The 288,358-nt window shown below is 36.0% G+C and overlaps 1 protein-coding gene and 1 pseudogene across 4 annotated transcripts; one reads left to right on the top strand and one right to left on the bottom strand.

The window, feature by feature from the left end:
- Window positions 1–30,984: 30,984 nt before the first annotated feature.
- On the bottom strand, window positions 30,985–32,141 carry LOC149539934 (secreted RxLR effector protein 161 pseudogene; annotated as a pseudogene).
- Window positions 32,142–45,556: 13,415 nt separating this feature from the next.
- On the top strand, window positions 45,557–287,558 carry FOLT1 (folate transporter 1). 4 transcript variants are annotated; one of them, XM_089801155.1, is made up of 11 exons: window positions 45,557–45,993; window positions 46,069–46,145; window positions 97,088–97,171; window positions 103,606–103,696; window positions 137,832–137,928; window positions 202,513–202,586; window positions 209,882–209,992; window positions 255,175–255,246; window positions 285,756–285,776; window positions 286,881–286,948; window positions 287,127–287,558. In XM_089801155.1, exons 2-11 carry the CDS (start codon window positions 46,075–46,077, stop codon window positions 287,239–287,241), a joined length of 804 nt encoding a protein of 267 aa, XP_089657281.1. In that variant the 5' UTR covers window positions 45,557–45,993; window positions 46,069–46,074; the 3' UTR covers window positions 287,242–287,558. The 4 variants fall into 4 exon arrangements, with proteins under 4 accessions (XP_089657281.1, XP_089657279.1, XP_089657278.1 ...); XM_089801152.1 differs by having other exon boundaries at window positions 45,628–45,993; window positions 97,095–97,171; XM_089801153.1 differs by lacking the exon at window positions 285,756–285,776 and having other exon boundaries at window positions 45,612–45,993; window positions 97,095–97,171.
- Window positions 287,559–288,358: the final 800 nt, after the last annotated feature.

Here is a 288,358-nt window from a genome sequence, read left to right as displayed (position 1 = left end):
GGTCCTTAGACCCCAAGGGACATAGTCGAAGCGTTCATATGGGTCAAAGGGGGTCATAGGGTGACCTATGACCCCCTTTGACCCATTAAATGACAACATATGTCCCTAGGGGTCCTAGGACCCCTAGGGACATAATTGAATCGTTCATATGGGTCAAAGGGGGTCATAGGGTGACCTATGACTCCCTTTGACCTATTAAATAGTGACATATGTCCCTAAGGGTCCTAGGACCCCTAAAGACATATTCGAATGGGTAATATGGGTCAAAGGGGGTCATAGGGTGACTTATGACCCTCTTTGACTCATTAAACAACGACATATGTCCCTAGGGTTCCTAGGACCCCTAGGGACATATTTTGAATCGTTCATTAGGGTCAAAGGGAGTCATAGGGTGATCTCTGACCCCCTTTGACCCATTAAATGACGAAATATGTCCCTAGGGGTCCTAGGACCCCTAGGGACATATTCGAATGGGTAATATGGGTCAAATGGGGTCATAGGGTAACCTATGACCCTCTTTGACCCATTAAACGACAACATATGTCCCTAGGGGTCCTAGGACCCCTAGGGACATATTTGAATCGTTCATATGGGTCAAAGGGGGTCATAGGGTGACCTATGACCCTGTTTGACCCATTAAATGATGATATATGTCTCTAGGGGTCCTAGGACCCCTAGGGACATATTCGAATAGGTATTATGGGTCAAAGGGTGTCATAGGGTGACCTATGACCCCCTTTGACCCATTAAACGACGAAATATGTCCCTAGGGGTCCTATGACCCCTAGGGACATAGTCGAATCGTTCATATGGGTCAAAGGGGGTCATAGGGTGACCTATGACTTTTTTTGACCCATTAAATGATAACATATGTCCTTAGGGGTCCTAGGACCTGTAGGGACATAGTTGAATCGTTCATATGGGTCAAAGAGGGTCATAGGGTGACCTATGACCCCCTTTGACCCATTAAATGATGACATATGTCCCTAAGGGTCCTAGGACCCCTAGGGACATATTTGAATGGGTAATATGGGTCAAAGGGGGTCATAAGGTCACCCTATGGCCCTCTTTGACCCATTAAACGACGACATATGTCCCTAGGGGTCCTAGGACCCTTAGGGACATATTCGAATCGTTCATATGGGTCAAAGGGGGTCATAGGGTGACCTATGACCCCCTTTTAACCATTAGACGACGACATATGTCCCTTGGGGTCCTAGGACCCCTAGGGACATAGTCGAATCGTTCATATGGGTCAAATGGGGTCATAGGGTGACCTATGACCCTCTTTGACCTATTAAACGACGACCCTCTTTGTATTATATATTATTATATTAATATGTATGTTATTTATATAATAACGTAATATTTTAGGATATATAACGTAATATTTTAGGATATACTATTTATACTATTTTAGGATAATAATTATAATATAAATAAACACTAAATATTAATATTATTATATGTATAGTAATAATAATAATACTATTATAGCTATAATAATAATATAGATTAATACTATATATTGTAGCTTAATATAACTAAACACTATATATTTACACTATTATATCTATATTAATAATATTAATACTATTATAGGTATAATAATAACATTGATACTATAGGTATATTAATATTATTGATACTTTATACTAATACTAATATACTATTAACTTAGTTATAAATTAAAGTCGTTTGCCTCCAAATATTTTCATAATATTAATATTATTGTGGCAAAGGAGGAAAACCTTAGCAAGTTTTCCCCCCAAAAGTCCTTTTCCTATATTGGATATCCGATCCTGGATCGGATATCCGATTTCATATCGAATATCTAATTTTACTGGCATCAATTTCCAATATTTGACTGTCCCTACAGAGCCGACAACATTACTTTTTTACCTCTTTTTTCACGCGATTTGTAAAATGTCGTGTTTTGCGGCCCAACCAATAGAAAAGAATTCGAAAATATAACATTAGGTGTTCGAATTTGTCATCTAAATGGGGAGCAGCAATCGTCGAAAGAATAAACGTAAAAGGAAAATATCCAATGAAGACATTGAGGCATATAGGAAAAGGGACAAAATGAAACACTGAAAAAAAAGACAAGGTATGCTAAATATCAATCAAGTTGACGATGAATTAATAGAAGTCGAAATCATAGAGTCAGATAATGAAAATGTACCTATTGAAAATGATAATGCGGAAATTGAAAATGTAGAGATTGAAAATTTTGAAGAAGAAATGCCACCAAGTCATAATCCAAATTGCATAATTGACCATGTCGAAGATGACAATGCACAGGAACCTAATGCACAAGAACCTTACATATCTCCTAATTATAATCGACATGAAGGTTCTAAAACACCAAAATGGATAATTGAAATTGATGAAACGATTATGACTAGTTTGGAAGGAAAAAAATCAGAAAGAACCATTCGGTTATGGGCTTCAAGACTATATCAGATGTTTTTCGGCAACAAGACAGTGGTAGAGCAATGTCAGCTTTTCATGCACTTATTAAAGATGCAAAACATGAGACCTATGCTTTCCAAATTGAAAATTCGTGTCAATAAAAAGTTGGAAAGAAATGCCATTATTGTGAAGAATCTTTTCAGTGCTCTCAATAGCGTTGGAAAAAATAGAAGAGAGAAGGATAATAGAGCTGCTCGAAGGGTTATTACAACCTCTTTGGTAAGTCATCATTTGAGAAAGGGTAGATATATGAGACAAACTTGTATTGATTTGAATCTAAATCGTACTACTTTGAGAAGAGCACTTAGTCGATGAGAGAAAATTGATGATCCTCTTCAAAATGAAATATGGGCATTTGGTGGGAGACTTCCATGTTTTGATAAGAAGCTATCCGACGATGTGAAGGAAGAAATTATACAATTTTGGCACTCTAACTCACGAGTATCACCCAATGCTAAAGATGTCTTAAAGTTGAGAATTGGCATCAGAGACCGCATGCCACATCCTAAACACTATTTGGAAGTAAGTCAAACTATGTTGTTCAAACAATTTAGAGAGAGTCATCCAAGTGTTCATATATCACAAAGGGATTTTGAATCTTTGAAGCCATTTTATTGTGTGCCACTCAAAATTCAAAATACATGTTGCAAATATCATGTTGAGTTTTCTATGCACCATGAACTATTACGCTCCATCCGTTCTACTTTGCATAGTAAAGAAATGTTGGAGGATTGTGGGGCTAGTGGGCTTCCAAAATCATCAAGAGATTTGTTAGATCAGCTCTTATGTTGTAGAGTTGATGGTTGTTCCTTTTATAAAAATGCTTGCTTAAATGAGAAGTGTTCAGAATGTGGTGGCTTATCCAAGTTTGACACATGTTTCCATGAGGGGTGTGAACAAGATCTTGGAAAGACAATAGTGAAAAGAAGGGTCTATGAAATGGTGAAATACACATTGAAGAGTGGGAGTGAGAGCTCTAGATGTGAATCGGTTGGAAAAGATATCAATATGGCTAATTTTATTTCAAATTTCAAGGCAAATCTTTTTTACAAGTATGCAAGACATAGTCACAGGTCTCAGTGGTTGGATCAACAATTTAAAACGTGTAAGGAGACTTTTCCCATTGGCACTATTATATTAGTTTTTGATTTTGCTGAGAACTACACATTGCAACCTCAAAATGAGGCACAATCTCAGTATTACAACTCTATTTAGATTGCAATTTTTGTTCACATAACATATAGACATGCCCCTGATAGTGCGGAAGATAATCGAAAGATTATTAGAGAGTATCATTTTTATATGAGTGATGATAGATCTCACTCTCACAAGTTTGTGCAACATTGTTTCGAGAATTTTTTTGATTTCTTACACAAGCATGCAATTGCTATGGATAGACATATCATTTGGTCAGATAACTGTACAGGTCAATTCAAGAATGCTCGCATGTTTTATTGGTTGTGTAGAATGCACGTAGAGAGAGGGGTGCCTCATATTTGGAGTTTTTTTGAGTCCGGCCATGGAAAAGGGGAACATGATGGAGCAGGGGCATGTGTGAAGAGAGCTCTAGTTAAGGAGCAACTGAAGATTTCAACAACAGAGCTTCTTGATGCTCGTAGCATTGTTGATTGGTGTAGTTTAGCATTATCACAGGGGGGGACTCTTAATTCAGTGGTACACAAGTTCTTTTGGTTGGTTGAGGAAGGGTCCATAGGTGATAGATCATATTGTGCTACAGTGAGAGCCTCATCAAAAATGCATTCATTTCGGAGCTCTAATTCTAGTACATGGACCATTTGGACACGACAACTAGCTTATTTTTGTCGTACTTGTTTTCAGTGTGATTGGGATCACTGTGAGTCAAGTGAGTGGGTGGACACATGGGCTCCACATTATCTTACTCCATTTTCTATCATACCCTCTATCAAAAATGATGACATGGAAAGTTCACTTGAGCATAACCATCTATCAGATCTACTTAAGCTAGGACATGTCTTTGCATTGGTTGCACCATAGGGGAATGATGAGAAATCCAATTATTGGTTAGCACGTTGTGTAAGAAGCAAACAAAAACTTGTACAACCGATCATAGATAATGATGGATTCATGTATCCTACTGGTTCAGTGGTTGTTGCTGGAACATGGCTGTGGACATACATGCTTAGAAGGAACGGAATTCCTGCATTCTAAGACTATCAAAAGCACGAAGTAATTCTCATATATTCGCATCTTATTATAGCAACAAATGTAAAGTTATTGAAGCATCAAGGAAGACCAAAAGTAAAAAAACTTTTTACTATTGCTAATGCTGATCATGAAGCCTTGTTGGAGACCCTAAAACAGAGAGAGGACCCTATTGGAATACTCGACTAGGTATATATACTTCTTATGTTATTTTCTTCATAATGATTTAATGAATTGATGATTATCTTGTTTCATACAATAAGTTACTAATTTTTGTATGATATTGGATGTAGGTACATCATGAAGAGTTGGAGGGGGGTGGTATTGGGGAGAATTTCTAAAATTTATGATGAAGTATGATGTAAAATGTGTAGTTTTTTGTATATGGTTTTTGTATTTTGGTAGGTTCTTTGTAAAGAATTATAAGAGGAAGATATTGAACAAGTTCTTCCAAATCATATTTGCATGTGATACAAGGCTATAACGACAATTTTAAGAGCATTTATAACTATATGAAAGATAATTGCATGCGGATATCTTATTACAAATTTGGTTTTTTCCTTATTTGACATAAAGCTGACATTATGATTATTAAAACTATTTTTATCAAACTAATCAAATAAGAAAAATCTAGAAAGTATGGATGAACAATTAGAATACTTGATTTCTTCCATTTTGCAACCAATCATAACATTTGAAAGCATAAAGAGTCATAATATTGTATAATGTTTTGAAAGACTTTCATATTGAAAAGTTGTATGAAACACATTTGGGATAAGCCATGAAATCCATGAAAGAAGATAGCATGTAGGATAAGCAATTAAAGCCAATAAGCAAGATAGCACATGCATAATGACATGATATGAAGTTGGATATGAAGGCTATGAGTGGATGAGTCTTAAGGGAGATTAATTTAAGAATGCAATATTCTCCTCTAACCTTTTCTCAAGTTTAGAATTGATTTCTATCATATGCTTAGAGAGATGAAGGTAAGAAAGATTATTTGTCTCTTCTAGCTCTTTGTATTGAACATATAGAAAGAGAGATGACAAGTGAACAAATTTAAGTGTAGTCAATAGATCAAGGAAACCATTTAGTGAAAGAAATTCTTAGTATGCATATCATAGACCATGAAGTTAGAAAATACCAATAGCTCTAAGACCAAAGAGCCATTTTAAGCATGTTCAAGCATTAGAGACATAGAAAATCAAAGTCAATTTATGAAACTCCCCTTAGCAAAAAATGCAAACAAATATTTGCATTTGACGTTTTGACTTGGTTGAAAAAGTTTGACAATAATTGATAATATTGCAAGCTTGATGTTCAAAAGCAATTATTTTTCCAAGAAAGATAGTGACACATGGAGTAGTCTTCAAACAATCAAGCAAGGCACAAAGCAACCTTTCATGATACAAGTCAAAGGGTTCAACCTTTCTTAACAACCTTTCAAAATTTAACTCCTAACGGCTACAAGTCAGTGTCATTAGCTTCGAGTGGGTGGGTGAACCATAGTGACACCCTTTTTCCAACCACGTAGACCTTCGATTGTTTATGGCCACCCTGTACCGAGGAGTCTCCAAGGTGCTCTAAGTGCATTTTGAGATCAATCTTTCGAGGGTCATAACTCAGAGCTCGTGAGGGCTATCAATGAACTATCAAATGCTATAGGACGGTGATACTAAGGCCTAAAATAACCTATCTCATTTTCAAGAGATCACATTCCGTTTGGATTCAGCACAGCGATCTCGCTCGATGCCAAAACTCGCAATGTGCCTCAGTTCATAGGTGCACCACAGTGTAACTTTGAAATCGCTAATCTTGGCATTGAATCGTCAGTGCCATTAGCTCTGGATGGGCGGGTGAACCCTAGTCACACCCTTGTTCTAGCCATGAAGACCATCCATCATTTGCGGCCACCCCGTACCGAGGAGTCTCCAAGGTGCTCTAAGTGCATTTGGAGGTTGATCTTTCGAGGGTCATAACTCAGAGCTCGTGAGGGCTATCGATGAACTGTCAAATGCTACAAGATGGTGATATTGAGGCCTAAAATAACCTATCTCATTTTCGAGATATCACAGTCCGTTTGGATTCAGCACAGCAATCTCACTCGATGCCAAAACTCGTACTGTGCCTCAGTTCATAGGTGCACCACAGCGTAACTTTGAAACCTCTGATCTTGGCATCGAATCATCAGTGCTATTAGCTCCGAATGGGCAGGTGAACCCTAGTCATACCCTTGTTCTGGCCATGAAGACCATCCATCATTTGCGGCCACCCCATACCGAGGAGTCTCCAAGGTGCTCTAAGTGCATTTGGAGGTTGATCTTTTGAGGGTCATAACTTAGAGCTCGTGAGGGCTATCGATGAACTGTCAAATGCTACAGGATGGTGATCCTGAGGCCTAAAATAACCTATCTCATTTTTGAGAGATCACATTCCATTTGGATTCAGCACAATGATCTCGCTCGATGCCAAAACTCACAGTGTGCCTCAGTTCATAGGTGCACCACAGCGTAACTTTGAAACCACTGATCTTGGCATCAAATCGCCAGTGCCATTAGCTTCGAATGGGCGAGTGAACCCTAGTCACACCCTTGTTTTGGCCATGAAGACCATCCATCATTTGCGGCCACCCCGTATCGAGGAGTCTCCAAGGTGCTCTAAGTGCATTTGGAGGTCAATCTTTCGAGGGTCATAACTCAGAGCTCATGAGGGCTATCAATGAACTGTCAAATGCTATAGGACGGTGATCCTGAGGCCTAAAATAACCTATCTCATTTTCAAGAGATCACATTTCGTTTGGATTCAGCACAGCGATCTCGCTCGATGCCAAAACTCGCAGTGTTCCTCAGTTCATAGGTGCACCACAGCGTAACTTTGAAACCACTAATCTTGGCATCGAATCGTCAGTGCCATTAGCTCCGGATGGGTAGGTGAACCCTAGTCACACCCTTGTTCTGGCCATGAAGACCATCCATCATTTGCGGCCACCCCGTACCAAGGAGTCTCTAAGGTGCCCTAAGTGCATTTGGAGGTTGATCTTTCGAGGGTCATAACTCAGAGCTCGTGAGGGCTATCGATGAACTGTCAAATGCTACAGGACAGTGATCCTGAGGCTTAAAATAACCTATCTCATTTTTTAGAGATCACATTCCATTTGGATTTAGCACAGCGATCTCGCTCGATGCCAAAACTCGCAGTGTGCCTCAGTTCATAGGTGCACCACAGCGTAACTTTGAAATTGTTGATCTCGGCATCGAATCGTCAGTTCTATTAGCTTTGGATGGGCGGGTGAACCCTAGTCACACCCTTGTTCTGGCCACGAAGACCATCCATCATTTGAGGCCACCCCGTACCGAGGAGTCTCTAAGGTGCTCTAAGTGCATTTGGAAATTGTTCAAGTTTGAAATGTAATGTTTATGCATTGAAAGATTGTATGTGTATCCCAGTTTGAGCCTTGTTCCCTAGCACAGGGGTGGTCTCTTTGAGGCCTATGGTTGGGTGGAAAGCACCCATGGTCCTTGTTATTTTGTTGTGTTGCATATGCAGATTTGTGTCCAAGGGAGCAATGGAAATGGCTTGGAATGATCATCTTGCAGATTGATGTTGGATGAGAAAACTTAACATTGTGCCCTCATTTGTGAAGGAGGATTCACCAGCTTGTTCATGTTCTCAATGATCATGTTGGACAATGTTCATGCTACTCATTGTCCATATTTTTCAATGTCCATGTTCCTTATGATTTTGAAAAGTCCCTTATGTTGCCCCATTGTTATGGAAGGAGATTGTATCATTGTTACCTAATGTACGTGTAGAAGAAATAATTGATAAGGTTGTATATTCATGTTTCATTTGGAGTTTATATTGTTATGAAAGCATTGGTACGAGTCACACATTTGCTTTGACATTATTGTTATCATTTGAAAATGTGAAAGAAAGTTTTCTCCTTGTGGTATTGTAAATGACTAGTTGATAATAACAATCCATAGATGTTATGTGATACCATTGATTGTATAAATTTAAAACTTAGTAGATTGCTTAGAATCTTGTTGTGCACTCAATAATTTGGAAGGAAATTTTTATGTTCATATCACATGCATGGATAACATTGATTTTAATTACCAAGCTTAATGCAATTCTAAGCAAGAAAATCATCAAATTAATTTTATGATATAACAAAATGAAGTTTGTTGTAAGAGAAGACATAATAAAATCTATGAGATACATTGCTATAGGCATGCATTTTCCTCTCTAGAAAATGTATGGTAAAGCAAATAAATCCCTTCCTTAATACAGAGCAATAAAATATTAAAGAATATTCCCAGATTCTAGACTGCTATCCAATAAAAATAAAAATAATAATAGCATATAGAGACTAATGAGTGTCCTAGACTAATATGTTTTCTAAGTGATAGAATGGTACACATTACAATCTTGTGACCTCTAAGTCACATCCAACACTCAAATAATAAATTAGTAATTAAATAAATGAAGGCATATTAGTGTGCATGTTAGAGAATATGACTCAAATCTAGTTTTATCTAGTCAATAAAGCACATTGATACATTGATACATATATGTCAAAACGACAAGGTATGTTATATACAAACCTTATTTATACGCTTGCACCTAATCCTTGCATAAACAATTCATCTAACAAATTTAAATTGACACACTCAATACAATGGTGTAGTAGGATGTGTTTAAATATAGATCATGAATTATTATTGAGTTAAGTACTTTGAATTGGCCCTTAGACTTACTAAGAGTTCCTCATTTTATGTGCTTACTAATTCGTACTATGAAACTACTTTGAATCTTAACATGCTTTGATAATAATAATATTGATAGGTGAGAAAGTGAGCTTATGGTGAATAGTTAGATGTAATTTAATGTAAAAAGTAAATGTAATAGTATAGTAATTATAGTAATTAAAATAGTAAATGTAAAAGCATGGCAATGTAGCTAGATTAGTTATTAGTTGATGAGCTAGATAGTTAGTAATTGTCTTTTGTTAGAGTGAGTTTAATTTATGTATTGAAATAGTATTTTTTGTGTTTAGAAAACTGTAGTGAGTGCCAGTTTGGTGAGGAAGCAATGTTGATAGATAATGAGGATATAGTAATATAGTAATTGTCACATTAATATATATTGTAATTATTAATGAATGTGTGTACATTGGTAATGAGGATAATAAGTAATTCTGATCTCCTTCCCTTACATGCTAGAATCACGACCTAGTCCATATGATACAACCGACAGACCCTAATAGAATATTAGTATCAGAGGCTTGTTAGGATATGAATTACCTCACTAATTTATGAGTGTTATATCTTGAACTTGCTCGTTTGACTCGTGACGCTAACTTGAACTAGACTGTCATCCAATCTATTTGAAAACCACCTGTGACTAAAATGTTAACACCTTCAAACTATTCACATGAGTCTTGAACTCCTATTCAATGATAACCTTGTTTTACAATATGTAATTTCTTATGCGACTTCATAAGCTACAAAAAAAATAAAAAATTGTTGTGTTTTTACTAGTAAAATTTAGGGCATGACACATGATCCACGATAAATTGAACAATACTAGATACTAAATTAATATGTATATCATTGTGCACGTAAATGACAAAAATATATATCAAAATACATGTATCCACAGACAAAATTTTACACAAATATATATCAAAGATCATGTATCCATAGACAAAGTACTCAAATATATATATATATCAAAATACATAGATCCATATACAAAATGTGGCTGATCCTGCCATCAGAATGTGTATAATATCAATGTTTATGTATACAATGTGGCATATGCCATCTCAAAATGTCTCATGATGCATCCTACGAAAACTATACTATCCTAGGGTGCTGGTGGATGATCAAAATGCAACCTCTTCGCTGCACTAGGTGGATCAGATGCCTCCTACATAAACAAAAAAGGAAAATCCAAAGTTAGACTACTAAATTTATATGATTCTACGTATCTAACATTGAATTACTCAAATGCATAATGATCTTTTCCGTATTGGAGATTAATACTATCAAAATTTCATAATAAATACCTCTCTCGTCGACCTCCTGCACCGGTCAGGAGTCCTCTCGTATGCCCTTGGCAATGCTAGTACCTCTGTGATTGTGGGTTGTATATGTTCAAATACCTTTGTCAAATGAATCTACAATTTAAACTATAACATTATAATTCATAGCCTACTAAATTTATAACATATTTAATCATGAATTCAAACTACAACTTACTATTGTAGGCTCCTCCTTAGGAGTGAGTGGCCGCGTCATCAAATCTACATAACTGTCCCGTCGAACCTCATGTGCACTAGGAGTCTCCTATGAGATACAAAATAGTAGTTGTTAATATCACGGAAACTAGTTTTGAATTTATTTATGAAGATAAGTGATGTAAGAGCATCCCATGCTCATCAGGGGAACATTGAAGATCCAAGGCATTACAGAGGTCATGGAACATCTTTTGAAGTCAATTGGGCAATCCTTGCACCAATTATGGCTCATGGAAGCATACAAAGTTATAATGTTGGACTCATATGTGGAAGAAAGTTGTAATTAGGCATGAGATAGGATTTTAGGATTTCATATGGTAGATGAGTCATTTGATAGGTTCATGTAGGTTGTCATGATCATATCTTGTCATTAGACAAGTCAAAACGTTCTAGAATTGAGTTTTGGGGTTTGAACAAGCAGGCCCTAGTTTTTAAGCCATTTTAAGGAGGGTTTTGAAGTTTGGGTGTTTAGGAGTGTGACCAAGACCTATAATCTTGAAAATCCTTAGTGTGTTGGTCCCTTTGTTGAAGCCTTGGTGTGTCTAATTCCTCCTTGTGTGTCCCAAAGTTGAAAGGTACATAAGTGGTGTCCAGAGATTTCTTGGTGAGGAAAGAAAGAGAATCAGTGAGTTGGCCCTTGGGAGGGAAGAAAACTTGTTGTGAAAATGCCTCCTAAAAATCAAATGGCTAGAGAACTTGAAGAATTGAGAGAAGAGTTGGCAAAAGAGAAAAGAGAGAGGAGAGAACTTGAAGCATCTAGAGTGAGGGAAGAAAGACATATGAGAAGAGAGAGGCTGAAGCTTATTGCAAGGATAGAATCCTTAGAAAAGGAAAGGCAAGAACCTAGAGGAGAAGAGGTTAGAGGAAGAAATCATGGAGAGAACCATGAAGAAGAAGAGGTTGGTAATGCAAGGCAAGAGCATGAGACAACAGATGATCCTGAAGAAAGGGGATTTATGAGAATCATTAAGGCAGTACAAGGTAATGGTGGGAAGAACCATATTGATTTTCCAATATACCAGGGTAAAATGGATAGTGAAGAAGTGCTAGGGTGGATAGAGGCCCTTGAGAACTACTTTGATCTTGAAGACATAGAGGCAGATAAGAAGGTAAAAGTAGCAACAACAAGACTGAGAGGAACATCACTCACTTGGTGGACTAGTGTTCAAAATGAGAGAGAGGAAAGGTGGTGCAGGGCACCTAACCTATGTGGCAGGGGGGAACAAGTATCTCTATTGCCAGACTCCTTGCCACTCCATGAAAGCGAGGATTCAATTAGATTAGGAAGTTGGAATAAAGGTTTGGTCCATATTTTACAAGTTGGTCTATGTTTTGTAATAAAGGCACATGTAAGGCCCACAAGCATTTTAGTGTGGTTATAAACCAAGTGACTCCATGGGACCAAAAGGCCTTAGAATAGGGTATTTAGAGTCTAAACAGTATTAGCAAAAAGTGGTTGTTTGTTTGTTTTATGGTTGGGAATGCCTATATGGTTGTTCCAACGGTCATGTAGACCTTTATATATGTCATATGTGATCTCAGTTGAAAGGGGGAGATCAGAGTGTACGGTGGTTTGGAGAAAAAACAATAAAAACTTCAATTGTCGGGAAATTTACTTAGTTGCATTTAATAAATCCATATGACCAATTTTGAGTCAATGGAATAGTTTAGAAAGTTAGGGAATGCATAAAAACTATAGTTTGAAATTTGAATTTCAAATTCAAATGGTCATATTAGTTTTGGAGGGAAAGTAGTAATTTGGTATTTGTTTGATTAAATAAACCTTTGTAACCAACTTGGTCAATTGGACAAGTGCATATAAGCCTATTTAAGTTGTAATAAACATATGCAAGACATGAATCATTATTGGTACAGAAAAAATCATAGAAATTGTATAGAACAACAATCATACTTTCCTCTGCATCAATTAAAAAAATAAAAAATAAATGATACTTATACATACAATGGGGCTCTCTGTGCGAATGAAAATCCCTGATGATCTAGGACGCCGAATTTTTACAGGCTCATCGCCAGTAGCCACACCCTATATACAATAAATAATGTAATTAAATGAGATTACCACAAACATTTTACAAGAATGCATCAATATTTAATCAATTAGAAAACATCTAATTACCTTTCCTTTGTCAATGCATGCTGGCTCACCCCCCGCACTTTGTCCCCCCTGGGCAGGTGGTATCTGCAAGATAAAAGAAAGATTAGAAACCATATATGCTACAATATCAAATAGAAAAAAGAAATGTGAACATAACATAATGTACTGTAGATGTCTCAAGGCCAAATGAAATGGCCGAGAGTGTAGCATCATCTATCTGTCTGAGCTCCTTCTCAGTCATCAACTAAACATGAATGAAGATCACATACATGTAAAAGTCAGTATGGCTTAAAAATTAAAATTACTCTATTATAAAAATTAACTTTAAATCACATATGTCATAACAAAAAAATGTATACATGTACCAACACCAAAGGAGTCCATGTCTCTGCATTCCCCTCCTCTCTCACATCAGGGTCTGTAGCCTCTACACGTGCGTCTGGTGTATCCTCGTCTAATACAAAGTGATACTCAGGAAGATCACCTATGGGACCTAGGCAAATATTTTTGCATGTAATGCAAGTGTGAGGCACACAAACGTGTGATGAGCTAGCCGATGATGAACTGGCACCAACATCATCAACACAAGGAGGCAGGACTGACCTAGCCTGAGATATCATTAGGCTACTCAACCTATGAATGGCTCTGATGGTCTGAGAGCTAGCCTCTACCATAATATTTGGATGCTGCACTCGAGGAGGGGGGCGGACAAAAGTGCCAAGTTTCTTCCGCTGGGAAGAGGGTCTATCTTGAGGAGCTCCTAGTCCTAAGCCCATGTTGGGCTTCATGCTCCAATAGTTCACTTTAAGTTTCAACACAAATTCTGCATATAATTTTCTAAGGAAATAAAATGGTATGTCTAGATTGCCATGTGGAGGGATATCAAAGACCATCCACCAACGATCCCAAAAATTTGCACGTATGGTGTCATTTGTGCACCATTTAATCGATAGTTTGGTTTTTTTTGGGTCAACTGGTATACCCGTTTTTGGGTTAGCAAAAAGGCTTGCCAAATCGTCTTTGGTTATGTTGAGGGTTGCGACCTCATCATAATCCAAACCATCATCAAACATTTGGTGAATTTCATCACGCCAACGAAGAGCGGCATTTTGTTGGTTTGTAAGGGTTTCAATGTTATCCACTATGGTGTTTAATGTGGTCAACATAGGAGCCAGTGCAGGTACATTATTGTATGTTCTATGCAAACCTCTCAACTCGGTGAGATTTTCATTATCAAATCCTCGATTCAAGGAGGGTTTTGAGGAGGTAGAGGATCATTTGGTGGACGGTTTTGTGGGGATATTGGATCGTTTGGTGGTGGGTTGCAAGGAATATTATTCCCTACCTCAGTGTCATCATTTTGATCAGCCATTCCTATTGAATTGCAAAATGTAATATATATTTTTAAAAAAATCTAAATTTTAACCATTTTTGTCAAAAAAACCCTAGATTCAACTAAAACAAACAAAATCATGTTAAAATCTATTAAATTTAGGTTAAAAATGAGTCAGGGGGGGGGAAAAAACATGCTTGATATCTGATATCTAATTTATTATCTGATATCTGATCCACGATGGCAATACTGGCCCGAATTCGCGTAAAATAAGGGTCGCGGGTCTGTGATTTTGTTTAATCCAATGCATAGGTATCAGATATTCGATATTATATCGGATATCTGATATAACATCGGATATCCGATATAACATTACAATATATATAATATAACATATAATATATAATATATATTACATTTTATATATTTTTATATTATATTTTATATTTATTATATTAATTTACTATATATTATAATATAAAATATTATTATTATATTATATCATATATATATATTAGATTACATTACTATATATTATAATATATGAAATATTATATTATATTATTATAATATAATATGTTATTATAATATTATAATATAATAGTATGATATATTATTTAATAATATTATTATTATTTTATATCAATAATAATAATATTAAATAATATATCATACTATTATATGATTTTAATTATTAGTCGGATATTTGATTTAAAATCGGATATCCGATAAGGCTCGGCTTAACCTTCCAGGTTTGGTTCTTGGATAGGTAAAAAAAAGTCAGAGCAGATTTTGAAGCGCTTTTAGGCGTCTTCAAACTCTCTTTTTTTCACATCGCCACTTTTTGGCACACCATGATCCTGCACATACCCTACATTATAGTATTCTATAGACCAGGACCACCATTTATCTCAAGACACCTGGGATAATTTGAGAAGTGATGGTGTTATGTCCTAGGTGTTCAAAGGAAAACAACTATGGTTAAACTGGGATAATTTGAGAAGTGATGGTGTTATGTCCTAGGTGTTCAAAGGAAAAAAAAATGGTTAACCTCCTCCTTCGTTAGCCATGATGAATCTTCAATAGGTTTTCCATTCCATTTGACCATATATTCTTCATATGTCTTGTCTTCGGCTATATTGTAAAGTACTGCTTCTTGTGTATCGTCTGCTTGTTCTTCATCTTCTTTTTCTTCTTGTGCATTGTAATCTTCATTAGGATAATATCCCAGAATGTAAATCAGTCTTTCGGGTGATGCACAACATGCAAGTTGGTAGCTGAAAACAATGAGAACATATTCGTAAAATATGGGTTAATGAGTTCCAATTAAGAAATGATGCACTTAAATTCTGATAACAATATTGCCATTTGATTTTCTGTAAAAATTATTTCCTATTTATCAAGCATTAATTTCATTAAGAAAACCCCAATATGATCCAAAGGCTTAAATATCACAGTATGTGATATTTAAGCCACCTGTAATTTCTCTGAGAAAACTAAAATTGGAAGAATTTACAGTCGATTTAAAAAACTACATAATTAAATCTTAATAACAATATCACAATTGCCTCAAAAAATTGTTAAACCCTAATAACAATACGGCAACTTAACTTATATAAAAATGATCATCTACTTATCAAACAATAATTCTATTACAAAAGTCTTGTGAAAACTAAAATTGGAGTAATTTGCAGTATTAACAATACCCGGATAAATGGATAGGAATTTCTGCTCCTTTTCTCCATTTGAAAGATACAAAATCAAAAATCATAGTAATCCTGGTTCGTTTACCTTCATATTGTAGACCTACCACCACCAATTGTTTATTGACACACACGCAGTGAGAATAGTGTGTATACCTAAAATTGGGAGGCATAGAAGGGGTTTTAGCTATTGCATTATGGACTGGATCATAGATTGTTATTCTGCTAGAAGGTTGATCCATAAAACATGCAATTTTTTTACATAATCCTGAACTGATTCTTTCCTTGTAGAGATCTCCGCATTCTACAGTTGCCTTCCACGTTTTGCATACACAAATAAGACGATTATGAAATATGCAAGGAACTCTAGCAAAAATATTTGTGATTATATCGTCTGGTAACAACTGGAAGCGATCCATCTGATTTCAAATTCAAATTCAAAACCTGTTTATTGTCTTACCACAATTATTAATAGAATGAGAAGCAAAAAGCTTTCTTAGTTATTTTCCTGTGCAAAATAAACTAAAATTTGACTGTATATATAATGTCCCGAAGGTATCCTAAATATATAAAATGGAGCCAAAGCTTTTTAAGGTGTATTTATAGAGTTTACTGGAGTTTGTATTTATATTATTTTTATTTTTATTTTGTGACGGTTTATTATTTTAATACTTTTTGCTAAAAATATTTATTGTGAATTTTATTTTCTAATCTACAATCAGGCATGCTCCTTTTCTTCCATTTTTACGCCGTAAGCGTTCCGTATATGGACTGCCCGAGCTGATTTATTTAAACTCTCTCATTGACCGTGAATTGAATATCTTGTTGAATAATAGCAAGGAGCAAAATATTACAGGCGTGAAAAGAATTCAACTATTTATAACATGGTTCAAATGTAGTTTGTTTGCTCATTTAATAACAAACGTTTATAATTATTTTGTTTAATATTTGAAAGTTACTTTTCACTGAAATTCACATATAATTTTAATTTTTTTATTTAAAATTTTATAAACACGATAACATTTTAATTATATTTTATTTAGTACAATAAATTCTTCTTTAAATCTACATTAGTTTTAATATATGAAAAAATTTATTTAGTTTTTTTTTTAAAATTAAAATTTCTTTTATTTTAATATTGTTTCTCATTTATTTATTATCAAGATTTTTTGGGATATTTATAAAAGAATTATGAGTACAATTAATATTTATATCATTTTTTATTTTTGTTGAGATTTGTTTCTAATTGTAGATTTTGGTGTAAAATCAACACAGTCATGATGTTCACATTGTTTTGATTATATGAAACTATATGTTTAATAAGATTTAATTTTGATAGGGGGTTCACCATGTTTGTTTGTTTTCTATGTTTGAGAGGGACATATAAGGTGAATGGAGGGATAAGGAGTACCAATTACTTGCAGAGAGATAAGTGATTGACAATTACACTATTGTTTGAGAGATAAGCAGTAGGAGGAGATTTAATGATTACTTTCAGTAATAAGAAGATAGAGTTTGAATAGAGAGATATAAGAGAATCTAGAATTAGAACAGTATTAAGAGAGAAATGAAATAAAATAAATAAATAAATATGCATAACATTTGAAGTTCTTTGAATGGGACCTAAAGATGCCATTTTTATGCCCACCTAGTTTGTTGGGAAAGCAATTTTGGAGCTTGAGCATCTATCTCATGAGGAAATTATATAAAGAGTATCGGATACTCTGGTGAGCTTCGGAATCCGAGATAATAATGATGACGATAAAGAGAAGATGGTTGTAAATGCCGCTAGTTGCGAAATTGAGGAGCTATTTTTCTGGCCTTAGCTGCTCTTATTATTTTTAATGTGCTTCCATTGGTGGGGACGTTGTAAGCTTCCTCTCTATAACCTCTATGAACTTTATTACTGGCACCATGTGCATTTCTGCAACAACATGGTGGTGAGTTTTAAAACATATCCACTTTGATTCTGTAGTTCAAAAAAAGGCACAAAACTTTCAACTAGATTGTAAACTCAAGCGGAAGACTAAGGATGATGATATTTATTATTAAGTTATGCTATTTATTATTGTTTAAATTAGTAGGGAAGTATGAAACAGTCAAGACTTTCATAATTTTGATTTTAATAAAGCTTCTGATGACATGTATCTTTTTCTTATACTTATGGTGGTTTATAAAATTTATGATGACATATATTTAGATATATTAGAATGAAATTAAGTTTTATCAACATGGTATTAGTGAAAATGATAATATGGCTTTTAATTGCAATTCCTTTAAAGTATGATAATCAAGGCATTGGAATATTTTTATGGTTGGAGTTACTTATTTTTCACATTTATTTGGAATACAAATTCTATTTCAAATATATATTAGAGTAGATTATGAAGTGTTTTTCTTAGTATGGATGTCTCTTTTAATATTGTTCACAATGTTCTTTTATCATCTTTTGGAATATAAGTTAATTAAAACTATATAAAAAATATTTATAAAGGAGGGGGAAGGTGGGAGGGGATGAGAGAGAGAGAGAGAGAGAGAGAGAGAGAGAGAGAGAGAGTTGAATAGATGAATATAGAGTGAGAGGATGGAAGAAATATTGAGATAGAGATGGATAGAGGTAAGGATAGAAAGAGAACTAGGGAGATAGAGAGGGATACACAGAGAGGGAGAGATAGATAGGAAGATATATAAATAAATATAGATGGTGAGATAGATTGACATAAAGATAACATGGATAAATAAAGGGACATTAGAAAATAGAGAAGGAGAGATATATAGAGGGAGAGATTAGAGATAGTGAGATAAAAGTGGGGAGAGAAAGGGAGGGAGATCAGTAGAGAAATCTAGGGATATGGAAAGAGGTCGGAAAAGATAGGAAGATATAAGGATACAAAGAGGAAGAAGTGTAGAGAAAAGAGTAAGAGAGATAGATACTAAGGAATTTGAGAAGATATGGAGATGGCAATCATAAAGAAGAGGGATAAGGATGGGGGAGATGAAGATATAAGTAGAGATGAAGATAGAGTCATAGAATGAGAGAAAAAAGTTAGAGATGAAAGAAGAAAGATGAAAATAGATAAAGTGAAAAATATATATAGATATAGAGGTACAATAAGAGGGAGAGGGAGAGGGATGGATGGATAAAGAGAGGTAAACGTGTATAGAGTAGAGGAGGAGAGATGGAGATAGAGGAAAAAATGAAGAAAGAAGAAAGAAAACTTGATAGAGAGAGGTGCACCTTTTGTATTTATTTGTCCCTCTATCCATATCTCCTTCTCATCCTCTTTATGAACTCTCACTTTTCTATTGATATATATCTCATCATCTATATCTCTTTCTATCTCTTCTTCTAAATTGATCTCTCTTCATGTCTCCCTTCGTATTTACCTAGATCACTTTCTATATTTACAATCCTTGATCTATCTATGTATCTCTATTTTTTATTCTCTTATTGTTTTTATTATATATTCATCTCCATCTCTATCTTCATCTTTCCCTTCCATATCTAGACACATCTCCCTCTCTCTACCCATCTCTTTGTCACCCTTATCCTTTCTCTCTCTTACACGCACACACATAGGGAAAATAAATGTGGGTAAATATAGATATGGAGTTAGATATATATATATATATATATATATATATATATATATATATATATATATATATAGAGAGAGAGAGAGAGAGAGAGAGAGAGAGAGAGAGAGAGAGTGCTATCATATACATCTATTGTTAATTTGTGTTTATATCTAGCACGCTCAATTTACATGTTGTAAAATAAAAATAATAAAAGGACAATGTCAGGGTGTAAATAATATAACAAGGTGTGAAATCAAAATTAACACAATAGTGCATGCCAATGCACACCAACATCAATATAAGAGATCAATGGTGGACACTCAAATAGAAGCATGGATCATCATGGGATTCATCCCATTCGAACACGTATGGTCTACTCATTGATGTTAGAGTAAGTTATTTTATTACTCTAGGTGCTTTAGCTCTCTTAGGTGCATATAATTAATATTTTACATTAATTATAATGCACAAGCCTAGCTTTCTTTCCTTTAGGGTTTCATTCACCTTAAAAGGTTGAACTTTTGTATTTTTGTTTGAATAACTTAAAATGTATTCTAAGTTATTCAAACAAAACTACAAAAGTTCAAACTTTTAAGGTGCAACAAGTGCTCCTAAAGGCTCGATGAGTGGAGTTGGAGAGTCCATTGGTTTGTTCATTTCTACAGGGGCTTCATCATATTGGGGGGTCTTTGATGTCTCATCTCTCTCTCATGGGGGGGGTTGTTTATGGTTTTCAGATAGTCTCTTGAACCATTTTATTTCTGTTGGTTTTTTTTCAACATGTTTGTTCTATATCTTTTTGGAGAGGGGTTTTTCCAACTGGGTTTTCTCCTTTGTCTCCGGTTCACAAAAATTTCATTCTATTGGGTACCTGATCAAGCCTTGTTGCTAGGACCCATTTTCCTGCTTTCATAGCTTTGCTAGGTTAGCTTCCTCCTAAGCTTCGCTTAAGGGGGGGTGTTAGAGTAAGTTATTTTATTACTCTAGGTGCTTTAGCTCTCTAAGGTGCATATACTTAATATTTTATATTAGCTAACTTTCTTTCCTTTAGGGTTTCATTCACCTTAAAAGGTTGAATTTTTTTATTTTTGTTTGAATAACTTAGAATACCTTTTATGAGAATTGGTTGTAGTTGTGATTGATGTTCTGGCTTTATATGATGGACTAGCACTCTTAGCTAATGAAGGGAACTCCCCTCATTAACAAGAACACACACGATAAAATAAAGAAATAGCAACATTTTGCAAGAATAGAAAAATGAGCTTCTTAAACTCTAATAATATTATAGTATTATGTGGGGCATGACCACCATTTATCCATCAAGAACTATCATAGACAACCATATGGGCCTTCATTATATAAGCAATTTCCACCCCCAAGAAGATTCTAGAGATTTTAACCCTAAACTTTGAAGTCAACCAAGCCTAGGATATTATTATTTATATTTTGTTACATTAGCATAGACCTCGATGACTTTCAAAACTCAAAAGAAATTTTGAAATAATTTCATTGTCTTTGATTTGAATATCAGATCCACATCCCAATTGATAGCTAGAATCATAATAAACAACAATGAGAGCGTGAACAATGATATTGCTTTCCGAGCCGCTAGGCTAATCCACACACTAATAAAGAAACTTTGATGAGAACAAAAGAAAGAGCTTGCCCACACCCATGTTGACCTAAATGGGTTTGTTATTGACAGTGCACCAACATATTTTAATATTACACACAACTGCCTTAAGCATGTAAGCTATAAGGTGCATACTCACCTTTAGCTACAAACATGACCATTTTATTTGATTTTTCGGATTGACAGCTTGACCCATTTTTTTTTTTCTCATCTCCCTTAAAATCCTCTACTCATGAATAGTCATAGGAACATACCAAATTATGGCATATCCCTCCTTTCTCTTTTTTAAAGCAATCATTCATTTTTTTAGTTTTGCACTCAGTTGTGTCCAAACACTCATCATCATTCCCATCCACTATGGGAATCAACCACCACCATATGCATCGACCAAAGGTTTTCCTCCATCCCAGCTCTTCCATAAATGTTGGCAAAACAAGCCTATAGTGCTATCTACAAGTTAGGCAATGTGTAGGTAACAATTTCTAAAAGATCTACTTGTTCATTACATGTTCATTACTGTCAAAGAAACATGGAAGCACCATGCAACTATTGTTGCCTTTGTTTTCTTTCAAACCCTTCTCATATGCATGAATGAAACCTTCTGATACACATGAATGAAAAATGTTGATCCACAAAAGGATACAAATGACTCCTCCAACAATTGCCACGCATCATAAAGATAGACACAATTTTGCTCCGACTTTTATATTCAGTTCTGCAAAGTTTTCCATAGCTTTTATTCCATTTTAATTGATATATAATATCCATATTTTTTATATAGAAAGAATATCTAAATGTATTTTTAATCTAGGAAAATGTGGTTATCACCGAGGTTCAGACATTCAATATCAATTCAATATATGATATGCTCATTAAAGTTTTAGTTGGAGGGAAAGTTTAAATTGAACAAGATTTTAGGAGTCCACAAGATCCATTCGAAAAGTATCTAATTTTTTTTTTAATTCTCTATTTTAGAATTTATCCACACCTTTATTTTAAATTTGACAACAACTTTGTTAATCTAATGACATAATCACACCATATGCAAACTAAGAATCTTCTTCAAAATGTCATACAAATATTATCTTAAAACCAATATGAACTCATACAATACAATTATATCACTTCCACAACTCACATGTGACATAATTTGTTCACTTTACCTTAACCACATTATCATTTTATCAGATTTTACTCCCAAAAAACATAACACATAGGCAACTACGACATTTGTATCCCTTGTTTTCTATTTTGTGATAGTTTGATTATTTTAATATTTTGAAAAAAAATTGATTATTAATTTTATTTTCTAATTTATTAAAAAAGAAAAAAATGCTCAATATTTTAAGAACTTTGTATATATGTAATTTTATTTTTATGTAAGAAAAGTCTAAATATATTTTTCAAGTAGATTCTGAAGAAAAGAATGGAGGGATGTAGTTGTTTTGGAGAAAAATATACTAAATTAGAATAAAATTATGTCTAATTTAAGAAGAAAAGAATATTTTTTATTTTTATTTTTTATTTTTCACAAACTAAAATTGGAAATATATATTTATTTGCAAAAGGATCAATCTTTGTATTAAAAAGAGGTGTATTTATATTATAATAGATGATGTTAAAACTTTTTTCAAATGTTAGATATTGGAATTTTCACTAATTTGATTAAAGTCTATATAGGATTTAATCTAAATTGATTATTTTAAGAGATTGTTATTTTATAGGCTATTGTTGACCTGTAAGATTTTTTTGTATAATTATATAAATATCATTAGAATAAATTAAAATTAGATATATTTATTTTACCGTATCTTTTATAATTAAAATGAATCAAAAATAAAATTGAATAATTTTTACAATATCTTCTATGAATTATATGTTTTAAAGCATAAGTTGAGTTATACTTCAAGTATATGAGGTCATCAAGATATTTCTCAATTATATTTTTCTAACTAAAAATCATTATTTGAATATATTTTTAAAACTTTCAAACTTTTTCTTTTTCTTTTTAATAATGAATTTAGAGTATGATGAACAATGACTACCTTAGATAACATAAATGTAAATCCAAAGAGGATCCCTCTAACATAAATGTAGATTGAAAGAGGATTTATCTCTTCAGTTGAATAACATTGTGTTGAAACGTTAGTGATTTGGACTCATCATTATCATCACACCTATCCTAGAAGACATGCATGCACAATAGAGAAGCATAATAAGGTGTATGAACCATTTGGTAGAAAGGCACACAAGAGATGCCATCTCATTAAATGCAATGGTTAGAAGGTATGTGTGGGTTTTAATTGACTCTTTTGCTCATTCATGTTTTAGGAATTCTATTTCTAAGCCCTAGGTGATGATATTTACACTTTGCTAAATAAAATAATTGTTTGATGTTGAGAAGCTTGATTTGGCTTCTCTTACTTTGTTTTGAATTACATATACATAAAACTTGTGTAATTGGGTAGGAATCTTTAGCATATCAAATATCCCTAGGTATTTATGTGACTTGTGTCACAACAACTTCATTCTTGCTATTATTGTTGTAGATCCTTGGTTGCTATCTACCACAACAAAAGATATTATCTTAAATAGGAGTCACATCATCATCTAGGAACATGTCATTTGTTAAGGTCTCATTGTTGATTTGTATAGAAAAGGGTTCCTTAGGTTCAAATTCCATTTGCATTGATTCCAACAATCAATTGCATTCTCCACATGTTATTGCAATTTAGGGAAAGGCAATAGGGGTGACAACCATCATTTTCATATGAATGGTCTACATGGATCACTTTCTTTGAAAATTTCCTTCCTCGACCTTCATATATTACCTAGGTATATCTTCCTATCAACTTGACTATTTCACCTTGTTGACGTGTTTTACATTCACACATGCTATTTTACTTCTATTTTCATTTGTTTAAATTCTAAACAAAATTCATCGTTGGCCAAAATTCAAAAAATTGAAAATACAATAGATTTTTTTGTGAAATTTTCAATAAGTGTTTATCATGATCAACATATTCTATGATCAAAATCAGTAAAAAAATTTGAGAGCAATCATTGTATTTTCCTTAATATGAAGAAAAATAGTTTTTTTTTTTTTCATTTAATACATTTTGTCTAGAACTTAGCTAAGCCCTTTTTTAAATTTTATTAATCATGCATGTTTTTAAGTTGGTTGTCGAGCAAGATCATTTCATTTTGTCTATATATGAAACACAAAACATGGCTAAATCCTCATGTGCTTTGCACCACCCCTCATGCATAGTCAAAAGTGGTATTTGTCATCTTATTAGTCAAGTGACATCTTCGGTGTGGAAAAAGTTTAATTTTCCAATAGTTGTAGGCACTATTTTTTCAAACATAAAAGAAATAAAAATCAAGTTTTTTTTCCCCTTTTAGAGGGTAGGAGGGTATCTTATCAATATCAATTACTTTTATCATATAGAAAGCATCAAGATACCTCGTCAATATTGTATGAAAGGAGTTAGTGTTTGCTAGTTGTTCATATTGAGATGGACTATGAGTTTAAATAAATTTAATTGATTTAATTTAATAAATAATTAATCATCCTATCATGTTAATGTAGTCATATTGTTAATTAAATTAATATTAATTATTGATTTTAACCAAATCTTATTTTAACATGGTCGATTTGTTATTGTCATGCACGTTGCTTTGCTTCTATTTTAATGGGACTATTTTTAGTAATCTCTTTTGGAGGTTTGCATGTTCTATTTCTTCATGTTAGACATCATTCCTATAGGCCCCATAATTTTAACTATTTGTAACAAAAGAATAAAATATACAATTTTGAGTTTAAATAAAAGCATCATTTGCTAAAGAAATGAGCATTGTTATTTTTTAAACTTTTATGTTTTTGGCTCTTGAATGATATGAATGTCATTTTATCCTTTTTCTTGGCTTCAAAATTTATTTGTGGGTATTAGACATGGATCACTATCTAAGAAGGAATTTTCTCTAGTGCCTTTTTGAGAATTAGTTGTAATTGTGATTGATATTTTAGCTTTATATGATTGACTGACACCCTTAGCCGCTGAAGGGAAATCTCCTCATTAACATTAACACACACACAAAAAATAAAGAAATAATAATGTTTTGCAAGAACATAAAAGTGGGCTTCATATTAACTCAAATTACATTATAGTATTCTATAGACCAGGACCACCATTTATCCATCAAGACACCTAGGATAATTTTAGAAGTGACGGTGTTATGTCCTAGGTGTTCAAAGGAAAACAAATATGGTTAACCTCCTCCTTTGTTAGCCATGATGAATCTTCAACAGGTCTTCCATTCCATTTGGCCATATATTCTTCATATGTCTTGTTTCTTGTGCTTTTGTCAACATGATTGTCCAATATATACTCAATTTCTTTTGTAGCAAAAGTAAAAACTATAATATTCCACTAGCCTTCTATCACCTCATCTTCAACTCCCCCTTCATGATACTTTGTCAGATTTGAAACGCTAGGTACTGGTAAAATATTCAACCCACTTGGAAATTCTACTTCATAATCATTTCATGAATGTTGTTTCTTCAATATCCTTCATGGTCCAAACTTCTCCATCTTCAAATCATTATATGTTTTCACTAGAAACCTCTCCTTTAGCAAATGAACCATGACTTCATCTCCAATTTAAAATTCTTTATGCCTCCTTTTTCTCATACTTAATCTTGCACCATGTATTCATTTTGGTATTGTGATTCCTCACTTCCTTACGCAAATTATTCAAGTGTTTTGCAAAGTCTTCATCTTTGACACTTCTTGTCTCCCCTTTGTCCAACTTCCTTAATTCATAAGTTTTTTTAGGACTACTTCCATCTGTTATATTGAATGGTGATTTATCAGTTCTCCTATTAACATAACTATTGTCTACAAAATCCTCTTATGGTAAAATCAAATCCCATTCCTTTGGTTTATCTATAGCCAAGCATCACAAAAATTCCTCAAACTTCTACTCACCACTTCTATATGTCAATCAGTCTTTGGATGATGTGATGAGATAAAGTTCAACTTCTTCCATAATGTTCTCTAAAAGTACCCAATAAACTTAGTATCTCCATATGAAACTATGCTCTTCAATAGACCATATAGTTTTTCCACTGCTCTAAAAAATAATTCTTCCACATGTACGTCATCACTAGTCTTCATGTAGTGACTGAGATATTTTATCTTTGAAAATATGTCAACTACTATCATGACCTCTTTGAGTCCTTATTAAGTCACGAATAAAGGGAAAATTGATATACTCCCATGGTTTCTATAGTACATGTAATGGCTAATATAACCTGGTATTTTTCTTTTGTCTTTTTTTTTCCATCTGATATACTTTGCAACTCTATACAAATTTCTTAGCATCTTGTTGCAACTATGACCAGTAATAATTCTCACTAGCCCGAGAAGATTTTTTTCATGAACAAAATGTACAACCATCCCCTCATTATGCTTCTCCTTCATGAGATTCTCCTTCATACAACTCATTAAAATGCACAACTAACTCCCTCTAAATGACATACCATCCTAGATGATGAAATCCAACCACCTAGTTTTCTCTACAGAAATATGTTTTGTACAAGCTTTCCAAGCTTTGCCAAAATTAAGATCCACTGGATACAAAGTCTTGAGTTCCTTGAATCCAACAACCTCAATCTGCATCTCTTTCAACAAAATTTGCCTACTACTAAAAACATCTACAACCCTATTAGACTTCCTTCTCCCATGTTTCAAAAAAAATGGTGCAACTATATAAAACTGAAACCATTTCAAATATCACTAATTCAAATTTCCTCAATTTTTCAAATATTGTAAAGCTTGATGATCAATATATTAAACAATCTCCTTAGGCAACAAATACTCCATTCACTTCTACGATGCTTGAACTATAGAATAAAACTTTTGACCATAAGAATAATATTTTCTTTTGGTGTCATTTAACTTCTCATTGAAATAAGAAAAAATTCTACCTTCTTGGCTTAAAATATCTCCAATGGTATTAGCACTAGTATCATAGTCTTCTTGAACCACCTTATTAAAAATTGGAAGTGCTAAAATAAGTTGTTATGTAACTTTCTATTTCAATAATTCAAAAAAATTGTCCTCTCTTGTAGCCCATTTAAACTCCTTCCTATCTCCTCCTATTATTTTAGTTAAGGTCCACAAATAATACTAAAACTCCCGATAAACTTTCTATAAAGGCTATCCAAACCATGAAAATATCTTACCTCACTAACACTCCTTGGAGTAGGTCATTCAAGGATAGCCTTCCTCTTATGGGTATATTTTTAGATATTCTTCTAAAACTAAAAATTTGAGATGTACACTAATTCCTTATGTAGAAAACTTCACATCTTTAGATTAATCAATAATTTCTCTTCCCTTAGCCTCTCAAACACCCCATGAATATGCATTATATGCTCCTCCAATGTCTTATTGAATGTCAAAATATTATTTAAATAAAAAATGACAAATTTACCTATAAATTATTTTCATACCTTGTTCATGAGCCACACAATTGTGTTTGGTTCATTAGTTATCCCAAAATTCATGACTATCCCCTCATACAATCCTTCCTTGTTCTAATGTGGAGCCCAATCAGACTCGAAGGTTAATTTTTTCCCACTTTATTTGATGCAGTTTCTCCCTAAATTTTACTACAAGTATTTGGGGGTAGCATCCCATGCTCTAGGGATCAAGGGGCAACACCCCTTGCAGTAGCGCCCCTTGTAGGGGTCTGGGGTCAACGGCCCCAGGCGCACTCCCTATCACGATATAAGGCAAGTCGAGGGGCATTAATCCTAAGCCAAAAATTAATTTACTATTGTAAAAGCTATCAAGAGTTAAATTTTTCTATTAGTGGGCTTATTCTAGCCCTAATTTTGTAAGAGGAAAAAAGCTTGTATAAAATGGCTTAGGTTTAGGGATTTTGTGATATATGATGAGATTGTAGCTTCTTGCGGTGGCATTGAGTTGTAAGGGATTACAGATTGTAATCACTAGATAATAACAATATTGGACTCATTTTTGGTGGACGTAGCCTAGGGATTGGGTGAACCGCGTTAAATATTTGTGTCTTGTATTCTCTTCTATGTGCTCTATTATTTTCTAATATTGGTTATATTTAAATGTAATTGTTATTTATGCCTCATTTCAATCCTAACACTCTTTTCTCTTAAAGGTAGTCTTCCATTGATCTCTTCCTCTAATCTTGATTTGGTGATATCCACAAGTTTCATACTTGCCTTTGTGCAATACACTAATCCACTCAAACAGTCCATAATATCATCCACCCTTAGCAAGAAAAACCTATATTTGATAGTGATTTCTTTGATGGCTTGAGAATATGCATGCATCCTCTATTCTCCAGTTTTATTTGGTGCTAATGTTGTTGGTATAACAAATGGACTTAGACTCTCTTGAATCAGCTCTTACTACTTGTACATGTCTATTCTATTCCTCACTTAAAATTGGAATCATTCTATAAGGTGCCTTATTCAAAAAATTGGTTCTTGTCCAATCAGATCCATTTGATGACTGATATTTCTCATTATTGGAAATCCATTTGGAACATTATTAGATATAATATCTTGAAACTAATCCAACAAATATGCAACTTCTAGAGGCACATATTCTACTTCCTCTTTACCATATTTGGAATTAAAGAGAAATATGTGCTCATTCCTCATACCTTATAGGAACTTGATTCCATCAACTAAATATATTATGACATTACTACATACCTTTTCTTTATCTTCCTTCAATTGCTTTAGCTTATGTTATACTCCATCCTTTGTCAAAAAATAAGTATTTGCATCTGATCATGTACCACATGATGATCAAATTAATAACAAATTTCAAATATCCATATGAGTAATTTCTAACAACATCTCATCATGGTAGTTTCCAATCTTGAACTTTACCAAACACTATTCACTAACCAAATCCTTATGATCCTTCTCTAACCAAGCAATTTAGTAGGGATTTAGGTGCTTCTTTCTTTCTAACTTCAACTTATTAACCATTTTCTCGTAAACAAGATTATATATGCTACCACCCTCAATAATGATATTACATTGCTTATCATTATATTTTCACCTAGTTTGGAAAACATTCTTCCTTTGTTCAGGTTCATTCTCATTACTCAACAAGGCTCTTATGACAAGCAAGAATTCTCTTTCATCATATCAGAGCCTGATGATTTGGTATCTCCATCTACATGTGCAACTCATGAAATTTCCTTAGGTGTTATGTTAGTTCTTCTTTGACATTGAAGAGACTCATAATTTTAATATCCTTCTCTACAATGTAAACATGCCCCATTAAAACCTCCTCTTCCTAGTCCTTGAGCTCTTTGTCTTCCTCTCTTATTATTATTATTGTTTTGGCATGAAAATTGTTGAAATTATTTACCCTCTAATTGTGACTTCTACTAGCCCTATCACTCTTTTTATGATTTTATTTTGGCCTCTATAAAAACATCCACTGGATCTTCCACTATGACCTCTTCCACCTTGCTTGCTTTCAAACATATTGTTCAATTTTTCTTCCACTCTTAACAAAAAATGGTAAGCCTCTTCAATACTTTTCACTCTAACTAGACTCAATTCATCATGAATACTTGGCCTCGTTACGGGTATTCAAGCCAACTTGACATTTGATTTCATATATATATGAAAGGTCAAGATGTGGATTGAATAGTGTGTGAAAGAAGAAGAAGAAGAAAAGATGCAAAAAGAGAAGGATCTCTGATTAAGAGCAGAGTATCCAAGGAGTTGCAAGGAATATTTTAATCAAGGAGGATCCAAAGGATAAGCTAGAACAATGATATGAATTTGCATCTAGTTGCTTCATAAATTAGGTCAATCATTGTTACTCTCTAACAATTGTAGTAGTAAAGAAATCGCTTAACAAAGTTGACTTAACAATCATTTTGTAAGACCTCTAAAAAGGCCACTCTGAGTAGGGTGATTTAAATCCTTTAATAGGGTCACACCTAATAGAGTATTTCGTAACCTTTAACAAGGTTGGCTCCTAACAAGGCTCACTTCAGAAGAGCGAAATATTGTAACTAGTTGCATTGGTGGTTTTCCCAAATTGGGTTTCCATGTTAAATCTTGGTGTCTCATGTGTTCATGTTATTTTCTTATTTCTTTACACTACTTTTGCTTTGGGTGGGGTCTACTGGCCCTACTATTCTAAGGGGGCCCTAGCATTCTTCCTACCCTTGCATGCATTCTTGGGAGTCCTACCCTTGCATTCTTGGGATTCCTACCCTCTTTAAATACTCGACCTCCATTACCCTGCATAATATTGTAGGGCTAGCAAAGTAATAAGGTGTTTAAGAGGGGTAGATAGGAATGACTCTTTAGAGTTGCACTAAGGGTTGTGGTATTTTTTCAACTGTTGGCCCAGACTGAGAAACAAGATGAAAATATGTAGAAAGTGGAAACCATTTATTATTTGATGTTATCCTCAATCAGAACAATACAAGAAATTTATAAAAGAGACGGCAATAATAGTTACAAATTGTTATACAAAACTGTCATAACTAAAAACAAATTATACAAAAGAAAACCTAATCTAATATTTAGAGTTAAGAAACCTGAAGATTAATATTAACATCCCCCCCTTAATCTGAAGGGATTAAACCAAGCATTCCTCTGAACTTTTCAAACTTTTCTCTCCCCAATGCCTTAGTAAAAATATTTGCTGGCTGATCTGCAGTGGGACAATATTTCAGCTCTATATTGCCATCTTTTACATGATGCCGAATCAAATGATACTTAGTGTTGATATGCTTGGTGCGATCATGAAAGATTGGATTTTTAGCCGTTTTGATAGCAGATTGATTGTCAATGAGGAGTGGTGTTGAGGAAATATATGGTGTTTGCAAGTCTTCAAGAATCCTTCTAAGCCATAAAATTTCTCGAGTTGCTTTACATGTTGCAATATATTCAGCTTCAGAAGTAGAGATAGCTGGGACTGATTGTTTTTTAGATTTCCAAGAAATTGCACCGAACCCAAGGTGCATTAAAAAACCAGTAGTAGATTTACCATCTATTGAGTCACCTGCATAATCTGAATCTGAATATCCAATCAAAGAAAACTCTTTTGTTCTAGAGTATTGCAGCCCATAATGTTGTGTGCCTTTCAAATACCGAAGAATTCTTTTAGCAGCTAACCAATGAGCTTGGTAGGGTTGTTGCATAAACCTTGAAAGAACTCCAACTGCAAAAGCAATATTTGGACGAGTGGTTGTGGCATAGATCAAACTACTAACAAGTGTCCTTTACAAAGTTGCATCAACAAATGCTAAGGATTCATCTAATGTGAGTTTGATATTTTGCTCCATGGGAGTACTAAGTGGTTTGCAATTAGCCATGCCAAACTTTTGCAAAAGATCACCAATTTATTTTTGCTGGGTAATAAAAATAGAATAAGGTTTTTGAATCATCTCAATACCTAAATAGTAATGAAGATGACCTAAATCAATCATATCAAAACCCTGCTTCAATTGTTGTTTCACTTATTGAATAGTATTTTCATCACTACCGGTGATAAATAAGTCATCCACATAAACAACAAGATAGATAACAATGTTATCAACCTTTTTAACAAAAAGTGTTGCATCATCAAACTCAAAATGCTGGAAATCCAACTTCAACAGATGCTCAGTAAGTTTTTCATACCAAGCTCGAGGAGCTTGTTTAAACCATATAAAGATTTGTTGAGCTTGCATACCTGATGTTCTTTCCCATTGTTGACATACCCTTCAAGTTGAGTCATATAGACGGTTTCTTTGAGATAATCATTTAAGAATGCAGTTTTGATGTCTATTCGGTGAATTTTCTACCCATTTTGAGCTGCAAGACTTAACAAAGCACGGATGGTGGTCCATTTTGCTGTAGGTGCAAATGTTTCAACAAAATCTATTCCCTCTTTTTGAGAATATCCTTTCGCAACAAGTCGAGCTTTATGTTTTTCAAGGGTGCCATCTGCTTTATATTTATTTCTAAAAATCCACTTGCAACCAATAGGTTTACAACCAAGTGGTGGATCAATCAACTCCCATGTGCCATTCTTTATTAAGGCATCATATTCATCCTGCATAGCCTGCCTCCAAACTTCATTGTCTTTAGCTTCAATATAGGAAGTTGGTTCAAAGTCACTTGCAAGATTGAGTTCATCAATAGACTCTATATTATCTACAGCATTGGATTGAGTTGCTAGCCTCGCTTTGTACGAACTTCTTGTACCTATTTTTCCTATTTCATTGGGTCTTAAGTCTTTTAGAGTTTGTTGGAGTTGTTTTTCCCACTTATGAGAAGATTTTGGTTGCACAAAAGAAGCCGTAGTAGTTTCCAAAGGTTCAAAGATTTTAGGCTCATTGGTTGATGGAGTTTCTTCTTGTTCATTCATAGATGGATCAGCTTGATTTTGAGGTACAGATGCAACATGTGAATCCATTAAAGGTGAGGCTAAATAAGTTGGGTCCCCCCCAGAATGTATAATCTCACAGAAATTTTCTTTCCAAGGAGAAGATTTTGATAGTTCTTCTAGATGTTGACATTCAATATCTTCAACATTTTTAGAAGTTTCACAAAATGCTACATCACATGTAATGATGAGTTTTTTATTAGCTTCATCATACAACCTATAGGCTTTAGAGGATTCAGAATATCCAAGAAAGATGCATTTAAAACTATGATGTTGCAACTTATTTCTTTTGTCTTTAGGAATTAAAGCATAACAAGTGGACCCAAAAATTCTAAGATGTTGAATAGAAGGAGGATATCCGAACCAAACCTCATATGGGATTTCCTAGTGAAGTGCTAATGAGGTAGACCTATTACGAAGATAAACTACAGTTCTTGCTGCTTCAGCCCAAAAATACAACTTGATTCCTTTAAAGTATGACATTGCTCTAACCATATTCATGATGGTTCTATTCATTCATTCAACAACTCCATTTTGTTGAGGAGTACCTGGTACAGTGAGATGATGTTGAATCCCATGTTGACATAAATAATTTTTGAAAATGAGAGAAGTAAATTCTCCACCATTGTCTGTTCGGAGAGTACCAATTTTACATTGAGCTTGATTTTCAATCATAACATGAAATCTTTTAAAAGTTTCAAAAGCTTCTGATTTTTGTTGCAAGAAATAAATCCAAGTCATACGACTATAATCATCAATGAACAACATAAAATACTTAGATCCTCCCACAGAAGTTATTGGTAAAGGCCCACACAAATCTGAATGGATAAGTTGTAATTTTCTCTGTGCCCTCCAATTGGATCGAGGGAAAGAATTTCTATGTTGCTTGGCAAGAATGCATGCTTCACACTTTCAACACATTTAGGCAAAATAGGTAAGCCATCAACACCATTATTTTTCATGATATGAATTTTATCATAACATATATGACCTAATCTTGCATGCCACAACATAGTAGTAGATAGATTACCTTCCTCTGTAAGATAAGCAAAAATTTTAGAAAGAGCAGGAGTGCCATTTAATTTTAATAATCTTCCATCCTCACTTCCAATCAACACAATTTGATTATTATATTTCTTTCTTACAACAACCCAAGCATATTTTAATAGAATAGAGTAACCTTGTTGGAAGAGATAGTAAATTGCGTTGTAACTGAGGAATATATAAAACATCATGAAGCACAAAATCTGGAAGATTAGGCAACTTAAATCGAATAGTTCCTTTTCCAACAGGTTTGAGACTTGATTTATCAGCTAAGTAAATTGGACCACAATCACTTTTATTAAATTCCTCAAAGTAATCACGCCTAAATGTCATGTGTTGTGTGGCTCCAGTATCTAAAATCCAAGTATCATACCGTGAGGAAGTAGATGCACATTCTGAAACAATGAGGACATATTGATCACCATCACTATCACAAGCAAATTGAGCTCTACCTAAAATTTTATCATCTGAAGATTTATCATTATTATAAACTTTGGTTTTATCTTTTTGCTTAAAAGAGTTTCCTTTAAAACTTTCTATCTTTTACCAAGAGAGTTTGCATTCATGCGCTTCATGACTACCTTTTTTACCACATCTTTTACAATATAAAAATTGTCTATCGTTTTGATTATCAATTTTCTTCCATTGACTTCTACCTGTTCCTCTATCATTATGATCACCTCTTGAAGCTATTTTATTTATAGGATTTTCTTGATAAGCAAGACAAACATTTTCATTTGGATTATCTATTTTCCTTCCAAATGCTTTCTCACGCTCTGCTAACTTTTCAACCAATAGGTCAAAAGTAATGGTTTTTAATTGATTGCTTGCCTGAAGAGACTCTAGATATGTGGAATGTGTTTGAAGAAGTGCTTTGATAAAAGCTATGAGATAAATATCAACTTTCCCACCTGCAGCATCAACATCTTGTTTTATAGCTCTAATTTCTGAAGCTAGACTCATAACATCACCATTTTTCAATTCAAGATTGAATAGTTTTAACTGCAATTGAATAAACTCTAACTCTGAATGAGAATCAAATAATTTTTTCAATTTATCAAGGGCATCCCAGGCAAGTGTGCATCCCTATATATGTCGATACACTTCTCCATTAACATAAGCCCTTATCAAAGCTAAAGCTTTTGAATTTTTATATATCCATATTTCTTTTTCTTTAGCATCAGTTGGCTCTATAGGTTGAGTATTTCCATCACATATTTTGAACCATAAATCATTAAATATGAGTGTATTTTCCACCTTTCTATGCCATTCCATCCAGTTATCTTTTCCAGATAATGTCTCCCCAATTAATGAAACAATAGATTGCATTGTGAATACAGAAAGAAACACAATTTGCACAGATTGTAAATGATTGTTGAAATTTTCTTGCCAAAATTTAGCAATGTAATCAAGTTGTAAAAACTTTATCAAAATTAAATCAATTGCACCTAAATCTGCTTTCTTTTATTTTGCTTCTTCAAAAAAACTCCAGTCTTTAGAAGCTTTGCGCATAGATTAATTCCAATGCTCTGATACCACTGTTGGCCCAGATTGAGAAACAAGATGAAAATATGTAGAAAGTGGAAACCATTTATTATTTGATGTTCTCCTCAATCAAAACAATACAAGAAATTTATAAAAGAGACAGCAATAACAGTTACAAACTGTTATACAAAATTGTCGGAACTAAAAACAAACTATACAAAAGAAAACCTAATCTAATATTTAGAGTTAAGAAACCTGAAGATTAATATTAATAGTCAACCCCATGACTTGTAGGAATCTTTATGCAATTGAGTCACTAAAGGTTAATACACATTAATATATCAAATTGCTTTGTTAACCGAGTTACAGTGAATATAGTTCTAACCGAGTTGTGAGTTTCAAGGAAGTTTGTATTGACATTTAAGGGATTTGGAATTGTTTTAGTGGTAATTGATTCACCCCTCCCCTCTTAGTTACTCCTCTTATATTTCCAACATTTGGTATCAAATTTGTTGGTGCTTGTAGCTAAAGATCAATATGTCTTATAGAAGAGAGATTCCTAAGTTGAACAAAGATAACTTCAAAGCATGACAGGATCCCATGAAGTTGCATTTGGAAACTATTGGAGACAGAGGCATAAAATTCCTAGACAACAAGTATGTGTCACCTCTTGATCCTTTAACTGTGGATCAAATGGTAGAAAAGAAGAATCACAACAAAATGATGATTGACATTGCTTCTACTCTCAATTATGTTGAATTTGACAAAGTCAAAGATTGTCCTACTACTTATGAAATGTGGAACAAGCTACAAAAGATCTATGGAGGAGATGACAATGTGAGGAGAGCCAAAGAAGAATGTTTAAGAGGTCAATTTGATCAGATGAAGATGAAAGAAGATGAAAACATTACAAAATATAGTGAAATAATCAAAGCAAGTGTGAGTGCAATCAGAGCCTTAGGAGGAAAACTTAAAGATGCAATAGTACTCAACAAGGTATTAAGAACTCTTCTTCCTATTTATGCAATTACAGTTTCATCTATTCAAGAGATGAGATGTGATCCCAAAAATGATATAACTTTGGATGCACCAGTGGGAAGGTTAACAACTTTTCAGTTGGATAACTTTGATAACTATCTTCTTGGATCTTGAAACATAGAATCAAAATTCCAAGAATAAGTAACCCTTGGCAGAAAGGAAGGAAACTCAAAAGGCAAATAGTGCAACAGTGAAGAAGATGAAGAATTTGATGATGCCCTTGAAGCCATTGAAACCCTACTTGCAAGGAGGTTAGTAAAAGGCAAAGGTATTTATATAAAGGAAAAAAATCCCTTGATTTGTTTTTCTTGTAAAGAAGTTAGTCACATTGCTACAAGGTGTCCAAACAAGGAAAGTAAAGATGACAAAAAATCCAACAAGTTTGAAAGCAAGAAAGAAATCAAAAGCTACAAAGACAAAGGTAAGAATTTTTTTTATATTGCTAAAGATTCTGGTAGTGATAATGGAGATGAAATAGTATATATTGCTATTAAAGATGAATTAGATGGCGAGGATAATGAAAAGATGACACTTATTTCTCATGTAAGAAAGAATGAAAAATGGATAATAGATAGTGGTTGTTCTCATCACATGACTGGAAATAAAACAAATTTTGAACACTTGGAGCACTATGATGGTGGAAGTGTTAAATTTGGAAACAATGAACCATGTTATGTAAAGGGAAAAGGCTACATTGCATTGACTGATGGAATTAGATGTGATAATGTCTACTGGGTTGAAGGACCAAGACACAATCTTCTAAGTGTGATACAACTAAACAACATTGGATTCAAGGTAGAATTCATGAATGGGAAGGCCAAGCTTCTAGATGGTAAAGGAAACCTAGTTGGAACTGGCAATCAGACAAAAGGTAATCTATTCTATCTTGATCTCTTTGATAGTTCATGCTTCTTGGCACACGTAGAGGAAAGTTGGTTATGGCATAAAAGGATGTGTCATGTGAACTTTGATAATTTGGTTACTATAAGCAAAAACATAAAAGTAAGAGGTATTCCAAATCTGAAGAAACCTGAAATGACCATATGCAACAATGTCAGATTGGAAAGATGGGTAAAACTAGCTTCAAAAGTAAGAATTACAATACTGAAGAACTATTGGAACTAGTTCATAAAGATCTTTGTGGACCAATAGGTATATAGAGCTACACAAGAGACAAATTCTTCGTTTTGTTTGTTGATGATTATTCTAGGATGATGACAGTAATGTACTCAAAGGATAAATCTGAAGCTTTTCAAAAATTCAAGTGGTATCTGACTAGAGTTGAGAAAGAAATATGTAAGAATTTAAAATTCTTAAGATCAGACAGAGGAGGAGAATTCATCTCTAATGAATTCAATGAATTATGCAATGAAAGAGGAATCAAAAGACAGGTATCTACACCTGGTGCACCTCAACATAATGTCATAGAAGAAAGAAGAAATAAATCCATCATGGATTGCGCAAAAACACTGATGATAAAGAAAAATGTTGCAACCAAATATTGGAATGAAGCAATCAGCACAATGGTTCATACCTTGAATCGAGTTTAATTGAAGAAAGATATAAATCAAACACTTTATGAATTATGGTATGACTATAAACCTAATGTTTGTTATTTCAAAGTATTTGGAAGAAAATGTTATATCCTAAAAGAGTCAAGGAAAGGAAAGTTTGATGTAAAAAGTGATGAAGGCATTTTTCTAAGATACTCCAACAAGAGCAAAGCATACAAATGCTTGAATCTTGCAACTCATAAGGTTATAGAAAGTGCACATGTAAAAATTGATGAGTTTGCAGAAAAAAATGAAGAACAAAGTAGCAAAGAACCTAAAGATTAGAAAAAATTTGTCTACTTTGAACTTGATACATTACCCAACATTCAATAGATTATCCCACTTGATTCACCCAAGTCTAGAGTGTCAACCAAGTTGCAGCAGTACAACTCAAGTTGGAAATAGTTCGAACTGAGTATCAGACAAAGGAACCTAAGTCACAATCTATGGGAGTTGAGTCTTAGACAATAGAAACAAAGCAAAATTTGGAAATTCATAGATCCTTTGAGCATGGTGAACCAAGTGAATCTAGTCCAAATTATAGAAGTAAGATACCTATACTTGCTAAATATGTCAGAAGGCATCATACACCTAAGAAAATAATTGTAGATCAGACAAAAGGCACAATGACAAGGAACAAACAAAAAGGTACATGTTTTCTTATTGAATTTGAACCTAGAACTGTTAATGATGCATTGAAAAATGAAAGTTGGATAGAGGCAATGAATGAAGCTATTGAGAAAATTGAAAGAAATAATACTTGTACTCTTGTTCCTAGATCCAAGTCTCAGACAATAGAAACAAAGCAAAATTTGGAAATTCATAGAACCCTTGAGCATGGTGAACCAAGTGAATCTAGTCCAAAATATAGAAGTAAGATACCTGTACTTGCTAAATATGTCAGAAGGCATCATACACCTAAGAAAATAATTGGAGATCAGACAAAAGGCACAATGACAAGAAACAAACAAAAAGGTACATGTTTTCTTATTGAATTTGAACCTAGAACTGTTAATGATGCATTGAAAAATGAAAGTTGGATAGAGACAATGAATGAAGCTATTGAGAAAATTGAAAGAAACAATAATTGTACTCTTGTTCCTAGACCCAAGGATAAAAATGTAATTAGTACAAAGTGGGTATTTAGAAATAAATTGAATGAAAATGGTGAAGTATCAAGGAATAAGGATAGGCTGGTGTGCAAAGGATATGCTCAAGAAGAAAGCATAGACTATGGAGAAACATTTTCTCTTATTGCTAGACTTGAAGGACTTAGAACACTACTTGCATATGTTGCATTTAAAGGATTCAAAGTGTATCAAATGGATGCAAAATCAACTTTCTTGAATGGAATTCTAGAAGAATAAGTCTACATTGATCATCCTGAAGGTTTCATTGATCCAAACAAAAGAGACATGGTTTGTAAGTCACACAAAGCTTTATATGGTTTGAAGCAAGCTCCTAGATCATGGTATGAGAGACTTCATGGATATCTGGTAAAGATTGGTTTTCAAAGAACCAATGATAAAAGTAGTCTATATATTAAAGAGGGACCACAAAACACAATTTTGTTAGCAGAGATATTTGTGGATGATATCCTATTTTTATGTCATGATGACATATGCAAGTCATTCTCTAAAGAAATGAGGAAAGAGTTTGAAATGTCAATGTTTGGAGAAATAAAATTATTTCTTGGTTTACAAGTTCATCAAATGAAGGATGGCATTTACATTACTCAGTCAAAATAAATCAAGGAGATATTGAAGACCTTTGGAATGGAAGATTCCAAACTAGTTGGAACACCTATGTCTACTAGACACAAGTTATCCAATGATGATGATTCAAAAGAGATAAATCAGGCTACCTATAGATCTATGATTGGAAAACTTTAGTATCTTGTTCACACAAGACTTGATATTGCATTAGTAGTTGGTATAGTTGCAAGGTTCTTTGCAAATCCCAAAAAAAATCATATGACATCAATCAAAATAATTATGAGATATCTAAAAGGTACTCGAGACTATGGTCTATGGTAAAGAAAGGAGGGAACTTTGAGTTGAAATCCTTTACTAATGTTGATTGGGCTGGAAGAATTGATAACATGAAGAGCACCAGTGGAGGAACATTCTTTCTTGGAAAGAGATTAGTATCTTGGACAAGTAAGGAGCATAATTGCATCTCTCAGTCTACAACAAAGGCAGAATATGTTGTTGCAATAGTTAATTACTCCAACATAATGTGGTTCAAGCAACTATTATCAGGAATGAAGGAATAAATCAAGGATCCATTGGTTATCTATTGTGATAACACAAGTGCAATCAATATATCTAAAAATCTAGTGATGCACACCAAGACAAAACACATTGCAATCAAGTATCAAATTAGTTCAAGATAAAGAGGTTAGATTAGAATATGTTAACACAAAGGAGAAGGTTGCTGACATATTTACCAAGCCATTACCTAAGGATGCATTTTTGTATCTAAGAGGAAAGTTAGGGGTCATTCCCCTATCTGATGCTCACTAGAGTACATATTAGTGATGTATCAACCGAGCTTCATTGAAGAATTATCAAATTGATGCAAAGAAGCTAGAGCTCATTGCATATGAATCAGTACATAAGGTACATTGTAAAAGCATTGTGTCAAGTCTTTGGCATTTGATGTAAAAGAGGGAGAGAATCATGTCATATATTCATTGAGAGAGATTGATGTAATTTGAGAAGAATCCAAGGCAATAATCTGCAAGAGGGGGAACCTAATCTGATGGAGTCTGAAGATAAGATGACAGAGGGAGAATCTCAAAGGGAGTTCTCATGGATGGATAGAGAATCATAATGAAACTAAGAATATTATTAAAATCTTATAAATCATTTGATTGCTCTAAGGTTTTCTTTTCATAATGACATGTTGTGTTGCCATCAATGCCAAAGAGGGAGATTGTTGATAACAATTAGTCAATTGTATATTGTCATTCATGTTACACAAATGTTATACTCTTACCAAGCACTGCCAATTGGAATCCAGTTCATAAGACTCTAGTACTCCCTAAGCAAAAGTTCAAAAGAATCAAAGTTCAGGAATTCCTATGTAAATTGAGTCAGGTTGGTTACTAAAGGAGTTCAATGTAAACTGAGTCATGTTAGTTACCAAGGAACTCAATGGTAACTAAGTGACCCAATTTTAGCCGACCTCCAACATATTAGTTTTATTCATTAGTCAGTTTATGCAGACCGACTCAATGGATGTTATTTGTTTGTTTGCAAGGGTATTCAAGCCAATTTGACATTGGATTTCATATATATGAAAGGTCAAGATGTGGATTGAATAACTTGTGTGGAAGAAGAAGAAGATAAGATGCAAAAAGAGAAGGATATTTGATTAAGAGTAGAGTATCCAAGGAGCTGCAAAGAATATTCTGATCAAGGAGGATCCAAAAGATAAGCTAGAATAATGATCTAAATCCACAATCTAGTTGCTTCATAAATAAAGTCAATCATTGTTACTCTCTAACAATTATAGCAATGAAAAAATATCTTAAAAAAGTTGAGCAATCATTTTGTAAATCCTCTACCTAGGTGGCATTTCTAGATTGAAGTGTCTTAAGATCTCCAACAAGGCCACTTCTAACAGGGTGATATAAATCCTTTAACAAGGTCACACCTAACAGTGTGTTTTGTAACCTTTAATAGGGTTGGTTCCTAACAGGGCTCACTTCAAAAGAGTGAAAAGTTGTAACTAGTTGCATTGGTGGTTTTCCCAAATTGGGTTTTCATATTAAATCTTGGTGTCTCATGTGTTCATGTTATTTGCTCATTTCTCTATCTTTCTGCAACTAAGTCACTAAAGGTTAATACACATTAATATATCAAATTGCTTTGCTAACCAAGTTACAATGAATATCTAGTTCTAACTGAGATGTGAGTTTCAAGAAAGTTTTTATTGACATCTAAGGGATTTGGAATTGTTTTAGCGATAACTAATTCACCGCTCCCCTCTCAATTACTCCTCTTATATTTCCAACAATGACCCATTTAGGTAACAATAAACTTTCTCCTTGTTGGCTTCCACATAGCAATGAGGACTCGATAGAAATCTTCTATATACTCGCAAATAGTTCTTCTCGCTTTCTTCAACCCTTACATTTTGTTTAGAAAATCAAGCTCATAATGGAGAGGAATGAATTCTCTCTTTAATTTTTCCACCATCTAAGCCCATCTTGTGACTTTTCTACTTTCTTATTCTATTTTTATCCAACTAAATCTCCTTCCACAAAATTTTTGCTCGCCCTTTTACTTTGGCCTTCACAAATTTGACCCTTTCAGGATTTATGATTCTTCATATTCAAAATATTCTTTCAAATAATTGATCTAGTAGATCAGTTCTTCTTGGTTAAGATTTTATCATAGATAATAAGAAGCCCATTTTTTAGAAATATTAACCTAGAGGAATTGATTGGCTAGGTCAAAACTGACCCCTTTTTAGAGCCTCTAAAGCCTTCAAAACTATGTTTCACATTTTTATACCCTATTACTTATGCCAAAAAAAATCAACAACTTCATAAACAAACTTTCTCTTGCAAGGAAACTTTACTAGAAGACTGATATATTTGAAATGAACCTCCTAGGAAAAAATCAGATCATTTTGAGATCAAATGATTAACATCCTAAAAATATTCAGGTTCCAGAAGTAGAAACATTGCATTGAGATACCCCTTATAATCATCAAAGAATTTATGATAAGGTAATAAATCTTTATCAACACAAATAAAGAAAAGAACAATGTCTCTCAACCTAGTCTTCTCTTTCTTGAATGGCTTTAATCACATCCTCATTAGGTGAAAGGGAGAGTTTTATAAGGTCATGGGGAGTAGACTTACCATTTACATCTCCTCCATTGGTTCCTCCTTCTTCCACATCCCCTCTTCCCAATCTATCTCTATCGAAAAGCACTCTAGTTGTGATTGTTCAATGACCACTGCCTTGTAGGAGAGTTTTAAAATATCAAACTTAGGCTACCAATTTTTCGAGAACCAAAACCCACATTTAAACCAATCTTTGTGGCTTTATCAATATCCATCTCTTGGCCTTTGTTGTCATCATTATTCATAGGGGTTTCCTCTTGCACAAGCGAACCAAGATGGGAGACAAGAGAGCTTGGCTTTGACGACATCAAATCTTAAACCTATTTAGTACATGACCAAATAACGATGGACCAAAATCACAAGCAAGTAAAAGTAATGAACATCAAAAGGAGGCACATATGACACGAAAGAAAACACAGAGGTAAAAGAAGAGAATGAATGTATGCCACAAGAGGCCTTTGTAAGTATGGACGCAGGAGGAGTGACCACATCGCCCTCGGGATGCATACAATTGTAGAGCCTCTTAAGAAGTAACACACAATTCACTCTTTCATGATTAATTATTTATTTGGAATAGAATTACTCAAAAATATTTGTTGCATCCAGGCACAAGTCTACTTGTTATATCTATAATCTTATAAGAAAATATTAATTTGATTGTGATTAAGGTGGTCAAACATACACCTACTTATTTTTCTCCTAAATTTTTTGTACCCCTACATTGAAATCCAAAATTTTGACCAATAAAATTATTATTATTTTTTTTAAGAAAAGGACTAGTAGTTTAGAAACTATATTCAATTTCCTACATATTGTATTTTTACAACTTTTAGATATAAGATTCATAACTACTTCAAAATTTCACATGAAATTGACTAACCCTAATTGTTGATTTTTCATTGTCACTTAAGGCCTTAGTTTGGTATACCATGATCTTGCACATACCCAATTAAATCTTTTAAACTAAAGCACATATTTAATTAACTTCTAATTAATTAAATATCATCATATTCTAATTTCTCTTTAACCAAATTTCTAAATTAGACTTCCAAATTAAGTCTTTTATAGTAAAGCACACATTTAATTAGTTTGTAATTAATTAAATAGTCTCATATTTTAATATTTTCTTTTTAATCAAATAATATTTAATAATTCTCGATATTATATGATTAACTCAAATATTATAATTAAATCATTTACCAAATAAACCACTTAGCCAAATCCACATAGAAACAACACTACCACCACTGACCAAAACTCAAAATTAACAGCACAAACAAAGATAAACTCATGGGTTTAGAAATTGTAGAAAGTCAGATACATGTCCTCCTTCTCAGGACAAGTAATTAGGCTATGGCTGGGATTGGACCTTAACATTATCTCCTCATTCTTACAACTGAGTTATTGCGATAGGGCACCCTCATCTTGACAATTCAGGTAAGTCGATGCCCTATACCTACAAATCTGTATAAAATACGAGCATGTACATGTGCATATATATCTAAGCTAAACAAACAATGATGGGGAGTGATACATCATGTAGATCCTAACTAGCAGATGACTACGACTCCCTCCCTTAACAATATTAGGCATGTGAAATATAAATGTAAAACATACACACATCATATACATGAAAGTATGGGGTAAGTATAATAGTAAATCCTAAATATAAATAACATCATATTCTTGTTCATGAATATCTCATCATCGCGATGACATAATAGACATATTTCTAAAACACGCCATATGACATCATCATAAAAGTAATTTCATTAACTAATGAAGATAAATTAAAGCATCAAGCCATTGCAATTAGGAATTGTTACAACCTGACATAATCAATTACTCAACATATCAAAGTATTGAATTTTAAATATCAAATAAGGGCTAACACATCTATAGAAGAGTCATATAGAACTTTAACAACTAAGTCTACAATGGTAGCAAAGGAGGGTATTACATTATAATTGCAACGTTCTTCTTCCACTTATATATTGCAGTGTATACTTCCTTCAAACATCGAATGTGATCTCTGTTATAATAACGATTCTTGGGACTTATAAAGCCGTCTATCATCTGCCTTATAACATGCTACAATTCAATATTAATACCCACTCACAATAATATTAACTATAATAGTATAAGAATATCACTAAACTTGACTAAGGATATATATCATATATCAATTGTTTCTTTCACAATCAAAGTTTGATAACTTTAACGAAATCTAATATCTATAATGAATTTAGAGACAATCATGCAAAATTAATGATACATTTTTTTTTGGCACAATCTATTTAGTGAGAGACTGGAGGATTCAAGATTTTTATTAGTGTGAATCAATAATAGGTCAACTAGAAGCCTTACGATACACACAAGATGCTAAATCTTAGCAATGGAGTGCGTACAATGCAAGCAAGAATAAATACATAAAATCAAAGATCAATTGACCATATTTGATAACAATGATAAATGAAGCTATAACTGGTGGATCATTGACTCCATGATAGAGATAGACAAAATCAACTCATTAGTTAAATAAAATAAAGATTTCATTATATATATATAAATATAATTGTAAAAGTTTTGATTAGTTAATTAAATTTAATATTTAATCAATAAGATTTGAAAAGATAATTGAATAATAATAAAAGTTCTTGAATTATGTTGAAGAAAGGGATTAATTAAGCAATAAAAATTATTCGATTCATATAAATAACAATTAAAAATAGAATAATTTAAAACTATTACATTATGAAAAATTGATTTTTTAAATTTGAATTAGGAAAAAGATAGAAGACGAGTGATAAAATGAAGATTCTTATAATACATCTCCTTGAAGATGATTTTTTTTCTAATAAACTGAACTGGAGAAGAAGAAGATGATCAGAACAAGAAGACTGGTTTATTTTAAGCTTTGAATGCGTTGAAAATCCATTTATATAAATATGATTTTTCCGGTTGGAATCTCCAACTCCTTGTTAATAATCAATTAGAATGCCTTACTTTTTGTGCATGCAATTTTCCTAACCAAAGGCGGCGGGCAACCAAAGAAGAAATCTAGAGAAACTTAAATTTAGCAAAAGGTTTGTTTCGACCTTGCAGTGGAGCAAGTGGAGGATGCAATGGCAGTGGGAGAATGCCACGGCTGGGGCAATCGCCGGATTTACCACTGTTGCTGTTCTTCATCCCCTGGATGTTGTTAGAACCAGATTTCAAGGTAAATATTATATTCTTTCCTGTTCCATACTGATATTCGTATTCATTTTAATTTGTTTATGTTCTCTCCATCCAGTGAACGATGGCCGGCATACTCGATTCCCTTTATACACAAATACATCCAATGCCCTCTACACAATCGCAAGAACAGAGGTGAGGCATTTTCTCGTATTCGATGTTCCATTGTTTTTTTTCTCATTTCATCTAATAGGCAATACACGTTTTTGCAAACAAGGATTCACTAAGTTAATCTTTTTGGCTTGCTCTTTGATTTAATTGAAATCGATTCAATTTATGGGTTTTGCTGAAGAGACATAACATGCAAAACAAAGAAAGAGTTATTTCCATCTCAGCCAAAGATGAACAGAGGCTATGTTGACTATTTACACTTTTCCTGTTTTCTCAAACGGAAGTCCCGGGTAAGAAGCTTAAAACATGCGGCAGATTTCTAATATAGAGTTTTTTCGCATATAAATCCAAGCAAGTGGAAATAAATCAAATACGTGCTTGAAAACAAACAACTTCAGCATTGTAAATAGACCGGAGAATACAATTCTCAATTCTTGAATATTTACATAGCCTCGTCATAGTGGACATAAGAGACCTGAAGAAGAATAAAAGCAAAATTTCTACATACTTTGCCAGTGCATCGGTCAGTCTTTCGCAAAGAAAGCATCCGACTGAAAACAAGTGATATAAACCGACTTGAGAAAAGTGAGCATAACATAACTCATCCGAGCAGAAAATGAACCTGCTAAATCCATTACCAACTAGGATCATTGATCATCATAAAATGCATGTGATATGCTTCTCGTAGTATGCACGTTCTAAAGCGGCAAGTTCAGTTGTAGAAAATATTATTTATTTATACCGAGGCCTTGCACAATATATTATTGATTGTTCTCTTAATAAAAGTTATTAATTTTTTTTTTTTCTCTTTGTTAAAGGTATTTATGGTTAACTTAGATCCATAAAAATTTTCGGCTGGATACCGATTCTCAGTTGGGGTCAACTAATTAACCAAACGGGCAAAAAATACAATATAAATTACTCAAATTAAGTACCCACTTTTCCAGTAATAGGCTATTCACCCCCTCTCACATTTTGAGGTGTTGGAATACAATACCACGGGAAGGGGAAGGGGGAGAAGGAGGGGGTTGAATCAGTGCTATAACAAATACAATGTCAATTCATACTTAAATAACTTGAAACAATGTGCAATCAATACCAAAATAGATAACAAGACAAGTAAGACGCACAGAAAGAACATAGCACAATTTTTTGTCCCAAGTGGAAACCCTGCGGAGAATAAAACCACTTGATTGCCTCACTGGCTTATGTGAACATATTCTTTCACAATGCCTCACTTGCTGTACAAATGTCTCACTGATAGTCTTTCAATGCTTCACTGGCTTGTTCTCACTTTATAATATCTGATTTTATACAGTCTTAGGATATCTGAAAAAGAATGGTAATAATGACTTAATACAGGACATTATTGAGTATATTTGTCACTCTGCACCAAACAATGCATCATATCAAATCATAACCACGGCATTCTTTAACAGATATTTCTGCATTTGAAACCTATGTGCACAATGAACTGTATACACAATGAATGAAAACCCAATCTCTTTCTGTGTACACTGATAATGTCCTCAATATCAGGCTTATGTAATGTTCCATACTGAGAAACCAAAATTGAACTGCCATTTGAAAACTGATTTACAACTTGTCAAAACTGTCTTTGCATCTTAATCATGTGACAGACAATTACATGTCAAATCTGATTGTATGTTCATCACTCCAAATATCCATGTTAAACAAAATTTACTCAATTAAAAAACAGAGTAACCGAAGTGACAAACTAAACCCTTAATCACAGAATGATGTGGACTAGTAACAGAATCATTTTACCAAACATAAGAACCTGACAATACAAAATGGTTTTATTGACTTCATGAACTCAACACCAAGATTAATGCAACTTTAACAACAATATATACCAACATTTACAACAAGTATCAACATTATCAGGAAACCTTTAAATCAGAAACACTGACACTACTAACTTCACAATGAACAAAGAATATAAGCAATGTGTTCAATACATAATAGACTAGGGTCAGACCGAAATCCTTAATCACCAAGTAACACAAGAATTCTAGCAACATGAATAACAGTATATGCCAAACTGTGGTTTAAGAAATAACCCTTCAAAGACAAGAAAAAACCTTAACTAGGGTTTGAAAGAATTTAATTACCCCCTAAACTCTGTTGACATGCTATGGGTATACAATTTAGACTAAACCCGTATGCTACAAACATTATACAATCACATTCTAAATGGTTTGAAAAGATTTTATTCAAATCATTACTAAGACCATTTTCTTTTAAACAAAATAAAAACATTAACAGAGTAGGGTAAACTAACAAATAATACAAAGTCCTCAACAAAATGCTTTACATGGATTGAAAACATAACAGAGATATCATGAAAGAAAAACACTTGTGCAAGATTTTCTTTCACAAAATCCCGTATAGTCTGCCCTTGTATCTCCTTCATAGCCTTTCACAATCTTTCAAGATTCTTGTCTCAACCACCTACAAACTGTCATGAGAGTTTCATGACTCTGCCACCAACAAACTAACCTAAAGAATTTGTCATGGTGATTCAATCCCATGCCCTAGCTTATAGGAGCTTTGGGTTTTACAAAAAATATAATTACAAAATGTTTCAAGTAACTTCGCATGCTGATAACAATGTTTTCCAAGTACATGTCTATACCAATTGCATGCCTTTTATTGCCTTGAATTACATTAATACTCACATCAAATAGAAACTAATATCACAACCTTAGCACCACTTGGTGCCAAATGTTGTGTTATACAACACTTTAAAAACCATCAAGTTTATCTAGTCACCTAGGCAAGGCCGACCCAAAGGGAGCCGACTTGCGTATTTAATTTCGATCGTGAATTTAATGATAGGATCTTGTTTAGGGATGAGTGTTGACCATTTTGGGGTCGGTCTTTTTTTCATGTAATGATCTAGAATCTTTTGTAAGCTGTTTTGACAAGTATAAATAGAGTTCTTACACTTAGGTTAAAGGAAGAAGTTAGAGGGTTTCGAAAGGGGGAATGCATGTGTCTAGAAATGCGAATTTGAAGCTGGATTGTGGATCTTGAATGTATTTTGTATCTGACTGTAACCCAGAAGGCCTTACAGCTGGGCATGTATGCTGATTACTTGATGAATCAATAAAGTATTTTTTTCTCTCTCTCGTTGGCATTGTTCTCTATTGTTTGCTTCCTTTGTGTTTACTCTGCAAGGTGGTTGGGATAGCCCTTACCCTTACAAAATGTCATGACATCAAATCACTCAGGGTGACCAAGACGAATTTTAATTGGCAATTCAACTTGAGCATGTAAACTGACTTCAAATGTAAGAATCTGTAGGTCACATTAAGCATCACATAATTGGGCTATCAAACTATCATCTTTCTGATCTAAACTGTGTTATTTAATTATCAAACTGAATGTATCATTAACTATTAAACTGAATGTATCCTGTAATCCAAGTAAACTGATCAATGCCAAAACAAACTGATCAACACCAAATGCCATCAAATGACACTTAACTGAAATTACATCAAAATGCCATATATGAGCATAACTGACAAGTTCGTGTTTGGGCATCAAGGACAACACAAGGAGAGAAGCAACAGGAGGGAGGTCATATTTGAAAAGATTTTCCAGAACTACAGATTTGTCTATATCCGAATGGTGGGGCCATACCAAATGTTTTTATTTTCTTCTTTCTTTGAAGTACCAAGGTAATTTGTAACTTTGTCACCTAGTTCAATTTTTGCATAGACCTTTAGATCAGTACGCACCTCATTTTAAACCGAAGGAGCTGACCTTGTCCTGGAATCATCTTTAATAAAACCTGGTCACCTTCTCTTGCATTCCATCTCAAGCCCTCTTTAGTTATGGGTTTATACCTCCTCAAAACTCCCAAGGGCCAAGCTTAATAAGGATACAGAAGAGGCTCTAAAGTAAACAACATTCAGCTTTCGGGTTGTTCAAGTACTACTTTATAGCCATCCTCCTTCAAAGCATATCCTTTTCTTTATATACTGTTCATATCAATTTTGCTTATACAATGGAATTTGTGATGTTCATGATTCTCCAACACAAATTAACATTTCATCTTGTGGGCATATCTTTTCACAGGCAATTGGAGAAATTTTTCTTTTCCCTTTGACCCATTCCACTAGGATTTTTCTGTAATCTTGTTACAGTTTGACTGTTTTACTTGGAGTGAAGGCATCATATATAGTGGAATTGTTTGTAGGTAGGTATGCTTTAATTAGTTAACTACATTCTCATAAGGTAGGCCATTTGACTTTCGATGTTGACATTTTTGCCTGAAACAGGCATAACACTCCCTTTTGTTTAATTTTGAGCTAATTACACTGAGGGGCATAACTGTAGTGGCAGCAAGGGATGGGTTATAATGACGTGTGCATGATAACGAAAAATAGAATACAGCTGACACATTTGATTTTTTTTTTTAAATACTTAAATTACAAAATAACTCTGATCTCTACATTACTTTAATAGTGTACGTGTTTGTAAAATTGCTATTTAAATATATGGGTGTATGTAAGCAATAATCCTTTTATCTGAAATTGTTATGTCAACTTATATAGAACAATATTTTTTCGAATGATTTAGTTGTCAAGGAATATAACATGTTGTTGAATACTGAAAACAGCACTTCATTACAAATAGTTTCTTTCTTTAACAAATAAAAGCTTTGCTGCAAACTTTAGAAGCACTGCGAGGTTACAACTTAACTCACTGAGTATGATAATCCAACCTCAAAATCTGCTGCTGATCCTATGTGATAATGGCCTTCTGATATGAAACTGGGCTACAAGTTTAGGATAATCTTGCTGCTGCAGCTTGATGGAGGGCGGCTTTGTATGATAGGGATTCTGGAGCCTGAAATAGCTGCTGTGCGTCTTGTGGCCTCCAGTCTCACCCTTCACACCCAAGAAGCCTTTTTGTTGCTCTGATGGTGATGAAACTAACTGAAACTGAATTGCTATGCAAAGGAGCTGAAATTGACTGTAGGTAGACTGAGGTGCTGAAGTTGATTGTACAACTAGACTGTTCTACCGAATCTAAGAAGTGATGGTGTTGATTGCTATTTGGCTTTCCTATGCTGGAAGTAGGTAGGTGCTCATGCTGACTGCTGATTAGGAGAGTACTGAAATTAATATACTGGACTGTTCTAAATCTTTAAAGCTCTGTGTGATTCCCAAGATGGAACCACTGATTGTAAGTTTGAGGGTTTTAGTTCCCAGTCTCCATATGGGATGCCTAACGGGTTTTTGTCCTTGTATCTGTATGCAATCCTTATGGTTTCTGTCCTTGGACTTGTGAGTAAGAGCTCAGCTGAAGACTTTTAAGAGAAAATATATTGGAATGTTGACTTTGCTGTCTATACCTGTTTAAATATTCACACATGTACCTAACCCTAGGGTGGCCACCTTTCCTTTTTTTCTTGGATCAGTTCCTTATCCTCTTTTGCTAAGGCAGCCACTTTTGGCCGTATCTATTGAGGTGGATGTTCCATTTTTCTATGGCAATTTTTTTATTTATTTATGCAAGAAGGCTTAAATGTAGGTACAACAGAAGGATTTCCAGATGACTTGCCATAAAAAAATAGAACATATAAAGGATCCACCACAGGATCCTACAAAACTCTCAGTCAGTCTGTATAGAAAAGCCACAACTTCTTCCACTCCACTTCCAACCCAGACTCAACAATTTAAAATTACTCTTTTTGACCATCATCAATAAGCTTGAGAATATGCTGAAATTTATCTTGGTCTGAATCACCCTAGTCAGTGGCATTCTAATTACATATCCCTTTAGAGGCCCATTTGGTTGAAGTATCTGGCACCCTGTTCCATTCTTTGGGAACATGGACAAGGGACATGGGATCCAAATCGATAGCCAAATAGAGAATCTGCTTAACAACCAAGGTCAATCTCTAGGAGGCTTATTGTAAATTCCTTTTATTCAGCTAGGAGACAAGAATCATGGAGTCAATTTCATAAATAACTCATTTCATTGGATTTTCTCAAAGCCTTTAGAATTGCATAAGATTTCATATAATTATTCAAGTGAATCTCCGAATAGGTAGAAAAGAAAAATTGGACTGAAGCCCACACTATCTCAAAAAATACCAACAATCTATGCAATACTTGGTGTGATGTCCCCAATCCCATTCCAAACAAGGCCCTATTGGATTGTTAACGTTGGCATACTATCTAGTGATATTGAGAAACTTGAAAGTATGCATTAGGTTAATAGGAAATACATCATACAATCAAAGGTATCATGACTATGCTAGGTGCTCTTCAATCACAGTTCATATAGCGGGAATGTATAACTATATATACTCCTTTGCACTATAGTCACTGCCTGATATTGGGTCACTCTCAACAATAGGTGTCACATATGATGGTGGTGTCTGACATGAATATTGTATACTCATCATTACTTTTCCCTAGCAATATCGTAAGCTGATTAGTTATTCCTTAAGAGGCAGCAATAAAAGATGGTACAAATAAAACAGATACTATCATTTGAATCACATTCATAAACAATGGTAATATTGCGGCATTTTAAATATAGCCGGAATGTATAACTATATATATTCTCCTTTGCACTATAGTCACTGCCTGATATTGGGTCACTCTGAACAATAGGTGTCACATATGAATCATATGATGAAGGTGTCTGAAATGAATATTGCATACTCATCATTACTTTTCCTTAGCAATATCGTAAGCTGATTAGTTATTCTTGGAGAGGCAGTGATACAAGATGGTAAAAATAAAACAGATACTATCATTTGAATCACATTCATAAACAATCGTAATATTGCGGCATTTTAAATAGCAACTGTATTCCTATATGAAGGTAATCAATTTCATCGTCATTAATTATGTTGAAGTAACATCGCTTTAAAGAAACACTAATTATTCCTGATTAGCACATAAACTAGTTCTTATTTGGTCGCCGAAGAAAATGAAGTAAGGAGAGATTCAATGAGGTATTAGTTGAAACTAGTTTAAGCCTTGTTGAGGAAGGAACAACGAAGTCCATTAAGATGCTAGAATTAAGTTCAATCAAGTCATGAATAGTTTCAGTATTTGCTTGTGATATTTGGATATTGTATTCTTCAGAAGGAAGTGGCGCAACAAGAGAAAGTGTGATAACTAAAACTGTAATATCCCCGTCATAAAATAAATGTACTCATTTAATCTTTGTAACGGGCTGATTGATTTATTTTATGTCAAATCCATTTTATTTAGTTTTCGTAGTTTGTGTCGCCGTCAGCTAACTTTGTACACCCTCGGAAAGCTTTTCCTGATGGGTATTTAAGCGTGGCTTGTAGTCAGTTCATAGGCATGCTTTTGGATTATATTTCTCTGTACTGCGGATTCCTGTTGGAGTTCGGCATTGTTTGCCATTTCGGTGGTGAAAGACCTTCCCTATTTGGCTTGTGCGGTTTCGGTGGGATTCAACCCTCACCCTATTCCGTCGGTGTGCAACTGGTCTGTATCCGACTATTGGAGTTCTCATATTATTTGCAAATTCGTGTTCAAAACAATCTGGTGGATACTTGTTTGGGTATGATTTAGTGCTATGCCATTAATGTACTCTGTTTTGTATGCGTCTTGGCATTTCCATTGTATTTCCCGTGTACGGCATTCTTTCTCCCATTCACGCATTGTCTTGATCCACTCCCCTTTCCACCGTACGGTGTTGTTATCGACACCCGTCCTTATTGTGCCATCGTACGGCCTCTAAGGCTTTCCCCTGTACACTCACCCCTATCCAATCATATCCATATGCACTCCTTGTTCCTCAACACCCCTTGTACGGACTGGCCACCTTATGCCAAGTCTCTTCCTTGCATCGTACAAACCACATTTGCTACATATGGACTCCACCCGTACGGTCTCATCCTATACAGACACCATCATCCACTGTACACCAATTCCTAAAGGCTCTTGTATGGCAATTCATATACATTCTGAAGGCATCCGTACGACCTGTAATAGATACCGTACGGCCATCCTATCCTCACCCGTACGCCAAATCTCCTGTGTACTGCCGTACGACTATCACAGAGTGTCCTTCTGGTTACCATACGGACATCCTAGAGCAGTAATTGCATTCAATTTCAAGCTCAAATCTGGCTGCACAGGTCGCTGAATTGTTTTTTAGAGAAGTCTTTCGCCTACACGGGTTACCCTGAAACATTATTAGCGATTAGGATGGTCGATTCATTAGTATCTTTTGGACAGAGCTGTTTCAGATGGCAGGGATAGAATTATCACTGAGCACAAGTTACCACCTGTAGACAGATGGCCAAACTGAAATTGTGAACAAATGGCTTGAAGGCTACCTACGGAACTACGTCTTGGCTCAACAATGCGCGTGGGTAAAATAGATCCATCTCGGGGAGTATTGCTACAACACCACGTATCACATGTCGATCGGGATGGCGCCGTTCAAAGCTCTGTACGGGCATGAATCACTCTCCTTCATCGACACAGTTCTAGGCGACAATCGCGCTCCAAGGGCGAAGGATTGGCTTCAGGAAGGACAGGACATTCTGAGGAGCTTGAAAGGAAACCTGCAGCAGGCACAAAATTGACAGAAGGTGTACGCGGACAGACATTGGATAGAGAGGAGCTTTGAAGTGGGGGATCTGGTCTATCTCCGGCTTCAACCATACCGACAATCTTCATTAAAGGGAACAGGAAAGGAGAAACTGAAGCCGCATTTTTATGGTCCCTACTGCATGATCCGTCGCATTGGTGAGGTAGCGTACGAACTGGAACTTCCGGAGGGTAGCCGCATTCACAATGTCTTCCATGTTTCCTGTCTGAAGAAGGCTATAGGGCAAAACGTCACAGTCACTACTGACCTTCCGCCACTCAATGAGCAAGGAAAGCTCATTCTGGAATCGATTGAGATTCTCAAAGTGCGTGAAAAGGTCTTGCAGAACTGCACAGTGAGGGAGTACTTGGTACGTTGGCGACATCTACCGTTGGATGACACAACGTGGGAAGGCGAACACATCCTCCAGCACTTGGCACTGCACTTGCTTGAGGACAAACAAATTTTGGGACAGGAGGACTGTAATATCCCCGTCATAAAATAAATGTACTCATTTAATCTTTGTAACGGGCCGATTGATTTATTTTATCTAGGACCCATTTTATTTAGTTTTCGTAGTTTGTGTCGCCGTCGGCTAACTTTATACACCCTCGGAAAGCTTTTCCCAATGGGTATTTGAGCGCGGCTTGTAGTCAGTTTGTAGGCATGCTTTTGGACTATATTTCTCTGTACTGCGGATTCTTGTTGGAGTTCGGCATTGTTCGCCATTTCGAAATTGAAAGACCTTCCCTATTTGGTTTGTGCGGTTTTGGTGCGATTCAACCCTCACCCTATTCCGTCGGTGTACAATTGGTCTATATCCGGCTATTGGAGTTCTCATATTATTTGCAAATTCGTGTTCGAAACAATCTGGTGAATACTTGTTTGGGTGTGATTTAGTGCTATGCCATTAATGTACTGTGTTTTGTATGTGTCTTGGCATTTCCATCGTATTTCTCGTGTACAACATTCTTTCTCCCACTCACACACTGTCTTGATCCACTCCCCTTTCCACTGTACGGTGTTTTTTTTGGCACCCGTCCTTATTGTGCCACCATATGGCCTCTAAGGCTTTCCCCTGTACGCTCACCCCTATCCAATCATATCCGTACACACTCCTTGGTCCTCAACACCCCTCGTACGGACTGACCACCGTATGCCAAGTCTCTTCCTTGCACCGTATAGACCACATCTGCTACGTACGAACTCCACCCGTACGGTCTCATCCTGTACAGACACCATCATCCACCGTATGCCAATCCCTAAAGGCTCCTATACGGCATTTCATATACATTTACTGAAGGCATCCGTACGACCTGTAATAGATACAGTACGGCCATCCTATTCTCATCCGTATGCCAAATACTGCCGTACGGCTATCACAGAGTGTCCTTCTAGTTACCATATGGATATCCTAGAGTAGTAGTCGCATTCAATTTCAAGCTCAAATCTGGCCGTTGCTAGCCCGGATCACTACAAAAACAAATGATGGTAAAGAGGTGCAGTTTATCAAACTAATGCAAGTCTCTTACCTTTACTATAAAGCCACAATTAGACAGAGATGTGATTAATGTTATATAAAATAATGCAATTAAGGAAAAGACACAGTACTTCATTAATGATCGAAGGGTCACAACTCTTAAGGGAAGAACATCTGAGAAATATTTAAGGCAGATCTAAAACATTTTGGGAACATTGTCTTATTTTTTCTATATTTTTACTCATCCATGATTAGATCACTCAATTGAGAAGTTGCCTTTGGGCAGATTCGGTTGCATATATTTAAGGAGAACAATGAGGAACAGAACCAACACCCTTTCCATATTTATGAAGACTAATTTAGAAATAGAAAATTACATCACCACTATAAGTGATAGAAAGAAGACTTCAGCATAATTTATATTGTCATATCAGGAACAGATATAAATGATATCGAGAAGGTCATTGCATACTTCTAGAGTCTGGATCAGAAACAGCAACTTAGCTTCATTGCTATAAGTGATAGAAAGGGAAGACTTACAGCATTTTAATATTGCCATATCAGGAACAGCCTCAAGCAATTGAGAGGTAACTTGCAGCATAATCTACATTGTCATATCGGGAATAGCAGACTAAGCTTATAATTGCAGATTGCAATATAGCAGAGATCATCACTGCATAATTGTCATTGACATATCAGAGACAAGAGAGATACTCTATCTTATCTTATAAAAATATCAGAGATGCTCATTGACTTGTGATATATTATACAGTGACTAAGATTATCATATTTCAATTGGTATTGATTGTATATCCTAAGCATAATCAACTATAGAGAAGATTATAATATATCTTTCTTATACTAAGTGGTATCAATTGTCATCAATCTTAAAAGAATTTCACAATTTTTGATTGGAAAGTAGTCTCTTGCAATTGAATTTGTCAGTTAATGGTCTTGTATTCCATATAATTCACATAAGGGGACATTACACCTGGATTGCCTTTAGAGGAGCCGTCAATGTTAAGTTTAAGAAAACCATCAGGAGGTGGATTCCATTTCCAGATCTACTTGTCTTGCTGGGAATTTGAATCCTAGTTCTAGGTCCGTCCTGTGGGCAAGGAGAAAGAAAAATCTCACAAAAATTTAAGCAGGTGCAGAGGAGGGGCAATAAGAGGGTCATCCAAATGGAATTTTGTCTCAAATAGTCTCTCTTTAATCACCTTTTTGCTTTTATGCCAACTTTGCAGATTTTGTTGTGATGCCTTAGAAACTATGCTGATTCCTCATTAAACAAATCTGCCAAAGAATAAAGAAATGTCCAATATCCCAGGTAGCTAGAAGGAAGGAAGCCGAGGTAGGTGGACGACCCAAATAGTTGCAAAAGTTGGACAAGAAATAGTATGAATAAAAGGTCTATTTCAAAGCTTCCACCATAGATTGCAGATCTATTCAGGAAAGGACACTAAAAGAATAGGTGACGGGTGTCCTCATTATTGCCACAAAGAAAATAAAAGGAAGGTCCCTGAAAACCTCTCTTCCTGATATTGTCCTTGCTAAACTTTTGTTGTGTCAGAAGCCAAAGAGAAAAATAGCATTTTGGCTAGCCATTCTTTTTCTAAATTCTTTTCCACCATGGAAAATCCATGCACTCTTCTTGTGATTTGAGAGCCTGATACCCAAGAAGCAACATATAAATTCATTTTAAGTTCCGAGTCATGGCTCCAACTAAGGATGCTTAATTCCTACAAAGAACTGCAATTTCATTCAACCAAAAATGAAGGTAGCTCATTTTGCTCCTCCAAGGAGCCTCCACTTGGCAAAGTGCAAGGCTCTTTCCGATGTTGGAATAAGTTTCCTAATGAAAAATGAACTTAAAATCAACAATCTTGAACCAGCCCGCCTTTAAAAAATGTCACAAAGAGGTTGAAGTTGGGGAAAGGGTGAGAAAGTAGGGGGGTAATAATCTAGAAGAGGCCTTGCTTTGTAAGTGAAGCCCCCTTCTTAATAATGTTTCAAATCATGCAGCCTTTCTTGTTCAATTCCATTCGTGGAATATCTTCATCAACTACTACTAAATATTTGGTGTAAAGAATTTTTGCTCACAATTGGTATGAATTTTTTCACCATCTCCAGTATGGTTGGGAACTTAAGGCCTTGTTGTTAAGTCCAAGCTCTTTGAGACTAAGTCAATTGGCCTCCTTGGGACTACAAATCAAGTCCTCATCTGCAAGACTTTGTTTATCATAATCTAGATTTTTATCACATAAGAACTTTCTAGAGAGCATCAAATTCATTTTCGGAAATACTTAAGAGTAGTTAAGACTAGAAATTTATAAATAGGCAGAGATTGTAAAATAATTTTTAAAAGAACCAAATACCAAACAAAACAGAGCCTTCAAAAGGTCTAACAGCTAACCCTCTAATGACACTTGCTCAAAATCTTCTTCCATTGTTCGCTTCTCTAGTCTCCAGTCTCCAATTGGAAAGTGGAATACTCAAATACTCCAAGACAAAGCCCCAATGCAAAAATTGAGGATATTTGCAATTCTATCTTGAATGGGATCAGATTTAGTAAAAAAGAAGATGCTAGCTTTGTCTTCCTTGAGTTGTTGGCTTGAAGTAGATAAATAAACATATACAACTTTCCTAAATTTGGTTGCAGCCTCAATTTTAGCTAACTCATCCGTGACCTAAAGATGAGCAGAATAGCTAGAATTACCATCCAAAGACCAAACTTGGGTGAGTCCCTTGAGACTATTGAAGATTGTAGCTGCGATAGAGATTTTTATCTCTGATTTTGCTATATATTGAAATTGAGATAATTCCTATGTATTGTGTTTACAGGTGGAGAAGATATTTATAATAATATTTAACATAAATATTATATGAAGAGATATGTGTAATGCAAAGAGTCATGCGTTTGGAAATATGGAAAGACTTGTATTTGAAAATCGAAGGGACCTTTGGTTGTGATATGAAGAATCTCTTAATTATATATATGTGATTGCTTTGTGTGTTGATATAAGGAATCAAGTGAAAAGCATTGTACTAGAACATTCATTATTAATAAAAGAGATATTTTCCTGGTGTGGCTAGGTTTTTCCCTTCAAGTTGAAGGTTTTCCTAGGATAAGTTCTTGTGTCTGTTTGTGCCTATTTTCTCTACTTTTGCTTATTGTTGTTCACCATTTTTCCTGGGCAAAACATTAACATGGTATTAGAGCCAATTTTGATAACTACAATAAGGAGAATGTATAAGGCCAAATGTGATTGTTAATGATTATGGTAGTTGTGAGAGAAATGCATTCATGCCTCTATTGATATAGTTTCATTTTATGTTTATTATTCTAATTATGCTCGTCTCATCTCTACTGGAATAAAATGACATGGCTTGGTATTGTGTTTTCATTTGGAATAACTTCATCGGTTCATGTTTGGGAACCACCAAGGAAGGAGTTTATCGTAATCTCACTAAGAGTTGATATTGTAATGACAATGTGTGATATCTATCGACCGTTGGGATAACAAGCTTGGGCAGCAAATGTTCGATGGGTTTTGTATCCACGATGGCTTGCTTAAGCCGACTACTTTGGTGCTTATTACAGAGGGTGATACTTTGTGCGAGTTGCTGTGCTTTTGGCTCTGCTTTGTGGTGAAAAATGGCGATCAGCTTGGCTCTATTGAGAGGAGTAAGTTGAATGTATTTTGGTCATTCATGGCATTATACATTTTATGCGTTCATTAGTTCTTGTTCATTGGTTATAAAGAATATTCCTCCTGACTATTCATTTTCAAGCATCGGAGTGTTGTCTTGTTTGTGGCATTATGTCTTCTAATCCTTATGCTTTTCCTTCATTTCTCTAGGCGCTTTTGTTGCTGTGCAAATTTTACTGTGTAATGGTTTGTCTATCAATCTATCTTATGTTATGCTTCACATATTTGACCATTCATTTCTGAATCAACAAAATTCATGAAAGTCGTGTGTTGACTTCCACTGTTATGTGTTCTATGGAAACATATTGTTGGCAGTTGCATGAACAAATGTGATATTTCAAGAAAGCATCAATGATTCTTCAGTCAGGGAAATAGATTAAAGTTTCCGAATAAGCTGCAGAGCAACAACTATCGATTTGGGAAAGCGAAGACTACTGTATTGACATGGTTTCCTTTTACAAGGACAAATGCTACGCACTCAAGAGAAACACCGGGCATGAGAAGTTCATAAACAACATGCAGATAGGAAACCATTAGACATCTTTGCCGTGAGTCATAGAGATGGTGCAGACCCAAACAATGACAGTACAAAGCACTCAATATGTTTGAAGAGATGTTGTTTGCAGAGGCTGACTTGAAGGTAAGTGACAAGTTTTTTGAACATTTTGAGTCATCGTGGAAGTTCAAACAACATAGGGAATCATCAATAAGTATTTTCATGTTATCGCCCTTGATGGGAAGGGAAGAGTCTTCAAGTTGTGGGTATCCCTTGTGACCATCTAAGAGTGAAACGTTATCCTAATTACAAGATACTGGTCTGTTGTTAAAAGGTCAGGAATTTTTTTCCAGAAGTTACAGTTTGATTCTGATATGTGTCAAACTGGTTATTATGACATTAAATGCTCTTGTGGGTAAATTTGAAGCAAGAAATTCATCTTGAAGTAATGTACTGTTGGCTATAGAAACTATTGTCTATTTGCATGAGTAATTTGCGCATAGTCTCTTAGTGTTTATTTGAGCCAGAGACATTTTTTATTGCAAAGATATGTTTTTGTAATTTTGGGTATTCCTTGAGATGATCTTTTGTAATAAGTAATTTGCATACTTGTGTATCTAGCTATGAAAGAGGTTGTCAGTTTATGTTAGTCAATGCTGGAGGGATGTGATCGATGCTTGTAACCGTTACCTCTTGGCTTTCTGTGAGAGAATCTTCAGTTTCTGTGTTGTCTCTGTGGTTGCATTAATTTAGTGAGGGACTGTATTATCGTATTCTTGCAGAGTGTGGTCACTTGTTTATGCAATCTATTTGTATGCCTGCATAGCCCTTGATTATGTGACGACAATCTGTTGTAATTGTCGTGCATTCATGAAAAGGGTATAGTCTTCCATTTCATCATCTTAGTATTGTCATGATAGGAGTTTTTCTTGGTCTTGTGTGAGTGGTCTATTCACATACACTCGAGTTTGTATTATAGAATGGAGGCGTTTGGATCAGTGTTCCAGGACTCTGCGAGTTCGAGGTAGAGGTAGACTTTCCGAGGCAATTGGCCTTTGGACTCGGACTTAGTCAAGTCCAAGGACTCACTAGACTTGTCAAGTCCTGAGCCCAGGACTCTTGCCGACAACAAAGGTCATAAAGTGCAAAAAATAAAATAAACAAAGACTTAAAGTTGGATTTTTTCAATTGTTATAACATCTATTTGACCTAAAAAGGTCATTCCACCATTTGCTTATGCTTGTGATAGAGAGGAAACAGTTAGAGAAGAGTAATGGGGTTTTGAGAGAGAAATTAGCAAATCGGTTGGCTCTCCCATAGCGATTGCTGATGGTTTGTGCAACTTTGTAGCTTGCACTTAAGCATTGAGAGGAGCCTAAGGAAGCATTTGGAGGAGGCTTGTACAACTTACCTGCATTTCCATTGTTTGACTTTGTGCAAATTTGAAGAGGTAAGCAACAAGTTGCATTTCTTTGTGTTGTTTTGTAATATGTTTCACATTCATATTTTTTACTTTCCATTTTGTTTACATTTGTTTTAGTCTCTACTTCTAGTATGTACTATTTCGAATCTAAATTTATTCTAATTTATCTTGATGACAAAGTAAGAAGGCCCTAAAGTTTAAAAATCTGATTTGATGCTAACTTTTTTCTATTTATAATATATTCATATTGCAGCAGCAAACACATTGACATCATGCCTCAGGGTGAGCCTTCTGGAAGTGGAACTAGGCCTGCATTTAACCCTGATACAGATCCAACTGCAATAGCAAGGGATAAGGTTTGGAAACATGCCATCCCAGGTCACAAAAAGGGAGTTGTTATATGTTGGCATTGCGGTGTAATATATAATGGGGGAGGCATAAATAGATTGAAGTATCATCTAGCACATATACCTAGGCATGATGCTAAAAAATGCAAAGATGTACCCCAGGATATTATGCGAGACATGCAAACTCTTCTAGAGGATAAAATGGAGAAAAAAGAATTGAAAAAGAAGTAACATGAAGAAATGACACAACTAGCCCAACAACATTCTAGTTTTCGCTCTCCATTATCCCCTGCTCCACTTATGGATGCTACTGCTTCTACGAGTGTGACCATTGGGCCTCACATTCGTAAGCAAAGATCAACACTTGATTCCATGTTTGTTCCACGCATGGCTCCAGATGCACAACCATCGCTTGAGAGTATGGGTTGGAACAAGGAGAAGCATGATTATGCAAAATTGACATTAGGAGACTTCTTCATCTACAACAACATTTCATTCAATACGGGTGATTCCACAATAATGGGTTCTACTTTTTGACCAATTTTGACACTGAAATCAATATTTTTGCAACAAACGTCATGTTCAAGTGACTATATCTCCAAAACTATAAATAATTTCAAGATGACATAAACTAGTGATTTTGAGTACTTTGTTCCTACTTTGTAACCATAATTTTTAATCTAAAAAACAAAATTATTTATGTCAAATTTTTTTATCTCTTCCGAAAAGTGGTACATAATAAAATTCAATATTTTTCAAGAGTGACAATCCGTTTGACACACAACTTTTTTTCTAGAAATGATAATGAAATAATTCTTTCGGCATTAGATTTGTAACATCAATATCTAGAGGATGCATTTGGTTTGATTTATTTTGGTTGAATATTGTATAGTTTATGAAGTTTTGAAGTGACATGAACCATAATTCAGACATACGTTCCGTTTGACACAGATAATTTGAAGTCAATTTGTCATAAACCCTTTTTTTTTTTTTTTGAATAGAAAGGTATCTCAATAAAGTAGTTCCTACATATTTTTCAAAATTTTTTTGACCTAATTTACTAATTTTCCCGAGGTGTCAAAGTCAGTTGACGTGCAATCAATAATGAACCTATAATGAGTTAAACTCATATTTGAAAGTCTTAATGATTAAAATATGTATTACAATTATAGTCGTTGGAAAGCTTGCTCCGAGCAACACATTTTGACATTTTTAATTTTATAGTAGGAGATCATTCTCCTGCAATTATGGGGGTCAAAAGAGCAAAAAAAAAAAATGAAAAAAGGGTTAAACTTTTCCAAATTTTACATGTTCGCGCGAACATATGTTCACATGAACAGCCCCCCCTAAATTTTCACGGCCACCAGAAAATTTTAAGGGTATGTTCGGGCAAACATACACAATCAAAAAACTTGAAAAAGTCCAATTTGTAAAGCTATTTGCCATTTGTAAAACTATTTGCCATCCGCCGGAAATGCGCTTTTCATATGTTCGCGCAAACATATGTAGCTAATATGTTTGCGTGAATGTATGAATTTACGCGCTAGTATGTTCGCGCGAACATACCCAACGTATATGTTCACGCGAACCTTTCATATACGTTCGCGCGAATGTGTCAAACTAAATTCAAACATCCTAAGTCGCGATTTGGAAAACTTTTTGAACTTTCTTCATTCCACTAAAGTGGAACCCATTAGTGTGGGTTCACCCTACAGCAAGGTACTTATCTATTTAAATTTTAATTTATGTCTTACGTCTCTTGCTTCTAATTTTCAACTTTCAAGAGACAATAATATGCTTATTTTGTTTATTTTAATTTGTATTTTGTTTTCAAATTTATTTATAATATACTAATTTGTTTTAGGTCCCTTTATTGGAAAATTGCAATCGACGTTGTTACTGTTTGTGGTCCGGGGTTCAAAGCCCCTAGTGCTGACGAGCTAGGAGGCCCTATTTTGACCCAAAGGGTGGTTGATGTAGAAGGTGCAATCAAGGAGCAGCATGAGGTGTGGAAGACGAAGGGTTGCACCATCATGACTGATAGAAGGAGTAGAACACTCAACTTTCTTGTCTCCTCATCAGGTAATTGTACTTAGACATTAAAAATTTAGAAGTAGAACTTGTATTTAAGTGATTAAGTTTATAAATTATGAATTTATAAATTATGATTCATCATTGTTCATTATACTAATTTGTTTCTTTTACTTTAGGTGCCACGATTTTTTTGAAATCAATTGATGCCTCAGAAAAAACAAAGAATGCTGAATATCTTTGTGAGGTAATGGATGAAGTGACAAAGGACGTGGGTGAGGAGAATGTGGTGCAGATAGTTACAGATAATTCAACAAATTATGTTGCTCTAGGAAAGCTTCTTATGGAGAGACACCCTCATATATTTTGGACCCTTTGTGCTGCTTATTGCATTGACCTCATGTTAGAGGATCTTGGTAAACTCCCTTGGATAAAAGCAATTATAGATCAAGGAAGGAGTGTATGCAAATTCATATATAATCATACATAGGTCCTCAACTTCATGAGGAAATACAATGACCAAAAGGAGTTGTCTTGTCTAGGGGTCACTAGATTTGCAACCAATTTTCTCACATTGAAATCTTTGCTTGATTCAAAGGGAGGTTTGAGATGCATGTTTGTTAGTGAAGAGTGGATTGCATCATCATATGCAAAGACCACTGCAGGGACAGATGCAACTGATCACGTTTTTGATGAGGCTTCATTTTGGACACCGATCGCTGATATTGTGATGGTAATTTCTGTTTTTGTCCTCATTTCAACTTTTTTTGTTTATGAAATTATGTTACAAATTATTGTTCATTTAAAAAAAAAAAAACTTAAAGTTGATTGTTTCTCTTTCAACTTTCATAATGATTGCAGTTCGTAAAGCTGCTTGTTGTTCTCCTATGAATTGTTGATGGAGAGAAGCCCTTGATGGGCTGCATTTATGAGGGCATGGATAGGGTCAAGGAGGCCATTCACTCTTTTTTTGCAGGGAATCGAGATAGGTATGGGCCTATATGAGATGTCATTGATAGACGTTGGCACAATCTACTTCACAGGCTTATACATGTAGCGACCTACTTTGTTAATCCCACATACCAATTCAGCCCACATTTCAAGGCTGACGATGAGGTGTGGAGTGGCCTCTATGATGTTGTAGAGAGAATATCACCTGATTCAAGAGTTGAAATAGTTGTAGCCCGTGAGATTGAGTTGTTTAAGAAAGCTCAAGGGGACTTATTTGCACGGGAGTTGGGCAAGAAAAATAGGACAAAATTGATGTCTGGTAAAAGTCTTCGATTCTACATCCTAATTTCTAATTCTATTACCATTTTATTTTGATAAAGTCAAAGTTATTGAATTGATTTAAAACTTTCTTGTTTCAAATGCATGGTGGGAGATGTTTGGCACTAAGGTGCCAAGTTTACAGAGGATTGCGATTCGCATCTCGAGCTAGCCATCTAGTGCATTAGGATGCAAATGTAATTGGAGTCTATTTGAACATATACACTCGAAGAAGTGCAATAGGTTGGCAGTGAAAAAATTGAATGATTTTGCCTTTGTTCACTACAACCTTCGCCTTCGCCATAGAGAGATCCTGGGCATCGATACATCACCGATTGTATTAGAGAATGTTGATCCACATGCAGAGTGGAACACAGAGATTGCTGATCTTATCTTTAGTGATGAAGACGTGGAGTGGGTGGGTTGATCAGGTGGATTTGGAGGCTAAGGCAGTAGCGATGGTAATCGAGGAGGCTAGAGCGCGAGGAGACAGTGTAGGACCTTGAGGCTAGGAGTGATGGATCAGAATCTAATGATGAGAATTATGTGGGTGAGGATGAGGATGAGGATGAGGTTCAACCTCAGACACAAGGAGAGAGGATGGCTCTACAGTCTTCCATGACTTATCTTAGGCATACTTGTAGGAGGACATAGGCTAATATGAGCCTTAGTCTTCTACTGTTCTACACTCTAGTTGTTATTTTGATATATGTTTTGAACTTTTGATACCATGGATTTCGTAATACATGAATATTGTAGACATTTGACATTATGTTTAACACTTTATATTGTGTTATTCAGTTTTCTTCCTTTAGAAATTCGCTTTTATACTTATGTGATTGATGCAAAATTGTGTATGTGTATTAAGTAGCTTCTATTTATCTCATTATTGTGTATTTGATGTTAATTGACTAAAAGATGCATGAAAAAATTTTAAAATCCTTAAAAATCTTTGAATTTCATGGGTTTTTCAATTTTTCGAGTCCTTGCCGAGTCCGGTCGCCAAGTTCAAGTTGGATTTTGACTTTTCGAGTCGGAGGCGAGTTCGAGTCCCGTAATTATGGTTTGGATGTTAGCTTAGTTTTAGAGTCTTGTTGATTGAGTTGCTCAACCATAATGAGTATCTCCATTCTGCAAAATTATGTTTGGTTGCTGAAGATTGCAATGCTATTGTAATTTTTCTTAAGGCAACACAATCAATGTAAGGTGTATTATGTGCAGGTAGCTTTCATAAGGTGAGGTGAAGATTCAATAGTTTGGTGGAAAGATACATACACAAAGATTGAATTCTGAAAAGACAATCAAGAGATAAGTTTTTTATATCCTTGAATATTGATCATGAATTTTATGTAATTAATATTAATTTATGTTCTATATATTTCTCTTTATGATAGGTTGATTTAGTTATTATTAATTTCTCTTGGTTGTAGGACACATCAAGAAGTGATGAGAGATTACACGCATAAGTTATGAACATGAGGATGTTGCTTGCAATCATGAGATTGAGTTATTGATACATATTTTCATTACAAGATGAAGACCATACATGATATCCAGAGGGAGACTATTCAACTTCAGAGGGAGGTTTCAGGACAAAGGGAGAAGTCTAATTCTTTGCAAGCATATCTAGTGAAATTGAAATCAGCTATCTTTTTGTGGTGATTAAAGTTGTCCCTGTTGAGAGGGAGTCTTTGTTGAGAGAGAGTCTCAACCGTTCTTATACATGTTGTTGATGAGTTCTTTTCTGTGAGAGAAGTTCGAGGTGAAATCCCTTGTTAATATGTTCTTTGTGAGAGAAGTTTGAGGTGAATCCCTTGTTAATGAGTTCTTCTATGTGAGAAGTTTCAGGTGAAATCCCTTGGTCCATCCTCTATGAGTAGGTATGGTGGATCGACCCTATGCAATGAGGCATGGTGGAGATACATTCTTTCAAGGGAGAAGTTCGAGGTGAAAACCCTCATTCCACCCTCTGCGAGTAGGCATGGTGGAAGTCATATGTGTGACCACATGACTTTAATTTATGCTACTATGATAAATTGTGTTATGCTGAGATATTGTGTTTTAATGAGAATCTTTGTGATGAGAATTTATCATTGACATCTTTGATTGCAGCTATATACTAAAGATCTCTCTCTTGCTAAGGTGTATTGATGATTGTAGTTGTGATAGAGATATTTATCTTTGATTTTGCTATATATTGAAATTGACATAATACCTATATATTGTGTTTACAGCTGGAGAAGATATTTATTATAATATTATATGAAGAGATGTGTCATACAAAGAGTCGTGCGTTTGGAAGTATGAAGAGACTTGTATTTGAAAATTGAAGAGACCTCTAGTTTTAATATGAAGAGTCTCTCAGTTATATATACATGATTGCTTTGTGTGTTGATCTACCTAATCAAGTGAAAAGCATTGTACTAGAACATTTATTAGTAATAAAAGAGATATTTTTCTGGTGGCGTTGGATTTTTCCCTCCAAGTTGAAGGGTTTTCCTAGGATAAGTTGTTGTGTTTGTGTCTATTTTCTCTACTTTTGCTTATTGTTGTTCATCATTTTTCTGGGCAAAACATTAACCAAGACCACTTTATCAAATGGTATAATCCTTTTGGCAATAAAATGAACAAATGGTGGGGGGGGGTAAAGGATCCCCTTGTGTGAGCTTTTGAAGATGAAAAGAGAGTTGAGGGGACAGCTGTGGTTACACACAAAAAAGGAGATTGAATTTGTGCAACTCATAACCTAATTGATCCATTCTAAACAAAACCCAAATGCCTATAAGACCTAATGAAGAAAAGACAAGCCAACTCTGTTATAGGCCTTAGACATGTCCAACTTGATGAACATGGCTTTTTCTTTCAAAGAGAACATGAAGTGAATAGCTTATGTTGCAACCACAACATTGTCTAGTATTTGGCGGCCTTTGACAAAAATATTTGATTGGAGGAAATTTGAGACACCTCTGCTCATCTCCAAACTCCCCATGAGTAGAACTATTGGACATCTCATGGTTAATGTAATGTTCCTTTCAGGTGTTGTCCTAGGAGAGTGTGATGGCTGTACACCTGAGTGCACAAAATTGTTTGTATGGTAGAGTTGGAGACCGTACAATGGAGAAAAGGGAGAGTAATGTATATGGTACAATGGGATAAAGGTAAATTGTACAGCGATTTGAAGATAGCCGTACGGAATGGAATGTGTACGGTACGACTAGGTATGCCATATGGTAGAAGTAGAAGGGTATGGTGGAGGCTGGAATGTGGATAGGGCTGTACTATTATGTGACTTTTTCTTCAAGAGAAGATAAAGTTATGAAATAACGAAATAAGTATTAAAATGTTCATAGAAATAAAAGATATAATAATCCTTTGGTTCAAATAAATATTAGTAAATAATGCTGATAAATTGAAAGGGTAAATAAAAAGTTAACTTTTCAAAAGAGTGTGATGGATTGGAAATCACTTCTTTGGAAGTTATATAAGAAAAGAGTGTAATAGTTTGGAAACCACTCCTTTGAAAGTTATTTAAGTCATTTATATAAGGCTTTGAAGGAGATCACTTAGAAGAGAAAAAGAGAAGGAAATTCTAAAGAATGGTACGAGGAGGAAGAATAATTACAAAAGGGTACGCGAGAGGGCATAAAGTTCTCTGGTTGGGCATTAGGCATTGGAGAAGGGGCACACAGTGTATGTCCAACTCAGGGTATTGTGTATACCTGAGAGCGTCCTGGCCAGGGCTGTGTTATTTTCATGCATTAGGCATGTGTTTCATACCATGAAGCTATGTGGGGTTTTGAGTAAGAACCATGTCCTCCTGTGAATGCTTCTTGCCCACAAAAAAAGCTAGAATTTGTAACTAATCCTCTGCCTGTCAATCTTCTTCAATGGATAACAACTTCTTCATGATTCACAGATATGTATAAATCCATTTTTATAATTATTAAGTTATTTATAGTTGAGATTACTATTACAATGGTTCTTTCATTTTATCATTGATACATTAACAATTATAAAAGTCATTGATTAACCTGTTTGTAGCATAAATGCTATTTTGGAGGAATTTTCAATTTAAACTAAATTAGTTAATTTACTTTTAGAGAAACATCTTATAAGAGTTTATAATATAAGATAAATAATCTTAATCTCAACTTATTTTACTTGGGTAAAATGGTGAATTACATGTATGGTGTGGATGGAAGGGTAGGAGTCTATTCGGTAGAATGCTAAGACAAACAGTCTATACGGTGCTAGAGACATAGTCCGTACGGTGTCAAAGAGTGGACCGTACATGGGCGATGAGTAGGCCGTACGATGGATAAAAGATGTCGTACATATTGGTTAATGCCAAGCAAATCAATTGAATGGCAAGGAGGGATATTGCACTAGATCGTTTACTATGTTTGGGTGTTTGTACACGGTGGGGAGAGGATGTGTGCAGGGGGGTTATTGTGTGCCTTTACAATATTAGGCCATATGGAACTAAAGTAATAAGTAAATGCCATAATTACTCGCCAACACAAAGATATATGCCAATTACAAATATATGCAAATTTATCACCAAATAAATAATTATATTTGCAATAAAGATGGGGCTCGAATTTGCTAGATTCAAGCATAGTACACTAAGCATAATAGGGTAGGCCAAAGTCCTACCAAAATTGCATTGACCAAGTAGGGAAGGTCTTTCACTTTCAAAATTCGCAATACAAAAATAGTTAAGTTGCATACCTAAACCTTCTAACTCGAGGGACATATGTACATTGTCAGAGGAGAACTCCCAAGGGAGAAACTAAGTGTCTACACATGACACGACAAACATCTACGAATAAAAAATACAAATGGGCCCTAAGATATACTAAATCAATCGGTCCCACTTACAAAATTTTAATGTTTTATTTATTTTATGATGGGGACATTACAATCCTCTTGTCCCACAATACCCACCGGGACATTACAAGGGGCTATTGTGTGCCTTCGCAATGTCAGACTAGATGGAAGTAAAATAATAATTGAATGCTAGAATTACTTGCCAACATAGATATACACAAATAAAAAATATACGCAAATTTATCACCAAATAAAGAATTATATTTGCAGATAAAGATGGTGCTTGGATTTGCCTGATCCAAGCATAGTAAACCAAACAAAATAAGGTAGACCAGAATCCTATCGAAATTGCATCAAGTAGGGAAGGTCTTTCACTTCCGAATGGCGAAATAGGAGAATCCCTAATGGAATTTGCAATACAAAAATAATCAAGTCGCATACCTAAACAATCCAACTCGACAAACATATATACCCCTCCGCAACGCTAGACTAGATGGAACTAAAATAATAATTGAATGCTAGAATTACTCGCCAACACAGAGATCTACACAAATTAAAAATATACGCAAATTTATCACCGAATAAAGAATTATATTTGCAGATAAAGATGGTGCTTGGATTTGCCAGATCGAAGCATAGAAAACTAAACAAAATAGGGTAGACCAGAATCCTATTGAAATTGCACCAAGTAGGGAAGGTCTTTCACTTCCGAAATGGCGAAATAGTAGAATCCCTAATGGAATTTGCGATACAAAAATAAACAAGTTGCATACCTAAACAATCTAACCCGACAAACATATATACCCCGTCGGAGAACTCTTGAGGGAGAAACTAAGTTTTGACACATGACATGACAAACACCTACAAATAAAAAATACAAATGGGCCCTAAGATATACTAAATCAATCGGGCCCACATACAAAGTTTTAATATTTTATTTATTTTATAATAGGGATACTACAGTCCTCTCATCCCAAAATTTGCTTGTTTCCAACGTAACAAGAATCTCTTGATGGTACAATTCCTCAATTCCCTCTCTTGGATGTCAAAGACTTCAACAGGTTTCAATACTAGTTTACCTTCTTCATTGAGAGGTCATAGGTCAGTCGATACAGTGATGTTTTCCCCACGACTCTTCAGGCAGGATATGTGGAAGATATTGTGGATGCGACTTCCCTCTGGCATCTCAAGTTTGTAGGCAACTTCACCTATGTGTTGGGTTACATGGTACAAACCATAAAAATGTAGCCTCAATTTTTCTTTGCCTCCTACCTTCAGGGATGATTGCTTGTGCGGCTAAATTTCAAAGATATACCAAATCACCTACCTCACAACTTCTCTCAATTGGATGCTTGTCGGCATAAATCTCTTGCTGATAATATGCCTACTGGAGATTTTCCTTTAAGAACCTAAAAATGTCCTATCCTTCCTATAGCCAGCCCTTTGCCCTTGGCGTATGACTATTGGCCAAGACCATGTCCACAAATGAGGGGGGTTCATATCCATAAAGTGCTTTGAAAGGACGCCATCTCAATCAACATGTGGTAAGTGGTGTTATAGCAGTTGACTCTCCTACATGCAACCATTTGACCCACATGCAACCATTTGACCTACGCCCTTTGTTGTGCTGAAACATAGTTCTGGAGGTACCACTCCAACCACTTGTTTACAATTTCTGTTTGTTTGTTGGTCTAGAAATGATACCTAGTACTCGGCAATAGTTTCGTCCATGCTAGTCAAAAAAGCTCTGTCTAGTGGCGACAGTTCCGTTACTATGTTTTGTGGCAACTTGTGCATGCAGAAAATCTATTTGAAAAATAAGTCCGTTGCTTGTGCAGCTTGGAACTCGGTGGAGATGGCGAAGGAATGTGCGTACTTTGGCAGCTTGTCGACCACAACAAAAATGCTATCTTTGCCATGTACCTTTGGAAGTTCAGTGGTGAAGTCAATGGAAATGCTATCCCACTTTGTTCAAGTATTGGCAATGGTTGCAACAAGCCCATTGGTAATTTGTGTTGGATTTGTTTTGTTGACACGCTACACATTCTTGAACATATTGCAAGATATCATTCTTAAATCCCTTCCATGAAAATCTTTTCCTGATTTGTCCGTCGGTTATGAGGAATCCTAGGTGTCCGACCAACAACAAGGCGTGCATTTCCTTCAAGTCTTTCCATTTCATTGTGGAATTAGGTACTAAGTATATCCTATCCTTGTAGTAGATGATGTCAACGACCTTGTATCGATCATCTTGAATGTTGCCATCCATTAGCTTACATGCAAAAGTGTTCTTGGAGTATTCCACCAACAAGTACGCCTTCTTGTAATGTCCCCATTTTTGGCAGGTCTCTGCGATTTGAGACAGTTCATCATACTAACCCTCGTGAGCTGATAGGGTGGTTTGAGGGTCTCAATGGTGGATTTACTATCTTCAGTAAGTCCAATTTGGGCAGTTGCCATTTTTGGCAATGCAGATGGTGGCGTTGGCAGTCAATCATCACCTATAGCGGATGGGGCTATTTCTTGCGTGAACTCTTATTAATTATTAATTATAAAAAGTTTCCTTTGTTATAATGACACTTTATTATTAAATGTAATAAAGTGATGTTGTGTTGGAGAAGCTTCTCAAGTGAAGTTACATTTTGGAAACAAAAGGGCATTTGGATTATAAAGATGAGCTCGTTGTGAAAGAAAAGGTATCCGATTATTGACTGATTACTTGTTTTGTTGTCTTTGTGACATTTTCTGAAGTTTTTTTTGTGCTTTCTGAAGTATAAGGGTTTGGAGCTGAAAACTGTTGGGTAATTCACAGTTGAGGTATTGTGAATTCTTTTCCCAAAGATTGTTTGAAATCACAGCTGAGGTACAGTGATTTGGAAAATTGTTTGGAATCTCCTTACCGTGTTCATCTGTGGTTGGGAGAAGCATTTGTTAGCTGAGAATTTTGGGAGTATTATATGGTATTGGTGATTGAGGAAATTGTGGTGATCACTTTTGTGAGTATAGTGTTTGTCCTTGCATTAGAGCGATCTGTATCTGAGGAATTTGGTGTGGAATTGGACACTTGCTGGAGCTGTAACTAGATGTGGGGAAATTCTGAAAAAATCTGGGAGCAACGTTTATATATTACCGACCTGTGTTTGCTGGTTATAGACTGGTGTAAGTTTTGAAGGCTGCCGCTTTTCATTTTGGGCAGTATTTATCATCTATTTGGATTGCTTTTCAACATCTTGAGGCTGTGGGTGCTTTATATGCGCCTGCCAATACCTGTTGGGCAGTGTTTACATTGGCTGGAAGAGCTGCGTTTGATTTCTTGAAGTCCCGCGATCATATTTGTGAGGGCTGCGCCTTGGGTAGTGTTTCATTCTGGAGGTCCTGCAACCCAAGTCTAGAGGCCTGCGTTTGGAAACTAGGAGGCCTGTTTGAATTTCAAAGGGGCTGCAATCAGTTTGCTAGCTGTGAAAGTCAAGGAAAATATCTTATTTTGCAAAACTCAGGCTCCTTATTAAATTTATGTAATTTCCAATTTATGCAATTATCATCTGCTGTGATAGCAATCAGATGTGCACTAAATAAAGGTGGATGTAAGGGTAAGAGAGATTGTTAATGATAGTAAATTTTCAGTAATTGAAGTTCACCTTAAATTTGTTGCATTACAAAGTATGATTTTAGTATTCAAACTGTTTTAAATTTCATATGTTTATATATATGTGTGTGTGTGTGTGTTATGAATACAAACTAAAAAAGAGATTTGTCATCCCAGTGATATTGAGTTAGCTTGCTAAGTGTTTGACGAAATGTCGAACAATCAACCGATGGAAGAATTTAATGTTTATCAAGCCATAACCAACAAGGGTTATTACACTTCCAATTGGCTGAAATCTGAGTCAATGAACAAATGATCGGTTTTCTTGACAAGGCATCTACCATGACATTATTCTTTCCTTTTACATATTCATATCAAAATCGAAGGCCTAAACCTTACTTACCGATTCCTGTTGTCTCTTATTCAAATCCCTTTGTTCCAGAAAGTATCTCAAGCTGTTGTGATCTGTATGAATGATGAACTTGGTATCCACCATATATTTTTGAAACTTAGTCAAGGTGTGCATGATGGCCAACATCTCATTATCATAGATGGAATATAACTGTTCACCCTATGTGAGTTTTTTACTCTCATAAGCTATCGAGTGTTGACCCTGCATCAATACTGCTCCAATGCCTTCATTGGGGCATCACATTCTAGGATAAAAGGTTGAGTAAAATCTAAAAACGCAAGAATCAAACATGTACTCATTGCTTCCTTCAATTTATCAAAGGTGTTGTGCCTGTTCATTCTAGTGAAAAGATCCCTTCTTAATCAAATTTGTCAATGGTGCCTTTAGCTTAAAAAAACCTTTCACAAACCTACTATAGTAACCGCACAATCCAAAGAGTTTACATAACTCAAAGAGTTTTTGGTGGTGGCCAATCCAAAATAGTCTCAATCTTTTCTTGGTGGACTTGAACTCCATATTTACTAACATGTCCTAGGTATAACATTTCTGTCATCCCAAACCCGCACTTGAACTGCTTGGCGAACAAGAAGTGTGCTTCCATAATTTGAAGACTTCATCCAAATGCCTCAAATGCTCTTTCCATGTCTCACTGTAAATAAGAAAGTCATCAAAAAATATCAACAGGAACTTACGCAATTTTTTGAATATGAGGTTCATACAAGACTAGAATGTAGCTGGCGTGTTTGTTATTCGAAATGGCATGACTAGAAACTCATAACGTCCGTAATGACATCAAAAAACCATCTTTTCCACATCTTGTTCTCTTATGTAGATTTGATGATATCTAGAACAAATGTCTATTTTAGGAAAGAAGACCTCGCCATGCAACTCATCTAGCAATTCATTGATCTTGTGAATAGGGTATTTGTTCTTGATTGTCTTTTTGTTCAACGCACAGTAGTCCACACACATGCATAATGTCCCACCTTCTTTTTTACTAGTACCACTAATGATGCAAAGGGGCTAGAACTGTGTTGGATCCACTCCTTGTCCCATAGTTCTTGAATTGTCTTTTCAATCATGTCTTTAAACTTCTTGGGATGGTGGTGTGGCATGGTGATGATTGGTTTGGTGCCAACGTCCAATTTGATGGTATGCTCAAAACCCTAGTGGGGAGGTATGCAAGGTGGAATGTCCGCAAAAAACCTATAATGTTTATCCAATTAACCTGAAGCTCATCATCTTGATAGTATGCCTATTGCCCTTTTATAGGTTTTGTCAAAACGAAGCAATGTGTTGCCTAGGAAACATCGTCATGTCGGAAGATGGCCTCCATCCGTCATGTTGAAAACTCCTTCGGTCCCTTATTTTCCATCCCTCTCAAGACAACCTTCTTTCCATCAACCACAAATGATAAGTCCATCCGCTTGAAGCTCCATGTCCATTCGCTTGAAGCTCTGTGTGTACTCGTCTAGAGTTTCCATTGACTAGATACCTAGAGTGACCTCCATGTAATCTTAGATCCACTATAAGGAAGTCTTCCATCACAGTGTGTTTTTCCATGGTGATACTCGGTGAACAAGGTGGGTGTTGATAAGAGTGTTCCTTTGATCACTTGGATTTGGAATCCCACGTGTGCCTCCGTAGGCAAACTCCTTCGCTTTACAAGTGATGCTCCGCTATCCAACACTACTATGACCCTTTGTCCTTGGAGGGTTCTTCGTACCTTGCAATTTGTGCACCTCGAGCTACTGACAAGAGGGATGATGCCTCCATGTTGTACCAGCGTGGCGATCCTCTCTGCACGGTTAAAACTGACCTCCTTGGGAACCTCTTGTCTGTTATCTCCTTCACGTGTTGAATCCTCCCGTTCTTCCTCACTCTTTGATAGGTGTATTTTGTTGTTTCCTAAGCACCTCTTCCATGGTTCCCACGACTCCTTACAATTGAAACATAGTTTTTTTCCTCCTGAGTTCCTATCTGGTAGCTTCATCCAATGAAGGCTTCTTTGGTGGGGGTTTGTTGTCTTTTTCCTTTGGAGTCAACAGTGGTTTGGTGTGTAACTCCAAGAAGATGAGGTTGATGATGACACCATACTTCAAGCCTTCTTTATAGCCTTCGAGAGGGTGCCAACATTAAAACTCTTTACCCATCCCTTCAGTGGTTTTTTTAAACCATCCATGAATAGCACAGTTTTCCGTCTCTCAGAGATGTTTGTAACCAGTGCAAAGAATCTCTGAAACTCAGTGATGTAATTGCCAACCGACCCATTTTGACTCAGCTGTGCCAATTCTTTAAAATTGAGTTCTAGATCTTTGCCATCAAACAAATCTATAAGCCTTTCTATAAACTCAGCATAAGTATTTACTTGGTCATGTCCAAGGGTAACCATAGCATGATGCCACCACTTGTGCACCATTCCTAGGCAGAGTGTGGTGAATTTAATTGCTTCCTCTTCGGGCATCGAATTGAGCTAGAAGAATGTATTTGCTTTTATTACCCATGCTTGTGTAGAGGTTGATCCATATCCATCAAACAATGACAAATTTACCTTGCTTAATTTCCTTTTGAAGTCATCATTGAAATAACCATGGTTGCCATCACCTGAGTACCTCAATCTTAATTTGGCATAATCTTTGCAAGATACATCTCCTTCCATATTTGCATTCCTCTAATATTCCCATAATTGTTCCTGCATTTCTTCAAATGTTGGTTCTTGTCCTTTATGAGGCGCTTCCATTCGTGGAGGTAAGGTCAATGTGGAGGGTCGAGAACATGGAGGATTTAACATTCCTATAACAAAGTCATCATTGTGTCCATTGTGGTCTCTAGATATTTTGCCTTCAACCAATTTTCATAGTGTTTACTCCATGATTCATTGAGTGTCGTTAATCTATACTTGATTCCTAGTGAGCTCTCTCAGCAGTGACATGACTTTGTTAGTGGGATCTTGTGAATGTCACATTCTACTGAGTGGCACTGCATTCGTTTCCGGGTATAAAATTGCATTCACTGTCCATATGCAACCAGGATTACTAGCTCTGATACCACTGTGATGTTCCTTTCTGGTGTTGACCTGAGAGAGTGTGATGGCCGTACACCTAGGTGCACAAAATTGTCTTTACAGTAAAGTTGGAGATTGCATAGTAGAGAAAAGGGAGACAATGTGTACGGTAAAATTGGATAAAGGCAAACCATATGGTGATTTGGAGATAGCTGTATGGAATGGAGTGCGTACAATATGACCAGGTGTGCCGTACAGTGGAAGTAGAAGGGTATGGTGGAGGATGGAATGTGAATAGGGCCGTATGGTGTGGGATGACAAGGGAGGAGACTGTTCAGTGGAATGCTGAGATAGTGTGTGCAACGCTAGACACATAGTTTGTACAGTGTCAAAAAGTAGATCATACATGGGTGATGAACAAGCCGTACGGCGGATAGAAGATGTCGTACAGATTGGTTGACACTAGACGAAATCAACTGAATGGCAAGGAGGGATGTTGCACTAGATTGTTCACTATGTCTAGGTGTTTGTACGTTGTGGGGAGAGAACGTGCGAACGGGGGGTATTGTATGCCTCTGCAATGCCATGCTAGATGGAATTAAAAGAATAATTGAATACCAGAATTACTCACCAACACAGAGATATACGCCAACCACACATATATGCAAATTTGTCACCAAATAAAGAATAACATTTTTAGATAAAGATGGTGCCCGAATTTGCTAGATCCAAGCATAGTAAACCAAGTAGAATAGGGTAGGCTAAAATCCTACCGAAACTGCACCACGAAGTAGGGAAGATCTTTCACTTCCGAAATGGCTAAACAATGAATCTCCCAATGGAATTTGCAATACAAAAATAATCAAGTTGCATACCTAAACAATCCAACCCGATGAACATATATACGTTGTTGGAGGAGAGCTCCCAAGGGAGAAACTAAGTATCGATACATGACACGACTAACACCTATAAATAAAAATTAGAAATGGCCCCGAGATATACTAATCAACCGGTCCCACATACAAAGTTTTAATATTTTATTTATTTTATGATGGGGACATTATAGTTAAGATCCACCAAATTAACACTAACCAATCTTGCATTTGAAGTTGTAGCATCCTCATCAATTTGCGATGGCTCCTTTGGTTCTACATTCCATGGTGTTGCTGGACTCTCTTTATATACACATGCCTTGCAATTAACAAGATGTAAAGCACTATTTACAACCAAGCCTCTTTGCTTTACTAGAGGTAAGTCTATTTGTTTTAAAAGGCTAGATGAAACTATAAGTAGATAAGTTCTTCTTAGCAATTGAAGAACTTGAAATTTGAGAGAGAAAAGGAATGGCTAGAGTGGGTAGTCTTCTATTTTTGTCCATGACTGTTGCACCACAAAATTAGGTCCTCTTGTGACATAATTCCTATATCCATATTAGTTGCAGTAGAATAACTCTCAAGAGTGACAAACTTGGTCTACTTAGTGAAAATCATGCCAACATATTACGATCACAAAGCTAAGTACCTAGCCTAGCCTTGTACTACTTAGGATTCAATGCATAGGCATCCATATGCAAGGGAGTGTTGAACTTGTCTCATTTGTATTGAATGATTGGCTGAATGTGCTTATTATAGAATGCTAAAGCAAGGTCCTTCATTCACACAATCCTTATTTGGTTTAAGCATAGAATTCCTGCACTCATACACCTTTCAAAGGGTAGGTGCATCCCCATCCCTATATTTGATGACCTAAAAAATTGGAGCAATGATGGAGCCAGTGTATTTTGCATCACTCCAAAACACATCAGTCTTTATGATGTGTCCTTCACTCCTTCATTGCTCTATCTTGGCCTTGGCCAGCCGATTCCAATCTATTGCCATAATCATGAGTTGCAATGCCTATGGCTACTCAATCGTTCTTTCCAAGAGAATGAAATGGGATATATATTTGTTCTCAACAGGTTTCAAGGATTCCTTCATGAAGCTCCTGAAGGATGCATGTGAAGCGTGGTGGTTGTAAATAAACATTTGCACATTTCTCACATCGTAGGCCTCTTCTCTAATCCACTCAATTTTCCCCATGTCCTTGAGTGCATTTTTCATGGCATGAATACATAATGAAGTCCACCAAACGTGTCTATAGGCTGCTTCAATAAGTTTTCTTGCAGCTTTGCACGCATGTGCTACATCTATCACTTCTTGGACCACATTTTGTGGCCCAACCTCCTCAATAGCTTCCCTAAGGACCTCAAATTGGAAATCAGCATCTTTGTGATTATTTGTACAATCAATTGGCTCGTGAAAGTAAGGAACCTTTACACATTTAACCATGATGTTGATGAGAAGATGATACCTAATGCTTATTCACCCATCCATAACTATGTTGCATCTAGGTTCCACGCAACATACCATCATCTTCTCCATCAAAACATTGATCTTGAAATAGTTCTTATGCAAGAGGTATTAGCCTAGTTGCATATATGATGGTCTTCCACTCACCATAATTGATATCATCTCCTTATAATAAGGAGATCGAGCTACATGATAAGAAGAACTTGCCAATGACATCGTCTATCTCATCCTTCAACTACACATTGAACACTTCAACACTGGGGTTACTTTGCAACTTTTGTTTCTTTTTACCCTCCTGTGATTGGGCCACAACACTTTGAGTGGACGACGGTTGTTTACTACTATACTTGGTAAATTACATACATGAAATAATAATACAGATGGTAGTGTGTATCAATAATAGGAGTAAATTATTTCTTTATGCGCTATGAATTAATTACAAAGAAGAAGACCAAAGATGGTTAGTGAAGTTTCACAATTAATTTGACCCTAGATTGCCAAGAGGGACACATCTGTCAACTAACTGACACAAATATATCAATAGGCATTGTATGCTGATGAAAAAGGTTTTGACCAAAGTTCCCAAACTCGCTTAGACTTGCCCAGACTTCTTGAGTCACAATCTAGGTAGCCCTGGTCGAGTCACAGGGTCTTGGACTCGGTTGAGTTTGGGATGTGACTTGCCAAGTCATGGTGAGTCGCAAGTCACTACATGACTTGGTGAGCCTTGATGACAAATCTTGATCAATAGACTTCGAGTTGTTTGCAAAACTAATAAAATAAAAATAGAATGTTTTAAGCCATTTTGTCCTTCTATTTCTTCATTGCAACCTCAAAAAACATTTCATTTCGTTGTGTATTGAGAAGATGAGAGAAGTATGAGTTTAGAAGAAAAATAAGAGTCCGGAGGAATGCAACCAGCAAGGTGGAAGAGCTAAAAATATTCAACAGATCAAATTGAGACTGCGTAATACTTGCATTTAGAGTATATTCGAGCGCATTCACTCGAAAAGGCACAATAGATTGTTTGTGGAGAGGTTGAATGATCTAGTATTTGTTCATTACAATCTTTGTTGTAGAACAAGACAAATTTTGGATAGTCTCCAATCGGATAATGCCAGAGGAGGTTGATCCAGAATCCAATGGGTCATTGAGTCTATCGATCTTGTCTTTATTGATGAGGAGCTTGAGTGGATTGATAAGACAAATAGAGAGGCTGAGGTTGTGGCCATGGCAAAGGAGGATAGAACATAATTAGACATAGGCATAGGAACAACTAATATTGGTCAAAGTGGCGTCTCACATGCCCAGACTATGGTTGTTTTCATGCAGTGAAAGACAGGGGAATTGCCAAAGGAGATTTCCTAGCCCCCAACAAATAACCACACAGCGGAAACAACAACACAAGGCAGCAATAATGCAAGATTTGATACCAAATCACAGCTCTTTATTTATAGATATAATTGATTACATGCAATATGCCCGGCTGTAAGGCTTTCTGGGTTAGGGCCAAATACAAGTAGCAATTACAAATTCAGTTTTGCAAGATCCAACGAGATCCATTTACAAACTCGATTTTAGCTAGTCTAGATCCACAACTGGATAAGAACACCAAGAAAATCCACACTTGTACCCTTAAGTCCACCAAACAAATTCTCTGGTTCTCAAGCCACAGCCCAAGCTCTTAAAAATTCACATCTACACAATCCTCTTCACTCCTTCGAATGAATGAATTCTCTCTCTCTCTCTCTCTCTCTCTCTCTCTCTCTCTCTCTCTCTTTATGCTAAAGACTCCACAAAACCCTTTACTTATACCCAACTAAGCCACAAGTCGGCCTAGTTCATACAAACTAAATTAAATCCCTCACATTAAATATATGTTGAACCACAAGTCGGCCACAACACAAATTAAATACCCATACATAAATTAAATGCCAAAAGTCGGCTCACAGACAACTCGGCACGAACATAACCAAAACCAATACTGGCACTCGACACATACAGGAACACTCGGCATCCACTAGCTACAATAACTCGACACCCACTAGGAGCTACAGTAACTTGGCTCTATTAGAGCTACAATAACTCGACACCCACTAGAGCTAAAGTAACTTGGCATCCACTAGAGCTACAAAAGCTCGACATCCACTAGAGCTACAGTAACTCAACCTCCATTGAACGGCTCGACAACAACATGAAGAATTGGAAACCATTGGCACTCGGCTCCAATATGCAGGATTGCAAGAAAGCCTAGGATGCTCCTACATCAGACACCCTAGGTTTGAAAAGAGGTTCTAGTAACTGAAAAAACATCTTTTGGGATTTAGCACATAAATCCCAAATTGGTTCTTCACATACATATCCTCCAAATCTTCAACTTGTATACTCTTTCCCTTGTTCTTCTTCAGCTTCTTCACATCCATTTTAGGTGTGCTATAGGTCTGCTTTCCACACTGATCTCCAACCTTCTCAGAATTTGCCAACTCAACTCAGCTGCCAATACTCAGGTTCCTCCTACCGAGCTCTTCATTCTTCAAAGGAATCAGGGAAAACTTTCTGCCACCTTTCTCTACGGTAAATACATTCTTGACACAATCATGCACAACCTTGCAATCATATTGCCAAGGTCTACCAAAGAACACATGACAACTGTTCACGTCCACAATATCACACAACACTTGATTCGTATACTGCCCAATTTGGAAATCAACAAGGCTTTACTCCCTCACTTCCAAAGCATGTTCAGCTTGCAACCAGCCAATCCTATAAGGATAAGGATGTCTTACTCTATTCAAACCAAGTTTTTGAACCATCTCCTCAGCAAATAGGTTATCAGTACTACCACCATCCACAATTACCTTGTAGACTTTACCACCAGACTTGCAACAAGTCCTGAACAAACTAGCCCTCTGACAAGATTTCAATGTCCTCTCACCAACTAGTACTCGCTGAACCAACAAACTTTCTCCTTGCTCAGGCTGACTATCTTGAACTACAACATCATTCACAACAACATTTGTCCTACGAATCGGACATTCAAAAGATCCATGCCCTTTTTTTACCACATCTGAAACAATTACCTCGGAGCTCACCTCTACTTGTCCTTTTTTTCTGATCAATAGGTTTTGATTCACCTTTTGCACTTGGTTTAGCTTGTGCCAAGCTATCCAGCGTCTCCTTCCCTCTAGCATTACCTTGACTTTTCCTTTTCAACTTATCTTCTGCCTTCAAAGCATATTGATAAGCATCCTCAATTGAAGAAATATTTAGCATACCAACCTCATCCTGAATATTGAATCTCAAACCATTAATGTACCGAGCTACCTTTTCCTTTGACAATTTTCTATGACTAGACCGAATAGTCAACTTGTAGAACTCCTCAATATAATCTTTCACAGATATATCTTTCTGTTTCAGATTTTGCAATCTATTAAACAACTCAAGTTCATAATCAGTAGGAATAAACTTAGCCTTCAACTTAGTCACCATCAACCTCCATCTGGTGATCTTCATTTCACCTTCGTCTTCTCTGTCTCTCTGTAATTCTTTCCACCAAAGAGCAGCATTAATTTGTGCCAACCTCACTCTGAGTGGATCCTCAATATCCCCAAGCTCAAAGTAGTCTTTCAATTCACCAATCCAATCAATCAGGTCTTCAGGAGTCAAAGAACCTGAGAAATTAGAAACCTCCATCTTATGTTTCAGCTTCAATTGAGATCCAGGTCTAGCAAACTGACCAACCCTAGTTCCAGTAGGTCTCTCCATATGATCAGTTCTGTCCTCACCACTAGATCCAACAACTTCAAAGTCTTTAGCAACTTCCTCATAATAACCTTCAGTGTCCACATGCCTAGCTACACCACCTAAAGCACTTACAATTTCAGCAATCATGTCACTCTTCATCAATGCAATCTTAGATCTAAACTTTGCTCTAATCTTCTCTGAGATCCTTTCTTCTACAACATCACTAAGATCATCAATTGACCTAGGGTCCAATCTTCTTGGAGGCATCTTCTAAATTTTTGCAAACCCTCAGCAATAGATCCACCAATCCAGAAGATCAATCAACCAGAAGATCAATCTTCTCAAACCCAAGATCTTGATTGAAAACTGCCTCAACTTCGGCGATCTGTCTACACACTTAGGAACAACCTTCGCTCTGATACCACCTGATGCAGTGAAAGGTAGGAGAATCCCCAAAGAAGATGTCCTAGCCCCCAGCAAATAACCACACAGTGGAAACAACACAATAAGGTAGCAATAATGCAAGATCTGATACCAAATCACAACACTTTATTTATAGATATAACTGATTACATGCAATATGTCTAGTTGTAGGGCCTTCCGGGTTAGGGCCAAATACAAATAGCAATTACAAATTCAGTTTTGCAAGATCCAACGAGATCCACTTACAAACTCAATTCTAGCTAGTCCAAATCCACAACTGAATAAGAACACCAAGAAAATCCACATTTGTACCCTCAAGTCCACCAACCAAATTCTTTGGTTTTCTAGCTCTTCAAAATTCGCATCTACACAATCCCCTTCACTCCTCCAATGAATGAATTCTCTCTCTCTCTCTCTCTCTCTCTCTCTCTCTATACTAAAGACTCCACAAAACCCTTTACTTATACCCAACTAAGCCACAAGTCGGCCTAGTTTATTACAAACTAAATTAAATCCCTCACATTAAATATATGTTGAGCTACAAGTCGGCCACAACACAAATTAAATACCTATACATAAATGCCAAAAGTCAGCTCACAGACAACTTGGCATGGACAGAACCAAAACCAATATTGGCACTCGACACATATAGGAACACTCAACATCCACTAGCTACAGTAACTCGACACCCACTAGGAGCTATAATAACTCGACATCCACTAAAGCTATAGTGACTTGGCATCCACTACAGCTGCAGTAACTCGACATCCACTAGAGCCATAGTAACTCAGCCTCCATTGAATAGCTCGGCAGTGACAAGAAAATTTGTAAATCACTAGCACTCGGCTCCAATATGCAAGATTGCAAGAAAGCCTAGGATGCTCCTACATCATGTTTAGTCATAAGCCTGCCTTAGACGCCTTTGTAGGAGGGATGCAAGCTCCTCTGAGGCTAAGGTTGAGCCAAAGCCATAGACTTGTTTTTTTTCATATATGTTTGGAACATTTTGATGTCATGGATTTCATTTTTGTGAATTTTAGACAATATTTATAATTAAATATAGCTAAGTTTACTATTACCTTCAGCTATATTTTGTATTTGTACTTATGTGATCGATTTATATTTATTGATGTGATCAAATTAGCTTCCATTTGATGATGTTATTATGCCTTTAATATTCAATAATGGGTGCATGAAACAAGTTTGAAATCCTTAAAAATCTATAAATTTCTTGGAATTTTTTCACTTTGCCGAGTTTTTACCATGTCACAAGTCATGAGTCAAGTCAGCCTCGCTGAATTGGAGCCGAATAGGAGTATGGGAACTTTGGTCTTGACATCTGTCCTACTATCGTTGCAATGCGTGACTAGAAGCATTTGGTTGGCCATGTTGAACTTGTGTCTTATGAGACAAAGTAGTAGGCATTGCAATTATTGCCATCAGGAACACCCTAAAGCTTGTTGATCTCAATTCTATATTTGAGATTTGCAGTTTGTTCCAAAATAGCGCATGGTTCCACACCTTTCACACCTTTCCTTAAATAAAAAGGAAGTGTACATTAACTCTAATAATGCTGCCATGCCATTATACGCTACACATGTTGCATCTTCATTTCCTTGTGCTACTACTGTTCCCTAGTATGGCTGGTATTCTTGTTACGATCTATTTGAGAGGACTTAGGATGAAAATGACACTTAGGACCCTCACCAGTATTTCTAACTGGCAATTTATAGTAGCTGGTGCTTGCCATGGATCTAGTTTGGGCATCAAGATCAGCCCCATGGTCACCTCCCTTAGGTTCATATTATGATTTATTTCCACTACGAGAATGAACTTCTATCTCGTCCTCACTGATATTATGAGAGCTCATTGACACTACATTTCACAAAATTAATTCAATAAACACATGGTTTCAACGTAGTTTAACAATTTTGCAGTGAATCATGGGGATGCATTCTCTCCTCCTAAAGCTCTTTGTTTCCAAGACAAGGACTTGGGGTCAGGGATAGGGTGTCCCCCGTGATTGCCACTTGGACGACGAGAGATGGCAGAGACAACTAAGAGCCTCTGAGATGTCTTTAAGATGCCCACGAGTCCCCTAAGCATCTTGGGGACTTTTGGAAGTCTCCCATCCCTAGAGATCTCAAAAGTGCATTTAAAAAAATAAATCTTTTTTATTTATTTTTTCAAGCAAATCATATAAATCTATAAATTTGGCTGATTGAAGGACATTTTCATATCATTTGCAATCCTAATATGGGCAATTTAGGAGAATCTCTAGCTGTTATTGCATACATTATTGCTGATTATACAGGCTACCCTAAATAACAATCAGAACTATCCAACAATTCTTTATCTAATTCCATTTTCATATATGGTTAATTTCAATGTATAAGGAATTCATATAATCAGTGGTGAGCGATAGTATCACTGTCCATAAAATATCAGTCATAATCAGTAGTCATATTTTAATTTGATGCATACAATTCATATCTTAGTATTTAGTATTTGCAATTTTTCTATTTCACTAATTTGCCAAAGTTTCATATGAAATGTAGTTCTTATACATCTTTTCATAACCAACTTTTCTAGTACTATATGTATATCAGCATGCCCCTTGCCACCCCCGTTCTGCCATCTTCTGTTCCCCGAACTTAGGCCCTTTGTCCCCCTCATCCAAACTGAAACATATCCCACCTTCCCCTATCCCTTGTCCACCATTCCCCAATGGGTGGTGAAACACTGTAAATCTGCAAACAAAATTTAATATTTGATGTTGAATCTTGAGGGCAAAATCAGGAATGGCTCCAATGTTATGTTGAAAGGAATGGCAACAAATGGGTATTCATACATCCATTTCAATATAACATTCAAATCTTCTTTATTTTACCCTTCAACATCAAATCTGATTTTGAAAGTGAATCACGAAAAAACAACAAAAGGATTTGAGAATTAGAAAATGAACAAACAAAAAACCAAAAACCTACCTTGTGCTTGAAAAATCTCTCCAAGTTGGTATAGAGTCCTCTCACTCCTTGTCACTCCTCTTTAATTTTCTCTCACTCAGCCTATGTCTTTTCACTCCTTGAATCAGCCTTCTTTTCTTTTCATCTAGCTGTTGAAAATAATTAGAAAACCAAAGGCATAAAAGGCATGGATGGACCTCACTTCAAACTATGGTTCAACCCTAACCCCAAAAAATTAATGTTGCACAGTCTTGGTTCAACCCTAACCCCAAAAAATCAATTTTACCCTTCAACATCAAATCTGATTTTGAAAGTGAATCATGAAAAAACAACAAAAGGATTTGAGAATTAGAAAATGAACAAACAAAAAACCAAAAACCTACCTTGTGCTTGAAAAATCTCTCCAAGTTGTTGTAGAGTCCTCTTCTTCTCACTCGTTGTCACTCCTCTTTAATTTTCTCTCACTCAGCCTATGTCTTTTCACTCCTTGAATCAGCCTTTTTTTCTTTTCATCTAGCTGTTGAAAATAATTAGAAAACCAAAGGCATAAAAGGCATGGATGGACCTCACTTCAAATTATGGTTCAACCCTAACCCCAAAAAATCAATGTTACACAGTCTTGGCGGATAGGGGGTATGGAGGACAGGAGGAAAGAGGACTTCAATTTTGGAGACAATGATGGGGCAGGGGGGGAGGGAGGGCATGGCCAATGTTGTATAAACTATATACAATACGTATAGTACTTGAAATGCTAGTTATGAAAAGATGTATAATAGTATAGGAAGTAAAATAGCAAACTTGCAAATGCCAAATACTAAATACTTGAACATTGAACTAATGACCAATGAACATAGAGTATTGAATCACTAATTACATTTTAAAATTAAAATACTAAGTAAAATTGTAGAATCGACAAATGGAAGATTTCTATTATATCAAAAATATCATAAAGATGATTGTAATGAGTAGCATGATACTAAAACAAGTACAAAATATAGTGGAGGTAGTCCTCTAATCATCGCTAAAGACGAACTCCTCATCATTGGAACTTAGTAAAGTGGGAATAAAAATATCATCTTGATTTGACACAATTTCCCCATCGTTTGTTTTTAAATTTGAAAGCAGGCATATGGGTGCAATAACCCCTAGTGGGGTCAAGGTGAAACACCTTTGAATTCTTCATTTTTGAAGCATTTTTTTTTTTCCAAAATTGATTTATTTGAACAAAATTTAAAAGCATGCAATTTTTTTTCCAAAATTTATTGTTATGGCCATTCAACGAGGGACCCAAAAATGTCCACAAGATGGTTGGAGGACTCCAAGGCGTCCCTATGTCCGTTTTAGGGATGTTGTGTTGTCTCGACGACACAATGGTGGCAAAAAGACAGTGGTGGGCAGTGCCTTGTCCTTGTCCCCTTGTCCTAGGGATGTCCCCACCATGGGAATTTGAGGGTCCAAGAGGGGACACATCCCTGTGTAACAATGCAATTTTTTTAAATTTTAAAAACCACCTTCGAGACGCTGAGGAATGTCTGAGCATTCTTGAGACACCTGGTTGTCCCTGTTGGCTTTGGATGTCTCAGTAGCCATGATATGACAGTGGGGGGACGCATTGCCCCAATCCCTATGTTTTGGAGATGTCCCCCTCTAGGAAATACTGAGTTTGATGAGGGGGGGATGCATTCCTACATCTCATAGGTATAAATAGCTTCTTCCCACAATGATGTTTTAGTCACGCCTTAATCAATAGTTTGAAAGGTTATTCAGTCCAATTTCTTATAGAGAAGCACTTTATTTTGAAAAATATTTCCAATTCAGAGTCTAGTCTAGTTCTTAAGTTTATACTTGACAAGTTGAAGGTGCATGGAGTACATGGCTGTCCCAAATCTAGTCTTCCCTTCCAACCACCATCCATATACTTATGCAACTTAGTCACATCACTGGAAGTTTAAAGGAAAGGTTCTTCAAAATTGAGAGTACTGAGGAATGGGTAGTGGTTTGACCCTTTCCACCTCAAAATTTTAGAGAACAAGAACTATTCATTACAAATCAAAATTCTAATACAAGAAATCTATCTAGCCTTTCTAAAATAGAGTCAATTTTACATCTATGATCGTTCCATTTGAATATTATATTTTGTGTAATTGCGTCTACTAGATTGAGAAAGGAAATATTATTCCTTAACAAGGTTGATGATGACCTAAGACACTCAATCCCATTGTTTTTTTCATTCAGGCTAGTAATGGCATTATGGTCACTTCCTAGAATCCAAGGAAGAATAGGAACATAGAAAAAACATTTCTTATACGTGACCGGAGCACCACTTACTTAGGGAGTTAGTGGGAGCATAAGCCATTATAAGCAAAATAGAATCTCTAGACTCAAAGCATGTAGCAATCATAGAGATTGAGATTCTACTTGCAACCCACCAGAATTGTTTGATTATGTGAGGATTTCAAAGATACCTTTAGGAGAAACCTAACCAATACAAACGCTTGGAAAAATCATTTGTAACTCTTATTTAAGGGGACCTTTTTTTTTTTTTTTTTTTTTAAATTTTAAATTTTTGATCAGTAAACGGCCGAAGCCTTGATTTTATTTATTTAAAATTTATCTTTTTACATTTTCCTCCATTCGTGCGAGCACTGGTAGGAAAGAATGGGGAAGAAAACCTCCAGTCTGGCCCGAGACTTTAGTGCAGAAATAATATATCAAATTTAGAGTTCCTACAAGTGTAGGATTACAAAGCTCCACTTGATGGAGTTGAAGAGGGCATTCCCTCTTCAATACATATTAAAGGAGGCATACCTCCATGATAGTGAACACAAATATTCATTAATCTTTTGAATACAATGTTCTTTTAAGAAGAACTAATGAGCATTCTCATCTTGTGCCGCACATTTATTTAGATAGAGATTACATATACCTTGCTCTTATCTTTAGAGCTAATGAGCCTTCCTTTAACTTTAATTGCGCTTTTGAAAAATCATGTTATTTTCTCTCATCCTCGCTCTTCGAGTATTTGCCTTAGCTTTGATAAGTTCTCGGGCCTCCTTTTCTTTATTTCTGCCTTTTTGGTCTGTTATGCTTTTCCTGTTTACCTGCAAAATACACCATTCCACCTCTCTTCTCCTAATTTACAGTTAATTAATCATTTCCATGATTCAATCCTCATAAAGCTAGTTCAGGTTAGGTATTAATGAAATTATGGAATTGCATATCTTAATTCTTGAGTTAGTCTACTAAATAAAACATTACAATCTAAGTTCATTTCTATTGGCAGTCATGCTATAAGCTTTATTTCATTATTATGAACATAAGAAATTTATGAGCACTTTAGGAACCTTTTAATTTGTCATAACATTTTCTGTTTTAAAGATTATCATTTTTGTGATCGATGAGACTACATTGTAGGTTGGCATGCCCCTAATATATGATGATTGTTTTGACTAAATGAGAAATTAACTTGTTACATTCCCTATCTTGAAGTCTGCTATGTAAGAAGGCAATATATGTGTGTGTGTGTGTGTGTTTGTGTGTGCTTACATTTGTATTTTTGCATTTTTATATTATACTCACAACTGTTTCTATACTTGTTTACCTTTAAATTTATTTACATTTATTTACATGTAATCTTGATTTCCTATTTTGAAATCATATTTCTTCACCTTCCAAGTTCTTCTTTCAAACTCTCATGAATTTCTTCAATTTCTTGCCCATCAGCTCCTAGGTTAGCTAACTTATCTGCGTCTGTATTGCCCTCCTTGAAAATGTGATTCACTGTATAATCTCCTATATCTTCAAGAGATTCCATTATTTGTTCAATAACACTATTTAATTTCTAGTTTGGCGTTCTATCCTGTCTTATTGCATTTATAATAATGGCCGAGTCTCCTTCAATCGCAATTCTTTTAAGCCTCCATTTTTTGCACCATGCTAGACCTAATCTTATAGCTTCTATTTTAGCTTCGTTATTTGTCTTAATTCCTATAGGTTTTGCTATCCTTCCTAATATCTTTCCTTCTGCATTATGTAAACATATCCCTATTCCCGCCACTCCAGGGTTTCCCCTAGTTGCCCCATCAAAGTTCAACTTAATCCATCCTTGCTCCGATGGTTTCCATTTATAGTCCGCCCTTGATAAGGATTTATTGTCAACGCTAGATCCAATCCAGGGAGGAACTTTCAAGCCATACCACTTCTTTCTTTGGTTGTTGTCTTCTAGTGAGAATTCCATCATTGATTGTCCCAACATATTTCTATTGTTTGTAATTTCGACAATATTTGCCTTTAGTTTGTTCAAAAATCTCTCAATGTTCATCCTTTTATCTTGAAAAATCCTACGGTTCCTTTCCTTCCATAATTCCCAGATTAACAGAGATGGGATTATGTATCTCATTTTACTGTATAAATCCTCCTTACATGATCTCTGCCATGAAATAAAAACTTCTGTGATATCATTTTGAAGAGCAGTCTTCAGATCTAATTTCTCCAGAACCCAATGTCAACATTTATTGGCATACTCACAATTTAACAAAATATGATTTATCGTCTCACTTTCTTTCTCACAAAGGGCACACCTAGAAGGACCATGGTACCCTATTTTTTCAAACCATTCAGCGGTGAGAATCCTTTTCTTGAAAGCAGCCCATGAGAATAGACCTGCCTTAGGAAGACAATTTCTATTCCAACATAGATCAATGGGAAGATTGGTGGATGGGTTATCTATCCCAGATATAACTTTGAAACCTTCTTTCGAATTGTATACCCCACTCTTTGATGCAGCCCATATGATTATGTCCTCCCCAGAGTGTGGATAGAAGTTTCGTTCTTGTAGAGCCTTGTTAAGTTTATCTTGGAAATCAAGGGGAAGTTTGTATCCCTCTAGAGAATTCCATGCCTAGCTACTCCCCTCATTATTATTAATCTGTGAAAAATAGTCTTTAACCCGCTCTCCCTTACTATGTTTGATTAGTTCAATCAGCTGATCGTTCCCAAGAATTTCACGAAGGGCCGGTTTTCCACCCCATGAGTCATCCTAGAATAGAGCCTTATCCCCGCTTTTCACGTCCCAAGAAAGGGACTCTAATACTATATCTTTACATTCTTTTATGAAGTTACATATGCGTGAGCCCGTTAGATAATTATTAGAACGAAAAACACTTTCCTCCTCTTCTCCTAGTAAGTATTTATATCTTAGTATTTTAACCCATTTTGCCTTTGGGTTTTTAATCATTCTCCATACTAGTTTCGCCCCCAAGGCCTTGTTTTGAAGCGTAAGGTCTTTTATTCCCAAACCTCCTCCTTCTTTTGGCTTACAAATTTTATTCCAAGCAATTAAAGCTAGTTTAGATTTCTCCTCTGACCCTTGCCAGGAAAAACTCCTTAACTTTCGAGCTATCTCCTTATTAATACCTGCCGGGATTCTCATGCTCATCATCTGATAAATAGGAACTGCAGAGAGGACTGACCTGATCATAACAGCCCTTCCCGCATTTGATAACCATTTTCCTTTCCATTGATCTAGTTTCTTAGAGATATTTTGAATTGTACTTTCCCATAAGAGATTTGATTTGACCCCCTTATCCAGAGGTAAACCTAAATATTTACATGGGAAGAAACCTTCTTTGAAGTTTAGAATAGGTTTAATCTCATTCTTTCGTCTCTCCTTATTTAAGGAGACTTTTTCTCCTTTGTTAATATTGAACATTGAAATCATTATTTGTTTCATTACTTTCCTTAATGAATTTTGGTAATATTTTAATGGGGACTATAAAACTAAAATTATAAAATAACTCTTAATTATTTATGCACCACTTAAAAATTGTCACTTATACATATAGGTATAATGTGCTTATTAGCAATCGCTAATGAGAAAATATAATTTCTTTTGTGTAAGTGGTTATCTAAAAACATTGAATATACCATAATAATCTAAGGCATATGACCATTTAGGCAATCTCTTTCATACAAGGGCATATAGTATTGTGGCCAGAAGAGTCATTTTTGAGAGTGGTGTCATCAAAAAGAACTAGCAAAACCAATTTAGCAAAACCAATTTTGTTAGTTCTTTCCTTGTAAAAAAGAGTGATATTGCCTCAAATAATTTTAGACCAAGGAAAATAGCCTGTAATAGTATTATAAACCCTTAACCCCATTAGAGCATCACAATGTTTGAGCAAATCTCACTTTGAGGGTTTCAGTAGAGAGAAGATTACACTTTATATAAATTTGAGAAGACTTCTAGATAGAAATTTAGATGGAAACTTATGCCAAACTCAAATGGATAGTCCTAGATATTGTAGGAAAAAAAATTACACACACACTTATGTTACAAGAACCTCTTGAACACAGTGATACTGTACAAATATAGCATAGATAACAAAGAATTAGAAATAGGGGAAGAGTCATCTCATTCATAAATTATTTGTATGATACATATGATGCTCGAATAACATATGGAATATTTATTTGTTGATATTAGGCAAGGGTACACAAGGATGTGTCTGCAGGGGTTTAGCTCCTGTCTTTGTTCTTGAGGTGTTCTAGGTACATGGGATGCATTGGGTATGTTTCCAAGGCATCCATCTAAAAATTGTATAACAAAAAATGTCCCCAATCATTGAGGATGTCCTAAAAATGGTAATGGGTTGACTAGTTGCCCCCAAGATACATTGGGGGTGTTTAAGATGCCTCTAAGCATTTCGGGGGACAACCGACTATGTCCTTTTAACCCGTGCTCAAAAAACATAACAACTTAAAAAAACCATTTGTAAATGTTGTTTGTGGCCTCTGTGCACCTTTTTTCAGGAATGCAAAGTAGAACTCTCTAAGTCATTCTAATACCCATGGTTTGATCCAAAATGTGCTTTGAGAATGGTTTGGATAATGGAAATCAAGTTCATAACAAGCCCTTAGTTTTCCATCCGAGATTTCTTAGTTTAATCATTCTAAAGATTAGTGCTCTGGCCTCTATGTATTTTGTCACCTTGGTTGACCATATTTCTAGAGTATGCACTAACCACTTTGTTTGGTTAACCATTTCCGTCATAACAAAAATATTTCTATCCCTTATCACAGTTCACCTCTCTGAATACTAGCTTTAATGGTATATGCTCTCAAGAAGTTACTAACCCCCCTGTTCATGATGGTTTAATGGTCCTCATTTACAAGCACCTTAAGGCTAGTGTGGTCGGGCCATCTTTCCAAGCCAATTCTGCTTCTAGGGAGGAGACTGAAGCTTCCAAATCATTTGATGATGAGAATTTTTGTGATAGTGATGTTAGTGGGGATTCATAGTCGAATGAGGAAGATGGAAAGGGTAACAAGAATAAAGCTGAAGGGGATACCCCTAAGAAGAAACCCATGCCTAAAAGCAACAAGTATTTGGGGAAGAAAAGAAAGAACCCCAAGGGTGAGGTCTCCTCCGATAAAGAGTACAACGAAAATGATGCAGATATGGACACGCATAGGGATGAGCCTGGGGAGCAGAGCAAGAGGAAGAGGAAGCCCCACCTCCAAGATACCACTAAGAGCCCGGAGGAGCTTAGCACCCCCTACAATGTGCTGGATGTTGACGATTTCACTCTTGTTTAGGCTGACAGGCCTAAAGATGACAGCCCTCCTGCTAAGGATTATGAGAACTGAACTTCTGTGGACATGGAGAAGCTGAAGTTAAGGGTTCCCAGGCAGAGGAATAATATCCCCATTAATGCTAAGGAGAAGGGAGATGTGAATTTGGACCAGATGATTGATCCCTCGATGCTTATTCTCAGTGATACCAGTAGAGATTGGGGCCTTGATGTGCTTCTTACCACCAAGAATGGGGTGCTGGATTTTTACAAAGCTATTAAGTGGTCCTTCCATGAGTTCAAGGACATTCATTTGAAAATTAGAGCCATGGAGAGTAAGGTGGATATATTGGATGCTGCTGCTGTTGGTAGGGATTTGGTCGATGGGGTCAACCTGAATGTGGGGGATAATGTTGATATGGGTGGGAGAGTGAAGGAGACTGCTGATTATAAAAGGGTTGGAGGACAGGATCTTTGCACTGGAAAGCAAGTGTTCCAGCATGGAGAATGCTTTGAAAAGCATTGCTATTCAAAGCTACAAGTTTTTAAAGGCCTCCAATGATCATATCAAGATTCTCCTTGGTAAGATGGAGAGCCTTAACACGGACAGGGCCATTATACAGGTTGCAGATGAAAAGGATTCTCCTGGGAACATTCAGTCTGGCCCTAGCAGAAGGACCAGAGTCAACGCTAAGAAGAAGGATTGCACTGCTGCTAAAGAGATCCTGGAGATTAGGAAAGCTGCTGAGGAGATGGACAAGCTGGAGCTCAATGCTGTGGAGCTGCTGAAGTGTCTGGGCTACATGTGAGTTGTTCTTGTGTGTTCTAGTTGGTGGTCTTTTTGTGGGGGCTTTGCCCTTTTTGATCGTGTTGTCTTTCGCTCTGGCTGGCTTTTGTCCTTTGCCATGCCCATTTTATGTTTGTTGTTTTTTGTGAAGGGTTTCAGGGCCCCTTCAAAACCTATTTTACTTAATAAAAAACAGTGCTCTGGCCTCTACAATAGACATCAGGACGATATTGATCTAATATGGATTTGGCGAGAAATTCATTCACTTTTAGTTTGATTTCAATGATGTTTCAGATAAACCTATTACTAACCTGTTACAAGTCTAGACGATTTTTTCCTAAGTTCTATCTTTTTCTCTGATTTGAACAACTCCCTGTTTTATGTGAATATTTTAAACATAAATTGGGTTTATAATAACTATTTGAGCAATATATGGTCGTTGGCCAGTAGCGAAAGTGACATTGTGTTCACTGACTGCAAGGGCTAGGATCATGAGCAGATTCTAATTGATTTTTGATGCCAATGACCATAGTTGACATGCTTATCTGGAATTATCACAAAACTTAGTGCGTTGAGATGAAATACGCACAAGCTACTCGGTTTGTAAATCTTCAATCTCCTTTCCGCTAGACCTGATCAATATCATTCTTATCTCTTTACTTGATTTTCTTGTGTCATTAGTAATAGGCAGAAACTAGATGCATTCTAAATTGAGTACACAAATCAGAGTTTTGTATTTTTGTTTTCTGTGCTGGAAACAAACATTGTAATCATGCTCTTATTTCCTTCCCATGATTTTTGAATTGGCATAAAATTATTCAGGTTGAACTTTCTCATTCCAGAGATATGACTAGTTTTCTATTTGTTCGCTATGCAAGATGGAAGCAAGTATGACTCCTATCACAGAAAACAAATGTAAAACAAACTGCATTGAATAAATTCAACTTATAATAATGATAAATATCTTTCGAAAACCATTTATTAGGATTCATGTGACCAAGAGATGGTTGTTAACCTCTTTAATCCATTATATTATTTTGGCCTCCTTTTCTCATGCATTATATAGCTTCAATGGACAATTTGTGATACCAAGGCAAAACAGTAGTTTACATTTTTAAGTTAAGCAGAAAAAAATGCTCTCTTTATTAAAAACTCTTCAAGAATACTGAGCAATATCCTTAGCCTTTGCACCCAACACACATTAAATTTCTGTGGTTTTGTTCTTATTAAATTTTCTTTAATGTATGCTGTTGTCCTTCAATTGAAAATTCATTGGCATAGCTTGCATGAAATACATTTATATAGAGAATAAGCTTACATCTTTCACATCCATTCCTCTGTACTATGTAGAGCACCTTATGATTTTGTAAATCGCAAGCCTGAACATTCACCTAATCAAAATTTTAATATGAGTTTTTGCCGCCTTGGTTGGCTTGCTTCCTTTTATGCAAAAATAAATGAGGCAGTAGAGGTTTGGCACAGTACAAATTATTACCCAAGCACATATCCTACTTCACTTATATTTTCTTCTTATCCACAACTTGATTTTTTGATAAATGATCCTTTTCAAAGGGGTTTTGTATTCCCCTTTTTACAATTTCTAGTCATTGACTTGATGAAAATACGTGTACTTCTTTTCTTTCCTTCTGTTTTTATTTGAATTATACATATATTGCAGTATTTTGTGAGATTGTATCTATCCAGTATTTACCTTTAGGAGACACATTAGAGACGAGGAATGTTAATTTTCAAGCACCCAGGTTAAAGGAGATCAATTATGGAAATTAATGCTTATTTGCATATTAGCAAGCTCTTCTATTATCACTGTTAATATATGAATAAGAAATTGTTCATTTATTCCCCATGCAGCAATGCATTTAATGACTTCTTATTTTCTACTATGTTCTCAAGTTTACAGGGGTTGAGGGGACTCTATTCTGGCTTCTTTCCTGCAGTTTTAGGTTCAAGTTTATCATGGGGCTTGTATTTCTTCTTGTAAGTTGTTTTGGCTATTAAATTACCTTTTTTTCTTTTTAAACTACTGTATCATCTTGGAGAAACAAAACAAAATTAAAACCAAAGTAGTATTAGCTGGCATTTGTAATCATCAATTTGTAAGTATCAGTGCTATTACCTGGCTTTTGTAGCTTAGACGCAGTTTATTTTTTCACGTAAAGTTATCACCTTAGTCATTAGAATCTCATTGTGTGAGAATTTGCATTTTATTTTTGAAGTGCTTCAACTTTAAATTATTAACAAACAAAAAAGTTTAGAACTTTTTTTTTTGACTTTCTCAAGTGTTTACAGAATATTCTTGGAAGATTGTTCTCCTGATTGCAATGCAAAAAGAAGAGTTAAAAGAGTGCTGGCCACCCAAACTTTGGTATCTTTTTCTTTTCTATGGAAGCTACAATTTAATCTTTGCACACAAGAAAGAGCAATCAAGATGCAGCACTTAGCTGTAAAGATAACATTTTAAATTTTGAAACAATTATCCAAGAAAGGAACAAACCATATTGCTAGCTAGCTATTCATTCATATGAGCATAGACTTGGCAAAATGAAAAAACCAAGAAATTTAGGATTTTTTTAGGATTTTAACTTGTTTCATGCCCCCTTTATGAAGTAAACCTTAAAGACATAATAACATCATCAAATAGAAGCTAATTTGATCACATACACAAGTATACATCAACCACATAAGTATAAATGCAAATTATAGCTGAAGGAAATTCCAAACATAAATATATAAATATTGTTAAATGTAAACAAAAATAATGGAATATGAAATCCATGAATGTTTAAAATAAATATTAAATAAAAACTACGAGTCAATGGCTCAAACGAGCTGCACCCTGCCTACAAAGGCGTCTAAGGTAGGTCGTGGATGAATCAACAACCATAGTCTCTGCCGTGACTCCAAGCCATGCTCACCGACATCAGTTGTGCCTGTAACATACTCTAATTGGGCTCACAACCCAAAATACTGCATAGTTGGGTTAATTCTCTTAAAGTTTGGTGTTTTAGGACCAAATAGTTGCGACCATCTATCTGAGATAAGAAAAAAAAGTCTCATTTCCAACTTTAAGACTGTTATAAAATCAAATTATGCACTTAGAATATATTTTGACTTGGCTGCAATTTTGTCTGTCTATCTTTGCAAATTTAACGAGAGAAGAGCTCCCCTTATGCATTAAAAAAAGGCCTCTATCTCATGGATGATATTGCTGCTATCACCAGTAGACATATCTTCCATAAGTGAGTAGAGCCTATTAAGAACCTACTCATGCCTTTAAATCAACACAAAAATGGAATGCTGGATTGAGATAATAAACGGCTGCATGGATGAGATGGCGAAGCTAGAGATGCCATCTCCTATTAATTATGGATTGAGATAATGAGTGGCTGCATGGATGAGATGGTGAAGCTAGAGATGCCATCTCCTATTAATTATCTCCCAAATGGGACGATACTTTCTGTCATCTCCTCCATTGATGGATCTAGTGGCCTCCTTGGCTCTATCTGTGCCCTCATATAGGTAGCAAATTGTGGGCTTCTCCCCATCAGCAATTTGTAGGAGAACTACTAGGGGCTCAATGAATTGCAAATATTGTGAAACATTAATGGTCAAGTGTGCATGAAAATAAAACAAAGTTGCAAACAAAAAAGAGGAACAAAAATTCAAAGTAAAACACAATGTAGAATTTATAAAAATGTTTACCTTCACAATCTTTGCACAAGGGGCCCAAAATCCTAGTTCATCGAAAAAAACAAAGTGCCACATCAATCTCTACATTGTTCATAACATAGGACGAGGAAGTCCACATTCCTCATCAACAAAGATGCACCTCAATGATGCCTTTTACTAAATCAAGGATTGTAATGTGATGAAATTGGTGGACAATCTAGTGATTCTAGGATGAGCCAACTCCCTTTGCCCTGTATATAGCCTCATTAGGCCAAGGACTTATTGATTGCACGCAATTCTACAAATGTTTTTGGCCTTTTCTATGCATATCTTGACCCATAGAAGTTTGCCAATATTCTCCAATATGAAGTCAAGGCAATTGGCGGCATATGGAGACCAAAGTATGTTAAAGTGACTCCATCAAAAGTCTACCTGCAACAATATAATTTGCTGCATTGTTAGTCACCACTTGAATTATTTTTTCCTCACTTGAGCATGACTTCCTTTATAGATTTACATTTAATGTCTGTGACATTTTTGCTATGTGCATAAGCATCAATGAACTTTAAGAACATGGTGGCACTTGAGAATAAAGCAAAATCAACGATCAATCAATAAATCATAAATTGAAAATATTAATCACTAAATAGAATCCAAATTATTCATTGCATTTAAGGAAGTAGAATGATTAATCACCTATGCAAGGAACATGGATATTTATGAGCATTCTATTAATCTTGTCGGTCCAACCATTAGTCATCATGGTGCAACCCTTTTTGCTTTATAACTCACATCAGTCCTCTAATGTGGCTTTTAAATCATCACCGTCTTTGCAAAAGCCGGGCCACTTAACTTAGAATCAGTAGGGGCTTTGAACCCTGTCCCATAAATGGTCATGCCAATAAGGAGACATGTCACAAATAGATTAAATAAAGCTCTAATAAAAAATCATTAGTCAAAACTGCAAATTTTAAAACAATCAAATAATAATTACTCGGTTACAAAAATGAAGTGGTGCAATAGTACCAAAACTTGCTAATTGCATGTCTAGCTGCACCATACACCTCCTTGTTCCGAGTCATGCTCTCAAGTGGAGGTTGTGAACCAGGAGTAGTGTGTGGCTCAAAAAATGAATCTTTTTAAGATTTATGAACTTTAGGACCAATGCCAATAGTGTCACTAACACTAGAAAAAGCAAAGGCAGAACCATAAGCACAAGCACAAGCACAAGAAAAAGCACTAGGATGGAATGGAGGCAAGGAAGAAGCCTCTCTAACACAATCTGAGCCAATACTCACCAATTCCTGCCCTTGCCTCTTCTTCATTTCCTTTTGTGCTGCAAATGTTTGTAATTGTACTTGGCATTGACAACCAACCTCAAAAGGTGCATATTTAGGTGACATGATATTTCAATCTACTAATGACGCAATGAAAATTTGTTTTGCTATATTTACATTTAGCCTGATTTAGCCTTTAGGAATAGACATTGTGAAAATAAATGGTTTTCAAAAGTTCAAGGCTGTTACAATAAGAAAATATTACAAAAATATTAACGTTTGTGCAATGTTATTTATAAATTTAAAAAAAAGGGTAGGGTTTGTAACTTTCTTAAAAAAATGATGGCTTTTCTTATTATACTTCCTTTGAAGTTTGAAAGGAAAAGAATTGAAATGTTAAAAAAAAAGTTTTTTTGCTTAGAAAATACGTTTACAAACAAAACATAATCCAATTTTTACTGTTTAGAACAAACTTGGAATGAGATGCAACGTCTTTGCAATCGTCGGTATGTGGCTTTTGATGCACCAAATGCAAGTATTAAGCTGCCCCTACGTGATTTGTTAATGATTTGTTGATGATTTTTCGCTCCTCCTTGCTGGTTGCCCTTCTTTGTCCCTCACAACCCACTCTTCTTTTTTGCCACTAGAATGAAATGAACTCACCGGATCTAAGCCGAGCTTGCAAGTCCTGAGTTTTGGCGAGTCTTGCCTTGGACTTAGACGGGCCTATGTTTGGACCTCTTCGACTAGCCTAGGGTGTCGCTTGGCCCTATACTTGTTGAGTCTTAGTGAGTTTGGCAGTCCCGAGTCTATAAATTGCATAGTTTTTAGTCAAACTTATTGACTCAAATGATAATATTATTAAATAAATAACTAAATAATTAATGAAATAATATTCAGAGAGGGCCCTAATAATTAATGAGTCACTGTAATTAAATAATTAATGATAGTAAAACCATATATTAAAATAATATCAAAATATAAAATAATAACATATATATATATATATATATATATATCAATAAAATAAATTTTAGAACAATTAAATAATAAAAAAATTTCAATGAATGAATAAATCAAATTAACTACAAGAGAGAATATTGTAGAAAGTATGTTACCTTTCTAAATAGGTTTTAATAATAAATAATATTAAATGTAAAATAATATAGTAAATAAATAATAAAATATAGAATAATATAAATTAACTAAATCTAATGAAAAGTCAAGAGATATGCAATAAAGAAATGTGGTTCCTTGGAATTAAGTTGTAAAAGGGAGGAGAGTTCATTTAAAACAACAAGGGAGAGGAAGAGAAGATAGGAGCAAAAGAAGGAAAAGATAAGATAATGTCCAGAGAATATCTAAAATTATTTAGTATGTAAGCATAGTTTGACAGTAATAAGATGTTCAAATATCAGAGTTGGATACTAAATTATAGAATAATATCCACTTATTAGCACTTATTGTTCATCGGCAGCTTTTAATCTACATTCCCTTTAAAAGGACCGTATCTGTCGTGATGATGACATCAAATATTTCACTTATCAGATCTACGTGTTCCATTTTATCTTGTAGCTGAACAACCTCTTTCCCTGTGTCCTCTTAAATAATCCTGATTTCGATCTTTGATATATCTTGGGTTGCTTTTTCTACTAGTGTTGTCACTTTCATTTTTAATTTCTTATTGATCTATAAATATGAGGCAAGTGTCTTCCTATGGTTTTCTACCCAGTGTTTTCAGTCTTTCTTCATTGATTAAGAGAGAACCAAGCAGTCAAACTCAAGAGATGTCAGCTTGACTCTTCATAACCAGTGTCTACAATTTCCTGCAAGTCTTGTTTGGTCAAAAGAGTCATCCTCTTGATGGCCCAATAGTCATAACAATTTCCACTAAATTTTGGAGTTACAATTTGCCATGATCAGCTGTTTCAGAGATTTGAAACAAATTCCTACAATGCAGAAAATATAGACACTAACCAAATTGCTCTGATACAAAAAGTCAAGATTTTGAATTTGAACTCACTATTTGTTGCACTAACTGAAAATTAATTGTGCCAGTTGTTAAGTTCATAACTGTGACAATGTACTGGTCTGAGAGTGCAGACCGCACTTAGTCTTCTTCCTTTAATATCACTTCAAGACATTATATACATGTCATATACCTCTAGGATAGGCGACGATTTTTACGATAGGTTTATGTTAAACTAAACTTAACATAATATGTTAGTTGTGTTTATGATTAATCATTATCTTCAAGTTGCTGATATCTGGAAAGGAGTATAAACCGACCTAGGAACGGTCATGTCCCTTTGAGGGACATACCCTTTGGTCATGATATTAAAGGTAGGAATTATTGCAGTTTGAGGACACACAATAATTACAAGTCTACTCCCTCAAGCAATAATACCAATTCAAATTTATTGCAGAGATAAGTAACATTTCAGTAAAGAATAAAAGTTGACAACTCTTCCATACTTCAGATTATTAAGAAGATCATTTTCAGCAACGAAGGATAACATAGAAGTCTGAATTATTTAGTACAGAATTTGCAGAAACTTTACACCAGTGAATAAACTACTTACAACCTACAATTATCATAAAAAAAAAGGTCACACTAGATAGTAGGAAAAATAAATAGCAAATAGCTGACCCCCAGTTGGGTTCTCAGCAGAAAATAAAACATGCACGCTGTGAAATAATTTTGTATTGACTTGTTAGAAACAGCATGAAGCATTTGTTTATATAATTGTAAAGGTTGAAAATAACAAAAATCTAAACTTAACATCGACCATGCATTAAATATGCAGTGTTCTTAAAAACTGGGTGATACATAATAAACTAGCAGACTTACAGTTTATACTAGCTGTTAAAATTAAAAAACAGTCCATTAAAATTAGTGGGAAGTCTTCTAAAAATAACAAGTATTGATTTCCAAAAACAATAACACATTTATATGTTTAAAACCAAATAATAGTCTATAAACAACAAGCAATAATCAGCACAAAGGGCTTTTGATTCCTTTCTAAGTTGTAAGTTCCCTTGGCCTGCTGCTTCTATCAAGCTCTTAATTTCAGCTGGGAGAGGTTGTTTCATGTGTACATACAGGGTTACGGAAAGTATTAGGGGAAGTTCACAACTTCACATTCACAGTCTTCAGAGTAATCATAGAATCTTTTGGTAATTAATTTTAGTTAGTCATCATTTACCAATGATCACTTTAAAGTTTAGACAATATAAAATTATCTTTTGTCAGAGGTATAATTATATTAATTATTACTTGGGGCATCCTAGGACTTATACTAGGGGATATGCGTTGGAACCCACTTTTTTGAGGCAATATTTAGTTTGATGTGTCTTGAGACTAGTATTCCTTTTGGCTTGACTTTTTCATTTATTGCTTTAGATAGAATAGCTTGCTGTTGATATTGAAGGTGATAAAAAAGTCTTGCTATTTTGGATTTTCAGCTATAGCAGAGCAAAGCATAGATACCAAAAGGATACTGGAGAGCTGGGACCTGGTCTTCATCTTGCTTCTGCTGCTGAAGCGGGCACACTTGTGAGTCACCTTAGACAGAAACAGAATAGGCTCTGGATTCGTATTCTGATCACTGTTACCACAGTTTCTGCCCTTCCCATTATCAATTCACTATTGGAAAGCAAAATTGGGACATTTGTTGGTTTTTGAAAATATTCTTATAGCTTTTGATTGAATTTTTGGTTTGTTGTAAGGCTGATGAATTAAATTTCCATGATTATGCTATTACTAATATATTTCAAGAACAAATCACAACTCTACAGAGAAGCACTTCATGCATGAGAAGCGTTCTATAGAGAACAATGAAGTGAAGAACTTTTCAAATTAGTAGTTGTAACAGAGACCAGGACTCCATATTGAACATTTTCTCTGTATTCAATTGAAACCAGATCAATTTAAGAATACTTGTTGCATTTGAAAAAATTGGTGATGTTCGTGTCATTTTGAATAATGTTTTCTATACAGTGAAGAATGATTGCCATGCTCTTGACATGAGCACAAGTCTTCTTTCAATTAGTAAAATAACTAACAATCTTGCTCTTTCTGACAATTTTCAAGGTGTAAAATGTATGGTCAAAACTTTTCACAGTGATAGAAGTGATAACAATTGATATTTGTGAGAAAGGATTGAACAATCTTGTTTATTCCTAGTGAAGGGAGTCTCATGTATAGGCAACAGAGGAAATTTGATAGTAAACTCGGCATGAAAGACCATGCATTTGAAGTATTGGCATTACTATTTGTTTGTAGCAGTCCTAGTACGGTGAATGAACTTCCAATCATAGATGAATAATAGGATGCGTATACATTGCCAACAGCTATTTGATACTAATAAAGCATGGTGGGAAAAAGGAATTTTGGACCTGGTTCATGCTAATGTGTGGCTCAATGAAACACATTCCGTGTTTGGAGGCAGATATTTTTAAATCTTTCTTTAGCACTCAAAGCCCTAGAATAAGAGCAGTTAGGAAGACCTATCAAGTCAACGAGGTCAGGTGATGGAGGGAAATTTTCCTTCAATTAGCTCAAGGAATTCTACAAAAGGAATGGTATGGACAACATGCTATGCACACTTATTAACAAAATATAAATGTGAAATAAAGGATATTGAAATGGTAATGTTCATAGTGGATCACAACAATTACGGATTGCTTTCACATTGCCATTTCCATAACTATCCTTTATGACACATAATTGAATCAAAAGAGAGGAAAGAGGAGCACGACAATATAGAATTTGATTTCAGATCTTCTATATTGTCGCATTCCTCTTTCCTCTCTAACTGATAGTTTTCGTTCAATTATGGATTGCTTGAGGGCAAACAATCTTTGGGCGGTGAGGATTGTGATGTCCCAATTTTAATGTAATAATTTAATTAATTAATTAGTCCTAGAAATAAAATTAAATTGTAAAGGGCCTTTAATTAATTAATAAATGCGAGACCCAAATTAATAATGTTAAATATTAACCATGATATTCATACTGGTCTGAGAAGAGCAGACTGCACCTTAATCTTTACTCATTATAACATACGAAAGCAATATATACACTATACTTGGCAATAGGATGGGCAGCGATCCTTGGCAGCAAACATATCTTATACTAACTATAACTAATTGTTATGTTAGTCAAACATTTTATTATCTCCTTAAGGCGCCGATTTCTACAAGTGATGTATGGGCCGACCTAGAGAGGGTCATGTCCCTTTAAGGGACATGCCCTTTGGTCTTGGTATAAAGGGGTGGGTGTTATTGTAGTTTGAGGACACAATTAACATAAGTCTGCTCCTTCAAGTAATACTGCCCCATATGAATTTGTTGCAGAGAATTAAATTTAGAACAACATTCAATACTCTGATAACTCCTACATTCAAAAGTTAAAGAAGATTATCTACAACCCAAGGGTATTTGAAAAGTCTGATTTTATAACAAAATTTGCAAAAACTTTACATGGTATCAGAGCTTTGGTAGTTGAACCTAGGCTTTGCAAATTAATTAATCAGACTTGATATATATCTAGCATCATTCTCCTATCTTCAATGGCATACACAATCAAACCCGAGGACAAGTTTGATGGGAAAGAACACTTTGATGCCTGGAAATTCAGAATCATGATGAGTCTTGAAGAAAATGATGTAAACAATTTGTTGATTCAGCATCCAAACAACCTAATGTTGAACCTCATAAAACTATCTGGAGTAAAGGAAATAGAAAAGCCATTAAGATCATATTAGATGGAGTGAAAAATGATATTGTACCTATGCTAACGAAACATCAGACAACATTTGATATGATAAATGCATTACTAAATGCATATGAGTTCAAAAATGCAACTAGAGTTCTCGCATTGAGAAGGCAACTAAATCACACACAAATAAAGAAAGGAGAATCGATGAATTCTTTCTTCCTCAGGGTTGCCAGTCTAAGAGATGAACTTGCAAGTAGAGGAACCATCATTAGTGACACAAAACTAACACTAATGGCTATAGACGGATTACCAAATTCATGAGAAACATTCGCACAAGGAGTAAGTGACAGAGACAAACTTCTTGACTTCGATAGACCTAAAGGAGATTGCCTTCAGGAAGAATCTATAAAACTTAAGAAAAGAGGAAAGCTAAAAATAGAAGATGAAGAACTTCATGTTCTTAATACAAATTCCTATAAAGGTAAAAAGAAGCATTTCAAAAAGAAGGGTAATCAAAAGAATGACAAACCTAAGAAAGATCTATCCAAAATAATCTAGGTGATTTCAGAAGCCTTCTTACAATGATTTATCGGTTCAAATTTCATGGTATGTGGATTTTAATTTCTATGGTAAATTCATTGATGGTGTTTTAAGTTCTTAGTTAAGAAATTTTGTCTAACTAATTTTAATGGTAAGTCTCATTCACATGAACATGATTGATTTAACTATCTTCCTATGAAATTGAAGTAATAACTGTTTTTCTATGAGTATGTTAGTTGTTAATTAAAAATTGAGAAATCGGGATGTTACACTTTCTTAACCTAGCCAACTACAATTGTAATCATAAATCAGAAAAGATGGGAATAACAGTAACCTGTTATGTATGTGATTGGGATTTTGATTGGAACTTGGCCTCCTGCCGTCCTCCAACCACTATTCTTTCTCAGCTTAGTGCACCACCCGCTCGTGATTATAATGTGATCCAGATATTTGCAAGGTCTAGTGAAAGTGAGGAATAATGATGATGACTGGGTGTAGCAAATTGAATATGCAGTAAACGTAGTAGAAGAATGGTGAGTTGGCCTAAAACAATCTGTCTCTTATCACGACTTGGAAAGTATGAACTCGGCTTGGAATGTAAAATAAGATACGCAATAGGAAAAATGAGGATGATCTCTGAGGTCTTGGTACGACTTCTCTTAAAAAACTAACCATGACTTCTCGGCTTCTATCGGTTTCAAGAAGTCCATAAGAATTCCAACATTGATTCCATTTGAAAAAGAAGAAAATGAAGAGGGAAAAGAAATAAAGAAAAATTGTAAAGAGGAGTTGAAGAGATTATAATTTCATTTATTATAATATATTCTTATTTATGTTCATGTAAGTATATTGATGAGGTGACATCATTAGATTATGTTACTATAATTTATTGGTGCCATTTCATTTTTATATTTGTGTTCACATGTAAGTATTTATTATAATAATATGATGAAGATTAATTAAAATCCCTTGTGGTATGTTTTATGTTTTAACTCAATCATTTTATGTTTCTAAAATTATTTATTTAAATAACTCATGCGTGTCCCACAGATGTATCCTATTTCAAGTTGCTAGGTCCTCAACCTATTTGCCCAGTGATGGTGATGCTCCTGAGCCTAATTCTTTTCTGACAATGCTTCCACCCCTTCGATGTGTTTCCTGCAAGGAAATTCTCCGCAGTTAAATTATAATATCATAATAAATTATTTAATCATAACGGTTAACCATCTTCTCAATTCGATGAAATCGTGATAAATGATCAACTAACTTGTTATCTTCATTTAAAATTATAACGACTAACTGTCTTACTGTTTCACAAGATTATAACAAATTAATTGTCAACTGACTTCATGTGAACCTCAACGGCTATATTTTAAATTAGGTCAAAAATTGGGATGTAACATACCATTCCCCTTGTGGTTCATCGTCCTCGATGAACTTGAAATTGAAACAAACATTATAAAGGAGTATTTAAAATTGGAATGTAACGTACCATTCCCCTTTGTGTTTCATAGTCCTCGATGATTACTGCAAATTAAACACTAAAAGAATATTCCAAATACAAGATGTATATATAGCATAGTGATATCTTTTCTTTTCAAAATTGGATCAAAATCTAAATCATGATCAAAACTCAAGGTTCATTTTTACTTTAATGTTTCCAGAAAGATACTTGCATGATATCATAAAATTAAACACATACTCACCCGAGTTCATTTTATTGTATTTGTGGTCATCTCAGCATCAATTGAGTTGATATTTTATATTCTTGTCATTCTCATGTAGACACTCACCATATCATTAGTTTGATTCCATATTGATATCTTCATTAAAGAGAATCTTTAGGGTTCAATAACTGAGAGTAAGATAAGTATTCAAAATTGGAATTCTTCAACTAGCAAGTTCTAGATCTTGATCATAACTTAAATCACTTATACATACCATTTGGCACAAGGCACTTATTAATGGGTAGATTATCCTTGCAACCTTACAAATCACTTGAAAAAGATTATTAAATCCATGTTTTTCCGTTTATGTAACCTTGGTCTTCATGCCCATCATTTCATTTATCTCATGATAGAATATCTCCAAAACAATATACAATAGCTTAGTATGTAAAGCCAACATCGCATGTGTATTATACATGTATAGCAGTGTGTCACAGGGTAAAAACACGATATACTATGCAAGATCATCATACATCTAATCAAGATTATAAGCATCTGAAACAATTCATAAGATTCTTATCGAGTAGCTCATCATTCATTTGTAGTATCTGGAAGTTTGTCTTTTTCCATTTGTATGACCTAGGCTTTCATGCCCATCTCGTTAGTATATACACTATACTTGGCAATAGGATGGGCAATGATCCTTGGCAGCAAACATATCTTGTACTAACTATAACTAATTGTTATGTTAGTTAAACATTTTATTATCTCCTTCAGGCGCCGATTTCTATAAGTGATGTATGGGCCGACCTAGAGAGGGTCATGTCCCTTTAAGGGACATGCCCTTTGGTCTTGGTATAAGGGGTGGGTGTTATTGTAGTTTGAGGACACAATTAACATAAGTCTGCTCCTTTAAGCAATACTGCTGCATACGAATTTATTGCAGAGACAATTAAATTCAAAACAACATTCAATATTCTGATAACTCCTCCTACATTCAGAAGTTAAAGAAGATTATCTACAGCAACCCAAGGGTATTTGAAAAGTCTGATTCTATAATAGAATTTGCAGAAACTTCACAAATAAATTGACAAAATAATTATTAATGTAGGTTAGTTAAATTTCTAGATGTTTTCTGGAGGCCTTTATAAGGAGGTGGCTTAGCATGGTTATTCATTATGGATTGGATTTGACTCTTTGTTATAATTCTGGAGGCTGAAGGCTGAGGGATTGTTGTATGCAATTTTGGAGGTGGAAGATCCTCCCTATTCTGCCTATGCAGTTTCGGTGGTTCAACACCACCCTATTTTGCAGTTGGAGATATCATTGGGATATTTCATGTTATGCATAAGATCTGTCAATCATCTTCTTTTGAAGATTGATCTATATTTGTCATGATCTATATTTGTTTGGATCTTGTCCGAGAGTAATTGAGTACTATTATTTGGTGTCTATCTTTGTTTGGTGGATATTCTCTATATTTGGCTTTAAGTTATTATCTTAATTCGCATCTGGTTGACGATAATGAAGGCACATAACTTCATCCTTCGTCATTGGCAATTCATTCCTCCCCCCACTGTATGTGTAATATCCGGTTTTTCCAGGGTCTTAATTAACATCTATCACAGTCAATGAATACAGTTATAGCTTCGTTTCATAGGAAGACAGTTATATCATTCATGTTCATGTGAATAAGATTTACCGTTAAAATCAATTAAACAAAATTTCTCAACTAAATACTTGAAATACCATTAAATGAAATTACTTCAGAAATTGAAGTCGCATACCTCGGAAAATTGAGACTAAAAATCAACTAAGGATGCTTTTGCAATCACCCGGATTAGTCCACAAATACACTATAACAATTTCACAAGTCGACTATTATCTAAAACCTGCTATCTCAAAAATCATTTGATGATTACAACTAAATACCACTATAATTTAAATTAGGGCATCACATATCATCTTACCGATTAGGGCATCAATTACCATCAGTTCATTTAGGGCTCTTGATACAGCTTTACCACTTAGGGCTTCCATGACCACAGATTCAATTTAGGGCTTACGCGACGACGGATTTAATCTAGGGCTTTCACAACGACGGAATCAATCTAGGGTTTCAGATCTCTTTTCCTTCCGACTACTTAACTGTGACAGTAACTCAAGGATTAGAAATATACTTATAATGGATATTCATTTAAATGAAAAACAATCCATGAATCTCTCTTAGATCTAGATGTAAATATCAGTAAGAATGAAATCCACTCAATTTAATCTCACCTCGACATAAATAATAATGATAATACTTGTTTCCATTAAACATAGGAATGCATAGCTTATCTCTATTTGACGCCTGTCCGACATATTGAGAGAGGTGGAACATTGTCAGGGGCTTTACCACCCAACCTCGGACCACAACTTATCCCCACACGATCTCTGACAAGAAAGGCCCTTCCTACCCGGAATTGATAGGGGTCATCTTGACATCCACTGGGCTTCTTGATAATTTAACTCACCACACGGCTTGGTAGCAGGAGATTACAGTAACAGGAATGTGCATGAGCTATTAATTAATCCATATTAAATGGTAAATATTGAAATGGCATAAATGATACTGATTCATATTATTGAGGATAGCTTTCTCTTACCTCATCACCCATCTTCTTGGCTTCACATCCAGGTGAGTCCTAGGTATTCAGGAATCTCAGAGCAGACGACTCTTTCATTTATGCAAGAAGGTTACTTACAACTATCATTTCATATTATAGGATTATGTTATTGAGAGATCTCATAATGACAACATTCTTGTATTATCTCTTTAACAGGTTCATCTACACCTCACCATAATCAGGCCATTAGGCCGGTGACTCCTTGGTGCCTGAACAATTAACCTTTACTGCTATGTCTTGTACCTTATTCACCTTATTCTGGCTATTAGCTTGGTGAATTTCCCTGGTACTTTGTTTTTGATATTCAATTTGGATTTAAACAATATTCCATACTGTATATTATCTTTTATCAAGAAAGAAAGTCATTCAAAAAAAGATCTACAGAATAATACATATTCGAAAATTATGGTAAAAGAAACAATCCCATAACTGGATCAATGCTATGGCAGTCGATTTAAGCTTGATTATATATATAAATTTGGAATGACTGCAGTTAGCTTTATATATACATCCATTACAAATAAATTAAAAGGGCTGAATAGAAAAACGTATGGCTTCATATTTTCAATAACAATGAAAAACATATGTCAAACTTGCATAGGTTTAAAACTATGACCGACTCAACATCATGTTAAAGTTCAGGAAGAAAAACATTGTATTCAAAATCCTTACGTGACTTAATGCAGTCTGAGATGGGCCAATACTTGGGGTGAAAACGTCTTCCTTCCTTTGTTTTCCACGTCTGAGAACCTAGGTAAATGGTTTGGGCTTGAACTGTCAACAAGAAGGATTCAAAACCGGGTTCTGCTGATTCAACACACGGTTCAAAAAGGATTTCGAGCTTGGGGGTTATTAGTCCGACCAAAGCATAAGAAGAAAGCCGTAAGCAAAAGGTGAATTGCTAAGATACGACAATGTTTGCATATAATAATGTTGAGCCGACTATACGGCTACCCAACAGTTACAAGAAAACCATCCGAATACCAATCAAATCAAATTATAAAAAGAAGGAAAAATAATTAAAAGATTGGAAAAGTTGAACAAATATACAATCCAAATCGCTAAATATTAAATTGATTTGCTATGCTAAGTGTTATCATTTAAGAGCAAAGAATATTAAATTGAAAGGGAATAAGTTGGAAAGTTGTAATTCGAAAATTATAATAATTCTAAAGTTATTATAATTCGAATACTATTAAAATCTTATATGCACTTATAAACATCACTTAATTGATTATTAAATTATAATGGTGTTAAATGATTTTATATTTAAATATACGTTTATAAATATTTATTAAAAACAATATAACGAAAGATAAATTAAAATCCTTTTAAAAATTAAAGCTCTTAAGATACATTTTATATTTTAACTCAATTATTTTATTTAAATTATTTATTTAAATAACTCATGCAATTCCACAGATGTATCGTGTTTCAAATCGCTAGGTCCTTTACCCGTCTGCTAGTGATGGTGATGCCTTGCCTAATCCTTTTCTGACAATGCTTCCACCCCCTTCGACAAGCTCCTTGCAAGGAATTTCTCTATAATTAAATTATAAATAATCATACCAGTTAACCTTTCATCTTAATTCCATGAATTCGCGATTAGCGATCAACTAACATGTCATCTGCACTTGAAATCATAACGACTAACTAACTTACCATTTCGCCAAATTATATCAAATTAAACTGCCAACTGACTTCATGTAAACCTCAATGGCTATATTTCAAGCTAGGTCAAAAATTGGGATGTAACAGTATGGCTTGCTAGCTGCATGGCTTGAAGCTATCCATTGTACACCCTCACCTCTAGCAATTGTACACTTTATTTCTCTCCCTCTTCATCGTATGTGTATCGCCTCTCCTTTTCCACCCATGCAGAGATTGCACCACATTCTTTTGTATGCCACAGTTTCCTCCCCTCCATATGCTGCAAGACTCCACTTCTCTGTATGCTACTGTCCTTCATCTACTGTACGCCAGCAGAGGAACATTACAATGGTTTCACAACTGGTGACCTTGCTAGCTTGTCCGGTATTGGCATCAAGTGATGGTTTGAGTGAAATGTTGAGAGAGTTAAGAAGAAGTCAATGGAAGCTCTGCGAATGGACAAAGGAAACACTCAACCTCTTAGCGGGCACAAGGTCATTGATGACGACTTTTGGTCCTAGGATCAAGTGTTAGGAATTACAAACACCCACTTTGGCTAAGTCGCTGAAGCAAATCAAACAAGATTGGGGTGATGGGTGAATGGGAGAAGGATATATCTCTGAATGATTACATAAAAGTGCGAAGGAAGTACTTGTCATCTCAACATAATATACTCTTCAACAATTAAGTGAAGCGAGAGATTGATAAGTGGCTATAGGATGAAGTCATATAGACACTGGAAGGTATTGAGAAGCAAAAGACTCTAGTTGCCCCTCTGGATGGAGAAGAGAAAAAATCTCAAGACAACTAGAAGGTTGGTGTCGGGGAAATCATTGATGATTCAAAAGAGAGGATAAAGGAATATGACAAAACAAAAGATTTGAAATGGGATGATAGACGAGTCAGTGTTGAAGCGGACCCTCATAAGTTTATCAGTTGGTGTAACAAGAGCATGGCTGCGAATCTTTAGGAGAGTATGGAAAATGGTCTAGAGAGATATAAATGGCATCATGAACCTAGAGCATGGGATAGAGGTTGTTTGCAGGAACAATTGCTACCACTAATTGATTCTAGAGTCTATCCTTTGATGGTGCTAATGGCGTGCATAACTTCAATCTTTCCATGTGTGCAACTTCCTCGTTGGAGCAATAGGGCCTTCCTATGCTACAAGATTCCGAAAAAGGTCGATGAACCTAATGGTGTTGATGTATTCTATGATAGAATCTTTGGGATCCTAGCGATTCCGAACACAACACCGTTTATATTAGAGTGGCGCAACGGAAGTTTGCCCAAGGTGTGACACAAGGAAGGTTTGATGCTAATTCACTTATACCCTCTGTGCGGTTGGTTTGGAACCATAGAACTAATGGCTTTTCGTTCAATTATGGATTGCTTGAGGGCAAGCAATCTTTGGGCGGTGAGGATTTGTGATATACCCAATTATAATGTAATTAATTAATTAATTAGTCCTAGAAATAAAATAAATAATAAAGGGCCTTTAATTAATTAATAAACGCTGGACCCAAATTAGTAAAGTGGAAACTAATTATTAATATCAACCAATTGTAAATTTCTAGATGCTTCTTGGAGGCTTTTATAAGGTGGCTTGGCATGGTTATTCATGATGGCTTGGATTTGACTCTTTGTTGTATTTTTGGAGGCTGAAAGATGAGGGATTGTTTTGCGCAGTTTTGGAGGTGGAAGATCCTCCCTATTCTGCCTGTGTAGTTTCAGTAGTTCAATGCCACCCTCTGCAGTTGGAGATATCATTTGGATATTTCACATCATTCGTCAGATCTATCAATCATCTTCATTTGAAGATTGATCTATATTTTTCATGATTTGTATTTGTTTGGATCTTGTCTGAGAGTGATCAAGTACTTTCATTATTTGGTGGTTAATATAATTTTGTCACTGGTGTTTTGGTGTCTATATTTGTTTGGCAGATATTCTGTGTATTTCTCATTAAGTTATTATCTTAATTCGCATTTGGTTGACGATGTCGAAGGCATATAACTTCATCCTCTGTCATTGGCAATTCATTTCCTCCCCCACCATCTGGCTTGCTAGCCGGTTTGAAACTATCCATTGTACACCCTCACCTCTATCCACTGTACACCCTCACTTCTCTCCCTCTTCACTGTACACGTACCACCTCCCCTCTTCCACTTTTACAAACTTTGTATTACATTCTTCTCTACACCACAGTTTACATCACTCCGTATGCTGCAGGACTCCACTCCTCCGTCCACCAACAGAGTAACATTATAGTCTGAATGTATCATATAGGTACTTGGTAGAAGCTGTGAATGCAGTTGTTTGCATTCTTAAGCAGTTCTTCTAAAGTGGTATAGAATTCTCAAGGAAGCATGAGCATGAAGAAAATCATTGGCAAGTGCATTGTGGTCTTTTGGTTGTGCTGCTTTTACACTGATTCCTGAGTGGAATAAGGTAAATTAAATGTAAAAAGTAAAAGGTCTATGCTTGTTTGCCATAGTGAGTAGTTAAAGCCATACAATCCTTCTCTCTTCTTGAAAGCTTGGTCTGCAATCCTATTGTTCACTTTCATCTTCCTGATAATGGATCATTGAGTGTGATCTGAAACATCGAACAACAAAGCATATACAGTTTAGACCAAAAGCTTTGTATCTTTATCTAATGGACTGGAAAATTAATGTCGACTATTAAAGCCATACATGTCACATGATCTCTCTACAAATAAGATTGTGACCAACATAGATGCAGTTTTAGAGGAGAATTTCTATCTTTTTATATGATGTCAAATCTAGAAATACTATTGATAGATGAGATGCTGCTTATCACTACGGTTTGTAGATCAAATTGACATCTTACTATAGGGTAGTTTTATTTTCTTCATAGCTAGACTTGTCTTTTATAGCAAGTTGCCTTTCCAGACTTATGACCAAGCCTCAAGAAGAACATTACAACTTGTGAAACATGTTTTTTGATATACATCAGAGAAACTCACCTTTGATATTCTCTACTAATGTTCCAACAAACTCATTTTAACTTGATATACTGACTCTGATAGGACTGTATTAGTTGATATCCACATATCTACCGCTAAATAAATATTTACTCCTGGATCAAGAGTAATGTCTTGGCAAAGAAAGTTACAACTTGCAGTTGCTTCTCTTGCTCTTAAGCACAATATAAGGTAGTTGTAAATGCAGGATGTAAAGCAATGTGGTTACAATGGATCATTTCCCATCTTAACTTGGTCCCATTATACTGATTGCTTTCTTCTCTGGTAATCAGGGAGTCCTTAATAGCAAAGAATACAAGAAATCAATCATATTTAAGTTCATCACCATTTCACCTGTGAGTAGATAACAAAGATGTTTGCCTTTACTATTGTCCATGAAGGAACAGATTGCAGACATACCAGCTAAACCTCTTAGCATAGATGCATTTGTCAAATTTATGAATAAGCTGGGTGTTCTATCTAGTCCAGTTCCATGTTGGTGGTATTAAAAGAGGAACATTGTTAAATGTAATGTTGTTAGTGCTTATGATATAAATTAATATTGAATAATTAAAAGTTAACAGTAAATATTAATTATTTAATATTAGTTCTCTTAATATTATACTAAATAATTAATTAAAAGATTTGGGGAATTATGGTTGCGAAGGAAGTAATTCACAGGAATGGTGAACGGAAATTCTTACTTTAGGGTCCGTTTTGTTCATGGAAGATGAGAGGAATTGGCTTTTTCAAAATCTGGATATGATTTTTTTTGGGTTTGTTTCTGTCATGTCCCCATTTTGGAGGCAATTTGATTTAATTAATTAAATTAATTAGGTTGTCCAAAATAATGAATATTTTATGAGGATGACTAATTAATTATTTTAATTAAATAAATAAGTGGTATTAAGTTAATTATTTATAAAGTTATCAAATAAATAAATATTAAAAGGTAACTTTATATTTAATTAATTTAATAAAATGACTTGAATTATAAAATATTTTATAAAGTCACTTAATAGATAAAATAAAATAATGTTCTAGAAGCTTCTGGAGAAAGTCGAGGAAAAAGAATAAATAGGCACCCCGAGCTTCATTCTAATCATCCAGATTTGTTGTTGTTGATGTTGATGTTTGTTGATGTGCATTGTGGAGCCTAGGGTTTCTGCAATAGTCACAACTGGCCATTGAGAACAAAAACTCTCAATTGGTACGCAATTTTGAGGGTGTGAAATATCACTTGAATTATTGCAACTGGGAGGAAGATACTTCAGTCTTCTATTAGTGCTACATTGAGAAAATAAATATTTGTGGCCATTGAGAATGAAAACTCTCAATTGGTACGCGATTTTGAGGGTGTGAAATATCACTTGAATTATTGTAGCTGGGAGGAAGATACTTCAGTCTTCTATTTGTGCTACATTGAGAAAAAATATTTACGTGCAAAAAGCAGGCCGAAAAAGCAGTTCGAAAAAGCAGGCCGAAAAAGCAGTTCGAAAAAAGCAGGCCAAAAAAGCAGTCCGAAAAAAGCAGTTAAAAAAAGCAGGCCGAAAAAGCAGTCCGAAAAAAGCAGTTCGAAAAAGCAAGCTGAAAAAGTAGTTCGAAAAAAGCAGGCCGAAAAAGCAGTCTGAAAAAAAAACAGGCCGAAAAAGCAGAAGCAAAAAGCAATCCGAAAAAGCAAAAAAATTATTACAGCCATTTACAATCAAGGGCGGCAGCTAGAGAGGCACGACTTGGGCACTTGAGGAGGTTATTTTCTGTTCAATGGTATTGCAATACATCTATTCTCTAAGGCGACTTCATATGCCAGGTCTAATGTGTATTTTCATAGTTGCCTTTCACTATAGAGTGCTGTTGTAATTGTCATTTCGTATCAGACCTATCATTCATTAATAGATATATCATTCATTTTTACATTCCTCACAATGGTATCAGCAATCCATGGCTTTAGTTGTATTTAATCATGCATGTGATTAGCGTACTGCTGTAGGGGAGTATTGAAGTTAGATATTTAGTGTTGCATTAGCTTTCATTGACAGCTGTAGGTGCACATTATTTTACCAGCAATCATCATTTTTTAATATCTTGTAAATGCCAAGAGTCTTAGCTAACTTAGTATGAATATTGTATTGGATACTCATTCTCAATAAGGGAGATACAATTGCTGGTCATTAATAGTTGTCTTTGAGCGTTAATATATCATTTCTTATCAGCCAGTTAGCTTGCATACCAACTGTTTGTTAAAATACCAGTTAGCTGTAGGTGATCATTTTCATGATTAGAACTAATATATGCATTCACTATTGCCAAAATTAGTTGCATATTTATGTTAGCACATTGTTTAGAAAATTTGGAGTCTTTGTAAGCATTCTCTTTGAGGCAAATCCAAACAAGAATCATTGCAGCAATCTGAAAAGTTATATCAGTCAGACGACCCCTTGCTTGCAAAGTGTTTGACAAAATGTCAAACAACTGAAGTATAAAGATTTTTGGTGTTTGAAGGAGTTATAACCTGTTGGGGTTATTACAGTGGTATCAGAGCGGTTTTCTTGCCATCCTGTGGGGTGAGAACCGACTTACATGAGTGATCAGCACTCTATCCAAAATGGACAGGTACAGTACAAAGTCTCTGAGGACACAATCTTGGACAATTGATGGACACAGTATCCAGAGTTGGAATTGTAGAAAGGATGGCTATTCAGACATTCGAGATGAACTTAGGAAAATAAGGCATAACATGTCTGAACTGTTGGTTAAGCACCACCGTATAAATGACAGGCTGTCCGACCTAGCTAAGGTGGATAAGTCGACTGGATTTCTATTTGGCAAATCTTCTGGCAAAGCATTGACTGATACAGTGAGAGATGTTACTAGGAACCTTAATGAGGAGTTCGAGAAACAAGTTTGCAACCAGTCAGAGGTTTTAGTTCAGCCACAGGAAGAAGTGGTGAAGGATATTACGCTGATGGACAGTAACTATCAACTTGGTACTCAAGTTGAGACAGTTGTATACAGGTTGCCAAAGGGTGATGTCTCAGGTACTCAGGATGGTTTGGTTCCAACAGGCAGTGACTACAACATAGTGGGTTTAGATGATGATTATGAGGATGTTGTTGTGCATGATGGTGAGATACCTGGTAGAGACGAGCAGACATTGAGCATTCATCACGTTGCTGAGAGAGAGTACCAGGCACAGATAGATGCTTCATCACATGAGGTTGAGGCTGATAGTACTTCACATGATTTGTCCAGCCAGCTGAAGGTGAGCGAAGACAGTATTGTGACTTCATTATCTCATCATGACAAGATGCGGGATATGATAGAGGATCACATTTAGATGATTCAGTTACAGGGTAGACACAAGGGAGTTCAGGCAAAGTCTTCTTGTGTTGACTTACAGGCGATTAGGGAAGGAATGGGAACGATGAAGTTGAGTTATTTACATGTTCTATCAGATCGTGACCATCTTCTTAGCCTTGTCGAAGACTATTCAGATGCCTTGAGGAGGAAGGAGGAGGAAGTTGACAAGCTTTCTCGCGAGCTTGAGGACACTCAAGCTTCTTTGGTAAATACTCCATTGGCATTATTGGATTGGGAGAAACATGGGAATAAGCATGGCATGAAGTTGAGTTTAGTTTCATCTTGCACTCCTGATACTCAGTTTTCTGCGGCAGGCAGATCATATGTGGTCGCTGATAATGTTGCGAGTTCATCTTGCATTCACATCCAGGATACAGGGACAATGTCAGACAGGGATGTGGAGTTAGTTGGTATTGGTCATATTACTCAGGTGAGGAGTTTGCTTGAGTTACCAGCTGATTCTAGTTTACGGATATGGACTCGAGATTGTTATATTGGCGTTTGGGATTCAGTTGACTGGAGATCTTTAACACTTTTTGGTAGCAGTGATTGTTTGGGTGCTATCACGGATCTGATTAGCAGATTGCACGGTGTTGTCTTTTCTTGTGCCAACAACTTGTTCGATGTTGGTATTAGTTTTTATACACCGGTGTTGGGCTTTGTTCATATATCCAGTCGACCATTCTTGTTGGAATGTGTTGATGATCTTTCATATTTGGCAGTGTGTACAGATGAGTCCCAGGATCATATTGTCATTGATGACATCCAGGAGGATGAAGTGGACAGTTTTGAAGACTTAGTTCCCTTGGCAGTTTCTTTTGGTACAGAGGAGTTGGACAGCAGTGCTACAAACTTTGATACTCCATATGTTGATATGAGCTTTGGAGTTGATTCGCAGGATATGGATGGTAATACTCTAGAGACCAATAACTTTGAGGATACTCCTTTAGACAGTACATCAGAGGAGGTTGGTAGGAGACAGTCTAGCCAGTGCCATCATGTGTCTAGTCAGTTGAGAGTTAGTGAGCGAGACATTGCTATCGCTTGCCAACATTTCGATGCTGCTCATCAGTTGTTAGCAGTTTATGGATGGGGTTCTCCTACTAGTGATGAGCAGGGAGGCAGTTATCTTTCGTTGACAAAGTTTCACTCTTTATGGGAGGCTATCCGAATTCTGAAACAGAATTATATGCAGTTGGTAGCCGACAGAGATTATCTTATGGAGTGGGGGAGTACAACATACGATGCATTATTGGCCAAGGAAGATGAGGTGAGTAAGCTTACTCAGTAGCTCGAGGTGACTTTTGAGATTCTTGAAAGAACACGGTTGGCTTTCGAGGAGTCACAGCTTCATTTGGCTAAGGTGACCATGGAGTTAGAGCAATTGCAGTCTTTACCAGATTCTATACAGTCACAAGCTGTGGTGTCTGGTGATCCGAGGATGTCCATGGTCGAAATTATCAGAGACAGTGGAGATGGGGATGCATCCATCCTTGATACTAACATTGGCATATCAGGTTCGTTCCCACTAGAGTTAGGTTTAGTTGAGTTGGGTGCTGCAGCAGATTGTTGTATGCTTGACATGGTGGTGGCCTCTAGTACTGATGGCATGGAGACTAGAGATGTTGTATCAAAGATCATGTGTGATGTTGGTGAGCCAATAGTTGGCATGTTTCCTGCTAGTAATACTACTCCCTTGGCAATGTCTTCGGAGGTAGTAGTCAGTTCCAACTTGGTTAGTGATCGATTGCAGTTAGTTTCATCTGGATTGCAGCCTGAGCCACTGACTAAGATTGGCGCATTCTATCGGCATTACACTATGAGGTATGCTCATCAATTTACCTTTGATGACCATGTTGATGAAATGATGATATAGATATGTACTTTGGTTCCTAGTGCTTGTCATTAGTTATGGGACGATTTGATGCCTCGGGATGAGAGTTGTGATGAGCATGACATGGCGATAGGTTTTGCGGTTGACAGCTTGATAATACACGACTAAGAGCAGGAGTTTGGGAGTGATGCTTCAGCAGTTGTTGTTATTGATTCTACTCCTTTGGCTATGACATCTCTTGACTTAGCTGGTGATCAGTCACAGTGGGTTGTATCACTTGTTTATGGTGAGCTGTTGACTGAGGTTGGTTCTTTTTATCAGCATTATACTGCAAGGTATGTACATCAATTAGCATTTGATCCTTGTGTTGAGGAGTTGATGGCAGGCAAATTTGGTTTGGGTTCCATTTCTTGCTGTTTATCTTGTGATGTCTTTTCACCATCAGCAGTGCATGGGAGTTATGGTTATGAGACAGTGGCCGGTGATCTACAGAGTTGTGTTGACTGCAGGAGTTGTACAGTGTGTGGATTCTCCATACTTGGTACAGTTTCATTCGGGAGCGTTCACCATTGTTGTAGAGTTGGATTGTACATTCCGTATAGGCTAGTGGGATGCGTTGATGATATTTACTGTGTTGGCAGTTTGATTTGTCCACTTTACTTGGGTTCTGATGTTTTAGGAGTTTGTGTCTCATGGGTTTCTGACTGTGGCAGTTGTGATTTTGGAGTTTGGTTGAGCTGTAATTGTCAGTTTGATTATGGATTCCTCTTGGTTATATTGCAGAGGATATTGCAGGAGCCTGTGTTGATTGATAGCAGTATAGTTCATGACTACATTTGGGATCCAGGGGGATTGATTGGTTTATTGTTCAGCCATTGCTTGGGGACAAGCAATTTCAGGAAGGGCGGACTGTCATGTCCCCATTTTGGAGGCAATTTGATTTAATTAATTTAATTAATTAGGTTGTCCAAAATAATGATTATTTTATGAGGATGACTAATTAATTATTTTAATTAAATAAATAAGTGGTATTAAGTTAATTATTTATAAAGTTATCAAATAAATAAATATTAAAAGGTAACTTTATATTTAATTAATTTAATAAAGTGACTTGAATTATAAAATATTTTATAAAGTCACTTAATAGATAAAATAAAATAATGTTCTAGAAGCTTCTGGAGAAAGTGGAGGAAAAAGAATAAATAGGCACCCCGGGCTTCATTCTAATCATCCAGATTTGTTGTTGTTGATGTTGATGTTTGTTGATATGTATTGTGGAGCCTAGGGTTTTTGCAATAGTCACAACTGGCCATTGAGAACAAAAACTCTCAATTGGTACGCAATTTTGAGGGTGTGAAATATCACTTGAATTATTGCAACTGGGAGGAAGATACTTCAGTCTTCTATTTGTGCTACATTGAGAAAATAAATATTTGTGGCCATTGAGAACGAAAAATCTCAATTGGTACGCAATTTTGAGGGTGTGAAATATCACTTGAATTATTGCAGCTGGGAGGAAGATACTTCAGTCTTCTATTTGTTCTACATTGAGAAAAAATATTTACGTGCAAAAAGCAGACCGAAAAAGCAGTTCGAAAAAGCACGCCGAAAAAGCAGTTCAAAAAAAGCAGTCCGAAAAAACCAATTCGAAAAAGCAAGCTGAAAAGGCAGTTTGAAAAAAGCAGGCTGAAAAAGCAGTCCGAAAAAAAAACAGGCCGAAAAAGCAGAAGCGAAAAAGCAATCCGAAAAAGCAAATTCGAAAAAGCAAAAAAATTATTACGGCCATTTACAATCAAGGGCGGCAGCTAGAGATGCACGACTTGGGCACTTGAGGAGGTTATTTTCTGTTCAATGGTATTGCAATACATCTATTCTCTAAGGCGACTTCATATGCCAGGTCTGATGTGTATTTTCATAGTTGCCTTTCACTATAGAGTGCTGTTGTAATTGTCATTTCGTATCAGACCTATCATTCATTAATAGATATATCATTCATTTTTACATTCCTCACAATGGTATCAGCAATCCATGGCTTTAGTTGTATTTAATCATGCATGTGATTAGCGTACTGCTGTAGGGGAGTATTGAAGTTAGATATTTAGTGTTGCATTAGCTTTCATTGGCAGCTGTAGGTGCATATTATTTTACCAGCAATCATCATTTTTTAATATCTTGTAAATGCCAAGAGTCTTAGCTAACTTAGTATGAATATTGTATTGGATACTCATTCTCAATAAGGGAGATACAATTGCTGGTCATTAATAGTTGTCTTTGAGCGTTAATATATCATTTCTTATCAGCCAGTTAGCTTGCATACCAACTATTTGTTAAAATACCAGTTAGCTGTAGGTGATCATTTTCATGATTAGAATTCATATATGCATTTACTATTGCCAAAATTAGTTGCATATTTATGTTAGCACATTGTTTAGAAAATTTGGAGTCTTTGTAAGCATTCTCTTTGAGGCAAATCCAAACAAGAATCACTGCAGCAATCTGAAAAGTTATATTAGTCAGACGACCCCTTGCTTGCAAAGTGTTTGACAAAATGTCAAACAACTGAAGTATAAAGATTTTTGGTGTTTGAAGGAGTTATAACCTGTTGGGGTTATTACAGTTTCAAAATTAGCGAAATGGAACTAGAATACTAGACTTACAATTTTATCTCAAAACTAGGTTTTTAGACTTCCTACTAGCAAGTAGGAATTGAAAATCAAAACCTGGTTATGCTTTTTGAGGAGTGTAAAAATAATAGATTGGACTACATTTTGGAGTCTACCTGCAACTCCAAGCTTACGCATATAAATGTGTCTTCCCACTCATCTTTCGAGTGAAACAAATAGTTCAGTAAAATCCCAAAAATAAGAATTAAGATTTGCAAAACCTTTATTTGGCTAGATCATCAATTATAGAAATCTCAATTTCTACAATTCCAAGAACCAAACAAACCCTTATGGTCCATTTGGTTTTTGGAAGTAGATTGGAATTGAGATTTGCATATTTTGGATTTGAATTTTTTTGTGTTTGTTCAAAATGGCAAAATGAAATTAGAAATTGGAATTCTAATTTTGCCTCAAAATTAAACTACCACTTTTCTGTCTACATACTTGGAATTGAAAATTGTATTCAGGTTACAATTTTTTGAGGAGTGCAAAAGATTACATTCTATTATTTTTTGAAGTCCATTTGCTACAACATTGCTTTTTTACCATTTCAAACAACAACAATCTTTGCGCGTTTGATAGTGTGCACCGACTGCATGGTGTTTTTCTTGAAATCTTGCAACAAAGATGGGAGGTTTATGTTGTGGGATGTGAAGATTCCTCCGCATTAGGTTCTTCGCGCATGCTGGGGTGAAGGACGCCTCCAATTGCATCTTGCGCATAATGACGACTTTGATGATGGGTAATGCACAACGGAAGGGCAGTGCAGAGCTATTTTATGTGTTTTCTTTCAAAAACATTGTCTCATTGAACATGATGTAACTTTAAAATTTTGATAAATTTAGAGTCCCAAAAACACTATGGCAAAGAGGAAATCTTTAGATCTTACCCATTACTTGTATTCAAACAATATGCTTCAAAACACCAACATCATGAACACCAAAAGAATAGATGAAGACGTGTTTCAAGAGTCTTGCTATTATTTGTCTTCAGATAAAGCATAAATGCAAGGCCATATTGTATAAAAAAAAGATTGAAGGTTAATAGAAGACTGGAAAAACATCTAGAATGAACAAATACATATCATGAACATCATATAGCAGTGCAAATATACTACAACAAACACAATGTTAGCAACATATCTAGATATTGACGACATAAGTAAATGGAGTTGTTATAGTTAGTATCATTGATATCTACATGAATATGTAAAGAGGGAGCCAAGATATTGTTGATTTACCAATCATGTCAATTCCGTTGAAATCTATAGAAGCAGACTTAAAAATATGAAGAGCATGACCCAAGAAAACATAAGACTTATCGATCTATAATTACAAACCAAAATGAATGGCTATATGCTCAGCATGCATTTGACAATGAAGGGATGAATTCACAAGTTATGACAGAAGTTTCTCATCACCGTTTGCCAACAAATGAAGGGCATGTATCATTAAATACAAGAGTACCATTGAAAGCATATGACTTAGAAGGCTTGTTATTGTGCATCTCTGATAACAGAAAAGGAAGTTTGACAATTTACAAATCTTAAAAAATCCCTGTTATTTCTCAAAAGATCGTGTGTACTGATATGACACAATAAAACAGTAATATCGTTGAGATCCACATATGCGATGGAGAATTCACAGCAAACAAATACCATGTTAAACATCCATGTCAGTTAATGATAAAATAGCAACAAATTCATTAGGTGCCTGAGATTGATGGTAACATTGTCAGTAATATGAATGAAGACATTCACATAGGATCAAACATGATGATTTTACCATTCTAAGAGAACTATCGTTCGCATATGGATGGAACTCTGCTTGCATTAAGGTCATTCATACGAGGGAAAAAGACAATGGCAATAATATATGAATCCCAATAAAGACAAATAAGGATGCCGTCAATTTCACGTCAAGACTCAAACAAGAAGCCACACACGACAATTATCACACCAATGAAGAATTAACGCAGGGAAGAAAAATTGCAAATAGAAGACCTTGTTGCCTAGGTTCGATGCACAATTTACAGATACATAGACTAACGACAACCATTCTTGGATGATGCCGCTGGGAGTTGGATATGATGTTGATAAATCCTTTCTCAATGCACAAAGAAATTAATTGGGAAGTTGTTTGTTACCAAAGAAGAATATTTCCTTCAGAGAAGATACTCTCTGAAGCAGAACCTATGATAGCAAATGGATAAAGGGAAATGAGTATGACATCAATGTCCATCAAATTTCAATCGACGCTAAAAAATTGGCTAAGTATATGGAACGATAGTATTAGAGAGTGCAAATAATACAAGTCCTCCCGATAGTTAAAGAAGGTTTAAAAGACTTTAAATTAATATTTATTTTAATGCTGAATGAATGAATGAATGAATGAGTTTTAATGACGTCCATGAGACCAACAGTCTATGGGACCAAACAAGACTCATTAGTCGAATTGTTCAAATGAATGAAGGAGTGCAGTTCAAATTAAAAGAGATGACTTTTCTCTTTGAATAGTCACATCTTCAAAGTAGAAAGATATAAATAATGATAGAAGACACATTCCAAAAACAGATTCGACATTGAACAATCATTCACAAGAAGTATTTTATATCTACTTGTATGGAGGAATAAGGGCTTAAAATGACTTTGTAATACAAATTCATTTATTTTATTTTAATAGTAAAATAAAATGTCTTTTGCTTATTTCTAAATGGTATAGAGATTTAATCTCCAGTCGATTTGTCCTTATATAATCATTGAAAAAAAGCTCTGTAAGCAATTTTAATGTCAGATAAGTGGACATGGTCATTTATTATTTTAAATTCGATCATCATAGATATAGTGAAATATATATTTGTTTCTGTCGCTGTGTCCAATTTGTCTCCCTACCAGAGGAGTTAAAATTCAATCTGTACTAATTTAAGATTGCATAATATTTGGTCTGTCGCATCTTGATTATTAAATTGTTGACAGTTCAAGTGCATAAGAACTTTATAAAGTTGTACATGAAAATTCATTTAAGTTGACTCTATTGCCCGAATGAGTAGAGGCACTGGTTTTTTTTATTATTGAAATCATAGAATTTGTACCTTCCTTCCTAGAAGCATCAAATCCATCTTTGACAAACCTTATAAAATTCATACAATTCAAACCCTCAGCATTCAATTTCATTTTGATCGAGTTTGAGGACTTTCCAGCTGGAGAACTCCAAATCTTAAATTCGCTATAGAAGGTTTTGAACCAAGTTATCAGGTTCAAGGAGGTCTACCAGCCTAGGTGTAGCGGAGCTTGAAGTATAAGGGAATCAAGTTGATTCTCGTTCATTGGCTAGGATTGATTGCGGAATCCTATCAGAGAAGTGGTAGGCTCTTGGATTTCCAATCTGCGGTATTGGGAATCAACTAGACAGAAATATCTTCTTTATTTTTTCCTATTCTGCATAAAAATTCTCCTCTTTCTGCAATTGTACATCTGATTGGAGGTTATTAGACATGTCTTGAAACTTTGTTTGTCCTCAACCTTGAATTCGGTAATTTTTACATTGTGAAACATTATTCCGGCAGCTTATAAGCATATGTTTTAAATTAAACCTTGCACATAATGTCGACTTTGATGACCCGTAATACATAGGAGAATGGTGACACAAAACTATTCAATCAACTAATTTACATGGCATTCCTCATAGAAGGTTAGCTTAGATATGTAAAGTTGTGAGGCTTTAGGAATTAAAAAGAAAAAAAAACCCTAATTCCAATTCTAATTTGAGGAACCAAACACAGAAAATGGATCTTCCCACTCATCTTTTAGGTGAACCAGACAATTCCTACAAAAATTCCAAAATCATTTTGAAGATTTGTAAATTCTTGATTTGACTAATTCAAGATTTGTAGAAATCTCGATTTCTACAATTCCACGAACCAAACGGACCCTTAAAGAAGCAGGACGGTGAAGAAAAAAGCAGGTTGGAAGATTGAATCTTGAATGTTTAATTCCTTCTTTGAATTGGAACAAAATGACTAATTCTCGAGTGGAAGATCTGGACTAGGGGTCGTTACAAACAAATAGGTAAATTGCAGATTGAAGGTTACAGAAGGCAAGGAGTAATAACAATGTTTTCTGGGATGAATGATTGGTAACGTAGACACAGGCTAGAAGCTTGTTATTGTTAAAGAAAGCGGTGAAGAAACATGGAAGCCTCCAACGTTTCCAGACACGCAAGTAAACATGAGCCCTAAGGCCATGGCAGTCATAGTAGCAGCAGAGATCGAATTGTGAATAAAAGTGTACAATTACTATTGCCGAGAGTTGTATGAGGGCAGAATGCAGAGGAGAATATAAGCAGATATAAAGAGTGTTGTTGTTTGTCATAGTGAGTGGAAACAATCCAAGTTGGATAATGCAAATCCAGTGTTGAGACTCATCAAATGATTGTTCTATGTGGTGCAGCAGAAAAATGTTTAAAATCATTGGTATATAATAATTGGGAAATAGTATGTGATCCTAGGCCATGGTGAATATGGGGTTTTGCAACCTGACAATTGTTGTCAACACATTCTATCGACTGAGATAATGATAAAATATTGACAGTGCTCGAGTCAATATGGAATCTAGAAATGAATAAATAAGGGGTGACTCGCACCTTCATTTGGCAACGCAGTGGTAAAGATTCATGGTGACCATTTAAGAAAAGTCTTCGAAGAAACATGGCAAGGAGTCATCCTTGACTATAGCAAATATTTTGGAGCTACCAGTCTCAGAAAGGATCAAATGCAAATACTTAAAAGCAACCCATGGTGTTATTGAAGGCCGGACACATAGCAAGTGCACTGGCAGAACGACTTGTTTGGATCAGTCCAAGTGCATATTTATTCTGTACTTGGAATATCTTGTAATAATCTGTACCACATGTTTATTTTGTATGAGTACCAGCTAATTGAAAGAGTATAATTTAAGCAATCTGTCTTTGTAAAGCTGCACATATTAAACTGAAGTCTGGGCTAGTTGCATCATTAAAACTTGGGATTTTACAGTCATTATTATGACTTCCTATGATCATTAAATCTGTGTTGCAACTTGCTGTCAAACATTTGATATAAATTCAAACTCAAGATTTGATTATGTAAGCACAGCAGCGATGAAGTCATGCTGATTGATACATGCTTGGTAATCATTTGAGGAAGATCTTAGATGTTATCATTATTGTCTCTATTTTGATAGTTAGAAATTCAGGATTTTTAATCATTTTGTGTTTATCAATCAAGAATCTTTTCGTGTAATTGACAAGACAATGGTTTTTCAAAGTGTGCTTCAAGCGGCACTAAGAAAGTGAGCCATTTGATCAAGATTTCTAATGCAGATTTTACAGTGGTATCAGAGCTAATAGTCCTGCCATCTTGTTGGGGATCTTTATAGTTTCAGTTTAAGATTGAAGCATGGTACTAGAAAACAATCAGTGGTCTGTCAAGATTCTACATGAACTTGGAAGTAAACTCAGTATTCAATATTCACCAAAGGATGGTTTTTCCAACACACTCAATGAATTACATGGAGTTCAATTCTTAGTGGAGCAGTCACCTGTGAGTTCATTTCAACAAGCCATCGTTCCTGTATGACTTCCTTAAAACAACATAGGTTGCTGAAACATTCAGACAATGGGATTAGACTGATGGTTACTTCATGCCTTAGTGAGCTTTTGAGAATCTCAGTACCATGTGTTCCCTATGATGATGACACCATGAAGAGAATATTGATTTTGACATTTGATAGTTTTCAGGGTCTTGATGATTTAAGTACCATTCGTGCTTCAAGAAGTTTTGCTATACTAAAAATCATTGCAGAAGTTATAGTGAGTAATTTAATATTGGATTTGGGATTGCAAGATTTGATTTAGGTTATGTTTCATCATTTCTTGGTACAATCAGAAGGACACATGGAAAAGAGGTCATTACAACTATGCAGGATATTATGGTTCTAACTATCAGTGGGAGTAAAACAATTCCAATTTTATTTTATCTATGCTATGGGTTGTTTTGAAACAAGAATGTGCAATTTCTTCATTTGTAGACACATTGGTTTGCAGTGTGTTTAGACGATGTGAACAAAAGCTTAAGTCTCTCTTGAAGGAAGTAGAACAAAAGATAATTTGTGTTGAAGAGAATAGTTTCTCTCGTGATGAGTGTGAAATAGAGTTTCAAGGAGTTTGCAAAGAAATACAAGGGAATCAACTATGATTACAAACATTATGAAGTTGAATCCAAGTGTGTTACAAATCAGTGCAATGACGATTTCACTAAGCCAACCAAAGAAGGGTGCTTAAGATTTTTTGTAGGCAGTTCAGAGATCAGCATTGATAAGAATACAAAAGGGATGAATTATGCTCATAAGGCTGAAGATTCTACAACAACTTCTAGTGAGTCAGTTACTTTTGATGAGGAAAGTCTTCTTAGAGATGAAAGAAAATTTAAAGGTTCATTGGGGGGTGCAGTATTAGTAACTGTGAGAAGTACAAACCTTGTCCAAGGCAAAATATCTAAAGGATCAATTAGGGGTCATAGAGGAAAGGATTGTGCAAGTGCAGTAAAATTGAAGAGCTTATATGCAATCTTCAAAAGAAGGAAAGGAAGAAAGGAATTACAAAGGAAATATCTACTGCACAGCTACAAGCGATCAATGAAGCATTCGAAAAGACAAAATCGTATTATTTGCAATTAGTTAGGGGCAGGGACTTTTCTATCAAGTTTGCTTAAGACAGAACCAAAGAAATTGATGAACTTTACTTACACTTGAGTATTGTTCACTATTCTCAATATGAAGCAGAAAAGTTGACTACATTGCCAAATGAGCAAGAATATAATTCGAGAATATAGAAAATAGAGTTAATAGTTGAAGGTGTTGATGAAATCCATAGGGAGGAAGTGTTATCACATCTAGCACATGATTCAGATCAGTGAAATGAAGAGATTGAAGGAATTCGGGAGGAATCAGTGGTAATGGGTGAGGAGCCAAGGAAACTGATGGGTCATAGTGAACTTGTAGAAAGAACTCATATGTAGTGCAACATGTGGATGGAGAAAGCTAAGCATACTAAGATGATTGTTTCTCAAGGAAGGGAGAACTTGCAAAAAATTAAGGAAAGGCATAGACTAATGGGTTTTCAAACAAAACTAGAAATGACTGTTTAAAGTGAGATGTGTGATTGCCATTGTAACAAAAGTTCATGAACCAAGAGTGGATTTTGGTGGATGTTGTGCTACATGTATCGAATGAGTTTTATAGGTTTCTTTCATAGGAGGATATGATGATTTATAAGGATGACAAAAAAGATTCATTTCACCATACTTCAATTTGTTAAGTACAAGTGGTTGCATGGATTGGTGTGATTTATCTTACACTTTCAGGCTTTGGACAATTGATGAAACCTTACTGAATGATGCTTATCTGTCTTGCTTGATGATTAATGCTGAAGATGATGTTTAGATTTGGGATCCTAAGGTTTGCACAAATTGAGAGTTTCTATAGTGAAGCAAATTTTAGATATATTAGAGGGGCACAATGGATTCCAACTAAAGAATTTGAGAGGTTGTTTTGGGACTCGGGTATTTTGATTCAGATGACCATTGATTCAACATTCAAAAATTTTGATTACTCAAGGGCAAGCATCTCGGGATGGGAGGACTTGTAATGTCCCCTATATAATGATTCAATAAATAATATCTATTATTTAACGTTAGTGCTAATAAGCAGAGTTGTCGGAAACTCCTCTTTCCCTCCTTGGGCGAGCACATCCCCGTATCCAATTTGGAAATGTATTTGATACTGCTTGGATACACGTTGCATATTGTACCCTTGTCCGCCTAAAAAAACTTGATTTTCCAACCGTGCCAAATAATATGGTATTTGGTTTTTAAAAAGATTTGACATAAATCTTCCCAAATTTAATTTAAGATTTACTTTATTAAAGCATTTTTTGGAAAAAATAGTATAAACAAAACCTGTACCAAATGAGAAAGACAAATAAAATGTTTTTCTATTTCTGAAACCCATTTTTGGGTTATCTTCTAATGCAACTCTACTATGTTTACATATTGTAAAGTGTTAAATTTACTTGTAAATATTTGTGTAGCATTAATGTGTTAATATTGCTTTTGAAGTAATGAAAATCTCCTATAATGAGTTAGAAAACTATGTTAAATATAGTGTATGTGTTATTATTAATGTCGTGTCCAACCACATCCATACTGGGGGTCTTAAAAGATGGCCGTATTCGTACCCAATACCGTATCTGTATTTGTATCCATATCCGTATCCATGCAACTTTGCTAGTAAGATAAACTAATATAACATAAGTATTTACAATAAATATTAATTATTTAATATTAGGTCTGTAATGTTCCCGTTCCTGCTTTGGAGAGGAAACAATCGAAAACAATGGTGTACAGACTATTGGAGTGTGTTTACGGATGCCGTACGGTATTAAGGAGGGATGCACATGAGAGTTTGTACAGTGGTATATGTTGACCAAATCTTGTTGTATGGTGGCAAAGGAGTGCAGTTAGGAATGGCCGTACAATCTTGAGGGAAAGATGCATTAGGTGATGTCCGTATGGGTGATCAGAGCAATGGAGCCGTACGGTGGGAAGCAAAAAGGCCATACGGATGGGATGTGTGTGTGGCCGCACAGTGGGAATATGTTCAGGATAGTCGTACGATAGAATAATGGAAGTCGTACAGTGGAGTAATGGAAGCTGTATAGTGAGCTTAGGATTGAACTTGGAGGTCGTACAATGTACGATAGTGGCTGGAAATGGATGGAAGGAGTCTGTATGGGTGATGTACAAAGAGTGATTGCAAACCAATAGATAGTGTGAACAAACAACGAGATTTAATGCAAATAAACAGTAAATGGACTTACACAAGACAAGAGAGTAGATCAAATTAAACACAATGAATATTTGCAATATGATGGTGCTCCGACTTGCCAGATTTGAGTGAAGTGTTATAGGTGACGGAATAGGGTGAGGGTTGAATCCCACCGAAACCGGACAAAACCAAATAGGGAAGGTCTTTCACTTCCAAAATGGCGAACAACAGAGAACCCCAACATGAATTCGTAATACAAAGAAATGATCCAAATTGCATACTAACTACTACCTACAAACACGCTTAAATATAGGGAAACCTTTCCGAGGGTGTACAAAGATAGCTGATGACCACACTTACCTACGGAAATAATTAAATAAAATGGGTCCGAGATATACAAAACCAATTGAAACCACAAATACATATATTACTAACTTGGCCCCAACTTAATTAATTAAAGTAACTAATTAATTGTCCTTTTGATATATTATCTTAAATTTTGGGACCTGTTAATTAATTAATTAAATTTAATTATTACATTCAAATTTGGGGACATGACAAATCCTCGCTGCGTAAAGATTGCTTGTCCTCAAGCAATCAAACGAAACACCAACAACTCCAGGGTCCCAAATCAGATGTGCAGGTAAGATGAGTGAAATGACATCAATCCTCTGCAGCACCACATTGCCATCAAATTGTCGCTGCGCCACACTAATATTGTCCCGTCCTGAGTCACCAAGATCCCAAACTTGAAATTCATTTGTGTAATCCATCATGATTGCCACTGGGAGATAGACTTCATAATCAACCAATTGTAAAAAGCTAACTACTACCTACAAACACGCTTAAATATAGGGAAACCTTTCCGAGGGTGTACAAAGATAGCTGATGACCACACTTACCTACGGAAATAATTAAATAAAATGGGTCCGAGATATACAAAACCAATTGAAACCACAAATACATATATTACTAACTTGGCCCCAACTTAATTAATTAAAGTAACTAATTAATTGTCCTTTTGATATATTATCTTAAATTTTGGGACCTGTTAATTAATTAATTAAATTTAATACTAACTACTACCTACAAACACGCTTAAATATAGGGAAACCTTTCCGAGGGTGTACAAAGATAGCTGATGACCACACTTACCTATGAAAATAATTAAATAAAATGGGTCCGAGATATACAAAACCAATTGAAACCACAAATACATATATTACTAACTTGGCCCCAACTTAATTAATTAAAGTAACTAATTAATTGTCCTTTTGATATATTATCTTAAATTTTGGGACCTGTTAATTAATTAATTAAATTTAATTATTACATTCAAATTTGGGGACATGACAAATCCTCGCTGCCTAAAGATTGCTTGTCCTCAAGCAATCAAACGAAACACCAACAACTCCAAGGTCCCAAATCAGATGTGCAGGTAAGATGAGTGAAATGACATCAATCCTCTGCAGCACCACATTGCCATCAAATTGTCGCTGCACCACACTAATATTGTCCCGTCCTGAGTCACCAAGATCCCAAGCTTGAAATTCATTTGTGTAATCCATCATGATTGCCACTGGGAGATAGACTTCATAATCAACCAATTGTAAAAAGCTAACTACTACCTACAAATACGCTTAAATATAGGGAAACCTTTCCGAGGGTGTACAAAGATAGCTGATGACCGCACTTACCTACGGAAATAATTAAATAAAATGGGTCTGAGATATACAAAACCAATTGAAACCACAAATACATATATTACTAACTTGGCCCCAACTTAATTAATTAAAGTAACTAATTAATTGTCCTTTTGATATAGTATCTTAAATTTTGGGACCTGTTAATTAATTAATTAAATTTAATACTAACTACTACCTACAAACACGCTTAAATATAGGGAAACCTTTCCGAGGGTGTACAAAGATAGCTGATGACCACACTTACCTATGGAAATAATTAAATAAAATGGGTCCGAGATATACAAAACCAATTGAAACCACAAATACATATATTACTAACTTGGCCCCAACTTAATTAATTAAAGTAACTAATTAATTGTCCTTTTGATATATTATCTTAAATTTTGGGACCTGTTAATTAATTAATTAAATTTAATTATTACATTCAAATTTGGGGACATGACAAATCCTCGCTGCCTAAAGATTGCTTGTCCTCAAGCAATCAAACGAAACACCAACAACTCCAGGGTCCCAAATCAGATGTGCAGGTAAGATGAGTGAAATGACATCAATCCTCTGTAGCACCACATTGCCATCAAATTGTCGCTGCGCCACACTAATATTGTCCTGTCCTGAGTCACCAAGATCCCAAACTTGAAATTCATTTGTGTAATCCATCATGATTGCCACTGGGAGATAGACTTCATAATCAACCAATTGTAAAAAGCTCCTGCAAATAATCCTTGAACGAATCTGCATCAATAGGTGGCTGAACAACTACCGATAGAGATTTGTTCTTCGGAGGGTCACTGGTAGAACTTAAATTTCCATCACGTTGATCGTCGAGCTTTGGTTCAATGATATTCGTACAAGTACCTTCTTCCAAAATCATTTCCTTCATCTTGGTCTTAAGTACCAAGTAGATTCTGTCTTTGTGGTAAATGATTTCACCAATCACCTTGTATCTGTCATCCTGTACTTGACCATCCAATAGTTGGCACACAAAAGTATTTTTGGAGTATTCGACTAACAAATGTGCCCTCTAATTGGCTGGAAAATGAGCCATAGTGTCATCCAAGTCAAAGTTCTCCATTCCCCCAACAGGCTGGCAAAATCACTAGTTTTGATACCACTGTAATGTTCCCGTTCCCCCTCCGGAGAGGAAACAATCGAAAATAATGGTGTACGGACTATTGGAGTGTGTTTACGAATGCCGTACAGTATCAAGGAGGGATGCACAGGAGAGTCCGTACAGTGGTATATGTTGACCAAAATCTTGTTGTACGGTGGCAAAGGAGTGTAGTCAGGAATGGCCGTATAGTCTTGAGGGAAAGATGCACGAGGTGCTGTCTGTATGGGTGATCAGAGTAGTAGAGCTGTACAGTGGGAAGCAACAAGGTTGTACGGATGGGATGTGTGAGTGGCTGTACAGTGGGAATATGTTCAGGACAGCCGTATGGTAGAATAATGGAGGTTGTACGGTGGAGTAATGGAATTGTACAATTGCAAACTGATATGTGAGGGCCATATGGTGAGCTTAGGATTGAACTTGGAGGTCGTACGGTGTACAGTAGTGGCTGGAAATGGATGGTAGGAGTCCGTACAAGTGATGTACGGAGAGTGATTGCAAACTAATAGATAGTTTGAACAAACAGTGAGATTTAATGCAGATAAATAGTAAATGGAATTACACAGGACAAGAGAGTAGATCAAATTAAACAAAATGAATATTCGCAATATGATGGTGCTCCGACTTGCCAGATTTGAGCGAAGTGTTACAAGCGATGGAATAGGGTGAGGGTTGAATCCCATTGAAACCAAATAAAACCAAATAAGGAAGGTCTTTCACTTCCGAAATGGCGAACAACAGAGATCCCCAACAGGAATTCACAATACAAAGAAATAATCCAAATTGCATACTAACTACTACCTACAAGCCGCGCTTAAATACTCGTCGGGGAAACCTTTCTGAGGGTGTACAAAGATAGCCGATAGTCACACTTACCTACGGAAACAATTAAATAAAATGGGTCTGAGATATACAAAATCAACTGGAACCACAAATACACATACTACTAACTTGGCCCCAACTTAATTAATTAAAGTAACTAATTAAAGGTTCTTTTGATATATTATTTAAATTCTAGGACCAGTGAATTAATTAATTAAATTTAATTATTACATTCAAATTTGGGAACATGACAAGGTCTCTTAATATAATACTAAATAATTAATTAAAAGATATGGGAAAGTATGGTTACAAAGGAAGTTATTCACAGGAATGATGAATGGAAATTCTTTCGTTAAAGAAGCAAGATGGTGAAGAAACAATCTGGTTGGAAGATTGAATCTTGAATATTTAATTCATTCTTGGAATTGGAACTAAGTGACCAATTCTCCAGTGGAAGATCGGGATTAGGAATTGTTACAGACAAATAGATACATTGCAGATTGAAGGTGACAAAAGGCAAGGAGTCATAATGATGCTTTCTAGGAGGAATGATTGGTAAGGCAGAGACAGAGTGGAAGCCCATTGCCTTTAAAGCAACTGTGAAGAAACACAAAAGCCTCCAACATTTTCAGACACAGAAGCAAACACAAGAGAGCTAAGGCTGTTGCACTCATAGTAGTAGCAGGGATTAAATTGCGAAGAAAGGTGTACAATTATTATTGCCTAGAGTTGTATGAAGGCAGAATCCGGAGGGAGTATAAAAGGATTCAAAGAGTTGTCATTTGTCATAGTGAGTGGAAACAGTCCAAGTTGGATAATGCAAATCTAGTGTTGAGACTCACCAAATGATTGTTCTATATGGTGCAGTGGAAAGATATTTAGAATCGTTGGGGTGTAAAAACTAGGAGATAGTATGCAATCTCAGGGCACGCCAAATGCGGGGTTTGCAACCTGATGATTGTTGTCAACACATTCTATTTACCGAGACAATGATAAAATATTGACATCACTGGAGTCAATACGGAGTCTAGAAAAGAACAAATATGGGGTGACTTGCACCTTGATTTGGCAATGTGGTGGTAAAGATTCGCGGTGACCATTTCAGAGAATCTTGAAAGAAACATGGTAAGGAGTCATCCTTGACTATTTCAAATATTTGGGAGCCGCTGGTCTCGGAAAGGATTGTATGAAAATATTTAAAAGCAACCCATGATGCTTTTAAAGGCCTGACACATAGCAAACACGCTAGCACAACGATTTGTTTGGATCAATCCAGGTGAATATTTATTCTGTATTGAGAATATCTTGTAATAGTATGTCCCACATGTTTATTTTGTATGATTACCAGCCAATTGAAGGAGTATACATTTAAGCAATCTGTCTCTGTAAAGCTGTATATTAAACTGAAGTCTGGGTTATTTGCATCATTAAAACTTGGGAGTTTACAGTCATTATTATGCCTTCCTATGATCATAAACTCTATGGTACAACTTACTGTCAAACATCTGATATAAACTCAAACTCAAGATTTGGTTATGTAAGCATGGCAGCAAAGAACCCCATGCTGATTGATACATGATTGGTAAGTATTTGAAGATCTTACAGTATTACCATTATTGTCTCTATTCTGATAATTTGAAATTCAGGATTGCTATTATTGTGTGTTTATCAATCAAGAATCTTTACTTGTACTTCATGAGGCAACTGTTTGCCAAAGTATGTGTCAAGCGGCAGTAAGAAAGTGAGCTGTTTGACCAAGATTCCTAATGGGGATCTTAAATTAAAACATTGTTTAGAATACATTTTGTTTGCGTCTCTAGTTTGTTTGACAAGTTGCCAAATTGTCTTCCTTCTGTAAAACTTTTAATTGGCATAATTTCAATGAATTAAATCATTTCTTTTAAGCTTTGTAACCCTGCAGCACTTTATTCTTCTGTAAAACTTGCCGTGCCCCTGCCATACCCCAAATCTGTGCCCCTCAGCTCCAAAGTTCGTTAAACTTGGAGAAATGCTGCTTATAACTAGGTTTTGTAGATTGAGTTGAAATTCTGTGCTTGCAATATATACTTAGCGAAATTGACAATTTGGTTGTTTGAGTTGATAGGTTTGTCTATTTACAAATCCAGTGTGGCTAGTAAAAACCAGATTACAACTCCAAGTTCCAGGGAGTGCAGCTCACCAGCCATATTCAGGTTTCTTTGGTATGTGTTCATACTATTACTTTTAGTTATGATCTTCTGTCGTGTGTGTGTGTCTATATATAATGGTAAAGTGAGTTCAGGTTACTTTATCTGTATGGATGCTCACTCGATTAGAGAAATATATGGGTCAATAATATTTGGGAAAACTGCAAATAATGATGAAATTAATTTGTATTGGAAATGAAATCAATATTTAACCTTTGTTTTATTCTGTTATCTTTGTTGGTTGTTTTTTCATTTTTTATGCTAAACATGTAAGCCTTATATGTTTTATAGTTACTACCGTAAGCAGTAGCTCCTAAGGTTGAAATCACTAGTATTATTGGCATGTGTTATATAATATCTCCACGTTCATACTGTATTAAGAATTTTCTTCATACTGTCTTTCACATGTACTTCCACCTCTACATTTGTTTACTGCAAATTTTGGCACTTGACATATGTTGTAACAGCAAAAAGAAGCATATACTCATAACAGCAAAACTATCTCCTTGGACATGTTGAATTCTGTGACATTGATTTTGTCCAGAAATCAATATTGTTAAATTTATTTGGAATAATTCTGATGTAAATTGGGAACCAATTGGAGTTTGTGAAATGTATGATAATTCTTGCAGTCTTTTACATGGTTATTCTCAATGCTGGTAAACTGTGAACAACTTTAGATGATTTATAATGCAACATCTTAGAAACTAACAAGGTTCTTTCGGCAAACTTGTACCATATGTTATACTATTTGGAACATCATAGAGAATCACGCCCTATACAACAGCTCTTGCTGTTCTATCTATGGAATGTTTTTATGACAAATATTTTAAGTTGTAACAGAATTCCATAAAAGCAGTTAATAATGAATAAATTTCTTTTCTACCTTGTTGTATTTTAAGCACCAAGGCTATGTTAAAGTTCGTACAGCCCCTTCAAATAGAAGTCATTTTTTTTAGCAAAAGAGAAAAAAATGAAGCAGACGGTTGTCTGGGGGTACGACTGCTTGCAGTTGAATATTCCTTTCATTTTTTTGTGCATGTGTGTTTGGATATTTTTCATTTGGTAAGAATGAATAACGAATTTTCTTCTTTTTTGTTGTTAATATCTCACATCTCTTTTTTTCTTGCTGATGTTGCCTGCATGAACCTGCAGATCTTAAAACTTAATTAAAACTTAACCTGAATTTGGATGTATCTTGGCATTGAGATGATATTGAATTAGATATAAAAGGAGTTTGAATCAAGGAAACTTGGGGATGTATTCCCATTTCTGAAACATTCCGGGGATGGGGGGATGGATTGGGGATGTCGCCTAGCCATCCCAAATCCTGAAAATATTAAACTTTGGGACAGAAGTGATACCTAGAGGAAACCCACCCCGCCCCCCCAATTCAGTTGGGGACGTCTATGATATCGCCTAACCATTCTGGGGATAGCCAGCTGTCCCCCTTTTCCCAGCACATTTAAAAAACAATATAGACTCAAATACTCCAAAAGAAATTTTTTTTAATTTATTTTTGTTGGCCCTTGCACCTCAGCAACAGTGCATTAGTGTTTGATAAATTTCATAGATGTTAAGCTACACGTTGGTTCTAACAGGTGGTTGCAGGTCTGCAACATTGGACTTTTCACTGATACGAAGGTTAAACAGCTCTGAATAATAGCCAAAAGAACTCATAAATATGGACAACTTTTTAATCAATTTCACAAACACCCAAAAACTTGTAGTGCATAAAGATGTGGTTGCAGGTCATAATAGTAATAGAATATGATCAAACTATCTCCCAGTTAGAAAGAAACTATGAACTACTTGCAAACAAGTGCTGGAATGATCAATGTGAAGTCTAGAAACCAGTGTGCAAAGCACAAACTTAATTGCAGGTCTGATATGCTACCGTTAACAGGTCAAGACAGCAATAAAATTCATCAGTCACCTTCCCAAAACATCAGAAAACCCCTCCCAACATTACCTATCATCGATATACACCACCAGCACCACCAAACAGCAGAAAGGGGGTCAAGAAATGGAAGGAAGCATACCCAACAGATAATGCTGGGTCTCCAAAGGTACAGCGTGTACTTGGCCATGTTTGTCAGGTTGGAAACCATTCATACTCCTTCAAACTCACATGCCTAGACTGGGAATCAATATCAATAGGAATGGCTAGTATATACTAATCATTAGCATCAATATTGGTGGTTAAACAAGGGCATCAATTTTATCCATGTTTTGTATGAATATAATGTATATATGCATGTTTTATCCATGTTTTTCTTATGAATATTAAAAATTTCCCTATATATTATTTCTTTTCCATATACATTATATAGACATCCCTTTTGCAGTACCCTTGTCGCCCCCAAACTTGGGAAAAACAACCACTGTCCCGGAAATGTGTTCCCCTGTTCCCTGCCCATCCCCATCCTGGAAATGTAGGGTAAAATAGGTTTTAATTGCTATAGTAAGGGGAAATGAAAATTCAGATGAAGGAAAATTTTGGATGAAAATATTACACAAGATTTGAGGGGGGATTAGAGCTAATGTTTGTACTTGAGGATAAGATAAAAGGTTCAGAAAACCAAGACCCATCTGAGGAGCATACTGAAACATCTAGAAAATAGGATGCAAGGATGAAATTATAATTTTATTGTATTTTCTAAGGAATTTCAGATCTGAAACATTGATAAACAGGACTCTAGTGTTGGAGTAATCATTTGAGATGGAAGAGATTTTGATACTTATTATTATGCTTCTGCAGTCCATAATTGTGAGTCATAAAACGCTTGGCTAACAACTAATATAAAATGAAGATTAAAAAATCAATGCCCTAGACCACTGAAGTGCCCTATCATTAAAGTGGATTGAACATGAAGATTAAAACATTTGTCATGGCAGAAGCAGATTCCAGCTGATGGTTTTGATCCTAGGTGATATCGTTCTATATTGGATGAAACAATAGAACTGAAGACTCATCCATGAAGTTGAATTGGTTCTCCTTCCTAGTATTAGCATGTGATACATCTTATAACCTCTTGATCAACTCATGTACTCATACTTTGGTTTTTTTTTTTTTTGATCTCGGAGGGTATCCCCACAGCTGAAGCCCAATGGGTTTCCTTTACGGGGTGAACTTGAGGCAAGACTAGTCCCTTTTCACGGGATAACCAGCACTTCCCCCAAGTGTAAGTGGCGGGGTAATGACGAGCCAGGGAGTCGAATCCGAGACCATGGGGCTCTACCCACAACCTCAGATCAACCCGCCTAACCAGTGGGGGCCACTTATACTTCAGAATTATTACACACATGTATCTACAAAATTCCTAAACAATAAAGACACCAATGGATGTGAATAATGTGAATGTTCTTTGTCTCATTTGATGAATGTTGAATGTTTAAGGATATGCCATGAAGTATTAGAACTTCATATGTCATGTTCCTACCGTTTATACAGGTCACATGCTTTAATAAATGAAATTCAGGTATTTGGGGCCGACCACAATGTGAGAGAGTTGAATATTAACATGAAAGGATGCATCCCTTCGAAGCAAAGGGACATAAGCCATAACCCATAGAGGGTGTAAAGAAGGGAAAAAGAATTAAATTAGGAAAGCACTTAATAAACAGCAGATTGAACAGATTAGCAATTCAGATCACATATGAGGATCCATCAAGGGAGAGGTAGACAGGTCAACATTAAGGAAGAATCCTGAAATCAGTAATTACATAGTAGAAAACCAAGTTAAGTTTCTTTTTTTCAGAATTGTATTTAGAGTTATTAAGTTGAAATTTGTAATAAAATTTATTCTTTCTTGGCAAATTTATATTTACAGTATTTTGCAATTATCCTCTTAAGTTGGAATTATTGTTTTAGGGCAAGAATCAGAAATGTCCCAAAATGGGCATATTGCAATTGGTATCAGAGCTTACATTCTGCCAGCCTGAGGAAAATGGAGAGAACTGGAAGATCCATGGCAAAAGTGGAAAGATAAATTCTTTTTTCAACGAGGAAAGATCAGTTCTTCTTTCAAGACAAAAATGATAGAGTTGCTATTATACATGACTGGAGCCAAGATGATGATCAAGCTGTTAGGATGTGTTGCAGCTTCTGAGTAACATTGCATAATTCAGTTCAAGGAAGATTATCGCAAAGACGAGAGAGTTCAACTTCCATTCCAAAACTTGTTAGGCGCATGCTTTTGTAGAAGGAGAAAGATTAGACTTATAGTAAGCAACAAAAGAGAGTATTGTCAAGCATGAGCTAGAGAAATCAGCAGATGATCTAGTTATTTACATGAAAATGGGAAAATAAACTATCCTACTCTAGATTTAATTGTAAATGATGTAGAGGCGTCATCGATGACTGGTAATTACAATCTCGAGATGAGAACTGGATGTAGAAATGACAATGAAATATTATTTCCACTATATTTGAGAGAAATCCCATTGGTAATGGAACTTCACAACCCAAACGTGTTAGGCATAGCTAGATAAAAGAAATTTGTAGACCTTGTAAATGTGAGTTTCTCGACCCCTATTGTGAAGAGTTTTCATGGTTGCACTGAGATGCTTCCATTATGCTTTCATGACTCTTTAATTGAACCATTGAAGAAAATCCAAACTAAAAGCTCAAAACATGAATTGAATGAACTTTGTTACTCACAATTTCCTTTATTTGATACTAATCATAGCCTTGCTAAACAAAAAAGAATTACTTGTAAGGATGCATTTCATTCAAAGCTTGCAAGGGTTAAAAATGGTTTGAAAAATCAATTGCTGTTGACAATGCCAAAGTTGAAAGTATGATTTCACAACATGTTCACAGTGCCTCCAGGCCATTTGAACTCGAGAATCTAATGGCTTTAGACTGTGTGCCAAGATGTGTTCCAAGGAATAAAACAACTGGGATTCTGGTTGGGGATATGAATCCCATAGAAGAATATTCTGCTGTGATATAGCTTTGGTAAGATCTGATGATAATAGTGGTCCAAATTGACAACAAAAGATTTTGACTGTATACTAGGTGCCCCAAAATTTGTAATGAGTGTATATGTTCACCTCTATGTAATGATTTTTGGCTTCTGACTAGGAAATAAAAAGAGACAGACTATGCATTGGAGCAAAAAGATGGGGCTAGGCCCACTTTCTAGCACTAAATTGCTTATGAGCTAAGTTATTGGATCCCTACATATAGGCCCAGATCCTGATTTTGGTGTGATGCTAGTATTGATTCCTCTTGGATTTTGCCTGAATTTTGGCTGGCATTCAAAGGAATCCATGGGCGCCTAAAAATGGGCCCCACGTGCCAAATTTTATTTATTGTTAAATCTAAAAAGCAACTAAAACCCTAATTTCTAAAGCTTGTAATTTAAATTTTCACTGTGTAATGACATTTTTGAGACTTTTGCAAAGTATGAACATGATATGAGGTATTTTAGTTATAATTCTATTTGCAATTATGGATTTATGAGTATTTTGCTTCTAACTTATTATTATTATATGTTTAAAGTTTTGAACCAATGATGAATTAACATTGAATAGGTTACATGTACGAATTTATAAATATACATATATATTTAAAAATATCTATAAATACCTGTAGTACTAGAAACCTTCCAAAAAATTGTTTCGCCGAAATTGGGAACTTGATTCCAAACCTGAATGTGAATCAGAACCACAATTGACAACTTAGCTTATGAGCAACAAGATAGATGGGTTTAGTCCCACTTTTTCGCTCTAAATGGTTCAACAAAGTGGGTTTAGGGCCACTTTCAGGCTTTAAATGGCTTGTGAGTAGAAAGACAAGGCTAGGCCCAATTTTTGGCTCTAAAATGGCTTATGAGTAGCAAGATGAAGTTAGGCCCACTTTCTGGCTCTAAATGGGTTATGAGCAGCAAAGTGAGGTTTGGCCCCCTTTTCGGCCCATGATAGCAATAAGGTGGTGATAGCCTCCCATTGTGATCTTCTTTCCCAACTCTACGATGATTGACCATGGACTTTAAGGGATGATGCATGAATATGAAAAGATATGGCTAGGCCCACTTTTTGGCTCTAAAATGGCTTGAGTAATAAGATGAGGTTAGGCCCAGTTGCTGGCTCTAAATGGCTTATGAGCAGCAAGGTGAGGTTTGGCCCCCTTTTCGGCCCATGATAGCAATAAGGTGGTGATAGCCTCCCATTGTGATCTTCTTTCCCAGCTCTACTATGATTGACCATGGACTTTAAGGGATGATGCATGAATATGAAAATTTGGCCCACTTTTTGGCTCTAAATGGCTTATGAGCAACAAGATGGGATTAGTCCCACTTTCTAGCTCTAAATGGTTTATGAGCAACAACGTGAGGTTTGGCCACCTTTCTAGCCCATGTTAGCAATAAGGTGGTGATAGGCCTCTATTGTGATTTCCTTTCCCAACTCTACGATGATTGACCATGGACTTCGATTGTGCAATCACACGAAAACCTCTTTTCTATATTACTTTATTATATTTTAATTTTCATGTGCAAAATTTTTATTAAATCAATTTCTTTCTTTCTTTAATTAATTCTCGAGATGTTTTTGATAAAATATTTATTAACTTAAATACTAATAATATTTAGAGTTCATTATAAAAATGAACTCCTAAATATTTATTATTAAATTAAATAAATATGAATACTTCAAAATTAGAACTTTGAATATATCTTTAAACTTAATTCTTTTATTTAATTAATTTTCAATTAATTAAATATAATTAAATATTGAATTTTCTTTATAAAAATTTCATTAAATTAAATCATTAAATACTCTTTTAATTTTATTTCATTATAACAAAAAATCATCACAGACCCACAAGACTAAATACGAAAACCCATTATAAAGTACAAAATACTAGATCAAACTCAAGGGTCGAAATCATGAATTTACGTCACTTGACGAATTTGGAAGGGTAGACAACTTACATACATGTCCTACTTTCTAGGACAATTGGCTTAAGGTTAGGATTTGGACTCAAGAATTATCTCCCCTCTCTTACCATTGAGATACTGCAATAGGGTATGCTCATCCTGGCAATTCAGGGAAGTCGATGCCCGGTACCTGCAATCTGCATAAAATCCGAGCATGTACATACATATATAATCTAAACAAGCAATGGTGGGGAGTGGTGCATCATGTAGATCCCAACTAGCAGGTGACTACGACTCCCTCCCTCAACCACATCAGAAACATCATACATAAAGTATAACATATTGGTACACCATACACATGTATGGGGTAAGTATCCATAGAAAACGCATATAAATAATCCATCTAACTATCATCATGAAATAATTGGAATCACTGTATACAATCATCATCATCAAAGAATGATCATGCATACATGAAATAACTAGTACCAAAGTAACTCATCATATAATCAACAGAGTATGAAACAATATCCAACAATCTGGAAAACAAATGTCACTAATCATCAAGCATAATCATAAAGCTGGCCTAAAAGAGTTCGGCAATAATAACGGAAAAGTAAATTAGGGATAGGCACTACACGTGTTTCCTCAAGCAACTCCTCGTTGCTCTGCACTCGCTATTCAGGCGAGCTATGGCACTCTTTGGTGGTTTTTGCGCCCTTCGTGCGGTTGCCTTCTACCACACTCGGTGATTCCTTCGACTGCCCCGCAGTCCATTCTTCAGCAATTTGTCTTAGTTGCTGCCTTTGTTCGGCTTGGATTAAATCTCCACACACCGATTGTAATTCATCAATATCCTCCCTGTTGTCCTACATTTTGTCACCACAAAATGTTGGTAACAACACAAAACTTTTCCAAGCTAGTTTCACGTTTCTATAAGCTTGAATTTGATTTTTAATTGTTTAATGTTGATTGATTGATCCATTTCAATTCAAATATGAAATATATTTACTGAAGGCCTTCGTCAAATCTTTTTCGTTTTTCTTTTTGTCGAGCCTTTGCTTGATTTTTGAAGCCTTTATCGTCCGTTCTTTGCCTTTGATTTTGTGTTTTCTTGTTTTTAGTTTTTTGATTTTGCTCATGTCATGCCTTTCATTTTTCCCTTCAATTCGGTCTAACCTAGAAGTCAATCAAAGTCACTAGTCAAGAGTTATGCCCATTTTAGTGCCTCAAAAGTGGACATTTTAGGTACAACAACACGAATTAAAAATATGATGTTATATTTTCAATTTGATTTTCACTTTTTGAAAAATATAACTAATATTCATTTTTTGTTATGTTTTAAAGTTACTTTAACTTTAAATTAATAACTTAAACTGACTATAGTGCAATTTATGTTATAATTTTAAGTTTAGTTACTTTTTAATTTTTCACTTAAAGTAACTATATAACTATATAGTTTTAGTTTATTTTTTAGTTTTAAAAATCAAATGTTTATATAAATGTTACTTTCAAATGATGTTTATATATTATATTTCATAGTATGATAAATAAATATTGTTTATGACCCATTTTGTAACATTTTTATAGTTTTAAGTGAATTAAATGACTTAAAGTCTTCATAAGAGGACATTTTATATGCAATAACATTAAAATCCATCAAAAGTGGACTTTTTACATGTCACTGCATATAAAGTTTGCTTTGATGGACCTTTTTGATGTCATTACATCAAAAGTTCATCATACGTGGACCTTTTTGATGCTATGGCATGAAAAGTGAAGTTTTTATGTCTAAACATCTAAAATGTGAGTTGCATTTTAAAATATGCTTCTTACTCAAAAAGGTACGATTATAACTTGTTGCATATTTTAAAACATGCTATGCAACCAAAAAGGTCCGATTTTGATCAAAAGCATGTTTTAAAATGTGTTGTGCCCTCCAAAAAGTCCAATTTTGAAAGAATGCATGCATTTGCTCTCCAAGAACCCGATTTTGCTCATTGTGAGAGATTTACTTGGTGGATTTGCATGAAATCTTCTCCATTGAAGGCGTTTTTACTTGGCAATGAGTTTCCTTGCATCAAGAATGAATTTAACATGCTGAAAATTGTTTTTGGGAACTCAATCCTAGGGCATGTTTTTGAAGAAAACTCCAAATACCTCCATTTTTTATCAATGTTTTTACATGAGGATGAATTGATTTGGTCTTATTTGATGATTACATTGCATATTGGTTAACATTTTGGTGTTTAAACACCAAATCGATTTACTCGTGCTACTTGGTGAAACACGTTTTTCATCCAAAACTTCCCATGAGTTTCCATATGCAAAATGTTGGATCTTGGAGTGTTTTTAGGGCACATTTTGGCATCTTCTAACAAGAACTCCTTGTTTTCTACCCTCTCCCATTTGCATTTGCAAAGTTGGAAAAAGTCTTACCATCTTTGGAGAATTTTTCAACATTGGAGCATCTTTTTCCTTCATTTTTGGCACTTAATCTTCATGTAAGTGGACTTCTTCTTTCTTGCTATTTAATTTGTGCTAACCTTACTGATTTTATGCACATAATTGCTTGATGATTGCCATTTGTTAAAATCTATGCCATGGAAAGTGCATTTTTCCTTCAAATATGAAGTTTTTATTCATTTTCATGTTTTTGGTTCTTTCCCAAGTCCCAATTTCGAATTTGAGTTTTGAAGTGCATTGCATCTTGGCATGTTTGAGTCATTTTTCAAAGGTACATTGTTTCTTTTCTGTTTTGTATTTTGTGCTTGCTTGCCAATTTCTCCACTTGGAGAAATTACAAGTTCTTTTCCAAGAAGTTTTTTTTGCTTCATTACATGTGAAAGCATCATCATATTCCACATTCCGTTTCCATGTCACAACACTTCGTCTCTCACTCAACGAAATGCGATTACATATTTTTCATCTAATTTGCCATTTGCATATGCATGTAATCCCATTTTCCACTTCTATTTTCACCCATCTCACTTTTCGCTTTCATTTGCATGACATAATTACACGAAATGTCTTACGTGTAATTGCATAAAAAAGGTCCAATTTTGATTAAAAGTCACATTTTTAAAAAGTCAGAAAGATGTCATTTTCACTTCCCATGTACTTTGACTTCTCCTTTTCACCAAAAGTGACTATAAAACTCATTATCTCATTTCCATTTTCTATTTCTATCCCTTCATATGTATTTACGTTTCCACATCGTTCCATACTTTCCATCTTAACCTTCATTCGCACATACATGTGAAGTGTATTCTTCACCCGCATCTGCATTTCTTTTCACCCTCCACCTACCGTTACATGTTGCATTTACATGTACTCATTTTTTTCATGCAATAATGCCTTGAAAACGCTAAGTCACTTTTGAAATCAGCAATTTTCATTTACACGCATTCCCATGCGTTTCACCTTCACGCATTCTCATTCCATTCCATTCCATTTCATCTTCCATTTTCTCGCTTTCATACCATTTCATTCCGCATTCCTTTCATTTCATTTCGCTTTCTATTCCATTGCATATGCATATGCTTTCTCTTTGAAGTCATTTTGATGGATTTGTGAAGTCTCCAATCCATTTTCGAATCTTCACTGCTGATCCGGAATTCACTTGTATGGAGATCTCTTCTGATGTTGTATTTATGTTTTGGGATTTTTGTGTTGCAGCGCAAGCACAAGATATGTCCTTGCCATCCAAATCTAAAGGCAAAATGAAATATCAATATGATCAAGAATTGGCTCATGCAACTCCTTTAGTCATATCTATTTTGGATAACATGTTGGACACAAAGATTGGTCATGTGGACGTGGCTGATTTTCTACAAAGTGTTGAAGCTCTAGCTAGTCATGAAATGAAGCTCATTAGGAGAAGCAACATTCACTTGGTATCTACGTTTCCTATGGCGACTATAGAACCTGACTTCATTTATGGACGTGCATAGCGGTTTACTCCCAAGACGAAGACTATCAAAGATGTTGACGGCAAGGTTATCATTAGCCTATATCCTAAGGTTATAGAACAAATCTTCAAGGTTCTACATAAATCAGAATGTGCTGATTTGACTAAAGGATCATCATTGGCTAGTTGGAATGAGCAAAAGAGTAATTATTAGAAGTATGTCAACCTTTACTAGTTAGACAATAAAAGAAGCAATTTCTCCAGATGGCCAAAGACCGTTCATCGGTCAAATTTCAAATAAGAGTATAAGGATCTCATCATCCTTCTCAATCGGATTTGTGGCCTTAAAGATTCTATTGATTTTGAGCCATGGATGTATAAGTTCATGTTTCAAATTATGGAGAATAAAGAAAACATCTTTTGGGGAGAACTCATCAGTACTGCACTTTGCCAACAAATATGCAATGTGGGAACATCAGTGCCTTTCTATACGAATGCTTATCTAGTTTACATCGCTGTTGCTATGGGGTCTCTCTTTGGTCTTTCTACCAAAGGAGATCGTTTGCAAGTTCCTATTTGGGATTACTATGAACAAATCACTTTGGCAAATAGTGAATTCCACTACAAAAGAGTCCAAGATGCCTTCTTGGGACATTTCCGATGCTTGTTTGATAAGCAGTTGTCTTTCAAAAGAGTATTTGATGTAGCATGGGAGAAGGTGAACCAATACGGTTGTATTTTTCTTCAATTTTCCACTTTCACATACTTGAGAGTTGGATATTCAAGGAGAGCCATATACCTTACCTAGGTATGCTACAGATCGAATCATTCTGATGGAGCTAGCTAGACAGCTCATGGATGTGCAGAGTGATCAACATGCTTCGCATAGGCCTAGTTTTGGGATTACCTCAGCTAAGCCTTTGGCTATTGGTAGTTATTCAATCATTTCTGTGCCTAAAGCAAAGAACATGGAAGTAGAGTTGCAGTTGATTACCTTGAAGAAGTTCAAGGCTAGATTTGATTTTGACTACCGAGAGATGAATTCTCAGATGAAAAGAGCCTACACTCATGTTCATCGCATCAAAGACATCTGGATAGATATGAGGACAAAACTTGACATCATGAAGATGGATTACTATAGATTAACCTTGCAGCAGATAATTGATCTTAACATGTTGAAAATCCTTTTAGATTTTCAAATTGAAGATGATGGCAACATCCTTGATCCATAACTTCATCAAGTTGACTTTGACAAGAAGTGCCCTTTTCCTATCCAATGGAAACAAAAGGAAGGTACATCTACCAAGAACAGATTTCAATCCATCGTAGTAAATACCAACAAATGGTTAGAAGAGTAAAAATCCTAAGATGGATTTGGATTGTGGAAGTTTTGGTCCTCCTAGTAGGAAATCACAACTGGAGATTACAGGGAAAGATGGTGCCTCATCCTTTGATGCCAAGGGTTCTCTCAAATTCAAATTGAAGGGCAGAAAAGGAACTAAATTATCTCAAGTTTCCGAACCAAGTCAAGAATCAGTGGAAGAATTAGAAAAAGAATTGGAAACAAAATTTGATAAAGGAGATTCAGATGAAGAAGGGGAAATCATGATCATATCTCTTTCAAAGCCTACACAAGCCTTTACGTTTTCTATACATGAAGAGCCCTTTTTGCATGAGGTTGATAATGATGTGGATTCATTTTCCATTGTTTTCACTCCTTCCATTCCAGTCTTGGAGGTTAATATCATGGCTCTTCCTATTTCTTTTGCTGCTCCTCATGTCCTGCACATGAACAATATGATCACTTAGCAAATGTTTTTGAAGATTTTCTAACTCTTACTAGTGGTCAAGTTTCCCAAGTTGATACATCTTTGACAGGATTTGAGCTTTTCATGATGGAATCTTCTCAACATTTTTCTATGCCTTCAGCAGTACAGACTGAATCTTGCTCAGTTACTATGGATATACAATTTGGATCAATGCCAGTGGTCTTCACTGTGCCTACTTTTTTGGATGAAAGTTTTAGCCTGCCTGCATGGTTGAGTAAAATAACAACAAAGAGAAGGAAAGTGGTTGTTATTCTTGACAATCTTTGTGTTAAGAAGACTAAATCCAAATCTTTGAAAGATAAAATTGTTTCCAAAATTTTGGTTGATTCTAGTAAAACTAAATTTGTTAAGGTTGTTGAGCCCTTGGTAGATAAATTTGTTGAGGAGCTTACCCGTTTTGACTACAAGTTTACTAAGGTTGAAATTGGAAAGCAATCACGTTTGAGTTGCTAGAGTTGCTTGCAAGATGCTCAAGATGCATTGGCTAATGTATCAAAGAGCAATCATGAGCTTTGGGAAAAGAAGAATTAGCTAAAACAGGAGGTCTCTTGTTTGAATGAGGTTATCCTGAAACAATCTTCTCAGAGCGTGGTTGTTATGTCTCAAACGTCTAAAGAGAGAAGGTTGATTGAAGCCGCAAAGTCTTGGATACAAGAAATCATTTTTGAAGGAGTTCGAGCCATCACAGAGACATTTGCAGTTTTTAGGTGTGTCAAAGAGATGAATGAAATGGAGCAAAACTTAATTTCTTCTTTGACTCAAGAAGCAGATAACTTGAAGGAAATCCTTGATGATTGGGATGAAATGGTGAATTTCGATTTCGATGCTTTGGTTTCATGTGACATTCTTTCGTCAGGTGAAATGTTCTTTAAATTTCAAGGGCTCATTGGTTACAAGGAGGAGACATTAAGGAAGCTGTTTACAAAGTTGCAGGTGGCCTTTGGAGATTGTCAAGCAGTTGAAACAAGTGTTACTTGTGATTTGGAATAGATGAGATGTCATGTTATTGATGAATCTGGTAAATTTTATTGCAGTAGAGATAGTAAATTCAGAATATACCAACAGGATCAATGTTGATGTAGATTCTGAAAATTTTGGTTCACATACGATGAACAAGTTTGTTTTGTATAAATCCTTGACAAAACACTTGTTAGATACTAGGGCAACAAGTTCCAAAGTTGTGCAATCAGCATATGAAAATGTAGTGAGAGTTGAAGCTATATCAAAGACTATGGAAATTGCTGATCTTCCCACAGTGCGTGACATCATTGTCAAATTCAAGGCACTGAGAAACAATCTCTAATATTGTTGTTTTGTTTTTATTTCTTGTTAGTAGTTGTAAAGAATGCATTACGTGAAAAAGCATAATTACATGTAATGTGAGTTAGATGTATGTAAAAGGTTGTAATACGAGTTGTATGTAACCCTTTATTTTCTCCTATAGTTAGACTAGGCCAAAGTTGATTGAGTTGCTCCCACTTTTTTCGCCACCTTTTTCTCAACTCCTATGCCTATATAAAGGAGTGCCCTCTAATTGGAAAATCATCATTATCTTTATGCAAGAGAGCTCTAAAGAAATTGTGTTAGTAGAACTTTGTTTGTGTAAGCACTATTTTGAGAAAAAGTGAATACAAAGGAGCATGTGAGACTTAACTTTGATTAAGTGAGATTGTTATTTGTGTGAATTGTAAGCTTTGTCTATAATTCATCCAAGTTGTCTTTGATTCATGTTATCTTGTGTTATTGGTAATTGTATCTCGTGAATTGAATAGAAAAGAGTTAAGAAGCAATTGAAGCTAGAGCTTTGATTGGGAGCAATTGTGGAAATATATAGCTAGAAGCTTTGTCTATAGCTTATACTTCTTTCTTAATTCACAAAATAGTTAAGTTTTTCTTACTTTTAGGAGTCTTTGTGCCTTAATTGTAAAGTTTTTCCATATAGAAGTACGACCACACTTAGAACGAAACTGGTACATTTTCAGCTAACCTTTGAGTTAGTGAAGCTTTATTGGTATCACTGTTTCTAGCTCTTGATAGAAGTGTAGTTATTCACTCTGCCCATTACTCGCTCCACGAGTAAGTGGATTGTAACATCCAGATTTCGTGGGTCTTATTTAACAACTAACATACTTATAGGAATACAATTATACTTCAATTTCATATGAAGTCAGTTAAATCAATTTCGAGCATGTGAAAAGGGAATGATAGTTAAATCAGTTCAACAAAATTTCTTAACGAAGAGCTGTAAACACCATCAATGAAAATTACTATATAAGTTAAAAACCACATACCATGATATTTGAGATCGAAATCAAAACTAGGGATGCTTCTGCAACCACCCGAGTTAGTCCACAAATACCACTATAACAATATCACATGACGATTACCATCTAAAAATCACTATCTCAAAATCAAATGATGATTACAATTAAAAACCACTATATTTAAAATTAAGACATCACATACCACTATATCAAATAGGGCATAGTTTACCATTGGTTCATTTAGGACTTTCAGTTATCTCGGTATCACTTAGGGCTTCCAATACTACTGATTCAAATAGGGCTTCCGATACCACTGATTCAATTAGGGCTTCCAATGCCGTTGTATCATTTAGGGTTCCAGTTACCATTGAATCATTTAGGGCTTCCGATTCCTTTCCTTCCAATTACGTAACTGTTGCAGAAACTCAAGATTAGGAGATTTACTCATATAAATGGAAGTTGATATATCAATTTATTAGATAAATCTATCCTTCGCAACTAATTGTAAAAATAACTATAATGATGATATAACTCAATTATTCTTACCTTCATCTTGCATGTACATTATAAAAGTAAAGATACCTGTTTCGATAAAACAATTGGATGCATAGCGTATCTTTGTTCGACGCACGTCCGACAACTTATGGAGAGGTGAAACATTGTCAAGGGCTTAACCACCCAACCTCGGACCAATCTTATCCCCACACAATCTCTAACGAGAAAGACCCTCCCTACCTAGAATAGGCAGGGGTCATCTTGCCATCCACTTGGCATCCTAGTATTTAACACACCATACGACTTGGCAACAAGAGATTGTTTACCGTATTGGTAAAGAAATCAACGCATACAGACAATGGAACACGAACAACAGAATTCCTTGGATTATTCGCATATGCCAAAACATTACATTATGCTTCATAAGATAAGATGAATGATTAATGATGATTTACAACGATCCCAGACGGGATATAAATACTATCCGCTGAACCTTCCCAAAGGAGTCCGTCGGCCACAAACATTATGTCCGCTACAAACTATTTACCCGTCGGCTACAGAATACAGAAACACCGACGACAATCATCCCGTCGGCTACAAAAACACCGACAACAATCACTCCGTCAGCTATAGAAACACCGACGACAATCCAGTCGGCTAACAGAGATCACAACAAAAAGATCAAGCATGAGCTATTAATAATTCATTATTGAAATCTGATTTCTTGATTTTGGTTTGCAGGTTAAAACTACATCTCTTCACCATTCTTTGGCCTCATTGCTAGGTGAATTCCTTGTATCAATATATTCTAATTTCATGCCTGGTAATATGTTAAAGCATTACAATCATATGGATTCATTCCAATAATCATGATTATCTTAGTTTCAATGGGCTTTATAATTGGTGTGATCTCAGGATCATTTTATTAATTGAAAATCATATACACTTCAGATATCAGCAGATAGCATAAAGGATTATCTCTATTAATTCGGTCTTAATCGATTAAGGAGAATAAGTCGAATCAGATTGAGAAAGAAGAGATAAAATAATGGATAGGAAAGATATGTGCATGGATATTGGTTTATACTACTCCATTGAAATCTCTATCCTCCAAATCCAGAATTTAAGTATTCTCAAGGTAAATCATTTTAGATCAAGAACAAGATATCGGTCTGTATCTAGTACAGATAAAGGAAGGAATTTGACTACACCTTCTATATGGTTCTCAGTTCATAACATTCAATGAGTAATTGCAATGGTAAAGTTTCCTACATAGTACTGCTTGCATACAGAATAAGAAAATATGAAGGCCGATTGAATCCGAACTGCAAGAAAACACGTGACCTAAATGCTGGCTCGGGTTCCTCTGTCCGCCGACTGGTATTCTTGACCTTCTGCTGTATACTACTTTGCTCGGAACTTCTAATGCGATTGGTCTTAGAAGAAAATCGGAAAATGAATTGTTTCTTTTTTTTGGAGTTGGGAAATGGTTATATGCTGTAATGTTATTCTTTGGGCTCGATGCTAGGACATAGCAGATTGAAAAAAGTAGAGAAGGAATGCAAAAAGAAGGAAGGTGTCTCCAAATCGAATCATGGAGTACTTTTAATGGTCAGCCGTGACCTTTTGGCTACCATTGGTTTTCATGAAACCCATTCGAATTCTCAAGTGATTAATTTGATTAAAACAAAAAGAGGGAAAAATAAACACAAGGTTGGAAGATAGAGTTGAAAAGATTACAAGACAATTCGAATTGCCAAATATTAAATCGATTAATTATGCCAAGTGTTAATCGGCTAAAAACAAGGAATAATAAAATGGAAAGAATAGAGTTGGGGAATAATAATTCAATCGCTATTATATTTTGAACATTATTATAATCTTATATGTACATGTAAACATCACTTTATTAAATTATTAAATTATAATGGTGCCAAATCATCTTTTTTATCTATATGCACGTATATAGGCAAATAATATAATGAAAGATTATTTAACTTCTTTTGAGGTATGTTTTATAATTAAATTATTTATTTAAATAGCTCATGCGGGTCCCACAGATGTATCCTTTTTTCGAGTTGGTAGGTCCTCAACCCATTTGCTTAGTGATGGTGATGTGCCTGTCTAATTCTTTTCTGACAATGCTTCCACCCCTTCGACATGCTTCTTACAAGGAAATTCTCCATAGTGAAATTATATTATCATAATAAATTATTTAATTATAAATAATCACAACGGTGAACCATTTTCTTAATTCCATGATCAACTAACATGTTATCTTCACTTGAAATCATAACAACTATCTTACCCTTTCTCTAGATTATAACAAATTAAACTGCCAACTGACTTCATGTGAACCTCAATGGCTATATTTCAAATTAGGTCAAAAATTGGGATCTAACATACCATTTCCCTTGTGGTTCATCGTCCTCGATGAACTTGTAATGAACATTATAGAGTATTTTAAAATTGGAATGTAACGTACGATTCTCCTTTGTGTTTCATTGTCCTCGATGATCTCTGCAAATTAGACACTAAAAGAACATTCCAAATACAAGATATATATATATATAACATCATGATATCATCAAAATCATAATCAAAACTCAAGATCCATTTTTACTTCAAGTTTCCAAAAAGATACTTGCATGATATCATAAAATTAAACACTTACTCACCTGAGTTTACCGTATTTGTGGTCATCTCAGCATTAATTGAGTTGATTCTATTTCATATTCCTGTCATACTCATGTAGACACTCACTATATCATTAGTTCGATTCCATATTGATATCTTCATTAAGAGAATTTTCAAGGTTCAATGATTGAAAGTAAGATAAGTATTCAAAATCGGAATTCTTTAACTAGGAAGTTCTAGATCATAACTTGATGATAATTTAAATCACTTATACATACCATTTGGCATATGACACTTATTAATAGTTAGATCATATAGAGCACTTGAAAAAGGTTAGTGATTTCTTTCCATTTACGTAACCTTATCACCATAACATTTCATTAGATTAATCATCTCATGATAGAATATACACTTCATCAATATACAACTGTTCAATATGTAAAGTCAACATCGCATGTGTATTATACATGTATAGCAATGTCTCAAGGGGTAAAACATGATTTACTATGCAAGATCATCATACATCTAATCAAGATCATACATGTATAGCAGTGTCTCAAGGGGTAAAACATGATTTACTATGCAAGATCATCATACATCTAATCAAGATCATAAGCATCTGAAACAATTTCTCATAAGATTCTTGTCAAGTAGCTCATCATTCATCTGTATTATCTGGAAGTTTATCTTTTTGATTTCTGTGACTTAGGCTTCCATGTCCATCTTGTCAAAGTTTACATCTGTAAACAAGCATTGACAGTTTTCAATTATGCAAGTGTGTTTACTCCATACTGGAGCACAAAATGATCTTGTTGTTTAATCAACATTAGAAAGGATCATGGTTCATAATTTTGTTTTCCTTCAATTCAAGTTCAAAATAACATTTCAGAAGAACAGGAATATGATTGCATAAACTAAATGCTGGGAACATTCCATCGAAAAGAAATATTTAGCCATCATCAGAGTTTTAGATAGCATCTCATCAAAGTTATAGGAGCTGGTTTGGATTGCGCAAGCCTCGGCATCTGAACCCAGTTTAATCTTCTAATTCTCTACTAAGAATAGCCCTTCCTCCTGGGATAATTTTGGCCCTGCCATCTGAGTAATTTGGTGGTTTGAGTGTCACATCAGTTATTCCTGAATAACTAAAGCATCTAGACAAACAAAGAGGTCTCATGTTTGGCACATCTATCTATATCTACCTAGGCCAAGGATATCAAATTTGGGTTCATAAACCCGATCTCCACCACTCAACTTGCCAATCATTTTATCTTCTTAATTCTGTTTCGTCTCTATGATATTATAGTTTATACATTTGTCCATTTTATATCATTTCAGCCTTCATGGCTATACTGAATGATTTTCCAGTTTTGATTGCAATATCTGATTATGCAAAAGAAATCCTTTTTCAACATTTACATTTTCAGTTTCTCAAAAACAGTCTTGGACCCAAGGTTTCAGCGTTGAACCCAGCGCTTTGATACCATATGTAACATCCCAATTTCCCGAGTCTTATTTAACAACTAACATACTTATAGGAATACAGGTATACTTCAATTTCATAGGAAGTCAGTTAAATTAGTTTCGATCATATGAAAAGGGATTGACAGTTAAATTAGTTCAACAAAATTTCTTATCGAAGAACTAAAAACACCATCAATGAAAATTACTATAGAAGTTAAAAACAACATACCATGAAATTTGAGATTGAAATCAAAACTAGGGATGTTTCTACAACCACCCGAGTTAGTTCACAAATACCACTATAACAATATCACATGACGACTACCATCTAAAAACCGCTATCTCAAAATCAAATGATGATTACAATTAAAAATGACTATATTTAAAATTAGGGCATCACATACCACTATATCAATTAGGGCATCGTTTAGCATTGGTTCATTTAGGGCTTTCAGTTATCTCGGTATCACTTAGAGCTTCCGATACCACTGATTCAATTAGGGCTTTCGATATCGCTGTATCATTTAGGGTTCCAGTTACCCTTGAATCATTCAGGGCTTTCGATTCCTTTGCTTCCGATTTCTTAACTGTTGCAGGAACTCAAGATTAGGAGATTTACTCATATAAATGGAAGTTGATATATCAATTTATTAGATAAATCTATCTTTTACAACTAATTGTAAAAATAACTATTATGATGATATAACTCAATTATTCTTACCTTTATCTTGCATGTACATCATAAAAGTAAAGATAACTCTTTCATTAAAACAATTGGATGCATAGCTTATCTTTGTCCGACGCATGTTCGGCAACTTATGGAGAGGTGAAACATTGTCAGGGGCTTAACCCCCAACCTCAAACCAATCTTATCTGCACACAATCTCTAACGAGAAAGACCCTCTCAACTCGGAATAGACAGGGGTCATCTTTGCATCCATTGGGCATCTTGGTATTTAACACACCATACGACTTGGCAGCAGGAGATTACAACAATAGGATCAAGCATGAGCTATTAATAATTCATTATTCAAATCTGATTTCTTGATTTTGGTATGCAGGTTAAAACTACACGTCTTCACCATTCTTTGGCCTCATTGCCATGTGAATTCCTCGGTGTCAATATATTCTAATTTCATGCCTGGAAACATGTTAAAGCATTGCAATCATATGGATTCATTCCAGTAATCATGATTATCTCAGTTTCAATGGGCTGTATATTTGGTGTGATCTCAGGATCGTTTTATTAATTGAAAATCATATACACTTTACATATCAGCAGATAACATAAAGGATTATGTCTATTAATTCAGTCTTAATTGACTAAGGAGAATAAGTTGAATCAGATTGAGAAAGAAGAGATAAAATAGTCGATAGGAAATACATGTGCATGGATATTGGTTTATACTACTTCATTGAAATCTCTGTCTTCCAAATCCAGAATTTAAGTATTCTCAAGGTAAATCAATTTAAATCAAGAACAAGATATTGGTTTGTATCTAGTACAGATAAAGGAAGGAAATTATGTATCTGACTACACCTTCTATACTGTTCTCAGTTCATAACATTCAACGAGTAATTGTAATGGTGAAGTTTCCTACATAGTACAGTTGACATACAGAATAAGAAAATATGAAGGGCGACTGAATCCGAACAGCAAGAAAACACGTGACCTAATGCTGGCTCGGGTTCCTCTGTCCGCCAGCTGGTATTCTTGACCTTCTGCTGTATACTGCTCTGCTCGAAACTCCTAATGCGATTGGTCTTAGAAGAAAATAGGAAAATGAATTGTTTTTTATTTGGAGTTGGGAAATGGTTATATGCTGAAATGTTATTCTCTGGGCTCGATACCAGGACGTAGCAGATTGAAAAGAAATGAAGGAATGCAAAAAGAAAGAAGGTGTCTGCAAATCGAATCATGGATTACTTTAAATGGTCAGCCGTGACCTTTTGGCCACCATTGGTTTTCAAGAAACCCATTTGAATTCTCAAGTGATTAATTCGATTAAAACAAAAAGAGGGAAAAATAAACACAAGGTTGGAAGATAAAGTTGAAAAGATTACAAGACAATTCGAATTGCCAAATATTAAATTGATTAAGTATGCCTAGTGTTAATCAGCTAAAACAAGAAATAATAAAATGGAAAGAATAGAGTTGTAGAATAATAATTTCAATATTAATATTCAATTGTTATTATATTTTGAATATTATTATAATCTTATATGTACATGTAATAATCACTTTATTAAATTATAATGGTGCCAAATCATCTTTTATATCTATATGCACGTATGTAGGTAAATAATATAATGAAAGATTGTTTAACTTCTTTTGAGGTACGTTTTGTAATTAAATTATTTATTTAAATAGCTCATGCGGGTCCCACAGATGTATTCTGTTCGAGTTGGTAGGTCCTCAACCCAACCCATTTGCTTAGTGATGGTGATGTGCTTGCCTAATTCTTTTTTGACAATGCTTCCACCCCTTCGACATGCTTCCTACAATGAAATTCTCCATAGTTAAATTATATTATCATAATGAATTATTTAATTATAAACAATCACAATGGTTAACAACATCTTAATTCCATGATCAACTAACATGTTATCTTCACTTGAAATCATAACAACTATCTTACCCTTTCGCCAGATTATAACAAATTAAACTGCCAACTGACTTCATGTGAACCTCAATGGTTATATTTCAAATTAGGTCAAAAATTCGGATGTAACATGGATTCTTTCTTGAAAGATAAGAAGAAAGGATATTGGTAACACCCATTTTATAATATCTCTTGACTTCTTGCTTACGTTGAGTTAATCCAAGGAACGGTGAGAAGGGGGAGCCTTCCTTTTAAGGTAGGAGAGACTTTGGCTCACATGCTGTGGCTAATCCTATTTTGCGATTGAATTTTTACCCAAAATTGTCGGTTGCAATCTATCCACCCAACAATCCTTCAAGTTCCTATTTTTATTTAAGAGATTGGGCATTTGACATATACCATTATATTAAATAATAAAACAAAACACTCTTTTATTTATTTAATTTGTATACATCATATGGTCAACTCATGCGACAGTTACAGACTCTTGAGTGCTCTTGGTACCATGGCTCAAAAGGTCATCGTTTAGTTTTGTGACGCTGTGCGTCTCTCTCATAGAAATTCTTGAGGGTTTGTTGATGATGTTCCTCTTCTTCCACTTCTTCCCTGCGTCTCTTCTGCAACAAGTATGCTTGTGCAATTAAACGAAGAAGTTGGTCTAGGAATTTGTTCGTTGTTGGGCTTGCGTGCATGGCATCCCACACCGTGCCCTATGTAACCTTGTTCTCCATGGCTTCTTTCCATATGAAGGTTTCGAGGGTTACACGGTACAGGATGTGAAAGTTCTGGGTTGCTTCGTGCTCGCCTTCCAAGAGTTCTATCTCGTCCTCATTAGTTTTCTAGTTGTTTGGTGCAGGTATTCCCATTTATCCTCAACCTTCCATTTGCTACCACTCCGGATTTGAACTGGCAACGGCGCCAAATGTTCAGCTTGTAGGTGAACAAGAAAGAATGTATAACTTAACAAAGTAAAATATTATTCATTCATGAAATGCTTTTGTACATAACAATAATGTTCAATACCAATATGATGCCAAATACATAAGTGTAAGCCACATTTATAACATCCGACACGGTGCCAATGAAATGACACAACTGTGCCCATATCAATGACCATCAAACTCCCAGTTTGTTGGACAACAATTACCCCTTTATGTTGTAATTACCGTTTAGGGCACAAATTAGAAATGTCCCAAGGTGGGGACACTACATCATACTATAGGCTTCCTAGGTTTCTTAGTTGAAGTATAACACTAGTAATCAATAAAGTATAGAATGCAAGATTCATGTTGGTGGATTTCACAATGGAATATCCATGCTAATTATGGATCAGATTGTTATCATAGCTAGTTTCCCTAATTCTTGTAGTGCTTGTCATAAACTTCAGATCTTTGTTTGTTTTATATTGTACTATACCACTTCTTTGGACTAGAATTAGTGTAGAGAGTTTGTTCAAGAGGGGAGATCAAGAAGTTAAAAATAGGGAGTTGCAGATTGTTTACCTTATTGGGTAAACGAATGTTTATCGCATTAAGATATTAGAGTGTAACACAGAACAGAGACTTTATTCATATAAGCAATATGCAATTCCAATTACAATGAATAGAGTGATGATTCAATAGTCCATTTGGACGATGTACATATACTTCCCGAAAGGGTGACTTAACCATCATGCGCCTTTTCGGATACCAAATCTACCCATTGGCTATAATACTTTTTACCGACAACATCACCCACCAAAAAGTAAAGTCATCTCCAGATGACAAAATAGAGAACTAATAAATCAAAACTCAAAAAAATATAAATGACTCAAACAACTAATCCACTAATTACATAAAAAACAACTAAGAAGTAGAGGGTTGCATTCCTAGTCTAGTTGGTGTGGTAGACGCCTTTTGTGCCCTAGACTCATTCAGTTGTGCCCGCAACTCGTGCACTTGTCGCGTCTAAGTGTCCAAATTCAGCGTGGCTTGCATCTATAGTTCCAGTGCCCTCTTCATCATGCCGACTATCTTTCGGAGCTATACTTCCTTTGTATCTGATTCTTTCTTTGCATCCCCCAACTGAGATACAACTGCTGTCTTCTCAGTGATCAGTGTCGTGCGCTCCTTTTCCCAAGCCGCCTGCTCGGTGGCCAAACTTGCTTCTACTTAGGCAAGTCTAGTAGCAGTCTCCTCCCGAGTCTGTACTGCTGCTAATTGATCTGCCTTACTCCTGCACAAAGAATAGTACGCCTCCCGATACACCTGTACTATCCCTCTCATGAGCTGCTCAACTCTACTCTCTACCATAGGCTCCTTGGTATTTCACTCCTCTTGCATCTCTCAGGTCTCTATGTTCAGCCATCCTCTCGCCTCGAAAGATGCAGAGAACGCCGCTGGACAACCAACTCTCATAAATGCCAAGACTTGCTCTAATTCTCGTACTACCCACTCCAAGGCGTGTCTGTGCCAAGAATACTATTCGTCTACCTCAAGTCACAACATCTTCTAAGTATGTCTCCATGTCCTCTATAGCTGTCGGTATGTTAGATGGTGTGGTGAGTTCTGTGGCCATTGCTATCTCTATGACTTTCAACATCCTCTCGGCCGTGCTCCCTGTCAGTGGTGGGGGTGGTGGTAGCTTCATGATAGGATAATGACTCACTGTTGGGGCTGGGAGATTTGTCACCTTAGGTACCTCTCTCATGGGTGAGATAGTGACAAGTTTCGGCATTATGGGTCTGATGTTGAACCTGCTACCCAAATACCCACTCAGCTCCTGCTCAGTTAAGTCCTCGGTTGCGGCCTCATTACTGGTGGCTAGTAATGCATCATCTATGGTGACCGCTGCGTCAGATCCTACTACCTCTAGTCTCACCTGTGGTGTTCCCGAGCTCTCAAGAATCTCCTGTGTAGGTACCACCATCACTTCCTCCTCTGTCTCATTGGGTATAACTATGTGTTTGAGCCTCTAATTCTGGTAGGACTACGATTGTATTTGAAAAATCCTCTCAATTGGTTGAAGGCTTGGCACCCCTTAAAGGTGCTAATGTTGCCGACCGACCTAATGGCTGTTGTGTTAGTCGTCGTGTTGGCCGTGTTGCTGGTCTGGCTACTACTGTGATCGGAGTCATGACTGCAGGCTGCCTAAACTGTCCAAACCTAGGAATGTGAATGCTTGTGGGGACTAAGTGCGAGTGAGAGGTAGCTGTGACGAACCTTGAAAATAGTAGTGGCGGTGCTGTGATAACCTCGATGTCCTCATCATCCTCCTTGTCCTCCACTTGCTCCTCTAAGTCATCAGTGTCCTCGGAGGATGTGTCCTATTTCCCACTATCCGTGTTCCCGTGCTCAGAGCTTTCTACCTCCTGTTGCATCCTTTTCTATCTGATGGCCTTCTGCCCTCCAGGAGTATCTAGATGTCTCCGCTACATGATTGGAGGCTTTCCTGGTTCTGTTAGACATGGCTTGATCTCCAACCTATCATTGGGTACCATCCATGCGATAGTGTTGAGAAATGGGCCGATGGCATAGTGTGGCATATAATTTTTTTTATGTTGTAGCATCATGAACTCTTGCATGCCCTTAGCCAGTATGGATGCCCAATCATACACTGTCATTCATGATACCGTTCATCATGGTCACCTGCAAAAATGAGATGTCCGATGCCCTACTCGAATCGGTGAGTCTACTCTTTACTAAGTCCATTAGACAACGCCAATGTCCTTCCTGCACATCGGATTTCTTCAATCCCCTTCCCTTCGAAGAATCCATTAAGGCTTCAGTTTCTACCTCTGACCGTTTCCCACATACTAATTCTACCAGCTGCTCCTTGACTCTTCGATTGAGTTTATTTGGCTTGTTATTGATTTTCCTTCCTCCGTGCACATGACCTGGTATGCCAAATACCTTGGTGAAGTCTGACATCTAAAAGATATCACCAAATTCTATCCCAGATAAGGAAATGAGCTTGTTCACGAGAATCTGTCATAGGTTTCCAGCATGGTGCGGAGAAAACCCTCGAAGTCTTGAATGCATAATATTGGCATCTGTAGCGCCCATTCCACCTGTTCCCTCCGTATGCTTTCTTTTGCAAAATTCTCATTCGGCATCTCTTACCACCATTTTTCTACACTCTAACCTATTCAAACCCTCGAATGTCACATTCTAAGGTGTGAGGTGTGTAGTTGCTGCCGGCTATGCCCTTGCCTTCTTTTTGCCGGTATTGCCTACAATCTGCACACCTAATGGTAAAGCCTGTACATTGTGCTGCTTGATGAATCTTCTTCTAACTTCTTCTTCCACGATCTCTTTCTGGCTGAATGCATAACTGTCACCTCTTTTGTCTTTTTGTGTGAAGAGGATCGAGAACAGTTAGGTCAGTTGCTGGGCTCCTCCGTACAACTTAACCCAAAGGCTCTTCTGCTTTCACACGGCTCCTATGAACTAGCCTTTGAAGTTTATTGCTTCCTTGCTATGTACGACCTTTTTTGTTATTGCTGTCGTATTGGATGTACGGTATTTGTTATTTCCCTTTGCTTTCTTGATTGTACATCAGATAATATTTATTTGCTAAGTCCCTTATCTTTTTTGTTTTTGCTGGTCATACAATATATTTTAATACCTATTGGCAACTTCTTACTCCACACGGTATGCTTCTATTTCTCGGCTCTCCCTTGTCTTCGGTACGGTCTTAGCTCTCTATAGCTTCATGCTTGTGTCCGTACAGTAGTACGGTATTCTCTGCAAAAATTTGGTCATATGGCTTGTATGTGTTCTACCTTGCTATAGCCTTCAATATTGTACGATATTCCACTGTGCTACTCACCCTTCGCCTACAAGGCCGCATGATATAGCCACCCTTAGGTTTACCCCAGCTTTTTCCTTTCTAAGCCGTACGACTATTTCTACTTCACCCTATTCCCGGCTGTCCGGTACTTTGTCTAGTTGCTTTAAGTACCGTATGGTATCTTCATTGTTTGCTTTGGAGTGCATATGGTTAATTCCAATCTTTCCTTGCCATGTTGCCTTACCTTTGCAAGTTTTTGAATGTCGTACGGTTGTACGGTCTTGCTTGCTTCTCTTTGCTTTATGGTGTTCTTCCAAGGCTGTACGACAATCTCCTTCCTATTTTACTATGTAGTGGTTACTTTCTTTGTGTTTGTACAGTGGTCACTTTTACTCTGTGCTTCCCTTACTACCGTATAGTATGTGGGATGTTCTTTTCACACCCTGCAATTGGTTCAATTTGGGCCGTATGGTCTTATGCTAACCCTTATGCTCTTCTTCGTCCTTACAGTGCTTTATGCCTATCTATACGGTGTTATATTTGTGGCTATACGATCCTTTTATACCTGCCACATGTTATTTCCTTGGCCGTATGGTGACTATTTCTTCTACCTCAGGTTATACAGTATCTTGGTCGTACTATATATCATAGTGACCATACGGTACCTTGTTTTGATTGCTTTCCCAAGCCATACGGTGGCGATATTGCTCTATTACCATATCATAATTTTCCCTTTGACTTGATGACTGTACGATGTCTTTCTGCTTGTGCTCCGACCTATGTTAAATGATATATCCTTTCGTCTTTTCTTATTTTGCACATCTTTATAATTATTTATATTTACTTATCCTACATATATACATTACTACTTATTATTATTTTTATACTCTATGAGCTGCTCATCTGGAAGGCATGTTATTTCTTTCATGATAGAGTTTCAGCTTCGACCCATTCACTGCATCGAGCACTTCCTTCGCGTCAAGTGTCCATAGTTTTATTGCTCCATTATCGCCAATTTCACAAATTTTATATGGCCCGACCCACTTTACTTTAAATTTGCCTAGTTTGATTTCGTTGTGCCCATTGTACTCCAATACTAGTTGGCCAGGTTGAAACTTGTTGAGACTTAGTGCTTGTCGTGCCATGTCTTATGTTTGCATTGTGTAACTTCAGTGGCCCATTGTGCCAACACTTGTCGTTTGTCAAGTTTATTTAGATTATACAATCTTTCCCTCAAAATTTCCATATCTCCTAGTTTGTTTTCAATCGTGATTCTTAAACTTGGTACCATGAATTCTTTCGGTACCACAGCCTCCTGTCCATACATCAATTGAAATGGAGTGTGTCTCGTGGTTACCTTGTATGAAGTATGATATGCCCATAATGCCGATGGCAACTTTTCCTCCCAATCCTTGCCTTCAACTGTGCAAGACTTGTAGATTACTGCAACCAAGATTTTATTCTTGCCTTCCGCTTGCCCGTTTTCTCTTGGATAGTACAGGCTCGATAGAGAATGGTATATCTTGAACTCTGTGGTCAGTAGTCAGATGACATGATTGACGATATGTCCCTTACGGTCGCTTGTCAATTGTAGCGGGATTTCGTACTGTGTGATGATCTGCTCGCAAATGAATCTCGCCGTACTTATTGCAGAGTTGTCTGGTAGGGCTTGTGCCTCTACCCGCTTGGTAAGGTACTTAGTCGCGACCACAATGTACCTGCATCTCCAAGTTTTACTTACCTTGAGGGGTTTGACAAGGTCCAACCCCCAGTGTACAAACAATTCTTGTGTGTGAAGGATTCAGAGGCATGAAACTCCTCTTTAGTGGTTTCACAACCCTCTGACTTGTATCGCACGCAACGACCCACTCCCAGGCATCATTGTGAATAGTTGGCCACCATAACCCTGCCTGAAGTATATTCTGCACAGTTGTATCCGGCCCCATATGTCCTCCTACGGTCCTTCATGTGCTTCCTTCAACACCTTAGGGATTTCTTCCTCTAGAACGCATCGTTGTGGATCTAGTTGGGTCTCATCTTATATAGCAACCCATTGATCAACTGAAATGTCTGACTTCTTAGCACCAATTTCCTCCTCTCGTTCAGCAGCATTTCCCTAGAAAATTGTCTCGTCAACAAATATTCCCCGATACTTGCATACTAGGATGGTAGTACGACAATCTGGAATAGTTGTACATCAGAAAAATCGTCATTGACTCCCTCTAGTGGTTCTCCCGATTTGATCCTTGATAAATGATTCACACTTACATGGATTATTCCAGGCCGTACCACAATTTTGAATGTGAAGTCCTATAACAGTAATAGCCATCTGCTTATCCGTCCTTGGATGATCGGCTTGTTCATGAGATATAGCAATGCTTGATGATCTACATAAAATATTAATGGAGTCACTAGTAGATAATGTCTAAACTTTTGTACGGCGTATACCATTCCGAGAGCCTCTCATTCTGTTGTACTATAATTCTTCTCTACTTTAGATAGTAGTCTACTTGCAAAGTACACTGGATGATCCAATACGTGGTCACTTGTCTGTGCCAACGTTGCTCCAATTGCTCAGTTCGATGCGTCAACATGGACATGAAACTCCTTATCCCAATTCGGATAAGCCAGGATAAGGGCTGTGGCTAGTCTTGTTTTCAATCCTTAGTAGGCTTCATTTTGCTCTGTATCAAATTTCTAGGGTTCTCCCTTGTAGGTTAGTTTGTCAAGCGGGTAGGATATTTTCACAAAGCTCTTAATGAACCTTTAGTAGTATCCTATGTGTCCCAGGAATGATTTTACCTCTGTCACATCTATCGAAGGTGGCATTTCTAAGATTAGCCAAACTTTGTCAGGATCCATCTTTAATCCTGCTTTGCATACTATGTGTCCCAATAGCTCTGTTTAGTGCCAGTCTCACTCATCTGCATCTTTCCATGCATTCTTTGAGTGTGGTCAGATGCTTGTCTTCCGCACTAAAAAATGACCAATTGTGCAAAAATGCCTTGAAGTTTCCGATTGACATCTTATCGAAGATGTGCAAGATAATTCTTTGAAATGTTGCCGGGGCATTGCACAGTTCGAATGACATTCTGTTGTAGGCATATACTCCATCTTCTACTACGAAGATTGTTTTAAGCCTATCTTCTTCCGCAATGGGTATCTAGTTGTATCTAGAGAATCCATCCATAAATGAATAGATTTCATGCCCTGCAACTTCTTCCAAAATACTATCGGTGAATGGTATCAAGAACGGATCCTTGATCGTTACTACATTTAGGCATCGAAAGTCCACACATATCCTTATCTGAGTGGTGTCCTTCAGAGATTTCACAATCGGTGATACCCACTCACTCGCCTGCATCGTACAAATAATGCCTGTTTTAAGCATTCAGTTGATCTCATTAGTGACCTGTGAGGCATAATTTTTGTTGATCTGGTACGACCGCTTCCGTATGGGTACTGCTCCTATCAGTGGTATTTGGTGCATGCATAATTCCGGCGTTACCCCTTTCAAGTCCTTATACGTCCACGCAAAACCATCCTTATATTCCATAAATATTTTAAATGTTGTTGCTTTCAGGATTGGATTCCAGTCATCTCCCATAGATATATTCTTCGGGTTAGCTTCGTCCCTTAAGTTCATCGTCTTTACTGTAGGTTCTTCGTATTTAATAGGTTTGTCTTCACTAAACGTATATGTAGGTGTTTCATCTATCTGCACTTTTCCTTCCTTCACTTCTCTATACTCCTTTAGGAATTCACTCTCCTCTCCTTTATTTGCATCCTCAAACCCTAACATGTTACAACTCAAAAAGAGCTCATAGTCCTCCATTTGCCAATGGAGTAGGCCATTCATCAAGTCCAAGTCGTCATCGTTTCACCCTCCTTCCAATCTTAGTATTCCTTCTTCATTAGGCTCCATTCGTTTCTTTCTTTTGTCCTCTCCTCTACCTTCGCCTTCGGAATCTGACGATGCTACCTTCTCTCCTACCATCTGTGTATGTAGGTCAATTATAAATCTCCGACCTTCACTTTCCATGGACAGAGTATTCCGTTTTCAATCATGTTTCACTTTCACTTGTACTAGCCAACCCTGTCTGAGGATGACATCGTACCCTTTTCTTTTTAATGGTATAACCATGACATCTAGTAACAATGGTTGTGTCTCGATGATTACAAGTTGCGCCATTAGAGTCCCTAAGGGCTTGATCCCATGCTGATCATCGGTGAGCAATTGAAATGTAGGTGGCCACAACGTAGGTTTCCCCAACTTCTTCCATATATCTTCCGATAGTGCATTCACTCCTGATCCTCCATCTACGATTGTGTCCGCGAGGATGGTTCCAAGGATACCCATTTCTACTACTGCAGGGTGTCTTCTTGTAGTGAGTGCAAGTAGTATTGGGTCTGCGGCAATCATTTCACTGCCACCTTTTGTGTCTTTTCCTTGCTCTTCTATTGACTTATGGAGTGGTGTCATGTTCAGGAATGCAGTCTATAACTGAGACATTGTAAGAAGAGGGTCCTTTAGCTTCATAGAAACCTCTGTTTGCATTACCTACCGTATGATATTTTGTTCTGCCAAGTTCCTCTTTGAGGTACCGACGATGTTCTCTATTTGTGATTTTTCAGTTTACATTTCTTTTTCTAATTCTTCTCGCGCTTACTGTAACCTCTTCTTCTCCTCTATCGGATCTGGATACATTGTCTTCTTTGCTTGCTTGCGATTGATAGCTAATGTCTCTTCGTCACATGTTTTTATACTTAACAGGTTCACCTCTTGCTTAGGGCATTTTGGATCCTCATGGTCTCTAGGACCACACCATCTGCACAACAATTGTGGTGTTCCCTTTGTGGTACAGTCTTTGGCGAAGTGTTCCCAGAGGTTGCATATACGACATTGTATCATCGACCGTCCACTTGGATCGTACTATATCCAGCTTTGGCCCCCATTATTGTTATTATTATTATTGTTGTTATTGCCTCGTCCGCGTCGATTGTTGTTACGGTACCCTCCTGAGGTTGCGTCATTGTTCTATTCGTTCCTGCTCCCTAGGTGGATACTTCTTGCATCAGTAATACTTGTTGATGTCCCTTCGTTTTCATATTGAACGGGCATTCCTTGGTGGAATGTCCCACAATTTGGTAGATATCGCAAAATTGTTTTTTTGGACAGGAGCTATTTGTGTGGCCCTCCTTACAATCCGTACACCATAGTTCCCCTTCTCTCAATGGGCCAGGATTCTTTTTCTTGTTTTTGAATTCCTTCATCATTCGTAACATGTCCTTTTGTAGTGCTCGAACCTTCTTACTTGACTCCTCGTCACTGCCGCTGCTTTTAGAAGATGAATCGTTTGAGTCCAATGATTTGTTTTTCTTCCTTTTGCTAGTTTTCTGCTCACTCTCCAGGTCCATTGCCCGATTACATGCATTCACGTATGATGTTGGAGGTACAATTTTGATCTTCAATGCTAGTTGTAGCCTTTCAACAAACCACATTTTTTTCAACCCATCAGCTGGTTGGCTTTCCATTTTTCCTACTAACTCTTTCACCCTCCTTGCATATACGCAGATTGTTTCATTTTTTCCCTACATAGTACTATAGATTTCCGCTACTATCGTGTTGTCATCCCTCAATAGTCAAAACTCTGCTATGAATACTTTCCTGACATCTGGCCATGAAGTTAACTTTTACAGATGGACATCCGAAAACCAATCAATTGCTACACTCCTTAGGTTCGTCGGAAATTGTTGGACCTAGTCATCTTGGTCCATTACACCGTTTGCCGTCCAGATTGTTTCACATGTCTTACAGTGTCTAACTAGATTGACCGTCCCATTGCTATTAAACTTTGGTAATTTTTTCTTGGGTCCTGCCATCGTTAATTTCTTTTGAATTTATGGTACTTGTTGCTTACTCACGTTGTTCTGAGTACCCGCATTGTTCTGAGTACCCATGTTGTTCTGCACAATTGCATTACTTCGGACAACTACCTTACTTTGGACAACCGCGTTACACGGTGTGAAGAGATCTTCTTCAAGCGAAGTTGTTCGATTCTCTGCCTATATCTGTTCATTAGGTGTATCGGGAAAGAAGAGTTCACCCCACACTCGTTCTCCTTCGACACTTTGAGCTATGTGGGTTCCTTCCCTTCCGTTTAGATTCTCTACCCTTGGCGTATACAAGTTTAAAAACTCCTCCCTCGTCTCTTCCACTAGCTTCTATCTCTGTCATGCTTTCTCAAGCAAGTCCTCAACACTCCTCACTCTGCTAGGTGAATGCACTCTATCTACCAGTGCTCCTTCACCCCCTCGGTGTCCATCAGTAAGTTGCTAAAATTTCTGTTTGCGCTCCACCTGTTGTGTTAAAATTAATGCTTCTCGTGCTGTAAGTATATCATCCTTGTCTTTTATTTTATTCCTATCCTTATTGAGTAGGTTCAACATTAATCTTCATAACACCTCTTGTATACCAAGTTCGACTGGCAACGGCGCCAAATGTTTACCGTACAGGGTAAACGGATGTTTATTGCATTAAGATATTAAAATGTAACATAGAATAGAGACTTTATTCATATAAGCAATATGCAATTCCAATTACAATGATGATCCAGTAGTCCATTCGGACGATGTACATATACTTCCCGAAGCGGTGACTCAACCGTCACGCGCCCTTTCCGATACCAATTCTACCCGTCGGTTATAATACTTTTTACCGACAACACAGATGTATACATCAGAATGAAGACATTAATGATAGATTCAGCCAAGGCTGAAATCTTCACATCATTTCAATTTCTAGTTGGGGTTAAAATTCATGGGTAAATTTGGTTTGGGCCATAATCATCAATATGATGCAGTAGAATCTAGAGGTTGCAGTTAGTCTTCTCAAACTCTTGATTTTCTCTATCAGCGAGGTTTGGCAAGGTACCACAGAAATAGTAATAGGCTGTTTCTCATTTTGCCATGCAAATTTAATTTGTGGACTGACAACTACAGCAGGATGCATTATTGGTGCCAGAGTGCCAGAGTAGCAAGAGTCTTTCTCAATGATAAATTGACAAACCAAAAGACGAAGATTTTAACAAAAGAAAAGGATTTAATCAGGAATCCAGAAAAAACAGAAAAACAAGGAAAACGAATTAAAAACAGCTTCTTTTTTGTTTATTTAATTTGAAGGCAATACAATTGCATAGAGATAGAGTGAAGAGGATGACAATTTGAAAAATGAATTTTCAGATGTATTTTTTTCATTAATTTTCAGGTCATTGATTACATTATACAATGTATGGTAATACAGTATGATAATTCATTGCCTATGATACATGGGGACATATGTAGTAACCTGTACCAAATTTTTCCGCTAACTTGTATATACTCAGTTCAAACTCATAGATAATTCATCAAATAGTTTTGAGATCACAAATCACTCAGTTAATCTGATTTGAAGGGTTTAGAACAGCTGCAATTATCAATATTGATAACAAGAATAATTACAAACAGTTGTCATAAAGTAAGACAGTCATTGACATTCAAGAATTTAACTGCCAATAAAAGTTTATTATGCAAATACACTGCTGAAAGGTAAGTTTCTTAAACTTCAATTTTTGAAGACTCTCATATACATCAGAATTTGATAAATCGGTTCCTTTTTGCTTCATATATGGTTGTAGAAGTGAATTTCCTTGGTCTGTGTGGTTGATTGGTTGTATTTCAGGTCTAATATATCAGCTCAAAGATGTTCAAACCTTGATTATGAAGAGCACACGATTATACTGAGGAGAGGGTGTGAATCAATAGAATAACAATTTTTACAATTTAAAACCTTTTGTCAGGCTCCAACCTCTAATTTTATGAGCACCAATCTTGAAGCAAAGCACCTACTTCACTTCTGAATATAAATCTGAATTTCCACCTTTGTCTTTGTTGCTCTTACAACTGATGTATTCTCTATTCTGAAGCCAGCCAATCTTTTACTTAGTATTTCTTTCCTTCTACACACTTCACACTAACAACTGATATATATATATATATATATATATATATCTTATTAACTCCTTATTGTTCTTCTCTCTTTGCTGACTTATCTTTTTTCAAATAACTTATTGCTTATTTATATCATACTCATAAAAGAGTGGGACCTTTCAAAATGAAACATTGTGTTTTTTCATAAGATAATTTAAACACACCTTTTCAAATTAAATATTTTCTTTAAACTTAATTGTAGCTTTTAGCAGGAACCTTTAATAAGTTTAATTGTCGTACTTTATACTCTTGACATTATTGGCGACGATCCCCTTTTTCTAATTTTGCCTCTTATCCACAAAGTTTGGTTTCCATTGTGATCTCTATCTATATCGTCGCTGTATGAACTTTTCATCTCTGTTAATGACAAATGGTGGCCTTTTCGTCATGTATGAATTTTTCTGAGAATTACAAATTCTGCATTTTAAAATCTATGTGTTTTGTGCCTAAGTTCCATGTCTTACTGTCAACTCAGAAATCTTCAATTCCTTCTTTCTCATATGCGTCTATGCCGACTTTCTTCTTATGAATCATGGCACATATGCTGTCTGAAATATCTCCTTAACACATAGATCATCATTGGTATGATATTTTCTTTGTAATTGCTAACCTCATACTTCCGATACCAACATTTTCATCACTGTTCCTGTGTATAATTCTTCATATGTGATACAATCTCCTGTGTAATTGCTGGATACATATACATGGCTGTATATATATCGCCTGATATGAATTTGTATGTTATTTTTGTTTATATTACCATCTTCAATACATACGCTGATGTCTTGTTGGGTATGGTAGATTATTAATAATATTCGTCCACTTATTGATTGCAGATCACATATTTTCTGGTTATCCTGTGCTGTGAGACCATAATATGCTGATGTTTGACTTCCCCATGTTTAAAATATACTGTGTGATGAGAGTCTTTCATATATATTTCTGAATACAAATTCTCATATATCACCCTCATGATGAATCACTGCTGTAATTACTTGTCTAGTTCTGATAAATTCTCATACATCATTGATCCTTATTGGACTGTTGTAAAGTCAATGAACTGAAAGTGACTTCATATTCTTCCATATCCTTCAAACTGTTTGTCTATGCAAGTTCTGATATCTTTGCTAGTGTTGACTATATCCTTCATACTTCATGTGCACAAACTTTGCTATATTCATGGCATCACTTATGGCATAGATTCAGTGTTGGTTTCTATTATTCAATACACGCTTCACTATAATGCATACTTATTAATCCATCAGTGACAATATTCCATCCAATTAGTCTGTCTTTAAAATTTGCAAAGTGCTTTATAGCTAATTATGGTGAATGCTCCTCTTTTCCACTAACCCATACCCTTATACCTATATAAGTAGCATTTCGACTGGCTGATCTCATAATAATATTTAAACACTTCCATCACTTATGATATCCTCATTCAGACAGCGACCAATATGTGAAGCATAGAAATCTAATATAGAATGACCAACACAATAAAAAATATTCTTTTCTCACAAATTTATAATTTGCCTTGCAAATCCATAATAAATTTATTCTTTGCAGCTTCCGGTCGGCGTACTCAAATATAGAACAAATATTGCAATACTTTGGCACAAATTATAAACTTAAAATTGATCAGTACATCTCCAAAACTAGAAACTTAAGAGAAAATGCAAACTTGGAAATTTGGAATGCTATCAAAGTATTCGATAAAAAATTCCCCAAATCTCATAGCCAACCACTACAGAATGAACTAGCATAAACATTCAACTATTATGTGAATCTTGTGTGAATCGACCTCAGCATTGGCTAGGGATAAATCTTTCCCTGAAGCCAATCTTTGCCTTAGGGATTTCAGTCTAATGTTGAACAATCTTGCTCAACCTCCACAATTGGGTTTCAAGAAAATGCAAATATGAAGAATGGGTGTTTACCATCATAGGTAAACAGTTTTAATGCATAATAGAAAAGTAATGAATGTAACACTGAGTTTCATAAAACCTACTGCTGCTTCCATTAATGTTCATGTCAATACAATATAAGACAATGTACTTCTAATTGATCTGTAATGCCCCGCTCAGGCAGATGTACGTATAGTACTCGAAGGGTTGGGACTCAACCGTTGTGTTTCAACTACCTTCGATACTGGACAACTTACACAGTTAACTAATAACTATTCCCGAAGGTTTACAATTATTCTCGACAACATCATCCCCCCCCAAAAGAAAGTCGTCTCCTGACAACAGATACAAAATAGGGACAATATTGATTACGTATGAAAAAAAAAGCTAAGAAGAGTTGGGAGAAAGTGTCCCTAGAGCTGCTGGTTGGGACATAGAAGCATTCAGTTTTCTCCGCAACTAGTACACTTGCTGAGTGTGAATATCCCGATCTGCTCGTATCTGCGAATCCTCCTTGACTACCTCCTTCAACATCAATGTGACTTCCTATAATTTAGTCTCCTTATCGTATGCTACCTTTGCTACCTCCTTTTCCTTCATTGCCTTTGCCAGTTGCTGTTCCATCACACTCTTACCCTAGTTGTTTGCCTCTAGTTGCACTACCAATACTGCACGCTCCGCTTCCTAAGCAGTCTGCTGAGTGGCTAGTCGGGTAGCTATCTCCTCCCGAGATTTCTCTGCTGCTACCTGATCCTCCTCCCTAGCCTTCTCCTCTCGTCACATTGCAAGCACCATCTCCGCAAGCAACCTCCCTCTATCCACTAGCTCGGCAATAGTATGGAGGTATGCATGTATATCCTTATCCCTCCCATCATTTGTTTGCATTTTGTCCTCTGTTTGCACCATAGTCTTTACTTCCCCTTTTGGTGCTACTCTACTCTGTTCTGCCATCTCTCCTAGCAAAGGTGCCTCTATGTCTCCGAGAACATCATTGTCCAACAACATTGCTTCCGAATGGAGGTCCTCTCTCATAGGGGACTCAATGGAAGGTCGTCGTGTGATGGGTGGAACTAGCCACCATGCCAGGTATACTCTTGCACGACCTGATGAATTGCTCTGTCATATTGGTGTATGATGTTCCTTTTCCAGAATCACGTCCATGCTCACCCCAGGACTACCTCCTATTGGATCAGCCAATAATGCTGCATCCACTATCACCACAACATCCGACCCAATCACCTCCACCCGGACTTGCTCCTGTGACCCATCACCTGTAATCTCTCCGACTTCTTCTATCACATTTTTGACCAAATCTTCGACTGTCCGAGGCATATTGTCAATTGCTAAAGTGCTCTCTATGGTTGATACTGTCACTAGAGTGGCCTCCATCACTGTAGTCTCGGTCGCCCTCGGAACCCTCGCCGTTGTCATTGTCGGTGGAGTCATACCTATTACTGCTCTAACCTGACCAAATGCCAAAATAAGGGCATTGGTGGCAATCGGTGTCAAATGAGTCATGCTAGACAACATAGGTTGTGGAAATAACAGTGGGGTTGCTGAAATCACCTCCACTTCCTCATCTTCGTCCTCTTTTGTGTCGTTATCATCCTCAGACATCTGTTGGCGCCTACTATTCGTATCCCCACGACCTAAGTTGACCTTTGTCTTCTGTCTGGACCTCTTCTATCCTATTGCTTTTTAACTGCCTGGCATGTCCACATGTCGCAATCTCATAATAGGGGGCTTGTCTAGTACCACAGGTACTACTTTGACCTCTCTCGCCAAGATGTCATGTGGCACTTGGTTGACCATGACATCCATAAGCAATCCGATCGCGTGGTGCGACATGTAGAACGTCTTGTGCTAAATGGTCATAAATTCGTACATGTGCTCCAATAATGTGCCCCAATCATAAACCTTTTTCCCTAGCAAGTTATTCATGATGCAGACCTAATGAATGAAATGTCGCACATGCAGCTGGAGCCTGTTAGCCGACTTTTGACCAAGTCCATCAAGCATCTCCAATGCCCCTCTTTGATAAACGACCACTTTATCCCCCTATTTTGTGAAACCTTGTTAAGCGAGTCCCTCGCTGCCTCTATGAGGTCATCTCTATACAGTAGCCAGATGTAGAAATCCTTCACTTCTGGAGTCAATTTCAACTCCACTTTGTGTCGTTTCGTTGGTAAAGCAAAAAATCGCCTGAATTATGATGGTGTGAAAGAAACTACTACTAGGTGATCCATGTATGATCTTGTGCTCTTCATGGAGATGCTATCAAAGGTTTCAATCATTGCTCGGTGGAGGCCTTCAAAATTCTTGATGCAGAATATCGGCATCTGAATCATCCATTGCACCTGTGCACACCTCAAGTTATCTTTAATAACCTGGTTGTCTATTGTTGCTGCACTCTTGAACCATGATCTCCTGTAATCCAAACCATTCAAGCCTTCAAACATTATTGTTTGTGGTGTCACGTGCTCTTTGGTAGGGGTCTTAGACGCTCTCAATCCCCTTGTCTTTTGCCTTTGTCCATACTACTTGCATCTTTTATGCCTGAAAGAAAAATCTAAGTGTTCTTGGTCATCCTAGAAATCGAGCTTGGCAAGTTTGTATGTAACTATGTTTTCCAAGAACCACCATCTCCTGCAATCCAAACCATTCAAGCCTTCAAACATTATTGTCTGTGGCGTCATGTGCTCTTTGGCAGGGGTCGTAGACGCTCTCGGTCTCCTCGTCTTTTTGCCTTTGTCCATACTACCTGCAACTTTTACGCCTGAAGGCAAAATCTGAGCATTCTTGGTCATCTTGAAAATCGAGCTTAGCAAGTTTGTATGTAACTTTGTTTTCCAGGAAGCGGTTCGCTTCTCGTTGAATCCATAACCGTCTTGCTTTTGTCCTTTCTTGCAATAACTATTTCTTTAAATGGTTGCACAACTTCTCTTTTCGATTTTCTTTGTATGCTACCTGTTCCTTCCCCAACGACCGAGTCTTTCTCCATGGCCTTGATGCTCGATGGCTAGCTTCTTCTCTGTGGCTTGCACTTGTATTTTTTTCCTTCTCTATGGGTTCTATTTTTTTGTTCGTCGAAGGATGCACTTCACTTTTCCTCTAGTGTGCTTGTGTTTTTGTTGTCCCAACTATGTCCCCCGTGGTGTGCTTGTCTTTCACTTTTTTTAATTGTGTTTATGTGGCGAATGGTCTGTCAGAATAATTGTGCGTGTTTTTATTTGTATGTGGGTCTTTGCCAATAGTGACTATAGTCACCATTCAGTGACTTCACCGTCCAGTTCTAGTTACCGTTCAGTGACTTCATTGTCCGATACCAATCACCGTTTGGTGATTTTGCCTTTTTTTTCATTTTTCTAAGTATTCCCTTCTTTTAGGCAACCGATGTTAACTCTACGACCCTCATCCTTCTGATGATAGATCTTTAATTTCAAACCATCAATTGGATCCGTTATCTCCTGTACATCGAGAGTCCACAGTTTAACGGCTCCATTGTCACCAACTTCTTGTATTTTGTAGGTCCTAACCATTTCACCTTGAACTTCCCAGGTTTAATCTCATTATGCCCATTGTACTGTAGCACCAACTGTCCAGGGTTAAACCTTGTCTGCTTGAGATGTTTATCATGCCATGCTTTACGACGAGTTTGTGCTACCTCCGTTGCCCATTGCGCCATTAGCCTTTGTTCATCTAGCTTGTTCATCTTATACAATCTCTCTCGAAGACTTTCATATCGCCAAGTCTATTTTCAATCACTATCCAAAGGCTTGGAACCATAAATTCTGTTGGTACTACCGCTTCTTGCCTGAACATTTGTTGGAATGGTGTTTGCCCCATTGTAACTTTGTACGTTGTGCGATATGCCCAAAGTGCTAATGGAAGCTTCTCTTCCCAATTGACTTGCTCCACCTTGCATGACTTGTAGATGATCGATACTAGGATTTTGTTCGTCGCCTCCGCCTTGCCATTGGCCCTCGGACAATACGGACTCAACAGGTAGTGAAATTTTTTGAACTCAGTCGTGAGCAATTGGATAACATGATTGACGAAGTGACCTCCCATGTCATTGGTCAATTGAATACGGATGCCATAATGCGTGATGCTCTACTCATAAATAAACTTTGCTGTTCTTATGGCCGAGTTGTCGGGCAACACTTGTGCCTCCACCCACTTCATTAGATACTTAGCTGCTACCACAACATAGCAGCATCTCCGAGCCCTACTTGGCTTGAGGGGCCCCATGAAATCTAAACCCCATTGTTCGAACAAATCTTGGGTATGTGGTGGATTGAGTGGCATGAAATCCTATTTCAAGGGTTTACTCGCATGTTCACAACTGTCACAATTAACCATCCACTCTCTGACATCATTGTATAGCATAGGTCACCATAGCCCCACCAGGAGAACTTTCCTTATCGTCGTGTTCAGTCCCATATGCCATCCTGCTAGGCCTTTGTGGGCTTCTCGAAGGACACTTTGTACTTCCTCCTCCATGATACGTCTTCTCAATACTTGGTCTAGCCCCATCTTATATAAAAAACCATTAATCAATGAAAACATTCTTGCTACTCAGTACCAACTTCTGTTGTTCGCCTGGTGACATCTCCCTAGGGAACTGTGAAGTGGATAAATATTCACTGATGCTTTTGTACCACTCCAGAAGGATGGCTATATGGAATAAATGCTCATCTGGGAAGTCATCATTGACTCCTTTTGGCGGCTCCCTTGACCTGATCTGAGAGAGTTGATTGGCTATAATATGGCTCTTCCTCGGTCGCACCACGATGGTGAATGTAAACTCTTCGTGTAGCAACAACCATTTGCTTACCCTCCCTTGAATGATGTGTTTGTTTACTAAGCACATCAACGCTTGGTGGCCTATGTAGAATGTGAAGGGTGTTGCCAACAAATAATGTTTGAACTTTTGTATGATGTACACCATTCCTAGAGCATCTTGGTCTGTTGTGTTGTAGTTCTTCTCCACCCTCGACAACAATCTGCTAGCAAAATAGATAGGATGATCTAGGCCATGATCACCTGTTTGTGCAAGTGTTGCACCAATTGCAAAGTTAGACGCATCCAGATGCACGTGGAATTCTTTATCTTAGTTCAGGTATGCTAGGATTGGTGCCCCTAGCAATCTCGTCTACAATTCCTTAAAGGAGGTTTCTTGCTCCGTATCCCAAACATAGGGCTTTCCTTTTTTGGTTAGCCTATCAAGGGGGCATGAGACTTGAGAAAAGTTCTTTATGAACCTTCTGTAATATCCAATGTGTCCTAAAAAGGATTTGATTCCACTGACATCGGTCGACGCTTCCATTTCCATTATCACGCGTATCTTATCTAGTTCAATTTTGAGTTTTGTCTTACATACAATGTGCCCCAACAACTTACCTTCAGGTACCATGAATCTACACTTCTTCAGGTTCAACGCTTACCTGGCCCAACTACACCTTTCCATGCACTCCTCGAGTGCTGCCAAATGTGTGTCTTGTCCGTGGAAGATAGACCTATCATCGAAGAATGCGTGAAAGTTTCCTATGGATATTTTGTCAAAGATATGAAGAATTATTCTTTGGAAGGTTGCTAGCGGATTGCATAAATCGAAGGCCATTCGGTTATATGCATAGACACCATCCTCTACCATGAAAGTGGTCTTCAACTTATCCTCATCCGTGATTCATAACTAGTTATAACTAGAGAACCAATCCATAAATAAGTACATTTCGTGTCCAACAACTTCTTCAAGTAATGTATCCGTGAACGGAATAGGGAAGGGGTCCTTTATAGTGACAGCATTCAAGCAGCGAAAATCGACATAGATCCTAATCTGGTTTGCCTCCTTCAACAATATCACATGAGTGAGACCCATTCACTTGTCTCAACTCTAAATATGATTCCTGACTCAAGCATGCATTGGATCTCCTCGCCAACTGTGGCTGCATAATTCTTGTTCATCCTGTACGGTCTCTTCTGCACCTATATGACTCCAGGCACTAGGGCTATACGGTGTACAGACAACTTTGGTGGTACACCCTTCAGGTCCTTGTAACACTAGGCAAACACATCTTCGTATTTTGTGAAGATTTTGAATGCTGCCGCCTTTGGCACAGGATCCCAATCATTGCCCGCTAGTATATTGCATGGATTCTCTTCATCCCTGAGATTCATGACCCGTATGAATGGCTCTTCATACTTGATTGGTTTTTATGCATCAAAGTTGTGAGTAGAACTTTCATTCAGCTGGGCTTCTCCTTTGTATTCCTCGAACTCCAACAAAAACACATCCTTCTCTTCTCCATCCATTCCTTCCACTTCTAACATATTGCAACTTGGAAATAACTCGTAATCTTCCATTTGCCAATGGAAGAGTCCGTTCAAGAAATCCAAGTCATCTTCCGAACATCCTTTGAGTTCTAGCACGCCTTCATCATTAGGCTCCATCCGATCTCTTCCCTCATCCATTCCACTAAACTCTTTGTGGGATTTAGATTTCAAAGCCATCTCCTCACTCACCATTTATGTATGAAGGTTGATAACGAACTTCCTTTTGTCACTCTCGAGTGAAAGTGTATTTTTCTTCCAATTATGGTTTGCCCTTGCTGCTACTGGCCATCCCCTCCCAAGAATGACATCATACCACTTCTTTTTCAATGGAATCACAACGAAATCTAGCATAAATGACTGGGTTCCAATGGTGATTGGATGAGCCATCAGTGTTCCCAGAGGTTTAATTCATGCTGTAATGGGCACCCTAGAAATGCCCAAACACTAAACAACTACTGATAGGAATTTTGTGAAATAGTTTGCATCGAACTCCTTATTCCTCCGTTTACTAATTTAACCCCTTATGACTTCGGAAATGAGACATTTATATTGTTTGCTTGTATGGAATTGAAAATCACTCAACATGGACAAAAGAAAGTACAATGATATGTAGATTGGAAATTGTATTACAAATGATAAGATGTCATTTTCATAATTAAATAAAATCAAATACATGGCAGATTATCAACTCACTAATTGTTCTACTATTATTGACATAATGCTCCAACAAATGTTAGTTAAACCCGCTGCTATAGTGATATGTATAGTGTTGCATGAATAGTGCCGCATGAACAGTTCTGCGTGAATAGTGTTGCTACAATATTTTGTCTTCCAAACAGTTCAATATCTTCCCGAAATCATTCCCTCAAAGTAGCATAAGTGTCGGATGAGTAAAGAAGATATGAGCAAAACATCAAATTTGTCTATAGCTAGAAACACACCCAATCTGCTTGATAATGAAGCTGATAACAATGGATTCCAAAGGCCAATCTCCAAGGGAATGACGTCTAGAATGTCACAAGAGACGATAGATGTTCTCGAATGCCATGAACGGGTTTGCATCTCACATCAATTTTCTTCTCATATTCAACTTGCCGAATGAAGCCACAGATGCTCCCTTTTATTCTTTCTCCAAGGGTCGATTCAACTCATGTGAGTAATGTGGGATAAAAAATGTGCAATATAAAACATATTAAAATAATCACTTATGTCTCCCTTAGGCGCCCCCTTTCATTTGCACACATTCCCATAAAATTTAATATTAAAGTAACACTTTAATATTTTATAACTAAATTAAATGTTACTTTAACAATACTTCAAACATCAAAATATATTAGCTATCGGACTATGAACAACACGAGTGATAGCTCGTTAGAAAGCTCTCGCCGAGGAGTATCAAATCCAATCACCAAAACTAGCCTCCCTTGTGTCTTGCTGACTTGCTTAAAATAGTATGCTTGAGACTGAGTAAATCAACTCCATTTTGGCCCAAACTGGAGATGACTAGGCCAAAACACTCTAAGATCCCTTTAAACCCTTCATTAGCCCTTAAGACCATGTAGAACTAGGCTAACGCACACACACTTGGTCGACTGCTAAAGTGGGGACATTACGGATGCTGTTTTGCACCGAGTAAGTTGAAGGTGGGGGTCCATAGCGTAGGCTTCCTAAGTTTCTTCCACGTCTCTTCTAGAAGCACATTTACCCTCAACCCACCATCAAATATGGTATCGTTGAGGATTGTTCTAAGGATACCCATCTCAACAATCGCGATGTATTGTCCATTGTTCAACACGAGTAACATAGGGTCTACCGCTGATCCTCTCGGAGTGTTTGGCTATTGTGGTGTTGGTACTTGCTTGTACGGTGTAGGTATTCAGTAATGTTGTCTTCAACTGGGGTATGGTGTGGAGGAGGTTTTGTATTTTAATTGGAACCTCCATTTGCAATATTTGCCCTAGTATGCTATTCCCGGCCTCTGTTCGTCTGGAGGTACTTGTAGCCACATGTGAATCCCCCTTCGCTTTAATTGCCTTTTCTATTTCCTCTTTCTCCTCTCCTATTCTCTGCTTCTTTGTACGGGGATCAGGGTACACAACTTGTTTCGCCTGATTATGAGTGACTGCCAATACTTCTTCGTCTTCAATGTTGAGTAAGTTCACACAAGGCTTCTATAAAATCCCAGATTTTAAAGGACAATTTCTAGTATTGTTTATAGGTTCAATTTCTAACTCTGAATGTATGTACCAAGATTGACTCGAGATAGTTTTTATAAATTCAAGATACGATTTATACCAAGTAGAACGAACCCTGAGTTTGTATTGAATCGATAATAGATTTAATCATATTGTTGAGGAATACATATTAAACTCAAAATGTGTACCTAGAAAATTACGCTAATAAATATTGGAAGTGCTTGATTAGACAAGGTTGCTGACTGCCCTTCTATGTTACGATTTCCCTAGACATTGATGAATGAGTTTATCTCTGCCATAAGCCCAGAAATAGGTATTTTGTCCGACATCAATGCTCCAATACCATTAGATATATCCTGGAAGCCCTTCGCCAATGTTTTGGAATTATCTGATGATTCTTATTCAATTGTTAAATGACGTTCTACCCCTTAAACTTTTGGACATTCAATCGATCCTGAAATTATTTTGATTCACCGACTTAATCATTTCATAGCTATTTGGGTTTCGGCAATCGTGGTGTACTCTCGTCTGGATTGTTCAATTGATGAAGAATTTATTGCTCCTATTGAAAGCCTCCTTAGTCAAAACACAATATCGAATTGTATCCATTAATAAATTTCATGAGTCCCACACGGATATGGTCTTACTTCCACGCTTAAGGTACTTATTCCTTCCTATCGTATATTTTGAAGCAACATGTCAGATAGGGGAGTTTCCATATAAATGGCACCAATCTCTTTATCACTTGTTCATCGACTCAACACATATACGGCAATGGGATTCTTATGTACTGTTCATCAATCTTCATTGTCATTGAATATTTCTCACTCATCCATCTCCACTAGGCTAAACATTCATATCCTGACAAAAGGAGTTTAATAAATATATCTCTTGGTCACGGACCAACTTTGATGAAATGCTCGATTCCGCTTCCCATCCTTATTGTCCATTGAGCAATATTTATCTTTGAAGAAATGGGTGGAAGTTCCGTGAACTTCCAAAACCGACCAACTGGAATTAATTAATCCAGAAAATTAACAATAGTGAAATGGTATTCTTATACAAAATAATTAATTAATTAATATTAGTTTTGAAATTGTGGACTAATATAAAATAATTAATATTTTATTCTTATTTCTCTATCTTTATAAAGATATTTCTAGAGGAACATTACAACTTCAGGCAGTTGGCTTCTTCATGATATTTGGGACCACACCATCGACACGGCTTCTAGGGTGTGTCATTCTTCTCGCAATCTTGGGTGAAGTGGCCCCACTCATTGCACGCCCGACACTGAATCATGGGCTGGCCCTTCAAGTCATTGTATCTGGCTTCTGTTGTCATTACCTCCTCTTCCTCTTCGCCAGTTATTTTGGAACCCGCCAGATGACACATTATTTGTTTGCTGGTTGGCGGTGGCTACCCCAGAGGTAGATGGTTGTTCCTGGGTGAAAAACACTTGTGGCCCTCTCGTCTTTAGGTTATATGGGTAGTCCTTGGTGGAATGGCCCATCACCTGGCAGATGTCACAGTATGATTTTTTTGGACATGCTCCTTTTGTGTGCTTGCTTTCTCTACACTCCATGTACCACAATTCTCCTTTGTCACTTCGTCCTATGCCTCCTTTCATCGTTTTGAACTCCTGCATCATGCGTTTCATATTCTTTTGTAATGCTTGCACTTTTTTATTACATTCATCATCGCTACTACTATCCCTGTCTGATGATTCATCACTCTCGGATGGTGACTTATTTTTCTTCTTTAATGTTTTACTTTCGCTTTCCAAATTCATAGCTCTGTCATACGCATCATTACACGATGTTAACAATACTATCCTCATTTTTCTTCTTAGAGATGCATTCAATCTGTCGACGAACCATCTCTTCTTCAATTCGACTTCTGGTTGGGTTTCCATCTTCCCAAGCAATTCCTTCAACATTCTATTGTAGGCTCAGAAAATTTCCCTCTTCCCTTGTTTAGAATTGTAGATTTCTATGACAATCTCATTATCGTCTTGGAAGCAGTTTAAATTCTACGTGGAATTCTTTTCTGAGATCGTCCCATGAACCTATTTTCGTTTTGTCCATGTCTGAATACCAATCAACGGTACCACCTCGTAGGATTCTAGGAAACTGTTGGACCCTTTCGTCTTTATCAGTAACCCCATTTGCTGCCTAGAAGATCTTCCTTTCCGTCACCAGTAAACTTGGGTAGTATTTGTTTCTGCAACATTTTTCTTCTTGTTTGTCTTGGACCAACTTGTATTCCTGAACTACTAGGATTGGAAATTGGAAGGTTTCCCTTACCACCGTGCAGTGTCCTCCCGACACTTCTCGTGGCCTTGGTGTCTTCGGCTGCCTTTGCTTCCTCTTTGCCTTTGCTTCGGGTGCTTTTGCCTCGGTTTCCCTCTGCCCGAGGTGTGATAGATATGTTTAAAAATTATTCATGTGTCTCTTCGATCAAACCCAATCTCTTTTTTGTGTCTCCTCCAAAAGTTCCTCACTACTTCTTGCTCGTCGGTGTTCTGGCAAACCAAATCGTTACCCTTCGGTCATTGTATGTCACTGTGACACCCTTGTGGTCGCCCTCCATGACAACTTCGTGGTTCCCTTTGGCAAGTTGCTTTAACCTTCGTGTTTGTTCAGTTTGCTGTGCAAGAATTAGGGCGTGGTGTTTGGCATGTATGGTAGGATTTGTTCCCTTCTATTTCTATCCTTATTTAGTGTATTTGGCATATACACTTCTCATTCATGAATTTGAAACAAAACATATAGAAAGAATACTTTTATTTATGAATATTCTCCTTACATCATCATGGGTCGTCTATGTGACCATTAGAAAGTTTAGTGCTCTTTTCACTCACACACTTTTGACATTTCATGCACATTCCCATGGCCTAGGGCTCCTGGGTTAGACCTTCGACGGGTTTCATCACGGTCCTCAGAGTCCCAATAATTGTGTTCCAGGAAGTTTTGGAGGGTTTGGTACTTGTGTTGTTCCTGTTTGATTTTCTCTCGTTGCCTTGTTTGTGCCAAAAATGCTTGTGCAAACATTTGAGGAAACTGATGCAACTAATGATTTGCAATGAGGCTCACATTCAGTGAGTCCCAAATAGTGACCTCTAGAAGCCCTTCACGTACGCCTTCTCTCTAAACAAAGGTTTCAATACTCACACGGAACAAAATATAAAAAATTGCGGTTAGTTCATGCTTGCCTTTGTATAACTCGGTTATTCTGTTTTTGTTAGTTCTCACGTTCTTCTTGAGAGGTATTCCCATTTATTTTACTCTTCGTATGCCATTGTTCATGTCGCTCTCCTCAAATTCGAACTCAGCAACGACACCAAATGTTTACCGTCATGGGTAAATAGGTTTAATGCATAATAGAAAAATAAAGAGTGTAACACCGACTTTCATAAAACCGTACTGCAGCTTCCATTAATGTTCATGTCAATACAATAAAAGACATGACACTTCAAATGGGCCGATTAAGCTTTCCCACTTAATTGAATTATCATATAATAAAATAATATTCTTCATATTATTATTATTATATTGCCATTAAATATGTAGTCACTCTTGGCTTACTTTCCCCTATTTGCTCCCTCTGAAGTTTAGGTTTAACTACTTTTGGTAGGACTGTAATATCCCCTATCCGATCCTCGGATAGTTAGCACTGAATTCTTTAGACTCAAATGTCTTTCTCTCTATGAACCAAAACATTTATATGATATTATACATTCCCCTCTTAATAAATAATAATCTTAGTGATTTTGTAATGTTTGTAATGTCCCCACTTCGTGAATTGGATCATGAGCTTATAACCTCTGAGTTATTTCTTATTAGTTTTGCATTAACAGTCCCTTGAATCAGATCTAGTATTGTTTTCTGTAGATATAATGATTGTAACCTCTTTTATTTTTGTGAGTTCCTAGTCTTTTATACTGTTGGAATGTATTTTCATTACTGTATAACTTTATTATTGTCCTGTTGAAACTAGCTACTTAACATCTGCATATCATCTATCCCTTATATGTTATAGATCACTCTTATCTTCTTACAATCCATGTTGTTTCTTTCTTATTGTATGTAGGTTACCTTCCTTGTCTGCTCCCGATTGGCAATCATTGCTGGCACTGTAGTATCTTAGTGTTACTATTGTGTAGCTTAAAATAATACTTTGGCCTTTGTTATCCTTGACTTGGTGTATTCTGAATTGCTTTATAGATGATCGAATTGGATTTAGTATCTGATATGTGAATGTAAAAATAATACTTTTCTGTTCGAGGTGCTCTTCCCAGATTTATTCTTCTGATCGCCTATCGTTGCTTCCATAGTTCCTACAATGGATATTCTTTCTTTCCTTTCGTCTGTAGATGTCTCTCTTAGTGGTTCCAGATGTGTCTTTCACATTTAAATATATTCACTTTTGACTCCACTATAGTGATTGATGATACTGAGTGTGATGACAAACATTGAAGGTGATATGTAATATTCAAGTTAAATTATCATTTGCTGGTTGGACTGTTGTGTGTATCCTAATCTTTGCTACGGATGATATAGGCAGTGTCCCTTCTTCTTGTTCGATGATTCTTCCTAAGTGTCCTCCGTGCATCTTCTATTACTATTGTCTTCCTGAATCTCATTACCAGCTATAGTGATTGGTCCAAAAACAATTGTATATAGCATATTTCATCTTCTGTTCTCTAGTGGTCTTACTATATTGTTCAATGATCCAAATATAAGGTGTCTTTGGCTTTCTCACCTCCCCCGTGATCTTTTGTGTATGAACGTGAATGTCTTCCCCCCATCTTCGATCTCTTATAAATGATGATCATTTCCCATTTGTTGTTGCTTTTCTCAACTGTATGTAATCATAGTATGATTTTACATATAACTGACATCAATGCCTGATGCAGGAGCATCTTGCATGGAAAATTATTGGAAAAAAAAAAAAAAAAGTTGAAAAAAAAAAAATTTGAAAAAAAAAAAAAAAAAAATCTGGAGGAGAGAGAAAGTGACGAAAATTAAAGGAGAAATAATAAAAAAATAAAAAAGGAAAAAGGAGAAAAGAAAGGAAAAGAGTATTTCTATTTTCGAGGTGCATAGGTAGCATAATAAAACAAAATAAAAAAATAAATGGTTGTCATTCCATTTATCGAGGTGTGTGGGTAGAATTCTAGAAATTTATGAATATTGTAGAAAGTTGTGGATAATGTAGAAGGTTGTGGAAGTTGTAAAAGGTTGTGGAGGAATTCTAGAAGCTTGTGGATAAGTCATGCATTGGGTGGTAAATGTCTATTTATGCAAGGCATATGAGCATTTCTAATCAAGCTCAAGGTGGAGCTTGAGAAGTAGAAGCTCGAGGAGTAGAAGCTCAAGGAGAAGCTTGAGGAGTAGAAGCTCAAGGAGAAGCTTGAGAAATGGAAGCTCAAGGAGGAAGTGAAGAGTGAGTTTTCCTGAGTCTGTGGACAGAGCGCCGAATGTGAGACAGTTTATAGCTGGATTGTGATGGAGTTGTGAGTGTGTAGACAGAGCGTTGAATGTGAGGTAGTTTACACTTGGATCTTGGATAAAGTTGGAGAAGAGCTAGTGGCTGCGGTTTAGAAACAAGGAGGTTGCTTGGTGGCTTGTGAGCATAAGTTGAGATCTTGGAGGTTTCTACCAGAGTGTGGAACTGGACTAGCTTGGGTTTGGATTGGATCTTGAGAGATCTTGCAAAAATGTTATTGTAATTGGTATTGGATTTTCAAGTATAATAAAAGAGTTCTTTGGGAAGCATTTTATTTTCTTGGTCTTTATCTTGTTGCATTCTTTGTCATGAGTTGGTAAGGGTGGTGTGGCCCTACATTAGTGGTATCAGAGCAGGAGTTCCTGAGTGTACAAGCAGATCGCCAAAGTGTGAGGCAATTTGTACCAGGACCTTGGTTGGGTGAAGTTTATTAGAGTGGGAGTTCTTGAGCGTGTAAACAGATCGCCAAAGCTGAGGCAGTTTGCACCAGGACCTTGGAAGGACATGCAGATTGATTGATGGATGCAAAGATGAAAGTTTGAACTTGTTGAGGCATGATCGTAGAGAGCTTGTGGATTGCAAATCCATTGTATTAGACTTGTGATGTGGTTCCTGATTGTTCATGCAAGGTGGCAGGTTGCGATCTGACTTGCAAACAATTCAAGGGTGTCACAAGGTGCGTGGGAAGGATTTGTTGCAGAGGGTTTACGAAGATCTTGGGAGATGGCTCCAAGAGGATTGGACCCTAAGATGATTGCCAAAATCCATGATATAGTGGAGAGAAATTTTTCTAAGATGATTTCTCGGTTGGATGATAGATTGGCTGATCAAGTTAAGGAGGTTCGTGAGAGAAGATGGCATCGCAAGGTTGAGGTGGAAGAGGTTGGTTTTGCTAATCAGTTTGTGGAGTCTGATGTAGAACCTGCAGAGCAACTAGAGGTTGTTGCTGAAGATATTCCTAATGTTGTTGATGCTGGGACAGAGGTTGGTTTTCATGATCAGTTGGTTGAGTTTGACATGGAGACTGTAGAGCATTTGGTCATGGATGATCTAGTTGATGTTGGTGGTGACTTGAATGTTGCAGAGCACTTGGTCATGGATGATTCGGTTGTTGAAGGTGAGTTATGTATTGCAGAGCATCTTGTTGTGAGCAAGGAGGTTGCTGGTGTTGAGAGTTTGGCATGTATTGATGGTGATCTACAAGTTGTTGCTGATATGGAGTTTGTTGCTACTGGTGTGGATTCATTAGTTGTTGATGTGAATGAGGGTTTGTTGATAAAGAATTATGTTCAGTTTGTTCCTGGGAGTGAGCAAGCTGATTGGATGGTTGAGATTCTAGTGTTTGATAGAGTAATGCAGATGTGGAAGATTTGCACATTGGTTTTCTTGTCCCCGTTGAGGTGGAAACCTTTGGTGAAGATGAAGATGGTTGTAGACCTTTCTTTTTTGGCGTCAAAGTGTGGGACACACTTTTCTCTCTACCAGGGGAGTCTGATGCAGGAGCATCTTGCATGGAAAATTATTGGAAAAAAAAAAAAAAGTTGAAAAAAAAAATTTTGAAAAAAAAAAAAAAAAAAAACTGGAGGAGAGAGAAAGTGACGAAAATTAAAGGAGAAATAATAAAAAAATAAAAAAGGAAAAAGGAGAAAAGAAAGGAAAAGAGTATTTCTATTTTCGAGGTGCATAGGTAGCATAATAAAAAAAAAAAAAAAAAAAATGGTTGTCATTCCATTTATCGAGGTGTGTGGGTAGAATTCTAGAAAGTTATGAATATTGTAGAAAGTTGTGGATAATGTAGAAGGTTGTGGAAGTTGTAGAAGGTTGTGGAGGAATTCTAGAAGCTTGTGGATAAGTCATGCATTGGGTGGTAAATGCCTATTTAAGCAAGGCATATGAGCATTTCTAATCAAGCTCAAGGTGGAGCTTGAGAAGTAGAAGCTCGAGGAGTAGAAGCTCAAGGAGAAGCTTGAGGAGTAGAAGCTCAAGGAGAAGCTTGAGAAATGGAAGCTCAAGGAGGAAGTGAAGAGTGAGTTTTCCTGAGTCTGTGGACAAAGCGCCGAATGTGAGACAGTTTACAGCAGGATTGTGATGGAGTTGTGAGTGTGTAGAAAGAGCACCGAATGTGAGGCAGTTTACACTTGGATCTTGGATAAAATTGGAGAAGAGCTAGTGGCTGCGGTTTAGAAACAAGGAGGTTGCTTGGTGGCTTGTGAGCATAAGTTGAGATCTTGGAGGTTTCTACCAGAGTGTGGAACTGGACTAGTTTGGGTTTGGATTGGATCTTGAGAGATCTTGCAAAAATGTTATTGTAATTGGTATTGGATTTTCAAGTATAATAAAAGAGTTCTTTGGGAAGCATTTTATTTTCTTAGTCTTTATCTTGTTGCATTCTTTGTCATGAGTTGGTAAGGGTGGTGTGGCCCTACATTAATGCCTTACTTCTCCCTTTCTGTATTTGATGTGGCTAGCTGATTTGGTATTGCCTCTGAAATGTCTGCTCTTCCTCATGCTTGAAATGTCTTGAATATGATGTGGCTTTTCTATCTAAATACTACTCTCCATACTATTTGATTGATCAATGTCTACTTAACTCTTCCCTTTTATTCATCAGCTCCTCCTCTCATATTAATCCACCTTCTTTTTGCAGATGTTTGTTTGTACAGGAAGTAAATATGCAGTGAATAAGTTTATCTGAAATTGATGTAGCATAATTTTCTTAATTCCTCTTCGTAATTATCTTCTTAGACAATATAATTTCTGCCACCCGATGTCCACATGGTTGCCGCTGTTGTTGATATAACTTGTCTTCTGGTTGGAAAGTTCAATGATAATAATTTCTGTTGTCTCTGTTCTTTGATGGTCTGTTCATGGCAGAATTTCTTGTGAGATTCTTATTTTCCTAATGTTTCCTTTCATCTGACATTTCCCTTTCACATCTATCTGCTCTATGGTTTTTCCGTGTTCGATCTACTCCTCCCCTTCGTGTCTTCTCTTCATCTTCTTGTCTGTGGGTTTATACGCATTGTGAGCCTTTCGTGAAGGGTCCTGCCTTGGTCGCTGCGTTTGGTTTAAGCCTTATATGTTCTTCGATGGTTTGAATATTTAACTATCCCCATATTAAAATATATATTATATACATTCCTAAGTTTATCTTAAGAATATAATATTATAATAGCATAATATTATTACTGTTAATATCATAAGTTTATGTATTAACTATTTATTTAAATACTTGTTCTATATCATATTTTATCATAGTAACACGGGGACGCATCCCCCCCTTTTTGCCCCACGTCCCGGAGACTTCAACCCATCGGGGACTTGGGGACTCCATACCCCCGTCCCCAGCGGCGCCACCAGATTTCGCCACCTCCACCAAGGATGTAGGACATCTAAATGTTGACTATTTGCAGATTCGACTATTTATGTTTAATGTTCGATGTTCCAATTCAATGCAATGTTCAAGTATTTACTCTTTTACATCTTTTTATGTTATATTGTAATACATATTTTCATAATTGGCATTTTAAGTACCATATGCATATATATATATATATATATATATATATATATATATACACACCCCCCTCCTGTACCCCACTATCGTCCCCCCGCCATCCCCCAGCCGTCCCCAAATTAAGGAACCTCTATCCTCTTGTCCCAGAAAATTGTCCCCCCATTCCGCCGTCCCCCCATCCCCCAAGGCAGTGTAACTATGTATTTTATCAATGATTATATAAGATCATTTAATTCATTTACTAATAAAGTATATTAATCAAATTCTATGAAATAATATATAATAATATATCATATTATAATTTCTTTATAAAAATTATTTGTTCTATTGTTAATTTGTTTATTATAAAATCTAATAAATATGGGGACATGACAGACTCTCTCTCAATGTGTACACTGTAAGGTCCCCTCCCATTATCTAGCCAAAGTTTACATATAACTTCTCAAAGGGTTACGAGTCATTATCAAACCATGAGAATTTTCTGTTTATGTTGCTTAGTCCAGATTTCTCTCAGAATTAATGGTTTATACAACCAGTTTTAATTCTTCAACTCATACATAGAAATGAATATAATGTAATATCCCTATTGACATTGAACCTTAAACTAGAAAAATATTCTGCTATGTTTAGAATGCACCTGGAAATGTTCGAATGCTCTTGGAAATGATTCCCTTTGACATTTGGCGGCTTCTTTTGTGCACCTCTGCACACCTTTTGTTCATTCGTTTGCGCATAATGCTTAAGGCCTACAATGAACTTTCCAATCTTCACTAGCATTCAGGTCACCACTTTTTGATCAATGTACCTCTCACTGCTATTGCTATTGTCCTGATTTTGCAAGTGTTCCCCAATCACAACTATATCTTTCCACCTTTTAACTGATTTCCAAACACGGATTAACAAGCAATGAATTATGATCTGTTTAGTCCCGGTAGCTCTCTACCTGTGCAATTTCACTCTTTTCCTTCTAGGGATTTGCAAGTTTTGTTTGCTTTAAAGATCTTTGTTGAGTAGTTTACTTTTGTTGTAACCATTCTTTTAGCTTATTTGCAATTGTATTGAGAAATGGCAGTTCAAATATGCACAACACTCTTTGGAAGACACATTAGTTATGCCCAACACATGCACCCAAGACAACTCTAGCTGCACTCTTTATTTCAGACTGGTGTATTATTTTATCTGCAAACCCAACATTTATTAGTTCTATCTCATAGCACAACTAGGTATTGGGAATGAAATTATGAAAGTTTCGGATTTAGCACTATCCTAGTACCTCCTTCCTCTATCCTTGTTAACGTTTAAACAGCTCTAACATGATGATGGGGCACTTCCTTTATGGTTGACAGACTCTAATGCACCTCTACATTCATTTGCAACAAGATACCAAGAAATTTCGAGTTTCTTCTCAGACCTTTCCTACAATTCGAATATTTATGACACTAGTAGTACCAATAATTGATATACTAAGGAAGTCGGATCTAAAATATTTGAGTATAATGTTTTTTAATAATGCTTTCTTATAGCAATTTTGTCATACAGCTTGCGGGCCAATATTCACCCGCATCATAATCTTTGAAATGGTTTGAATAATAAGCGTGGAAGTATTCTATCTGCTAACTTCCAAAACAAACTCCTATAGTGTCGATTCTCCTCCCAACCGCTACACTTGCACTGATAGCTTGTGCGAGTGTGTTGATTGTGATGATGATAGCTCCCAATTACGGTAAAATGAAGAGACACAGCCCCAAAAGAAATGATTTGATTCTTGACCTGGGTGTATCTGTAAATCACCATAATCCTCTAGCTCGATTTGTGCTTCACAGCAGACAATCTCAAGAATAGACCACTAATTATTAGATTGGGCCCGTTAACGCCTTAGTTAAACTAAGGAACGTCATTTGCAATTAATCCTATAACATCGAGGAAATTTTCACTTGAAGCTTTCAGTTGCAAACTAGATTTATCCTCAGCAATGCTCATTCACCCACTCTATGAGTCCTGTGGAATTTCCAAATTGTTTGATTTTGTCCATGAATTTGAACGGATCTACCTTCAAGCGGATAAGCTTCCCATGAAGGAACCCACTTTGATACCATGTTAAGTTTTCAGATTTTAGGGTAGAGAAGAGATATAGTGCAACAATAGTGAATAATTACTTGCACATTATGTTTTGGTGTGTTCGTCATTCACCACCCAACACATATAATATATATATGAGATGAAGAGGTGCGTCTTCCAAAAGACATACACTTCAAATGGGCCAATTAAGCTTTCCCACTTATTTGAATTATCATATAATGAAATAATATATTTCATATTATTATTATTATATTGCCATTAAATATGTAGCCACTCTTTCCTTACTTTCCCATATTTAATTATTTATCGTTGATCTTTGTCATAAAGGCCACAAACATTAACATATCTTTGATCTTCAATCATTCATGGGGTGAAGAAAGTCCTACTACATTTGCAGCCATTGGAGCTGCTCTTACTTCGTTTGGGTTTTCCTACCACATAAGTACATATTTTGAGTTTAAATGCATATATTCATTCGTTGTTCCAAAACATTTCTAGCCATATGGTGTAGGAGCACCTATAGCTCCACTCTCCAAGGCATCCACTACAACAAGCTCTTCATGAGTTTCACTCAGGGCATCATGCCTAAAAGTCTTTGGTAAGTTTTATAAGTAGTTTTTCATTGCAAATAAGCCTACTTGTAAGGCCTAGTCACCATTGGTGTTTCATAAACCATGGGTTTTTGACTATGGTCATTAGGCACATCTTAGTCCTATGATAGGGTAGGTGTGTTCTTAGGCTTCTAAAACATGTGTGCTCGGTTAACACAGAGGATCCCTTCGTTAACCGACCCAACCTGGTTAGTACAGAGTTCATGTTGATGTTCCTTCATTAACCGACCCAACTCGATCAATACTATCTCCGAACTCAGTTATCACTAAACGCTCGACACATATGGGAAATTTTCTTCGATGCCCAAGTGAGCTCGGTTATCACTGACTGCTCAGTAAAGGCTTGACAGTTTGTGGCAACATTTAAAAACTTTTACATAATCACTCCCCAACGACCACAGCCTTTGAAAATCGGTTGGATTAGTTGGAAATGTCTTCATGTAGCCCTTTGTGGGTGGAAGACATGGAATGGAATAGAATGTAATTTTGCAATTGAAATCAATAAAAATCCCTATTTTCCTTGTAAATTGACTATTGCACGCGTGTGTACAGACTAGTACGAATTGGCAGAAGTAAATGAATGACTGGATCAGCATCTAAGATGTTCTAGGAAGCGAAGTTTGAAGTGTTTAAAAGGTTTGAGTCAAAAGGTATACAAATATCTCTCTCGAGTACACCAAAACCCTTGTTCCATTGGCAGTTTTTGGCAAAAATGCCCTAACTTGCTTTTCTACCATGGGAATTCCATGCCACTCAGGAAAATGCAAGTTAGGTTCGTGTACTATAGGATTCCAGAAGGATGGGAGATGGGGATTGAGTTTCCTATTTTTGCAACCCAGCCCTAGGCCAAACATCTCTATGTGTTTGGTTTAGGACAGCAGGCATTGAAGTGTCAAAGACACTTTGGGATGAATAAAACATGTTTGATGGTGGATTGTGATCTATTATAGATCCCTCCAAGTATCTCAAGTGGTAGTTAAGCCTAGACAATAGACTGGTGTGGACTTCCTTCAGAAACCTAATCAATTAGGCCTATTAGGACTAGTTGTTGTATTTAGACTTTGGTGACATCCATAGGTTTTCTCTAAACTATCTAATGCCTATAACACTACATATTCTGAATATTTGTTGCAGAATAGCCTTTTGTTCAAAGGAGGTCAGATTTGTATTCCAAGATGCTCCATGAGAGAAAATCTGATCAGAGAAAAGCATTGTGGCACATTAGGAGGTCACTTTGGGATTGATAAGACACCACAACTCCTAAGAAGAAACTACCATTGGCCTAAAATACCCACTGATTTCAAAATTTTTGTTGAAACATGCACTATTTGCCAAAGAGCCAAAGGAGTCAGAACAAATCAAGGTCTTTATCAGCCCTTACCAATTCCAACAAAGCCATGGGATAGTGTGAGTATGGATTTTGTCTTGGGCCTCCCAAGAACTAAACAAGGTTTTGATAGCATTTTTGTCATAGTTGACAAATTCAACAAAATGGCTCACTTTGTTCCTTGTAAGAGCTCTAATGATGCTTCACATATTGCTAACCTATTCTTTAAGGAAGTAGTTAGGATTCATGGATTGGCAACATCCATTATCTCAGATAGAGATGTGAAATTCCAAGGACATTTTTGGAGAATCTTGTGGAAAAAGTTGGGAACAAACCTCTCTTTCAGTTCTGCCTACCATCCACAAACAGATGGACAGACTAAAGTGGTAAACAAGTCTTGAGGCAACCTTCTAAGGTATCTAACCAAACAGCATGAACAAACTTGGGATGAAGTCTTGAGGCAACCTTCTAAGGTATCTAACCAAACAGCATGAACAAACTTGGGATGCTATCCTCCCTCAAGCAGAATTTGCCTTCAATGACTCGGTGAACAGGTCAACAGGAAAGACACCATTCCAAGTGAACTATGGATTTCATCCTAGAGGAGTCATGAAATTAAGAGATTTACCTACTCACTTTAAGGTTAGTGCACAAGGTGAAGAACTATCTACATGGATCAAGTAGATTAATGACCAAATCAAGGACACTTTGGATTAGAATACTACAAGTTATAAGGCGTAGGTAGACAAGAAGAAGAGGCATGTCACTTTCAAAGAAGGAGATCAAGTATGGGCATATCTGAACAAAGCAAGGTTACCCAGGGGACACACCAAGTTGTAGATAAGAAAGATTGAACCCTGTCAGATATTGCATAAATTTGGGGAAAATGCATATGAAATCTCATTGCCCCCAACCTTCTCTATTTCTCCTATCTTTAATGATTGTGATCTCACCCCTTTCAAAGGTGATGTAGGATCTAATGATTTTGTGCAGAATACTGATGATGTACAAGCAAAATGGATCAAAGACTTACCACCTAGCCAACCATTACAGTTGGAGAAGATTTTGGATTCTAAGGTGGTCAAAACAAACAAGGAAGATGTAATGACCCTTGCCAAAAAAGCCTCTAAAACTCACCAATGCGGAAGTATGGGATTTTGTCAAACACTTGGCATGCAATCTGAATTATGCTGTGGGAGAATATGTACTATGAAATTTCGTCAAACAGTTGGCAAACAAACAACTATACTACTGGAAAGTAAGGACTGAATATGGACAAAGTGTTGAGCAACAAATCCACTCAACTTACTAATGCAAATTAGTACCGATATATTCACTCAACAAAGATATAGGTTCTTTTACAATCGGTTTGCAGCTTCCAGATCAAACAATTTGGCACACAAAATTCTACTTTACCAATCACTTACACAGCTGGGTACAATTTCAACAACTTAATCTAGAAATTGTCATGATATATGGACAGCACATGAAATCTTAATGCCAATAACATGTACAGCTGTGACTGATTATTTCAAACCCTCATAGCAAATGCTGATACAACATGTACCTACAGCAGCAACTTAATGCAATCTTATGCAACAATGAATAACTGATTTTTTCAATGCTTGGAAGACTAAACTTACATGCCTACGAATGCCTCAAATGCAACTATAATGATTATAACAAACTTGCTGTGTGTAACAACCAAAAATGCAAACCCAGAATTAACAAAAAACCTGTTATATTGTTGGCAGCCACCAAGAACAAGTCCATCTTCTCATCTCCAACTGTGATTCTGATTTAATCCGCTAGGACTGGAGAATAACACCCAGAACTCCAATGCAGGTCAGAAAAAAGAGTGAAACTCAAGCATCTTACTGTAGCAATTTTACTGTTCATGAGTTACTATAGGGCGGCACTATTCCCGTGGTACTGTTCATGCGAGTATTGTAGCGTTGTCACTGTTCACCACTCACTTTGCATATTAGTTTCTGATTTGCAGGCACCAAATAAACCCCCAGACTGTATATTGCAACAGCGTGGAGATTGATAGCTGAGAGGGATTTCGTCCTCAAAGCCCCAGGAAGATTATCTCCAAACTAAACAAGTAATTTCTTCAATCAACCCAAGCATGCCTCAATGGAAGCTCTTCCACCTCTTTTATTTTGTTCTCACAAAACCCATGCCTTCGTCTTGTCAATGTGGGATAAAACATAACTCCCTTATGTAACTTATGTCTCCAATGTATTATAAAATAAAGGGGACTCTTTTATTTAAATATTTCCCACCAACTATAGTCTAAGCATTAACAAAGTTAAATATTTGAATTTAACTTTATAAAATGACTTTATTAATGCAAAACAAATCATATCAATAATAAATCAATCTTTTTGTCGATTTTAAACATTTACCATCGATATGTTGCTGCCATAGGATGTCTAATCATATCCAGAATGACTTACTATAAATAGTAAGTATGCCCAAAACTACCTCAAAATCCCACAGAGACACCTGCAACTGAAACTGTCTAGGTCAAATGGCCTCTAAGTCCCTTTGATGTCCTGGTTAGCCTATGAGACCATGGGGAAATAGGCTAATGACACATCATGCTATGAATGCTAGAAAGGGGACATTACAGAAGAAGACCTACATAGACTACTTGGTTAAATGGAAGGGTCTCCCTAATATTGATGCTACATGGATGAGTGAAGAATGCATTGCCAAGCATGACACTTCTATTCAACAGCTCCTCTCAAGTGGGACTTAAGTTTTTAAAACAAGGGAGTATGGTGCAAAAGCACCTATACCTCCACTCTCCAAGGCATCCATTACAACAAGCTCTTCATGAGTTTCACTCAAAGGCATTCATGCCTAAGAGTCTTTGATAAGTTTTAGAAGTATTTTTTCATTGTAGATAAGCCTACTTGTAAGGCCTAGTCACCATCGGTGTTTTATAAACCATGGGTTTTTGACTATGGTCATTAGGCACATCTTAGTCCTAGGATAGGGTAGGTGTGTTCTTAGGCTTCTAACCATGTGTACTTGGTTAACACAGAGGATCCCTTCGTTATCTGACTCAACTGGGTTGGTACAGAGTTCATGTTGACATTCCTTCGTTAACCAACCCAACTCGGTCAATGCTATCTCCGAACTCGGTTATCACTGAACGCTCGACACATACGGGAAACTATCTTCGATGCCTTAGTGAGCTCGATTATCACTGACTGCTCGGTAAAGGCTTGACAATTTGTGACAACATTTAACAACTTTTACATAATCACTCCCCAATGGTCACAACTTTTGAAAATCGGTTGGATTAGTTGGGAAAGGTCTTCATATAGCCCTTTCAGGCGGGCTGAAGACATGGAATGGAATAGAATGTAATTTTGCAATTGAAATCAATAAAAATCCCTGTTTTCCTTGTAAATTGATTGCTGCACACATGTACGGAGTGGTACGGAATGGCAGAAACAAATGAATGATTGGACCAACATCTAAGATGTTCTAGGAAGCAAATGCAATTGGTTTGAAGTGTTGAAAAGGTTTGAGTCAAAAGATATACAAACATCTCTCTCGAGTGCACCAAAACCCTTGTTCCATTGGCAGTTTTTGGCAAAAATGCCCTAACTTACTTTTCCATTGTGGGAATTCCATGCCACTCAGGAAAATGCAAGTTGGGTTGGTGTACCATAGGATTCCAGAAGGATGGGAGATGTGGATTGAGTTTCCTATTTTTGCAACCCAGCCCTAGGCCAAACATCTCTATGTGTTTGGTTCAGGACAACAAACATTGAAGTGTCAAAGACACTTTGGGGATGGATAAAACATATCTGATGGTGGATTGTGATCTCTTATAGATCCCTCCAAGTCTCTCGAGTGGTGGTTAAGCCTAAACATAGACTAGTGTGTACTTCCTTTACAAACCTAATCAATTAGGCCTATTAGGACAAGTTGATGTATTTAGTGTTTGGTGATCATCTTACTGTTGGGAGTCTGAAGCTTTGGATTCTGAAACAACTTCCAAAAAAGCGTGTCCATAGATACACTTTGTTTACTAGGTCCTTTGGAAAAGTTTCAAACTAAGTTCTAATTTCCTCATTTGTAGGACTAATAGGGCTACTAGGCCTAAAAGCTAGAATTGTTGTTTGGACTCTTGGGCATAGGATAGGTTGTCTTAACCTATCATTTTGAGATCATTAGATATTCAGGAACCTTTCCATTCCCCTTATAACACATAGGTTCCCATTTCAAGCAAATACCAAATATTTGGTTGTATTTTGCTAAAAGACCTAGTTGTACTCTTTGGAGTGCCTAGTTTGATGTTTTGTTTGGAGAATTTTACAAAGATGTAGAGCCCTCTCTCAAGCCCATTTTGGGGTATAGAAGAAGATACAAGTCCACATCACATCAAGTTGCCTATTCAAGGGAGAGCTCTGCGTCACTATACTTCATATGCAATGCTCCTAGAGAGCCCCGGTTTTAAGTTTTCCCCCATTTAGAGAGCCAAATTTACCTTAATTCCTTCATCCTTCATTGCTTAAATGTCCTCCAATCATGCTTGCAAAGAGGAAAGAGGGACATGAGACAAGCATGATCACATAATGGAGCCTACAAGAGGTGAAAGAATGATTACAACCATAGAATGCTTTCAAGACAGAGGTGGAAAGAAACAAATGTGCTTTTCAAGAAACAACCACTATTATAGCGCAAAAGGAGCAAGGATGCAAGTTTCTGTTCCAGATCTAGATGTTTCCAACAAACTTGAGCACATCAATCATTAAGCAGCCTTGTAGCAGCATGAAGGCCAACAATGGATGATGTAATAGGGGTCGTGAAATTGTAAGACACTTAAGAGTATTTTCATTATGCATTTGTAATTTGTAATTGACATGTTACATGCAATGGAAAAACAAGATGTAATTGCATGTGATAGGATCACATACAAAATTGTCACATGTAATCATGTTGCAAGTGCTTTAAGCCTTTTAGCATTGAATAAATCAAACTTAGTTAGTTAGAGAATAAGTCAAGGTGGTTAAAGGTTTTCCCCTTCTTTCTCCACTCCTCTTTCCACTCTTCTGCTATATAGAGGAGGGAGATCATTGTAAATAATCATGCTTTAGCAAGGCAAGAAAATTCTGCCAGTTTGTATATGCACTCTAAGACTTTGAGCTCAGATGCAAATATGAATTGCTTTTGATTAAAGGGTCAACTTACTTTCAAACTTTGTGTTGATTCAAGTTGTTATTTGACGACATTTTCTGGATAATGATTGTGAGTTTTGGAGCTTTGCTTAAGAAGGATTTGAATTTAATTTTCCAGACTTTGAGTTGCCTATTTTTTTAAGAGCCAATTTGAACTTTTGAAGACTTTGTGCTGCAGGAGGACAAATTGTGATAGATAGTAGTGGCTGTAATCACTTAGAGATAAAGTATTTGGGCTTCTGTTGTAAGTGTTATATAAAATTTGGGAGTATATAGTAAGCGATTTTGTGCCTTATTGGTTATTCTGCTTGGATCCTTATTCAAAACAAGTGTTGGAGAGTTTGGGTTCATGTATTTGTTTCACAAAATATAAAAAATAAAGTGATGCCCCTAGTATTGTTCTTATGTCAATTCCAGTGACACCGGTATTATCAAGGCAATATGACACTTTTTGTTCAGTTGGAAAGTTGTAGTTGTATGCAAATCATTACTGAAAATAGAGGAATTGATTAAGACAACCACCCTTATTGTAATTTCAGTCAAGTTCCTGTTGAAGCCACCTAGCAAAATTTTTGTCCAACAATTGTCTTTTGGCATTTTGGTTTTATGTTACAGCTCCCGCACAAATTGTAATGCATTTTGTAACATAATTGGTTTTTCTAAATAACAATCTGGTATTGTGTATGTGGTAGTCTTGCTCAATCAAGTTTACTCAAGCAAATGATTTGCAACAAAATTTATACAGTTTGGAAATACATTATTTAATGCATTGTGAAATAATTCAGTGGTGATTATAAAGCTGTAATCTTGTTTAGTATTGGGAAATTCTTGTGTATTTGTTAGTGCATAATTGAAATTATATCAGATTATTAATTGGTGCAATGTAGGAGTTGGTTGGTTTAAAATATAGTAGAATGATAGCACAGTGGATATTCTAAGGATATTGTCACGTAGAATTTTCTATATTTGTAAAAAAGATGATGTCATCAAATAGATTCCCACATTATGTATTTACCTGTTGAAGGCAGATGCTTCGAGGACCATTTTTAGAGATGAAGGTTGGCGTGCACTCTATAAAGGGCTTGGACCAGGACTTTTACTGGTAAATTTTGATGTTTCCTCTTATCTGGCTTTACTTTGCTGTATGTTTGCATTATAAAGATATTTTGTTGCTTCAAAACTTCTGCAGCATACTCTTCACTTCTATATTTGATAAAGTTTTGAAAATACTATGTGCATTTCACCTCTCTTCACAATGCTTGTCCATATGCCAAATATCAGTGCAAACAATTCATGATTATTTATTCTTTTTACTTCCATCTTCGAAAAAACAATAAAAGAAGCTTTTAAGATGTAAGCAAAGGATTCTTGCTCTTCTCTAGAGAAACAAATAAATAGCATGTATTTTAGTGGCAATTCCTATGTTTGATAGAACATAGGGAACAAAGATTTCTTCTTGGGATAAATTTTAGCCATGTCTCTCTTGGATAGAAAATTTATTTCCAGATGCAAATCAGAAAGAATGATTTAATCAAAGCTATGAAGCTAGTAATTAAAAGAAAGTATGATTATTAAGATGAAGGAAACCTGAAAAAGATTAGGAGCAACATTCTTTCTTTTGAATTAAAAGAAATATTGATTTTTATGATTATTGAACTACTTGAAGACTATGAATAACATTCTTCTTTTGAATAGGCAAGAGCCTACAACACAATGGTAAATTGTGAGCCTCTTATCGAAGAGGTCTTAGATTCAAATCTACCCATATATAATAAAATAATAATTAATGACAATACATGATAATTAATCTTGGCTTCGGCCTCTTACCGATTCAAAAAAAAAACATTCTTCTTTTGAATTGCATAATTTTAGTCATAAGAAGACCCTGAGTTACAGGTCTACCCAAATTGAATTGAAAATATTCAAAGTGTACCAAATATTTAAAAAGCCCAAAAAGTTGTTAAAATCACGTTGAAATACTGTCAAAGTAAAATATGTCAAAAAGACAGTTCAAATTGGGATTTTGCATTTATTTGGTTTAAAACATGCCTCAGTCTACAAAAATTTTAATAAGAGGATGGGTTCTTTGTGCCCTGCTGATATACAAAAAGCCAAAACAAAAAAAAAAAGGTTGATAGGGGCCCCATAACTTTGATTTGGTATGCAGTTGTTAACGCACACCTTTGACAAAGCAGGTTCAGATCTGATGTGAAGGGCCCCCTCTTGAAAGGCTCTCTTTTAGACATCAATTGATGGGGACATGCTGAGATTTGCTTGAAAAATGAAACTACACCATATTTCTCCTCCACCCTAATTTATTTATAATTTAAAAAATTGGGTAAATGCTTTGACTTAGAGGTTGGAGCTATGAACCAATGAGGTCACAAATAGGGGACCTTGTCCCCGATATAAATTCTCATGAATAACACCCTAGTGGGGTTTGACCCTGATGTCAAGAACATCAACAGCCCTACATAACCATTGCACTATGCCAACACCTACATTTATAAATGTTAATACTATTATAATATTATTACATTAGATTTTAAATTTTTTTATGTATCTAAATTTTTATATTTAATTCAATTTTGTTTAATATTTCAGATTTGGTGTATTATATTAACTTTTAATATTTTTAGATATAATACAATATATTTAAGCTTTAATATTTATAAATTTAATATGAATACATTTGAAATTTTAATACTAAATTTGTATCATTCAAATTTAATCTTAAAGTTTTACTTGGCTTTTGTAGTGATGAATTTATTATGAATTTTAACTTTGGTGAACTTGACAACAAACACGAGCCATGTGACATAGATAAGAAAATTGCATTAGATCTTTCTAGGATTAAAATAATAATGTTCAGTCAAGTGTTGTTTAAACAAACCACTTATATTAATTTCCATGTTTGTTATGTGGAAGCCTTTTTTAACTTGATGTAGAAGCATTTTGGAAGTAAGGGCAATCTTGTGTCATCCAAAAGAAATATTATTTGGTTTGTCTTTTAATAAGGGCTATCTCAGTGTAGAGTTGCTATTTCTAGAAGCTTACTCTTTTTAATAAGTTGGTTGTTGGAGCTCAAAATGTTCTAATTTCTCCCTTGGAGGTTCACTTTGGATATATCAGTCTGCCAGTAAAGTTTCATTGCAAGATCAAATCTAGTTTGAATTTATTGAATGTTTTTAGTATTGGCAGCAAGGTGTAGAAAGTTTGAACTCAGTTTTGAAGGCTTTAGAGGCTCTGAAAAGTGGTCAAACCTTGGTTGATTGTAGTTCCTCCACAACTTAGATGCTTTAGAGCAGTTCGTGGTGTTCACAAAATGATGTCATGATAGCCAATCAGAGCAACTGACAATTAGTTATGGTCTGTGGAAGTTGCACTACCAGAAATGGACAAAAATGAATTTCCTTCAAATTTTCGGTTGAGTTCCAAAGTTGTTTGGGGGCTACTCTAATGTAATAAATATAAATAATAATATTAAGGTTGGTTGGCTTCAGAGTTTAGGGTTAAAATTTCTAGAATCTTCTTGGATAGTGGAGAATTTCCTATATAACGAAGGCCCATAGGGTTGTCTAGGGAAGTTCCAAGGAGTGTATATGGTGGCTCTGACTTGCCAAACATTGTAAGGAAAATGTCCATATGGCTTTGCATGTCAGATTTATGAATATTGTAATTCCATTTTATTGGGCGTACAAAGTCGAGCATAAAGCTAATGGTACACTCTTTAAGTAAAAAGCGTAATTGGTTGATAAGGGTTCTTCTAGGGAGAATGTATTGATTATGAGACCTTTGCTCCTACAACAAAGATGAGCACCATCTGGTAGATTTTGGCCATTAGAAGACAGCTTGGTTATAGTCCACCAAATGGACGTAGAGAATTCCTTACTTAATAGTGACCTAGAGAAAGTCATCTTCAAGGTCTTTAGGATGAAGAAAGGAAACATTAGGTATGCTGCTTGGTGAAAGCCCTTTATAGCTTAAAGTAGGCCCAGTTTGGTACATAAAGATTGATGGTTGGTTCAACGACTTCAAATAAGTTCTTCATATCCAAATTTGTGCATCAAAACATAGACAATGACATTACCCTCCTTGTCATTTATGTGGATCTTATCATCATTATAGGTAAGGAGGCGCAATCAATTGAACAAATCAAATGTAACTTGTTTAAGTCTTTAAGACTCCTACATTATTGCCTAGGTGTAGAGGTTTGGTATATAGGTGGTGGTATTTTTATGTTTTGCTCTAAATATATCAGAAGTTTGCTAGACAAGTTTAGAATGACAGATTGCAAAATCTTGTCGAAAGGGCTAAATTTTTCAGCCAACATATTCTCAAAGGTGATCAATGAGTCAACATTTGGGCAACCAATGGGTAGCCTTATTTATATTATAATCATTAGACCTGATTTGAGCTATGATGTGATTTACATTTCCAGGTTCATGATAGCACCAACGGCAAAATATTAGGTTGTAGCAAAGAGGTTTATGAGATACGTGAAAGGGTCACTTCAACACTTAGTACAACAAATTCAGATTGGGTAGGTTTTGTTGATGACAAGGAATTCACTTTTGGATATGTGAAGCATTCTTGGTATAGGGTGCAGTCATATGGACTAATAAGTGGCAGGCAGTAGCTTTTGCTGAAGAGCACACGGCTTATACTAAGAGGGGGGTGAGGGGGGTGAATCAATATGATAATGATTTCACCAATTTAAAACTTTAGTCCAAACAATTAACTTCAAATGCTGAAATGAACAATTATGCACATGAACACAGTAACACAAGATTTACGTGGAAACCCAATGCAGGAGAAAACCATGACAAATTATTGCTTTATATAAACTTCGTTTTTTAACACTATTTTGTAGGCTATGATCTACTAGAGGCTCCAACCCCTATGTTTATGAGCACCGACTCACTGGAAGCTCCAACTCCCACACTTCGCTGGCTCCGACCTACAAGAAGCTCCAATTCTCTCTACTATCTTCGTAAGCACCAACCCACTGCACACAGACTTCTGTTCCACCCTGACAATGTTGCGGACTTAACAAATGATGCACATTTGCTTGCACAATTGTTCTTTCCCAATTTAATATTTTATATCTGCATATACTCCTCTTCTATGTTTTTCTTTTAATGAATCTGCAATTCTTTTCTTTTGTTTGTCTGAGAACTTATTGTCTTCAAAGAACGCTCTTTTTCTACTGTTTATTTACTAATATTTTATACACTCACTCTTATAATCCTGCAGTATATATCAGAATCATAAACCTGAATATATATATAATATATTCTTTATATCACAGTACTCAAATGTCTGTTATAATTTATTCTTTTTATACTTTTTTCATCTGGACACACTTCTCACACTTATAATATAAATATATGGTTTAATCTGAATATATTTCTCTGCCCCTTTTTACTTCACCGCTCTGCCCCTTTCCTCGTATATACTCGGTTTTCTTCACTCTCCATTATCAATCGTTTACATCCCTTTTTAATATCTTCTATTTATACCCTTTTCAAAAGATTGTGACTCTTGAATTTGGTGGTGTCTTTTCTTTAATAATACCTTTAATATGTAAACACATCCTTAACATATGTTTAGTTGGTTCCATATAACCATGATTTAATAAATCAATAACTTGGTTTATTTATTTCGACATGGGACACAACAGATTTAACTTTGCATCAAATGCAGATTGCTCCTTTCAAATGTATTCTACCCACAAGTGTTTGCCGAGTCAATTTGGATAGTTATTATTAATGTTGACTCTACTCTTGCTTATCTTAATGTCCACTGTATACTGCCACAAATATTGCATAATCATCAATTGTGCATGTCCAACTCTGTCTTGTTTTCTACTGCCATCTAACTTCTTCATCGCGCCATGTTCATCGCACCATGTTAAAGACTTCAAAATGATCTCTCTCTTCTATCAATGCATGTAATCTTGGTAATTGTTGAACTATATTTAATTGCTTCCTTGCCATGTGTCAGGATTCAATACAGTCGCATGAATTTTGTTTCTGATGTGGTCCCTGCCATTGTACATGAAACCGCTAACACATATACTCCAGTCCTTTGTGAATATTATTGCAACTTTATTGAGCCATCTTCAATATATTTTCTTTCATTTCCTGTGTGTGTCTATGACTTTAAATGATGATCCATGGTTGGTGCTTTCTTCAGTTGGTTTTGATGGGGGAATATCCGTTGAAACTCTTCCTTACAGGGTTCGCAGATGAACTTTATCAACGGCAAGAAAAATATATGTTGTTCAGAATTATATCGATAACAGACTATGGTAGATGCCAAACTTCATATATTTTATTGTTTCCATCGCACGCACAAGTCCATTGTTTCTTCTAACTGAAGTCTTAGTATGATTGTGGCTATCGTATGTCTTATCTCAGTATGCTGAATCTGATCGCTGACCTGTGTATATTTTATTATCTCTCTTCAAACAAATTCTCAAATATATTCATTTGTACTGCCGTTTTCACATGATGCTTCTATGAATGTTGTTTAAGTCACTTTGAACATTAACTTAATACGTTGCTTCTGTATGTAGTATATTGCTGCAAATAAATTCATAAAAACCCATTCAAACCTTTTATAACCACCGGAATCCTTATCTTTATTATTATATCTTCAACTCTATAATTTGTTTGGTTCAATGATGGATCTTTCAGTCTTCAATGGCATCTTCAAAATATAACTTTGTAAATATTTTCTCCATAGTTTCTCAATACATCTTCTCATGAAGGATAAGAGATATACTAATACTTGTAAACTATTATATCCTTGACTTTGTAGTTGTTTTTTTTTTAACTTAATAGTATATGTTCATCACTAATTAGTCATGGCAATTGTCGTTATATAAATCATTCCTCAGGATACATTTCTTTATTCAACATATCTCACATATGTTGTATTGACTTTGTCTCTAATGGCTTTATCATATATCTTCAAACATAGATTACATAGTAATGACATTTCTCATTTTAATTGCTCAACTTGTTAATGTTATTAAGTCTTTTCCAAGTGTCTAGCTTTACTCATTTTCTTTTATCCTACCTTATATCCATACTTCATTAGACCTTTGACATTTATGATGTTTGTAGTTTTGTTCATGCTCTAGAAATCCTTTGACATCAATGACAATACTTCCATCATTTACCTCAATAAATGTAGAGAGTCAAGGGACAATCAAAGCAACATGTGAGGTAGTATGGCTTCTAAGGATGCTTTCAATTATGAAAATGACTTAAGCAAGGCCTTCACCCTTGTTTTGTGACAATCAAGGGATGCTAATCTTGCCAAGAATCCAATCTTCAATAAGTGTACTAAACATGTGGGTCTTCATTGTCATTCCATAGAGGAACTAGTATAAGATGGATCGGTGGTGTTATAGTATTGTTTATTTGAGAACTAGATTGTAGACATTCTCAAGTCCTTGAGTCCTCACAAATTCATGAAATTTCGGTATAAAATTTAAACTTGGTGTTATGAACAAATTGACCATTAAGGGAGTGTATTAAAATAATACTGTAAATTTAGTTTATAATAGTCAATTATGTCATTAGGATAGAATTTAGGAATATTTTTTATTCTTTTAGTTGTCATTTTCTTTCGTAGTTGTCAATCTTATCCCTTACAAATAAAAGTTTGTAATTCTTATTTAGGGAGACAATTGCTCCTTTGTTAAAATTGAGTATCTTGGTAATCATTGTTTGTGTTATTACTTTCTGTTATATTATCAAGAGCAACAATTCTTTTAAGATCTATTGATAAGAAAAGAGGAGGTGGTATAGATAATATGTCAAAACATTGTTTTATACTGAGGTGAGCATTGATCAAGAAGTATGGCATCGAGAGTTTTGAAAATATAGAAGTCCAGAGTACTAGACTGTTCAAGATTCAATATAAGAGGATTTAACTTACATGCTATCTTAGTACAAAAGGTTCATATTGGGACAAGTGTGATATATGGAACAGAGTAAGAGATAATTGCATGCATATAACGTCTATGGAATCCATTTCTGGTATCACCAACTTATGTAATCCACTGTCGGATCAGAACATTAATTTAGTTCATTGTATGGAAATAGTACAAAAGAACATCAAATATGTATTTTATTTCTTTTACATTTGAACATTGAAAAACTTTTCTTTCTTTCCCACTCTTTATATTCTCTAGGTAGTTTAGATGTGATGATATTTGATTTTTTATTGTGCTTACATATATGAATTATTACAAGGGGAGAAAGGTTCAATTGTTAATTTATTTTGTGCTTGTTCTATACATATTCATTGCAAGTTCCAAGTTCTTGCTATAACTCGATGAAGTTGTTTTCAAAACTTAATTTTAACATTGTTCTTGTTTAGGTTTCACATGGAGCTATCCAATTCACAGCATACGAAGAAGCTCGCAAGTTTGTAATTAAATCAAGAAACAAGCAATCCAAGGATGGAAATATTCATGGAGATGAAGTATTGGTAATGATAACATTAATTTCCTTTCCTTAGAATTTCATTCACATGCATATACAAGGTTAGCAAGGTTATACTTATGAAGGAATCCCAATTGTGATGTTAATTGAAAAATTGTTTAAATAAAACATAACTATATTGATAAAACTACCAACAAAAATTAAATATATTTGGTGATTGGTACTATTCAAGGACCATCAATTGTATTTGTGAAGGAAAGTCAACTGAGACTATGGTTAGTACATCTATCATGTCTGTGTTTTAAGCAGCCAAAATGTGGTATCTATGATTTTACCTTGACAAAAATGAACATGAACTTGTCCAAAGCTCTGACATCAAAACAAGACTAAATTAGGGTGTTAGATAATGATTTTTAATAAATCTTGGTGAGAGAGTGGAATCAATAGAGAACTTTTCCTGCAAATGTCTACCTGCTTTAAGCTTTGGGTATGGTTGTAGGTAAAAGTAAGTTACTTTATTGTTTCTCATGTATTGTTACACACTTTGTAACATCCACTTTTCCCCGGTCTTAATTAACAACTAACATATCAAAGAATTATAGATATTACTTCATTTTCATAGGAAGACAGTTATGTCAGTCATGTTAATGTGAATGAGATTAACGGTTAAAATCAGTTAAACAAAATTTTATAACTAAGAATTGAAAACACCATCAATGAATTTACTTATGAAATTTTAAATCTGCATACCATAGAATTCGAGATCGAAATCAATCTAGGGATGCTTTTGCAACCACCTAGGTTAGTCCATATATACCACTATAACATTATCAAATGATGACTACCATCCAATACTGCTATATCAAAATCAAATGACGATTAATATTAAATACCACTATATCAATTAGGGCATCACATACCATTGTATCAATTAGGGCATTGATTACCATTGGATCATTTAGGGCTTCAGATGCCACTGTATCATTTAGGGCGTCAATTACCATTGGATCATTTAGGGCATCATATAACACTGTATCATTTAGGGATTCAAATACCACTGTATCATTCCTTTCCTTCTGATTTGCTAAACTGTGGCATTAACATAAGATTAAAAGATAATGCTCATAATCATTATTCTTATATATTGAAAAATTGAAATAACAATCCTATAGATATATTCCATATTCAGTTAGAAGATCAACCGATCTAATTGATTGCCAATTATAATAACGACAAGAATTGCTTTCATTTTAAGAAATAACTGTAACAATGATACAACTCATTTAATTTTACCTTCTACTTGAATATACATCATAAAGTAAAAATGCCTGTTTTCGACAAACATTTGAATGCATACCTTATCTTTGTCTGTTGCACGTCCTCCAACTTGGGGAGAGGTGAAACATAGTTAGGGGCTTAACCACCCAACCTCGGACCATAACTTATCCCTACTGAATCTCTAATGAGAAAGGCCCTCCCTACCCAGAATAGACAGGGAATATCTGGTCATCTACTGAGCAACCTAGTATCTAATCACACCACTAGACTTGACAGCAGGAGATTACAATGATCATGCATGAGCTATTAAATGATATTATTCTAGATTTAATATATCATATCTAACTTTTATTTTCTATGTCATTGCAGACTCCATCTCACCTCTACACCCTTTTCCATGGCTATACAGCCGGTGAATCCTAGGTGCTTGAATCTCAGAGCAATCAACTCTGTCTGTTGATTCTTAACTCAATTATGAATAATATATATTTTCCAGCTTATCACAATCTATGATTTGAAAAAGATATTCTTAAATATTGCATAATTTATTATTTAATTCTAATTTCCATTGGCATAATGATTTATGGATTCATTTTATGGTTACTTGGCTTTCATTTGCCAAGAATAAATCTACTTTAAAGAGAATCAATTTTGTAATATCAAACAAGATATCAACAACTTATCATCATGATAAATATTGTAGCTTACTGCTATGAAATTTGATGTTATTGTACCTTTTATACAAGGAAATCAAATTGGAAAATATTATTTTCGGGTGTTTCACATAACCTGGACAAATTGATGATATTGTCTTGCTGAACCCTTAGCTACTTTGCCACACCTTACTTGCAAAGATCAAGTCACAGCTCCAACCAAAATAACACTCATGATTTCTGGCAGAATATTGGAAAAACGTGGCAAAAGTAGGGTAGGTGGGTGTTCTGAGCAATCTGCTTTGTGCATAAACTCTAAAAGGATTCATTGATTAGTAAATCCTTTCACAAACTGTGACTTGGAAGAATATATTCTTGAGACCAATTGAAAATATTATTGAATTCTAATTTCCAAATAGAATATTTCATTGATGTTTTATTGCATTAGAAAGCTCTCTCTTAGAGGTTCTATTTGACTTTATCTATGATGATTCTGACTGTTATGAAAGTTAAAATAAATCAATAACAAATGTCATGGAACATCCAGTAAGGTTTATAACGTAACATGAGTGAAATCTGAAAAGGGAAGAAGTCTCTGAGCCTAGTTGGCTGCTATGGAAATTGATCTAAAACATTAGAATAACATAATTTGGGATGATGAACATATGACCTGATATAAAATTGGAACTGTTTGAAGTATTTGAAATTCGACTTGGTAACCAGCTCTCCTTCAGTTGCTGTGGACGTATCCAAAATGCAGAGATACTTAGTTCTAAGGCGCTGCATATTAATGGAAAGTGTAGATTGAAATAACAATGAAATCGACACATGAAATATCTAGAAGTTGGGTGTTATGGAGGGCGGAGAGAAGACTGGAAAATGTAGCAGGAGATAGTTGGGTGTATGAACTATATGTCTGTCTCTCCTCACGGCTTCCATATTTAAATAACAAATCGTGACTTCTTGGCTTCCGTAGGTTAAAAGATTATTTGCCAAGAGGAGCGCCAAGTGTTTAATCAGTTATAAACAAGGGAAGAATAAAGATGGAAAAAGAGTTGGAAGGTTATAATTCGAATGTTATTATATTTTGAATATTAGTATAATTTTATATTTATATATGTACATGTAAATATATTAATGGGGTGACATCACTTTATTAAATTATTATAATATAATGATGCCATTTTGTTTTTATATCTAAATGTACATATACAGATATATCTATAATAATAATAAGGTGAAAGATCATATTAAATCCTTTGAGGTATGTTTTATAATTCAATTAAATTATTTTACGTTTTAAATGATTTATTTAATAGCTCATGCGGTTTCATCGATTGTATCCCGATGTTCAAGTCGCTAGGTCCTCAACCCATTTGCCCAGTGATGGTGATGCTCTTGTGCCTAATTTTTTTTCCGACAACGCTTCCACCCCTTCGATGTGCTTTCTACAAGGAAATTTTCCGTAGTTAAATCATATTACCATAACAAGTTATTTAATCATAAATAATCATAATGGCTAACTGCCTATTCAATTTCATAAATTCGTGATAAATAATTATAACGACTATCTATCTTACCATTTCGCAGGATTATAACAATATAACTGTTAACTGACTTCATGTGAACCTCAATGGCTATATTTTAAATTAGGTCAAAAATTTGGATGTAACACACTTATACCTATGTGGCACCGTTTAAGGAGATATTTGGATGCTTAGAGTGAAAATCAAAAACATTTCGCATAATATGTAGTTGTTCTTAGGAAATGATGTAATGCCCCGCTAGGGAACCCAAAAGGATAAGTCTAGATGTTATGAAGTTTGGTGAATAATGTTTTTTTGAACATGTTTGGCTTGTTAATTATACTTAATTATAGATGTAAGAGCCCTAACAAGTTCCCTAATGTCACCCTTTTAACATTGCTTAGTTTCCAAATTCAAGAGTTAGCTTTTGTCATCCAACCAACTCAACAAGCATTCCTTAATTGTTTCTTACTTAATTTTCATTCTACATTTCAGCCTTACTACTTGAGGTAATCCATTTATTAGTTTTATGTTTACTTATCATTGATACATTATCCGTTCTAATATTCATTTCTTTTTTTTGTATTAATCAGAGTCTTAAATCAATTGTTCCTTATATTCTTAGATCTACAAGTAGGACCTAATCACTTTTAAATCATGATAATCTACATCTAACCTTATAGAAGTTAGGGTAGGATAATAAATGCTTAGGTAGTTATTTCATAACCATTTGTTTCTTAAACCCAAGCAATAGTTATGCACCTTCAATTACTTTTACCATTTATGTATTTACTTATTGTGCAATAAAGATACATGAGATAGATTTTACCTATTAACTACGTATGTTAACTATATTATATTTTATTCAATATTAGAATTATGAAGAGTACACGGTTCTTTATTCCATTATACATATTATCATTATCAGCATTGAGATACAAGGGATTATACAAAGACATCCTTCACTCATCCTTTGAAATACTGCAGTATGTTCATATTTCCCATTATTTCTCCTAGATATACCCTTTACCCTTATTACATAGCTTTTCATTTCATGATACATATACATATGACTTGTACTTTCTTCAAGTTTTTACATCACAATTTTACATAGATTTCTTGCAAGGAAATGCAACAAATCTATCTTCAACAGCTATTCAGCAAGGATCCATATGAAGCCATTCATTAACACTTGAATAGTACCTTGAAACAATTTGCCACCCAACCATGTGGAGCCATAAATGGTCCACTCCCCCGAGCTAGGAGATACGACCATGATCCATCTAGGTTCTAACGTAATCTAAGGCTTATACCCCAAAATTGAAGTACAAAGGTAACATAAAGCCACACAAAAGAACAATGCTCAAAATGAAATCACAAAGCAAATGGACAACTAGAGGAAAAAGCATGTGTGAGAGATTTGACCACATCTAGGTGAGTGTCATCATACCTTCCTAAGGTGTTGGAATCCAGCCCCCGGGCTTAAGATTGTCTTGCAACACAAACGTCTTTTCCCTGAGTACTCCAACAAGGATATGCATGGCCTAGTAATGTTGGGATCAACCACCTAAGCTAGGGACCTAAAAGATGCGCATGGTGTCCATACTTCGAGTACTCCAACATTACCTCCGGTTAATTAATGTTATCACTTATTAACCAACTCACATGTAGAACTAGCTTGCATAGGGCTCTAGTCTCTAACACATAGGATCCCCTGGCAGCCACTTCCGAGCCCCAACACTTATGGTGAGCCACTCACCCAGGTCATCTACCCTACTCACAAATCCAAAACAATGTAATAATAGAAGAGCGCAAGGAACAAAATTCCTAGGGTCCCATACCCCTAATTTAAACAAGATCCTAACTCATCATATAAGCATCATACAACATAAATAATCAAAAGGCACAAAGACTATAAGCATATGTCTTTACAAGTATTTTAAAAGCCAAATATCAATGGTATACATTACATAACAATTTGATATGCTTCTGGTGTCTTAACCAACAATTAGGAGCCTGAAAATCCAAGTAAGACGTCAACTGGTTAAAAACCCCTAAATCAAGCACATATAATTCAAAAACTTATGATAAAAATATGTAGTGCATAAAAGAAATCATAGATAAGAACACATTGAAGATATCATAATACAATATTCCTTTCCTCTGGTTACCAACAACCCTCTAACAAAAAATAATACAGTTCCAAAAACTAGTTGCTAAATACCATAGGAAAATACATATCTATTTTCACAAAAAGGAACTAAAAAACCTATAGGAATCGAATGTACAAATATAATACATCATGAGAACATATAAAATAGACCTATAGTTTATCAGATAAATAATAGTTAATCAGAGAAATAATACAATCAGTAAGGTCAACCCATACCTCAATTCCTACAAAAATTCAATAGAAGCAGGAGCAAGGAGATAGAGAGAAAAATAAATCCAACTTAAGATGCATCATTCAAACCCACTCCCATCTCACAAACCTCCATGGTGGAAGAAGAATAAATTTCATAACAATGAATACCTCTCTCAGCCCTTGAAACTCTCACATATAACTCTCTCCACAAAAGGAAAGAGACTTACAAATCCTTAAAGAATTATACTCCTAAACCCTCCCTCACATATCATTAATTTCTCTCTATAAAAATATCCATGAAAAGTACAACCAATCTCTCATCTACCTTTCAATCATGATCATCTTTCATATTACATTTTACACCACATATATATGTAACTATGTTCTTGAATAACTTTCATACCCCTTTAGGTGAAAAGACACCACCCTTTTAAATAAAAGTAATTCCAAAATTAGAAATTGCCTTAGTTTATGTAATTAACTACCATTTATCAAGTTGTTTACGCATATTAGGGGTAAATTAAAGCTATTTTAGGGGTATATAATGAATAAATAGTCCAAAAATGATGTAAATACGCTCTCTAGTGCTTTATAATCCTTTTTTTATGCCCATCATTCAATTTATGTTCTGGTCTCATGTTCTTCTACATGGGTAACACATACATTCTCTTGAATGCATGTTATTAGTCCTCTTCTAAATACCTATTCTTTTTATTTTACCCCATTTTAATTTCTTTATTTCTATATTCTATTAAGTTTCCCTTTATATCTAAGTGTATAAATCAATCGCTCACATATAATTTATAACATATACAAATACTTAAATTCATTAGCTTTGTAACAATGTATATTTATATAGGTATATATGATATGCTTATATAAATATACTAAAAAAATATCATACACAATTTACATGAAAATACAAATATCTAGATCATTAACAAATAATTCTAAACACTAGAATCCACCAATCAAACTATCACAAGAAATTATAAAAACATAAACCCAGACTATGTGACTAGCTTCCTATTAAATTTCCTAGGATATAAGGATGCCTATATGGATCATGGGTTCCATCTCCTTTTTAACAACTTGTTCGAGGATTTTGGGGCATGCTCAGACTTGTTTAGCCAGGTCAAGTCGATGCCTGGTACTTGCACACACTTGCATCACCAATCGACAAGATACAATACATGTGTATATACAAATAGTGAAAGAGAAGGAAGGAGGAGTGCGATATCATGTAGATCTCCTGAAAAAGTGACTACGACTTCCTCCCCTCATCCAGAAGACACACCAAGCAGATTAAACACACACATATATAAGGCATCATGGATTAGCCGGGTTAACTTAATAAAAAATAATAATCAAGACACTATAAACAAGGTATTGACAACATAAATAATAAATTTAGAATAACATATAAAGCATGATACAAATCAGCCATATAACTAATCTCCTGAAGACATTATATAAAACATGATCAAGTCTCTATTACAAAGAAATATCTAATATCATAAGCAAGAAAGGATGTAAATGATAAGTATAGAACTATTTCTAAACATATTATAAAATAAGAACCTAGTTGATCACCGATTTCTAAGTACATAGGTACCATTCTTTTGTGTTAAGATAGTGGGATGTTATCTTATAGTTTTACCTATGTATGAATTTGTAAAGTTGTGAAATCAAAGAGTACAAGAAGTAACCTTATCTCGCAACCTAGTCTAAGTGTGCTTATACTATATTCAAAACCTTGCTAATACTTGTCAAGATAAGAGGGGTATTACAAATGAAATAACATTACATAAAAGATGACTTACTCTATTTCGGGAAGTTGCATATTACCAAAAGATGATTGGCTATGCACATGTGAGGTAGATCAAATGTTTTTTGAAGGATGTTAACTAGATTTGCTCTTGCAGTAAAGGTGCATATTTTCTACCTTTCGTAGGACAAGCTTTCTAATAATGTTTGTTATTGAGTCGATGTAGTGTCCATGATTTTTGGTGTAGTTGAGATGCATTTCTTTAGGAAATAATAAATGTTGCCAAAGCTCTCAATGGTGTACTAAACCAATAACATCATATGTTAGGGAAATAGAACCTATGTGAAAATATTGCATCAACATATTGAACTATCTCCACATTATTACATCTTGAAAACTGGAAAAAATGAAAAATTATTACTTTATACTTTCATCGTCTATTTCCTGAGTATTCATCTCCTAACATAGTCATTGACTTTATTCACTTTCCATACATACAAATTGTATCTTGGAAATATATATTATAATGATTTGTTAATGTAAATAGTCAGAAAATAATTAATTACCTCAAGAAAAATAATATAAATATGACTTGTCACCCCAATATTTCTATGAGTTTTCTCTTAACACGTAATTTATGATCCTTCAACAATATTTTTCAAGGAAGCTCACTTGTGGGATTTAATGGAGTTTGACTCTAGATTTGCAAGTCTAAAGGACATCAATTTTTGTATGTAACTAAAATGATCTAGATCCAACAAGAAATCCAAATAGTAGCGAGACTTTAATCTATAGCTATATCTTGATCTCTCCCTCTCCCTTGCAGGCATGTATACTTAGTCTATCATGCACTAGCCTATCCAAATTTTCTTCTTGCTCAAATCTCCTTATGCTTGCCTCTACTTCTTGCCTTTCAAATGTTTCTATCTCTTGAACATTGGGAGTGTGACTCGGAGAAGAGGGAGCATTTTCATGTTTCTACTTTTTCTGTTGAGGCTTTTGGATGACTTTCTCACTCCTAGGATGCTTCTCTCGAGATACCTCTTTCCACTTCTTGGTTCCTACATCCTCTAACGGAGTTCCTCTTTCTTCAACAATCCCTTCAGATATTTGTCCCGATGTTTGTAATGACCCTCCTCAAATCTCCTCTCAAAAATGCTGATGAAAGCTCAAGGAATTTCATCAAACAATTCACATGCAAGGGACGTATGACTGATATAGTATTTCAACTAGCTTTAAATGACTCTTTTTTCAATTTGCATCAATGAGAATATTGTGCTAGAAGACTCCAAATGGACTACACAATGACCTAACATGAGTGTGCTACTAATTTTGACAATATTCAGTGCATATATATGATCTAAGCATGAGAAATGAATACCTACAGCCAACTGGCATTTTTACAAACAGTTGGTATGCAAACTAACTAGCTGATAAGTAATGATATTGAATTGCTTAAATGACACCAGCAACTATTATCTTCTTAATTTGCAATGAAATTTCTAATACAATGCTCATGAAATATGGCCAAGATTTTTGGCATTTACATGGATTACAAAATGATAATGCTGGTATAATGCACACTTACAGCTGAAACTTATAACACCTAAGAAAGCAATACTAATAAAAGAACCTGGTTGTAGATGGCTGTAATAATTTTTCTTCAATGCTGCCCCTTCTACTTTTCTTTTTTCGATTTGCTTTTTCAAACTGTTTTTTGAACTGTTTTTACGGACTACTTTTTCAGCCTGCTTTTTCGGTTCCACTTTTTCGGACTGCTTTTATGGACTGCTTTTTCAGCCTGCTTTTTCGGTTCCACTTTTTTGGACTGCTTTTTCGTATTTGCTTTTTCAGACTGCTACCATATTAAATCTCAAAACCATATCTTTCAATGGCGTCAAGATTTCCAGCTTGAAGGGATTTCGTCTTTCAAACTATTGAGACATAATCTCCAGAAAATTTTCCAATTTCTTTGATATTTTCTAAGCATACTAAAAGAAGCTCTTCCCTTTCTTTTATAGTGTTCTCACAAGAGCTCAATCCTTCGTTTTCTCCATGTGGGATAAAACATCACTCCCTTTATGTAACTTATGTCTCCAATGTGTTATAAAATAAAAGGGACTCTTTTAATTTAAATATTTCTCACAAACTATAGTTTATGCATTAATAAAGTTAAATATTTAAATTTAACTTCATAAAATAGCTTTATCAATGATAAACAAGTCTTCTTGTCGATTTTTAAACAATTACCATCAACATACCGCTGCCACTGGATGTCCGACCATATCCAAGATGACTTACTATAAATAGTAAGTATGCCCAAAGTTGCCTCAAAACCCCACAGAAAGACCTGCAGCTGAAACTATCTAGGTTAAATGGCCTCTAAGTCCTTTTAATGTCCTAGTTAGCCTACGGGACCATGGGGAAATAGGCTAACAACAACATCATGCTATAAATGCTAAAAAAGGGGATATTACAGTCCGCCCTTCCCAAAATTGCTTGTCCCCAAGCAATGGTCGAACAACAACCCAATCAATCCGCCTGGATCCCAAATGTAGTCATGAACTATACTACTGTCAGTCAACATAGGCTCCTACAACAACCTTTGAAAATTAACCAAGAGGAATCCATAATCAAATTGGCGAATACAACTCATCCAAATTCCAAAGTTAGGAACCCATGAGAAACAAGCTCTCGAAATATCAAAACCCAAGTAGAGTAGATAACCCAAACTGCCAACATAGTAAATACCATCAACACATCCCACTAGCCTATGTGGAATGTACAATACAATTCTGCAACAACGATGAAGACTCCCGCATGAAACTGCACCAAATACAGAGAATCCACACACTGCACACCTACTGCAATTAACACAACTCTGCAGATCATCGGTCACTGTCTCATAACCATAACACCCATGCATTGCTGATGGTGAATAGTCATTACACGGTAGATAGCAAAAACGAGAGCCCAGACCAAACCTGTCTGCCATCGACTCCTCAACACATGGATCAAAAGCAAACCGATGAACATATCCTACAATATAATGCCGGTAAAAAGAACCAATCCCAGTCAAAGACTCATCCTACAGACGTGATACAACCAACTGTGACTGATCATCAGCTAAGTCAGAGGATGATATAGCCAAGAGTGCAGAATCAACAACAACATCACTAGTCTTTGTGCCCTCCAAGTCAAACATATCACAATGCTCAGCTACAGCGCCCAACTCAGTTGAACTTGCCTCTAGTGGAAACGGACCAAATATGCCAATACTAGTGTCGTGGACAGATATATCCTCATCTTCACTACCTCTATCAACCTCGACCATGGACATCCGAGGATCACCAGACACCATGGTCCGTGATTGTACAGAATTCGGTAAAGACTGTAGTCGCTCTAACTCCATGGTCACCTTAGCCAAATGAAACTGTGACTCCTCGAAAGCCAACTGTGTACTCTCAAGAACCTCAGGAGTCACCTCGAGCTACTGAGTAAGCTCACTCACCTCATCTTCCTTGGCCAATAATGCATCGTATGCTGTACTCCCCCACTCCATAAGATAATCTCTGTCGGCTACCAACTGCATATAATTCTGTCTCAGAATCCAAATAGCCTCCCATAAAGAGTGGATCTCTGTCAAGGAAAGATAACTACCTCCCTGCTCATCATTAGTAGGAGAACCCCATCCATAAATTGCTAACAACTGACGAGCAACGTCAAAATGCTGGCAAGCGATAGAAATGTCTTGCTCACTAACTCTCAACTGACTAGACACATGATGGCACTGGCTAGACTGTCTCCTACAAACCTCCTCTGACGCACTGTCTAAAGGAGTATCCTCAAAGTTACTGGTCTCTAGAGTATTACCATCCATATCCTGCGGATCAACTCCAAAGCTCATATCAACATACAGAGTATCAAAAACTGTAGCATTGCTATCCAACTCCTCTGTACCAAAAGAAGCTGCAAGGAAACTAAGTCTTCAAAACTGCCCACTGCATCCTCCTGGATGTCATCAATGCCAATATGATCCTGGGACTCATCTGTACACACTGCCAAGTATGAAAGATCATCAACACATTCCAGCAAGAATGGTCAACTAGATATATGAACAAAGCCCAACACCGGTGTATAAAAACTAATACCAACATCGAGCAAGCTGTTGGCACAAGAAAACACAACACCGTGCAATCTGCTAATCAAATCCATGATAGCACCCAAACAATCACTGCTATCAAAAAGTGATAAAGATCTCCAGTCAACTGAATCCCAAACGCCAATATAACAATCTTGAGTCCATATCTGTAAACTAGAATCAACTGGTAACTCAAGCAAACTCCTCACCTGGGTAATATGACCAATACCAACTAACTCCACATACCTGTCTGACATTGTCCTTGTATCCTGGATGTGAATGCAAGATGAACTCGCAACATTATCAACGACCACATATGATCTGCCTGCTGCAGAAAGCTGAGTATCAGGAGTGCAAGATGAAACTAAACTCAACTCCGTGCCATGCTTATCCCCATGTCTCTCCCAGTCCTGTAATGCCAATGGAGTATTCACCAAAGAAGCTCGAGTGTCCTCAAGCTCGCGAGAAAGCCTGTCAACTTCCTCCTCCTTCCTCCTCAAGGCATCTGAATAGTCTCCGACAAAGCTAAGAAGATGGTCACGATTTGATAGAAGATGTAAATAACTCAACTTCATCATTCCCATTCCTTCCCTAATCACCTGTAAGTCAACACAAATAGACTTTGCCTGAACTCCCTTATGTCTACCCTGTAACTGAATCATCCGAATGTGATCCTCTATCATATCTCGCATCCTGTCGTGATGAGATAATGAAGGCACAATACGGTCTTTGCTCACCTTCAGCTCGTTGGACAAATCATGCGGAGTTCTACCAGTCTCAACCTCATGTGACGAAGCATCTAACTGTGCCTGGTACTCTTTCTCAGCAAAGTCATGAATGCTCACTTTTTGATCAATTGTACTATCCTCAAACATGACAGTATCCTCAACTGCAGTAACTTCATCCAGCCCAACTGTACTGGAATCACTATCTGTGTCAATCACGCAATCTAGTGTGTTTGTGATATCACCTTCTGATGCAATTGGCTCAATCTGCACAACATCTGTAACCCCTTTTGCCTGTGAAGATGATGCAGATAAACCATTACCTGAAGATGTGTTAATGTCTCCCTGTATCGAATCCGCATGTCTGTTAAACTCCTCATACAAGTTTCTGCCTGTCATAGGGAAGGTATGATCCTTAGGCCTATCAATCAGGCTCTTTAACCAGGTACATGCCATAGGTGACAAATTCCTCTCTTTTGTCCAAACACACCATAAGTCTTTTGCCAAAAGTTTAAAAATTTCATCCTCCCCCTCAAACAAGATTGTGAACATGATGGAGTGCATCGATGCCAATACTCTGCTGGGATGAAACTCGTCCATAATATTCCAAAATGTATTAAACATCCTGCGAATGTCACTAATACAACCAATTGCCAGAATAATATTTTCAAATCTACACCTTGCAAATACTTCAAGTAATCTTGCCCTCTTTGTGAAATAAGGGTCCCAAATGTTGTCCAACTTTTCAAAGCTTTTTACCATGGCGTGAAGTACCTCTTTCATAATCTGATCGTCATAAGAATCAAGGCCAGCTATTATCCTCATGATTTCACTAATGCAAGAGAGAGTTGGAAGTCTTATTACCTCATCATGATGTCTCAATAATCGGTGCTTAACCAACGAACCGAATGCTGGAGATAAATCTGTTTGCATAGCATCGGGTCTTGACTGATCAAACTTGCCTAAATAAGTTTTCAACTGCTCCAAAGTTCTTAGAAGGTCCTCTGTTTGCTGAAATGGACAATCTAATTTCTTCTTTACATTGTGCATTCTTTCTTCCAAATCCTTGTCTCCTGTTAAAGCCATACTGATAATTGAATTCAATTTGAAATAACCCAATCAGGCTGGCAGGAAACCGCTTTGATACCACTGTAATAACCCTCCTCAAATCTGCTCTCAAAAATGCTGATGAAAGCTCAAGGAATTTCATCAAACAATTCACATGCAAGGGACGTATGACTGATATAGTATTTCAGCTAGCTTTAAATGACTCTTTTTTCAATTTGCATCAATGAGAATCTTGTGCTAGAAGACTCTAAATGGACTACACAATGAACTAACATGAGTGTGCTACTAATTTTGCAAATATTCAGTGCATATATATGATCTAAGCATGAGAAATGAATACCTATAGCCAACTGGTATTTTTACAAACAGTTGGTATGCAAACTAACTAGCTGATAAATAATGATATTGAATTGCTTAAATGACACAAGCAACTATTATCTTCTTAATTTGCAATGAAATTTCTAGTACAATGCTCATGAAATATGGCCAAGACTTTTGGCATTTACATGGATTACAAAATGATAATGCTGGTATAATGCACACTTACAGCTGAAACTTATAAGACCTAAGAAAGCAATACTAATAAAGGAGCCTGGTTGTAGATGGCTGTAATAATTTTTCTTCAATGCTGCCCCTTCTGCTTTGCTTTTTCGATTTTCTTTTTCGAACTATTTTTTCGAATTTGCTTTTTGAATTGCTTTTACGGACTGCTTTTTCGGTTCAACTTTTTCGGACTGCTTTTTCGGTTCCGCTTTTTCAAACTGCTTTTTCGTATCTACTTTTTCGGACTGCTACCATATTAAATCTCAAGACCATATCTTTCAATGGCGTCAAGATTTCCAGCTTGAAGGGATTTCATCCTTCAAACTATTGAGACATAATCTTCAGAAAATTTCCCAATTTCTTTGATATTTTCTAAGCATACTAAAAGAAGCTCTTCCCTTTCTTTTATAGTGTTCTCACAAGAGCTCAATCCTTCGTTTTCTTCATGTGGGATAAAACATCACTCCCTTTATGTAACTTATTGAAATGTCCCTTTTCTGATTTTGTATGATATTTCCAACCTCTAATCAGATTTTCAAGATCAAACAACTAATATCACAAAGATTCACCAAATTTCTCAAGAAACACTAATCGGGTATGCCAGAAATTGTGCCAAAAGCTTCACAGCTTCACCTATTATTAATAAATCTGAAAGTGGACATTTTTACAGAAATTTCAGCAGCATAATAGCCTACAAAATGACATTTCCAGATCCGTATAGCCTTTACACAACAGTTCTCAAATGTAGGACAAAAACTATGCTCATCGGGCTCTCGAAATTAACACAAAAATGCCCGTAAACACCACAAAAACACTAATAATCTATCTTAGAAGTTTAATCACGTCCCAATACATATATTCAGCTCTATTTTAACACCTTAAAGTCTGAAATACAGCAGCAACCCAAACTGATATGAAATACTCAACTGAAAACACCAAACTCATACAAAAAACACACCCGAAAACCCACAAATCTGCACTGTTCAGCACAAAGGCAAACTCTGTATGAGCATGCACATGGAATGGCTTCAAACTCCCGTCCTTAGCCTTCTTGGAAACCTGCAAACTCCCGTTCTTGGGTCTCCCTGGAAACCTGTAAACTCCCGTTCTTGGGTCTCCTTCTCCACAGGTTTGGCAGCCTCTGAAGAATAACAAAGAAATGAGCAAAATCAAGTTCTGGAATCCGCCCAAAATGCCTCCAAACCCCTTAAAAGAGGGCATAAACGTAACTCACGTCTAAGAGAGGTTAATGAAACATATTTTAATAATAATTTTCATTTATTAGTCCAACGGTTTCCAAAGATTAATCCCCTTTTTCCGAAACTTCACTTTCTTGGGCCTGCCTGCCTTAGCAAAGATTATTATTTTTTAATTATTTGAAAAGGGGACATGACAAGTCCTCCCCTCCCAAACATTGCTTGTCCTCAAGCAATGGCTGAACAATAAACCAATCAATCCACCTGGATCCCAAATGTAGTCATGAACTATACTACTACCAATTAACACAGGCTCCTGCAATATCCTCTGCAATATGACCAAGAGGAATCCATAATCAAACTGACAATTATAGCTCAACCAAACTCCAAAATCACCACTACCACAGTCAAAAACCCATGAGACACAAACTCTTAGAACATCAGAACCCAAGTAAAGTGGACAAATCAAACTACCAACATAGTAAATACCATCAACGCATCCCATTGGCCTATACGGAATGTACAATCCAACTCTGCAACAATGGTGAACGCTCTCGAATGAAACTGTACCAAGTATGAAGAATCCACACACTGTACAACTCCTGCAGTCAACACAACTCTGCAAATCACCGGCCACTATCTCATAACCATAACTCCCATGCACTGATGATGGTGAAAAGACATTACAAGATAAAGAGTAAGAAATGGAATCCAAACCAAATTTGCCTGCCATCAACTCCTCAAAACAAGGATCAAATGCTAACTAATCTACATACCCTGCAATATAATGTTGATTAAAAAAACCAACCTCAGTCAATAGCTCACCATGAACAAGTGATACAACCCACTGTGACTGATCACTAGCTAAGTCAGGAGATGTCATAGCCAAAGGAGTAGAATCAATAACAACACTCACTGAAGCATCACTCCCAAACTCCTGCTCTAAGTCACATATTATCAAGCTGTCAACTGCAGAACCTATCACCATGTCATGCCTATCACAACTCTCATCTTGAGGCATCAAACTGTCCCATAATTGATGATAAGAACTAGGAACCAAAGTACATCTTTGTATCATCATCTCATCAACATGGTCATCAAAGGTAAATTGATGAGCGTACCTCATAGTGTAATGCCAATAGAATTCGCCAATCTCAGTCAGTGGCTCAAACTGTAATCTAGATGAAACTAACTACAATTGATCATTGACCATGTTGGAACTGACTACTAGCCGAAACCATGCCAACTGCCGACTCACCAACATCACACATGATCTTTGATACATCTCTAGTCTCCGTGCCATCAGTACTAGAGGCCACCACCATGTCAGGCATACAACAATCTGCTACAACACCCAACTCAACTGAACCTGACTCTAGTGGGAATGAACCTGATATGCCAATGTTAGTATCAAGGATGGATGCATCCCTATGTCCATTGTCTTTGACAATCTCGGCCATGGACATCCTCGGATCACCAAGCACCACAGCTTGTGACTGTATAGAATCAGGTAAAGACTGTAGTCGCTCTAACTCCATGGTCACCTTAGCCAAATGAAACTGTGACTCCTTGAAATCCAATAGTGTACTCTCAAGAATCTCAGAAGTCACCTCAAGCTACTCAGTAAGCTCACTCACCTCATCTTCCTTGGCCAACAATGCATCATATGCTGTACTGCCCCACTCCATAAGATAATCTCTGTCGGCTACCAACTGCATATAATTCTGTCTCAAAATCCGAATAGCCTCCCATAAAGAGTGGATCTCTGTCAAGGAAAGATAACTGCCTTCCTGCTCATCACTAGTAGGAGAACCCCATCCATAAACTGCTAACAACTGACGAGCAGCATCAAAATGTTGGCAAGTGACAGCAATATCTCAGTCACTAACTCTCAACTGATTAGACACATGATGGCACTGGTTTGACTGTCTCCTACAAACCTCCTCTGATGCACTATCTAAAGGAGTATCCTCAAAGTTACTAGTCTCTAGAGTATTACCATCCATATCCTGTGAATCAAATCTAAAGCTCATATCAACATACGGAGTATCAAAAACATTAGCACTGCTGTCCAACTCCTCTGTACCCAAGGAAACTAAGTCTTCAAAATTGCCCATTGCATCCTCCTGGATGTCATCAATGCCAATATGATCCTGGGACTCATCTGTACACACTACCAAATATGAAATATCATCAACACATTCCAGCAAGTATGGTCGACTGGATATATGAACAAAGCCCAACACCGATGTATAAAAACTAATACCAACATCGGATAAGCTCCTGGCACAAGAAAAGACAACACCGTGCAATCTGCTAATCAAATCCATGATAGCACCCAAACAATCACTGCTACCAAAAAGTGTTAAAGATTTCCAGTTAACTGAGTCCCAAATGCCAATATAACAATCTCAAGTCCATATCCGTAAAATATAATCAGCTGGTAACTCAAGCAAAATCTTCACTTGAGTAATATGACCAATACCTACTAATTTCACATACCTGTCATGATGAGATAATGTAGTCACAATACTGTCTTCACTCACCTTTAGCTGGCGAGATAAATCATGTGAAGTACTACTAGCCTCAACCTCATGTGACGAAACATCTAACTGTGCCTGGTACTCTCTCTCAGAAAAGTCATGAATGCTCAATGTCTGCTCATCTCTACCAAGTATCTCACCATCATGCACAACAACATCCTCATAATCATCATCCTTGAGGTCAAATCTATCTATCACTCTTTGACTAAAATCATCAAATATAGTTACCTGATCATGACCTTGAGTAGTCATTCCATGATACCACCAATCATAGGCTGCATCTTCCAAGTGTAGACTTGCAATTTGAACAACATCACTCTCCTTCATGGGGTTAAGTGTGAAGAAGGTCTGTAATTTTTGTAGCCATGCTCTAGCTGAAATTTTATTTGTTCCATCAAAAGTAGGTGCTATAAACTTGCTTATTTTATTTTTGAGCTCTCTTCCACTTATGTCATGCTCCCTTCTGTACTCTTTCTTGGGCATCAAAGTGTTCATCATATCCACATATTCTCTAAAAGGAACCGAACTACGAAAGTCATCATCTAAGCCATTGTAAGTAGTTCTTAATGTAATCAAGTTACCTGTAACCTCTTCCACAGGATTAATGGCTGGATTTGGTACTGGTGGCTCATCTGCAGCCAAGAAAATAGTTTTGGTTGATTTAGATGGTGTGGATTTCAAATTTCTTGGCTCCTCTGAAGTGCTTCCTTTCTCATTAATAGATGCAACTCCTTGTAGTTTTTCTGTCAATATTCACAAAGCCTCTCTAGTTTCTACCAAACTATCCACTGTTTGCTTCTGAGTATTTTGGATGTCTTGGAAGAATTTCTTTGCCATCTCATCTGGATCCACCATACTTTTCCCTTCCTTGGATTTTGTACTTTTACTTTCAACTGGAGGTTTGATCAAAATTTCTTTATTCTTTTCTCGCTGCAAATATCTTTTTTCTCTTTCACTTAGTTGCATGCAACCATAAATTTTGACATGCAGCTGATTAGAAGCAACATGCAACCACCAAATTCACCAAGAACTAACATGCAAATGATTAGAAGTAGAATGCAACCATAAATTATGATATGCAAGATTTGGGTAGTTATCAAAACTGACATGCAAGATCTGTGTAGTTGTCAAAATTGACATGCAAGATCTGGGTAGTTGTCAAAACTGACATGCAAGATCTGGGTAGTTGTCAAAACTGACATGCAAACTTCTACAAACCCTCAGGCTGGCAAGATCATGGCTCTGATACCACTGAAATGTCCCTTATCTGATTTTGTATGATATTTCCAACTTTTAATCAGATTTTCAAGATCAAACAACTAATATCACAAAGATCCACCAAATTTCTCAAGAAACCCCAAATCGGGTATGCCAGAAATTGTGCCAAAAGCTTCACAACTTCACCTATTATTAATAAATCTGAAAGTGGACATTTTTACAGAAATTTCAGCAGCATAACAGCCTACAAAATGACATTTCCAGATCTATATAGCCTTTACACAACAGTTCTCAAATGTAGGACAAAAACTATGCTCATCGGGCTCCCGAAATTAACACAAAAATGCTCGGAAACACCACAAAAACACTAATAATCTATCTCAGAAGTTTAATCACGTCCCAATACATATATTCAGCTCTATTTTAACACCTTAAAGCTGAAATACAGCAGCAACCGAAACTGATATGAAATACTCAACTGAAAACACCAAACTCATACAAAAAACACACTCGAAAACCCACAAATCTGCACTGTTCAGCACAAAGGCAAACTCTGTATGAGCATGCACATGGAATGGCTTCAAACTCCCGTCCTTAGCCTTCCTGGAAACCTGCAAACTCCCGTTCTTGGGTCTCCTTGGAAACCTGTAAACTCTCGTTCTTGGGTCTCCTTCTCCACAGGTTTGGCAGCCTCTGAAGAATAACAAAGAAATGAGCAAAATCAAGTTCTGGAATCCGCCCAAAATGCCTCCAAACCCCTTAAAAGAGGGCATAACCGTAACTCACGTCCAAGAGAGGTTAATGAAACATATTTTAATAATAATTTTCATTTATTAGTCCAACGGTTTCCAAAGATTAATCCCCTTTTTCCGAAACTTCACTTTCTTGGGCCTACCTGCCTTAGCAAAGATTATTATTTTTTAATTATTTGAAAAGGGGACATGACACTTATGTCTCCAATGTGTTATAAAATAAAAGGGACTCTTTTAATTTAAATATTTCCCACAAACTATAGTCTATGCATTAATAAAGTTAAATATTTAAATTTAACTTTATAAAATAGCTTTATCAATGATAAAAAAAGTCTTCTTATCGATTTTACACGATTACCATCGACATACCACTGCCACTGGATGTCCGACCATATCCAAGATGACTTACTATAAATAGTAAGTATGCCCAAAGTTGCCTCAAAACCCCATAGAAAGACCTGCAGCTGAAACTATCTAGGCCAAATGGCCTCTAAGTCCCTTTAATGTCCTAGTTAGCCTACGGGACCGTGGGGAAATAAGCTAACAACAACATCATGCTATAAATGCTAGAAAAGGGGACATTACAATTTTTCATCCCCGAGTGGTCGACGACCAATCAATCTACATGTAAATCCATTTGCTGGTGCAACTAGTTTTAACTAGTTTTTCAAGCTTATGCTCAATCCACCACTTTTACAAGCCATTCTAAGGTTACAAGTATCCAAATTGGTCAAACATTAACTATGAATCGGCTACAATTTCATCGCAAGTCATTTTTAAGCTACATATCATCGAACCAGTCAATTGTTCAATCAGAATTAGGTAAGATCTCATAACACACCATTCTGATGTAATAGATCACTGAACCACTCAACCCTTCACTCACAAATCACTCGAATCTCATAACAACTCATTCTAGAGTTACTAATACCCGAATCAGTCACCTGTACACTCATAACCAACTAGAATCTCATAAAAGGCCATTCTTTGGAAGAGTACTCAATACCTCATCCCTAGGCACCTTGAAGAGTTTTTCACCTTTAGATATGTTATAGGCGGAAGATATTTGTATTAGTACTTTTGAGTAGCAATAAGTATATTAGGAAAGGCAATGGGATTAAGAAATTTAAAAAAAAAAGAAACATTCTCCCACATGATAGCTTAAAACATTTTGTTGATGTCCAAGAGAATTCAAGGAGTCTCTAAACCATTCTAGGGAATTCTAAGAGTCTTCCATGGCACAAAAAACAAAATAAGTGTTTTTAATTTGAGTAACCCCAATGGTCTATGGTATTCATTACGATAGGTATCTCTCTTCTAGGGCTCATTTCAAATTACTCCTAATTTTCTAAATTAGCAATGACTTGGTGTTGCAAAAATAAGTAATAAAAATGTGAAAGTGACATTTTCCATAAAGGTTTGTGCGCTTTTGAAGGCCTTGATTTGCATTAAGTGGGGACTTTGCCCCTTGAACCCACCTTGTATGATGACAAGAGCATTTCTATTGGACCCCATTAGGGTTTCTACCCCTTGATCCTATTGGGTCACTACCTCTAACCTCACAAGAAGAAGTACCCATTGACCCCACTAGAGGATTTTCTCCTAGATCCCCATGAGGGGTGTCACCCTTGGATCCCTATTAGGGATTTTTACCTAGACCTTCACACAACATTGCTAATGTTCAATGCAATCGTTATCGTCTTTTTAAAGTTTAGTGGTTTAAACTTTATTTAGCTAGGCAATGTGTCATTTGTAACTTTTGTACTTGTATTAATTTCTTATGCATTGTTTTATAACTAAATTCGCTACTACTTGTTGATGCGAGTTTTGTATCACTTACATAACATATTAGCAATTGAAGATTTGACACGGAATGTCAAACATACAATTCCTCTCTTGAAAAGTTATTACCTATGAAGACATAAGCAATAGCTCCAATGTTCCTTATAATGTTGGTAACTCGCTCAGTTTTATCGATGTGATTTGCTGGTAATCACGTAGGCAGCCTTACGCTATTCATTCAAGGATGACTTGGACTTTGGTGGAATGAAGGTGATGGTGACTCGGTTTGTGAAATGTGTGGAGGCAGATAATGTTGATGGTGGTGGTGATGAAGGATGTGTCTGCCAGTGATGATGTTGATGGGAAAGCGATGGTTGTGGAAGGTGAATGGATGTGTTCTAATACTTAACTTACTCCTCTAACTTGCTTCTCTAAGCTTCGACTACCCAGCTACTTACTATTCTACTCCTACTGCTATAAATGAAAGGTTAGCAAATGGATGGGGATCTAACCTAATGAGAGCTGACCAACGGCCTCACTTCCACAGGTGCAATGATTCAAAGGAATAATAGACTAGTTTACCACACAAAGCTTCCCAACCAACCGCTAGGATGCTAGTGGCCTAGTATTGATCCCTATCAAACATTTACCAATGCTACCATACAACTATTCATCTACTTTAACCTCACTTGAACAACTTAAACAACTTGAAATGAAATCTAACTAAGTGGAAGTAGAAAACATGCAATAACACCCAATGTTCTTGATCAACATGCCAATTACAACAATGAAAAAGAGAGCATTTTGGTATTATCTTTGCAACAATTTCTCCGACCCCTTTACAAATGAGAGCAAATGGCCTTTTATAGGGGCCAGAAATACAATGGACGGTAGAGATCAAAACAAAATCGACGATCCAGATTGGATCCTCAAAACTCTAATTAGGGTTGCCACCCCATCGGTCAATGAGACGTTGCCACCTCATCAATGGACCAATGAAAAAAGTGCAAAAAGTGGCAATCAAGGAGAAGGCACCAAAATGGTGGCCAATCAAAAATAGACACTTGTCCTATTCTAGAAGAAAGGGAAATTTGCCACTTGGGCTTACATCAAATGATCTTCTAATATAAATCTTCTCTTTTCTTTCATTCTCTTAGCTAAGGCAATGAACTTAGCTAGCCTTTCGTTAACCTCTTCCATAGGAGGACAAGGTGTGTGCTTCGCCCTGAGTTTCGCTGACTTCACCACGCCACTTGTTGCTTGTAGTATCCTTTCGTGATCCTTCTCATATTCTTTCTCAAATCCAATAAAAGCATTGAGAGAGGAAAGGGTGCCCAAATGCTTTTTCTTGATAGAAACCTTTCCCAACTCATCCAACTTCGATCCAAAATCTGTTTCATTGACATCCCCTTCTCTGATATCCTCAAAATCAAGTGCCACTCCAACGTCACTCATCATGGTCATAGTGGAAGTGTTAATGCCTGGGCTGTGATGTGCCACTACCTTGATGATCTGTTAACTCATTTTCTTCCCTTACGTATCCAATTCTGCTTTAGATGCGTGTAATAGGCCTCTTGGTTGTCTTGAAATGATTTAGTTGCTTGATCCATCATTACAATCATCACGCCCTTGTACTGGGGAATGTTAAATGTTTCTTCAATTGCTTGTTCGCCAATGCTAGCCAACACTCTCTTCCCTTCATCAAAAATGATGGAATTACTGTTTAGATCAAATTTGGATGCATATTCCATAATCGATTCCGGACAAGGCAATGTGGGAGGAAAGGCCGCTGTGTGTACAATTCCACTCTTGTAAATCCTTTTTGCCAAGGGAGATTGTCCTTTCTTTAGTCTGTCCCTCATCCGTATCATGTCCACTGTACAGATATTGGTGTCAGTTATTCTCTTCATTTTTGAGAAGAAAGAAGTATTGGGCATCATATCCTCTTTGTCTTTCTTAGTGTTCGCCCGCTTGGGATTCTTACTTGCACTATCATCCTCCATACTCGTCGCCCTATTACGGGATGGTAGAGTGGTGGACCAAAAGGCAAGAAGAACCAAGTAGAGCAATCCTTAGACTAGAACGAAAGATGGATGTCAGCTTAAGCACTCCTTGCAACTCTAGATGATGAAAATTCACCTTAACCGATAAACTTACAGTGACTGTTTGGAACCTAGGATATGACTTTCAAGTAGTTCAAATCCCTTTGCAAATAGAAATTTACACTCCTAAAACTATCCAACACTTGCCTTCTATGCAAAAATCAAACTTTCATATGTATCTCTTCTCCCAACAAAATTGCCAAAATCTGGTATAAAAATGCAGTCCTAAGTAGAAAAAAATCAGACCTTCACCATGAATTGCTCAAAAATTAGAATCAGATCTGTCTCAATAAAATGCCAAGAATGGAGGATTTTGCCTTTGTCTCAAATTTTCCCATGCATGAAGTCTGAAATCTACCCAAAATGCTACCTAGGGCACAAATCGCAGCCCACAAATGGAGGAGAAAACCACCAAAATATGCAAGAATCTGCCTACAAGAAAAATCACCAAGGTCTGAAAATGGAGAAATGCAAGCAAAAATTGCCCAAGCATGCAAAAAACCGCCCTCCACTAAATTCGCCTCCACAAAATTCACCCAAGTCTGGAAAAAACCTACCCCTCCACAAAATTCACCCACATGGAGAGGAAGAAATGATTTGTGAAAATGAAATGGGGAGGAGACTCCCTTTATAGCCAATTTTCTTTCTCCATAAAGCTGGCCTACATGGTCTAGGAGAAAACAAAAAACAAAAATTAAATTCAAGTTAAAGCCCACAATTAAATACTTAGCTCAAAAAAAATTAATTTTGCCAAAAGAAAATTGCACTTTTAAATTTACCAATTAGTTCCAATTGCAAAACGAAATTAAATGGCCTTGAGGGTGTTAAATATTTCCATTTAATGAGGGTTTAGTAATTAATACGTCATTAAATTTGGATTTTGGCTAACCAAAAGCCATTTTTTCAATATTAAATTACTAAATTCATTAAAAACTTAAAAGTTTTCAAGGCAAATTAATCCAATTAAAGCCAATTTTTGCAATTTTCTACCAAATCGATTTTGCCAAGCTAAAAATAAAAAAAATTAAAATTAAAATTGCATTTAGAACCAAAAAATTGATTTTTTGCAATTTTCCTCATTTCAACAAAATTTAAAATATTTCACCAAAGAAAAATTTGAGATTTTCCAAAAACTTAAGTCTAAAAAAAATTTCTCTTTTGAAAATTATCCAAATTTACAGAGTTAAAATCAAATTTTCAAAAAAAAACGTCTAAGTACAAAATTCACAATTTTATCCTGCCAAGTTGAAATTAACTTAGAAAATTATTCGGCCTAGGGATAAAATTGATAGCTCTGGAAAAGTCAAGTTAAGAAAACTGGGTGAAAATAAATCTAACCTTTCTCCCATTGGCCTAAAAGTGTCCAAGGCTCAAAATTTTCAAAACTCAAAATTTTTGGACAATCCAAAAATTTGCCAAGGCGATTAGAAAAAAGGGGGTCCCCAAAAATTTTGGGGCGATGGTGTGAAAACCTCACAACACTACTTGGCTTCTCTGTTGCTCGTGTGTTATTGTCAGCATATTACTATCATTGTAGATTTCATTGTTAAGTCCTAGCTAGCTCTTTTGTGGACATGTTAGCTCTTGGTAATATTTGAAATGCAATACCTTGATATGTGGGGCAATTGGTTATATCAAAAAATGTTCAAGTTCGATCCTAGCCAAAGCCTAATCACTTCTCCTAAGAAGGAGGACATGTATTTGATTGTCTACCCATTTTTAACCTGTGAGTTTATCTTTGTGTGTGTTGTTTGATTTTGGTTTTGGTTGGTTTTTCTTATGCTGCCTTTATGTGGATTTCACTATGTCATTTCTCTTGGATTCCCAAGTTGGGCATTGCATCTGGTATCAAAGCCCTAGTTTCTACACAGGGAACTCTGGGCATATTGTGTGCCATTAGATAACAAGTAGTAAAACTTGCAACAAGATTTGAACAACATGACTTGCCAATGGAAAACTTAGACAACAAAATTGGAAACAATAGAACTTTTGAAAAGAAAACTTGCATTGCAACACTTGGTGTTCCAAACTCTTGTTGTGAATATACATTTCATCTTTGTTATGTTATAGCTTACTTGGAGTTTTTCTTGCTGAGTTAGTATAATAGACTTTATTGCTAATTCACTTGGTATGTGACATTGATTTCTAGTGGATGCTTAGACGCATGTGTATTGATTGGATCTTTTTTAACATTCCAATAAATATTGCCTGACTACTAGTAGTGCGACTCATAATTCCATGAGACGATATGAAAGATAATTGTATCAATTATTAATGATTTGTCTATTCATTTTGTTTGAGAGCATTCTCTAATGCATCCAATATACTAGACCCCTAGATGTCATGAAGCAATTACTCCCTATAGTGTGGCTACCACTAGTCACCTTGTTATGTGAAACATGTTCTTATCATTTTTGGTTATTGATGATTTGTTTGTGTTGTGAGTGAGCTAGCATTGAAATTTTGAACTTTCTTATGCCTGGATTAGTCGCCTTACTTTTCTTGTGTTATCTATTTTGTGACACTAGTCACACTTGATTTACTCTTAAAAATCATTGCGATGTTCTTTTTATTTACTGTTGAACTTCATATTCACCCACTTAGGTTTTCTTTTTGAATTCTTCAATGACTATCTAAATATTTGGTATTGTTGGCCCTATTATGTCACAAGTATTGTTTCTATCATGTTTATTATGGACCTCTGATAATACGTGTAAGGGAGGACATCACGTGATTGCATGTAGAAAGGAAAAGCATTTGGATCACATAGGTTGCATGAGTACCACATTATTTATGATTGTATAAATGTTGCATTAATTAGGATGTCATGCAACTCAACCTATTATTCAATCTAACAATAAATTTTTGGATGTCTTTATTATGTTTATTAAATACGAATCTAAACATATTTTGGAAGTAGTTTAAAGATGTGTGTTTGATCAATGTGGTTTTCGGTTTATGCTTAAACCAAAACCATATTGCTCGTAGTGGATGGATGTGTATATTTAGTAAACTTGATTGTGTCAATTTCCTATTTGATCCCTCTTGTATGACTTTGTGGGCAATACGTTTAACATTGAATTATCTTAGTAGTAATAGTCGGCTTCCAAGAGTAAGCCTATTTTAAGGGAAGGAGGATGTAATACTTGATTGTTGCTATCATTGTAGATTTCATTGTTAAGTTCTACCAAGCCCTTTTGTGGACATGTTAGCTCTTAGTAATATTTGAAATGCAATACCTTGATATGTGAGGCAATTGCTTATATCAGATAATGTTCAGGTCTAATCTCGGCCAAAGCCTAATTACTTGTACTAAGGAGGACACGTATCTGATTGTCTACCCTTTTCAAACCCATGAGTTTATCTTTGTGTGTGTTGTTTGATTTTGGTTTTGGTCGGTCTTGCTTATGTTGCCTTTATTTGGATTTGGCTATGTGATTTCTCTTGGGTTTCCGAGCGAGGCATTACATATAAACTTTAAGGGAAAAAAATGTTTAGTAAACTTTGTAACATATTAGGTTGATTTCTTTTGTCTTCCCGAGCGAGGCATTATACTGTTGCTGTCCTATCACGCACACAATGCAGCATGTGATTAAATTTCCAAAGAATTATTGGACACACAATTTGTTCAGGGAAACCTATCTGGCCTGTGTTCTTCATTTGGTCAAAAACCAATATAGGAGGATTGAGTCAATCAACAATTGCACTTATGGGCTTATCATCATCATCAAAAAAATTGAGCATACCCTCCACACTATCAGCTACTTGCTTGGAATTGTGTTGTTGAGATGGTCCAATATTATTAAAATGCAAAGTCGTGATACTCTAGGAAAACTAAGGCATTTTGCCTAGAATTGTTCTAGATAAGAACTATTTGTAGTAGAAATACTTTTGGCTCATTTTATTGTCTTTATAGAAGCTGGAGTTGGTTCTTGGACACTTCAAAGTTCTACCCATACATGGGAACATTTTCAGCCATCACTACATTCCACCAATCTTGTGTTTTTGCAAACATTTTGACAAAGCTGTCTTTCGGCCATATTGTCTCGCATTATATTTATTTTCAAAAAAATGAAAGAATACTCTTTGGTAGATCCAAGGGCATAGATTTTGAAAAAGAGTTTTTTTCCTTATATTTACACCGAAGGGGTTTATTATTATAATACACAAGCTGATTTTGAAAATGGATGGGACAAATTCTTGCAAAGGGTATGCTAGATCATTGGGCTCATTCTGACCGTTTATTTTTAATATTTTCATTCATGGTTTTTTGGTTTTCCATCACAACTTACTTGTCACATTGAACATTTTTGCCTTGTTTTCACTATGAGCAATAGTCCTAAAGTGACTTTCTTCAACAACAAGAGAGACATCTTTTCCTTGAACTTGCTATTGGACTTCATGGCTCTTCTCTGTGATCACTCAAAAGGCCTTCTCTGCCTGATCACGAGAAACACCCTTTTAGTGGTCGAAATTGCTACATCTTGCAAGCCATTTTACTATGGTTCTTGACCATCTTATTCATCCTTTTTTCTTATGCTCCCTCAATAGCTCTCTCACACCGCTATTGGACACAACTGATACTAATGAAGAACAAGGTTGGATAACCGAGATATGAATTGTGTGTAGAAGAGTTATATTAGCTGTTATGTCGTCATTGATGTCAAGTTGATTGACAATATTGATTCATGTAAGTTACAAATCATCTAAAGGATGTGATGTTGAATAGAGAAATGAATGGTAAAGTTAGAAGATGAAGTCAATAAGTGATGTTAAGTATATGATCTTAATTGGGCAACTAACGAATTAGTCTATGGCAAGATAATATTGGTTTGATTGTTTTGCATGATTTGATGAAGTGTTAAGATGATGCCCTAGTAAGTTTTTCTTGGTCGGTAAGAATTGAATGATGTTGTAAAGTGAAAGGTTAAGAAACTAGTTAGTTGCACCGAGCTAGAAATGGATGTCGGTAAAAGAATAGGAAGAAAGGCTAAGTCGAGATCAGTGTTATAGAGTAGGAGATGTTGCCAAGCAAGGATGGTTACTAAGTGAGCATAGTGTTAACTGAGTATGGGAGTGTTCGGCGAAGCAAGAACACAGTTCAATAAATAAGAACAATTAATGGAAGATTGATCAAAGGAAGACATCAAGTGAAGATCTGGACTATTCTAGAAGATTCTAGGATAAGGACAAGGACAATTAGAAAGATCAAGAGATCAAATTGGTAAGGTAAAATCATATGGTGAAGATTTAAGATGTGTTATGAGATCCAAGAAAAGTTCAAGTTCCTTGGTGAAGTTACAGCTGGAATGATCCGTAAAACGTTTTACCTAGTGCTAGATTCAATGTATTTGAGTTGGTAATTGATCGTGTGGATGAGAGGAATTCATGGGAACCCTAATAAATCTGATTTAGCGGCAAAAATTTGTCTATAAAAGAGTTAAACAAGAACGTAAATGTTGCTGGTCGAGTTATTGGTGAAGTTGTTGAACAAAGAAAGTGCAGAAGGGCATACCAAGCAGATCTAGTGTGTGAAGTGAAGTGGATTGATGGAGTTAGTATATGACTAGTTAGTAAGGAAAGATATGAGCGCAATGGAGATCTGAACAAGCAAAGGTAGTTGCATATTTATCAAATCATTTCACTGTTACTCTCTAACCGTTGTAGCAGAAAATCTCATAACTGAGTGGATTTAACAATTCCATTTGTAAATCCTTTTGTAAGGTGACATTCCATTGAATATTTCTAGGTCCTTTAGATAGGTCACTCTTTGAAGGGTGATAAGGTCTAGATGATCTTTGCTGAAAATCCCATAACAGGGTCACATCTAGCAAATGTGTATGTAATCTTTGATAGGTTTGGCTTTTAACCAAGCTCACTTCAGAAGAGTGAATAATTTTTTGATGACAAGTCCCTGGTGGTTTTTACCCTAATTGGGTTTCTACGTTAAAAATATTGGTGTTAATGTGTGCATGAATGTTTTTACATTTTATTTCCTATCTACATGTGAAAATTGTTGTTTGCCACTGTAATTTGGTTGATAAGCTTAATTTGTTTACCGAGTGAATCTGTAGAAAAAAGTTTACATTGTTAATAGTATTGTGAATTGTTTACAGGGCCTAAGGATAACCGATTCACCCCCCATCTTAGTTATCCCTGCCCATTAATTTTTGTTCCTTCCCTAGTCCCTTGTGGAGAACTATTTTTTTTTATCTTTCTCTTCCTCACAATTGTCGCATCAATCATAGCATATTTTTTACTTACTTTCCCTTGAGTCTTTGATCCTAAGCTTAACTTGAACCTTGGTTTTTTATAAGTAGGTGTTTCTTGTTGGATTTAGCTATTTGAATTTGTTGTCCTTCATTTTGTCATCACAAAATGTAGGCAACACTATGAAACTTTGCATTTAATGTTTCATATTTCTCCAAGATAACACACTATACAATTGGCAAAAATTGATCAATTAATCTTTACCCAATCCATATAACAAGTCTTTTTATTGAAGATTCTTGTCAAGTCATTTTCGTTTTTAAGTTTGATAACCTATACTTGATGTTTGAAGCCTTCAAAGTCCTTTTTTGCATTTCAGAGTGTTTGTTTGGATTGCTTTTTTCTTTTTGTTTCCTTCAATCTCTTGTTGTCGATCATGCCCTTATTTCGAGCTATCTTGGGGCTTAATCAATGTTGTTAATCAAAAGTTATTAAGTGCATGTGTAATCGGACTTTCGAACCCCGATTGCATATTTTAAATATCAGACCTTATATTTTGATGTTATGTTGCACTTTTTGAAATTTATGACTTAAAATCACTTTACAAGTTTTGGTTATATAGTTGCACTTTTTGATCTTTAAGTTATAAAGTGCACTTTTTAATCTAATTTGATGTTATGTTGCACTTTAATTTTATAACTTAAATCCTTGTAGTTAAAATCTCACTTTTTCAATTCATTTACACATGACACATAAATATGTAATGGACCCCAAAAAGTGAGATTCACTTATGTGAATCAATTAAACACGTGCAAAATAGAAACAAGTATGTTTAAGTCAAATACACATGTAGTTGCACCCAAAAAGTCTGATTTTGCTTGTACTCCCACACTTCCAAGAGCCAAATCACACTTTTTGGAGACAACTGCATTTAACATATGACATATTTTAATATGCAATGTATATACTTGGGTTTTTATGCAACAAGGTGACATGTAAATGAATTTGAAAAGTGCGATTGGGCATTCAAGTGCAATATGTTATGTGTAAAATGGCTGGAAAAGTCCAACGTTTTCTTCCTTGTCTATTTATACAACATTTTGAAATATGTAAATATTTGCAAAAAGTCCGATATACATATTGCGTCCAACCCAAACATTCATATGTAAGCAAAAAGTGTGATTTGCACTTAGAAGGCCAAAATGAAATGTGTAAATGACCATGAAATATGCGATTTGCATGGAAAGGCAAATATGTAATATGCATTATGTTTTGAAAACCCCGATTTGCATAAAGTCATCATATCCAACATGTAAATAGGCTGGAAAAGCCTGATTTATTCTAGGAACATGCATTTTGTGATGTCCCCTTTTTGGGACCTTAGAAAAGTTGAAGAGATTTGTATAATATTAAAATTGACTTGGAGAGTATAGACTCAAATTATAAAAGGTCAATTTAATATTATAAAGTTGGCTAAATAGGATAAAGAGAGATAAGACGAAAGGCCAAGAAGGGAGTCGAAGAGTCACAACCATAAAGATAAAAGGAGATGAAACTCATTCATTTGGCATGCTTGGTTTATTATTGAGATTTCAGTTTCTCGCTTGGGAGGGTAATCGGAAAGCTTCAGCTTTCAGCCAGTGTGAGGACATAGCCCCTCATGTCGGCAGACAGTGGACGCAAACCCATTGTCCGTGGAGACGTCATATCAGGTGTCTCGTATGTGCTTACAGGTTCTTCTCTGAGTGTTCCAATCTGACTGTAAATTTTGTGTTTAAGATTGGAATTCGAGTAATAGTTATTGTATTGCTGTTGTATAATGCAATAATGTTGTTTAAGGAGTTTTATAAGAGTTTTACTAGTTTTATATTGTGGGTTTGTAATGCATTTTTATATGCTTGAATCCTAACTATCATTTTGAGAAAGAACGACTTAATATTTGTTGGAGTTTCAATTGGTTTCTATTGTGTTTTGTAATAGTACTGCATATGTTTTGTTCTGGACATGTTTTTAGGAAAAATCGAGTAAATATCTGGTTTGGAATATTTCAATGGTATCAGAGCTAGTTTTCTTGCCAGCCTATGTGGTTTTCTAGTAACAAACTTAAAAGAAATTGCAGCTTCAATAGTAGTTTCTATCCGATTTGGAAGAAGAATATAATTTATGTTAGTCGATAGTTATGAGGTGCCATTTCTCACTATGGCTATTGGGATAGCATAACAGCTGTAATAGTGGAAGGCACAAAATTTTAACAAGGTTGACTCCTGTTGTTAGGAAAGAAAGGTTACCATTGTGCATGGAATTTTAAATTTGCGATAGAGCTGGAAGACACAGTAATCTCTACATCATATCAACTAGTTTAAATATTTGTTTTTGGGCATTCCATTAACCTACATGGTTGCTAACTTAAACTGTCGAGCACATTTTGTTGTCATTCTAAGCGATTAAGGATCAACTGGGCATAGCTGTAACTAAACACACACTTTGGTAGTGGTGGTTGACATCCTGTGTAGGCATTGAAAGATCTTCAATGACTAGAAGTTCAACAAGAAGCCCAAGCATGGGATTACAAGACAATCAAAGCCATGAACTGTAGAAACTTTCCCCTCGGCTCTTAACATTTTACTTTGGTCGGTTGAAATTCCCAAGTTGATGATGGAGTCGAGCTAATGATTTAGAAATCACATCAATATTTGTGGAGTCAGTATTGTCCACCAACAGCAATAAGGAAGTGGAAACCATTCAAATCATCGATATAATATTTTCAAAGGTTTTGCTATCATAAAGCACAGAGTTAGAAGTTACAACTTCAAATTAATCATAGGGGTTACCTTTTTTTTCACGGGCCCTGAGTAATTCGAAATTGTTGAAATCATGGATATCACAGTTCATACCGTCGTGGGTCCCAAGCAATATATGGCTTGCAGCGTCAACAATAATAAGACAATTCTATCGGACCACTATCTTTTATTAAATGGAACAACAATAGTTGTTTGAGAATTGCCAAAGTTTAATCTTTCAGGATAATAAATTGGGTATTGCTAGTGTTTACATCTCATCAATTTATTCGAAGGTCAACCAAATATTAGTAAAGATTGTTATTGTTTGCGGTGACTCTTCTTTCTGATTGTGGAGGATTAATTATCGAGCCCACCAGTTATGGGCATTACTAGCGAAAGATCCAAGGGGTTGTTCCATGTCATTGGGGAATATTGAGCCATCTGAAGAGAGTCACGTCCCTAACATGATATCATTGCAAGGTGTTGCAAAATCTCATCGCCTGAGGTTCTTCCCTTTTCGTGTTGGTTAATCATCTTAAAAAAAAAGAAATGTAACGTCTCTAGCGGAATTAATGTATTTACAAGTGTCCCAATAAGAAGAGATAGTTCCTTTCGAATTAGTGACCTGTCTACAAGGTCGTTAATTTTGACATATGTCTGCCAGTTGCTGAGATTGAAATATTGAATAATCTCATTATTGCCTCTTGCCATGAACTTGTGAATTGTCGTCGGAGAGTCCTTGGGTGTTAAGCGAAAAGAACGTTTACATTTCGAAGTAACAATGCTTACAGTGCTTGGAGTGGAGTCACAAAATTATGGAGAGAGCCAGAAATTTAAAAAAAAGGTTGGAGCTTTAAAGGGCAACACTAAACGGGTAACAGATGTTGCCTTTTCTCCCACAAACAATCATTTAGCAACATCCTCAGCCGATCATACTGCAATAATTTGGAATTCTGACGGAGGTATTCTAAAAACATATGAAGTCCATTTAGACCATCTTGCTCATGTGGCCTTCCATCCATCCGGATTGTATTTGGGCACCACTAGCTTTGACAAGACATGGAGATTGTGGGACATTAAAACAGGAACATAAGAAGAAATGCAATCAAAAGTTATGAGAAACAAGAAAAGTAGAAAAAGCTTCCTAAAGACAACGAAAAGGATTTTTTAGACGATATACAAAAGATAACTAATGAATATATAAACAAGGTTGATTCATCGTTTAAAGAAAAAGAGGAATTGATGACTATCTAATGGTAGCCGAGTGCAACGTTTTGTTATGTTGTTAGTGACGCATGATCATTTGAATGTTGCAAGAATACTTTTTGTATTTACAATGATTTATCCATCATTCAATAATGCTATGTCAGCATTTTCCTAGTGTTGAATCATAGTAGCAGAATATGTGGCAGATGGGAGTAGCTAGATGGTAGTTTAGACTCTCCCCATAGTAGATACCGTAGGTGAATATCTTCATTTCAATATCGACAAGGTAAGGTTGATAGCAGGAACAGTATGTAGTAACTGAGGGAATTACCAGATGTCTAGGCATCTTGATAGTAACTCACGGAATAACACATGACATTGAAGAAGATAACCTCGCCGTTCCTCAAGATACATATAGCCAATATAACTGTAACTGCATGAAATTTGGAGATTGTGAAGAGGAGTTTGGTTGTAGTGGAGCTGAGAAAACTCCATAGTGGCAAACGTCATAGTGACTAGGTGTCTAGAAGTGGATGTTGGTCGGGCACTTACAGCACAGTCAGATTTCCACATTGGCACCCACCAATAATAACAGGTTTGTTCGATATTTACTCATTCCGCATATTAGATACCGCATGTTTGATTAAACTTTACAAGAAATTGGAACTCTGTCAGCAACATATTGTATAGCAGTCATTGGTTCACTGTCATGAATGTAAATCGTTATCACCATTTTACGTTTCAAGCTACTAATCCTGAACTTGCTTGAAGTTTTGGTTTTATTGGTTAACGTAGCCATTTCATAGCATTTAATGAATAAACAAGAATTGGATTGAGTAGCAGTGAGATTGATTAGGATTTAAGTCTAGCACCAGCAATGTTAAAATCTAATTTGCAAACCAAAGATCTTGGAAAGGTTCTCGTGTAGGAAATAAAGATCTCCTAAGCAGTGAATAATTTCAGTGATTACATTTGGTGTCGCAAGTGAGCACTTTTGAACATTCACTTGCACAAGCAAGTAGTTTACCTAGGGGAAAAATATAGGGCTAGGCTTAAATCATGAAAAATACTATGAAGCCACAAGAGTAGTTAGCCTAGAATTTTTAATCCGATATAAGAGCAGAAATACTCGACGTTTATAGAGAGTATAAAGAACTTCCTACCCGAATTCAGAATGATTTATCATTCAGTGATTACGTGAATTTTCATCTAGAGCAGCAAAATAAGACTGATATGGCAAGAAAGTATTTGGAATTGGTTCAGGATCTCCTTGCAAAAGACCAGTGCAAAGGTGTGTATGAAGAATTTTTGACAAACCAACATCATCGGATAGAGGGTCTTGAAATAGAAGAACAGTCAACTACCATTGATTTGCAGCCTTCTCGCAATCACGTATAAGATGTTACACAGGGAGCAAGTTTCTACGTTGGTGATTTGGAGGTTAGCTTTGACAAGCAAGTGGATGAGGTCGGTTGCACACGAGGTAATAGCAAGTTGGAATCTTTGTATGATGAACCATATATTTCCGATGCCCATGACATGAATTTAGAGGAACAGTTTGAGATGACACTAGAAGACGAAGAACTGCTTCAACATGACAATAATGAAATGCACACCTTAAAGAACCAGCTAAAGGTTAGTGAAAACATGATTGTGGCATCTTTGGTACGTTATGACAACACTCACAAGATGGTTGAAGATCTCTATAAGAAGGCCCAAAGGGAAGTGGAACGAGTTTGGCGTGTTGCATGACAGGGATTATATTCTTAAGGTTGCTGAAATACATGTTGATCAGTCAAATAGAGAAAAGAATGAGACTAAGGAGCTCAACAGGGAGCTTAAGTATGCTCATGAGGTGTTGGATGAAACTCAATTTTCTCAAGAAGCATAAATTAGATCAGGGTAACGAATCACTCTCAAGAACATGGGGGTAAAGTGAGGCAAGAGTTCCTCCAAGAAGTCATTGATGAACTTGATAGCATTCATCAGACGTATGACTTGGATAGCTGCCCCAAACGATCAAGTATCAGAACTTCAGATGACATTCAGCTTGTAGACAACCCTTTGTTTGAAGTTGTTGCTGATTGGACTTCCTATAATCCCCTTTTTGTGATAAACAAGGGAACTCCTTTTGGTTGTCATGAAGAAGATGATTCTGATTTCAGAATATGGAATCCTGGTACAATTGCTAGTAGCGAATCTGGGTCACAAGATGGGAGTAGTGATTTGACTACTGTCGCTTGTCATTGGACTAGTCCAAATATGGTTTCTAATTTCACCCCATACAAGAGTTAGATGGGTTTCTTGCATCAGCCATCGAACAGATCTTGGTGGAGTATTGATGAGAGTTATGTTTCAATCACAAGGAATGGATTTTTAGCGTCACTCTTAGTCATAGTACCTATGTACCCGAAGGTTCTTTAGATTGATAACAACAATATGGTATTTGATGTGCCCATGGTTTTATTTTCAGTTTTTGAGCGGCTTGCTTCTTACATCATCTATTTAGGTCGAGTTGTCACCATCTATTGGGTTATTCTTAGTTTACTGATACATTTCTACCTTATCATATTGGCTGGTTATGACAACAGGGTTTGGGATCCAAGTGTTGATTGTATGTACATATGGCTTGTTGAGGACTTGGTTGTAGTACTATGTAGTTTGAGGTTGGATGTAGTGATGATCAGAGTTGTACAATTTATAGGTGCAACATTTTTTCATAGAGTTATATGGGATCCAAGAATCCGGTTAACGGATGGATTGCAAAGTGGCACCTTGCTTCGCAACATGACCAGATTTGTTTTCAGTTTGGCCTGTAGAGCTACCTGTTGATTCGTATGGGATCCTGGTATTGATTTCTTGAGGACAAGCAATTTCAAGGAGGGGAGTTTTGTAATGTCCCCTTTTTGGGACCTTAGAAAAGTTAAAGACATATTTGTATAATATTAAAATTGACTTGGAGAGCATAGACTCAAATTATAAAGGGTCAATTTAATATTATAAAGTTGGCTAAATAGGATAGAGAGATAAGATGAAAGGCCAAGAAAGGAGTCGAAGAGTCACAGCTGTAAAGATAAAAGGAGATGAGACTCATTCATTTGGCATGCTTGGTTTATTATTGAAAATTCAGTTTCTCTCTTGGGAGAGTAATTGGAAAGCTTCAGCTTTCAGCCAGTGTCAGGACATAGCCCCTTGTGCCAACAAACAGTGGACACAAACCCATTGTCCATGGAGACATCATTTTAGGTGTCTCATATGCACTTACAAGTTCCTGAGTGTTCCAATCTTAATGTAAGTTCTGTGTTTAAGATTGGATTTCGAGTACTGGTTATTGTATTGCTGTTGTATGATGCAATAACGTTGTTTAAGGAGTTTTATGAGAGTTTGTCTAATTTTATATTGTGGGTCTGTAATGCATGTTTATATGCTTGAGTCCTGAGTATCATTTTGAGAAAGAACGACTTAATATTTGTTGGAGGTTCTGCTGGTTTCTATTGTGTTTTGTAATACTACTGCACATGTTTAGTTCTAAACATATTTTGAGGAAAAATCGGGTAAATATCCGGTTTGGGATATTTCACATTTCAACATGAAAAGTTTATTTTATTTGGGCATTTAAGTTGACATGTTATTATCGTTTCCATATACACATATTTTAGATATGTATTGTGATTTGGAAACCCAATTTGCTTGGGTGTTTCAACTTCATGATCTTGCCATGGCATTTAACATATGCAAGTGCTCACATAAATCCCGATTTTGGGCATTTGAAGGAGAAACGTTATTTGTAAAGAGGCTGGAAAAGCCTGATTTCTGCGAGACTTCATTTAAAAAAGTGCAAGGCACTCCAAAAAGTGCGGTTTACTTGGACAGTTGAGGTTATTCTCTCTTGCACTTTGCATTTGCCACATTTTTAATATATGCAAACATCCCCTAAAACCGCGATCTGCATTTGACAGGGCGTTTCCGATGTATAAGTGAGCCCAGGAAGTGCAATTGGCACATTGAAGGCACACTTGCATCAAATACAATATGCATTTGCACATGAAACATGTGATTTAGGGCTAGAGTTAGAGTTTCTCAAAGGCATTTGATCATCACATGCAAACACATTCCTTAAACCCAATTTTAGAGAAGAGAGTTCCATTCCAACTTCTTCTTGCTCCAAGTTTTTCCCTTTGCTCTCCAAGTAAATGTAAGATTTGAGTTTTGTTTGCATTTCTTGATTATTTTGCATATTTGACGCATTTTTTTGCTCTTTTCTTTCCATTTGTTTAGTTGCAGCCCTAGATTTTTTGTTCTAAGTTGATAAATAAGTTCAAAACTCTCATTCTTTGTAGTGCAAAAGTTCTTCATCCAAAAATAAATTTGCATACAAGAGTGAAGTGCTGAAAGTCATCAAGTTGAGTGAAAGCAAGAGGTAAATTCTTCATTTTCTTTTCTTTGTTTTGGTAAATAAATGTGTGCTTGTCGGCTGCGTGTTTTAGTTTGTTTGTGAAGAAAAAGTTGGAATTTCCCCTAAAGAATGCAAGTGTCTTTCCATATTTCCAGTTTTTGTATCCAATCCATTTCCAAATTTGCCAAACTCCACATTTCCCAAATGTGTAATCGGATTCCTAAATCCGATTGCATATTTGCACAAGCTAAAAATAGTGAGTTTTTTTCACCATATGTAAATGCATTCCTAAAACCCAATTTTGGGAAAAGCTCATATTTTAAAACACAAAATTCTTATCCAACTACATCCATATACTCCCAAGTTGCATTCTTAACCATTCAATGCAAAAGACACATTTTTGCCTACGTGTAGTCCACTCTCAAAAACCCAATTATGTCCATTATTGCCCAAAAAAGAAGCTGCTCCAACCATTTTCAGCCTTCCAAAGTTTTCAAAAAGTATCTAAATCATGCTTTGAACACTTATCCCTCATAGATCCATCATTGTGACTCAAATCCCAAAGGCCTTCATTGATCCGATCCATTAGATGACGTTTTCACCCTTTGGAACTTTCATGTTGGAGCTCATGACATGTCTGAAGAATCTAAACACTCAAAAGGAAAGGGCAAGACGAAATACTATTATAACAAGGAATTGCCCAAATAAACACTAGGGCCTACCAGATTCTATACGTAACATGGTGCGTGCAGAGTGATAAACTTTGAAGCACTGAATCTTGAAACAGTCGAGTGGGATGGTCCCCTACTATTCTATGGTAGCCTAGAAAATGGTAGGGCGGCCCTACAACAATCGCCCCAACCATTATTCACTATGTTCCCCAGACGTGCCCCCAAACATATTATTACTAGGCCGGGGGCATCCTTTGACGAAATGGAAGAATCGCGATGATGGATGAGTGAGTTTGTTATCCAATGCGATGTGCCAGAGAGGTTGTTAATAATTAGATAGAATGATGAGCGGAATTGGTGACAAATCTTCCATTCCGGCCTATAGAATGGCAGGGGGCACTTTAGCTTCGGTTGACTACTTGGATAGGGGCAGGAATCAAGCCCAACACACTGGACTTACTACTTTCTTTAGGGCACGACCTATAGAATTTATAGGCCTCTGATGTTAGAGCTCTTGGTTGTTAGCCCCCCTGGCCTTAACCTGTCAAATTCTTTCCCCACCAACCGAGCGATGGGTATCGCATAGTGCCCCATCTCAAGTTTTGTCCTCATTTGATGGGATCACAAATACAGAAATTGGTCATGTTGACATGACAAATTTCCTGCAAAGGATTGAGGCATCTCACAAGAAGACATCCTACGAATCAAGAGAAGTCATATCCACTTGGTCTCTACTTTCCCTATGGCAGCCCTTGAGCTTGAATTTGTATGGGAATGTGCAAATCATTTCATTGCCAAAACAAAGTCAGTCAATGATGTAGATGGGAAAGGTGTCCTTAACTTACACCAGAATGTGATAGAAAAGGTTTTCAAAGTTCCAAATAGTCCAGAGTCTCTGCAGTTATGGAATGAAAACAAACATGATTACATCAAGTACTCTGACAATAAGTGGTTATTTAACAAGAGGGTAAACTTCTCTAGATGGTCAAAGGTAATGCACATAACTGATATCTCTCAAGAAGTCAATGACTTGATTATTCTTCTTTGCAGAGTTTGTGGCCTTAGAGAATCCAATCATTTTGAGCCATGGAAGTACAAGTTTATTTATCAGATCCTAGAAAGAAGAGAGCACACCTATTGGGGGGAAATATTAAGCATCACCATATGTGAGCAATTGGTTCATGTGAAGAGCTCCCTCTCTTTCCACATGAAATCCTATATGGTTTACATTGTTGTGCCCATGGGGACATTTTTAGGACTTTGTACTACGGGAGACAGGGCCTTAGTTCCAATCTAGAACTACTACAAATAACTCACTCTCACACAATGCAAGTACCACTATTGAAGAATGTAGGATGCCTTCTATGGGCATTTTAATTGTTGCTTTGATGAAGAATTGGTAAAGAACAGAGTGTCTGAGGAGGCATGGAAGAAAGTAAACTAGTATGGGTGACTACAGAGGGATGAACTTGAAGATGAAGAGAACATTCACCCATGTTCACCGCATGGAGGATGTTTGGATAGGTCTTTGGAGTGAAACAAATGTAACTAGAATGGACTACTATTGGCTCACATTACAGCAGATCATTGATCTTAACTTATTCCCTATTCCAAAAGGGATTGAGGACGATGGCATGATCTTGGACCCAGAATACACAACAGTCAAGTTGTGAAGCTCTTCTTGCCCTTATCCAATGGCAGCAGAAGGAATCAAATTCAATATTTGATTGATTTCAAGCCATACTGATGGACACAAATACATAATTGAAAGGAAGGGGTCTAAAGAGAATCAAACTAAAAGATTGACTGAATCGCAACCATTTTCATCTAATGGGCAAAAAATCTCAAGTTAAGGGTAACAAGAAAGATGGTTCATTCACTTTGGAGCTAGAAAAGGGTTTCAAACTAAAGCTAAAAGGGGGAAAGGTCATTACTCAAACATTACATTCTCTCTAGCCTCACTCAAGGTGCAGGAATTAGAAGCTGAAGAAGTGGTTCTTGTCTGCATTAGATATTGATGTGGATTTTCTAATGATCTATTCTTGTTGTCACTTGCCTAATGCCCAAACTCAGAACAAGAGATTGGTTGTATGGTGATACTCAGGTAGTCCGTATGATTCAAATTTGAAAAACAATATGGCCGTATGGCCTGAGGGGTGATGAGAGGTGTCCGTACGACTGGTTGGAGGCAACCGTACGGTCTAGAGCAAGGCAGTCGTACGATATGGAGCAAGATGGTTGTATGGTATGCAAATGGCTGTATGGTTTGTGTGCAACACATGCAGTCGTAGTGGTATTGATTGAGGTGTCTGTACGGTCTGAAAATGCAGCCGTACAGTGAAGTCTGGGGGTTGTGCGGATGGGTCCAGTGATGAAGTCCATGGAGATACTTTCCCACTTTTGTTTAGGTATAGGCAAGGGTTGTAATAATCCGACAAGTAAAGTGTGTTAGGATTTGTTTTGCTAACAGACTGCACATTCCCGTACGAACTGCAATACATCTCCTTCAAGTCCCTTGCATGAAAACCTCTCCCTAAGCTGTCTATAGGTTTTGAGAAAACCCAGGTGTCCAACCAAGGGTGTGGCATGTATTTCCTCCAGGCTTTTGAGCTTCATTTTGGATTTAGGCACTAAGTATATCCGATCCTTATAGTAAATAATGTCATCCACCACCTTGTATCGGTCATCTTGAATGTCATCGTCCATTAGCTTACATGCAAATGTGTTTTCGAAATATTACACCAATAAATGTGCTTTCCAATCAGCTGAAATCTGAGACAGTAAGCAGATGCAGGTTTTCTTGACAAGACATCTGCAACCACATTGTTCTTCCCCTTCACATATTAAATGTCAAAATCAAAAGTCTGAATCTTACTTACCCATTTTTGTTGTCTCCTGTTCAGGCCCCGTTGGTCCAGAAATTATCTCAAACTATTATGATCGGTGCAGACGACAAACTTGGTACCTACTAGATACTATCAGAATTTGGCCAATGCATGCACTATGGCCAACATCTCCTTGTCATAAATGGAATATAAACGCTCTGCTTGTAGGTTGTCTATCTTGCATTAATACTGCACCAATGCCTTCTCCGAATGCGTTACACTCTAGAATGAATGTTCGGGTGAAATCAAGTAAGGCAAAAACCATGCAAGTGCTCATTTCTTCTTTTAATTTATCAAAAGTGTGTTGCGCTCTTTCATTCCACTTGAAGGAACCTTACTTAGTCAGATTTGTCAATTATGTGCTGAGCTGAGAGAAATCGTTTACAAACCTTCGATAATAATTGCACAGTCCCAAGAACCCTCTTTTCAGAGAGCGATTTTGGTTGGGGCCAATCCAGGATAGCTTGAATCTTCTCCTGGTGGACCTACACTCCATATTTACTTACAGCATGCCCTAGTTACAATATTTCTGTCATCCCGAACTCACACTTGGATTACTTGGCGAACAAAGACTGAGCCTTCATGATCCCTAGGACTTCATCCAAATGTCTCAAGTGTTCTTCCCAAGTTTTTCTATAAATAAGGATATCATCAAAAAAATACTAGCAAGTACTTATGCAATTGTTTGTTGAAGATGCAATTCATGCAAGATTGAAAAGTGGTCGAAGCATCCATTAATCTGAACGGTATGATTAGGAACTCATAATGCCCATAGTGACAACGAAAAAACATCTTGTCCACATCTTCTTCCCACATGTGAATCTAATGTTATCCGAAATGAAGAATCTATTTTTGAAAAATAAATCGCACCATGTAGCTCATCCAATAATTCATCAATCCTGGGAATAGGGTAGCTATTTTTTATTGCCTTCTTATTCAGCGCATGATAGTCCACACACATGTGCATTGTCCCATCCTTTTTTTTACCAATACCACTGATGATGCAAAAGGGCTAGAGCTGGGATAGATCCATCCTTTCACGAGCAGCTCTTGACTTGATCTCATCTTTGAGTTTTTTGGGATGGCGATATGGCGTGGTGATAATTGGTTTGGTGTCAGCTTCCAACTCGATGGTATGCTCAAACCCATGATGGAGGGATATGTTAGGAGGAATGTCTATAAAAACTTTTTCATGGATACTCAAGATATTTTGAAGATCATCATCCTAATGGGTGTCTATTCTCCTTTAATAGGTTCTTCCGAAATGAAACAATGTGCAACCCATGCAATGTCATCATGCCGAAAAATGGCCTCCATCCACTGTGCCGAAACTTCCTTCGCTCCCTCATTGGCTATCCCACATAAAACAACCTTCTTTCCATCAACAACAAAAGTGAAGTCCATCTACTTGAAAATCTGTGTATTCATCAAGTGTCTCCATCCACTGTATGCCTAGAATAACCTCCATATTATCTAGGTTCACTAGAAAAAAATCGGCTATCACAATGTGGTTAGCCATGGTGATACTTAGTTGGGGAACAAGGTGCGTACAGGGCAAAAGTGTTCCTCCGACGACCTTAACAACAGGGCAAATGTCTACTTGCACGATGATTGTATGCCAAAAATGAAGGAGGAAGAAGCTCCAATGTTGAAAAATTCTCCAACAAACTTGGATCTTTTCAAACTTTGCAAGAGGAATTCAGTGGGCAGTAAATGAGGCGTTTTTTATGCACAATGCCAAAAACGTGCCATAAAATCCCTCAAACCTCAAACTTTTTTAGCCAAAAATGAAAGGAAAAACCCGTTTTTGATAAAACGTGATTCCACAAGGGCAGCAAATAAGTTGATTTTTACCATAGAATGCAAAAATGTGCCCTCCAATGTCATCTATAATGATCAAAACTCCAAAACAACTCCTCCTTTGGCAAAAACGTGAATTTTAAAGGCCCAAATCTGGGTTTTTTTGTCCAAAACGTGGCTCCAAATGAGGCTGAAACAAAACACTTTTAGCATGAATGAGGTTGCCAAATGCATGGGAATGCATGAGGATGCAAAAATTCCTCTTGAGGGAAAGATTTCAAGTAATTCCATGGAGAATTTTTTTTAAAAGATCTTTTTTTATTACATGCACTAATGCTTCATGTTAACAAAATGGAGAAAAATAAATTAAGGAGAAAAAAAACTATAAAAAGTGGAGGCCTCTTAACTCGTTTTCTTATCTTTATTCCAATAATTAAATTATACTGTTAAACTTTAAAAATAAATCTCCAAACATATATTAAATTAAAAAATACAAACATAAATACCTATTAAAAGAAAAAAATACAAACATAAACTGCATTTAAGATACTATAACATAAACTGCATTTAAGATACTATATTTGATCACGTAACATAATTTTAAAATTCAAAACATGTCACTTTATGTGCATCATGTTGAAAAGCTGGATTTGTGTTGTCTATTTCCTTTATCGGAGTGTGACATAGTATTGAACTTTCACCTAAATGCAAGCTGAGCTCCCATCTCACTCAAGCCATCAAGGATTTGGTGGATTTGCTCCAAGAACCCTACTATGGATGGAATCAACTGGAGACTATGTCTATTCACCCAGAAATCACAATGAATGTATGGCAAACAGCCTCAATGATCAGAGAAAGCTTCTACAACCTCCACATGGAAATCACTCCTCAGGGAGGAAAGAAGATGCCTGTTTTCAGTTTCGATTCACCACTGATCATGATATCTATATATCATTATAGCTATTTGTTATCATTGGAACCACATATATTTTTTTAATCTTAAGTTGACTGTCCCATATTCTTCTCTTTGAATCAACTGAAAGGAGTACTTTAAGGCAACACCAGTTTTTATATCTTGACTCTTCCATGGTAACTATTTAAATTTTTAGTCTATCTATTTGCTTATTCTATATCAGGAAAAAAGATAGTGTTTAGTACATGTGTTTCTAATATAATGGGTATAAAAGAGCACCATTAAATTAAGTTCTTTGTAATCCATAGTGATGGTTATTATATAGGATTCAGGAAGTTGGTTACTGAGCATGCTTAACTAGAGTATTCTATCCAAGTTAAGAAAAGCTTGTTATAGCTTGTTCCACTTAAATACACCAGATCAAGACATGGCACATGATCATATATAGGCAGGATCTGTATAACTTTTATGGCAGGGGCCTTGACCTTGACCCCATTGTTTTTTATTCAAGAGTTTCTTGTTTCATTTTTGTTCTTGTAAGAATGATTCTTTTGTACATGCATTCAAAAGCCAATGTACGGTTTTCTTCAGTAAATGGGAAGTTCAAATTTTTCTCATGCAGACTATGTTGCAAGAATGATTCTTTTCTTCATGCATTGTAAAGCTTTTCTTTAGTAAATGTGAAATTCGATATTGTTTTCATGCAGACTTCCACAGACTATGTTGCCATGGGAGCATTTTCAAAGATTTTTGCTGCTTTATCAACATATCCTTATCAGGTGATCTTGGGGACCTATATTTTATAATTCAACATTCTTTGACAGTTGTTTTCTTTTTTATTCAGAGATGGACGATTTTCTTGATCTCTGTCAAAACCTATGGCTAAACAATCTCCTCCTCGTGATATCAATCATTTTCTTAGTCTTTTGTGTGACAAATAGTTAGGCTTTTGAAAGCATGAGATTTGAAATTATACATATTAAGCTATCATACAAATATGTTGTCAGAGACCATAATAGAATTGGTTTCTTAGATTATTATTATAAGATAAAAAAACAAAAAATAGATCTATTAAAAACTAAAGTTCCTAGGCTCAGACTTGCTTGGACTCGGCAAGGTTGACCCAACTTAGGACTTGGGACTCGACAAAAAACTTAGCAAAACTTGGCAAAGTGAAAAATGATGAGCAATTGTCATTGATGTCAAGCATGATGCAGATTTGGATGTATCTATATATTAGATATTTTAAAGTGTATATATCCTACAAAATTACAGAGCTAATAGAACACATATCTAGATAAACCACAACAAATAATGATGACTAAATTGAAGGCACCCATGAATACACCAAGAAAGAATTTTCAAAATAATATCTCAACACTGTTCGGCAGGTTTAGAAGAACATTGATTTGCAAAAGCCATACGCTAAGGGTTACCAATAACTGACAACATATACAAGAGGAGGACACACAGCCAGCTTACACAGAGAACAAATTGAAAAATAATCAAGAGTTTCGATAAAATCAAAGAAAATATAGCTGCAAGTGTTCCACATGGTATAGGCGAAGAAGGAGGGTTGAGACCAGTATACACACAATCAGAAATTGCAATATCTACATACTATGCTACCCCAATAGACGGAGTATGATAAACATCAACCATCTATTAATTCAGAGGATTCAGTGTCCTGTATGAGAGTAAGAAAAGTCTACACAAAATGTGAGATACGATTACAATATATTAGAGACAATAAAGAAATGAGACTGAAGAAATGTTTAATAATATCCACTGCAAGCACCACATCGATAATCCAGTCAGCCGTTTAAATGAGTTTATCTGATACAAACAAAGCAAATACACAGTCAGCGATGACCAAGTGGCATGTCAGAAGACAGAAATGTTTGGATAATTATTAACAAGGAAATGATGAAAGGCTGATCGATAAAAACACATAGTATGAAGCAATTCCTGTCCAAGCAAGACACATATTTTCAGAGGCCCAGTTCAGTAGTAAGAACCAAGTCAGCGGTGATTGAAGGATTGATGTCATACACCATAGAAGAGAAATAAATAACTGCGATAAACAATAAATAAGGAAATCAAAACAGTAATAGCTGATTTATCAATAGCATGGTTAAAGAAACAGTAATAAATGAGAAGACATAGCGATAAGTGAGAAGACAGGCCTGATGATTAGTCTGTAAACAAACCACATCAATTTGAAGGAAGTTTCAATGCAGACAAACATTAGTTAGACAGTATTGAATAATTTCATCACAGGTTGGCATATCCTCATACGAGTCCATCAAATATCAAAGACATAAGGAAAACATTTTTGCCATAAAGCAAATTCCTTGGAATGAGGGAAAGACACACATGTAACAATATCTGCAGAGATTAAATTAAAATGTTGACCAAGCTCGTTTGGCATCTAGTCATCAACAGATCAGTGATAGAAGTGAAAGGATGAAGTTAGCGGCAACATTAAAACCAGAATATAATAAGGAAATAACTTTTGAAGTTGGTTTAATTCAGCGGCATTCCCTTAAATAAAAGAACATTGACAAAATATAACTAAACTAAAGTGAGTTTAGTTTGCAAATATTATTTTATTAAAGAAAAGACATGACCTTTAATTATGAAGAGTCACGTCTTGTATAGGATATAAATAAGGGAAGAAATCATTTGAAAAGCAAGTCAGCAGCTTGAGTAGCTTGGGTAAGAGAAAAGCAGAAATAAAGGAAATATATTCAGATATTATAAATCTGAGAAATATATCTTTAATCAGAATTTTAAGAGCAGTGTGAGGAGAGAAAGAATAGATATCTATTAAAGAAAGATTGGTGGACTTCAAGAAGAAATCACATAGTTTCCATCATCAGTTGAAGAAGCAACAAAGACAGGTGGAATATCAAGTTTCATATCAGAAGTGGGAGTAGGTGCTTCTAGTGGGTTGGAGCTTGCAAACTGTGGGAGTTGTAGCTTCCAGTGAGTAGGTGCTCACATAACAAAGCTGGAGCCTACATACATATTGTAAAAAGATACAAAGTTATAAAAAACATTTAAATTGGCAAGGTTTTCTCCGGCATTGGGTTTCCACGTAAATCCTTTTGTTATTGTGTTCAAGTGCATAATTGTTAATTTCATTATTTGAAGTTATTAAAGCAATTGTTAGGATAAAAATTTCAAATCAGCAAAAATTGTTAATATACTGATTCACCACACCCCCCAGTATATTCGTCTGCACTTCTAAAAACCCCAAGAAATTTAGAGATTTTTTAGGATTTATAACTTGTCTCATCTACTCTCTATTGAATAAGCTTAAAGACACAATAATATCATCAAATATAAGATAATTTGATCACATACATAAATATACATCGATCATATAAGTACAAACACATCTGTAGTTGAAGGAAATAGCAAACTTAGATATATATAATCATAAATATTGTCAAATGTATTTAAAACTCATAGAATACGAAATCTACGACATCAAATGTTCTAGAATCCAAACATATATGAAAACAAAAACAAGTCTATGGCTCAACCTCAACCTCAAAGGAGGCTGCATCACTCCTATAAGGCATCTAAGGTAGGTCTTGAATGACTAAACACTATGAACAACCATAGTCTCTTTTCACGAGACACCATTTTTGACCAACATCAATTGTGCCTATGCCTATGTTTGATTATTGTCTATCCTCCTCTGGCATGGCCACAACCTCTGTTGAAGTTGATAAAAAATCAACCCCACAGCTCTCAAGAATCACCTGCATGCAAACACCTGTCACAGAAAGAGAGAAGCAAAATCTGCGAAGGCTGGAGTGCCCAAATCCATAGATGAGACATTCTTGTTGAGCAAAAAAGATATTGTTATTATCAAAAGTGAATTAATAAATTACAAAGAGATCAATCCTTATAAAAGGAGATCAAAACCCTAACTGGTAAAACCTAGGTTGCATGATAATAATTAATAAAATAATTAATTATTATATGCCTAAAGTTTAGCTTAAGTAAACTAGGGATAATAAGTGACTTAATAATTAAATCAAAATGATTTAATTAATAAGACAATATCTTATTACTCTAACACCCCCCCTTAAGATAAACTTAGGGAGTAGCTAAAAACCTAAAAACTACTGTTGAAAGCAAATTTGGGTCCTAGCAACAAGGCTTGATGGGGTATCCAAGCACAACCAAATCTTTGTAAAGAGGAGAAATAGAGAAAACCACATGGGTAAAACCCTACTCCAAAAAGAGATGGAAAGAATGTTCCAAAAGATAGGAATAAAAGGATGATCATGAAAAACACCATTGAAGCATGAAGCTACAAACACTGCCAAACTTTTGATCTAAAGAACCTCCACTGTATAGAACATGACCAGGTAGAGAAGACTAAATTTGAAGAGCCGATCAATCGAAGATGGAAGGTATCTTCATGGCCTTCAAAAATAGGAATGAAAGAATGTCTATATAATAAATGATCCATCTCACCGAAATACATAGGTATCCAGCCATTGCAATCACCTAGTACATAGGATCAAATACTAAATACATAGCTCACTCCATCGAACCAAGAAAGCAATAGAGCTGACATAACTCCGCTATAGTGTTTAGAGCTAAGACATGAACACTGAAACTGAATTCAATATCTCCTATAGAAAGAAGAACTAGGAACATTGAGAGTGCAAAAGAAATACGAACACCTATAATGGCACATGTCATCAACACATCATGAGGCTAATGTCGTGGAAGGAATACTCACTTGACAAAGGAAGATGGCGAATGTGGCTAACATGAAACCCCCCAAGGCAGTTTATAATGTAGTGCGAGTACAACAAAACACAAAGATGTGCAAGATCCCAAAATGTGATAGAGTGGGCACTTTGTCTCAGTTCGTTTGGAAAAATACTACAAAAGGATGTCAACAAAGATCAAAAGAGAGATAAGGCCGATACAAGAGATAGTACAACCCATGAAAACATCATCTGGAAAAACATAACCAATCTCTAGACCTGAAACAATCAAGATATCCACCAAAATGCAAGAGAACAAAAAACTGAATGGGATGCGCTTGGAGCAGAATCTAGAAAATAGAATGTCTCAAGATATGTCTTCTAGAGTGCAAAATAGAACCTTTGACTATGACTGCAAAAATCAACAACCAAACAGCATCAAAATTCCAAATAAACTGCACCATCACGACAGGCTCGAAACCTGCTTTCTGGCGATATTTCGTTTGCGGAAAATTGAGTCTAAATGAACAAGCTATGGCCAAAAGACCACATGTAGGTGAAAAAAGCGTTGGAAGGGAAAAATAAAAAACTACCACCTCGGGATTTGTCCCAAAATACCTTGGAAAGCATGCCCAATAGTACTAGAAATTACTTCGGGAAGTGTGTCAATTTTGTACCAAAACTGTCTCAATTTTCGTGAAAATTTGATTTGCGAGCCAAAAAATCTCGATTTGTGTTCCAAAAAATCTTGATTTGTGTAAAAATCTCAATTTTTGAGAAAAATTTATTGATTTCCATGCCAAAAAATCTCAATTTTCTTGCCAAAAATCTCAAAACCGCTGCCCCGGGAAATGTACCCAATCTCCGAGCAATATATTTTCGCTTCAAATTCCAAGGATCACCTACATGCAAACACCTCTCACAGAAAGAGAGAAGCAAAATGTATGGAGGCTGGAATGCCCAAATCCATAGATGAGACATTCTTGATGAGCAAAAAAGAGATTGCTATTATCAAAAGTGAATTAATAAATTGCAAAGAGATCAATCCTTATAAAAGTAGATCAAAACCCTAACAGGTAAAGCCTAGGTTGCATGATAACAATTAATAAAATAATTAATTATTATATGCCTAAAGTTTAGCTTAAGTAAAGTAGAGATAATAAGTGACTTAATAATTAAAAATAAAATGATTTAATTAATAAGGCAATATCTTATTACTCTAACAACCTCAACCTCTCTATCCTCCTCTATGATGGCCACAACCATAATCTCTCTATTCGATCAATAAAGACAAGATCGCTAGACTCTATGACCCACTTAGATTCTAGATCTACCTCCTCTAGCATGACCGAGCTAGAGTCACTATACATAATTTGTCTCATTCTGAGACAAAGGTTGTAATGAACAAATACTAGATCATTCAATCTCTCCACATGCAGTCTATTGTACCTTTTCGAGTGAATGTGCTCGAGTGTGCTCTAGTTACACTTCAACCCGAAGCGTTGCATGGCTGGTAAGAAAGAAAACAAGAATGGTATGTAAAGGTTGTTCACAATAAGAAGGTATTGATTTTGAAGAAACTTTTGCTTCTGTGCCTAGATTAGAAGCAATTAGACTATTTTTTGGCATATGCATCTAACAAGAAATTTGAAGTTTATCAAGTGGATGTTAGATTAGCTTTCTTGAATGGCAAATTGGAGTAAGAGGTATACATTGAGCAACCTGATGAATTTCCATTGGCAGAGCAAGAAAACATGGCATGTAAACTTAAGAAAGCACTATATGGATTGAAGCAAGCTCCAAGAGCTTGGCATGCAAGGTTAGATAATCTATACCTGAGAGTTAATCATGATGGTTTGTTGATTATTGAAGTGTTTGTTGATGACCAATATGCGAATGACAATTCTTTGAAGGTTTGGGGTTTTAGGCTAGAACATTTGCCAACATCTATCAGACATAAGAAAAAGGAGAAAAAAAGCCATCTCATTTCCAACTTTTAGACTAAGTTATAAAATCAAATTATGCACTTAACATATATTTCTACCTGGCTGCAATTTAGTGCAAGCAGCTTTGCACATTTGACTATCAAACAACTCCTCTTGTGCATTATTAAATGACTCTAACTCATGCAATGTAGTTTTGATATTAGTATCACTAGTAATTGTATGCTCTACCACTAAATGTTGATGTTTTTGAACCAAAATATAAAAATGCTATAATCATGAATACAATAACAGATGATACAGTTGTTATCATGGGAAAATCCTCCTACTCTGAGGGAACAACCCAGGCGCACCGCACAAACCTATTCCTTTATCGAAAGTTCAAACTCTAGATATAGAATTACGTGCTTATGATTGAGTAATACTCATTCAATCAATAAGCAATGGTTTTATCTTTCGGATGACGCTTAGTCCCAAAAATGAACTAAGGCCCAATAATGAAAATCAAAATACAATGATCAATATCTGAACATAATTAGCACACAATTAGGTTGTTCCTAATTGTGTATACACTCAAGTACACAACTCAATTATAGGAATATGAGTACAATTACCACAGATTCAATATAACGAGAATTAATAAATCAAGTTGCTCGCCACACACATAAGGATACATCTGAACATATATTAAACTAGAATCATAAAACCAAGTAGTTGTTGATACACACTTTTGTTATATGTTATTGTAACACCCCGCCAAGGGATCCAAAAGAACTAATCTAAAGTTTTACTAAGTTTGCCAAATATTTTTTAAAAAAAAATAACAATACAACAATCATAAAGTAACAGAAGCAATAACATACAATCATACATAAGCAAACATAAAAAATTACATTCCTTAAGGATCCTAAGATGTTGAGTCACATTTAATTTTAATTAATACTAAGTCAAATAAATAACACATCCACATAAAAGAATAACTACAAGTCCAGTCCATTTAAATAATATACATTTGTTCTGCATGCCACTTGGCAATAAATTTAGAATGCACAATCATCCATTATACATGTCACAGGGTATGAAAGGCTGAAAGAATATACATTAAATAAATAGATTACATCATCCCTTTCGGATCCATGAAACAAAATACAATACAATAAGTAAAATCATCCATCATATAGATACAACCATCCATCATAATACACAAAGATAGAATGAAAGGAAATGTAGAACAAGGAACTCCAGCCACGGCATCGATGGACAGATCTCAATAGTAAAAGTAAAAAGCACTACCACCCGACCTCATGGTAACCCAAAAAGGTCCACTCCCACTGTGTTGAGGAGATAGTCTCAGGTCCCACACAGGATATCAATCCCAAAAATCAAAATTAATATCTAGGTCAAGAGAAACCCTAAAAGTAATCTAACTCAAAGGTTCCAAGATATGTCAACATCTAGACCCAGAGGCAAACAAAGACATGTAGGAAATCTATACTATTAGTGGGCAAGTGTCATCGCACGTACCAACTCTAGGGTTACCCGGCTAGTCTTTTAGTCCTCCGGCCCCCTAGTGACTCTATGCGACACTAGTATCTTTTCATACTGACAAGGCATATTACGAGGTAATTGGTTAATACTTGCTTGATATTAAGAGAGACCGAAAGGTCAATTTATACAAAAGAATGAGACGATGTTTCCTTAGAAAACAATTGTAAAGAATAGAAACATTCTATTCTAGAGAAAGCAAAAAACGAAAGCAAACTAAATAGATATTTACAAGAGATAACCATTAACTAATAATAGATGACTTTCTCTATTATTGTAATACCATCCCTTAATGGTTAATCTATCTAACACACCAAGCTGTCCTCTGAATTTGACAAACTTATCAAGACCAAGAGGCTTGGTGAGAATGTTTGCAGTCTGATTTGTGGTAGGAACATACCGCAAATCTATAGTCTCGTCTTCAACCAATTGTCATAAGTAATGACAGTGAACATCCCCATGCTTGGTTCGTTCATGAAAGACTAAATTCTGTGCTAACTTCATAAGGCCTTCCTTATCAACAAACAAAGTAGTCGGTCCTACTGGTGACATCTGCATATCCCCAAGCATCCAACAAAGCCAAATAGCTTCACATCCTACCTTAATAGTCCCTCTGTATTCAGCCTCTATAGAAGAGAGAGAAACTGCCTGCTACTTCTTGCTAGTCCATGTGACTGCACCGGATCCCAGACTGAACACATATCTAGCTATTGACTTTTTATCATCAACAGAGCCTACCCAATCTGAATCTGTGACCCCACTGAGTTTAGGATTAGAACTTTGAGAGTACAGAAGTCCATAATCTAGAGTGCCCTTCACATAACAAAGCACATGCTTTGCTGCCATCCAATGATCAGCCTTAGGAGCTGTCATAAAGTGTGAAATATAGCTGACTGCAAAGCTGATATCAAGCCTAGTAGCAGAGAGGTAGATGAGGCTGCCTACTAGTTGCCTGTATGTAGTATCATCAACGGAAGGAGAATCAAACTTTGTTGATAATTTGAAACCTTTCTCCATAGGTGTAGATGTAGGTTTGCAATCCTGCATTCAGAATTTGTCTAACAGGGCCCTGGCATATCTGGACTGAGAGATGAATATACTAGAAGACTGTTGCCAAACTTCAACACCTAGGCAATAATGCATGAGCCCAAGGTCAGTTATATCGAAAGACTGGCATAAATTTTGCTTGACTCCCTGAATCAAATATGTTGAACTACCAGTGATGATCAGATCATTCACATAGATAACTAGAAGGATGATGTCACTGTCAGTAGTCTTGATGTACAGATTTGAGTCCAAAGAACTCCTCTTGAAGCCTTGATCACTGAGGTATTATCAATCTTTATGTACCATGCCCGAGGGGCCTACTTCAAGCCATAGAGAGCTTTTACCTATTTGAGAACTTGATTGTCTTTACGAGCAACCTTGAAACCAAGAGGCTGCGTCATGTAGACCTCTTCATGGAGATCACCATTTAGGAAAGTACTCTTGACATCCATCTGATGGACCTTCTAGCTAAACTATGCTGCCATGGCTAGGACTAATCTGATGTGCTCATCTTTGCAGTAGGAGCAAAGATCTCCTCATAATCAATGCCTTGACACTGAGAAAATCCCTTCGCTACTAAACGAGCTTTGTACTTATCCAAAGCACCATCCGATTTGTATTTGATTTTGTAGACCCATTTGCAACCAATGGGTTTCTTCCCTAGTGGAAGATCAGAAAGGACCCAAGTGTTGTTCTTCAGCAAGCTCTGGTGTTCAGATGTCATGGCCTATTCCCACTTTGGAATTCCTTTAGCCTCAGAATATGTTTGAGGTTCAAACACACTATGAATGTTGGCCATGAGAGCAAAGTTAACAGAATTTGTAGTTTTGCTCTTTTTCCGGGCAGTTCTCCCATCAATGAGCTCATCATCACGAAGATCAGCAAGTGTCTTAGCCCACCACTTAGGCTGGATAGGAGAATGACCAACATTAGTACTAGGAGATGCTTGATTAGCAGGATCCTTATCAGAAGCATCTAGATCAAACTCAGGTGAAGCATCTACAAAGCGAGGTGATCCTAAAGGAGAAGCCGGAGGTGTCTGTACAGGTATCACTGGAATAACTGGAGTTGCAGGAGCTATTGGAGCCCTTTCATCAGGTGGACCTAATGGAGGCTGAACTCCCAAATCATGAGCCACCATAGGCTGGTATGCTGGATCAAGAATAGGAGAAACAAGCATGAATGGTCCTTGTTGCTCATCAAAGACTACATCACGACCGTAGATGAGACGAGATATCTCAACATCAATCAGGCGGTAGGCTTTGTGAAGACTGCTATATCCAGCAAGTATCAGTTTCTAACTATTGGCATCCAACTTGGTGCGTGAGGCATCAGGGATCCAAACAAAAGCAAGAAAGCCAAAAACCTTTAGGTGACTGATTCTAGGCTTTCGAGCTAACCAGGCCTCTTACGAAGTTTTACCTTTGACTGCCACTGTGGGTGACCGATTCAACAGATAAACTGCAATGTTAATTGCTTCTGCCCAAAACTGCTTTGGAACATGTCTGTGTTCAAGCATGGAACGAGCCATCTCAGTGATTGTCCTGTTCCAACGTTCAATTACACTGTTCTGTTATGGCGTGTGGGGTGTAGTTAATTGGCATTTGATGCCATGTGTATCCAAGAAGCTAGAGAAAGCATTAGAACAAAAGTCCCCCCCATTGTCTGATCTAAGAGTAATAATAGATTTTCTAGACACTTTTTCAACAAAAGGTTTAAACTTTTGAAATACAGGAAATGCATCTAATTTCTTTTTAAGGAAATACACCAACATTTTTCTACTAAAATCATCAACAAACAACATAAAATACTTAGACCCAAGAATATGAGTGGCCATAGGGCCGTAGATATTGGCATGAACAAGTTGAAGTACCTGAGAAGCTCGCCAAGAATTGCCACTGGGGAAAGGTGTGCGATGTTGCTTCTCAGCCTGGCATGCATCACAAACTCCAAGGTGTTGAGTCTGAATCTCTGGCAATCCACGAACAAGCTCATCTTGAGCAAGTTGTGAGAGATAATGCACATTTAAGTGCCCATATCGCTAATTTCAGAGTGTGCTGACAAAAGATCACCGAGCAGCCATAGCTAAGTCCTAAGAATCACCAGCATCAACAAGTCTGAAAAGATCATGATCCTCAAGACCCACTGCAACAGTAGACTTAGTCGCCCGATCAGTGATGGTGCACTGATGTGAACTGAAGGTGACTGCCAAGTGTGGAGAATGTCGCAGCAACTGACTGACTGAGAATAGATTTAGTTCCATCCCTGGAATGTAGTGCACATCAAGGAATATGAGATTCCTCCCAACAGACTGAATCTGAATGTTGCCTTTACTGACAACTATGTACTCTTCTCCGCCACCAAAAATAACAGAGTCTGAATAAGGCTGGTAGTCAGTAAACCAGTTTCTGCAGTAAGTGAAATGACAAGAGGCACCTAAATCAATGTACCAGGCAAATGACTTCACATGATCTACAGGTCTTTTAGTCATGAAAGTGTAAAAGGCAAATATCACCTGCTTAGTGTGCTTTGCACTATTCGCTTTGGGCTGCTAACCTGATTGCTTAGACTGTGTTGCTAAGCATTTCCAACATTCAACCTACATGTGTCCAAACTTGTGGCAATAGTTGCATTGAATGTTCTTTTTGGAACCATCTGGTGCTGGAGCAGAAGACTTCTGCTGAGATGGCTGCTGTAACTTGCCCTTATCCTTCTGAAAGGATTTCGCAGCAAAGGTTTGCTATATGGAGGTGGAACTAGAGCTGCTACCGAACTGTTGTTTCCACCGATCTTGCTAAAGTAGTAGTGTGCAGAGATCAATGAAGTTCAAATCAACACCAGTAGATGTGATGTTGAGAGTCTCGATAAAATGCTCATAGGATTTTGGTAAACTCCAAAGAGTGATAACCACTGTAGTGCCTACCCTCGTTCACATCTTTTCTAGACTTATTGTTGCTATTATTATCAGACTATGTAGACTAGTTTTATGTTGATGGTTTAGTGGTGTTGTTTTGACACTATCAAATATTATGATAGGGATTCAGTTGATATATGATGAGATCATTTAGACTTTACATTTCATGTATGTATGATGATCATTACATTGTTTTCAGTTATTAATGATGATTAGTTAGATGGTTTATTATCTCATGTGTTTTATTATGGTTACTTACCCCATATTTGCATGTGTATGGTGTACGTGTTTTCTTATTGTATGGCATTTCTGATGTGGTTAAGGAAGGGAATCGTAGTCACCTGCTTAGTCGGGATCTACACGATGCACCACTTTTTGCCATTGTCTGTTTAGCTTAGCATTATATATTGTATGTACATGCATGGTTTTTCTGCAAGTTGCAGGTACCGGGTATCGACTTCCCTGAATTGCCAGGATGAGCGTACCTTATTATACTATCTCAATGATAAGAGAAGGGAGATAAATTCTCAAGTCCAAATCCCAAACCTAAAAACCATTTGTCCTAGTGAGTTAGGACAAGTATCAAAGTTGAATACCCACCGAATGTGTCGGATGACATATTTCGTGATTTTTAACCCTTTAGATTTATTTTGTATGATTTGTTCTATGATGGGTTTTCATATTTTATCTTGGAGGTCTATGGTGAATTTTCCATTAATTAAGTCTTAACAAATAGATTTAATTAATAAATTATTTATTTGAGAAAATTAATAAAATATCATGATCTTTGATATTTTGATTGTGATTAATTAAATGTGAATTATTGAGGAAAGGAATTAAATAAAAGAAAACTAGAAATTAAAATTAATAATAATTATAAAATAATAATAAAGTAATAAATAAAATAATAATAATAAAAGTTATAAAAATTAAAATGAAAGTTATAAAATTTAAATAGAAATTATTGGAGTTATAAGCTTGCATGGGAATTAACATGTGTCAACAACACGGGGGTTAGTGCATCAATTAAGCACAAGGTGTCTACAACTCTATGACTCATCAAAAAGGTTGGAAAAGACCCATGCTTAGTTGGTGACACCTTCCAGCTGTTTCAAGAAGCATTCCAAAGGTTTCTTGAGAGCTCTTTATATTTAGGCATTCATAGAAGCTTAGGGAGAGCGTGGAGAGCAATTGGAGCATTGGAGGACTCAAGAACTCTGAAGAAGGGAGCTTGCTCTACGGGTTTTCTGAGGAAGAGCGAATTAGCATCAGAATCCGGGTAGATTCTTGTGATTTTACTTATGCTATTTCCGCATCATGCATTCCTGTCTTCTTCGTGTCTTCCATATGTCTTTTGAGGAATTTCATATTTTTATTGTATGCATTTTCAATTTGGGCAATTAAATTTATTTGAGAATTTTATATGCATGGATTTAAAAAAAAGAGAAAACGGGGCTAAGGTTGAGATTCATAGCCAAACCCATTAGATTAATTATTGGAAATTTTGGAGATCAAAGATCTATGGAGGAATTCTAAAAAATTGAAATTGTAATTCATAAATTGTCAATTTGCTTATACATATATACATATATATATATGTGTATATATGTTCATATATTGTGATATTTTAAATTCTGTATATATTTATATATAATATATATATATTTGTAAAAAAAAAACCGATTACATACCGTGGGCGAAAACGTTTTAAGAAACGTTAAAACCAAATCGCAAAGTCTGTATGGAAATCGCGTAAGCGATTGTTAAAAATATATATATAAAAAACGTTGGGCGGGCGGGTACTTCGTACCCCACCCACCGCAGGCCTGCGTGATCGCAGGGTACCTGTGACCACAATGTACCTGTGGTGCGGCACTTTAATAGCCGCGCGATTTTAAATCGCATTGTGTTATATGTGTTGGTTTTAAATTATATTTGCAACGATTATTTCATATACGATTTGGATATGAATTTCGATTTCGTTTTTTATAAGTTGCAATGTTATTAATTATTAAATGTTATTATATATATATATATATATATATATATTTATGTATGTATATATATTTATATATATATATATGTATATAAGTATATATGTATATATTATTAATTATAAATGATTATTATAAAGTTCTCAATTAATGGATCACTCTTTTAGTGATTAAAATATTGCTATTAAGCTTGCCAATTATGAAGAGATATTAACAGTTAATTTAATTAAACTTAGTTTTTAATTAAGATTAATTATTAGAATTTATAATCGAAGTTTTGATTCATTGAGAATGTCAATTTTCAAACAATGTCATATAAATCAATTAGAAAATTGAGTCTGATGGAGAAACTTTTATCTATCAAACGAATACTTGGGTTAGATAAAACGTGAAATTTCTCCACTTGATGTTAATTTAGGAATACGTAAACTGAGACTTTTAATTTGAAAACTTAGTAGAACCAAAACATGTGTTTACATTGTGTATTCTTTATGCTATTGTTTTGGGTTTTGGGTTGACTAGTGTTGACCAGTATAGGACGTCTACCAGAGGCTTGGGGGTTATGTGATTGTGATGCCATGATGATGTTTTAATCTCGATCTTTATAAACCCAACCATGGTTATGTGATGGAATGCTCTGTGTATTGGATGTGAATACTGATTGTTATAGTTGAGATTCTTATTTATGAGACACTTGACTTAACCATTATTTTTGGTCATCGATCAGTTATCCTTGGTTATTTTTCAATCGCCATGATGGGACTGAAATGTGGATTTATTCTTGATGATGTCATGTTGTGACATGTTTGACTCAACCATTTTTGGAGTCTTCGATCAGTGTGTTTGAGATATATTTTGGTTATTGAAAACCATTGGATACTTTTGATTATCAGTGATGCTTCAGTTGCCAATAGAGAGCTGTTGTGGTCATGATTTTCTATGGATGTTTGCTCATGGAGATTTGATGCTTTTATGAATATTTGATGATTTTATTATGGATTATTTTTGTGATTTTGAGATTTATGATTCCATGAGCATTAGGGTAGGATATCTGCATGTAGTGACGGGAAGTGGCTTGCAATTGGGGTCGGGGCCTTAAGAGGCTGCCAGGGTAACTCATTGTAAGTTGGATTAATAAGTGATAACATTCACATCTAATACTAACTGAATGAACCTAAAAAGATAAGAGTTTTGGTTCTTGCCCATGCCTTGAGTGCTTGTATAGGCTAGGATGGGAGTAGTGAGAACGCATGGTTGCGACCTTGCATTCCATAGTATGCCTTGTCAGTATGAGAGGATACTAGTGGCCGCATGAAATCAGTATGGACCCGTGGAGTTTAGTTAACTGCCAGGGTAACTTGTACGTGATAAATGTGATGACACTTTCCCGCTTGCATAGTAGGTTCTTACATGTCATTGTGTGCCTCTGAGAAGTAGATGTCAGTTTCGTGATTGGAACCTTTGAGTTAGTATGCTTTTAAGATTCCTGGACTATAGAGATTTGTGCTATGTGTTATGGATAGCCTATTTGGGACTTGAGATTATCTCCTCAGCACGGTGGGAGTGGACCACTTAGGTACCACGCGGTCGGGTGGTAGTGTATTTTCCACTCTTATCATTTGAGATTCATTGAGACATCGTGGCTGATGCGTCCTTCGTGATGGTGGATATGTATCCTTTCATTGATGATTAGCATATGTTAGATGATGTTATCTTATGCTTATATTTGCATGTTAGATTACTTTCTACATATGATGTTGTATATGTTAGGAGTGACATTCCTACTATGTTAATACCGATGATCTCTTCGGTGATTTGGGATGTTACGCATGGAGGGATGGCTAGGGCCCACGATGATCTAATGATGCTATTAACGGTTGGGAGGAACCGTGCACTTAGTTAGTTATGTTTGATCTTATGATGGATGTATATGTATTCTATGATGATGTATCATGTGTATCATGTGATTGTCTTTGATGTATCATGGATTAGAATAGGATGATGTACCTTATTTCACATATGTATATTCTTTTAAGCCTTCATACCCTATGACATGTACAGTGGATGATTAAGCATTTGGAAATGTAATGTATGAACATTGGACTTATCATTATTATTTCATGTGGATGTTGTACTAGATGGATTCATGTATGTTAGTTAATTTAGATGTAACTCAACGTTAAGGGATTCTTAAAGAATGAAATTGGTTATGTATGTTATGTTTACTTTTAGATGGACATTGCTATTGCTTCCGTTATTATGTACAAGTTATATGTGGTATTTACTTTCATGTTATTTTTTTAAAAAAAAATGTTACCAAACTTAGTGAAATTCTAGGTTAATTCTTTGGATCCCTTGGCGGGGCATTACAACCACAATATCCTCTTCCTCCATCTTGCGATCGATGGCAAGTAACTGATCATAGATTTCCTGAATTCGATTTAGGTGTGCCTGGATTGAGGTGCACTCATCCATGGCAATAGAAAACAAAGTGTTTTTCAGAAAGAAGGCTCGGCTTTTATCAGAAGTCTCATGAAGACCTTTGAGATGTGTTCAGATTTCGGCAGGTGTCTTGCTGGAGGAATCTGAGAAAGTTGATCATCAGCCACGGATAATTTGAGAAGCATCATTGCCTCTCAATTATTCAAATCCCATGTATCTTGATCAGGACCCAGAGAAGTTGGATGCTTCGTAACACCTAGAACAAGTTGATTGGTTCTGATATTCATAAATTGCTATGATGTGTTGCTTCTAAGTGTCATAATTGTGACCATTGAATTCAGAGTTATGCTCGAGCAAAATATTTGTTAGAGATGCCATGTCACGTTTTTCAATGAAAAACTGTGAAAATCTGTGAAGATATGTTCTTCGAGGCAAAAATACGGAAGACCCAAAAGAATCAGAGTGACCCAGAAGAGAGCTCGAAAAATCTAGAAGGAATATGTTGTTGGTTTCTGGATCTGCTGGCTCAAAAATTGAGGTACCCAGAAAAACGGATGACAACCCAGTTGAGCTTATGGAAAACCCACCAAGAATCTACAATCAAAAAAATTTCCAAACCCAAAAATTAGGGTTTCAGGCAAAACCCTAGCCGTCGGCTTGGAAGGTCAATTTTGCAAAAAAAAGGGCAGATTTTGGATAAAAGAACACCCAAAAAAAGGAAAATTTTGCTAGTAAAGAAAGACGAGAGGGTTGGTTAGTCAAAAAACGACCCTATAGCAATGATCACGGTAGAAAAACCAATTGTTTTCAAGCATTTTTCGGCTCCAAAAAAATCCGTCTATTTTGTTGCAAACATTTTTTTTGTAAACTTTTGCTGTCGAATCCAGCCACGAAACAAGGCATGAGCAGTCACGAATCCAGCGAGCACAAAACCAAAGATGTGCAAGTGGTGGATCTCCCAAAAACGGTGCCAAACAAACCCACAATTTTCCAAGTCCTGAGACCAAAAAAAATGTGTTTTGAAGTCGCGGTTAGGGCAAATTGGTCTTCGATTTTTCCAGCTTGGATCTCAGAATAATTTCGAAAATTGGCTCTGATAATTTCGGAAAAGAAATTATAATTTTCAAAAAAATTAACAAATATGCTCTGATACCATATTACGAGGTAATTGGTAAATACTTGCTTGATATTAACAGAGACCAAAAGGTCAATTTATATAAAAGAATGAGACGATGTTTCCTTAGGAAATGATCGTAAAGAATAGAAACATTCTATTCTAGAGAGAGCAAGAAACGAAAGCAAACTAAAGCTTAATAGATATTTACAAGAGATAACCATTAACTAATAATAGACAACTTTATCTATTATTGTAATAAGGCATACTAACGATGCATGGTTGCAACCAAGCGTCCTCTCTACTCCCATCCTAGTCTGTACTAGCACTCGAGGCATGGGCGAGGAAAACAAAGACTCTTATTAGGTTCATTTTACTCTCATTCAGTGTAGTGTTATCACTTATTAACTACTTACAATGGGTTACCCTAGCAGCCACTCTAGGCCCCGACCTCCATTACAAGCCACTTCCTAACTTAACATACAGATTACCTACCCTAGGCTAATAAAAGTACAAATCAAAAATCACAATTTTCACCTCAGTCCTATACAAGTGACTAGAAAGCATCAAAAGATAATCCACAATAACACCTTAGTCCTTTACAAGCAACTAGAAAGCATCCAAAAATAACTGATCGAAGACTCAAAAGGTTAAGTCAAATATGTCATACCCTTCATCTCGTTAACACACAAGAACACTGAAAGCAATAACAAATAATAGATCCAAACTCATCATAGAGCATACCAAACACATTAGCATGGATGACTTTAAAAAGATCAAAGATCAAATCATCATATAATCACAGAAACAGAACTCCTAAGCCTCTGGTAACGTCCTAAGACTGGTCAACACTCTAATCAACCCAAAACCCAAAACATAACACATGCAGCTAACAGTGTAGTTTCAAAGTTTTGGTTTGATTTTAAAGACACAGTCTAAGTTAACAGTATGGTTTAAGTTTTCGTTTCAATGTGAGTTTCGAGTAGATTAGGTTCATAGTTTACCCTTACAACTTAACCCATTTCCCGTATTTGAACATAAAGCACATTTGCCCTTATCTGAATACAATTAAATATTCTAAAATAATTTAAAGATAATTATTAAATTATTAAAATAATAATTATTGATTATCTAATAAAATAATTACCATTTTATTAAAAATCAAAATCATTAATAATAATAATAAAAAAATTTAAAACTTTATTAAATGATATTTATTATTAAGTAAACTTAATTTAACTAAATTTAATTAAATTAATTAATAATTATTAAAAAATAAAAACTATATTAATCATTAATTAATTAATAATTAATAAAGTTTATTAATAAAATTATTAATAAATAATAATTAAATTTAATATAAATTATATTTAATGAAACAATTTTTTAAAAATCACATTTGGAATAGCATTTAAGGCCCGCACAGCCAGCCATTAATGGTTGGCTGTTGCCACAGTCGTCCTGCAGCCGTATTAGCAATACAAGGTACTGTTGCTGCTGCCGCATTACCATTATGAGCAACCAAGGCAAAATTCACCACCGGGTGGGGAGTTGGGGTGTGGAACCCGCCTCCTACCCAATCAATTTATTTATTTATTTTTTAATTTTATTTAATAAAAATTGTTTTTAAAACAATCCCCCCTAAAAAGATATATATATATATATATATATATATATATATATATATATATATATATATATGTATGTTTATATTTATTTATTTTTATGAAAGTTCTAACAATACTCTGATAGGGAAAATACAACAAACCAGTCAAATTTTCAATCTAAAATTTTCATTTCTTTTCAAAACCCTTCTCGATTTAATTAACAACTTTTAAATCTACAGAATGAGGGTTTTACTAATTTTTCAATCCTCACATATACCAAAGAAATCAATATGAATATCAATAAATTCAAAATGAAAGATTGAAAAATTCATCACAAACGAAATTTGGAAAAACAAATTAACAAACACGATGTGGATAGGAATATTAAATTACATAATTCATTGGGTGAACAAAACACAAGGCTTTACTTGGTTCTAATGCTAATATGCAATCACCCGAAGATTGTGAGAGAATTCTCTTTTTTATCAAAACCTTCTCTCTGAAAAATCCCTTCTACAAAAATCCCGGTCCATGAAAATGAACTCTAAATTGCTGATAAGGAGTTCTCCCCTAAATTCGGGCCACTGATTGTGCAATCACCCGAAGGAACTTGTTGATCACAACCCTTGAACTCTTTATTTACTTATCTTTTATGTTTTCATGCACTCTTTTTACAATATAAAATATCTTTATCAAATTTACTTGCTTTCTCTTTTTTAATTAATTTATTATATTTTAATCTCATGCATAAGCTTTATGCAATATAATTAAAATAAATTTTATTAAATAATTGTTTACTCTCCTTATTATTTTTCGAAGAGTTCTTAATATAATATTTATTAAGTAATAATAATATTTAACATTTATCTAAAAATGATCTCCTAAATATATTATTATTAAATTAAATAAATATTATTATCACTCTCAAAAATTATACTATAAATTTCGTTATAAATTTAATTATTTTTATTTAATTAATTTTTCAATTAATTAAATATAATTAAATATTGAAATTACCTTAATAAATTTTCATTAAATTAAATCATTAATTAATCTTTTAATTTGACTTAATTAACAGAAAAATCACCAAAGAACTAAAATATGAAATATGAAAACCCATCATAAAATACCACATACAAGATCAAACTCAAGGGTTATAATCACGAATTTACGTCCTATGACGAATTCGGAAGGATAATCATCTCATATACTTGTCGTAATTTATTAGGACAATTGGTTTAAAGGTTAGGATTTGGACTCAAGAAGTTATCTCCCCTCTTTTACCATTGAGATATTGCGATAGGGTACACTCATCCTAGCAATTCAAGGAAGTCGATACCTAGTACCTGCAATCTGCATAAAATCCACACATGTGCAAACACATATTCTAAACTAAACAAGCAATGGTAGAAAGTGGTGCATCATGTAAATCCCAACTAGCAGGTGACTACGACTCCCTTCCTTAACCATATCAGATTAGTCATACATAAAGAAAACATACACACACCATACACATGCAATATGGAGTAAGTATCCATAGAAAACACATACAAATAATCCATCTAGCTAACATCATCAAATAACTGAAATCACTGTAAATCATCACCATCGAAGTATAATCATGCATACATGAAGTAACTAGTACCAAAGTAGTCTTATCATATAATCAACTGAGTATGAAACAATATCCAATAATCTGGAAAATAATACTACTAATCATCAAGCATAAACATAAACTGGCCTAAAAGAGTTCGGCAATAATAACTGAATGTAAACCAAGGGCAAGGGCTACACTTTTGTTATATGTTATTGCCCATTCCCCCTTTGTGGAAGAAGATGAAATGGCCAATCGAACCATACCAATCTCATCTGTGTTAGCAAACACTTTGTGATGTCCCCAAATTTTTAATGTAATAATTTGGTTAGAATAATTAATTAGTTACTCCCATAATATAAATAATACAATAAAAGGACCTTCAGTTAATTTCTTTAATTAATAAACTTGCTGACCCAAATTAATAAAATAAAATATTTGTATTTGGGGTTTCGGTTGATTTATGTATATCTCGGGCCCATCTTTTATTTTGGTTGAAGGTGTTTGTTGTGTTGGCACTTATTGTGCACCTTCAGAGTTTCCTCCAATGGGGTGTTTATGACCAAAGTGTAGGATGTTTTTGGTATGCGACTTGAATTATTTTATTGGTTTGCGAATTTCAGTAAACTTCTGCTTGTTGCACCATTTCAGAAGTGAGAGACCTTCCCTATTTGGCTAATGCAGTTTTGGTAGGATTTTGGCCAACACTATTGCGCTTCTTGTACTTTACTTGGATATGGTGAATCTAACTGCCTTGTTTGTTTGCAAATATAATTCCATTTTTAACAACAAAGTGCATATATCTCTATGTTTGTCTTACATATTTGTGTGGTGAATATTTTGTGCATCTTTGGCATCTAGTTGATTCATATCCATTTTGGCATCGTTGAGTCTCACACTAGACCTTTTTCTTGCCATTGGCAAATTCATCCTTCCAAGTATGGACCTACACATTGTAGTACGACCATCTTCTCTTATCCAACACTGTACTTCACTTCCAATCACTATATGGTTTACATGATTGTACTTGTATGGCTACCTACTGCATGTACAATTGGGCTTATTCCACCAACGTTGATTGCTAGCTCCTCCTCCATATGAACACAACACTTGCCCCCTTCTGTATGATCAACTCACTGTACAACATTTCCCCTCGTTTCTCCATATTGCACGTACCCCTCAACAGTACGCTTGTTGCATCCATTGTATAGTACATATCTCTCCCCTTGTCATATGTCCTCTCAAACCATATGCCCAACTAGCCTCCCTCTAGTCTTGTGCTTCGTACATACACCCAGTCTTCCATATAGACTCCAACTCCTCTTAGTCATGTAGCCAAGACACCCTGCCATATGCCTCTCGATGCTACTCATTGACTTGAGTTCACCATTGAAGGGGTAAATCACCAGTATATCAAGTTAGGAACATTATAGTGGTATCAAGTTTGGTGATCTTGCCAGCCTATTCGGATGATTGAAATATTTTTGGATTTAGATCACACTATGGTGCCTAGCATTGATGGACAGTGGTAGTTGAAGGCACTACAAAGGATTGGCAAAGAACTCAACAAGGGTGTTGATCTTCCATTAGATATATTGGAAGTATGTTTGTGTAAGGCGGACCGATTACCTTCAATATTTATAGAAAGATATTTATTCGATTAAGGATGCCTTAAGTCAACCCAAGCTATTGAGACACCTTGACAAGGAAATAAAGTTGGCAATTGTAACATGCCAGGATTCATAATTTAATCTTCCTCACAATACACCAATGTAGGCAAAGAATGCAATTTCAAATCGCAACACAAAAGGTTGCATGAGAAGCCTCAATAGCTAAGATTGAAACACCCACAACAAATCATCGAGCAATGTATACACCACCCATAAGATGTCATGATTCTTCTAGGATCCAAATGTCGTATTCTAGTTCGGATCATTTCCTTAAACCCACTTTGATTCTACATTAATGTTTTTGAACTAGAATATAAGAACGCAATAATCAGAAATACAATAGCAGATGAGAAAATTATTATGTTGGGAAAACTCTCCTACTCAAGGGAAAAACTTGGCCATGCTGCAAATACTTCCTCCTCTATTGAAAGCTCAAAGTTTGGATATAGAATCACGTCCTTATGATTGAGTAAAACTCATTCAATCAATAAACAATGTATCTTTCAAATGACTCTCAGTCCCAAAAATGAACTAGATCACAATAACGAAAATCAAAATATAGTGATAAGGATTTGAACATAACTAGCACACAATTAGGCTGCTCCTAATTGAGTATATACCCAGGTACACAACTCAATCATAGGAACCCAAGTACAAGCACCACAAGTTTAATATAGTGAGAATTAATAAATCAGGTTGCTCACCACACACACATGAGCATACAATTGAACATACATTAAACTAGAACCAGAAAACCAAGCTCTTGTTGATACACACTTGGATTATATGTTATTGCCCCACCTGTCTTTTTGAATGAACACGAAATAGTGAATCAAACCATAATAATCTCATTTGCATTAGCAAACACTTAAAGAACCACATATCATACGAACGGTCGCAGCTCATAAAGAAAAACATTACGATCATTTGTTGGTCACCATGACAGTAACAAATACATCATATGACCAGATAAATAGAATAGTTGCCAAGTCATCATCCAGCAAGGAAATAGAATAGCCAAGACAAAGAACTAAAAGGGCCTTATGAGAAGAGGGAATTACCAAACTGACAGTCGTTTTATGTGAAGCGACGCCAACATCAATGACATGTATCATGCAAATTCCACTGCACAGTGACATCGTTTATGAAGCCCAATAGTTGACAGAAGTTACAAGATTGTCGTTTTATCTTCACAAAAATATCGTTTTAATACATATATGCCACTAAGAATAGATAGACGCACACACACCCTAAAATTTGTCGCTTACATATACCCACGATAAATATATACTGTGAGAACAAGGAATTGTGTCAATTCTAGATGGACCATGCACATTGTCAAATTGCTAGAACAGAAGAGTAGGAGACCAATAGAGGTATGAATAATTTCTATTGCAGCTACTAAAATTTCAACACTGAACAGAGCCCAGTAAGAACCTCCACAACTACCTTGAAATTAGGGTCAAAATGGTATGTTGGATTGAGGTAATAAGCAATGGCATGGATGGGCTTGTAAATCTAGCTCCTATCATTTATCGCTCAAATGGGACAATACTTACTCTCATCTCCTCTATATACAGATTTAATGACCACCTTGGTCCTATCTATGTTATCATATATGTAGCCCATAGTGGTCTTCCACATCAACAGCTTGAATAAAAATTACCAAGGGCTCGATGATCTGCAAATATTCTGAAATTGTAAGAATTAAGTGTGAATGAAAATAAATAAAATTGCGAACAAAATAAAATTATGCATATAAAATAAAAGTAAATACTAAATCATAATCTATAATTTATATAAAAAAATTACCTGCACGATCTTACGCACAAGGGGCCCAAAAACCTATCTCATCAAAGTGCAATCTCCTATATTCATCCCTGCAGTGGTCATAGCATAGGATGAGGAAGTTCATCTGTCACCAATAAACATGCACCTCAAAGGTGCCTTTGACTGCATTGTGCATTTCTATGTTATAAAATTTGAGGCGAATCTTTTGATACTGGGACGAGCCATTTCCTTCTACATTGTATATTGCCTCACTATGCTTAAGTACCAAAGCATGATTATAGATAAACTTGCAAATATTTTTAGCCTTATCAATGCATGATTTTACTCATTCAAGCTTTCCAATATCCTCCAATATGAGGTCAAGGAAATGGGCTATGCATGGAGACCAAAAAATATTAAGTGTCTCCATCAAAAGTCTACATGTGACAACATAACTTGCGACAATGTCTATCACCACTTGAGCCACATTATTCCCCAACCTCACGTATGACTTCTTCAATAGCCTTGTGGCATTTTTGACACGTGAGAAAACATCAGTGGACTTCATTAACATGGTGGATCGTGAAAATAGAGCAAAATAATGACCAATCAATAAATTGTATATTATAAAAGTCCAACATTTTTTTTGTTGATGGGTAAGACCCTGAAGCCAAGGATAATTATTATTATGTATTGTAATTAATTATTATTATTATTTGTTAAGCTCGAGTAGAGTCAAACCCAAGACCTCTCACATAGGAGGCTCACAATTTACCGTTGTGTTGTAGGCTCTTGCCTTATAAAAGTCAAATATTGATCATTAAATTAAATTCAAATTATTTAATGCATTCAAGGAAGAAAATTGTTCAATCACCTCCATAGGAAACAAAAAACATTAGGAGTGTATTATTCCTCCTATTGGTCACCATCTATCACGATGGTGCAACCCTTTTGCTCCAAAACACTCACTGGTCGTCCAAATCAACTTTTATATCTTCAACCATTTCTAACAAAACGAGGCAACTTAACCTTGCCTCACAAATGGTTTAGCATCTATAATGCCTTTCCAATAAGGAGACGTATCACGATTAGATTAAATAAGTATCTGTAGTTAAATTATAATAATTCATTAGACAAAGCAAGTTCAAACTATAAATTTTAAATCTGAAAACAATCAAGTTTAAAAATTACCTAGCTACAACAAATGGAATGTTGCAAAAGTATCAAAACTGGCATAATGCTCTCAAGCAAGGATTGTAAACAAGGAGTAGCGCATGGCACAAAAAAATTGTCCAACCTAGATTTTTGAACTCTAGGACCAAAGTTAACAGTGCCCCTAGAAGGAGCAAAAAACGAAACACTAGCACTAGCAGAAGAACTAGGGTGAAATGGATGCATAGAAGAACCCTCTCCAACACAACCTACAGATGGGGCTAAACAGGAACCAATACTAGTTAGCTCTTCATTTTGCCTCTTCTTTGTTTCCTTTAATTTTTAAAATGTTTCTAGTGCCACATAACATGCACAAACAACCTTTGGAGGTGCTTTACATAACTCAATATCATGATCACACATCTCGATAATATGGTATATAAATCTATTGATGCCACCATGGTTAATCTCTTTACAAGATTTACAGTTCACTTGCCCTCTTGTTCTACCAAGAAATTCTTCAATACATTGCCAAGCTGCGTCCTTTTGACCTGTTTTATTAGCCTTAAGTTTTAGTGAAGGATTTGTAGGCACGGGGAAAAAAAGGTTTTCAAAACATCAAATATGCTGCAATAAGATTGTTTTAGAAAAAAATTATCATTTGTGCATTGTGTTTTATAAACTTATACCAAAAAATTAGGGTTTGTTCAAAAAATATTTGTAGGGCTTTTAAAACTTTTCAATTCTTCAATCTTGATTCTTTTCCTTTCAAATTCAAAGTCAAACTTCAGAGTCCAATGAAAGGAAAATCAGCAAACCCTATATTTTGTTTAGCAAAAATTGTAAATACATATTAATCATTTTTTCAAAAAATAAAATAGGATTTGCTATTGTTGTTTCATTGAAGTTCGAAATTGGATTTGGAAAGAAAACATTCAACTTCAAGATTTGGAAGTTTAAAAAAAACAATGAAGATTGTTTATCATAAAATACAAAACAAAAAATCAAAATAATCCATAAAATTTCACACTTACTCTTACAAAAAATTTGAAAGGAAATGTTCTTCGCAATTGCTGATATGGACTCTTTGATGCTCCAAATGCAAGTACTATACTGTCCCAATGTGATGTTTAAGATTTTTAGCTCTTCCTTTCAGCTGGTTGCACTTCTATGGACTCTTCTTTTTCTTCTAAATTCACACTTCTCTTTTCTTCTCAATACAATGAAATGAAATGCTTTTTAGGGTTGTAATGAAGAAATAAGAAAAAATGTTGTTAAGCCCAAAAATAAAGATAAACAACCAGGAAGAAGAAAATAGATGCAAGATACAAGAGACGCACAAAATTATCCTTGGAAAACCCTTTCAGATGAAGGGAAATACCCAGTCACACAACCAAAAATATCACTTTTATTGATCATAAAATGTTCAAGTGTACAATGTTTTTCACTTGATGCGATATATATAACAAATAGAGAGACTCTTCACATTACATCCGAAGGTCTCTTCAATTTTCCAAAACATGACTCTTCATATTTCAAATGCATGCCTTTACGCATGACGCATGACACGTCTTTATATTTAATATTATCGCAATTATTATCAAAGATAAAGATCTCTATCGCAACTACAATCTTCAACACTCCCTCTTAGCAAGAGATGGATTTTTAGCATAGCAATCACACATAGCTGCAACCAAATAATATCAATGATAAATTCTGATCACATAGATTCTCATAAAAAAATGTGGTATCTCAACATAACATAGTTCATGGAATCACTCAACATGAAAATCCTGTAAGATCAGAACCAGCATAGACTCTCTCAGTGTGATTCCTTCATGGATTCTCTCAACATGACAAGCTTCCAAGCCTCTTACATCACAGACTTTCTCAAGGTGATGTTGTCAAGGAATTTCTCAACATGACAAACTTGCAAGGCTCTCAGCTAGTTTACACCACAGACTCTCTCAAATTGATGCTGTCATGGAATCTCTCAACATGACATTCAACTCTGATAACATAATCTCTCAACATGATGACATCATGGACTCTCTCTACATGATGTTCACTATGATTTCCCTCATAAGTGAAACAGTTTTCATAGTTGTCCTTACATCTTTATTAATTTAAGGAAAATAAAAACTCATAATCTACAAGAAGGGAGATCACAGTTGAGACTCGTTTCCAACAAGAGTCGCAAATTCTACAATATCAAAAAAAATATTAACAGCATGTATAAGAATGGCAGGGATTCTATAAGGACCCTCTCTCAACATAAACAACGTTGATAATCACAAGATAAAACCACCCCCTGAAGCTAGAACATCTTCATTCCATTGCTTTCTGCAATCAAGAGAGATAAAATAACTTATAAATCATCTTATTGTATAGAGATCAAACACTATTCACAGAATAGTTATCTCCATCTCCTTAGCAGGAGCTAGATGACTGCTGAAGATGTCAGAGCATCCATAATGACAATCTTATACCCAATTTTATTCAAAATAATCCAGATGAAGAGAATGAAATCCAGATGATCATGTCGAAAGAACATAAGCCACGATGATGATAAAAATTCAAAGCAAGAGAGTAGAGGGGAGCCCCCAAATGCAATAGCAAAGAACATTAACAGCAAAAATGATGAAGACAAAGAATCCTGACATTACAGATTTACAGACACCGATGGCCTTGTATGATGTTGTCATAGCCTTCTGCTTGTGATGCCTCTGAGAATATCCTGCCTCAATACATATTGATCGCAGCATAATCATAAGAAACTTCACAGCAACACAATCACTGAAATATCATAGAGAATAAGTCAGAACCTCAATTACTGATTAAATTGAAGAATATCATAGAACCGAACTAAAAGATACTGTCACCGCATGAGAAGCAGCTAGATGTTCCTAAAAAGTGTGAGGATATGGGCCATCCGACAAAGACTTTTCCAGAAAAGACTCATCTCGAACTTTGTCACTATTATACATTAGCTTTCAAATCCTCACTATTTCAAGGTCTCAGCACTCGGGCCCCGTTTTGTTGCTGGTATAGGAATTAGAAATTAGAATAGAAAATCAGGATGGGAATGAGAATGGAGAATAGGAATGGAAAATTGCATCTCAAGTCCTGTTAATCCCTTGTTTGGTTCATAGTTAGAGTGCACTTGCATTCCGTGCTCAGTTAAGTGAAAATGAGTCAACAGGGGCAGACTGGCTCTACCTCTGATTAACACCCCAAAGCCAGGATAGTCAGACCCTAATATGTAATGCAGGCTTCAAAATCTGAACCAATGAGAATGTTGGAAGATTTGGCCATGATGTCCAGTGCATAAGCTTTGCCTTCCCTTCCATGGCTGCCGTGTCTGCACAGAGAAACTGAATCCATTTACCAATAGCAAAAGAAATGCATCAAATCTGAAAAAGTAAATAAACTACCAATACCCAAAAGAAACTGGTGTTTCAGTATCAGACAGGCAGATGAACGGAGTAGAGAAGCAACAGATTCAAAGAATAAGGAATTTTTAACTAACATTCCCAGCAGCATTGAAAAGGAGTTAATATGGGGAAGAACCAGTTTGGTATATTGATCATGAACGATAGAGAAGAGGTTACATGCATTGATCAATCAATCCAAAAAAAACCTTTGCTCAATGCATTGATCTGATAGTCGAGAGCATGTCCAGTGTCAATCAAGCATGGATTTAATGAATTCGAGGCGGAGTCACCGATGGAAGGAGGCTATGACAAGAACATGCCAAGTCTGATGTGCCTCAAATCATAACCGGCAGTTGGAGTTGTGCAACTTCTGCTCTACCAAATTACTGACAAAAGAGGAGGCTTTCATCTTTGGCACAGAAGTAGGTTATGAGAGAAACCAGATCAGTATGCCTCAGATTTCCAAGCATAAACAGATGTTTCTCATGTTCATCGTGTTACACTTCTTCACCCTCTTCACATCCACTGTTAATCTGTGGTTCTTTCTCCTTTAACCCTTTCCACACTACGGATCTGAAAATATAATGCAATATTAAAAAGTCAGATTGGGAATATAAATGGCCTATTCCAATAACAGGCATTTGGCATTGACATATGCTCATTTGAGGGACAAAATGGGAATATGTCTTCCTATTCTCAATTCCGATTCGATGCACCAAATAGAGAATACAAAACATATTCTAATTTTCTCTTCCTATTCCAGTTGTATGCCAGCAAACAAATGGGCCCTCAGAGAAGCCATTGTCAGCGATCCTACACAAAATCAAGCTCACCCTTTAGAAAACGATTACTGCAAAGCTTCTACCAAAAAATAAGAAATGTGATTGACATAAAATTTTAAATAAAAGACGACAGTCTTGAAAAGTAGGAACATAGTAAACACGCAGAGAAAAATCAAGACCTTCAATCGAGCCTCCAAGCATCCAAATTCCCAGCCGAGAACATGACATAGCCACAGATGCCAACTCAAGGAAACTGAGACTTGCACAATTGATTAACGCAGAAATGCGGAACCTAGCACCAACATTGTCCAATACGAAAATAGATTCTAAGTACCTACATCTCTGTCAACTAGCGAGATACCCCTGGGAGTATCCAAATGATCAAGAAGACAGAATAAAAAATCATACAACACGAGATCCAAACACATACTGCAGCAAGTTGCCGGCAGCTGTGGATCCTATGCCAAAGCACCTCAGTATGCTAATGGTTCGAGGACCCAATCTAACAAAAGCTACCTAAGCATCTGCCTCATAAAGATAACAAGAATATAAAAGAATTTCTCATGAAGAACACACAAAACTGCCACGCATGATCCCGAGAATTCTTATCTCAATAGAAGAAATTTATTATCGAGCATAACCTGGCTCTGATAGCATGTTGAGTTAAGCCCAGAAATAAAGATAAACAACAATCAGGAAGATCAAAATAGATGCAAGATAGATACAAGAGACACAGAGTTATCCTGGGAAAACCCTTTAAGATGAAGGGGAAAACCCAGCCGCACAACCAAAAACTATAACTTATATTGATCATAAAATGTTCAAGTGTACAATGATTTTCGCTTGATGCAACATGTATAACAAATAGAGAGACTCTTCACATTACAACTGAAGGTCTCTTCAATTTCCCAGAACATGACTTCATATTCAAAATGTGTGCCTCTACGCATGACACATGACAGTCTTTATATTTAGTTTTATCATGATTATTATCAGAGATAAAGATCTCTATCGCAGCTATAATCTTCAACAAAAGTAACTTAAAACATTCATTTTTAATGTTTTTTTACACAAGTTTGTCTGCTGGCCAAGTCCCATCACCGGGACTCGGCGAGTAAGGCTCTGACTTGTAACTTGTTGTGACTCGGTGAGTCACAGCACACACTTGTTAGGGTCCCTGGGACTTGCCTAGGGTCACCTGGCTCATGACTTCCCGGATTTAGGCATGTCCCGGAAAGTCTAGGAACTTTGTTTAAAACCGGAGGTTTTTTATTCTTGTCCATATTTCATGTTTCTTGGCATTTCTTTTAAATCTAATCATAGAATGGTAGGTAATAGTCAATTGAATTCCATTCTGAACTGAATCATTCTTGCCACATCATTTTTATGTCTTTTTTTGCCTTTTTTTGAAAGTATATCTATTGCTTTACGTCAATCAACTAGGTGGAAATGTTAGCACCAGTTGTTTGTATTGGGTTCAATCTTTTTCTTCCAGTGCAACCTTCCAATTAAAACTGTAACACTGCTTTTATTGGTTTCAGGTGATTCGAGCACGTGTACAGGTGTGCCTCTATCTTGATTTCACCAGCTATTTCATGATAGTAGGTTGATTTACAAGAGTATACAGAAGGAAATTCTTGGCCTATCCTTATCTATGATACTTTATACTCTGGTTAATGGTTGAGGAAGGTCTTATTAATATTTTCAAAGAATTATTAATCTATTAGGTGCAATCCTCAACTTCTATTACAGTAGGGAGATTGTGGCAGGCTTTCTTTGTGAATTCCTTACTTCAGGTGTTTTTTTTAAATATTTGAAAACATTTACAAGACCGAGTCCTGCAATATAAGGAGCAGGAGCTCCATATAGCCAGCCATTACATCACCAGTAGCTATTGACAGGACAAAAAAGACTATTAAATGAGCATTATATATCAAAGATCACTAGAGCTATACAAAACCAACTACTTTCAGTAGACCCTAGTATTGCTGCTGGCATCAAATTGATCACAGCTATATGTTCCAATAGGTGGAACCATCGTATTCTTAGGATCAATATCTTTCAGAACAGGTTGGTAATTATATTTCATGGCAGCAGGTATAGTATTATCCTGACCAATAGGCTTCAGAATTTTCTGTTTTTCTATAAAATTATAAATTCTTTAAGGATCTCTAGCTCCTAGTTGTTAAGGTTGTTTCTTCCCCGAGGGAAGAAGTGAGCACTTTTAATCTGTCTTGTAAACAATAGTCAGGCGTTCCTTGAGCAAGATCTTAAAACTTTTCTTTATGAATCTTTATAATAGCAGAGACCTGCAAAACAATATTGATAAAGGTCAGTTCACCATGAACCTTAGTAAGGCATCTTCTTTTGCCATGGAAAACCTCTTCATTCCTCTTTTCCCAGATAAACCATAACACTTAGTATAAATCATCCAAAAAGTAATAAGTTTGGCAGTAAAAGCATTTGCATAACTCAAAGTAATTTTACACAGAAAAACCATCTCTGCAATCTTCTTCAGGGTTTTACACATCCACCCTTAAAAATTTCTTCAGTTGTGATACATTTTGGAATTTCCTCATTTTCAAGTGTTTGTAAGATAATAATTTATAAGATAAAAGGTAGTGAATTGAGGGACTAACTTTTATCTTAACCATGAATTAATTCAGCAACGACCGAATTCTGAGGGTGTGCCAAAATATAGAGACAGTTATCATGCATTGATGGAAACATTGAGGTGGGTATTTGAACCAGGATAAAAGGATCTCTCTATTTTCTGATTATGGGAATATTATTAACATTTTTAATCTTGCATATTCATGCCAGTTTCTATCAGTTTATGCATGTATATAAGAACACCAAATTGCGATTGTGTTTAGTGATGCTCAGCTTATGTTTCAATTTTGGTGTTGCAGATTTGAAGGGATACGTGGACTGTACAAAGGCATTGTTCCAAATCTATTGAAAAATGTTCCAGCTTCCTCGATTACATTTTTAGTTTATGAAAATGTCCTCAAGTTATTCAAGTGATTAGAAACACAAGTTTTGATGTTTTTACAGTTGGTGATTTCTGTTCCAATAAAAAAAGGTGTACAGCATAGGCATATATTATACTGTTGGCCATATGTATTATTTATTGACAAAAAACCTTGTAAGAAGCCTTATTTATTAGTTAAATTTTCCTTTAATGTGACGAGTATGGACTCAATTGCCATATAATTTGAAGGGAAAGGGGAGTTGGAAGAAATTAAAGGAGATGAATTTATTCTCTTATGCCGTGGACAGAATATTTAGTACCAATTGCAACATTTTTTTTTATGCAAGTGGAAGTTTGTTAGGTTCCTGGATGACCATGTTAGGATCTTAACCACTTAATAAGATTATGAAAAAAATATTGGTCAGAAAATGTCAGACATGGCACTGGATGCATGAGATAGGAGGGAAAGTGAAACAGCCCAATAAAATAGAGATCATAACCTCCCAAAGTAGCTCCCACAATATGATTTAATTATGTCAGACAAGTAAGGTTGGAGGGCTATGTCATTCAGGCTGTCAGTCTGTGTCTTACAGCTCAACAAACACAGCAGCGGCACAAATAATTGTTTTACAAGGCAAACTGCTCGGGCAACTGGATATAGCACTCAATGAGCACTTATTTATGTATATGATGGAATGGTCAAATGCTTTGCCCTACCCATTCCCCTATAGGGTAAGGGAAAGGGTAAACAGGAGTTAAACTGCCTATTCCTCCTCTGGGGGTGGGAAGGGGGGCAGGCGGAGTGAGTGGCATAGACCACAAATCCCCACTTTCAAACCACTGGGAAGCAAACCATTTCCCCACACCTCTTGTATCATTGGGTTTTCTCACATCTACCACCTTTTGCAACTTATCTTTGATGCCCCTTAAATCTGTTAGGGTCTCTACTTCCAAACCCCTACTAGTTAGTGGGATCTCGTCATATAAGGAATTTGATTACAATGAGGGATTTTCGGAGTGAAGGCAAAATTTGAGAACTTAAACAATAAGAGCGAGTAGATTTCCACAATCCACAAAATATCTTTGTTTCTCAATTTGATTGTGCGAGTATTTTTGTATCAACATTTTAGATTACAATCCAAGATCTGTCATCAAGATGATAGCAAACTA

The sequence above is a fragment of the Cupressus sempervirens genome, chromosome 9 (genome assembly GCF_028749045.1).
Source record: "Cupressus sempervirens isolate cs-2001-9-10 chromosome 9, ASM2874904v1, whole genome shotgun sequence".
In the NCBI taxonomy this organism is placed as follows: Eukaryota; Viridiplantae; Streptophyta; class Pinopsida; order Cupressales; family Cupressaceae; genus Cupressus; species Cupressus sempervirens.
This window is presented reverse-complemented; position numbering and strand designations above follow the sequence as displayed.

What these genes read in the sequence shown, in the direction of transcription:
- FOLT1 (XM_089801152.1), top strand. Translation starts at nt 45,894, where the DNA reads ATGCAATGGCAGTGGGAGAATGCCACGGCTGGGGCAATCGCCGGATTT. An exon ending in ACACAATCGCAAGAACAGAG is followed by an intron (nt 46,146 to 97,094) that starts GTGAGGCATTTT and finishes TCAAGTTTACAG; the next exon opens with GGGTTGAGGGGACTCTATTC. An exon ending in TTGGACCAGGACTTTTACTG is followed by an intron (nt 202,587 to 209,881) that starts GTAAATTTTGAT and finishes GTTCTTGTTTAG; the next exon opens with GTTTCACATGGAGCTATCCA.